A 253,821-nucleotide genomic window follows, 5' to 3' on the forward strand; every position below is an offset into this window, starting at 1 on the left:
AAATCGGTTCAGAATTAGATATAGCTGCCATATATATTTTTCACCGATCTGGTCATAATTGGCGTGTATATCAACCTATCTTCCTCAAATTCCGTACATCCGAATATTTTATGAATCTCGAAAAACTTGCAAAATATCAGCAAAATCGGTTCAGATTTCGATATAGCTCCCATATATAGCTTTCGCCCGATTTACACTCATTTGCCCACAGAGGCCAATTTTTAACTCCGATTTAGTTGAAATTTTGCATAGAGAGTAGAATTAGCGTTGTAACTATGCGTGCCAAATTTGCTTGAAATCGGTTCAGATTTGGATATATCTCCCATATAAAGCTTTCGCCCGATTTACACTCATATGACCACAGAGGCCAATTTTTAACTCCGATTTAGTTGAAATTTCGCACAGGGAGTAGAATTAGCATTGTAGCTATGCGTGCTAAATTTGGTTGAAATCGGTTCAGATTTAGATATAGCTCCCATATATATGTTTTTCTGATTTCGACAAAAATGGTCAAAATACCAACATTTTCCTTATAAAATCGCTACTGCTTAGTCGAAAAGTTGTAAAAATGACACTAATTTTCTTAAACTTCTAATACATATATATCGAGCGATAAATCATAAATAAACTTTTTCGAAGTTTCCTTAAAATTGCTTCAGATTTAAACGTTTCCCATATTTTTTTACTAACATTGTGTTCCATCCTAGTGCATTATCCGACTTAAATTTTGAGTCTATAGATTTTGTAGAAGTCTGTCAAATTCTGTCCAGATCGAGTGATATTTAAATGTATGTATTTGGGACAAATCTTTATATATATAGCCCCCAACACATTTGACGGATATGATATTGTATCGAAAATTTAGATCTACAAAGTGGTGCAGGGTATAATATAGTCGGCCCCGCCCGACTTTAGACTTTCCTTACTTGTTTTTTACTAAAATTGTGTTCCACCCTAGTGCATTAGCCAACTTAAATTTTGAGTCTATAGATTTTGTAGAAGTCTATCAAAATCTGTCCAGATCGAGTGATATTTAAATGTATGTATTTGGGACAAACCTTTATATATAGCCCCAACACATTTGACGGATGTGATATGGTATCGAAAATTTAGATCTACAAAGTGGTGCAGGGTATAATATAGTCGGCCCCGCCCGACTTTAGACTTTCCTTACTTGTTTTTTACTAAAATTGTGTTCCACCCTAGTGCATTAGCCAACTTAAATTTTGAGTCTATAGATTTTGTAAAAGTCTATCAAATTCTGTCCAAATCGAGTGATATTTAAATGTATGTATTTGGGACAAACCTTTATATATAGCACCCCAGACATTTGACGGATGTGATATGGTATCGAAAATTTAGATCTAGAAAGTGGTGCAGGGTATAATATAGTCGGCCCCGCCCGACTTTAGACTTTCCTTACTTGTTTTTTACTAAAATTGTGTTCCACCCTAGTGCATTAGCCAACTTAAATTTTGAGTCTATAGATTTTGTAAAAGTCTATCAAATTCTGTCCAAATCGAGTGATATTTAAATGTATGTATTTGGGACAAACCTTTATATATAGCACCCCAGACATTTGACGGATGTGATATGGTATCGAAAATTTAGATCTACAAAGTGGTGCAGGGTATAATATAGTCGGCCAAGCCCGATTTTAGACTTTCCTTACTTGTTTACTTATATTGTGTTTCATCCCAGGGAATTAGCCGATTTAAATTTTGAGTCTAGAGATTTTGTAAAAGTTTAAAAAATGTTGTCCTAATTTGAAGGAGTTAAGATGGTACCAAAAATTTTTAAATAAAAGTTTTTTTTTTTGTATACATAGTGGTGAAGGGTATAATATAGTCGGCACCACCCGACTTTAGACTTTACTTACTTGTTTCTAATTAAGAAAGAACGACTGTTCGGTCTGGCCCAATTCATCCTAAACCTTGAATTTGAATTAAATGGATCTCAAAATTGTCTAGAAAAGCGTCACAATTGAAAATTTCTATTGGGTCCAATTACTCCTAAGTTATATTAATGAAGGAAATTCGAACGATCAATCGGATGCGAAGGGTTTTCGTGTCCTCATTCTTTCTTACGACTCAGGAGAAGCTGATAAATATTTATGTTAGAAATATTAATTATTCAAGGTTTCATTCAAAATAGAAATGTGATAAAATTTCATAAATAATAATGGGGCAACATAATCAAGATTTTTTGTTTTTTCGGATTATCCCAAAAATAAATTGTTTTTTAAAAGTCTTCTTTGGTTTATTATTTTGTAAAAAAAAGTAAAACACGTTTATTTTATTCAAAAATAAAACATTAACCATTCTTTGTAATAAAGTGGACATTTTAATGCAAACTAAGGGTTAAATCATGATGCACTCTAAGTGTTATAGAAAAATTGAATTTACGCTGAAAAAAACCAAGCACAAAATTCCATGTACACCCCAAAAAACAAAAATCGCTTCTGTAACATATACCCCAAACACATTTTGCTTCAAGCATATATATTTTCAGGATTGGTGCAAACAAAATATTATTTGTATTGTTTAAACGTATTATGTTTCACCTTAGGACATATATTAGTAGTAAAAAATTTTAATGAAATTTTCTTTGTGTGGATATATTTTTAAGGCGCCAATTGGGTACTTCCTTTATTTTACTTGCAGCATACTCTCTAGGTCTCTCTTTCTAAACACATATACGTTTATAGGCTATTTCCAAATTAATATATGTTTGCATCTAAGCATATTATATTTACAAAAATTGTATGTCCCAAACATAATATGTTCTAACATATTAACATATATGTCCCAAACATGTTATTCTAGTTTATATGGTTGCACTTAAAAATATTGTGTTAAAAAATTTGAGCTCCAAATATATAATTTGTACACCAAACCTATAAAAAACAGTCTTTTTCGTCCGTGTAGTGAAGCCATTTCCGGTAGATAAGATTTCCTCAAAATTTCAAAAATTTCCTCTTATATAGAAATTTTGAAAAAAAAAATCCAATAATAACAAATTTTAAATTTTAAATTTTAATTTTATAAAATTTTGGATAATAACCAAATTTTGACAAAATTTCATATAATAAAGAACTTTTGATAAAATTTTCTATAATAATGAAATTTTGACAAAATTTCCTATAATAACAAAAATTTGACAAAATTTTATATAACAACGAAATGTTGACAAACATTTATTAAAAACAATATTTTAACAAAATATCCTTTAATAATGAAATTTTTGACGAAATTTCCTATTATAACAACATGTTGACGAAATTTTGACAAACTTTATTAATAACAATATTTTAATAAAATGTTCTTTAATAATGCAGTTTTTGATGCAATTTCATGTAATAATGATATCTTATAATAATGAAATTTTGATGAAACTTCCCATAATAACCACAAAAAAAAATTTTCTGCTTCAATCACGAAATTAATTGATCCAATTAATTTTTTAATTGAAATGTCTTCAATCAGAGAAATGATAGTATCAATTAAAAAATTAATTGATCCAATTAAAAAATTAATTGGTTAAATTTCAAGGGCCGATGTTGATTTTGAATAAAACACAAACTATTTAGGAAATTATTGTAATTTTATTTTATTATGATATATTGGTATTACTCAATTATGTGTGGAACAAAATATAGGCCAATTGGGCGCCGCGACCTCGGTGACACACCCTCATCCGATGGTCCAAATTTTCGATGACGCTGAGCCATAATGGAGGTTCTATGCCGTTAATGTGCCGAATTATCTCATCCTTTAGCTCTTGAATTGTTGCTGGCTTATCGACGTACACCTTTTCTTTCAAATAACCCCAAAGAAAAAAAGTCCAACGGTGTCAAATCACATGATCTTGGCGGCCAACTGACATAACACGGCCATTGAATTTGTTGCGCAAAAGAGCCATTGTTTCGTTAGCTGTGTGGCAAGTGGCACCGGAGCCACCGTGGTGCAATGGTTAGCATGCCCGCCTTGCATACACAAGGTCGTGGGTTCGATTCCTGCTTCGACCGAACACCAAAAAGTTTTTCAGCGGTGGATTATCCCACCTCAGTAATGCTGGTGACATTTCTGAGGGTTTCAAAGCTTCTCTAAGTGGTTTCACTGCAATGTGGAACGCCGTTCGGACTCGGCTATAAAAAGGAGGTCCCTTGTCATTGAGCTTAACATGGAATCGGGCAGCACTCAGTGATAAGAGAGAAGTTCACCAATGTGGTATCACAATGGACTGAATAGTCTAAGTGAGCCTGATACATCGGGCTGCCACCTAACCTATCCTATCCTAAGTGGCACCGTCCTGCTGAAACCACATATCGTCCATATCCATATCTTCCAATTCGGGCCATAAAAAGTTCGTTATCATCTCACGATAGCGAACACCATTCACAGTAACTGCCTGACCGGCCTCATTTTGGAAAAAATACGGCCCGATGATGCCGCCAGCCCATAAACCTCACCAAACAGTCACTCTTTGTGGGTGCATTGGTTTTTCGACAATCACTCTTGGATTATCATTCGCCCAAATGCGGCAATTCTGTTTATTGACGAATCCACTGAGGTGAAAATGTGCCTCATCACTGAAGATGATTTTCTTCGAAAATTGATCATCAACTGTTGCCATTTCATGGAACCATTCTGCCAACGACGTTTGGAATGGTCAAGAGGCTTTAGTTCTTGAGCCAATTGCACATTGTAAGCGTGTAAATGGAAGTCTTTATGCATAATGTTCATCAACGACGAGCCGGAGAGGTGCAATTGTTGGGCACGACGACGAGTTGAGGTGGACGGCTCGTTAGCCGCACTATCGCGAACAGCAGCAATATTTTCTGCAGTACGAGCTGTACGAGCATGCACTGGTGTTCTCACATCTTCTACAGACCCGGTTTGCTCGAATTTTTTATCTCTACATGGTTCAAATTGAGTAAGTCTGAAATAGAGAAATGTTAAATAAAATTCGGAAAAAAACTTAGCGTTTAGGTGTGGTTCACATTCAACATCGGCCCTTACAATTTAACCACCCTTTATTAATTTGTGTGATTGGTTTTAGTTTCAATTAAAAAATTTGTCGAATCAATTAAATTTTTAATTGAATATTTTTAAAACTCAGTTAAGATTTTAATTGGAAAAATTTTCGTGAATTTTTTTTCTGTGCAATTTTAGAACTCCTATAATAAAGATATTTGGACGAAAAATATTTTTTTTTCGAAAATTGATTTTAGTTTCAATTAAAAAATTTTTTGAATCAATTAAATTTTTAATTGAATTTTTTTAAAACTCAGTTAAAATTTTAATTGGAGAAATTTTCGTGAATTTTTTTTTCTGTGCAATTTAAAAACTCCTATAATAAAGACATTTTGACGAAAAATATTTTTTTTTTTGAAAATGTCTATACAAATGAAATTTTAACAAATTTCCTATAGCAAAGAAATTTTCAAAGAGTTACATCTGGATGCTCAAGAAGTCTAATCGGAGGATTGGTTTACATGGGATGAGCTATCTTCGACCTGCTGGTAGACAAAAAAGAGTCTGTGCAAAATATCAGCATGATAATTATTGAATCGTGTAGAATTGATTACAACAGACGTACGGATATAGTTAGATCGCCTTAGGATTTCACTCCGATCAGGAATATATATATATATATATATATATATATATATATATATATATATATATATATATATATATATATATATATATATATATATATATATATATATATATATATATATATATATATATATATATATATATATATATATATATATATATATATATATATATATATATATATATATATATATATATATAGTCGGAAATCGATATTTCGATGTCTTATAAACGAAATGTCTTAAAATACCTCCTCCCATGGTGATGTGTATGGAAATGGACTTGTCGCTACAACCTATTCGTATATGTATTGGTCGCTAAATATATGTACATACATACATAATATTACCAATGGTGGACAATTATATTTCATTTCTATAACTGGATTAAGATTCGATTTTCGATAATGTTTATATGTTTAATAATTATAATTAAAAGTTATAGCTGTGCATGATGTATTGCTTGTCAAAAACTATGGTATTTGTGTAGCAATAACAATTAGGATTTCTTTTGATATGGACACAATCATTGGCGTTTGTCTGTCTCTCTCTCTCTCTACCAATATTAGTGACGTCAATGATTGTGAATTCTTCCAATTACCGTTATTCGTTTCAATATTTTTGCTAGAAGTGTGTGTGTGATGGTCAAAAGGAAGCCGGGAATTGGCCCCCCTGATTATTGTATTGTTTCAGCAGAGCTGTGTTTGTTTCTAACGCAGGCGCTCTTCACCACCAAAACGTCATTATTTTCTGCTGATGAATTGTTTTGGGCTTTGCTGTTGTTTATTTTTAATAGCTCACATGCTTTGGGCCAATATCAATAACAACAACAACAAAAACATCATTTCCTCCCCAAAACGAAAAGCTCCTTACATGTGCGCGATAATAATGATGGCTAGGCAATGACGTAATTGAATTATGCACAGACACACTCCATTAGACGAACTAACGAAATGCACTTCGTCTATCATATGAATGAGAACGACATCGTGCATAGACATCCATCGTTATATGATGGCATAGAGAGTGAGAGTGTTTTATTTTAACTAACGTTTCGCTATATACTCTGAGAGCAAGTTAAAAAGCTTATACTCTCTGAGTCACTCTGTTTCTTTTTAACTGCATTTTGTTAGTATTGAGGTAGGTGGATGAGAGAGTAAAATAAAATCAATAAGGGGGCCCACCGCACCGCAGGCACATTGTAAAATGGTGGGAAAGGTAAGGTTTGCTTTGTATTGGTAACACCATAATAAACAGGCAACAGTGTTAGAACTTTGCCACCATCATCGTCATTGTTTTGGGGGTTGTTGTATGCCTCATCACTGCACATTCGGTTTGACAGAAACTACCATCATCTCTCATCATCATTATGATCATCAACCTCCTTCGCATGCATGGGCACATGGGCTCTGTGAAATTCGTCATTAATGTTTGTTGTTATTCTTGGCTTCGTCTTCTCGTGTAACGTTGTTGTTTTGGCAAAAGCAATGCGCCGCACCGAATGAAATGAAAATCAAACACAATGCGCCAGCTAGCCAGCAAACGGTAAAGTGAATATAGTCGCGTGTAACCGTAAATATAAGTTTAGTCGCGTCACAGACGCCGCGTTGTTAACACATACCGTTAGATGAGCACAAAACTTATATTCGCAAATGAACCAAGAACCATACAATAGAAGAACAAAACAAAACATTATTAAATAATAACAAATTTTTCTAAACGATCACAAGAATAAAAACAAGAGCAATTTTTGAGAAAAGTTTTGGCGAAATTAAATCACGGAAGTTTATTTGCTTTGATTTCAATTTTAAAAACGAATAAAAATTTGCATGAGGAGTTAGAGGGAACGTGCAATGGACTATAGAAAAACAACATGCATTGAAACTTGACATATGAGTGATTAAAATTCTTCAGTTGAAAAAAAAACAAATATATTGAATTTATTAAATGTGTTATTATTTAATTACATCTCAAAACATATCATTAAAAAGAAAGGCAATTGCTAAAGGTGCTACATCAAGAAAGCTTATAAATCGGGATTTATCTAATGTTACGATTAAAAATAGAATAAAACATAATATTAAATAAGTGCCGGACATATATATATATATTCAAAGTTGGACAATATGGAAATATATAACAGGAAACGGATATAGAACTGCTGTGCGACGGCTATCTGTATTTGGATTAAGTGTATTTGTTAATTAAGTAAGTTTCCCAACAAGTGGTATAGAATTGTGTAGAATTATTGCAAAGGAACTTCTTTAATTATTTATATGAAATACGTAATTCCAAAATAATGAAAATATACATTGTTTCCAATATTTAACAAATTATTAACTAAACGAGGTAAAGGTGTTGCATATAAAAACCTTAAAGCAACAATAAAAAAATATTTTTAAAAATATAAAAAACATAAAGAATAGGTAAACAAACCCAAAAGCTTAAGTGGACATTTTGCAAACACTTATTGTTAATTTAAAGAGACAAATTTCTTAACTGGTGGTTTTAAGCGAAAGCGCTCTGACACAAACCTAAAATCCTAAGTGGACATTTTGCATACCCTTTTTGTCAATTTAAAGAGACAAATTTCTTAACTGGTGATTTTAAGTGAAAGCGCACTGACACTTTGATAAACACCGTGACGTATATGTGATAATTATTTCTTCAGCTGGTTGGCGTATGAGTTATGCGAAAAATGTACCATCAGGCGTATGAGTGTTATGAATACATGTTGTTCATTCACGTATAAGTTATATTATTTAAAAAACTAACTCAGATTTGAAATCTTTTACCATGAAAGTTGAACAGTGGAATGTACATTATGAAAATATTAGTATTTATTAATGTGTAACAAAAAATAAGAGAGTAAAGATTTTTTTGTGATTGTTTGAGCGTTTGCAAAAATGAGGACACTTCATGAAAGTTTAAATCTAATACAGACATAAGTAAAACTAAATAGATATATGGATGTTGCATAAATCCGTAGCGAAACCTTAATACATTCAGAGGAAAAAATTTCACGAAAATTTTTCCAATTAAAATTTTAATTGAGTTTTAAACAATATTCAATTAAAAATTTAATTGATTCAAAAAATTTTTTACTTGCAAAAAAAAATCAATCACACAAATTAATAGTATCCATTAATTTTTCAATTGGATCAATTAATGTTTTAATTGGATCAATTAATTTTTTAATTGACCTTCAATTAATTTTTTAATTGAAACTATCATTTCTGTGATTGGTGACATTTCAATTAAAAATTAATTGGATCAATTAATTTCGTGATTGAATGAGAAACCATTTTTTTGTGTGTTGTTGTGGATCCTTTATTAACACAAGAAAATATTTTTTGTCTTCAATCACGTAATTAAATGATCCAATTAAGTTTTTATTGAAATGTCTTCAATCACAGAAATGATAGTATCAATTTAAAAATTAATTGATTCAATAAAAAAATAATTGATACAATTAATTTTTGTGATTAACTTTTGTTTCAATTAAAAAATTTGTTTAATCAATTAAATTTTTAATTACATATTTTTAAAGTCTTAATTGGTTTCAATTAAAAAATTTGTTGAATCAATTAAATTTTTAATTAAATATTTTTAAAGTCTTAATTGGAAAAATTTTCGTGAATTTTTTTTTCTGCGTTAAGGTGAGTACTAAGTTCGTGTTTTGCCGCTAAAGTGAAAACTACACTGAAAAAACAGTGAACCCACCAGGAAGAAAACTTTTGGTTAATTTTAGAAAATTTTTAATATTTTTAGAAATGTTTAACTAAACAGTATTACAAACGCTGGCATCACGCCGATATGACAAAAATAAGTAAATATTTTTCGACAAATCCAAGAAAATTTATTATACATAAATAATTTTTTTCACTTGATAAGAAAATTTTGTAGTTTGAAGGAAAAAATTGGAGTTCAAAATTGCAAAAATGGCTTTAGTGACATATGAAGTTTATGATGGATGTATTTTTAATAAAATTTACAAATTTAAAGAAATAATGAACTATTTTGTGAGAAATACGAATTTAGGAAATCTTTATGCTTAATTTTTGTATAATTTTCCCCCGATTTTTAGTTCATTTAACTAACATACGCAAAAAATTATTAAAGTAAATGAAACTTTCTCTAAACATAATAATTCTATGAACTAATATAAAGTTGAATTGGCTTTAGTGAAATAGAGAGTTCACTTTTTTTTGAGTGTAAATCAGTAAAAAAAGGCATACAATTATGCATATTTGTTACAAATTTTCAGTAAGAAAAGTAATCGTGAAAAAATTCGATTTTAGCGGCTAAACTCGAACTTAATACCCACCTTTATCGAGAACAGCAGAACATTTCTTTTAGCATATAATCCCAAATTGATGAAAATTTCCCCCTGATTGCTGAACTTCGTTTCATAAATTTTCTAGTGGGTTCAAATCAGACTACTGATTTCTTTCATGTTATGTGAATTCGTAAACACAAACAATGGGGAATACGACTGTCTTTTTTTCACATAACTGTAGAATAATTGAGGCAGACATTTTCTTTGGAATATAAAGTGAAGAAAGTTTCAACCAAATCGGATGAATTTTATATTTAAAACATAATATTTAAAATTACAAAAAGGGAGAGAGATTAATCCATGATTCGATTTAACGATTTCATATGTTTCGGTATAAAATTATATGTTTGGAACTCACATTTTTAGCACATTATTTGTAAGTGCACGCATATAATGTTCATAACAGGTTGGCTGATAAGTCCCCTGTCTAACAAAGAAAAACTCATTTTTTTTTGTCAAAATTCGACATAGTTCCCTTCAAGAGCGATACAACGATTATAACGACCTTCCAATTCTTTGATACCATTTTGGTAGTACTCCTTCGGTTTTGCCTCAAAATAGGCCTCAGTTTCGGCGATCACCTCTTCATTGCAACCAAATTTTTTTCCCTGCGAGCATCCTTTTGAGGTCTGAGCACAAGAAAAAGTCGCTGGGCCAGATCTGGAGAATACGGTGGGTGGGGAAGCAATTCGAAGCCCAATTCATGAATTTTTGCCATCGTTCTCAATGACTTGTGGCATGGTGCGTTGTCTTGGTGGAACAACACTTTTTTCTTCTTCATATGGGCCGTTTTGCCGCGATTTCGACCTTCAAACGCTCCAATAATGCCGTATAATAGCTGATGGTTTTTCCCTTCTCAAGATAATCGATAAAAATGATTCCATGCGCAGCGGACTTTTGAGTCTTTCCACGCTTCGGAGACGGTTCACCGGTAGCTGTCCACTCAGCCGACTTTCGAATGGACTCAGGAGTGTAGTGATGGAGCCATGTTTCATCCATTGTCACATAGCAATTGATTTTTAAGTTAAATTTTTATTCGATTCAATTAAAAATTTAATTAATATCGACTGCAAACAACAATTTTGTTTTTAATTGATACAATTAATTATTTAAAATCATTTTTCAATTAATGAAGATTCATTTTTAATTATATCAATAAAATCTTTTTTAGAAACGCAAAATTTTCAATTACAGTTTTAATTAAATAAATTTTTATTAATTAATATTTTTATAAAAAATAAAAAAGAATCAATAATAAATAATTTTCTTATCTTTCTTTATTAATTTTATTAAAAGCAGCAATTTTGTGATAAATTTTTTTAATTTTATTCAATGTTTTAATTGGAAATATTTTGGTGAAATATTTTTCTGTGTACCTAAAACCTATATTTGACCAAACAGAGTGGTCAGGAAGAAATTATATTAATATCAGTTTTGGAAAATAGTCCAATCAAAACAATTTAGCTCATTGTTTGCTGGTTTGACTGCGGCAAGGAATTATTTTCTTATTTCTGTCCAATATTTACCCAGTGTGACCGGTCCGTAAGTCTGAGTTTTTCATGAAACAATTTTTCAAATTTCTTCTTAAAAAATAGAATCATTATAATTGTAAATGAAGGACTTCACTATTCCTTCCGAATTCCTTCTATTGTTGTGCAGTTAGACTTTTTGACACAAATTCTTGAAACTAGTAGATGGCCAATATGTCATATAGCATCCCAGCAAAAAAAAGTGAAAGTTGCTCCACCAACATTTTTTAAGAGTATCCCTGGATCCCCCATCATTTTTTTCCACTTCCGATGAAGTTCTTTTGGACCAGACTTAGATAGTACGCAATTTTTGGTTTCTTGGTAAAGCCATAATTTTAGACTATTAAATGTCGCAAAAAAGAAAATCTATAAAGAAAAAAAAAAAACATTAAAATAAAATTACAAATTTCACTCACTGAAATAATTTAATTATAAAATTATTTGGATCAATTAATTCATCTGATTCAGTCACGAATCAGAAAACAATTTTTCTGTGTTCTCGGAACTGCTGTGGAAAAGCCTTTGAAGCCTTGCATACAAAGGGTCATGGGTTCAATCAAAAATACAAATAAAAACAAATACAAAAAAAAAAACAATTCAGAGGTGTATTATCCCCCCGTCAGTGACATTTTTCAGCGTTTCAAAGCTTCCGCAACCCTTGTCATTGAGCTTAACATAAAATCGGGCAGCACTCTGTGATAAGAGCAAAGTTTATCACTCTGGTATCACAATGGACGGAATAGTCTAAGTTAGCTTCAAATATCGGGGTGCCACTTTACCTATCCTAACCTTTTTCCCTTTTTAAGGCGGGGTTTAAGACTTTTTCCTACGGACAGAGTCCAAAGTGTTCTAACGCGATTCCGAAGAGATTCAAAAACACATATGTGATTTTTCTTTCTGAAAACTTCATATTTTTCCCATCAGCTAAGATTGATTTTCACACGATCGTGTACAGAGATTAAAGCCGCCGAGTCGCACCATCAACCAGTTTTTACCAGTCGACTCCGCTGTCGACTGGCAAAAACTCGTGTAGACTCATCTCGACTCAAATTTAGTCGCAAATTAATCAAAATTATTGATTTAAATCAGCAAAAATTATTAATAACTGTTGTATTTTTTTGCCAAAATTTTGAACTTTCCACCCACAATCGATCTGTATCAAATTGCTACAATAATTTTGCAAAAATTTAACTCAGAAAATTGTAATGAAATGTAAATTTGATTGTAAGATTGGTTGTACAATTAATCTCATTGCCATTCGGATAACATCAAATTGAAATTATAATGGATAATTGTGCGCCGCCGAACACACATCGGCTTAGCCGTCAAACTTCCGCCGCCGCTGACAAAAATCGGTGGGTTTCATTATCTGATCGTGTATATCAAAAGTTAAAATTAAGCGTAGGTTAGGTTAGGTTTGGTGGCAGCCCGATGTATCAGGCTCACTTAGACTTCAGTCCATTGTGATACCACATTGGTGAACTTCTCTCTTATCACTGAGTGCTGCCCGATTTCATATTAAGCTCAATGACAAGGGACCTGCTTTTTATAGCCGAGTCCGAATGGCGTTCCACATTACAGTGAAACCACTTAGAGAAGCTTTGAAACACTCAGAAATGTCACCAGCATTAGGTTAGGTTAGGTGGCAGCCCGATGTATCAGGCTCACTTAGACTATTCAGTCCATTGTGATACCTTATTACTGAGGTGGGATAATCCAACTCTGATAAAGTTTTTGGTTTTAGGTCGAAGCAGGAATCGAACCCACGACCTTGTGTATGCAAGGCGGGCATGCTAACCATTGCACCACGGTGGCTAATAAGCCTAATTTTATTTTGCGGACGACTTTCATGCTTTAGTTACATTTTACTGGGGCTATTTTCTTTCTTTTTCTTATTTGTTTTCTTATTATATTTCTTCAGAAAATTTTGTCAATATTTGATTTCTATAGAAAATTTTGTCAAATTTTATTTCTATCGAAAATGTTCTCAAAATTTTATTTCCATAGAAAATGTTGTTAAAATTTTATTTCTATAGAAAATTTTCTCCAAATTTTATTTCTATAGAAAATTTTGTTAAAATTTTATTTCTATAGAAAATTTTGTCAAAATTTTATTTCAGTAGAAAATTTTGTTACAATTGTATTTTATTAGAAAATTTTGCTTAATTTTTTTTGTCTATAGAAAACTTTGTCAATTTTTTTTCTATAGAAAATTTTGGGAAAATTTTATTTCCATAGAAAATTTTGCCAAATTTTATTTATATAGAAAATTTTCTGAAAATTTTATTTATATAGAAAATTTTCTGAAAATTTTATTTCCATAGAAAATTTTCTGAAAATTTTATTTCCATAGAAAATTTTGTCAAAATTTTATTTATATAGAAAATTTTCTGAAAATTTTATTTCCATAGAAAATTTATAAATAATAAGCCTAATTTTATTTTGCGAACGACTTTCATGCTTTAGTTACATTTTACTGGGGCTAATATTCGTTATGAAGCATCGTTCCCATATTTAAGATTCTCTTTCATTTGGATTGTGGGGCTTATTTTTTGGAGCATAGCGCCAATTGAATAAAATAATATCATTTCTGTGCATATTTCTGGTATATTTAAATCAGTTATGCGTCTGACATTTGCATCATTGTACTTATTTAAGTTATTTTATGTATCTATTAAATTTAATAAAACTAATATATCCTATTTATTTATATTCTCATTTCAGGACCTTAACAACAAATACTAAATGGAAATCTTCTGGTTTAAACATTGTTTAAGTTGAAAATAAAATAACTCAAAAACTACGTTACAAAACAAAAAGTTCAAAAACATTACAAGTACTAGCAGAAAAGCAAAAAACATTAAAAATCACATCTAATTCAAATAATAACACGAAGGCCAATTTTATATACATATATAGAAAACAAAGGACGTTATTTAAAGTGGCATGTAATCTTGAACGAATTTATACACGAAAGCCTTAAAGTATGCAATGAATTTAGTAAAATACGAGTATATGTGAAACCAGAACCAATCTTAAATCTTACAACAAACAACTCAAGGGAGCGTATGATAAATAAAAAAAAATAATTACAAGAACACTAGTGCGTATGATTAAGAAAAATAAAAGTGCTTTATTCTAACTATGATGATGTGTTAATTGCCGAAATATATCCAAAATCCTTTTATTTAAAGACTTCTTAAATTTACAAATTTACTTTAAACGATCCCAGTTATGTTATAATATGAAAAATACTACGCTGAATATTATATACATGGTACATGGTAGTGCACAAAATATGTATATGGGAAAAAGTCCTTGTGCCTCACTTAACAAAAACAAGAGTAGCAACAACAAAAGCAAAACGGAAATAATATGAACCTGAAAAACAAACCAAAAACAAAAACAAAATCATGTGTATATATACCATCAAGTGATTACGTCGTAATGCTGACGTCGTTTTACATTTTCTATAGATAGAGAAACAGCAAAAAACGGAATCTAGATGAATACGCAAAATATACAAGAGATTCAGTGAAAACAAAATAACCAAAAAAACGACAAAATTCACATATACACACGCACGTGCCATACAAAGTAATAAATGCTGTATAATAAAATGTAAAAAAAAGAGAGCAAAACTTTACAGAGAAAAATAACAACATTGAAAAGTGTATAGGAAATTTTCTACACCTACAAAATACAACTCAATATAAAGTACTTCTAGTGAATCCTCATTATTTAAGGCTGTTTTTAGTGAAAAATCGGCGTGCTGGAGCTGCAGAGTTTAAACGTGCGCCTGAGGGTTTTGCAACCTTCCACAGGTGTTTATAAAATATTCCTAAATGTTGTAAATATTTTTGTTTGTGTTTCGTGTGTATTTTATGTTTATCTCATTCAACATTCATCTCATTAACCTTGAAGAACAAAAAACATGTAAAGATTTTACAAAGTTATATTCAAAAAAATTTCCAGGATTTTACATTTTTAAGAATTCGCAGCAAACAAGTCATACAATTCAATTTTTTTGTTTTGGAAAAAAAATATAACATAGCCATAAAATGCGCAATCGTTTGGCTTCATTGATTGTGGTTAAACAAGAACCTCCATCGTCCAATACTTTAGTAACTCTGGAAAATTCTCTTAATACGCATTTACCTTATGGGACCAATGAAATCAATAATAACATCAATAATAATAATTTTAATCCTAATAATGCATCGGAGGAATTGAATGCCGCTGCCACGATATCCATAAAATCTGAAACAAATCTCTATGAAATCAATAACAATCATTTACATCATAGTGACAATTATAATTTTCCCCTCTCGGCGAATTCCAATCACAAACAATCACAATCCCCAATAACATCGGCGGCATCAAATCCTCCTAATCTCATATATCCTTGCCGCAATCTATTTCCCGATGGCTGTGATATATCACATCACGGCCATCATAATAATTGTTCGAATTATTATTATAATTTAAATGATACACCATCGCCTGTTACACCACCCTATGCCACATCACAGGGTGAGAAATTTGTTTTAAAATCAGAACCATTATCCTATGACCATTCGGTATTGGATGTGGTAGCTGCTGCAGCAGCAGCCTCAGCAACGTCCCCAGATAATTTGTGGTGTTTAAGCAATTTTACTTATCGCAAGCAGTTGGGCAACTTCAATGTGACCTCATCATCACCGGATCATAGTTTCCCTAATACGAATTGTATGTATACATTTTTGTTAATTTTTTTTTAATATTTTATTATTTTTTGTATGTTATGGTGGTGGTAGTTTTTATTATAAAAAACTGAATAAAAAAATATATAAATATTTATAGGTAGAATTTTCCGATAATTGCAGTTCCCCAATTTTTTGATCGTTTTAATAATGCCTCAAAAACATTTATAGAATTAAAATTTTTCAAGAAATAAAAAATCCATAAAAGTTTTTTTATTTCTATAGAATTTTTTTATCAACATTTTATTTCAATAGAAACTTTTGTCAACATTTTATTTCTTCAGAAAATTTTGCAATATTTTATTTCTATCGAAAATGTTCTCAAAATTTTATTTCCATAGAAAATTTTGTCAAAATTTTATTTCTATAGAAAATGTTCTCCAAATTTTATTTCTATAGAAAATATTGTTAAAATTTTGTTTCATTAGAAAATGTTTTAAAAATTTTATTTCTGTAGAAAATTTTGTCAAAATTTTTTCTATACAAAATTTTGTGAAAATTTTATTTCCATAGAAAATTTTGTCAAAATTTTATTTATATAGAAAATTTTCTGAAAATTTTATTTCTATAGAAAATTATGTCATATTTTTTTTATATCCAATTTTGTCAAAGTTTTATTTCAATAGAAACTTCTGGTCAACATTTTATTTCTATAGAAAATTTTGTGAAAATTTTATTTCCCTAGAAAATTTTAGCAAAATTTTATTTGTATAGAAAATTTTCTGAAAATTTTATTTCCAAAGAAAATTTTGACAAAATGTTATTTCTATAGAAATTTGCCAAAAAATGGAATGGTTTAGAAGTTGTTGACAATCCGAAATTTTGCGAATTCGTAAACCAGAGCATAGAGGATGGTCAAAGCTTTACTTCTTTGTCAAAATAGTATTTCTATCGAAAATTTTGTCAACATTTTAATTATGTAGAAAATTGTCTCAATATTTTATTTCCATAACAAATTTTCTAAAAATTTTATTTCTTTAGAAAATTTTATTTCTACTGAAAATTTTATCAAAATTTCATTTTTATAGAAATTTTTGTCAAAATTTCATTTTTATAGAAATTTTTGTCAAAATTTCATTTTTATAGAAATTTTTGTCAAAATTTTATTTCTATAGAAAATTATGTCATATTTTTTTATGGACAATTTTGTCAAAGTTTTATTTCAATAGTCAATGGTCAACATTTTATTTCTATAGAAAATATTGTGAAAATTTTATTTCCATAGAAAATTTTGGCAAAATTTTATTTCTATAGAAAATTTTCTGAAAATTTTATTTCCATAGAAATTTTTGGCAAAATGTTATTTCTATAGAAATTTTTCTGAAAATTTTATTTCTGTAGAAAATATTCCCCCATGTTCCGGTTTACGAATTCGCAAAACGCAAAATTTTTCACCACCTCTATTTTCCGAACCACAAAGATATATAATACGAATTTTTCACCCACCGTTCTTATGAGTAAGGAAATTAATTTAGAGAAATTTCTTCGCAAAAAATGAAATGGTTCAGAAGTTATTGACAATCCGAAATTTTGGGTTTTGCGAATTCGTAAACCAGAACATAGAGGGTGGTCAAAGTTTTACTTCTTTGTCAAAATTTTATTTCTATCGAAAATTTTTTCAACATTTTAATTATGTAGAAAATTGTCTCAATATTTTATTTCCATAGAAAATTTTCTAAAAATTTTATTTCTTTAGAAAATTTTGTCAAAATTTTATTTCTACTGAAAATTTTATCAAAATTTTATTTTTATAGAAATTTTTGTCAAAATTTCATTTTTGTAGAAATTTTTGTCAAAATTTCGTTTTTATAGAAAATGAAATTTCTATAGAAAATTTTGTCAAAATTTTATTTCTGTAGAACATTTTGTCAAAACTTAATTTTTACAGAAATTTTTGACCAAATTTTATTTCTGTAAAAAAATTTTGTCAAAATTTTATTTCCATAGAAAATTTTATTTCAATAGAGAATTTTATTGCAATAGAGAATTTTGTCAAAATTTAATTTCGTCTATTTTTTTCTATAAATTTTGTCAAAGTTTTATTTCAATTGAAATTTTTGGTCAATATTTTTTTCTATAGAAAATTTTATCTCCATAGAAAATTTTGTCAAAATTTAATTTTTTTAGAAAATTTTGTGAAAATTTTATTTCCGTAGAAAATTTTGTCAAAACTTTATTTTTATAGAAATTTTTGACCAAATTTTATTGCTGTAAAAAATTTTTGTCAAAATTTTATTTCCATAGAAAATTTTATTTCACTAGAGGATTTCGTCAAAATTTTATTTTCCTTAGAAAATTTTGTCAAAATTTTATTTCGTAAATTTTTTTCTATAGAAAATTTTGACATATTTTTTCAAAGTTTTATTTCAATTGAATTTTTTGGTCAATATTTTTTTCTATAGAAAATTTTATCTCCACAGAAAATTTTGTCAAAATTTTATTTCTATAGAAAATTTTGTGAAAATTTTATTTCCGTGGAAATTTTGTCAAAACTTTATTTTTATAGAAATTTTTGACCAAATTTTATTTCTGTAAAAAATTTTTCTCAAAATTTTATTTCCATAGAAAATTTTATTTCAATAGAGAATTTTATTTTAATAGAGAATTTTGTTAAAATTTTATTTTCCTTAGAAAATTTTGTCAAAATTTTATTTCGTCAATTTTTTTTTTTCTGTAGAAAATTTTGACAATTTTTTTTTTATGGAAAATTTTGTCAAAGTTTTATTTCAATTGAAATTTTTGGGCAATATATTTTTCTATAGAAAATTTTGTCAAAATTTTATTTCTATAGAAAATTTTGTGAAAATTTTATTTCCGTAGAAAATTTTTTATTTTCATAGAAAATTTTGTCAAAATTTTGTTTCTATAGAACATTTTCTGAAAATTTTATTTATATGGAAAATATTGTCAAAGTTTTATTTCTTTGTCAAGATTTTATTTCTGGAGAAAAGTTTTTAAAAATTTCATTTTTATTGAAAATGTTCTCAAAATTTTATTTCTAAGAAAATTATGTCAGAATTTTATTTCGATGGAAAATTTTGTCACAATTTTATTTACATAGAAAATTGTGACAAAATATTTTTTTTTCATGAAAAATTTCATCAAATTTCAATAGAAAATTTCGTCAAATTTCTATGGAGAATTTCGTCAATTGTTTTTCTATAGAAAATTTTGTCAAAAGAATTTTATTCAAAATTTTATTTCAATAGAAATTTTTAGTCAACAGTTTATTTTTTTTTAGAAAATTTTGTGCAAATTTTATTTCCATGTCAATGACAAAATTTTATTTCTATAGACAATTTTGTCAAAATTTTATTTCTATAGAAAATGTTTTAAGTATCTGTTAGTTGGAGAGGAATATTTTGAAAAATCTACCAAAACATCAAGAATCTACCAAACAGTAACAACCGTGTGCAACCGTGACCATGGTGCGTATTATTTTTTAAAAGAATTCTTAGTTCCTAGAATGCGTATAAGTAATATGAATCGATCAAATATATACTGGACGACTAGGGAGGGCAGACGAGTATAACAGAGTAGATGCAAACACTGACATAGAATGAGGGCGAAAACATGTGATTGTACCCCACAAAGGGAAGCTTGGCCTATAATAAAATTCATGGACGTCTCAAGGAGAAAAGTATGAGTATCGAGGTGGTATGTGTGTCACTTATAGTACAACAAATGCTTTGGAAGTGACCGTCACATCTCCCTTTTTTTGAAGATACACAATTTAATATAATCTAATCGGTTTGACAAATTAAAATGAAGCAGTGGCTCCAAGTGATCCATTGTAGAAAATGAGTGAACCATCAAGTGGGATGTATTCGTTCCATAAAAAGAATCATCCCAACTGTTGGCAAAAGGTTTTCGGTGATGAATTGAATGATATTCTCCTCATTCGCGAGAACCAAAAAATACTAGGATGTCAGTTATAGACAATACGGACAAACTATTAACATTTATATGATCGGAAAAAAACTAAAAAGGAAATTAAATTACTATTTAGCCAGGTCAGAGCCCATATATACTAGAGCAATTGAGGTATTAAAAAATTGAACATGTTCCAAATATATGGAAATTGACATATGGCTCATTTTTAGTGACTTCTTTTTGTCTTTGGGATTTTATAAAAAAGAGAAACGACATGGACCACGAAACATTTCTTTAATGGACTTAATAAAACTGCCATAAACAAACACAAATGTTATAAACAAAGTTAAAGAATAGACTCACAGAAAATAAATATCAACAAAATTTTTCCATTTAAAATTTTACTTGGATTTTTAAAAATATTAATACTTTAAATTATAAAGAAATTTAAATTTATTCTACTAGTTTAGGTAACAAACAAACAATCACAAAAATTATACTTTAAAATGATACTATCCGTGATATATTATGGTTGAAGAAATGCAAATTAAAAATTAATTGGATCAATTTATTTCGCGGTAGAAGAAAAAAATAGTATTCTGTGCTTTTTTGCTGGGCTACACAGACAAAAATATATAAATTTTAAAAAATATTCATTAAAAATTAATTGAACCAAAAAATTTTTTTAATTGAAAAAAAAAATTAGTTATACTACTTAATTTTATAAATGCTATTAATAAAACAAAAAATTAATAATCACAAAAAGTAGTGTTAACAATCAAAATTTAATAAAATAATAAAAATTTGGAATATTATATATAATTAATAAAATAAATTGGATTACGATTTGTACTAATTATACCGAATTAATTAGATTGCAATATCTTAGCAATTAACTTAAATAACCATGGCCATTGTTACGTATGATTGTTATGAATTCATGAACCCACCCCCAACAACCATACGCACCAGTGAACCCTAAACAAGATGACTCTTACGTATTTCTTGTATCCATGAGGAAATGCAATAGATTTTTACATATTTGTTAGTTGTATGTATTATTAAGAAAAAGAAGAAACATAAAACAACAAAGCTAGAACATATTGAAATTTTTTATACCTTAAGAAAATCGAACAACACCCATACTTACCGTCCCCACATAAACCCAAAACATATTAAGACAAAACAAAAAAACAAAAAAAAAAACCAAAACGACCCAAACTATTTCTATAAATATTGGCTCATATCATCGACGAGCAAAAATTCTCGTGATTTGCAATTACCATAAATATTGCAAAAACAACGATAACAACAAACAGTGCCATTGAATTCACGTGGTTATTATTTTTAAGCCCCCACCGACAACAAAAACACAAATCGTTGATGAATCGGTCTTCGCAATGGCAACGACGCTGCACAAAACTATTACGCCAATAAATAAAGACAAATAAGAACCTGTGTATAGTCTATGCAATTAGAAAATATTTGCAAAAGGTACAATAAAAGAAAATTTTATAAATTTACCTTATGATTATGTATTAACAAAAAAAAAAAAACAAGAAAGTAAAACAAAACATTTCCCTTATACCTTAAAAATGTATCTATCTTGGCAAAATAAGCCGACAAACTTGATGAAAGAAATGCATCATCATTGATTATCATGAGTAGAGATTTACCCATGGCGACATAATTATTGTTTAATTCAATAATTGGCAATAACATCTTGATGAATATATATCGAATATATTTTTATTCTATTTCTAAAGGCATTCATTGCCATCTTAGCATTGAGGAAGCAGGCAAAACGAAAACAACTCAAATTTATTATGACAAACAATTGCGATACACAGAAATTGACGCAGGTGTTTTTCCTCAAATACTATGTCATCATCTGATTTTCAATCGTAATAACCAAGAGTAAATACTATATTATCGATGGCTTAATAGACGAAAAGGACTAACTTGAGTTTTCGCTACTTTAAAGGAGATAGAAATAACTCACAAAAATTCCTCAAATATTAATACAAAATATATATCTAAATTATTATTATCACAAAACGGTAATAATTTTTTTCTCTTTAAAAAATGTTTTATTTTTTTTTCTTCTGATATATTTTTTTCTGATATTTTTCTTTCAGAAGATTTAAAAACTAATATTAAAAAAAAATACGTATTAGAAAGTTTTTCTATTAAGTCATCGCTATGCATTTGTATATGTGTTCACCTAATATTCAATACCATGCCAACTGATTTTGCCCACTTCCTTAGCAAGTAAAGATGTCATCATTTGATATGGGCTAAACACAAGCAGTCTCTACTATAACAATGACGTCTGTGCATGCTTTTCATTTCCATAGGTGGACAATTGAGGAAATGAAAAAATTATTTTCAGTATAAAGTGGATATTTTTGTTCACAACTGAATATCATTGAAAGCATTGAAAATCAATGCAACTTTATTCTTAAAGGACCGAACATACAATCCGATGATATTAGATTACATTTGGTTTTATTTTGTAAAAGTCTCAACATTTAATTTCTATAGAAAACTTTATCAAAATTTTATTTCTATAGAAAATTTTGCCAAATTTTATTTCTATAGAAAATTTTATCAAAACTGCATTTCTATAGAAAATTTTGTCAAAATTTTATTGCTATAGAAAATTTTGTCAAAATTTTATTTCTATAGAAAATTTTGTCACAATTTTATTACTATAGAAAATTTTGTCACAATTTTATGTCTGTAAAAATTTTTTTCAAAATTTTATTTCTATAGAAAATTTTGTCAAAATTTTATTTCTATAGAAAGTTTTGTCAAAATTTTATTGCTATAGAAACTTTTGTCAAAGTTTTTTTTCTATAGAAAATTTTGTCAAAATTCTATTGCAATAGAAATTTTGTCAAAATTTTATTTCTATAGAAAATTGTGACAAAATTTTAGTCCAAACGCAATTTCGTCAAAATTTTTTATTTCTTTAAAAAGTTTTTCAAAATTTTATTTCTGTACAAAATTTTGTCAAAATTTTATTTCTATACAAAATTTAATTTCTATAGAAAAATTTGTAAAAATTGTATTTCTATAGAAAATTTTGTCAAAATTTTATTTCTATAGAAAATTTTGTCAAAATTTTATTTCTATAAAAAATTTTGTCAAAATTTTATTTCAATAGAAAATTTTGTCAAAATTTTTTATTTCTTTAGAAAATTTTTCAAAATTTTATTTCTATACAAATTTTCATTTCCATAGAAAAAATATTTAAAAATTGTATTTATATAGAAAATTTTGTCAAAATTTTATTTCCATAGAAAATTGTGTCAAAATTTTATTTCTATAGAAAATTGTCTCAAAAATTTATTTCTATATAAAATTTCTCAAAATTTTCTTTCTATAGAAAAAATTGTCAAAATTGTATTTATATAGAAAATTTTGTCAAAAATTTTTTTATATAAAATATTTAGTAAACATTTTATTTCTATAATTTTTTTAAATTCTATTTCTATACAAATTTGTTTTCAAAAGTTTATTTCTATAGACAGTTTTATCAAAATTTTCTTTCTATAGAAAATTTTATGAAAACTGTATGTATATCGAAAATTTAATCACAATTTTATTTCTTTAGTAAATTTTATCAAAATTTTATTTCTCGAATTTATATTTTTTTCTCGAAATTTTATTTCTATTGAAAATTTTGTCACAATTCAATTTCTACAGAAAATTGTTTTAAAAACTTTATTTCTATAGCAAATTTTGTCAACATTTTATTTCTATAGAAAATTTTGTCAAAAGTTTATTTCTATAGAAAATTTTGTCACAATTTTATTTCTATCGAAAATTTTGTCAAAATTTTATTTCTATAGAAAATTTTGTCAAAATTTTATTTCTATAGAAAATTTTGTCAAAATTTTATTTCTATAGAAAATTATGTCGAACTTTTATTTCTATAGAAAATTATGTCAAAATTTTATTTCTATAAAAATTTGTTTCAAAATTTTATTTCTATAAAAATTTGTTTCCAAATTTATTTTGTCAATAAAATTGTGTCAAAATTTTATTTCTATAGAAAATTTTCTCAAAAATTTATTTCTATAGAAAATTTTCTCAAAAATTTATTTCTATAGGAAATTTTCTCAAAAATTTATTTCTATAGAAAATTTTTGTCAAAATTTCATTTCTATAGAAAATTTTGTCAAAATTTTATTTCTATACAATATTTCATTTCTATAGAAAACTTTGTAAAGATTGTATTTATATAGAAAATGTTGTCAAAATTTTATTTCTATATAAAATTTTGTGAAAATTTTATTTCTATAGATAATTTGGTCAAAATTTTATTTCTGTAGAAAATTTTGTCAAAATTTTATATCTATAGAAAATTTTGTTAAAATTTTATTTCTATGGAAAATTTTGACAAAATTTTATTTCTAGAGAAAATTGTGTAAAATTTTATTTCTATAAAAAATTTTCTCAAAAATTTATTTCTATAGAAAATTTTGTCAAAATGTAATTTCTATAGAAAATTTTGTCAACATTTTATTTCTATAGAAAATTTTGTCAATATTTGATTTCTATTGAAAATTTTTTCAAAATTTTATTTGTATAGAAAATTTTGCCAAAATTTTATTTCTATAGAAAATTTTGTAAAATTTTTATTTCTATAGAAAATTTTGGTAAAAATTTATTTCTATAGAAAATTTTATCAAAATTTTATTTCTATTGAAAATTTTGTCAAAATTTTATTTCTGTAGAAAATTTTATCAAAATTGTAATTCTATAAAAAATTTTGTCAAAATTTTTTTCTATATAAAATTTATGAACATTTTATTTCTATAGAATATTTTGTCAAAATTTTATTTCTATGGAAGATTTTGTCAAAATTTTATTTCTATAGAAAATGTTGCCAATATTTTATTTCAAACGAAAAATATTTGAAAATTTTATTTCTATAAATTTTTTTTCAACATTTTATTTCTATGTAGTATCCCTTTGCAAAATTTACCAAAGCATCAAAAATTCTACAAATCTACCAAACAACTGTGGTACCAATGCGTTTATGTTTCATCGACTGTCATGGAAGGAGAAACTCCATAGAATTGTAATTAAACTCTGTTGAACGGTGATCTGACTCAGCTTCACGGTTGCGCTTGTTGTCTGGAATGAGCCATTGCTTTCTCATCTAGAAAACTTCGTTACAGATTTACTCAACATGATCTCGCATTGGCGGCTTGAGATCATGGATTTTTGTCACTTTATCCTTCTTGGTAGCATTTCCCGTGGTAACTGGACGTTGATAATCAAAGCACATTGAAGTTTTTCGTAGCCATCTAGAGTGAGCAAAAAATCTTGTCTTTTTTTGTTATTTCTAGAAAACTTGAAAATATTACAAAACCGGTGTTTTTAAAGCAAAATAACCGGCATAACCGGTTCAACCTGTTTTACTGACAATCGTTAAACCACTAAGCACTTTAGTGCACTTTGAACTAAAACCCGAAAATCGGTTTTGAAGTGCTGAAAATGCTGGTTATAACAGTCCACCGACGAAGAGGTTTTCAACAAAACCGAATATCGGTGCAAAAAATGAAACCAGTTCACCGATGTTTATCCAGCGTTGTTGATCACTCTATAACCCTCGAAGGACAAAGGTCACAGAAGCTCACAAAATTAGTGAATGGCATTTGTGGACATCGGCCAGATCGACCGGATTTTTAATTTTTGTCACTTTGTACTGGGAATTATATTTTAAGGCTAAGTATTTATCCGATCAACCATGCTAAACTACACGGAAAAAAATATTGTTTATCTTAAAGGATCCAATCAATTTTTAATACAAATGTCTTCACATAAATGATACTTTCAATCACCAAAGTCAATTAAAAAATTAATTGATACAATTAATTGTTCTGATTGATTTTTGTTTTAATTTAAAAAATTTTTGAACCAAGTAAATTTTTAATTGAATATTTTTTAAAATTCAAATAAAATTTTAATTGGAATAAATGTGGTGAGATCTTTTTCTGCGTACTTTACGTCGTATTAATTATTATTATTTGTTAATGTTTGGGGAAAAAAATTCAAATTGCATTACCTAACGGACACACTGTTCATCAGCACATTTAAATAACGTAATTATCGCCGTATCAAAATTCGGCATATATATCAAACAAATAAAGAGAAAATTTAGTTATTTTTCTTTGCTTATGATGTCGATTGCATGAAGATACCATATATAAATTTGCATGTATTTGAGAAATAATTTTCTTCCTCATTATCAGTTTGCTTGCCACCATTAATTTCTCTATTATCTTCAATGGTTATTGCGACCAGACATTGGCCTCTAGTCTCGTTGATTGTCTTGTGGTTGAGGGGGGCCTAACACAAAAACACTACATGTCCTAAGTATCCAAACAGTCATCCTCCATCTGCTCATTGACTTATGGGCCACAATCGTTGTGGATGGATGATGCTAATGTTTATTTTAAGATATATTTGTGACGAAATCTTTTATAAAAATCCTGAATGTCGTCATTGTCATCCTCATCATTATCTCAATCAATTACATATTTAACTTTTGTCGTTTTTCTCTCTCTCTGTTTGATATGCTATGTACGTTAATCAATTTTACAATAGTGGCCATATGTTGCTCAAGAGGATGAAAATAGCATTATTATCGATACTATTATAATTGTGAAATGTTTATAGAGATGGGAAGGAATTTAATTTAATTTTATGTTTAAGCAGGAAAGCATTTTAAGGTCTAAGTTGTCCAAGTAAATATAATATATCAAAAATTTCAATTTTTCAAAAATGTTTTTATATAATTTCATGTTATGTAGATGTGAGCTCACTGAGTAGCTTTTAATATTCCGGGTAAAACTGTTTCTTTCTTCGTATTTTTTAAATTTATTTCTAAAAAATAGAAATATATTAATTTCAAAATTATACTAATTTCAATTACGGTCTTCATTAAATTTAAATAATATGAAAAGAGGAAAATATAATTTTTTTTAATAATTATATTTCTATAGACAATTTTGTCAAAATTTTATTTTAATAGAAAATTTCGTCAAAATTTTATTTCTATAGAAAATTTTTTCAAAATTCCTTTATCAGTTTCTAGTACCGTCAAGATTCATTCAGATTGTATTTGTTAAAAATTTTTCAAAATTTTATTTCTATAGAAATTTTTGTCAAAATTTTATATCTATAGACAAATTTGTCAATATTTTATATCTATAGACTAATTTGTCAAAATTTTATTTCTACAGAAAAATTTTTTTCTATATAAAATTTTTCCAAAATTCCTTTATCAGTTTCTAGTACCGTCAAGATTGTATTTGTTAAACATTTTGCAAATTTTATTTCTATAGAAGTTTTTGTCAAGATTTTATTTTTATAGAATTTTTTTTTTTTCAAAATTTTATTTCTATAGGCAAATTGGTCAATATTTTATATCTATAGACAAATTGTCAAAATTTTATTTCTATAGAAAATTTGGTCAACATTTTTTTCTATAGAAAATTTGGTCTATAGAAAATTTTGTCAAATTTTTATTGTAAAAAGTGTATTTTTATAGCAAATTTTGTCAATATTTTATTTCTATAGAAAATTTTTTCAAAATTCCATTATCAGTTTCTAGTACCGTTAAGATTCATTCAGATTTTATCTGTTAAAAATTTTGCAAAATTTTATTTCTATAGAAATTTTTGTCAAAATTTTATTTTTATAGAAATTTTTGCCAAAATTTTATTTCTATAGGCAAATTTGTCAATATTTTATATCTATAGACAAGTTTGTCAAAATTTTATTTCTATAGAAAATTTTGTCAAAATTTTATTTCTGTATTTATTTTCGGAATTACCACATTCCTCATCAGCATCCTCTACTTGCAGCAAAACTATCAACCAATTATCAGAATAACCTTAACCTCTGTTGGTTAAGATATACTTGTAGTTTAGTCAATGTATGGTTTTAAGCTGAAATAAAAAAAAAAAACAATATTTTATTTATATAGAAAATTTTGTCAAAATTTTATTTCTATAGAAAATTTTTTCAAAATTTTATTTTATAGAAAATTTTTTCAAAATTCTTTTATCAGTTTATAGTACCGTTAAGATTCATTCAGATTGTATTTGTTAAAAATTTTGCAAAATTTTATTTCTATAGAAATTTTTGTCAAAATTTTATTTCTATAGGCAAATTTTTCAATATTTTAAATCTATAGGCAAATTGTCAAAATTTTATTTCTATAGAAAATTTTTTTCTAAATTTTATTTCTATAGAAATTTTTTTCTAAATTTTATTTCTATAGAAAATTTTTTCAAAATTCAGATTGTATTTGTTAAAAATTTTGCAATGTTTTTTATTTCTATAGAAAATTTTGTCAAAATTTTATTTCTATAGAAAATTTTGTCAAAATTTTATTTCTATAGACAAATTTGTCAAAATTTTATTTTTACAGCAAATTTTTTGTAAATTTTTTTTTTCTATAGAAAATTTTGTCAAAATTTTATTTCTGTAGAAAATTTTGTCAAAATTTTAGTACTATAGAAAATTTTTATTGTAAAAGTTTATTTCTATAGAAAATTTTGTCAATATTTTATTTCTATAGAAAATTTTGTCAACATTTTATTTCTATAGAATTTTTGTTATTCAAAAATTCCTTTATCAGTTTCTAGTACCGTCAAGTTTCATTCCGATTGTATTCGTTAAACAGTTCAAAAATTTTTTTCTTTCAATTTCTTGCATCATATGAAATCACGTTATAATTTCTGTTACTCAATATAATAACATTTATTTTGTTTAATTAAATTTCTGTAAATATCACAATATACTGTATAATTGTACGTATGGGAATGACATAGGAATGAAAAAATAATCATATGGACATTTAAGTCTGTTGTAAAATGTTTGGTGTTTATGTTGTGATATAATATCGATATCTTGAAACTCTTTAGGAATTTTGTGGTTAAAATTTTATTTGTTTTTTTTTCTTCGACTACTCAGAGAAAAATGCACGATAATGATATAAGAGTGAGAAGATGACAAGAAGGCGCTATGAAAAACTCTTCATTTCCATGGCGCCAATGTTCATTATTTATCTGGTATCTATTGTGTACTGGATGTAAAGAGACAATATTGCTATATAAAGGCAATGCCTTTATACGAGGGTTGACTTGTATAGTTCGGAATTGGACAACCCTAGTGTTGAAATCTGTCAACTGATAGCTCTATCGGAAAGCTTCACATTTATGATTTTTTTTTTGTAGGACATTTGTGGAAGTGCTTTTAATCTTATGCCTACAGAACAACTTTCAAGTTATTTTTTCTGGGATTTAAAATGACAATTTATTAGGTGTACGTTTGATTGTTTGAATTACAAATTTGCAATAGTTCAAGAGCTATAGTCGAAAAACGGGGAAAAACCAGTGGAAAAAAGTGGTATTTTTTCGACATTTTTGGAGGTTTGAGCATGAAGATGAAACTTTTCTTAATATATTCAGCAGTTTTGTTGGCCAAGTTTAGAGCTACAACTTTGCTGAAGACTGCGAAAAAACACATCATTTTTCGAGCTATGGCCATGCGACAAATAGAAGCAAATTGCAAAAAAGGGTTAAAAATCGAATTTTGCGAAAAATTTATATATGCTCATAAAAAACCGAATGGTAATCAATCTAGCAAAATTCAGAAATTATTTATTCTCCTCTCATCGAGTACATTCGATAATTTTCTTGACCACGTCGTCAGTGCATGAAATCGACCCACATTAATGTTCATAGTGTATGCATTGTCAGAAATAAAATCACAAGGAAATTTATTAAAGAAAAAAATTATTGTGAATATAAAAATCGTATAGCTCTATGTGTCATAAATACTATGACGCCTTTATTTCGACACATGTAGATGGGAATACACTAAAATAATGTCCATTAATATTCTCATGAAATTCAAAGACGTAAGAAATTAAATGCAACTGCAATATAACGTCAAAGATGTTTGGTTACGTTTGAATCAAGAATGGTGTCTCATGTGATTTAGTCCTATTAAATCATTTAATCGATATGACTCATATGAATCCACATTCTTGCCGTTGACATAACATTAAGAAAAAACTTATAATATGTCTCATCTCAATCACAGAAAAAAATATTGTCGTGAGGCCAAAGATTACATGTCCTTAAAACACCAATGGAAATTTTGCTTAGCATAGAAGACGCATTTCTCTGATATAAAGTTGTTTTTTCTTGTCCAAAAGTCGATAAACTTTTCAATGAAGTCTTTATATTTATATTTTATTCAACTTAAGTTGTCGTTAACACGTTTTTAAAGGACTTTAATAGCACATAAAGAAAAAAGCTAATAATACTAATAAATAAAATTTTTTTCCTAAAATCAAGTACGCAAAATCTAAATTTAAAGGAGAAATGTGCCCTAAAAGTATATTTACTATAATTTTCCTCCAAAATTTAGGTTTCTCATTGTATTCTTAAAAAATCACAAAAGGAACTTTGCTAATATATTGAATCGTTTATGAGATAAAGTATTTAAGTAATTTAGAAAAATGTAAAAAATCTGAAATTTTCCATTTTGAAATTTGAAAAACAACTGCGGGAATTGTACTTTAATTTTTATGCACAGTTTTATATATTGGCATAACCTTTCAGTATATTAACTAAAGGTTAAAATCCCTAACGCACTATACCACTCTTCTCCTGGTCTGACCGAAATGGGGACAAAAAGCCTTGAGGATAGCAAAACAATCATATCCATAAATTGGGTTAATTGACCGCTAAGTATACTTTAATATCGGATGAAAAACATATGCCTTGAAAGTCTTTCTAAAGGAACAAATTTAAAAGCACTTCCAAGTATGTCCTCTCAAAGATTTAAAGAACATCTTTAATTTATTTTTTTTTTCGATAATTTTTTTCATATAATTAAATTTTTATAACTCGTTTTTTCATAGTTTTAATAGGTAATTTGAACTTTTTTTGTTAAATTTTAAATAGGTTAAAAGTAGAGTAAGAATTAATAACATGGTAAAAATTTGCGAAGCTTTACAAAGATTTTCAGTTATACGTTAGCGTTAGAATGCATTACAAATCATAACAATATAAATCATAAAATTTCATTTCTATCGAAAATTTTATCAACATTTTATTTCTATGGAAATTTTGTCAATATTCAATATTTTATAGAAAATTTTGTCAAAATTTTATTACTTAGACAATTTTGTCAACATCTTATTTCTTAGAAAATTTTGTCAAAATTTTATTTCTATAGAAAATTTTGTCAACATTTTATTTCTATAGAAAATTTTGTAAAAATTATATTTTTATAGAAAATTTTGTCAAAATTTTATTTCTATCGAAAATTTTGTCAAAATTTTATTTCCATAGAAATTTTTTTCAAAATATTTTTTCTGAAGAAAATTTTGTCACAATTTTATTTCTATAGAAAATTTTGTCACAATTTTATTTCTATAGAAAATTTTGTCAAAGTTTTATTTCTATAGAACATTTTTTCAAAATTTTATTTCTATAGACAATTTTTCAAAATTTTATTTCTATAGAAAATTCTGTCAAAATTTTATTTCTATAGAAAATTTTGTCAAATTTTATTTCTATAGAAAATTTTGTCAACATTTTATTTCTATAGAAAATTTTGTCAAATTTTATTTCTATAGGAAATTTTGTAAAAATTATATTTCTATAGAAAATTTAGTCAAAATTTTATTTCTATAGAAAATTTTATCAAAATGTTATAGCCATAGAAAATTTTATCAACATTTTATTTCTGTGGAAATTTTGTGAAAATTTTATTTCTATAGAAAATTTTATCAAAACTTTTTTTCAAAAGAAAATTTTCTCAAATTTTTATTTCTGTGGAAATTTTGTCAAAATTTTATATCCATAGAAAATTTTATCAACATTTTATTTCTGTGGAAATTTTGTGAAAATTTTATTTCTATAGAAAATTTTATCAACATATTATTTCTATAGAAAATTTTGTAAAAATTATATTTCTGTAGAAAATTTTGTCAAAATTTTATTTCTATAGAAAATTTTTTCAAAATATTATTTCTGAAGAAAATTTTGTCAAAATTTTATTTCTATAGAAAATTCTGTCAAAATTTTATTTCTATCGAAAATTTTGTCAAATTTTATTTCTATAGAAAATTTTGTCAAAATTTTATTTCCAAAGAAAATTTTGTCGAAATTTTATTTCTATAGAAAATTTTGTCAAAACTTTTTTTTTTCAAACGAAAATTTTCTCAAATTTTTATTTCTGTGGAAATTTTGTCAACATTTTAGTTCTGAAGAAAAATGTGTCAACATTTTATTTCTATAGAAAATTTTTTCAAAATTTTATTTCTATAGAAAATTTTCTCAAAATTTTATTTCTATAGAAAATTTTTTCAAAATATTTTTATTGAAGAAAATTTGTCAAAATTTTATTTCTATAGAAAATTTTGTCAACATTTTATTTCTATAGAAAATTTATTTCTGTAGAAAATTTTGTCAAAATTTTATTTCTATAGAAAATTTTGTCAAAGTTTTATTTCTATAGAAAATTCTGTCAAAATTTTATTTCTATAGAAAATTTTGTCAAATTTTATTTCTGTAGAAAATTGTGTCAAAATTTTATTTCCAAAGAAAATTTTTGTCAAAATTTTATTTCTATAGAAAATTTTGTCAAATTTCTATTTCTGTGGAAATTTTGTCAACATTTTTATTTCTGTGGAAATTTTGTCAACATTTTATTTCAACAGAAAATTGTCTCAAAAATTTTGTAAACATTTTATTTCTGTAGAAAATTTTGTCAAAAATATGGTTTTTTTCTTTAAGCATTGTTGTTGTTTTTTTGATTTCAGCTTAAAACCATGCATTGGCTAAACTGCAAGTGTAGCTTCACCAACAGAGGAAAAGAATATTTGTCAAATTTATTTGGGCAAAGCCCTATAGGCTGCAAGATGGTTGGATGGACGAACGTTTCGGAATTACCACATTCCCCATCAGCATCCTCTACTTGCAGCAAAACTATCAACCAATTATCAGAATAAATTCAGGCAGTTCATTAAATGGACCACACTTGAACCTTCCGAAAAAAGTTTTTGAATGATAGCCGGCTTATTCAGAAATAAATTCGTCAAATTTTTGTCAAAATTTTATTTCTATAGAAAATTTTGTCAACATTTTATTTCTATAGAAAATTTTGTCAAAATTTTATTTCAAAGTAAATTTTTCTTAAATTTTTAGTTCTGTGGAAATTTTGTCAACATTTTACTTCAATGGAAATTTTGTAAAAATTTTATTTCTATCGAAAATTTTGACAACATTTTATTTCTATAGAAAATTTTGTCAAAATTTTTTTTCTATAAAGAATTTTGTCAAAATTTTGTAAAAATTTTATTTCTGTAGAACATTTTGTCAAAATTTTATTTCTATAGAAAATTTTGTCAAAATTTTATTTCTATAGAAAATTTTATCAACATTTTATTTCTGTGGAAATTTTTGCAACATTTTACTTCTATGGAAATTTTGGCAACATTTTATTTTTGTAGAAAATTTTGTCTAAATTATATTTCTATAGAAAATGTTGTCAACATTTTACTTCAAAGGAAATTTTTCTCAAATATTTATTTCTGTGGAAATTTTGTCAACATTTTACTTGTATGGAAATTTTGTAAAAATTTTACTTCTGTCGAAAATTTTGTCAACATTTTATTTCTATAGAAAATTTTGTCAAAATTTTATTCCTATAGAAAAGTTTGTCAAAGTTTTATATCCATAGAAAATTTTATCAATATTTTATTTCTGTGCAAATTTTGTAAAAATTTTATTTCTATGGAAAATTTTTGTCAAAATTTTATTTCTATAGAAGATTTTGTCAAAATTTAATTTCTATAAAGAATTTTGTCAAAATTTTGTAAAAATTTTATTTCTGTAGAAAATTTTGTCAAAATTTTATTTCTATAGAAAATTTTGTCAAAATTTTATTTATATAGCAAATTTTATCAAAATTTAATTTCTATAGAAAATTTTTTAAAATTTAATTCTATAGAAACTTTTATCAACAGTTTACTTCGATAGAAATTTTGTCAACAATTTACTTCTATGGAAATTTTGTAAAATTTTATTTTATTTTGTCAGAATTTTATTTCTATTTATTAAGTACCTCTTAGTTGGTACTACCAATTCATCATGAATTCTACCAATCTACCAAACAGTAAAAAATTTACCATTTTTTGTTGGATTCTACCAACTTTAGCAACCGTGATGACAAGCCCATATTCATCGCTTCTACGTCAATTTTTTTCACCACTTCCGGATCCAAGAAGGACATTTTCAGTATGTTTTTGGCGACGCTTTTCTTGTTGGGAAGTTAAATTAGCGGATGGGTCTACTGCAAAAAGATACATTTCTTCCAAATTTCCATCCGATATATCTTACTCTATTTGCTACTCTTACAAATTTGTACAATTTTGTTAAACATTTCTGGTTTAATAATAACTTTTCTTTTTTCTTATATCTTGTTCTTTTTGCAATAACAGGATTTGTTAAAGAATATTGGAAAACTTGTCTCTCCATACACAATTTAGTACTTGCCATTACTGTATTGACTTTACAATTCCTTGCAAATTTTCTCTTACCTTTCCTCATATTTTATTGATACGACACTACATATTCGAAAAGAAAAGAAAACACAAAAGATTATTTATTTTAAACCAAAAAAATAATAATAATAATGTACACTTGTATTTATGTCGTCATTGTTGGTTGGATGATTGTGTGTTATTTTTATTATTGTTGTTATTTTTTATATGCCTCCATATTGTCTTCTTCTTTCTCTCATGATGCTATAGTTTGTGTTGTTTGGACATAAGGCACGCTTTTTCAATGTATCTCACAACCCTCCTCCCCCAGACCCTCTTTATGCACACACACTGAACACACGTGTATGCAACAAAACTTAGAGCATTGGAAGCAAAAAAAAAACGATTTTAATGACGTGTGTATTTGGAATCTCTGAATAGAGAAGAGTACATATGAAGAGTATACATCTATGGGTTTGTGTGAGAGAGTATGTGAGAGTGATTTGTTATTTTGTTAGGTTTACACTTGCAGCGTCGATTTGGGTTGGATGCACGCAAGCATGTATTTATACACACACATCGGCACACACATCTTAAGGCTTTAATAATGGATGTTGCTAACTTTGTAACAGATTGCCATGACAGGCAAACAGGCAAGTTGGATTTCTCTATTCGCACTTTAAAACGGGAAAATAGGCCCCCTCTTCAATCACCTAAACTGGCAAACAATTGATGCTGACCGACGACAACAACAACAACTACCTATTACACGACAACTTTTCTTCGGTAGTTAAGTTCGCGCCTTTATTTAAGATTTTCCAAATATTTATTGTTTGATTATGCTCAATGGCCAAAGATTTTTCTTGTTGCATTGTGGGGGCAACGAAGAGTGGTGGTAATACTGATGGGTGATGTCTTTATTGTCTTAAGTAGTTTTTACTCTGGTGTCTTGCAAAAATCTAATCAAGTTATTGTTGCTGGGCTTCTGAGGAGAGAGTAAAGAGGAAAGAGAAGGTTGGGATTTTGAAACATTGACTCATAGGCATATACTCTATGTCTTATTGAGTATTAACTGTTGATTTACAATGACCAGTTTGATGTATGAACAATGAGGCGAAGAAAGAAATATGGAAGATTATTTGTTTCGCAGTTATTAAAAAAATATTTGCTGATTTTTTATGCAAATCATCTAGGCAGACCGTGGTGCGTACGAACAACATTAGAAGTACAAACACACATACACAAACATACATACCTCATACAATTATGATAGTCCTATTCAAGCATAGACTATTTATTTTGTTGATGTCTCACTGATATGAATGTCTGCAGATTGTATTCATTCGTTTTATATTATTTGCTACCATCATCAGATGGTGATGGATATGGGTGGATAGTTAAAGTGATTTCATCATAGGCTACTGTGCAATTGTTTCATAATTTAATTTGCAATGGGTTAGTTTGATTAACGGGACCTATTTGGTTAAAGACTTTTTGTATGTTTTTTTTTAACAATCAAGTTAGGTTAGGTGGCAGCCCGATGTATCAGGCTCACTTAGACTATTCAGTCCATTGTGATACCACATTGGTGAACTTCTCTCTTATCACTGAGTGCTGCCCAATTCCATGTTAAGCTCAATGATAAGGGACCTCCTTTTTATAGCCGAGTCCGAACGGCGTCCCACATGGCAGTGAAACCACTTAGAGGAGCTTTGAAACCCTCAGAAATGTCACCAGCATTACTGAGGTGGGATAATCCACCGCTGAAAAACTTTTTGGTGTTCGGTCGAAGCAGGAATCGAACCCGCGACCTTGTGTATGCAAGGCGGACATGCTAACCATTGCACCACGGTGGCTCCCAATCAAGTTAGAAGGAGTTAAAGTTCGTCTGAATCGAATATATGATAAATTAAACGAAATTGAGCCAATGAAATAAGTTTGTTAACATAACGACGTTTTTCGTTATAACGAATTTTTGGGCTAATCAATGAAACGTTTCATACTATTAACAAACATTTTCATTTTCTTAATGAGAATGTTTCGATATTTCGTATATATATGGAACTCATAAATGATCAATATAAAAATTCTTTATTTTTTATTCCTTCAAAGCTACACTTTTGAAACTGATTTAAAAGTAAGAATGAATAAATTGACAGCGTTCCAAAAGTTTTCTTAATACTCGCACATTTATTTTCTTTTCTCTTCAAATATCATTTTTTTTTTTTGGAATTCAAACCACTGTCCCAACATCATATCATCATCATTGAGTGTCATTAATGCATTCAATGTAATCCACATTGGGGTAATTCTATTTAAAACCAAAAGATAATTGCATACAATAGACATAAAAAAGTGGCTACTGTCGATTACCCTAAAACAACTCCATTAAAATTCCAGTAGCTAAAACAACACAGAAATCTTTCAATAAAGAGGTCTCAAAAACAACAAAAAAACAGAAACACAAGATACTTAAACCTCGATTCGTTATCTCGATTGTTGGGGCATTAAAACTGAAATCTCAACAAAGTCATCGACAACGCCACCGACATCCACATCAACGTCAAACATAAATGTAAATTAATAAGAAGCTCAAAAAATAAAAATAAAACTAACAATCAAATTCAGTATCTCCAATAACCCAACAACAGACCATTCGACAACAAACCATCCCCATGTATGCTTAGGGACCATTGAGGTGAAACAATAAAAATTAATTTCAAATTAAATTCACACCATATTTAAGGCATTATGCCATGATCTGCACACACCACATACAAACACCTCCAAGAGAGTAACAAAAGCAAAAGAAGCCTTAAGATAGAAATTCAAATAGAAAAAATGTGAGTTTCTCTTCAGCGCCACACCATTGAAGGTATACACTAAGAGAAAAGATAGATTAATTTTTTTATAGATACATAAATCGAAAAAAGAACAACAATAACAAGAAAAATCGGCCAGGCCCTCATTAGTTCGATATGAATTATCAATGGTTCTTACGATATGAATTATCTTACGATATAAATTATCAATTACGCATGGTAATTGGATAGCCAATTCTCACCCGGATGAGATGAATTGTGTTCCTTCATTGGGAGGATCGGTTTATATGGGAACAATATATATATTAATATGGAACGCTATGGAAATTTTTAATTAAACATTTTGTCCAAATTTTATTTCTATAGCAAATCATGTCAAAATTGTATTTCCATAGAAAATTTTGTCACAATTTTATTTCTATAGAAAATTTTGTAAAAATTTTATTTCTATAGAAAATTTTATCAAAATTGTATTTTTAGAGAAAATTTTCACAAAATTTTTATTTCTATAGACAATGTTGTCAAAATTTTATTTCTATAGAAAATTTTGTCAAAATTTTATTCCCATAGAAAATTTTCTTAAAATTTTATTTCTATAGAAAATTTTGTCAAAATTGTATTTCTATTGAAAATTTTGTCAAAATTTTATTTCTATAGAAAATTTTGTCACAATTTTATTTCTATAGAAAATTTTATCAAAATTTTATTTCTATAGAAAATGTTATCAAAATTGTATTTTTATAGAAAATTTTTATAAAAATTTATTCCTATAGACAATTTTGTCAAAATTTTATTTCTATAGAAAATTATGTCAAAATTTTATTTCTATAGAAAATTTTTCAACATTTGATTTCTGTAGAAAATTTTGTTAAAATTTTATTTCTATAGAAAATTTTATTAAAGTTTTATTTCTATAGAAAATTTTGCCAAAATTTTATTCTATTGAAAATTTTGTCAAAATTGTATTCATATACAAAATTTTGTCAAAATCTTATTTCTATACAAAATTTTGTCAAAATTTTATCTCTATAGAAAATTTTGTCAAAATTTTATTTCTATAGAAAAATTTGTCAAAATTTTATTTCTATAGAAAAATTTGTCCAAATTTTGTTTCTATATAAAAAATTTTGTCAAAATTTTATTCCTATAGAAAATTTTCTCAAAATTTTACTTCTATAGAAAATTTTCTCAAAATTTTATTTCTATAAAAAAAATTGTCAAAATGTTGTTTCTATAGAAAATTTTGTCAAAACTTTATTTCTATAGAAAATTTTGTCAAAATTGTATTTTTGTTGTTTTTTTATTTCAGCTTAAAACCATACATTGACTAAACTACAAGTGTAGCTTAACCAACGGAGGAAAAGAATGTTTGTCAAATTTATTTGGACAAAGCCCTTATAGACTGCAAGATGGTTGGATGGACGCACGTTTCGGAATTACCACATTCCTCATCAGCATCCTCTACTTGCAGCAAAACTATCAACCAATTATCAGAATAAATTCAGGCAGTTCATTAAACCCAACAATGAACCACACTTGAACCTTCCGAAAAAAGTTTTTGTATGATAGCCGGCTTATGCCGAAATAAATTCGAAACAAACTGCCTGAATTTATTCTGATAATTGGCTGATTGTTTTGCTGCAAACAGAGGATGCTGATGAGGAATGTGGTAATTCCGAAACGTGCGTCCATCCAACCATCTTGCAGTCTATACACGCAAAAAAATAATTCTTTCCTCCCAAACGAAATTTTAGACAAACAAAGTTCGTTTCTCATTTGCTTTTCGCTGTAAGGAAGTGTATTTGGAAGAAAAGTATATACTTTTTGTGATAAACGTTTATTCTTTTCCAGGATGTAAAAACAATTTCATAAAGACTAACTCAAAAAATTTTTTTTCTGGCTAATTGCATTTTCCCTCACATCTTTCTCACTTCCACGAAGATTTTTAGTTCTTAGCACCTTTTTCTGTAATACAAACAATGTAGAAGAAATTATACGATTTTATAAATTTTTAAAATTTTTTTACCCTTTGCCTGGACGGAGAATCGAACCGCGGACCATGCACTTTGTAAGCCAACACACTAACCACTGAGCTATGTACCTGTTATGGTCATCAAGAGATAAATATCCATATAAGTTATATTTATATAGCATAGCTTGCGGCGCCCACGAACCGAATAAACAAAGTTTATTTAACAGAAACAAACATTTAGTTTGGCACCGTGGAGCAGTGGTTGCTACGTCTGACTCTCATGCCAAGGGTCGTGGGTTCGATCCCTGCTTCGACCAAAGTTTTTTTTTTTTTTTTTTTTACATACATTCTACATATGTTCGGAAGATTCCGAAAAAAATGTTCAACATTACATTGTACTATATTAAATTTTGAACTGTAAAATGTGTTTTATTAAAGACCAAAAGTCAGAAAAGAAGAGTGTTTGATATAAACGAAATGGACTCTGTTGTTGTTTCAAAAATAACTTTTTTTATTGAAAAAATAAAAACTTTGTAACAAACGAATTTTTTTGGTGATAAAAGTTTAAAATTTTCGAAGCAATTCAAAAAACTCTAACAAAAGAAAAACGTTTTCGGTACACGTTTTCCAAACGTTTTTTTTCTTTGCGTGTAGGGCTTTGCCCAAATAAATTTGACAAACATTCTTTCCCTCCGTTGGTTAAGCTACACTTGTAGTTTAGTCAATGCATGGTTTTAAGCTGAAATCAAAAAACAACAACAATGCTTAAAGAACAAAACCAACAATAACAAAACAAAAATTGTATTTCTAAAAAAAAAATTTACAAAATTTTATTTCTATAGCAAATGTTGTCAAAATGTTATTTCTATAGAAAATTTTGTCAACATTTTATTTCTATAGAAAATTTTCTCTATAAAAAAATTTGTCAAAATTTTGTTTCTATAGAAAATTTTGTCAAAATTTTATTTCTATAGAAATTCTTGTCAAATTTCATTTCTATATAAAACTGTGACCAAATTGTATTTCTATAGAAAATTTTGTCAAAATTTTATTCTTAAAGATTTTATTTTCCAAAATTGTATTTCTCTAGAAAATTTTGTCAAAATTTTATTTCCATAGAAAATTTTGTCAAAATTTTATTTCTATAGAAAATTTTGTCAAAATTTTATTTCTATAGAAAATCTTGTCAAATTTTTATTCCTATAGAAAAGTTTGTCAAAATTTTATTTCTATAGAAAACTTTGTCAAAATTGTATTTTTATCGAAAATTTTGTCAAAATTTTATTCCTATAGAAAATTTGTCAAAATTTTATTTCTATAGAAAATTTTGTCAAAATTTTATTTCTATAGAAAATTTTGTCAAAATTTTATTTCTATAGAAAATTTTGTCAAAATTTTATTTCTATAGAAAATGTCAAAATGTTATTTCTATAGAAAATTTTATTTCTGTAGCAAATGTTGTCAAAATTTTATTTGTATAGAAAATTTTGTCCAAATTTTATTTCTATAGAAAATTTTGTCAATTTTTTTTTGTCTACAGAAAATGTTGTCAAAATTTTTTTGTCTATAGAAAATTTTGTCAAAATTTTATTTGTTTAAAACATTTGTAGATTTTACAAGATAATGTAGTTTCATTTTTACACATGTACAGCCAGCTTTATAGTTTCATTTTGATGACAAGAGTAACAATGGGACGGACATATTCATACATAAAGACGGACAAAGAAAATATGCTTTAATGATCATTAGAAATGAACAATGTATTGATATTAGTAGCAAATTGATAAACAAAAGCTATTCCAATCATCAGACTCCTCTCCATAGGATAAATGATAGGCCAGTCAATCTATCCACTTACAACCAAAATGAGATTGGGATGTGTCAGACCAATTCATGCATATATTAAGATATGAGGAATCAATAGCCACAAAAATGTACTTAAAAAGAAAACTATTGTCTGTCACAATGACTCGTTCATATTTATTAACAATAGTTAAGATGGAAGGTACTGCCAACCTAGTGTGGCTACAAATGGCGTTCAGTTTATACACATCCATATTTATGCCGAGGGAGGAAGGCGATACATACATCGCCATGATCATCATTATGATAAATGATGTAAATTTATTAGTTTTATTTCATACAAATATTTAATTATACATTACTAATCATCGTCTAGCTTCTAGTGCAATGTACAGTGGGTAGAAAATGATGGTTTATAAATAGATTTAATTCACTTACGGCCATTTTCTTATAGCTCTATTAGGCTTTAATTTAACAGTTAACAGAAAATAAATTGCAAATGTCTTCTCTCCAGTTGACTTTCAATGAAAAAATTTCAGTAACTCAGTTTCTAACTGACATATGGAATATATAGGCTAAATATTAGATATATCACACAAAAAAAATTTTGGATTCAATCACGAAATTAATTGATCCCATTAATTTTTTAATTGAAATGTCTTCAATCACAGAAATGATAGTATCAATTAAAAATTAATTGACAGTCAATTCAAAACTTAATTAATCCAATTAAAAAATTAATTGATACTATTTATTTGTGTGATTGTTTTTTGTTTCAATTAAAAATTTTGTTGAATCAATTAAATTTTTAATTGAATATTTTTAAAATTAAGATTAAGATTTTAATTGGAAAATTTTTAGTGAAATTTTTTTCTGTGTATGGTAGCACAGACACTGGTTTAATGAAAATGAGTGTTAGTTAATTTAAAATAATATTTATTTACAATAATTTATTTTCATTTAATCGAACTTATGTGAAGAAAAATGTATATTTGTTATTTATGTAGGTATGGTAGAGCTATTGGGCCCCATGCACACAAAAAAAAAATATCACCAAAATTTTTTTAATAACATTTTTAATTGAATTCTAAAAAAAATCAATTAAAAATGTAACTGGCTCAAATTTATTTTATACCCTCCACCATAGGATTGGGGTATATTAACTTTGTCATTCCGTTTGTAACACATCGAAATATTGCTCTAAGATCCCACAAAGTATATATATTATGGGTCGCTTCCGAACGGAACAAGCTATCGACTTGAAACTTGGCACAAGTAGTTGTTATTGATGTAGGTCGGATGGTATTGCAAATGGGCCATATCCACTTTTACGTATAGCCCACATATAAACGGACCCCCAAATTTGGCTTGCGGGTACTCTAAGAGAAGCAAATTTCATCCGATTCGGCTGAAATTTGGTACATGGTGTCAGCATATGATCTCTAACAACCATGCAAAAATTGGTCCACATCGTCCATAATTATATATAGCCCCCATATAAACCGATCCCCCGATTTGGCTTGCGGAGCCTCTAAGAGAAGCAAATTTCATCCGATACGAAATTCGAAATTTGGTACGTGATGTTAGTATATGATATCCAACAACCATGCCAAAAGTGGTCCATATCAGTCCATAATCATATATATAATAATCATATATACATAATCAGTTGAAATTTGGTACATTGTGCTAGTATATGGCCGTTAATAACCATGCCTAACTAGGTCCATATCGGTCTATAGTTATATATATATATATATATATATATATATATATATATATATATATATATATATATATATATATATATATATATATATATATATATATATATATATATATATATATATATATCCCTCAGATAAATCGATACCCAATCACACAAAAATTGGTCCATATCAAGTTCATAGTTGTAGCCCCCACATAAGCGACCCCCATATTTCAATTCTGGCTCTCTACCAAGTATAGACTAAGTCACAATATAGAAAACGATGTTAAGAAGTTTTAAGATACTACAACCCAAGTAATTCGATTGTGGATGACAGTCTTTCGTAGAAGTTTCTACGCAATCCATGGTGGAGGGTACATAATATTCGGCCTGGCCGAACTTACGGCCGTATATACTTGTTTTTAATTGAAACAAACATCAACCACAAAAATTAATAGCATCAATTAAATGTTTAATTGGATCAATTAATTTTTACTAGATGTTGTTGATTGATACTATCATTTCTGTGAATAAAGAAATTTCCATTAAAAATTGGTTGGATCTATTAATTTAGTGATTAAAGACAAAAAAATATTTTTTTTTGTATAAACCGATCTCTAGATTTGACTACCGGAGAAAATTTCATGCGATCTGGTTGAAAATTTGTACTTGATGTCAGTATATGCCTTCTAATGGCATGAACAAAATTGGTTCATAGGGTCAATAACAAAATACAACACAAAATTCCAACCAAAAACTCTCTTATTCCAGCCTAAAGTACTCGATGGAAGTAAAGTAATTTCTGGATTTTGGTGACATTCGTTTTTTATGAGCCTCCTCAACTTATAGACAAATTCGATTTTGAGTACTTTTTTTGCAATTTTCTTCTATTTTTCGCATAGCTCTAGCTCGAAAACTGCATTGATTTTTGTTGCGGTCTTCAGCAAAGTTGTAGCTCCTGACTCGGCCAATCAAAATACTAGATATATTAAGTCGGAAAAAATCATCTTCATGCTCAAAACCCAATACTCAAAATATCGAAAAAATTAGCACTGTTTTAACCGATTTTTTCGACTACAGGTCTTGAACTATTGACAATTTGACCAAACAAGCATGTCAAGAAATGTAGCCTATAAAATTATGAACAACTTTCTGGTACATACCAACTTCATATGACCACTCCTTGATAATCATTTTATACACTTTTATTTTTTTTTTGTTTTATATACGAAACAACAAAATAAATGCGCATTTAAATACGCATTTAGTTACGCATTTATTTAGTTGTTTACTATATAAAGAAACCAAAAAAAAAAAGATATATAAAATTGCACTAGAAAGTTGTTCATAATTTTATAGGCTACATTTCTTCCCTTGATTGTTTGGTAAAATTTTGAATAGTTCAAACGAAAAAAAAAAAAACGATGAAAAAAATGTTCATTTTGCCGACATTTGAGGGATTTTGAGCATGCCAATTAAATTTTTCCTGCTTAATATATTCAGCATTTTTGATCGGCGAGTCAAGAGCTAAATCTTTGCTAAAGGCTGCAAAAAAATCTCATAACTCCGAGCTATGGCCATGCGAAAAATAGAAGAAAATTTCAAAAACGGGCTGATGCAAAATGAATGAGTAACAGGTTGGCTGATAAGTCCCCGGTCTGACACATAGATGGCGTCGCTAGTATTAAATGCATATTATTTTTATATAGTACCAACATTCAAATGATTCGTGTCAAAAGTTGACGTCTGTAAGTCAATTAGTTTGTGAGAGCGTCTTTTGTGAAGCAACTTTTGTTATTGTGAACAAAAATGGAAAAAAAGGAATTTCGTGTTTTGATAAAATACTGTTTTCTGAAGGGAAAAAATACGGTGGAAGCAAAAACTTGGCTTGATAATGAGTTTCCGGACTCTGCCCCAGGGAAATCAACAATAATTGATTGGATCAACAATAATTGACGGAGGACGGTGAACACAGTGGACGCCCGAAAGAGCTGGTTACCGACGAAAACATCAAAAAATCCACAAAATGACGTGTGGATGGTCATGGTCACAAAATGATGTGTTGGTCATATCATTCATCAATATTTGGATATGCGGAAGCTCTGTGCACAATGGGTGCCGCGAGCTCACATTTGACCAAAAACAACAACGTGTTGATGATTCTGAGCGGTGTTTGCAGCTGTTAACTCGTTATACACCTGAGTTTTTCCGTCGATATGTGACAATGGATGAAACATGGCTCCATCACTACACTCCTGAGTCCAATCGACAGTCGGCTGAGTGGACAGCAACCGGTGAACCGTCTCCGAAGCGTGGAAAGTCTCAAAAGTCCGCTGGCAAAGTAATGGCCTCTGTTTTTTGGGATGCGCATGGAATAATTTTTATCGATTATCTTGAGAAGGGAAAACCATCAACAGTGACTATTATATGGCGTCATTGGTGCGTTTGAATGTCGAAATCGCGCCAAAACGGCCCCATATGAAGAAGGGAAAAGTGTTGTTCCACCAAGACAACGCACCGTGCCACAAGTCATTAAGAACGATGGCAAAAATTCATGAATTGGGCTTCGAATTGCTTCCCCACCAAACGTATTCTCCAGATCTGGCCCCCAGCGACTTTTTCTTGTCCTCAGATCTCAAAAGGATGCTCCCAGTGAAAAAATTTGGCTGCAATGAAGAGGTGATCGCCGAAACTGAGGCCTATTTTGAGGCAAAACCGAAGGATTACTACCAAAATGGTATCAAAAAGTTGGAAGGTCGTTATAATCGTTGTATCGATCGCTCTTGAAGGGAACTACGTTGAATAATAAAAACGAATTTTGACAAAAAATGTGTTTTTCTTTGTTAGACAGGGGACTTATCAGCCAACCTATTATGATGACTTCGGCCCTAAGAAAAGCCCGTTTTAAATTCATCGCTTCTGAACCAATTTTACACCACTTCCGGATCCAAAAAGAAAATTTTTATTGCTTTTTGGCCACCGTTTTTTGCTGGGATGTTAAGAAGTTTTAAAATACCTATCAGCCATACATAGTTGTTCATCATAATCTCCATATTATGAATCCATCGGCGTTGTAACATTTTGAGCCCATCTGATATTTTTTCGAGCCCTGCAAAAAGACATTCCTGCTGCGACTATCATCGTCATACGACTGTTACTTGTACCAAGCGTGTGATTTTTTTATGATTGGAAACAGCAAATTTGTAACTCTTGACTAGACTAGAGGTACGTTATCATTGTGAAAGATCACTTCGCCAAGCAGTTACGTTTTCATTCAGTTCAGGATCAAATCGTCCCAATAATTCTGCATAGCACAGCCTCGTTATAGTTATCCTCTTCTCGATCTAAAATTTATTTTGTTCAATTTTATTTTTTAATTTTTTTTTCACAAAATGAACAACAGCGTGACTTATATGATAACAGTTTGGTGAGAATTAGTTTTATTATTTATTTTTGCATTAATGAGAAGAAAGAATTTCGTAAGTGGTAGTTAAAAATGTCAATAAACAATAGTTTTTTTTTTTGTTTTAACAACAGCATTTTTTACGTATTCAAAAATATTTTGTTGGCCACATTACATTAAAATATCAAACAAATGCTTCCCAAAACTCAAATGTGTCCTTGGGCCAAATGAAGTCCCACTGTAATAATTTAATGTTTCGCCTACCTACTCTGTAATTATCATTAGGGCGGAGATTTCAAGTTAAGAATTGATTTGTTGCCTCAACAGCACCACAAAAAAAACCAAAAACATTGTAAGCAAACGAGAATTTATGGTTAACGTACATATGAATATGTTCATGAAGTTTTACCAGAAAAAATGTTAGTATTAGTGGACTAAAACTAAAATCAAAAACTTCAAAAACAACATACATACTCCAACATAGCCAGGTGCATGTTCTTCAACATCATAATCAAAAAAAAAAAAAAAAAAAACAACGTCAGTCTCAACATCATCATATTTTTGTCATTAGCGCTAGTTAAGAATTCGTGATGAATAGTTTGCTAATTTTTGTCGATTTCCATATGGAAATCTGAAGTTTGCAAAATGAGATAATATTGAACGACTTTATAAATGATTATGATTATTATGCAAATTAATCTTAATCCATGACATTCTATAAGAATTTAAAAGGAGTACAAAAAATGTATACAATTTAATATAGACTGATTTAATTAATTTATTCAATTTATATGGATCCAATTAGAACATCTAAACATTATTATAAAACTAAAATTTAACTTTATTTTTTAATTTATTTTGTTATCTTTCATCTAATTTTGCTAAAATTTGGAATAATTTAATCGAATTTAAATTATTGTATTTAATTGCCACGAAATTAATGACTTAAATTTGAGAAAAATATTATACAATTATATCAAAAATATTGTAGTTTAATTAATTTTAATTTAATTTCACTTGTATTAAAAATTGTATCATATAATTTATTATTATTTTATTCAATTTATATGGAACCAATTAGAAAATCTAAAAATATAAAACTAAAATTTAACCTTAATACCATGGCATGGGTGGTATATTAACTTTGTCATTCCGTTTGTAACACATCGAAATATTGCTCTAAGACCCCAGGTTAGGTTAGGTTAGGTGGCAGCCCGATGTATCAGGCTCACTTAGACTATTCAGTCCATTGTGATACCACATTGGTGATCATCTCTCTGATCACTGAGTGCTGCCCGATTCCATGTTAAGCTCAATGACAAGGGATCTCCTTTTTATAGCCGAGTCCGAACGGCGTTCCACATTGCAGTGAAACCACTTAGAGAAGCTTTGAAACCCTCAGAAATGTCACCAGCATTACTGAGGTGGGATAATCTACCGCTGAAAAACTTTTTGGTATTTGGTCTAAGCAGAAATCGAACCCACGACCTTGTGTATGCAAGGCGGGCATGCTAACCATTGTAACACGGTGGCTCCCTAAAGTATATATAGGGAGCCACCATAAAGTATATATATTCTGGGTCGTGGTGAAATTCTGAGTCGATCTAAGCATGTTCGTCCGTCCGTCCGTCTGTTGAAATCACGCTAACTTCCGAACGAAACAAGCTATCGACTTGACACTTGGCATAAGTAGTTGCTATTGATGTAGATCAGATGGTATTGCAAATGGGCCATAGCGGACCACTTTTACGTATAGCCCCCATATAAACCAACCCCTAGATTTGGCTTGCGGAGCCTCTTGGAGGAGCAAAATTCATCCGCTCCGCTTGAAATTTGGTACGTGGTGTTAGTATATGTCTCTATCGTCCATATCGGTCCAAAATTATATATAGGCCCCAAAAAACCCATCTCCAGATTTGACCTCGGGAGCCTCTTGGAAGAGCAAATTTTTTGGAGGCTCAAATTTCATCCGATTCGGCTGAAATTTGGTACGTTTTGTTAGTATATGGTCGCTAACAACCATGCCAAAAGTGGTCCATATCGGTCTATAATTATATATAGCCCCCATATAAACCGATCCCCAGATTTGAGCTCCGGAGCCTCTTGGAAGAGCAAATTTCATTCAATCCGGTTGAAATTTGATAAGTGGTGTTAGTATATGGTCTCTAACAACCATGCAAAAATTGGTCCATATCGGTCCATAATTATATATAGCCGCCATGTAAACCGATCCCCAGATTTTAACTCCGGAACCTCTTGGACGAACAAAATTCATCCGATATGGTTAAAATTTGGTACATTGCGCTAGTATATGGCCGCTAACAGCCATTAAAAAATTGGTCCATATCGCCACAAATAATCTAATTTCTAATTTTATTAATATAGCAAATTTTGTCAAAACTTTATTTCTATAGAAAATTTTGTCAAAACTGTATTTCTAGAGAAAATTTTGTGAAAATTGTATTTCTATAGAAAATTTTGTCAAAACTGTATTTCTAGAGAAAATTTTGTGAAAATTGTATTTCTATAGAAAATTTTATCAAAATTTTATTTCTATAGAAAATTTTGTCAAAATTTTATTTCTATAGAAAATTTTGTCAAAATTTTATTTCTATAGAAAATTTTGTCAAAATTTTATTTCTATAGAAAATTTTGTCAAAATTTTATTTCTATAGAAAATTTTGTCAAAATTTTATTTCTATAGAAAATTTTGTGAAAATTGTATTTCTATAAAAAATTTTGTCATAATTTTATTTCTATAGAAAATTTTATCAAAATTTTATTTCTATAGAAAATTTTATCAAAATTTTATTTCTATAGAAAATTTTGTCAAAACTTTATTTCTATAGAAAATTTTGTCAAAATTGTATTTCTATAAAAATTTTTGTCATAATTTTATTTCTATAGAAAATTTTGTCAAAATTGTATTTCTAGAGAAAATTTTGTCAAAATTTTATTTCTATAGAAAATTTTGTCAAAATTGTATTTCCAGAGAAAATTTTGTCAAAATTTTATTTCTATAGAAAATTTTATCAAAATTTTATTTCTATAGAAAATTTTGTCAAAATTTTATTTCTATAGAAAATTCTGTCAAAATTTTATTTCTATAGAAAATTTTGTCGAAATTTTATTTCTATAGAAAATTTGTCAAATTGAATAATATATACCCCGTACGGACTAGCTTACAATTTAGAAGTCGGTGTTAAGAAGTTTTAAGATACCATGCCATCGGCAAGTGCTACCGCAACCCAAGTAATTCGATTGTGGATGACAGTCTTTAGTAGAAGTTTCTATACAAGCCATAGCGGAGGGTACGTAATATTCGGCCTGGCCGAACTTATGACCGTATTTATTTGTTTTATTTTAATTTTCTGTCTTTCAACTAATTTTGTTAACATTTTTAATAATTTAATGGAATTTAAATTATTGTATTTAATTACCACGAAATTTATCACTTAAATTTACAAAAATTTAATACAATTACGTCTAAAGTAATTAATTAATTTAATTTACATCTAAAATATTGTAGTTTAATTAATTTTAATTTAATCCCACTTGAATTAAAATTTTTATCATATAATTTATTATTATTTAAATATAACTGTTGTAATTAAAGATAATTTAATTAGCTTGTTTAACTTAATTTAATATAGTTTTATCTTTGATTATTTCAGTTAGAAATAGACAATATATCATTTTTTAAGATTTTTTATCATTAACAAGCAATAAAACCATCCTCTAAAAAGATATGAATCCAATGATATATATTTGTTTTTTTTTTTGCTAATAAACTAATAGTGATTAAATTGTTTTGTAGTTTTTTTTATAGGGCTTGTTTGTTGAGTCAAGCGATGACATAAATTGATATATAGTGAATCAATGTGACTTCAAACACTTCGAACGGTATATTGCTGAAGAAGATGCATTTTAACGAATTTGAATTTAAATTCAAATTCAAAACTATTTGACTGACGACCTCAGTGATGAGTAACTAAAATTCTCAGTTTTCGACAAGATTAAGTTTGTTTGCTTATTTGCCTGAGGAATTTCAACAAATTACATAAAACTCAGTTTGCACAGTGCCTGCCATTAAAGGTGGTTTAGAAACGCCCCATTTTAGGGGCAAAGCTGTTGAAATATTATTTGTGTATGCCGCCATCAAATCAGCATGATGATGTATGGCACTAATTAATTAAAAATGCTTTGTTTAGTTTTTTGGCAAATTTTTAAAGTTTTTTTATTAATTTTTTTTCTTAATCATATGAAGTCATTGACCTCATGTTTGGATAAATATTTTTTAATGTGGCATACATTTTTATGGAAAGTGTTTAACTGAGAATTTTTTTATAATAAAAAGTTAATTATTTATTGCGTAGTATTGCTTGGCGATATATTGTAGGCAGTCTACAAAAGTTGAATTGAGTTAGAATTTTCCCCTATTTCCAAATGTAAATCGAAGTTAATGAATTTCTATTTACTGAAAAGTGCTTAAATAAATTAAATTATTTTAAGTTCAAATTGTATTAAAATTATAAATTATTTTATTTTAATGAATATTCTATTTGAAAAAATATACACCCAAAGAAAAAATACTTGCCTCCGGAACGAAATTTTAGTCAAACGAAATTCACTTTTAATGTAAATAAGTCTTTGTAGGAGCAACTAAACCCGATTCAGTGACTACCCAGCAAAAAAAATGCTTCCAAAAAAGTAGTTTGGGTCCCTAATTTGTGATCCGGAAGTAGTGCAAACTTGCATCATCTCCAATGAATTTTACATGGGCTTGTCATAGGACGGCAGTACTCCATTTTTGGATCCTTTGCATTGCTTTAGAAGCTGTGCCTTGGTAGCTCATTTGGATGAAGTAATTTAAAAAACTAAAATACAATTTTTTTTCAATTTCACTTTTTATTTTCATCAGTAGTTTTTGTTACATTTTTATTTTCTTATTGTATAATTTTTATAAATTGAAAACTTCTTCGTTTCCACCGGAGGTGAACCTGGGTCTGTTGGCCCTCTAACAGAACGCCTTAGCACACTCAGCCACAAACGCCATTGATGACGATACATCAAAACGTTCAAATGTTTGTGACATGAACCTAATATGACATCACGGCATGACATTCCAACTACTTCCTGAGATGTTCCTTTTTATTATGAATGAAAAAATAAAGAACGCTGGTTCAAATCTCACCAGCTGAAATTTTTTATTCAACATTTCTCTAAAAAATAATTTTTTTATGTTATACATCGTTTTTATTTTTTTTCGGCTTATGTTTTGGTATAAATATATTTTTTCCATTAAAAATCAACAAAAAAATTAAAAATTATCGTAATTTGTAAAACCTTCTCAAAAGAATAGAGAAGTTAATATACCCCCCATAGGATGGGGGGTATATTAACTTTGTCATTCTGATTGTAACACATCGAAATATTGCTCTAAGACCCCATAAAGTATATATATTCTGTGTCGTGGTGAAATTCTGAGTCGATCTAAGCATGTCCGTCCGTCTATTGAAATCACGCTAACTTCCGAACGAAACAAGCTATCGACTTGAAACTTGGCACAAGTAGTTGTTATTGATGTAGGTCGGATGGTATTGCAAATGGACCATATCAGTCCACTTTTACGTATAGCCCACATATAAACGGACCCCCAGATTCGGATTGCGAATCCTCTAAGAGAAGCAAATTTCATCCGACCCGGCTGAAATTTGGTACATGGTGTTAGTATATGATATCTAACAACCATGCCAAAAATTGGTCCACATCGGCCCACAATTATATACAGCCCCTACATAAACCGATCCTCAGATTTGGCTTGCGGAGACTCTAAGAGAAGTAAATTTCATCCGATTCGGCTGAAATTTGGTATGTGGTGTTAGTATATGGTCTCTAATAACCATGCACAAATTGGTCCATATCGGTCTATAATTATATAGCCCCCATTTAAACCGATCCCCAAATTAGCCTTGCGATTGCTCTAAGAGAAGCAAATTTCATCCGATCCGGCTGAAATTTGGTACATGGTGTTAGTATATGGTCTCTAACAACCATGCAAAAATTGGTCAACATCGGCCCACAATTATATATAGCCCCCATATAAACCGATCCCCAGATTTGGCTTGCGGAGCCTCTAAGAGAAGCAAATTTCATCCGATCGGGGTGAAATTTGGTACATGGTGTTAGCATATGATCTCTAACAATCGTGCAAAAATTGGTCCACATCGGTCCATAATTATATATAGCCCCCATATAAACCGGTCCCCCGATTTGGCTTGCGTAGCCTCTAAGAGAAGCATATTTCATCCGATGCGGCTGAAATTTGGTACATGGTGTTAGTGTATGGTCTCTAATAACCATGCAAAAATTGATCCACATCGGTCCATAATTATATATAGCCCCCATATAAACCGATCCCAAGATTTGACCTCCTGAGTCTCTTGGAAGACCAAAATTCATCTGATTCAGTTGAAATTTGGTACGTGGCGTTAATATATGGCCTCGAACACCCATGCAAAAATTGGTCCACATCGGCCCACAATTATATATAGCCCCCATATAAACCGATCCCCAGATTTGGCTTGCGGAGCCTCTAAGAGAAGCAAATTTCATCCGATCGGCTGAAATTTAGTACATGGTGTTAGTATATGATATCTAACAACCATGCCAAAAATTGGTCCACATCGGCCCACAATTATATACAGCCCCTACATAAACCGATCCTCAGATTTGGCTTGCGGAGACTCTAAGAGAAGTAAATTTCATCCGATTCGGCTGAAATTTGGTATGTGGTGTTAGTATATGGTCTCTAATAACCATGCACAAATTGGTCCATATCGGTCTATAATTATATAGCCCCCATTTAAACCGATCCCCAAATTAGCCTTGCGATTGCTCTAAGAGAAGCAAATTTCATCCGATCCGGCTGAAATTTGGTACATGGTGTTAGTATATGGTCTCTAACAACCATGCAAAAATTGGTCAACATCGGCCCACAATTATATATAGCCCCCATATAAACCGATCCCCAGATTTGGCTTGCGGAGCCTCTAAGAGAAGCAAATTTCATCCGATCGGGGTGAAATTTGGTACATGGTGTTAGCATATGATCTCTAACAATCGTGCAAAAATTGGTCCACATCGGTCCATAATTATATATAGCCCCCATATAAACCGGTCCCCCGATTTGGCTTGCGTAGCCTCTAAGAGAAGCATATTTCATCCGATGCGGCTGAAATTTGGTACATGGTGTAAGTGTATGGTCTCTAATAACCATGCAAAAATTGATCCACATCGGTCCATAATTATATATAGCCCCCATATAAACCGATCCCAAGATTTGACCTCCTGAGTCTCTTGGAAGACCAAAATTCATCTGATTCAGTTGAAATTTGGTACGTGGCGTTAATATATGGCCTCGAACACCCATGCAAAAATTGGTCCACATCGGCCCACAATTATATATAGCCCCCATATAAACCGATCCCCAGATTTGGCTTGCGGAGCCTCTAAGAGAAGCAAATTTCATCCGATCGGTGTGAAATGTGGTACATGGTGTTAGCATACGATCTCTAACAATCGTGCGAAAATTGGTCCACATCGGCCCACAATTATATATAGCCCCCATATAAACCGATCCCCAGATTTGGCTTGCGGAGACTCTAAGAGAAGCAAATTTCATCCGATGCGGCTGAAATTTGGTACATGGTGTTAGTGTGTGGTCTCTAATAACCATGCAAAAATTGATCCACATCGGTCCATAATTATATATAGCCCCCATATAAACCGATCCCCAGATTTGACCTCCGGAGCCTCTTGGAAGACCAAAATTCATCTGATTCAGTTGAAATTTGGTACGTGGCGTTAATATATGGCCTCGAACACCCATGCAAAAATTGGTCAAATCGGTCCATAATTATATATAGCCCCCATATAAACCGATGCCCAGATTTGACCTCCGGAGCCCCTTGGAAGAACAAAATTTATCCGATTCGGTTGAAATTTGGTACATGATGTTAGTATAGGGTATCCAACAACGATGCAGGAATTGGTTCATATCAGTCCATAATTATATATAGCCCCATATGAACCCATCCGGAGCCCCTTGGAAGAACAAAATTTATCCGATTCGGTTGAAATTTGGTACGTGATGTTAGTATATGATATCCAACAAAAATGCAGGAATTGGTTCATATCAGTCCATATTTATATATAGCCCCATATAAACCCATCCCGAGATTTGGTTTTGGAGCCTTTTGGAGAAGCAAAATTCATCCGATCTGGTTGAAATTTGGTACGTGGTGTTAGTATATGATATTTAACAACCGTGCCAAAAGTGGTCCATATCAAGTTCATAATTGTAGCTCCCATATAAGCGACCCTCATATTTCAATTCTGGGGCTCTACGTACCGTGCAAAAGTCCATATCGATTCGTAATTATTTGTAGACTTACCTACTATACATACCTTTTTTGTCTAGTATATACCACGTATGGACTAACTCACGATTTAGAAAACGATGTTAAGAAGTTTTACACCGAAAAAAAGTGAACTGTTTTATAAGAAGAATGAACTACCTCGAACGAAAATTCAACTAAATTTTACTCCACATTTTGAGATTTCCACAAAGCGTTGTTAAAAGCAGGAAATTTTAATGCCCTGTTGTACTTTTTAACTGAAGTTCACGAAACTACATCATCTCATAGAAGAATTCTTACTATTTTTGGGAATCGTACGAAAATCTTCGTTTGCTTTAGTTCATATTGAACTTATGTGTACGGTCATTGAACTTTATACTCACGTTTAGATCATAAAATTTTTGAGACATACTTAAAAAAAGTAAGATTTCATTAAGCTGTTGAAAATTTCGATAAAAATAATAAAATTTAACTGCAAGCAAATAAATTTTTTCCAATAAAAATAAGTAAAATTTAGCGTTAGTTTAACTACGGAAATTTTTTTCTGTGTAAGATACCACAACCCAAGTAATTCGATTGTGAATGACAGTCTTTCGTAGAAGTTTCTACGCAATCCATGGTGGAGGGTACATAAGCTACGGCCTGGCTGAACTTACGGCCAGGCCGATATATAATATACGTATATACTTGTTTTTAGTCTATAATTGAAAATTACCAACAATCATGCCTATTTTTTTTAATCAACAAACAAACAATTTTATTAATGAAATCGAATATTGTAACTAGAAAACCAAACTCAAATAAACCCCACCATTAAAAAAGGCCTACAGGTGGAGTATTTAATGACAAAATCTCATTAATCAAGAACAAACACGCAACTCATAAGAACAGCGTTAACATAGAATTTCCACAAAATAAACCCCGTCCAAAATACACAAATGTTAAGGCACACAAACAAGGATTTTTAATCTGAACTTGAATTGGTTAAAAGGATGACGTCCTTGGCTTTGGATAAACAAAAAACACACTCACATATGTCATAACGTCATTAAAGCGATGTGGATGTAGTATGTGAAAAAAAAAAACAAATAAGTAGAAGAAAGAAAATGTTCTTGTGTGTGTGTGAGTGTTTGTGTATAATATTTGGTTATCGTTGATTTCTCTTTAATTTTTCATTCGTTTTTGGCAATCGATAAAAATCCGCCTATCTACTTATAATTGCTACATCCGACATCCGTTTCGTGAGCATATGTATGAGTAGGTGTGTGTGCTCATTGTGCTCTAAATATGCCGTCATCTTTTCACAAAATCACAAAAACATACATTCACACACACACACACACATAGATCCACATCCTTTTTACTATGCATCTTAAAGCCGTCATCATGAATGGTGATGCCTTAGTCGGGCACATGTTTTTTGGTTGTGCTGTAGTCTCGTTTTAGTTCGTTTACGGTCATTATTGACGACGACGACGTCGTCGTTTATTCTGTACACTGTGCTTAGGCTTGTTTTTTTTTGTTTACTTAAATAAAACTGTGACGTCAAACGCAAAAATGAAAGTATTTCTCTTCAAAGCATCTGATTTTGGCCCAGTGAAGCGCTACAACAATGTATTGGTGTAGGCGTGTATGCCGTGCCGTATTATTTACGTTGTGTTTGTGTGGACACTTAGAAACAAAATATCAACGAGATTTTGTAGACGAAAATAATTATAGGGAAGAATATATGTGGGTGTGCGTGTGGGGGGGGAGGGGTATGTGTAGGTTGAAGTAGTTTTACTATATGAACTGCACAAACACAGTATATATTTACATACTGCTACCCACACTAGTAAACATAATGTTTGTCCATTTAAATGGATATATTATATTATTTTTTTTTCTTTGGTATGCGTAGAAATGTCCTTGAGTAATGTTATGTTGTTGTTGTTGTTATTGTTGTTTCAATTCAATATCCTTTTCTACTCCCAGTATCTGTCTAAGTGAGAGTTGAGCGGATATTAAATTGCTTCAAAAGCAATAACTACTGTATAGATTTATAATCATACAATTATGCATGAGAAATTATCAATGTCAATTACAAACTAAAGAAGGAATTCGAGGAATTTCTATATTGTAATTCTAGAGGATTTTATAGTTTTCAGAGAAACTAAAAATAGTTTATATCCCAGCAAAACAGTTAGAAGTTGTTCCACAATCATTTCTTTTTAAGAGCATTCCAAGATCGCCCATCAATTTTTTTTTCACTTCCGGTGAAGTTTTTTTTTTTCACTTCCGGTGAAGTTATTTACGATCAGTCCTAGAAAATGCGCCATTGGGCCATTCAAAGTCAAACAAGTAAGGAAAGTCTAAAGACGGGCGGGGACGACTATATTATACCCTGCACCACTTTGTAGATCTAAATTTTCGATACCATATCACATCCGTCAAATGTGTTGGGGGCTATATATAAAGGTTTGTCCCAAATACATACATCTAAATATCACTCGATCAGGACAGAATTTGATAGACTTCTCAAAATCTATAGATTGAAAATTTAAGTCAGCTAATGCACCAGGGTGGAACACAATGATAGTAAAAAACAAGTAAGGAAAGTATAAAGTCGGGCGGGGCCGACTATATTATACCCTTCACCACTTTGTAAGTCCACATTTTCGATACCATATCAAATCCGTCCATATGTTGGATGCTATATGAATCCATACACATATATTCTGTATATCTGAGCATATCTGTACAGAGTTCTGGAATACTTATCGATTTTACATTTAAGTCGGTTAATGCGCTGAGGTGGAACACAATGTTAGTAAAAAAATATAGGAAACATTTAAATATGAACCAATTTTGAGGCAACTTCGCAAAAGTGTATTTATGATTTATCGGTCGATAGATGTGTAATAGAGTAATAGGCACATTTGAGTCATTTTGATAAGTTTTCGACTTAGCAGTGGCGATTTGATAAGGAAAATGTAGGTATTTCGGCCAGTTTTGCCTAAATAGGAAAAACATATATATGGAATCTATATCGAAATCTGAAACGATTGCAATCAAATTTCACATGCATAGTTACTATGTTGAATCTACTCCCTGTGCAAAATTTCACGTAAATCGGATAACAACTTTGACCTCTGTGGTCATATGACGGAAAATCGGGCGAAAGATATATATGGGAGCTATATCAAAATCTGAACCGATTTCAACCAAAATAAACACGCATATGCAGAACCTTAATTCTCTTGTCTGTGCAAAGTTTCAAGTTCAATTTTACTTCCTCTGCAAAATTTCACGTAAATCAGAGCAGCACTTTTGCCTCGGTGGGCATATTAGTCCAAATCGGGCGAATGATATATATGGGAGCTATATCTAAATCTGAACCGACTTCAACTAAATTTTGCACAATTAACAATACTCCTTGTGCAAAATTTCAAGCAACTCAGGGCAAAACTCTGGCTTTTGAGGCCATATAAATCCAAATCGGACGAAAGATATATATGGGAGCTATATCTAAATCGGAACCGATTTTAACCAAATTAAGCACACTTAACGATACTATTAAACATACTTGTTGTGCAAAATTTGAAGCAAATCTGGGCAAAACTCTGGCTTTTGGGGCCATAAAAGTCCAAATCGGTCGAAAGATATATAAGGGAGCTATACCTAAATCTGAACCGATTTCAACTATATGTGGCACAATTAGCGATACTATTAAACGTACTCCTTGTACAAAATTTTAATAAAATCAGGCCAAAACTCTGGCTTTTGATGCCATATAAGTCAAAATCGGACGAAATATATATAAGGGAGCTATATCTAAATCTGAACCGTTTTCAACTAAATTTGGCACAATTAACGATACTATTAAACGTACTCGTTGTGCAAAATTTGAAGCAAATCAGGGCAAAACTCTCGCTTTTGGGGCCATAAAAGTCCAAATCGGTCGAAAGATATATAGGGGAGCTATATCTAAATCTGAACCGTTTTCAACTAAATTTGGCACAATTAACGATACTATTAAACGTACTCGTTGTGCAAAATTTGAAGCAAATCAGGGCAAAACTCTCGCTTTTGGGGCCATATAAGTCGGAAATCGGACGAAAGATATATATGGGAGCTATATCTAAATCTGAACCGATTTAGCTGATATTTGGCAGTTTTTACGGGACTGACAAAACATTCAGATGTACAAAATTTGAAGAACTTCGGTTCATAAATACGTGAATTATGATCAAATCGGTGATAACTATATATGGCAGCTATATCTAAATCTAAACCGATTTTTTCCAAAATCAATAGCGATTGTCTTCTACCCGAAGAAAGACGTTATGTCAAATTTGAGGACGATCGGACTTAAACTGCGACCTGTACTTTGTGCACAAAATTACATATACAGACAGACAGACACACGCAGAGAAGGAATATAATCACCTCAAACATGTTTCAAGAGCAAACTGTTATTTTTGTATGTTGACCATGTGACATGTTTGTCACTAAAATGTTATTTTCTCGTCAAATATAACCTGCTTGCCGAAATCAGATACATGATTTCCGAGAAAATAACATGGTTGCGAAAAAATCGACTCAGAATTTAATTCTAAGCCGATCGGTATACTAAAAGATGGGTCTATGACAATTATTTCTTGGCGTTACATACAAATGCACAAACTTATTATACCCTTTACCACAGTAGTGGTGAAGGGTATAAAAACATTTTTGGGAATCTATATTCATCTACATTGACTTTATATACAAAATTACTTTATATGAAAGATTGTGTAATCTAAATTTTAGGACACGTAATTTTCACCATACTAAAGACAAATTTCTTTAAAATTCTGAATTTTTAAGTTAAAAAATAATCTTTGAATGAACTTCCAAATTTTCTTACCGGAAAAGTTAATAACCTACACAAACTCTCACATATATGTAATAATACCTATTTCATATTTTCTTTCTGACGAGCTTTCATAACCCTATCTGAGGGTATTGTCGAAATAAAACACATCCGGAAACAAATGCCAGGCATATGGTCATAAATTACATTTCGTTATACGAGAGATCACTCAGCTCTATGGGCCACACACTCACGTCTAAAGACAATTGAACTGGGCATTGCTGCCTTTAGGTTTCCTTGTGACAATTTTTATGTTGCATTGTTGTGGTCATTGTAATAGCAACTAAAATAATTGCCAGCAGGCAGGTTGACTGCAAGATAACCCAACTGTCTGTATGGTGTTAATGTTGTCAGCAAGAAAAAAACAAAAAACAAAAAACAAAAAACTTCTCATCAGAATCGATGTGTCGATGTTGTTATTCCATTTATTTATGCGTTAATTCAATTCAATGCAATTACTCGAATCGATTCAATTCGATTCCGCATAGCAGAAATTGTCATCTAATTCTATTTTGAAATTGTTCTTCCATTAGCGTGCGTCTATTAATTTTATTTTCAATTTGTAATGTGTGATTTAATTTATTTATAAACATTTCTTCTGATTGTTGATACCTGCCTATTTGTGTGGTGAGTTAGATGAAAACGCATCGTAAAATTAGAGGAGTTCAATAAATAATTCAATATTTCCTCTAATGTTTTTTTTTTTTCTTAATTTTTTATGAGTCACAAATAATAGCTGTTTTGTAGATATTTAGCGGAACATTGTATTGAGAAATTTATAAATTTTAGAACAAAATTTACCTTGATATAAATTATTTGTAAAACAGTTGCAACTAGGAAGGGATTGTTGTGTTGTGGCCACTGAAATGAAAATCAAATAAATTTCGTTAAATTTAATAGTACTTTATTTCCCCTTAGAAGCTTTAATCAATGCAATTTTTTATATGTAATCCACGAACACATATGAATTTAATTAGTTTTTGTTTCAATTAACTTTTTGTTGAATTTAATTTATTCTATTTTAAAAAATAGAATAGAAATAGAAATAAAAATAAAAAAATAAAGTTATTATTTTTAACAAAAACATTTTAACAAACTTTTCCCCATTCTAATGGAATTTTCTTTATTCCTAGTATGTTTCAAAAATTTTATGAACTAAACGGAGGTATAAAAAGCAATGATACTACACTCAAAAAAAGTTTACTTGGATCCAAAGATTTTGACCTTCCAATAAGGATTTTGGCATTGATTCCGAGCCAAATATGCGGCTTCTTTAAAATAAAGAAATTTTTTAGCGACCTATCTGGTTTTAAATCAAGGACCAATAAAACTAAAATTAGGATACAGATCTCATTTATCAAATTTTCATTCTCTTTTCGCGGTTTATTAATAAATGTACTCATGTACAAACAAATACCAGTTTAAAATCCAAATTATAACGGATACTTCAAAGAAAAAAATGTTTTTTAATTCCAAAAAAACTTTAAACCGAAGATGGTAAATCCTCAAAGTAAGTCTTAGCCTATATTTGAAGCGTATTTATCTTAAATCTAAAGATTCAATATTTCAGTCAATTTAAGGACGATTTCTTTAAATCAAAAATGTGTTTCTTTACTTTAAGGAAAATTAGCCTCAGTTCAAAGACATGAGACTTTAACGGAGGGACGCAAATTTACAAAATTTGTATCCTAAGTTTAATGAAAATAATTTTTGAAGCAAAGATTATAAACTTTCTTTTAATTAAAACTTCATTATTTTAAAGAAATTTGTCTTTAATAGTTTGTAAATTTCGCATCCTAAAATTTAGGTTGCGTAATCTTTAATATCACGTAAATATTTTTTTCAATGTATACATAAGTTCAAGGCAAATAAAAACAGAATAAAATTTTCGTACAACTCACAAAAATAGTAACTTTTTTAAGTTAAATTTTGGAAATGTAATAAAATGGAATAAAATTTGGATTATTTTACATGGGAAGTACACAGCAAAAAACTTTGAAAGGTCTTCCTGAGTCACTACTGTACACTAACATCCAAAAATGCGCTTTTATAAACTCAAAAAAAAAAAATTAACCCAAAATGGCACTAAACCCAATTTAATTCTATTTATAATTTTTTAACAATTTTTAATTCCAATTTTTTCTTCCAAAATATGAACTTTTTTTAAACAACAGAAAGAAAGAAATATTATTTTTAATAAATAAATTTGACAAAAATAATTACTTTATTTGTGTCATGTCGCAATTACTAAAATAGTTAATGTAAAAATTTTCAAATATAAATATACATTTTTTTTGGTGTATGGTTCACTTTTATCTGGGTGTATGGCTGTGGCTATAAAAATGCTCTGTATCCCTCCATTGTGTACACAACTTTACCATACAATTTCCCATAAGGTATCAACACTTAGATTTCTAGAAAAAATACAAACTCTAGAAATAGTTTTCTTTAAATTAAAAATACCCTCAAATTTGATCACTTCAACAAAAATAAACAATGAAGAGTTTTACGTCTGGCAAAACTATGTGCTTTTTTCATTTCCTTCAATTATGCTGCATCGATAGCATGAACTGACTATTGATCCAAGTTGGATTGCAAGAATGCGGAGATAAATTCAAGAAATTCTTTTATATCTCCAACAAAGTAATGAATTTAAGGAAATTATTTGAAACGCTATAGTGAGAAATAACAGTGGAATCTAAAAAAAGAAATCGAAGCAAAACTTTTCGCAAATAAATTAAAAACAAAATAATGATGGGACGAAAAACTTGGTGGGGATATACATTGAAAAATCTTTTGCATATGTAAGTAAAATCAATGCAGTTGACATAGCCAAGGGCTTACAAGACTTGCATTTATTTACTCTAAGTAACTAAACAAGTTAGCTATCATTGCCAATAAACGACAACAAGTCGTGCTACTAAAGAACCATAGGATATGGAGAAAAATATTGACTTCGCCTACATATTTAGAGAAGCATTTCACCATCCATATTAACATTCAATAGCATTTTTTTCGGATTCGTTGTGATGTCCCTGACTTCAAGGATATTTCACACAGTACACTACTATTATCTCGTCTATTACTGTCTCTTGAAAATATCACACGCTCATAGTGTGTGATGTGGGGGTGGGGGTAGGGATTATGTCTATCCTAAGAAGTGTGCAGGCAACATAAACAATGACAAGAAATCTATATCAGAAACCACAACCATACTTATTCCATGTGGATATATACAATGATTACTAACACAAATGCAAATTTTATACTACTCACTTTTAGTCTCTTTGTCTGGTGCTATGCACAAACGACCTTGACAACTAAATCCTATAAGAGAATGTTTTCTTGCGAGAGTGTGTAAATATTTGTTTTCACTACATAGATACATAAATGGAATTTCATATTTCTCATTTACACTCAAAATTATTCAATCCCGACCTACGATGTTTTTGTCCAGATGTGACGTCACTCAGAGGTATTATACAGAGCGCATGTGTTGCAAATGAGAACTAAAATAGTAATGATACTCTTTGTATATTGTATTTGTTTGGGTGTGTGTGTGTGTGAAAACAGGCAAAAATTATGAAATTAATAAATGACCCTAAAGGAAATTCTTCTTAAATACATTCACTATTATTTCCTGTTAAAGAATATTTAAAGTCAAATGTGTAATGGTTTGCTATAATCTTTAAAAATAGGCAAATTAAAACGGCTTAAAATTAAAATTAAAATTAAATTACAATTAAAATTAACATTAAACCCTATCTCAAAACAAAAATTAATAATAATAATTATTAAAATCATTATCATTAACCTTAAAATAAAATTTAATATATCTTGAAATTTGAAATAAAAATTTAAATTAAACATAAACTTAAAAGTAAAATTAAAATTAAGAAAAATTAAAATTAAATCAAGCAATCAATCAACGAAATGAAAAATAAAATTTATATTAATGTTATTACTATAATTATTTGAAATAAAAATTAAAGTTAAATTTAAAACAAGTAAGTAAAGTAGAAAGTCGGGCGGGGCCGACTATATCATACCCTAAACCACCATTACAGAATTAGTAATCATAAGCATTTGTGGGGTAACATATAGATCTGGGAAATAAACCGCAGTTGCATATTTAAGAAAATTAAGGGGTACATGTCTATGGGTGCTTTGTGTCAATCTGACTATAGCTCATAATCAATGTTGCCAGGGAAAATGTTCGGTTTACCCTACAAGGACAAAAAAAGTTCCCTACTTTCCCATACATTCCCAAACAATTTTCCCTACTATATTTTTCGTTAAATTTAAAAAAATTCTACAAAACAAAAATGGTTCTATGTACTTTATTATCTTAAAACATGAATATGCAACGTATATAACTTAGAATATAAATTTGTATTATCACCACGGTTGCCACAGTTAGTAGAATTCTACTCAAATTAGTATTCTTTTTTGTTAAATCTCTATAAAAATAAAATTTTGGAAAAAGTTTCTATAAACAAATTTTTGTGAGAAATTTTTCTATAGAAATAAAATTTTGACAATAAATTCTATAGAAAAAAAATTTTGAGAAAATTTTTTATAGAAATAATATTTTGAAAAAAAATTTCTATAGAAATACAATTTTGACAAAATGTTTTATAGAAATAAAATGTTGACAAAATTTTCTACAGGAATAAAGATTACCACACATTGTTAAAGATCAAGCCTTGCCGGCTTCTAATTTCCTCCTCTAGAGCCACCAACATGTAAAAATTATTATAAATTGTATTGAGTGAAAATGTCCTACATTGTGGCCCTACGTCCCTACAAGACGCTAAATATTAGAAAAACCCTACATATAGGGAATTTCCCCTACTTCTAGCAACAGTGGCTGTGCCTACGGAGTTAGTATGCCATTAATATTGAGCCCATTATTAAAAAAGAGAAAATCGTTAAATTAGTATGGGTAATAAACACAAATTTGTAAAAATCGAGCAATATTCTTATGTAAGAGCTACAAGTACGTATAAGTACGATCGGATAGTACATCAAAATTTGAAATTTGTGTAACATTGGTTAATAAATAAGAGTACTATGGCCAAATTTGGGAAAATCGAGCGATGCATATATATGGAATCTATATCTAAATCTGAACCAATTTGCATAATATTTTGCGGGTTTGATTAATACCACAAAAGGTTACCTTGTGCAAGATTTGAGTAAGATCAGTTACGAAATGAGGCCTGTATGGTCAAACATAAGGTTATAAGGGCGAATTTTTCAAAATCGGGCGATACATATATGGAAGCTATATCTAAATTTGAACCGATTTCGATGATTTTTTGCACATATAGTTAGTGCTATAGAAGACTACATTTAGCCAAATTTGGGTAAGATCGGTTGACAAATAAGGGTTTTATGGCTAAATTTAGAAAAATCGGGCGATACATATATATGAGAGCTATATCTAAATCTGAGCCGATTTGGATGAAATTTTGCAGACTTGAAGGGCGATGGAAAAGATTACCTTTTGCAAAATTTGGTGACGATTCGTTTGAAAAAACGCGCAACGTGACCCCATTTGTCGAAATCGGGCGATACATATATATGGGAGCTATATCTAAATTTGATCCGATTTATCCAAATTCAATAGCGTTCGATCTTGTGCCCAAAAAACTCCCTGTACCAAATTTCATCAAAATCGGTTAATAATTGCGACCGGAATCCTGTGAACAACAAATACATGGGTAGACGGACGGACGGACGGACACCAAGCGCTAGATCGACCCAGGAGGTGATTCTGAGTCGATCGGTATATATTTTATGGGGTCTAAAATCAATATTTCTGATAGGCACATTTTTTGGCCGATCAAACTTATTATACCCTGACCACTATGTGGTTTAGGGTATAAATACATAGTATAATAATAATTACCATTAGTATAATTATCTATTTAAAAAATTTAAAATTATTTTTTTAAAAAATTAAATATTAATTAAAATTAAAACCAATAATTAAAACAAGTATATACGGCCGTAAGTTTGGCCAGGCCGAATCTTATGTACCCTCCACCATGGATTGCGCAGAAACTTCTACTAAAGACTGTCATCCACAATCGAATTACTTGGGTTGCGGTAACACTTGCCGATTACAACGTATCTTAAAACTTCTTAACATCGTCTTCTAAATTGTAAGTTAGTCCATGCGGGTTAAATACGTTTATAATTCAGTTTGACAAAATTTTCTATAGAAATAAAATTTTGGTGGATTATTTTTGGCGATTTGGACCAATTTTGTGTTATTAGTCATCGGCTATATATAACTATAGACCGATTTGGACCAATTTGTCCATGGCTGTTAGCGGCCCTATACTAGCGCAAGAGGTTCCGGAGGTCAAATCTGGGTATCGGTTTAAATGGGGGCTATATATAATTATAGACCGATATGGACCATTTTTTGCATGGTTATTAGAGACCATATACTAACACCACATACCAAATTTCTTTCGGATCGGATGAAATTCTCCTCCAAGAGGCTCTGATCAATATCAAAAAACAAAAATAGAATTTATGTTTATGTTATTAGTATAATCACCCAGCAAAAAAGCGTCGCCAAAAAAGAAGTGAATTTTTTTTTTGTGGATCCGGAAGTGGTGCAAAACTGACGCAGAAGCGATGAATCCAAATTGGGCTTGTCATAGGACGGATGTCCACCACTTCAGCAGCCGTTGCACTGAATATGCATCACTTCTTAAGGTGTAATCCGAATGCAGTGTTTTTGATGTGAAATAAAAAATGTTGAGATATTTTGACAAATAAATAATTTTTAATTTTTTTTATGATTTTTAATGCATTCCATTGCTTGTCTGAAACGTTTGATCTCAAATATTTTCAAAAATTCGCAATTTTTCTAGACTGGATTTAGCATTTTTATCAACAAAAATTGAATACTTTGTTCCATTTTGTTAATTTTTAGTCTGTTTTTTACCGATCTGAAACAAAAAAAGTTAAAATTACCCATTAAAAATATGAAAAAGCGCGATATAAAAAATTAAATTTATTTTTTTATATTTTTTATATAAATTTAATTTTTTAAATAAAATAAAGAACATCTGTGGGAGGACATTTTTGGAAGTGCTTTTAAGGTTGTGCCTGTAGAAGAACTTCCAATTTTTTTTGGTGGGTTATTAGTATAATTACCTTTAAAATTTAAAAAAGAAAAAAAACCTAAAATGTATCTGGAAATTTAAAATAATAATTAAAAAATTTATATTAAAAGTAAAAAATACAATTTAAATTTAAATGACAATTATTAATATAATTATCTTTAAAATTACAATAAAATAAATCGTTTTTTTTTATAACTCCTCAACACAAAATTCCCAACCATGCTCTAATCATCTCACATACTTCCGTATTGCACAACGCCATTATTTCACAATCAATAATAAACCAAAAAGGGGGATGAGATGTGATCATCACCTACAACTTTATGCATTAACAGATCACAGCAAATTAATTTATGAACTTTTAATTGTAGCCAATGAAAGCACTTTAGCACGAATGATACCAACAAAGTGATTCTATGCAATGTCAATTAAAAATTATACATAACAATAAAGAATCAATTCTATGATGACCAGTTGCAAAAGTTGCAGAAGCTTTGCTACCAGCCTCGCTCCAATGTCTGAATCAGCCAAAGTCTTGTCAAGAATATCCAATATTCAATTGAATGACCATTTATGATTAGAATTTGTACAGGCAACGATCTTCTGATGTGATGGTCCGTCCAACTACTGGACATTAGACAAGTACGAATAAACTCGTAATAAAATAGGAATTGATTACTGCTTGGCAACATTGTCTCTGTAGAAACTGATTTGGTGTTACTATTGGCATAAAGCTGGTGCCGCTACCAAATACCTCAGCATTCAAACTCTTCTTCTGGGTAGCAATTTGCGATGTGGTGTAAATCGAGCTTCATACATAAGCTTTTAGTCAAAGAATGTTGACTGGAATTTATTAAATGCTTGTTTGTTGGATTGTTTTTTATTTTATTTTATTTTTAAAAATGTGTGACGTCTTCCTCTCTTTATGTCTTTCAATATGAGCAAGGATGTCCTAAAAGTGTGAGAATCCATTGGATTTTTTTTGAAAAAATGTTATTGTTTTTTTTTTCATTGTTATATAGTTTTTTTTTATCGTAATCTTTCAAGATGATAAAAATAGCAGACGATATGAAAATCTATGAGCACCTTTAAACTCTAAAATAGGATTGTTTGAATTTCTTAAAATGATCAATGATAAGGGAAATGGATCAACCAAAGGACCGGTACAGGACTAGTCCCTGCACTGAAAAAAAGCATGCTCAGTTCCAAAGATTTTGTCTTTACTTTAAAAAATTTGGTATTGATTCTGAGCCAAAGAAGCGGAGAATACAATGAAGGATACTTTTAAGACACAATTATCTTTTAAATTTGTGTTTTGTGTATTTGCTTCTAGGAAGCAAATTTTAATTTTTCGTTTTTTCAGCTTTTTTTCTTCATATGCTATCAACGTCCTTTAAAAACGAGTTAACGACATGTTGAAAAACATGTCCTATATTTGAACGATTTTTTGCTTTGTAGTCAAGATGCAAAAAGACAACAAATTTAAAGACAATTTCATTAATTTTAAAGAATTTTTCTAAATTATTAAAGTCAAGTTGAACTTAGCCCAAAAATTTGTTTCTTTCATCTTATGATACCCATTTGTAAGTCAAATCACTTAATTATAGGGACAATACGACTTCATTGAAAAGTTGATTGACTTTTGGACAAGGGAAAAATCTTTATATTAGAAAAATGCATCTTCTATGTTAAGCAAAATTTGCATTCGTTTTTAAAGACATGAAATCTTTGACCTCACGACAATATTTTTTTCAGTGTGGTGTGCATGGACCAGTCTTAGTTCTGGTCAAGACGTATGGAAGGGACCGGTCACTTTTACATGGGTTTGTCATTGACGGGGTAAATTTTAGGACTTTAGGACACGACTTGGACACGTCCTGGGGCATTTTAGTACTAGCTCTCCATAGACGGGTCCTCATGAACCAGTCTCGGACAAACTCTTAGAAAACTGTTTCAGTTTGGTTATAGGTTATTCCGGTAATTCCTCTTCACTAAATGTGTAGATCCAATAAGATTTTTATATCAAGCGAGTATGGAAATAATTAAATTATCACTATTTAAAAACTGCGACAAGCTGGATCACAGTCCTGTGATAGGTCCGTCAGTGGCAATTTGCCCCAATTTCCAGTAGGGGAACTCCTTTTTATAGCCACGCCCAAACGGGGTTTCTCATTGCGGTCAGACAACTTAGAAACGCTTTGAAAAACTCATAATTACCATCAGTATTATAAGAGGGACAATCTATTTTCTATAGAAATAAATTTTTGACAAAATTTTCTATAGAAATAAAATTTTGACAAAATTTCCTATAGAAATAACATTTTGACAAAATATTCTATAGAAATAAAATTTTGACAAAATTTTCTGTAGAAATAAAATTTTGACAAAATTTCCCATAGAAATAAAATTTTGGCAAAATTTTCTGTAGAAATAAAATATTGACAAAAATTTCTATAGAAATAAAACTTTGACAAAATTTTGTATAAAAATAAAATTTTGACAAAATTTCCTATAGAAATGAAATGTTCACAAAATTTCCTATAGAAATAAAATTTTGATAAAAGTTCCTATAGAAATAAAATTTTGACAAAATTTTGTATAGAAATAAAATTTTGACAAAAATTTCGTTAAATTCAAACAAAATTTTCTAAGAAATAAAAACTTGACAAAATTTTCCATAGAAATAAATTTTTGACAAAATTTTCTATAGAAATAAAATTTCGACAAAAATTTCTATAGAAATAAAATCTTGACAAAAATGTATGTAGAAATAAAATGTTGACAAATTTTTCTATAGAAATAAAATTTTGACAAAATTTCCTATAGAAATAAATTTTGACAAAATTTCCCATAGAAATAAAATTTTGGCACAATTTTCTATAGAAATAAAATTTTGACAAAAATTTCGTTAAGTTCAAACAAAATTTTCTAAGAAATAAAAACTTGACAAAACTTTCTAAAGAAATACAATTTTAACAAAATTTCCTACAGAAATAAAATTTTGGCAAAATTTCAAACAAAATTTTTTAAGAAATAAAATCTTGACAACATTTCTATAGAAATAAAATTTTGACAAAATTTCAAACAAAATTTTTTAAGAAATAAAATCTTGACAACATTTCTATAGAAATAAAATTTTGACAAAATTTCAAACAAAATTTTTTAAGAAATAAAATCTTGACAACATTTTCTAAAGAAATAAAATTTTAACAAAATGTCCTATAGAAATAAAATTTTGAACAAATTTCCTATAGAAATAAAATTTTGACAAAATCTCCTATAGAAATAAAATGTTGACAAAATTTCCTACAGAAATAAATTTTTGACAAAATTTTCTGTAGAAATAAAACATTGACAAAATTTTGTATAAAAATAAAATTTTTACAAAAATTTTTTAAGTTCAAACAAATTAAGAAATAAAATTTTGACAACATTTTCTAAAGAAATAAAATTTTAACAAAATTTCCTATAGAAATAAATTGTTGAAAAATTTTTCTATAGAAATAAATTTTTGACAAAATTTTCTATAGAAATAAATTTTTGACAAAATTTTCTATAGAAATTAAATTTCGACAAAATTTTCTATAGAAATAAAATCATGACAAAAATGTATGTAGAAGTAAAATGTTGACCAATTTTTCTATTTAGAAATAAAATTTTGACAATATTTCCTATAGAAATCAAATTTTGACAAAATTCCCCACAGAAATAAATTTTTGACAAAATTTTCTATAGAAATAAAATTTTGACCAAAAGTTCTATAGAAATAAATTTTTAACAAAATTTTCTATAGAAATAAAATTTTGACAAAAAGTTCGTTAAGTTCAAACAAAATTTTCTAAGAAATAAAAACTTGACAAAATTTTCTATAGAAATAAATTTTTGGCAAAATTTTCTATAGAAATAAAATTTTGACAAAATTTCCTACAAAAATTCCCAAAAAACTAAAATTTTGGTAAAATTTTCTATAGAAATAAAATTTTGACAAAAATTTGTATAAAAATAAAAATTTGACAAAAATTTCTTTAAGTTCAAACAAAATTGTCTAAGAAATAAAATCTTGACAACATTTTTTAAAGAAATAAAATTTTAACAAAATTTCCTATAGAAATGAACTGTTGAAAAATGTTTCTATAGAAATAAAATTTTGACAAAATTTCCTATAGAAATAAAATTTTGATAAAATTTCCTATAGAAATAAAATTTTGACAAAATTTCCAAAATAAATAAAATTTTTGGCAAAATTTCCCAAATAAATAAAATTTTTGGCAAAATTTTCTATAGAAATAAAACATTGACAAAAATTTCTGTAGAAATAAAATATTGTTGTTGTTTTTTATTGCAGCTTAAAACCATACATTGAGTAAACTACAAGTGTAGCTTAACCAACAGAGGAAAAGAATGTTTGCCAAATTTATTTGGGCAAAGCCCTATAGACTGCAAGATGGTTGGATGGACGCACGTTTCGGAATTACCACATTCCTCATCAGCATCCTCTACTCGCAGCAAAACTATCAACCTATTATCAGAATAAATTCAGGCAGTTTATTAAACCCAACAAAAACCACACTTGAACCCTCCGAAAAAAGGTTTTACATTGATAGCCGGCTTTTGCCGAAATAAATTCGAAACAAACATATCTCTTTTCCTCTGTTGGTTAAGCTACACTTGTAGTTTAGTCAATGTATGATTTTAAGCTGCAATAAAAAACAACAACAATGCTTAAAGAACAAAACCAACAATAACAAAACAAAACAAATGGAAATAAAATTTTGACAAAACTTTGTATAGAAATAAAATTTTGACAAATTTTCCTATAGAAATAAAATGTTCACAAAATTTCCTATAGAAATTAAATTTTGACAAAACTTTGTATAGAAATAAAATTTTGACAAAAATTTCTTTAAGTTTATTTCAGACAGAAGTTAATATCAAAATAAACTTTGATTTTGATATTAACTTCTTATATCCTGTGGTGTAGAGTATTAAAACTGACCCATGTGAACCATCTCTATTGGGTCTAAGAGACCATCAGATTCCACACATTCCACTTTAAGTTTACAAAACTTCCATTGAAAAAAAAAACACTTGTTCACCATCTATCCTCAAATTTTAAGCAGATAATTACAGACTTTTTTTATAAATTTGTTTTTTTTTGTAATTTTTTTTTTTGTACATAAAGTCTTCGAGGTTTTCCCCCTCAGAGATTAAATACTCTAGTCAGAAAACAACTTTGTCTTCTTCGACTGGTAATTTTAGTTTCGTTTTTTTTTTTGTGTTGGTCCAACTGCTACCCAAAAATTTTAAAGATTTTTTTATAAAATTAAATAAAGATTTATGAGAAACTTCTTTGACCAATTGAACGTGGCTATAGACATAAAAACAACCAAAGAGGAAAACTACCTACCTGTTGTTAAACACTTTTGCGTAATTATTTACACTTTCAAGGATGTTTGGGGCGGACTTGCCATAGTGATTGGCTGTAATTTCATTGATTTTCACAGAGATTTTGCCAAGAAACACAAAACTATCAAAACACAAAAAAAAACGCAAACAAACGTCAAACAACCTGTCAAAAAGCTGTCAAGAATTTATTTGATTTGGATTTTTTTCCCACTTTTTATAGTACTGGGGTAAAAACAATGATGATGGGATGTAGGCGGTTTTTGTGATTGCCACAATTAAAAAGTGTTGGAAATTGATTTTGTAATGTAATTAAATTTTGTCCACCTACCTTAGAGTTGTGAGTGTTATCTAAACAGAGGGGGTTCATTTTTAGGGGTCCAAATAGGTTGGTTAATAGTAATGTAGGTGGCCAGTATGACGGACGGACGGACGCTGTGCAGGCATCTACAATTCCTTCGGAATTGTCGAATTGCCCGTGTCAAGAATGGAGGTGTGTACCAGTATCTCACATACACACAAAAATTTTTTTTCTGATTCAATCACGAAATTAATAGATCCAATTAATTTTTTAATTGAAATGTCTTCAATCACAGAAATGAGAGTATCAATTAAAAAATTAATTGAAAGTCAATTAAAAATTAATTGATCTAATTAAAAAATTAACTTTAATTAATTTAATTTAATACTATTAATTTTTGTGATCGATTCTTGTTTCAATTAAAAAATTTGTTGATTCAATTAAATTTTTTGGTTGATAGCTTTGTTGCAAGTAGAGGATGCTGATGAGGAATGTGGTAATTCCGAAACGGCTGCCCATCCAACAATCTTGCAGTCTATAGGGCTTTGCCCAAATAAATTTGACAAACATTATTTTCCTCTGTTGGTTAAGCTACTCTTGTAGGTTAGTTAATGCATGGTTTAAAGCTGAAATCACAACAACAATAATTCTTGAAGAATAAATCAACAATAACAAACAAAACGAACAACATTTTCTATAGGAATAAAATTTTGACAAAATTTTCTGTAGAAATAAAATTTTGACAAAATTTTCTGTAGAAATATAATGTTGACAAAATTTTCTACAGAAATAAGATTTTGACAAAATTTTCTATACCCATAAAATTTTGTCAAAATTTTCTATACTCATAAAATTTTGTCAAAATTTTCTATAAAAATAAAATTTTGACAAAATTTTCTGTAGAAATAAAATTTTGACAAAATTTTCTATAGAAATACAATTTTGACAAAATTTCCAATAGAAATAAAATTTTGACAAAATTTTCTATACAAATAAAATTTTGACAAAATTTTCTATAGAAATAAAATTTTGACAAAATTTTCTATAAAAATAAAATTTTGACAAAATTTTCTATAGAAATACGATTTTGACAAAAATTTCCAAGAAATAAAATTTTGACACAAATTTCTATAGCAATTAAATTTTGATCAAATTTTCTATAAAAAAAAATTTTGACAAAATTTTCTATAGAAATAAAATTTTGACAAAATTTTCTATAGAAATAAAATTTTGACAAAATTTTCTATAGAAATTAAATTTTCTGTAGAAATAAAATTTTTACAAAATTTTCTACAGAAATAAAGTTATAACAAAATTTTCTATAGAAATAAAGTTATAACAAAATTTTCTATAGAAATAAAATTTTGACACAATTTTCTATAGAAAAACAATTTTGACACAATTTTCTGTAGAAATAAAATTTTGACAAAATTTTCTGTAGAAATATAATGTTGACAAAATTTTCTACAGAAATAAGATTTTGACAAAATTTTCTATAGACATAAAATTTTGTCAAAATTTTCTATAGCCATAAAATTTTGTCAAAATTTTCTATAAAAATAAAATTTTCTGTAGAAATATAATTTTGACAAAATTTTCTATAGAAATACAATTTTGACAAAATTTCCAATAGAAATAAAATTTTGACAAAATTTTCTATAGAAAAACAATTTTGACACAATTTTCTGTAGAAATAAAATTTTGACAAAATTTTCTGTAGAAATATAATGTTGACAAAATTTTCTACAGAAATAAGATTTTGACAAAATTTTCTATAGACATAAAATTTTGTCAAAATTTTCTATAGACATAAAATTTTGTCAAAATTTTCTATAAAAATAAAATTTTCTGTAGAAATATAATTTTGACAAAATTTTCTATAGAAATACAATTTTGACAAAATTTCCAATAGAAATAAAATTTTGACAACATTTTCTATAGAAATAAAATTTTGACAAAATTTTCTATAGAAATAAAATTTTGACAAAATTTTCTATAAAAATAAAATTTTGACAAAATTTTCAATAGAAATACGATTTTGACAAAAATTTCTATAGCAATTAAATTTTCATAAAATTTTCTATAAAATAAAATTTTGACAAAATTTTCTATAGAAATAAAATTTTGACCAAATTTTTTATGGAAATAATGTTTTGACAAACTTTTAGAAATGAAATTTTGACAAAATATTCTCTAAATAGGAACGATAATCATAATCAGATTTATGAAAAACAATGTGTCGTTATCTCACAATGTTAGGTTAGGTTATGTGGCAGCCCGATGTATCAGGCTCACTTAGACTATTCAGTCCATTGTGATACCACAGTAGTGAACTTCTCTCTTATCACTGAGTGCTGCCCGATTCCATGTTAAACTCAATGACAAGGGACCTCCTTTTTATAGCCGAGTTCGAACGGCGTTCCACATTCCAGTGAAACCACTTAGATAAGCTTTGAAAGAAAAAGAAATGTCACCAGCATTACTGAGGTGGGATAATCAACCGCTGAAAAACTTTTTGGTGTTCGGTCGTAGCAGGAATCGAACCCACGACCTTGTGTATGCAAGGCGGGCATGCTAACCAGTGCACCACGGTGGCTCCCAAATGTTAAAAATCTGTAAGCTTTCAAGTTCACAAGTCTTCTGATCGATACAAACTGTTCAAATTTCTCAGCAATAACGGAATTTTAATAACAAATTTATCTAAATTTACCTACAAATATTTCTTCAGTAGACGAACCACTGTACTTCATCAATTCGATTTTAAAACAACTCATCTTTAATTTCAATTGCAGGCTTGGTCATTTGCTTCTTCTTCATCATTTTGAAACTTTTTTTTTTTTTGATAGGTTTTCATCACTGGTTGTAGTCGCTATATGAGTCAGTCGATGGTTAACGCAATGTTGATTTTTCCTTAATTTTCTATATTCTGACAAAACAAACACATATCACTTTGAATTATGTGTTCATGTTTATGTTTTTCTTAAGGTAGTTTAATATCCAGTTTGTTTTGTTGTTTCTATCTAAGCGGCAGTTTCTTTACTATGGCGTAATGTTGTAAGGAAAGAAGAGGCAAAAACTTGAATATATCTCTGAACATTTAGAAACATGTGTCATTCTTCCTTTTTTCACTTTGCCTCTGGCTCCGAAGAGGTTAGAGGCGTAATGCCCCAAAATATCCATCAAGCACTGTGTTTGTATAGCATCTCGCATTCATCCGACTGATCGATTCATCTATGGAATTGATTGATTACTTTTTTTGCGTCAAATTAAAATTAATGCGAAGTTTGTTGGTTAATTCATTTTGAAAAATAATCATCAATACTTGATGAGATGCACTTTTTGTTTCTTGTTCTTTAAGGAAAAGAACTACAAGATTTTCTTATTTGTTGATGGCTTGGCTGGCTATAAGTATAGTTATTTGTACAGAAGCAATCAATGACCATAAGTTCATACAATGTACTAATAACTGTTGTAATGTAATATCTACCTTGGGGTGGACAGTTTGGCTGCCACTCGAGCCAAAAATAATTTACCAAAATTTGAAGACAATTTTACCAAAAAAATCTACAAAATTTAAAAAAAAATCTTATTTTGAAATTTTTAATCTTTTTTGTGGTTAGTATGAATAAAAAAAAAGGTTTTTTCTTCAAAAGAAATGTTTTATTTTAGCACTTTATTTCAATATTTACAATATTATCTATTATGCTATATCTCTAGAATTGTAAGTGTGTCGAATTTTAAATGTTTTAACGATTTTAGCATAAACCAACAAGGGATATTTACTACTTCTACAAAAAGATAGAACTTCCCAGCAAAAAAAAAGCGTCCCCAAAAAAGTTATGAAAATGTTCTTAGTGGATACGGAAGTGGTGCAAAATTGACGCAGAATCGATTAATTTAACCTATTTGAAGCAAACAAAGCAGGAATCGAACCCACGACCTTATGTATGCAAGGCGGGCATGCTAACCATTGCACCACTGTGGCTCCCAAAATTACCCATTAAAAGTATGAAAAAAACCAAGTTATAAAAATTTGAATTAAAAGAACTTCCTGGGTAGTTACAATAAAGAACATCATTGGGAGTGCATCTTCTGGAAGTGTTTTTAAAGTTGTGTCTTTGGAAGAACTTCCAAATTTTTTTACTGGGTTACCATGAATGACTTTGCTAGTATGACCGAAATTAAAAAATAATAAAATTTATAAAGATATTGAATTTATAGAAAATTTTGCCACAATTTTACTTCTATAGAAAATTTTGTCAAAATTTAGTTTCTATAGAAAATTTTCTCAAAATTTTATTTCTATAGAAAATTTTGTCAAAATTTTATTTGTATGCAAAATTTTGTTATAATTTTATTTCTGTAGAAAATTTTGTCAAAATTAAATTTCTATGGAAAATTATATTTCTATAGAAAATTTTGTCAAAATTTAGTTTCTATAGACAATTTTCTCAAAATTTTATATTTATTGAAAATTTTGTCAACATTTTATTTCTATAGAATATTTTGTCAAAATTTTATTTTTATTGAAAATTTTGTCAACATTTTATTTCTATAAAAAATTTTGTCAAAATTTTATTTTTCAAAATGTAGTTTTTATAGAAAATTTTGTCAAAAATGTATTTCTATAGAAAATTTTGTAAAAATTGTATTTCTATTTTATCAAAATTTTATTTCTATTTTGTCAAAATTTTACTTCTATTTTGTCAACATTTTACTTCTAGAAAAAATTTCGTAAAAATTATAATTCTATAGAAAATTTAGTTAAAATTTTATTTCTATAGAAATTTTGTCAAAAATTTTATTTCTATACAAAACTTTTTCAAAATTTTATTTCTACGAAAACAATTGTTAACATTTAGTTTTTATAGAAAATTTTGTCAAAATGTTATTTCTATAGAAAATTTTCAAAATTTGAAAATTTTGTCAAAATTCTATTTCTGTAGAAAATTTTGTCAAAATTTTATTTCTATAGAAATTTTTTTCAAAAATTTTTTTTCCGTAGAAAATTTTTTAAAAATTTTATTTCCATAGAATATTTTTAAAAAATTTTATTTCCATAGAAAATTTTATTCCTATAGAAAATTTGATCAAAACTAAATTTCTGTAGAAAATTTTGTCAAAATTGTATTTCTATAGAAAATTTTGTAAAATTTTATTTCTATCGAAAATTTTTCCAAAATTTTATTTCTATCGAAAATTTTGTCAACATTTTATTTCTATAGAAAATTTTCTCAAAATTTTATTTCTATAATAAATTTTCTCAAAAGTTTACATATGTAGAAAATTTTGTCAAAATTCTATTTCTTTAGAAAATTTTGTCAAAATTTTATCACCAAAATATTTCCAATTAAAAAGTTAATTGAAGTTAAAAATGTTTTCAATTAATAAATTAATTGATACTTTTAACTTTTTAATCAAGGTTGAAACATTAAGATAATTAAGTAAATGAATGAAATTTTATATCTATAGAATTTATTTATTATTATTTTATTTATTTATTTATTTATTTTATTTCTATAGCAAATTTTGTCAAAATTTAGTTTCTATAGACAATTTTCTCAAAATTTTATTTTTATTGAAAATTTTGTCAAAATTTCATATCTATAGAAGACTTTTGTCAAAATTTTATATCTAATGAAAATTTTGTCAAAATTGAATTTCTATAGAAAATTTTCTCAAAATTTTATTTTTTCAAAATGTAGTTTTTATAAAAAAAAATTTGTCTAAAATGTATTTCTATAGAAAATTTTGTAAAAATTTTATTTCTATTTTGTCAAAATGTTACTTCTATTTTATCAAAATTTTACTTCTAGAGAAAATTTTGTAAAAATTATATTTCTATAGAAAATTTTGTTAAAATTTTATTTCTATAGCAATTTTGTCAAAAATTTTATTTCTATACAAAACTTTTTCAAAATTTTACTTCTACAGAAACAATTGTTAGGTTTTAGTTTTTATAGAAAATTTTGTCAAAATGTTATTTCTATAGAAAATTGTCAAAATTTTATATCTATAGAAAATTTTTATTTTTATTAAAATTTTATTTCTATATCGTCAAAATTTCACTTTTATTTTGTCAAAATTTTATTTCTATAGAAATTTTTTTCAAAATTTTATTTCTATAGAAAATTTTGTCAAAATTTTATTTCTGTAGAAAATGTTGTCAAAATTTTATTTCTATAGAAATTTTTTCAAAATTTTTTTTCCGTAGAAATTTTTTTTAAAATTTTATTTCCATAGAAAATTTTTTCAAAATTTGATTCCCATAGAAAATTTTATTTCTATAGAAAATTTGATCAAAACTAAATTTCTGTAGAAAATTTTGTCAAAATTGTGTTTCTATAGAAAATTTTTTAAAATTTTATTACTATCGAAAATTTTGCTAAAATTTTATTTTTGTCGAAAATTTTGTCAGCATTTTATTTCTATAGAAAATTTTCTCAAAATTTTATTTCCTTTATAAATTTTCTCAAAATTTTACATCTGTAGAAAATTTTGTTAAAATTTTATCACTAAAATATTTCCAATTAAAAAGTTAATTGAAGTAGAAAATGTTTTCAATTGATAAATTAATTGATACAATTAACTTTTTAATCAAGGCAGAAATACTAAGATAATTAGGTAAATGATTGAAATTTTTTAAATTTTTAATTAAAAAATTAACTGATACAAAACTTTTTAATCAAATTCAGAAGGCTATGTCATTTAAAAAATATTTACCTTTTTTAATTAAAAAATTAATTGAGTTTTGCAATCAACATCAATTAAATCTTTAATTGAATCAATTAAAAAATTAATTGAAATTTGCTAATGAAATCAATAATTTTTTTAATCAAGAATTTTTTCTATGCCCAATTAAAACTGTGATTGAATTTCGTGATTGAATCGGAACAAAATTTTTTGTGTGTAGGGAAAATTTTGTTAAAATTTTATTTCTATAGCAAATTTTGGCCAAATTTTATTTCTATAGAAAATTTTTGCCAAATTTTATTTCTATAGAAAATTTTGTCAAAATTTTATTTCTATAGAAAATTTTGTCAAAATTTTATTTCTATAGAAAATTATGTCAAGATTTTATTGTTGTATTTTGCAAAATCTACCAGAACATCAAGAATTCTACCAAACGGTAAAACATCTACCATTTTTGGTAGAATTCTACCGACTGTGGCAACCGTGGTGGAGAGACCAAATGGTGATAGTTTAGAATGTGTTCTCGTTGGGTAAACTCAAAGAAAAATTATAATATTTCATTTACAAAGATTTCTTAAATCTAAGGTTAATATGTTTACATTTTGTATGAGGTAGTAGATTTTGTTATAATATATACATAGGTATTATTACAACATTAACAGGGCGAATCCTTAGATGGTTGCTTTACTGTTGTTTGTATTTTTTTGTTTTAGATTAAAAGAGTCAGGAGTTTACAAATGAAGTTTGACTGATAGTACTGCATCTGTAAATAATTTCTGTGCGTGCTATAAGAATCACCAAAGGGAGAGTATTACCTTGAATAAAATTAGAAGGGATTTGATTCAGTGGAAAAAGGCAGTAGGGGTAACTTTATTTTAATTAAATAGGTGAATTTTATATGGCACCACCCTAATATACCTACCAAGATCATAAAACAAAAATGATTAATGAATTTTCTGAAAACTATTAAGAATTATAAAATTATGGGAAAATAAAATTATAGGAAAATTAAATTGTGCATCAATTTCATAAGATAAAATTAATCGATTGATTATAAAAAAGTATATTCTATGTTTAATTAAACTTATTGTTATTAGTTTTAAATAAACAAAAAAAAAACAGCAATTCCACTAAGATTGCAAAAACTTGATTTGTATAGAATTTACATGTGGACTTCTTGAAACATTATTATATTATTGTTACTTTTGTAGAGTTTTTTTTTTTATTTTCTACAAAGCAATATCCATAAGTTTCAATCAATTCATGTTCGAGTCATTTAATTAACATCACCATGATAAAACTATATCGTCCATATTGTATATTGGAAAATCCCTCGTTTGAAACTCATATTGTGTGTGTGTATTACTTTTTGTAGTCATAATTAAAGTTTTTATAGTTTATTACTATTGTTAGAACATTTCAATAAAATGTTGATTGAATGAAAAAATAGAAAACACAAATAACGATAGACGCCACTTGCATATAGCAAAAACTTTATATATAACTTCAATTAAACATAAATATGCATTTATTCTTGGAGGTGCCATATAACTTCTATACGAAATGCCCTTGAGAATTCATTTTCATCGAATGAAAAGTGAACATTGATGAGCCAGTGCTGAGAAAGAGGATGATAGCAAAAGTGACTTAAATCCTTTATATAGAAAACTTTGGTGACTCTAGCAGTGTGGCGCTAGCAGTCAGGGGAAAATTCCCATCCACAATCAAAGATATTATACAGAGAGCCCTCCGAATGACTTGGGGTAAATCCTGCAAAGACAGAACTAGTCAAGTACTGCAAAGATCGCAAAACTCCCACGGTTAGGCCCATATCCTTAGGGGGTATTGAAATTCCCTTTGGTGGGTGTGCAAAATACCTTGGCGTTATTTTGGACAGGAAGTTGAACTTTAAGCTTAATATTGAAGAAAGGGCGAGAAAATCCACGGTAGCTTTGTACTCGTGCAAAAAGGCTTGCGCGAGATATCGCTGTGGTCGGAAAAAAGTTACGGTCACAATTCGGTCCTCAAAATAATTCCAGATGTGCCTAACGTAGTGGATTATACTTTGGCGAGGTCACTTTTCGACAAAAAGTTTGAGACTCTAATCCCCAACAGTGAGGCGTGGTGCACACAGACCCCGGGGAATAAAGAATATATAGATTTCTACACTGATGGCTCCAAATTGGATGGACAAGTGGAGTTCGGAGTATATTCTAATGATCTGGAACTTCGAATAGCGAAAAGATTACCTAATCACTGTTGTGTTTTTGAGGCTGAAATATTAGCAATAAGAGAGGTGGCTGAGAATTGGCTGAGAAGTAATGTTCCAAAAAATGTGGGCATTAATATATACTCAGACAGTCAACCTGCAATAAAATCCTTGGACTCTGTGTTCCTCAACTCGAAAACGGCCATCGACTGCCGCAAATCTCTCAATGAGATGGCTGAGCAGTACAATATTCACCTAATATGGGTGCCTGGCCATAGGAACATACCGGGGAACTGCGAAGCGGATGAGTTGGCAGGGCTAGGGACTACCTTACATATTCCAGGGGAACTAGAATTTGTTGGTATGCCCCTAGCTACTGCAAGCTCATGCTGCGTGAGAAGGCTGTTATGATGGCAAATGTTCGATGGGAGAATTGCAAGGGCTGTAACGACACCAAGCAAATATGGGCCCATTTAAACTTAAACCGAACACTAGATATGCTAGTGTTGTCGAGACGTCAGATATCACTTCTGATATCTGCTATAACGGGTCGCTTCATCAGGAAGCGATCTTGCAAAAACTATTGGCGCGAAGTATAATGACTATTGTATGAGTTGTCATGATGCGGAGGAAAAGAAATCAATTAAAGACCTCTTGTGTGAGTGTCCTGCATTTTGTATAAGGCGTAAGCAAATTATAGGGGCATATAGCTTTAGATTACTGGCGAACCTGGAAGACGTTAACTTAAACAGTCTGCTAATGTTTTTGGAACAATCTGGTTGGTTCAATCGAAGAAAATAATCGAGAACGTTCAGCGGTTAAAACTAGAAGTGCCCATATATAATAGGTACTTTTATTTAATGTGGTATCACTGCCACTAACCTAACCTTCTCAAAAATGTGAACCCTCCAGGGCATCTAATGGCGATTTCGATTGGGGAAAAAGGTGCAACATTCTCGAAATTGATTGCAACATATCAAGGACACAGCCATAAATTTTGGATCCTGTATACGTCACAATATTATAAATTAACAATAACTTTAGAATTACACTATCATTTGGACGAAATGTCAATTAGGGAAAAAGTAGTGTAACACCATGGCAACATATTTTTTGCGAATCGAAAACGCCCTAAGTCAATTTATTTGTTGTTCATAGAAATTATTATGTTTTAGAGAAAAATTCTCCAATATGAGAAAGTTTCCTTAACATTAATAATTTTCAGTGTTTGTTAGATAAATGTATTAAAAATGAAGACAAAAATTATTACTCAAATACAAACGTAAAGGTATAGATTTATTAAATTCGTATTTCGCACAAAATAATTCATAAATTTCTTGAAATTTATAAATTGAAACTACATTTAAACTACAAATTTGAAGAAATTATACTTAAATTAAATTGAATATGTGGCTTAAGAATAAGAAAGCGTCAAATAGGCTAAGGTGTTTTCTGAGGATTCCATAATGATCATCATGGACTCTAAATCAAATTTGGACTATAAATCAAAATTGGATGTTTTTGTTTTGGGTTTTAACTAAATGTGTGTTTGTGTCTTAAGTCTTTTGTTTTGCATACAAGTGATAAATGTACAAACGTCTGCAAGGGTCGTTTTTTCGTGTGGCACCCAATTTCCACACTTTTGGATATTTCCCATAGCTTTTAAACGGTAAGAAATAGTTTGTTGTGAAACTTTTAACATTGCTGCCATTTGATTTTGACTCACAATGCCATCTCAATCCACTTCGAAATAAACAAGTATATACAGTAGTAAGTTCGGCCGGACCGAATCTTAAATACCCACCACCATGAATCATTCTAGAAATAAAGTCGGGAGATCGGTCAATTTCGGCACAGCTATTTGTGGTCCCAACATACCTCAAAATACCAGTTTATAGACGCCCATGAAGCAAAATCGGGAGATCGGTCTATATGGGGGCTATACCAAAACATAAACCGATACGGAGCATTTTCGACACACCTCTTTAGGGTCCTAAAATACCTCTAGATTTTCAATTTAAGGCAAATCGGATACTAAATACAGTTTTTAGAAGCCCAAGAAATAAAATCAGGAGATCGGTCTATGTGGAGGCTATACCAAAACATAAACCGATACGAACTATTTTCGACGCACCTCTTTACGGTCCGAATATACCTCTAGATTTCCAATTTCAGGCAAATCGGATAGTAAATACTGTTTTTAAAAGCCCAAGAAGTAAAATCGGGAGATCGGTCTATATGGAGGCTATACCAAAACATGGACCATTGGACACCATTTTCGGCTCACCTTTGTTTGGTCCTCAAATACCTCTAGATTTCCAATTTTAGGAAAATTGGATAAAAACTACGGTTTTTATAAGCCCAAGACCCCAAACCGGGAAGTCGGTTTATATGGGGATTATATTAAACCTTGGACCGATATAGCCCATCTTCGAACTTAACCTACCTGCAAACAAAAAACGAATCTGTGCCAAATTTCAGGAAGATAGCGCCATTATTGAAGGTTGTAGCGTGATTACAACAGACAGACAGAGAAACGGACATGCTTATATCGTCTTAGAATTTCTCCCTGATCAAGAATATATATACTTTATATAGTCGGAAATCGATATTTCGATGTATAACAAACGGAATGACAAACTTAGAATGGTGATGGGTATAAAAATAGGAGCTCGTTCACAACACATGTTCTCTATCGAGACATTTGTATCTTGACGCTCACTTCATACCGGTATACCTAACGGAAAACTAAAGAACAAAAATCGTGCTGGACAATAAAGGGTGATACGGTCAAAATTTGGTCAATATAAACTTGACGTATTTCTTTCAATTTTGCATTTAAAAAACCTGAACACCCCTCATTTTGAAGGTGTGTGTGTGTGTAGAATGTTGCTCCTATTTTGATTTTGGAATTCACTCTTCAGTTGTCAAAATGCCGTCCAAGCAAGAAGAGCAGCGTATCAAAATTTTGCTCGCGCATCGCGAAAATCCGAGTTACTCGCACGCAAAGCTGGCAAAATCGCTAAAAGTTGCCAAATCAACCGTTACAAATGTAATTAAAGTGTTTGGGGAACGTTTGTCGACAGCCAGGAAGTCTGGATGGGGGGAAATCGAAAACCGGAAGCCGCTGAGACGACAAAGAGAGTTGCCGGTAGTTTCAAGCGAAATCCTAACCTCTCTCTCCGAGATGCCGCAAATAAGCTGGGTGTATCGTCTACAACCGTGCATCGAGCCAAAAAACGAGCCGGACTATCGACTTACAAGAAGGTAGTGACTCCAAATCGCGATGATAAACAAAATACGATGGCCAAAGCGCGATCCCGGAGGCTGTACACGACGATGCTGACGAAGTTTGACTGCGTGGTAATGGACGACGAAACCTACGTCAAAGCCGACTACAATCAGCTTCCGGTACAGGAGTTTTATACGGCAAAAGGAAGGGGAAAGGTAGCAGATATTTTCAAGCACATAAAACTGTCAAAGTTCGCAAAGAAATATCTGGTTTGGCAAGCCATCTGTACCTGTGGCTTGAAAAGCAGCATTTTCATAGCTTCCGGGACTGTCAACCAAGAAATTTACGTGAAAGAGTATTTGAATAAACGTCTGCTGCCTTTCCTGAAGAAACACCGTTGTTCCGTACTGTTTTGGCCGGATTTGGCATCTTGCCATTACGGTAAAAAGGCCATGGTGTGGTACGCCGCCAACAACGTGCAGGTGGTTCCCAAGGACAAGAACCCTCCCAACACGCCAGAGCTCCGCCCAATTGAGAAATACTTGGCTGTTGTCAAGCGGAACCTAAAGAAGACCAAAAAACTGCTAAGGACGAGCAGCAGTTCAAGGCAAACTGGCTTTCTGCGGCGAAGAAGGTGGACAAGGTGGCTGTACAAAATCTGATGGCAGGTGTCAAGCGTGAGGCCCGGCAATTCGGATTTGGAAAAGCGAAAGCCTAACTGAATATTTTTCCTGAATTTTATACTAATTGAACTTGAAAAAGAAATTTAATTTGATTTTTTACATAAACGATTTCACCGATTTACACGCGTTTTCTGTTGACCAAATTTTGACCGTATCACCCTTTATACCGTGTAAAGTAACAAATTAAAGCGAATGAAGCAATCGACACGAGCCTGTTTAGAGCGATTGACAAATTGTGTGAGATCCTACCTAATCTGTGTTCGCTCCCCGATCTTATACATCGGCCGTTGATTCAAAATAAATACCGTATATTATTGGGAAAATGTCCAACGCAAAGTATTGATGCCCAGAACAGACAAACATTTCGTCGTCAGATCATGGGCATTCCAACAGGACCATCGCGACAACCAAAAATGACTTAAAAAGATTCTCCTCGCTTCATTTCTACCCCACAATGGCTCCCAAAAAATCCATTGGACTTTTATTCCTGAGGCATTTTAGAGAGTAAGGTTGGCGCTAAACAAAAGTGTCGATAATCTCAAACGGCGCTTCGCCGAGAATATTCCATAATACCGCACAGGCACTTTTATACAGCATGTGATGGCGTTGTCGGCCGTCAATGCCATCAAGTACATAACTCGTGCCAAAATTAGCTAATTTGAACAAATCCAAAATTGATGCTATAATGTGATTTTGTTTTCGAAGTTTTTTGCTTTTGAACAATGAAATAAAAAAATATATATAACGCTTTACTTTATTGCATTATTTCACATCCACCCTGTAGATATACACAGAAAATATTATTTTTCCTTTCAATCACGATTTGAAATGATTCATTTAATTTTTAATTGAATTTTCAATCAATTTTTTGGTTGATTTTTATTTTGATTAAAAATCTATTTGCATATTTTTCAAATTCATAATCTTTTGATTGAAAACTTATTGGTGATCTTTTGTTGAGTCGTTTTTTTTTTTCAAAACACCCGACCTTCTATGTGCCAAACTTCATAAAAATCTGGATTCTAATGGTCTCTCAGACAAAATAGCATATTTACCTAGATTGCATATATGCCTGGATTTTTGTATTGGATCGAACCGTACCAACCTTTAAAATTTAATTCTTCTTTTTAAAAATTTTGAAAAAAGTGATTTAAGCTATTTTCCCAACCAAAAGGTTTATAAGAGACGATACAAACTCAAGTGTATACTTAACAGCTATTCATGCCTATAGCATATATTTTTCACGTATTTACCATTTGACCATTAATGTTACCTCTTCGATGGTACCAAATAGGCACAATCCAATAAAGAACCAATAAACATTACTGTGACCATTATCCAAGATTTGTTTGAATTAAACACATGATGCACAGACGTGAGAGAATAGTTGGATACGAATTTTGCCATGCACTACACAACCTATGATGTTTTGTAAATTTGTTTATTTAAATAAAAAGAAACGACAGACAAGTTTCAGAGCCATAGGATTGGGTATTGTCTGTATGCATCTCTAACTGACAGCTTATTCAAAATAATCTAAAATCTTTACTAGCTTAAGTCATTTTATTCCATAAGTTGTTACCATTTTAAATTTAATTTCATTAGAATTCTCTAATAGATGCCTTAGTTTATATTGGTGGAAAACAAATTTAAACAGTATCACAAGTCTCTCTTGAAGCGAAATTTTCACCAGGACCAAGTTCAATAGTAGGTTTCAAAACAGTCTGCCTAGACCAACTTCTTATTTCCATCTTATATTGTCTAATGGTGTTTGGTCACCAATACCGCATCTTAATGAAAAATTTTATGTCAACAAATATTTGGTCACTTTGCCTACCATCTCCAATTTTGGCCCATGCATTTTTGGCGTATCACAAGATTTTATAAAAACTTTAAATAAAAGCCTTAGTACTTCATTTAGAAACAAATTTCCATAAACATCGTACTACTTGCATACTGCGTCTCCAATCGTATATTATATTAGGCAATAATGTTCATATTTTATATGATTTTTTAAAAAATTGTTTGGGCCAAACAACGGCTGCACTTAGTGTTTGCTGATGTTTTTTTTATTGTAATGAATACTAGGTAACTTCACAAACAAACAAAAATAAACAGAATATGGTGTACTGCAACCACTATGGAATTTCGTAATAGCACCAAAGAAGAATATCAAGTGTTTATTCAGAAGTTTTCTCATGATAAAGGAGATATTCATAATGGTCATCATGGACTCTAAATCAAATTTCGTTTTGAGGTTTAACTAAACTTGTGTTTGTGTCTTAAGTCTTTTGTTTTGCATACAAGTGATAAATGTATAAACGTGTGCAAGGGCCTTTATTTTATTGTGATTGCAATAGTGTCAATAATACAAAACAAAAGATATAAAACAAACTTTTCTTGGAAGAAAACCAAAGAGGCACACAAGAGGGCGAGCAAAATCTAAAAAGGAAAAAAAATCGTGGTGGTTAGTACTCCAAGTGGCTGATATGTAATGCAACAAAGTAAAGTGAGTTATCTATACTAAATACTGTGGGAAAGTTCATTCGCCCGAACGGAAACTGGTATAGTCAGTCGTGTTGTGGATTTGGATCTGGAATTTTCTTTTCAATAAGGGGGACCTCTCCCTAGTCCGACTATTTGCAAATTGGACTAGAGTTCTAAGATTTGCTTGAAATTTTCAGAGAAGGTTGAAGGGGGCGTCTAGATAAAGACCCGTTATGGTCGCGGAGGGGACCTCTCCTTGCGCGACTTTTTTTTAAAGTACACTGAAAAAAAAACTTTCCGACGTACTGGAAATTTACAGAGAACCTGGGGGAGGTTGTGAAATTAATATGGGGTACGTGATTTTTTAATATTTGGTCAGGAAAGGGGGACTTCCCAGTGCCCGAATTTTTCCTTAAGTACATACGGTGAAAAAAATACGCTTCTACGATTTACTTACAGAGGACATTGGTTATTATCAGGTTTTAGCATCCCAGCAAAAAAAGCGTCGCCAAAAAAGTAATGAAAATGTTCTTTTTGGATCCGGAAGTGGTGCAAAATTGACGCAGAAGCGATGAATTTAACATGGGCTTGTCATAGGACGGAAGTCCTCCATTTCAACAGCCGTTGCACTGAATTTACATCACATCTTTAGGTGTGATCCGAATTCAATGTTTTGGATGTAAATTAAAAAATTCTGTAATATTTTGTCAAATAAATAATTTTTATTATTTTTTTAAATTTTTAGTGGATTCTAACGCTTGTCGGTGACGTTTGACCTCAAATATTTTCAAAAATTCACAATTTTTTCAGATTGGATTTAGCATTTTTTTCGACAAAATACAAATGATTTGTACTATTTTATGAATTCTTAATCTGTTTTTAACCTATTTGAAACAAAAAAAGTTAAAACCACCGATTAAAAGTATGAAATACCCAAGTTATAAAAAATTGAATTAAAAGAACTTCCTGTGTAGTTAAAATAAAGAACGTCATTGGGAGTATATCTTCTGGAAGTGCTTTTAAAGTTGTATCTTTGGAAGAACTTCCAAATTTTTTTGCTGGGATGTGATATCTGATTTCGTGTATTTGGACGGAAGGACCTCCCTATTGCCTTGTTTTTGGAAAAGTTGGTTTATGTTCTCTGATTTGCTTGATATTTTCGGGGAAGGTGGCATCTACTTATAAATATGCTACATCATTTTTCGATAATTGGTCGAGGGAGAACTCCTCTTTCTCCGACGTTTTTAATATATTGAATGAACTAAACTTCTGATATTTACTTAAAATTTTTTAAAGGGCGTAGGGGGAGGTTTTGAAATCAATATGGTGTTCACATTTTTGGATATTTGGAAGGAGAGGGAACCTTCTTCTTGCCCCGCATTTTGAAACTTGAAAACAGTTACCAGGTATTCTTGAAAATTTTAGAAAAATTTTAGGGTGATCAGACCAGATTAGATTTTGCTCTATTTTTAAAAACAAAAGGGACTTACCTTTCCCCGATCAGATATCGAAAAATAAAGGGTGGATTATTTTTCGATATCTGATCGGGGAAATGTACATCCCTTTTGTTTTTAAAAATAGAGCAAAATCTAATCCGGTCGGGCAAAGGGTATAGTGAAACATCTAAACTTCGTCGATTTACTTGGAATTTATAGAAAACTGTGGGTAGCCTGTGAAATGAATATAGGGTGTTTAGTTTTCCGGTATGTTGAGGAGAACGATTCCTACCAGTGGCACACCCGCAGGAAATGTGGAGAATGGTCTACGATTTCTATGCATGTCTGTATATAAACAAACAACAAATTGTCCGATATGTTTGACAGATGAGTTATTCAGTTTTTATGTCAGACTCTTTTGGCCCCATTCTTTAAAAGAAATCACATCGATGTTTTTAAAGGGATTATATTTTTATCTCATCGCTCCAAGGATATGGTTGATTACCCAGCAATAAAAATTGGAAGTTGTTCCACAAACATTTCTTTTAAAGCCCATCCCAGAATCCCCCATCGAGTTTTTTCAACTTCCGATGCAGTTCTTTTGGACAAGTCCACAAACATTTCTTCTAAAGCGCATAGTGGGATCCCCCAATGACTTTTTTCCACTTCCGATGCAGTCCTTTTAGACAAGTGCACAAACATTTCTTCTAAAGCGCATCTTGGGATCCCCCAATGATTTTTTTCTACTCCGATGCAATCCTTGTGGACAAGTATTACAAAGAACGCAATCAGGCTATTTTAAGTGCAAATTTTGGACAATTAAATTTTACAAAAAAATAGAAAACTAATAAAAAAAACTAAAAAATAGAAAATTAATAAAAAAAGTAAAAAATAATTTAAAAAAAAATAATAATAAATTTCATCCCGGCTGGGATTTGAACCTGTGCCGTTTGACTGTTTCGCTTCCATGGAAGTTCTTTTTTAATTTTTTTGTTGATTTTTAATGGAAAAATATATTTATACAAAAATATATGCCGACATAAAAAATAATTTTTTAGAAAAATATTTGATAAAAAAATTGCCGCTGGTGAGATTTGAACCTGCGTTTCTTATTTTTTCGTTCATACTAATAAAGAACATCTCAAGAAGCAATTAGAATGTTATTCCTTGGTGCGTATTACGATCATATCACAAACATTTGAATTGACCTTTCGACGCTTTATGTTCAATGGCGTTTTTGGCTGAGTGTGCTAAGGCGTTCTGTTATGGTGCCAACAAACCCAGGTTCAACCCCTGGTCGGAGCGAAAAAGTTTTTCAAATTGTAAAAATTAGATAATAGGAAAATAATTGTGTAATAAAACATATGGATGAAAAAAAAGTGAAATTGGTTGAAAAAAAAAATGTTTTTTTTTTCGATTTTTAAATTTCTTCATTCAAATTAACTTCCAGGGCACAATTTCTAATGCAAAGGATCCAAAAAGGGAGTACTTCCGTCCTATGACAAGTCCATGTAAAATTCATTGGAGATGATCCAAGTTTGCACTACTTCCGGTTCACAGATTGGGGATCCAAACTACTTTTTTGGAAGCTCTTTTATTGCTGGGTACTTTAACGCAAAATCTTCTTACAAATATGCTTCGCAAGGCGCAGCGACGCGGACCTGGTTAGACTAGTTAATTATAAATTAAAGCGCTATATTTTTTATTAAATTTTTTTTTTTTAATTTTTATTGTTCCGAAGCACAGCGATCGTAGTTTTGGAATTAATTGCACAGGAAAAAGTCTTTTGTAAAACTGATGCTAAAATGGACTAATATTTATTGCTACAAAATTTATTTTGTTTTAGTTTATTTTTAAACTTTTGTAAAAAATTTTCTCCAGCCCAACGATTTTTCTTTATTTCAAGTATATCTCAAAAATTTTATGAACTAAATGGCAGTAAAATTTCAATAACATACAAATTCAATTCTAACTAAAACAGAAGAAGTTTTTCGTACACTTCTCAAAAATAGTAAGAATGAACTACAGCCACGCTGTAGTTAAAATGGCAATAATCTGGCGCCTATGATTTGTCTTTATTTTTGGTTAATTTTTTCTTTTCGAGAAAGATGCATTTCTCGAATGGTAATTAAAAATCCAAAAATGTCGGAAAATTTTCGTTATTTTAATGGATCTCAAAATTTTGAATACAACTTAGTTCAATTTTCGCACGAGATAGTTCATTTTTCCCATAATGTAGTTTACTTTTTTTCAACGTGCCACTGGTTTAATATAAAATAAAAGAATTAAGTTCAATTTTTTTTCCTTTTGCTTAAAATAATATAATATAATATTATTTAATTCTAAAGAGAAAATATAGTGGTGGGCAATATAAAATACAGCAATACCATAAATCGCTTCTGCAGGGGAAATTTAATTTAACAAAATTTTTGTTTTAATGAAATAAACTTTAATTAAACTAAACTAAACTTTAATTAAACTAAACGTAATTTAATATGAATGTCATAAGCGGCCAGCAAAAAAATTTGGAAGTTCTTCCAAAGGCACAACTTTAAAAGCACTTCCAGAAGATATACTCCCAATGATGTTCTTTATTTTAATTCAATTTTTTATAACTTGGTTTTTTTCATACTTTTAATGGATATTTTTAACTTTTTTTGTTTCAAATAGGTTAAAAACAGAGTAAGAATTCATAAAATGGTACAAATCATTTAAACTTTGTCGACAAAAATGCTAAATCCAATTTGGAAAAATTGTGAATTTTTGAAAATATTTGAGATCAAACGTTTCCGACAAGTAAAAATTATAAAAATTTAAAAATTATTTATTTGACAAAATATCACAGAATTTTTTAATTTACACCCAAACCATTGAATTCGGATCACACCTAAAGAAGTGATGCAAATTCAGTGCAACGGCTGTTGAAATGGAGGACTTCCGTCCTATGACAATCCCATGTTAAATTCATCGCTTCTGCGCCAATTTTGCACCACTTCCGGATCCAAAAAGAACCTTTTCATTATTTTTTTTTTGGCAACGCTTTTTTTGCTGGGCGGATAATTCTTCTATTTTAATATAATTATTAATATAATTTATTTTGAATTTTATTTAACTTGATTTTATATCAAATAACTTAATTTCATTTTTTTCTTATTTATTATTATTTTTCCCTAAATCAAATATATTCCAATTAAATTTTAATTAGCAAAATATTCATCCAATGTCAATTTTTATATTCTCACTTCAATAAAATATTAAATTCCGGATTTCAAACACACATCCCATATAAGGCAAACAAAAAATATGCAACAATAATTAATAATAAATTAACAGTCGTCTGCAAAGTAAAAACGGCGACAGCAAAAATTTTAGTTATGTCAATATCTATTGACAATAAATCAATTGTTTGCCAATGCCATAAAGGAAGAAATGTGATCTTTGGGAAATATGTTGACATTTACAAATTGTCTGAGTCAACATAAATTAGCCTTTGGCGTGATAAGTGATGTGAGTTAACGCCATTTAATTAGGATATAGAAATGACTATCGAAACATATAAATGCTTAATCTAAAGTCATTAATCTACATGCGTCGTTAGAGCAAAGTTTAATGCAAAATTAAACCGGTTCAAAATATTTTATTTTACTAAATGCATGAATACAAAACATGCGTTTTGGTTTTAATTTAATTCATAATTTTCAAAAATAGTGGACCTTTTATTTATACACTTCTCAAAAAAAATATTTTTTTTTTATAGTAAAGAATATAAAACATAAAGACAACTAATTTTTAATGTGCGTTTTGAGTTTTTTTTTGTGAATTTTCAAAAAATTACGACATTTATTATCTATACACTTATATTATTGCTTCCATATTTTTGTATTCAATTGCATCCAAAATTTATTTTTTTTTTTGATTCCTTAGCCTTATAAGTTTTGAATAATTTTATAACCTGTTTTAGTGGAATGTTTCTGAATATTAATTTCTTCTTGTTTTTGGAATTCTTTGGGGTATTTTATTGTTATGTCATAGAAATCTGATAACATACCAATGGTATAAAATTAAAACAAAAACTAATCGTGTTAATTTACTCACATTTATAGAAACAACATAGATTTGTATCAATTTTTTTTTTATGCTACACATTAGGATCATTCATAACATGGGCGTAGCCAGGAATCCGAGCAGCGGTGGGTAAGGTTTATACTCCAAAAACAAGGCTACTTCAATTTTTTTAACATACTTTTTTTAATATATACTTCTGGGAATTAAAAATAAAAATTGAATTATTTGTACTATACTCACCCGCATATTGTCCGAAGTGAGTTATATTTCCAACCATTGGGCGGTCAGCTCTTTCGGACATCCATTCTTTGACGACAATATGAAAATTGAATAACGTGAAAGCTTAAGTTAAAACATGTTCTAAATAAAAATAAAAAATAAATAAACCTCCGAAACCAAATTTTTGAACAATGGGGTTGCTTTTATATTTCGGTACTAGAGAATAAAACCAAATATTAAAATCGCTTTATTGTTTTTTTTTTTTTTTTGTTTAAATCAACTGTTTAGACACTTTTGCCACTCTTTGTCATTAATTGAGATATCTCCAAAACATGCATTCTGAACGCATTATCCGCTTCTTCAGATATCGAATTTTTGACTGCTGTTTACTTATTTCTATAGAAAATTTTGTCAACATTTTATTTCTATAGAAAATTTTGTACAAAATTTGTTTCTATTGCAAATTTTGTCAAAATTTTATTTCTATAGCAAATTTTGTCAAAATTTTATTTCTATAGAAAATTTTGTCCAAATTTTTATTTCTATAGACAGTTTTATCAAAATTTTATTTCTATACAAAATTTTCTCAAAATTTTATTTCTATAGAAAATTTGGCCAAAATTTTATTTCTATAGAAACTTTTTGCAAAATTTTATTTCTATAGAAACTTTTGGCAAAATTTTTTTTCTATAGAAAATTTTGTCAAAATTTTTTTCTATAGAATATTTTGTCAAAATTTTATTTCTATAGAAAACTTTGTCAATATGTTATTTCTATAAAAAAATTTTGTCAATATGTTATTTCTATAGAAAATTTTGTCCAAATTTTATTTCTATAGAAAATATTGTCAAAATTTTATTTCTATAGAAAACTTTGTCAAAATGTTATTTCTATAGAAAATTTTGTCCAAATTTTTATTTCTTTAGAAAATTTTGTCAAAATTTTATTTCTTTAGAAAATATTGTCAAAATTTTATATCTGTAGAAAATGTTGTCAAAATTTTTATTTCTGTAGCAAATTTTCTCAAAATTTTATTTTTATAGAAAATTTTTTCAAAATTTTATTTCTATATATAAATTTGTCAAAATTTTATTTCTATAGAAAATTTTGTCAACGTTTTATTTCTATAGATTTTTTTTTTCAAAATTTTATTTCCATAGGAAAATTTGTCAAAATTCTATTTCTATAGAAAATTTGGCAAAATTTTATTTCTATAGGAAATTTTGTCAAAATTGTATTTCTGTAGAAAACTTTGTCAAAATTTTTTTCTATAGAAAATTTTCTCAAAATTTTATTTCTATAAAAATTTTTCTCAAAATTTTATTTCTATAAAAAATGTTCTCAAAATTTTTTTCTATACAAAATTTTGTCAAAATTTTATTTCTATAAAAAATTTTCTCAAAATTTTATTTCTATAAAAAATTTTCTCAAAATTTTATTTCTATGAAAAATGTTCTCAAAATTTTATTTCGATAGAAAAATTTTTTTTTTTCAAATTTATGTTTGTATAAAAAATTTTGTCAAAATTTTATTTCTATAGAAAATTTTGTCAAACTTTTATTTCTATAAAAAATGTTTTCAAAATTTTATTTCTATAGAAATTTTTTTTTTCAAATTTATGTTTGTATAAAAAATTTTGTCAAAATTTTATTTCTATAGAAAATTTTGTCCAAATTTTTATTTCTATTAAAAAATTTTCTAAAAATTTTATTTTTATAGAAAATTTTGTCAAAATTTTATTTGTATAGAAAATTTTGTCAAAATTTTATTTCTATAGAAAATTTTGTTAAAATTTTATTTCTATAGAAAATTTTGTCAACATTTTATTTCTATAGAAAATTTTGTCAAAATTTTATTTCTATAGAAAATTTTGTCAAAATTTTTATTTCTATCGCAAAATTTCTCAAAATTTTATTTCTATAGAAAATTTTTTCAAAATTTTATTTCTATAGAAAAATTTGTCAAAGTTTTATTTCTATAAAATTTTTTGTCAAAATTTTATTACTATAGAAAATTTTGTCAACGTTTTATTTCTATAGAAATTTTTTTTCAAAATTTTATTTCTATAGAAAATTTTTTCAAAATTTTATTTCTATAGAAAAATTTGTCAAAATTCTATTTCTATAGAATATTTTGTCAAAATTTTATTTCTATATAAAATTTTGTCAAAATTGTATTTCTGTAGAAAACTTTGTCAAGATTTTTTTTTCTATAAAAATTTTTCTCAAAATTTTATTTCTATAAAAAATGTTCCCAAAATTTTTTGTCAAAATTTTATTTCTCTAGAAAATTTTCTCAAAATTGCATTTCTATAGAAAATTTTGTCAAAATTTTATTTCTATAGGGAATTTTGTCAAAATTTAATTTCTATAGAAAACTTTGTCAAAATTTTATAGAAAGTTTTGTTAAAGTTTGATTTCTATAGAAAATTTTGTTAAATTTTTATTTCTATAGAAAATTTTGTGAAAATGTTATTTCTATAGAAAATTTTGTACATTTTTATTTCTTTCTTTCTTTGCCACATTTTTTTTCTGTGCAAAATTTTGTCATAATTTTATCTGTATAGAAAATTTTGTCAAAATTTTATCTGTATAGAAAATTTTGTCAAAATTTTATTTCTATAGAAAAATTTTTCAAAGTTTTATTTCTGTAGAGAATTGAAGCTTCTCTTAGTTGGATAGGATTGTTTCGCAAAATCTACCAAAACATCAAGAATTCTACCAATCTACAAGCAGTAAAAAATGTACAATTTTTGGTACGATTCTACCAACTGTAGCAACTGTGCTTAGATTTCGCTTCCAAGGAAAGAAACTGATTAGTGGGCTGTATTAAGTATTTTATTATAGCCATTAATACATATTTGTAAAATATTTATTGTAACATAAATTATCTTCCCTTGCTTTAGTTTAAAAAAAATTTGTGTTCTAAGTCTTTTGTTTGAAGCTCAAGCATATTACAATTTCAAAATATGTAATGTCATTTATATTTCTCATATACATATTCTGCCAAAATATGTCTTATGTTTCCTACTATGTAAGTGTTTGAAATATTCGAAAAGTTGGTTTACATGTTATTAGAATTTTATGCCATCAGGTCACTGCTACACATAATATCCCTCTCATAAATGGAAAGCCATTAAAACATATTTATTTTTAATATTCACATTAGTCTCATAAATCAATTATTGTGGGATGCATTTTATTTATTAAAATAGATATTTGCTGTAACATCATCTAGCTTCCCCAGCTTAAGTATTTACAAAGTTTGTGTTCTAAGTCTTTTGTTTGAAGTTCATGCATATTTCAAATTGAAAAGATTCAATTTCAATTATATTGCCCATATATCGTCTGATTCCTACTATGGAATTGTTTGAAGCCTTCGAAAACATGTTTTACATATTATTAGAATTTTATGGAATCAGTTCACTTATACACATAATAACGGCCTGCTAAATGGAAAGTTTTTGTTTTATAGAAATATTTAATTTTTAATTTTCTTAAGCCAAAAAGCATACCTATAAAAAATCTTACTTTGGATTTGAAGTAGCTTATCATAGATTCTAAAAGATTTTATTGTTGCAATATGACCTTGAATTAATTAGCCTCCTATTATAGTTGTTATTTTTATTTGTTTTATTCGTAAGGATATATAATGACGTTTGTTTCAAAAAATAATAAAAACTTTTTCTAAGACATAATAAAGACTTATATATACACTGAAAGAAGAGTTTTCTTTTCTAGCCAACGAACATTTAGATAAACACAGCATTCTTTTTCCCGTTTAAAAAAATCTTTAAAAGAAAATAAAAAATAAAATTAAAAAGAGAAAATCGCTGCAAGACTTATCATAAATTCGGGGTTATTTATTCTTCATTTTATAACAATGAAGAATTTTGTTTATTTAAAATTTCGTTCCGTTGAAAAGTAGTTTTTCTTTGTGTGTAGATCTAAGCTTTTTTATTATTCTAAACCTTTAATTCTGTGGGTGTGTGCTATGTCATAAAATCGCAATTATGCATACAAAATCATCGAATTTATAGGTTCTCCTTTTTTATGACCATACTATAAGGAAAACTAGAAAGTATTATGTTTGTTGGCTATAACGAAACAAAAAAATTTAAACTCGTTTATATTTGCTCTAAATATTTAGTTATATTGTTGTAGTGATGCATGTTAATTAATTAGTAGATTTCTTGTCTAGTCAAGTCTGACAGACAAAATATGCACCTCGCTATGTATCTTTCTAATATAAACGCCTAATGATCATGATGATGATGGATGTATTCCAGGCCATAAAATAAGCATAGAATACAAATATTATATACATTTTTTAATTATACACTATGGTATGGGTATATTAAGTTTTTTTTTTACGTCAAATGTGTCAAAAATTTTGTTTAACTTAACTTATGAATGAAGAAATATTTCGGCGCCACTACAAGAATTCCAAATCGATTGTTCGCCCGTCTCCCAAATGTATATGTCACCATTAAAGGAAAAGTAGGTTTATTTTAGAAAAATTTAACAAAACTAAGATAAAAACAACTAAGGAAAGTCTAAAGTCGGGCGGGGCCGACTATATTATACCCTGCACCACTTTGTAGATCTAAATTTCCTATACCATATCACATCCGTCAAATGTGTTGGGGCTATATATAAAGGTTTGTCCCACTCGATTGGGTCCTGTTTCGGCTCAAAGACGATCCCTATTGATTTTGGAAAAAATCGGTTCAGATTTAGATATAGCTGCCATATATATTTTTCACCGATCTGGTCATAATTGGCGTGTATATCAACCGATCTTCCTCAAATTCCGTACATCCGAATATTTTATGAGTCTTCAGGTTCAGATTTAGATATAGCTCCCATATATAGCTTTCGCCCGATTTACACTCATTTGCCCACAGAGGCCAATTTTTTGCTCCGATTTAGTTGAAATTTTGCACAGGGAGTAGAATTAACATTGTAGCTCTGCGTGTCACATTTGGTTGAAATCGGTTCAGATTTAGATATAGCTCCCATATATAGCTTTCGCCCGATTTCCACTCAAATGACCACAGAGGCCAATTTTTTGCTCCGATTTAGTTGAAATTTTGCACAGGGAGTATAATTAGTATTGTAGCCATGCGTGTCAAATTTGGTTGAAATCGGTTCAGATTTAGATATAGCTCCCATATATAGCTTTCGCCCGATTTACACCCACAGAGGCCGATTTTTAACTCCGATTTAGTTGAAATTTTGCACAGGGAGTAGAATTAGCATTGTAGCTATACGTGCCAAATTTGGTTGAAATTGGTTCAGATTTAGATATATCTCCCTTATAAAGCTTTCGCCCGATTTACACTCATATGACCACAGAGGCCAATCTTTTACTCCGATTTAATTGAAATTTTGCACAGGGAGTAGAATGAGCATTGTAGCTATGCGTGCCAAATTTGGTTGAAATCGGTTCAGATTTAGATATAGCTCCCATATATAGCTTTCGCCCGATTTACACTCATATAACCACAGAGGTTAATTTTTTGCTCCGATTTAGTTGAAATTTTGCACAGGGAGTAGAATTAGCATTGTTGCTATGCGTGCCAAATGTGGTTAAAATCGGTTCAGATTTAGATACAGCTCCCATATATATGTTTTTCTGATTTCGACAAAAATGGTCAAAATACCAACATTTTCCTTGTAAAATCGCCACTGCTTAGTCGACCAGTTGAAAAAATGACTCCAATTTTTTTAAACTTCTAATACATACATATCGAGCGATAAATCATAAATAAACTTTTGCGAAGTTTCCTTAAGATTGCTTCAGATTTAAATGTTTCCCATATTTTTTTTACTAACATTGTGTTCCACCCTAGTCCATTACCCGACATAAGTTTTGAGTCTATAGATTTTGTAAAAGTCTATCAAATTCTGTCTAAATCGAGTGATATTTAAATGTATGTATTTGGGACAAACATTTATATATAGCACCCAACACATTTGACAGATATCGAAAATTTAGATCTATAAAGTGGTGCAGGGTATAATATAGTCGGCCCCGCCCGACTTTAGACTTTCCTTACTTGTTTTTCTATAGAAAATTTTGTCAAAATTTTCGATAGGAATACAATAGAAAATAGAAAATGTTGTCAAATTTTTATTTCTATAGACAAATTTGTCAAAATTTTATTTCTATAGAAAATTTTTGTCAAAATTTTATTTTTATAGAAAATATTGTCAAAATTTTATTGCTATAGAATATTTTGTTAAAGAAAAGAATTCCAACAATTTATTTTCATAGAAATTTTTTCAAACTTTTATTTTTATAGATTTTTTTTGTCAAAATTTTATTTTTATAGAGAATCGAAGCATCTCTTAGTTGTATAGGAATGTTTCGCAAAATCTACCAACTCTTCAAGATTTCTAAAAATTTACCAAACCGTAAAAAATATACCATTTTTGGTAGAATTCTACCAAATGTAGAAAGCGTGCTTAGATTTCGCTTCCCAGAAAAGAAACTAAATTTTGGGTGGTACTTTATTCGTAAATAACATCGAAAGTGGCTCTGCGTATTTTCCATTCCATTCCCGTTGAAGTGCCGATGATCGATACATATGGGACGATCGAAACTCTTGTATTTTTTATTGCCAAACTTAATCACCATATGACCTCGGAATCTCAAGTCCAAAGTATTGAGATTCGGAGATTTTTGTAGCCATTGTGCGGCAGCCTTTTTAAAGCATTATTGGTTCAATTTAAAAATTAATTGATGTTGATTGCGAAACGCAATTCATTTTGTCATAAAACAAAACGTAACTATTTTCAATTACTTTCTTAACTTTTTGAAATAAATTTTTAGTTAAAACTTAAAAAATTTCCATCACGTTTTTATACCCTTCACCACTACTGTGGTACAGGGTATAATAAATTTGTGCATTTGTATGTAACGCCAAGAAGGAGTAATCATAGACCAACCTTTTAGTATACGGATCGGCTTAGAATTAAATTCTGAGTCGATTTAGCGATGTCCGTCTGTCCGTCTGTCTGTCTGTCCGTCTGTCTGTCTGTTGATGTATTTTTTTGTGCAAAGTACAGCTCGCAGTTTTAGTCCGATTATACTAAAATTTAGTATAGGGTCCTGTTTCGCCTCAAAGACAATCCCTATTGATTTTGGAAAAAATCGGTTCAGATTTAGATATAGCTGCCATATATATTTTTCACCGATCTGGTCATAATTGGCGTGTATATCAACCGATCTTCCTCAAATTCCGTACATCCGAATATTTTATGAGTCTCGAAAAACTTGCCAAATATCAGCAAAATCGGTTCAGATTTAGATATAGCTCCCATATATAGCTTTCGCCCGATTTACACTTATTTGCCCACAGAGGCCAAGTTTTTGCTCCGATTTAGTTGAAATTTTGCATAGGGAGTAGAATTAGCGTTGTAACTATGCGTGCCAAATTTGGTTGAAATCGGTTCAGATTTAGATATAGCTCCCATATATATGTTCTTCTGATTTCGCAAAAATGGTCAAAATACCAACATTTTCCTTGTAAAATCGCCACTGCTTAGTCGAAAAGTTATAAAAATGACTCTAATTTTCCTAAACTTCTAATACATATATATCGAGCGATAAATCATAAATAAACTTTTTCGAAGTTTCCTTAAAATTGCTTCAGATTTAAACGTTTCCCATATTTTTTACTAACATTGTGTTCCACCCTAGTGCATTAGCCGACTTAAATTTTGAGTCTATAGATTTTGTAGAAGTCTATCAAATTCTTCCAGATCGAGTGATATTTAAATGTATGTATTTGGGACAAACCTTTATATATAGCCCCCAACACATTTGACGGATGTGATATGGTATCGAAAATTTAGATCTACAAAGTGGTGCAGGGTATAATATAGTCGGCCCCGCCCGACTTTAGACTTTCCTTACTGGTTTTTAATTTATTAATTGTTCAAAGTTTTCAACTTCAATGAAGTTTTTAATTGAAAATATTTTTTTTTTCTGTGTAATAGAAAATTTCATCCGATCCGGTTGAAATTAAAAACGGTGAAATTAAAAACCTTCTAACAAGCATGCAAAATTTAGTCCATATTGGTTCATTATCCTTTCGGCTCTAGTTCTAGTTTAGTTAAAAATTCCTAAAATTTAGCTAGATTTTCTCTTCGTGTGGATTCAATTTCTTTTGAGTGCAGATATGACAATTGATGAGTCAGTTGTTATAATCACCATATTACCGTTATTTTCTTCTATTTTCAATTTTTTTCTTTTAATTTCATCTAATTCCTCTTCATCTCATACGAATTTTATTAATTTTTTTTCTCAATATTTTTAAATTCTAATGAATGAAATTGCACTTGATCCGCGGACAATTAATTAAAAATAAAATTCCCATGGGTCTTAAGTCATTTCCCGTTTGAAATTCTCTAAAGACATAGATTTAAAATCATTGTTGACATTGTGGTTACCGCTAAGTCCGGGTAAATTAATAACTCGCTTAACAGCAAAATAATGTTTAATTGTTTGTAAAAAAAAGAACAACAAACAAAAAACATGTTTGTATGTCATATAGCAATTCACTTTATTTGATTTACCCATTCAGAATTGAAGTAAACTAACGCTCATCGCTCATCTCTATTTGTTTTCATTCATATGCCATAGTAGTCCATGCTTAATGGATTCATATAACGTTTGTTTCTTAAGTCTTTTGTTTGACATAAACTATCAATTACACCAAATCAATCCATCTAAATAAACCACATGCTGGGATTTTTTTTTTATTTTGAAATCTTAATTAAATGCCACACTTAGTCATTGATATTCTTAAGGGTTTTCCCTTAAAGATTTTGCTTCGATTAAAGCTTATAACCAAACATTGAAAAATAAGCCATAGCACAAATGATCTCACTAGTGGGTGTAATGAAATTTCAACATCTCTTTCCATAAACACCCATACTTAATTAATGGAAATTAATAAGCGTGTAAAATTAGTAAACATTTTACACATTTTTATGATCATTTTAGTTTATTCATATCCATACACACTTATATCAGACATCAAATCCATTCATTTCACATATTTTAAGCAAGAATAGCAAAGCATGCAATACCAATCCAATCTCTCATAGAAAAACTTTTTGTAATTTGTCTCCCCACGATTTTGTTTTGCTCCCCTCTCATACTTTTATTTATATTTCCTTAGGCTAAGAATTAATGAAACATAATAACAATAAAATGCAATTAACAACATTACAATCATTAGAATTTTGTTTCATTAGCTGGACAATGAGAAGCACGGAATTTTAAGATGACCATTCTCACTTGTACTATCATGACAATGATGACACATCAGCTTTAGATTATATGGCTAGTTGAAATCGAAACCCTCTGTGGATTTGTTTTTTTAGAATTTTATTGAATTGTTGTTTTGCATTTCTGTTTTGTTTCCCCCAACCAGATGAGAGTAAAAGTGAAACAATAGTCACAGACAATGCTAATTTGAAACGGTAACTAACCACTTTTTCGATTTGCATTTTAATATGTTTAACATCGTGATTATATTGGTTGTTAAAAAAACACCATGCTACAAGTAAATTGGGATAGAACTAACTGCCAACAAGTATCAATTGATTGAAGCAAATTATACATAGATACCTAAAAAACGATTACTACACTGAAAAAAATATTGTCGTGAGGTCAAAGATTTCATGTCTTTAAAATACGAATATAAATTTAGCTTAGCATAGAATACGCATTTCTCTAATATAAAGTTTTTTTCGTTGTCCAAAAGTCGATAAACTTTTCACTGAAGTCGTATTGTCCTTATAATTAAGTGATTTCACTTAAAAATGGGTATCATAACATGAAAGAAAAAATGTTTGGGCTAAGGTCAATTTGACTTTAATAATTCATTCTTTAAATTTGTTGTCTTTTTGCATCTTGACTACAAAGCAAAAAATCGTTCAAATATAGGACATGTTTTTCAACACTTTATTTTAAAGACGTTTTTTACTTGAAACATAGTATAATTTCTACTGAAAGTCGAGTCTTAATTAGGAAAATAAAGTTGTCGTTAACTCGTTTTTAAAGGACTTTAATAGCATACGACGAAAAAAAGCTGATAAAGCGAAAAATTAAAATTTGCTTCCTGGAAACAAGTACACAAAACCCAAATTTAAAAGAGAGTTGTGTCTTAAAATTATCCTTACTTGTATTCTCCGCGTCTTTGGCTCGGAATCAATACCAAAATTTTTAAAGAAAAGACAAAATCTTTGGAACCGAGCATGCTTTTTTTCAGTGTACGATCCCAAGATTTGATCGTGATCGTGGTATTTGTTTTAATATAAATTCTAGTAAACCAAATTTGAATCTAGATTGTACATAATTGAAATTAAGATACACATCTCATATATAGTTGTTTGCCACTTTCTTTGTGGGAAATATTAAGAATGCTATTAACGAACAGATAAATGTCGGTTTAAAAATCTAAATTTAAGCCTGACTCTGAGCTTACACACAATATAAAATTTGCTTGGATCCAAAGATTTTTTACTTCCCTTAAATATTTCGAAATTGATTCCTGGATAGGGGAAATGCGGCTTCTTTAAAAAATAAGATTGTTTTTGGTGAGTTATCTAGCTTTAAATCTATGTTCTATAAAATTTAAATTAGGATACAGATCTCATATATTCCTTAATCGCTTCAAAAATATTTGGATGTTCATTCTAAGCCATTGCTTTAATCGATATACATTAAAAGTTCTTCTAGTGATATGATATAATTTTCACTACACAAGAAGATTTTTCGAGATAATATATAAAAATTCTATTTGTTACGCAAATTACGCAATAAATTTTAATATTCTGAAATATTAAAAATTAAAAAAAAAAAACAAATATATACGTAAAATCGGCCAGGCCGAATCCTATCCATCATTGTTTGCGAAGAAACTTCTACTAAAGACGGGCATCCACAATTGAATGACTTGGGTTGCGGCCGATGGAAAGGCATCTTACAACTTTTTAATATCATCTTCTAAATTGTAAGTTAGTCCATGCGGGATATATATTAGACAAAAGAAAGGTCGATTAAATACGTATATATTCAGGTTTTGACCGGTATATATAGGGAAGAAATAATTACGAACCGATATGAGCTTTTGTGCGATAATTATAGAGCCATAATTGAAATATGGGGGTCGCTTTATACACCCGAGAAGGAATATGATCACCTCAAACATGTTTTAAGAGCAAAATGTTATGGGTGGTGACCATGTAGCATGGGTATCGCAACCATGTTATTTTCTCAGAAATCATGTATCTGATTTCGGCAAGCAGGTTATATTTAACTAGAAAATAAAATTATAGTGACAAACATGTTACATGGTCACCATACAAAAATAACATTTTCCTCTTGAAACATGTTTGAGGTGATCATATTCCTTCTCTGGGTGTATGGGGACTATATACATTTATGAAAACGAGTCTACCAAAAATGACAGATTTTTTACTGTTTCGTAGATTGGTAGAATTCTTGATGTTTTGGAAGATTTTGCGAAATATTCCTCTCCATCTAAGAGGTGCTTCATAAATTTTCTACAGAAATAACATTCTGACAAAATGTTCTACAGAAATAAAATTTTGACAAAATTTTCTATAGAAATATAAAATTTTGACAACATTTTCTATGGCAATAAAATGTTGGTAGATTATTTTTGGCTCGAGTGGCAATCGTGATTTTTCTGTGATTGGAGATCGGTTTATCTTGGGAGCTATATAACTATAGATCGATACGGACCAATTTTGGCATGGTTGTTATCGGCCATATTCTAGCGCAACCGGATCGGATGAATTTTGCTCCTTCCGGAGGTCTAATCTGGGGTTCGGTTTATATGGGGCCTATATATAATTTGAACCGATATGGACTAATTTTTGCATGGTTGTTAGATACCATGTACTAACACCACGTACTACGTTTCAACCGGATCGGATGAATTTTGCTCCTCCAAGAGGCTCTGGGGGTCGGTTTATGTGGAGAATATATATATATTTATGGAGCGATATGGACCAACTTTGGCATGGTTGTTAGATACCTTATACTAACACCACGTACCAAATTTCAATCGGATCAGATGAATTTTGCTCCTCCAGGTGGCCAATAAATTTTGCTCCTCCAAGAGGCCGCAGGTCAAATCTGGGCGTCGGTTTATATAGGGGCTATATATAATTATGGACCGATATGGATCAATTTTTGCATCGTTGTTAGAGACCATATGCTAACACTATGTACCAAATTTCAGCCGCATACGATGAAATTTGCTTCTCTTAGAGGCTCCGCAAACCAAATCTGAGGATCGGTTTATATGGGGGCTATATATAATTATGGACCGATGTGGACCAATTTTTGCATGTTTGATAGAGACCATACACTAACACCATGTATTAAATTTTAGCCAGATCGGATGAAATATGCTTCTCTTAGAAGCTCCGCAAGCCAAATTTGGGGGTGCGTTTATATGGGGGCTATACGCAAAAGTGAACCGATATAACCTCTCCCAAGTCTTCTGCAAATTTCAAATAAATCGGAGAAGTTTAGTTGTTTTTTATTGTATTTTGAGAAAAAGTCGGGCAAAGAGGAGTTCCAACTCTCCGACCAAATATCGAAAGATAAAGTATCAAATCTTTGTCTAGACGTCACCCCAAATTGAATAGCAAAAAAAAAATAGGACTCTAATTTCCTCACATGCCCATCCTGTTTGTCCTCTGAAAGTTCATGTAAATCAGTCGTTTCCAAGCTCAGCCGAAAGATATAAACAATTATACAAAAATAGCTCGTTTAAGTAAATATATATAAACATGTAGATTTATACATTAGTAATTTTTTTTCAATAATTTTTAATCTAAGAATTAGTTGGTGTTCATGTACTATATTTATGATATTCTTGATTAAAAATTTTTCTATATATTAAAACTTCATTTACATACACACAAAAATATATCACCAAAAATTTTCCAATTAAAATTGAATTCTAAAAAATTGAATAATAATTTAATTGGCTCAACAAATGTTTTAATTGGAATAAAAAACAATCACAAAAATTATTAGTACCAATAAAATTTTTAATTGGATCAATTAATTGTTTAATTGAAGTTGGTGATTGATACGGTCATCTCTGTGATTGAAGAAGTTTCAATTAAAAATTAATTGGATTAATTAATATCGTGCTTGAAGACAAAAAATATTTTGTTCTGTGTATAAACTCAACCTAATCCAAATGCCATATGTTTTTCCATTCACTACTCAGATCTAGTTAGGTTGGGTATTACACATTGATCATTTTCTGTTATTATTATTGTATAATTTGTATTGTAATTCATTGATTAAATTTATAAAAATATATAAAATATTTTAACATTTTCCCTATTTATTCTCTTTTAGGTAAGTCGTTTGTTCACTGCATAAATTATAATATATTTCCGTAAGTATATTTAAATTTAATATATTTTCAAAATTCTATAAGATTTTTTTTACACTATTCTACAAAACGTTACTCCAAAATGCTGAGCATTGATACATATCTTTATCGCCTTAACAGTCGCAATAGGATCTTGTTGTCTTACCACGCCATATTTCCTCACCGTACACAAAATTTGTTTTGTCTTCAATCACGATATTAATTGATCGAATTAATTTTTAATTGAAATGTCTTTAATTGATAGTATCAATTAAAAAATTAATTGATCCAATTAAAAAATGAATTGATATTATTAATTTTAGTGATTGAATTTTGTTTCAATTCAAAAATTTGCTGAATATTCAATTAAAAATTTAATTGATTTAAAAAAAATTTAATTGAATCAAAAATCAATTAAAAAAATTAAATTAATTTTTTAATTGGATCAATTAATTTTTTAATTCAAATATTTTTTTTATTGTTATTATCATTTCTGTGTTTGAAGACATTTCAATTAAAAAATTAATTGAATCAATCAATTTCGTGATTGAATCAAAAAAAAAAACATTTTTGTTTTTTGTATTTATTTTTGCTTAAATTAAAATTAATTGAAATAAACAACCATATTATTCAAACAAAATAATTCGCATTTTTTAAAGATAATAAATTTTACTTTACCTTTGTGTATAGTTCTCTTCTTAAAATTTTGACCGAATTCTATGAAATCAGATTTGTTGTATTTAATACATCATAGCGCTATTTCTAAAAATATCTTTTTTTTCAGAAAATTTGTTGTACTACTGAATAATCTGCAGTCAAAAATGAAAATCAAATTTGGACCAAAAATTCAAAAAACTACAAATTGAAAGATAAATAATATTTACCAGAGATGAAAATAATGTTAGCAAAAAAAGCTTTACTAAAATCAAATTGTTTATTTGTAAATAAAAACTTAGTTTAGTTCGCTACGTATTTTTTAAAATACAGCCACTATTTTTTTTAAACACAATTTTTTTATTGGAAAATGTGGTACCCAGCAAAAAATAATTATAAAATTGGAAGCACCCAAATTATAGTGTTCATACTGTAGACAGTACAATTCTGCGCAAAGTTATAAGTGCAGAATTCAGCGCTATTTCTTCTAAAGGTGTAAGTAAGTTCTTCGTTTATAGCGGGCGACGTACTTAAATTTTTTTTATTGAACGCCCGACAAAAATTTGTTAAAATATGGCGCAATTTAGTTGCACTAGGGTAAGCGGGTGCTTCCTCCATCGCTTACCAAGTTGCACTTCTGTAAGCAAGAGCTTTTTGTGTTTTTTTTTTATCACGACTTCTTACGAACGAACGATTTTGTGCGAAGACATATTAGTAAAAATAAATCAGTTGATGTATTGTGTTTGAAGGATGAAAACGTGTTTTGCGGACGATTCAATTCATTTTGTGTTCTTTTGTTTTGTGTATTGTTACATTTAATTCAAGGTAACAATAACTCTTGCCGTCAGCAACGCGGACCGGGTTCAGGAAGGAAGACTGTTATGTGTGTTCATTTAATAATTTTTAAGGAAAGTACATTACCACTATCTGGTAGTACTTTAGCGCTATAATGGTTCCAATATTATTATGTGCATTCTTAAGCGCACTAAAGTTGCAATGATTTCCTCATGTAAATGTATTGCTTCTGAAAGCGCTGAATTTCATACAAAGAAGAAGCACATTTAAGTGGAACATTTCCTTATAAATTCATCAGTGAATTCCACGCATAGGTAAGCGCTAATTGACTTTGACTTCCCTTACAAAGTTGCTGAAAATTCAGCAAGTTTTTTACTGAGATGCAGATATTCTTTATTTACCATTTTGTATATTATATATTTTTTCGGAGGAATCGGTGACCTTGTGCATTTCAGAGTTAAATTATTTGTATGATGTTACAATTCATCATAAAATATTTTAGTTGAAATTTTCCAATTTATGGTGATTTTTTCCATTTGTGATGGCTTAAAAGGGGAATGTTTTTACAAACTTATTTTATTTTATATATTTATTTATTGATAATTAGTATAACCTTGACTTTAATATTACAATCTATATTTTATAAATGAATCAATGATCGAAGGAAAAAGCTCATAAAAACCTTACAAACAATATATTACCAAACTAATAGAAAAAAAGTATCCTATGAATTTTGATTATTCTCGTTTTTAGTTTTATAAAGATTTTCTTCAATTCTATCATGGAAACTATCTATCATGGAGACTATATTAGTTACGATCCGGATCCGTTCTTACTTGTTTGAAGTTTTGTGCATTAAACCAGATTTTAGTTAATATTTATATATGTATGAGCATTTGATTATTATGAATAGAAAATCATCTCATTTAAAATCTAATTTATTATCATCAAATAAAAGTAGCACTACAAAATGACCAAACCCATCCCAATATGATAGAAGACTTTAAATCAGACAAAATCCAAATAGGCAAAAAAAATATCGATATGAGAATAAATAATCGACAGCATTTGATAAATATCATCTATACAAAGTTATCAATCAACATTGCACAAATTATTCTAAACCACTATTAGAAGCCATCTATTTCATAAATCAGACATGTGATGATCTTCATCGATGTATCAATTCTAGAAATGGGTTTATATACATTATATCAACATTGTTGCTTCTATGATATCAGAATACATATTATATAGCCTGTAATAATTTCGTGTTATGTTGGTTTATTTTTTTTTACTACTTTGTCATCACAACAGGCTACCGATTAAAGGATAAATTGTTCGTAGTTATTTTTTTTTTAATTAATTGACATTAACTAAATTGATGGATGAGATAACGGTTTGGATAATCAGTTTTGGTTGGAGCGGCGATGTTGATCATTATAAAGACAATATCCCATAAAACAAATTAATTATTTCCTTGAACTACTTCGTGGGAAAGATGAAATGAATTTTATTCCAATTTGCAAAATTTCCTAAAATATTTTTAAGGCAATAAAATTATTTTATTACATTAATTTTATTTTAATTTTAAATTTATTTTAAAGTTCTATCTCGACATCAGGAAAACATTTTATAAGACATTGCCATTTTTTCCATCAATTTGCCACTTGAGAACAACCAATAATATCTTGAATAATTAAAAATCATTTACAATTTATCAGATTGTATTTATTAATACATAGCATTTGTTGTTTTTATATCAATATCCAATTTAATTGAAATATTTTCTACAATTCCATTTTTGTTTTTGTATAATACAAATCGAAATGCATGTTATCATCTTAGATAACTTTGATATGTATTACATGTCATTTTTAAAACATTTACATAGAACAATAAAGAAATATAATTTATTTCTATGCAAATATCAATAATGGATGCTATGAATCTTGTGGCATTCCCATCGGCATACATTGCCATAGGAATCTTGTCATAGGAATCTTGTCGAAATTTGCATATGATCATCAGGATTCAGATAAAGAATATAGAGAAAATACATGACAACCATTTTGAAATACTTGCTATAGTCTGTTTTATGTTTAATTAAAGTAGTAATTATAAATTAAAATTTTATTTAATGTTATAGCTTTTCAATATTAATATAAAGCAAAAATATAAAAGAACACAAATAAAAGTTTGTCTTACTATTAAGAGTGGCGCTTTTATGAATAGTTATTGAAATATTTTATTTTAAATAACATTTTGTATTAAAATTCAATAAATCAAAAAAATATTGAAGAATCTCTAAAGAAATTGTTGATCCCATTAAAACAAAATAAATTTTGTAATTTATTTAATTTAGATTAATTGTAGATTTTTAGTTTGATCAAATAATTTTAAAGAATTATTTTTTTTCTCTTTTATTTAATATTTAAAAAGCATAATTTATTTTTGTTTTAATTAAAATAAGATTTAAATATTACTTAATCCAATTAAAAAAATATAGTTTTTAAAACCAATCCCATCTTTAATTTCGATTAGTTTTAGATTTTGATGATTTTACTTCCGGAAAACAATTAATTTTTTTTATTTTATTCAATAATATTTTTAGTTGATATTTAAAAACTTTAGTATTTTGTTAGTTTACTTTTAGATTTTACTTTATCCAATTAAAGAAAAAATATGTGTTTATTTTATTTAATAATATTTTATTAAATAAATATTAGGCGAAGATCCTGACAACCAGTCATTATGTTATTTTTTATATTTTTCGTAAATTAATTTACACTAAATAAATAAATATATTTTATTAAATAATATTTTTCTTTGAGATAAAAAAAAAATATTTTGTTTATTTTTTAGTTTAGATTAGTTTTAAATTTTACTTTGTCAATTAAAAAAAAAATAAAATTATAAATTTTGTTTTTTTTTTTTAATCCAATATTAGAAAAAAAGTATTTTTTTATTTTATTTAAAAATAATATTTTATTTACAAATATTATTAAAAAATAAAATAAATCAAAATTAATTATTTTCCTTAATTGAATCCACAAATAATTTGTAAGTTTATTTTTTTATTAATTGATCAAGTAAAATTTAAAACTAATCTTAACTAAAACTATATAATATAAAAATATATTTAATAAAGTAATAAAAAATATAAAAAAATATTATTTAATAATTTAATATTTAAACACAATTTTTTCAGAATTATTTATAATTTTACTTAGTACACAAAATTAATTTAAATTGCTTAAAATTAAAACAAATATTTTTTATTTAATATTATTTTTTAGTATAGTATTTTTATTTAATATTTAAAACTATTAATATTTTTTAGATGCAATTAATATTAGTTTTAGATTTTACTTGATCTTATTAAAGAAAAACGTACTTATTTTTAATATATTATTTTTATTATTATAATATTTTAATAAATAATATTTTTCTTTAAGATTTTTAAGATTATTTTTTATTTGATATTTAAAAAAGCATAATTTATTTCAAAATTTTGCTTAATTCAATTGAAGAAATAATATAATTTTAATTTTTAAAACTAATCCAATATTTAATTTCTAATAGTTTTACTGAATTCAATAAAAAATAAAAAACTACTATTTAATAATTTAATATTTAAAAAAAAGTATTTTTTTAATGAATATTAGTTTTAAATTTGACTAAGTAATTTAAAGGAAAAAAAAATAAAATTCAAAATTTATTTTAAATTGCTTAAAATTAAAACAAATATTTTTTTATTTAATATTATTTTTTAGTATAGTATTTTTATTTAATATTTAAAACTATTAATATTTTTTAGATGCAATTAATATTAGTTTTAGATTATACTTGATCTAATTAAAGAAAAACATACTTATTTTTAATATATTATTTTTTTAATTAATAATAATATTTTAATATATCATATTTTTCTTTAAGATTTTTAAGATTATTTTTTATTTGATATTTAAAAAGCATAATTTATTTCAAAATTTTACTTAATTCAATTAAAGAAATAATATAATTTTAATTTTTAAAACTAATCCAATATTTAATTTCTAATAGTTTTACTGAATCCAATTAAAGAAAAAAAAAATATTTTTTTTTATTTTATAATAATATTTTACAAATATTACTAAATAAAATATTATAAAATAAAATAAGTTAATTTTTTTCTTTAGCTGGATCAATTATTAATTTTAGTTTTTTTTTAATTGATCAAGTAAAATTTAAAGTTAAAATTAAAACTAAAAAGTATAAAATTTTTTTATCTCAAAGAAAAATATATTTAATGAAATAATATATATTTAAATAGATTTAATAAAGTAATAAAAAATATAAAAATATTATTTAATAACTTAATATTTAAAAACAATTTTTTTAAGATTTATTTCTAATTTCACTTAGTCCACAAAATTATTTTTAAATTGCTTAAAATTAAAACAAATATTTATTTTTATTTAATATTATGTTTTAGTGTAGTATTTTTATTTAATATTTAAAACTTTTAATATTTTGTAGATGCAATTAATATTAGTTTTAAATTTTACTTGATCTAATTAAAGAAAATCCTATTTATTTTATTTTAATAAATAATATTTTTCTTTAAGACTATTTTTTATTTGATATTTCATCAATGTGGTATCACAATGGACTGAATAGTCTAAGTGAGCCTGATACATCGGACTGCCTCCTAACCTAACCTAACCTCTATTTGATATTTAATGAAGCATATTTTTTTTTAGTTTTAATTAAAATTTTACTTAATTCAATTAAAGAAATAATATAATTTTTATTCTTAAAACCAATCCCATATATGATTTCGATTAGTTTTATATTTTACGTGATTCACATAGAGATATATTTTTCTATTTTTTTTTCATTTCATTTATTTCATAACATTCCGTTTCTGCTTTTTTCTTTACATTTATACTTATTTCTAAAGAGTTTAAGAAAAATAATTTCCCTTTCTTTTTAATTATGCTAAGTGGTATTTCTATTTCATTTCATAATAATATTTTATTAAATAATATTTTTCTTTGAGATTAAAAAATATGCTTTTTGAATAAAGATTAGATTTAAATTTTACTTGATCAATTAAATAAAAATTAATTTTAATTTTTAAAACTAATCCAATATGTAATTTGTAATAGTTTTACAGGATCCAATTAAAGAAGAAAATATTTTTGTACTTTATTTTATAATAATATTTTACAAATAATACTAAATAAAATAATATAACATAAAATAAGTTAATTTGTTTCTTCAGCTGGGTCAAGTATTAATTTTTAATTGTTGTTTTTTTTATTCATCAAGTAAAATTTAAAACTAATCTTAATTTAAACTAAAATAATATTACTATTTTTTTTAATCTGAAAGAAAATTATTTTGAAATAATTATTTTTATTTTGTTTTAATGAATATTAGTTTTAAATTTTACTTCATCAATTAAAAAAATGAAAATATTTTTTTATTTTTAAAACTAATCCAATATTTAATTTGAAATAGTTTTACTGGATCCAATTAAGGAAAAAATATATATTTTTCTTATTTTACAATAATATTTTACAAATATTATTATAAAATAAAATAAGTTAATTTTTCCTTCAGCTGGATCAAGTATTAATTTTTAATTTAACGATTGTCATGATTGATCAAGTAAAATTTAAAACTAATCTTAATTAAAACTAACATAATATTAATTTGTGTAATCTGAAAGTTATTTTGAAAAAAAAAATATTTTTATTTTGTTTTGATTTCAGCTAAAAACCATGCATTGACTAAACTAAAAGTGTACCTTAACCAACAGAGGAAACATAGAAAATTATTATTTAATAAAATAATAATTTTTTTAATAATGTAAAACAAAATATTAAAATACTATTTAATAATTTAATATTTAAAAAAAGTAATTTTTTAATGAATATTAGTTTTAAATTTGACTAAGTAATTTAAAGAAAAAAAATAAAATTCAAAATTAATTTTAAATTTTTTAAATTTAAGTTTAAATTATTATCAAAAAATTAACTTTTAAAACTAATCTTCTGTAATATCTATTTTTTAAGTTCTCCAATATTTTTTATTACCTCACTGTAATATACCCACAGGAAACAAAAACCATTTGCCAATATTCATAGTTTTGATAAATGCTTCAGTTTATATCTGACAATCATGAATTGTCGATTCCCTTTTTTCTGATCTTTTGTAAATTTCGTGGTTTTACATTCGATATGTAGTTTATGTAGTTTCTATGCTTGTTTTCTTGATTTCTGCAAATTCGATTGTCTCTAGACAAAAGATGACCAATGCTATAAATGACAGGAGTACATAAGTTAAGTCATGTCGACATGAAGACAATGTTTTAGTTCAAATTTCAGACATTAAATGGCATAACAATGGCATACAGACTGCTGCTGTAAGCCACTTAGTATACCCTTCAGTTTTAGAGTTTTCTGTTTTTCAAACTATCCCACAATCTGTCAAAAATTAAAGTACTTCAAACTTTCCTTATATATATACACACAATACTTTAGTTTCTTTCTTTTTATTTTTGAATTGGTGGAGTCATGGTTTTTATTGGATTTTATACACTTTGGGTATGGTTTTCAGTTTATCCCTATTTGGATAACTGCAATATTGTTGTAGTTGTTATTTTGCATACCATTATAATGAAATTAAAATGACAGATATTTATGATAGGTCATGTTTTATGATAACTATTGAATAATATTCAAAGAAATCCATTAAATAGAAATATATCTACCATAATAATTTCTTTTGATTTGTTACAGAAAGTGACTTTATTTGTTAGGATCAACATTATCCATTTTGTTTTCGAAGCTATAAGGTTATGTAAGGTGATTTGATAAATTGCAAAACATGACAATTATATGATATTCTAAAGTTTGTGAAGCAAAGGAAATCAATTCCGTTGTTAACTCGTAGTAAATTTTGAAAAACCGAGAGTGTGAATTGGGTGAAATAAATTTGTACAAAAAATCTCCAAACCAAATGTTAGGCAAATTTAAAGGGAAGTTCATAAAGACATTATGGCAAATATATCAATTCTATAGAAACAAAATATAGACAAAATGTTCTATAGAAACAAAATATGGACAAAATTTTCTAAATAAATAAAATTTTGACAAAATTTTTTGTAGAAATAAATTTTTGACAAAATTTTCTATAGAAATAAAATTTTGTCAAAGTTTTCTATAGAAATAAAATGTTGACAAAATTTTCTATAGAAATAAAATTTTGACAAAATTTTCTATAGAAATAAAATTTTGACCAAATTTTCTATAGAATTAAAAATTTTGACAAAATTTTCTATAGAATTAAAATTTTTGACAAAATTTTCTATAGAAATAAAAATTTGTTGTTGTTTTTTGATTTCAGCTTAAAACCATGTATTGACTAAACTACAAATGTAGCTTAACCAACAGAGGAAAAGAATGTTCGTCAAATTTATTTGGGAAAAGCCCTATAGACTGCAAGATGGTTGGATGGACGCACGTTTCGGAATTATTTCGGAATTTAAAGGGAAGTTCATAACGACATTATGGCAAATGTATCAATTCTTGTCACTAAAATGTGGCTGGTAGGTACAGGTATTTTGACAAAATTTTCTATAGAAATAACATTTTGACAAAATTTTCTATAGAAATAGAATTTTGACAAAATTTTCTATAGAACTAAATTTTTGATTAAATTTTCTATAGAAATAAAATGTTGAAAAAATTTTCTATAGAAATAAAATAGGGACAAAATTTTCTATAGAAATAAAATATGGACAAAATTTTCTATAGAAATCAAATATGGACAAAATTTTCTATAGAAATAAAATTTAGACAAAGTTTTCTATAGAATTAAAAATTTTGACAAAATTTTCTATAGAATTAAAAATTTTGACAAAATCTTCTATAGAAATAAAATTTTGACAAAATTTTTTATAGAAATAAAATTTTGACAAAATTGTCTATAGAAATAAAATTTTGACAAAATTTTCTATAGAAATAAAATTTTGACAAAATTTTCTATAGAATTAAAAATTTTGACAAAATTTTCTATAGAAGTAAATATTGCCAAAAATGATGTTTAAATAAAATGTTGACAAAATTTTCTATAGAAATAAAATTTTGACAAAATTTTCTATAGAAACAAAATTTTGACAAAAATTTCTATAGAAATAAAATGTTGACAAAATTTTCTATAGAAACAAAATATGGACAAAATTTTCTATGGAAATAAAATTTTTTATTCAGAGAAAACTTCGTTTGTTTACAAAGTTGTTCCTCAGAAAAGTAAAATCAACTTTCTGTACATAAAAAAAATATTTCCAACAAAAAGTTGATAAAATTGAATTAAAAAATTAACTCAAACAATAAAATTTTTTAATCAAATTAAAAATGGAGTAAATTAAGAAAACGATTAAAAACTTGTACGTTTTTAATTAAATTATTAATTATCCCAATTAATATTTTAGTTTAATTAAACAAGTATATATGGCCGTAAGTTCGGCCAGGCCGAAGTTTATGTACCATCCACCATGGATTGCGTAGAAACTTCTTCTAAACACTGCCATCAACAATCGGATTACTTGAGTTGCGGTAACGCTTGTCGATGGCAATGAATCGTAAAACCTCCTAACACCGTCCTCTACATTGTAAGTAAGTCCATACGTGGTATATATTAAATCAAAAAAGACCGATTAAATACGTATATAATTCAGTTTAGCAAAATTTTCTATAGAAAAAAAAATTTGACAAAATTTTCTATAGAAATAAAATTTTAACAAAATTTTCTATCGAAACAAAATTTTCACAAAATTTTCTGTAGAAATAAAATTTTGACAACATTTTCTCCATAGAAATATAGTTTTGACAAAATTTTCTATAGAAATGAAATTTTAACAAAATTTTCTATAGAAATAAAATTTTAACAAAATTTTCTATAGAAATAAAATTTTGACAAAATTTTCTATAGTCACAAAATTTTGTTGTTGTTTTTTGATTTCAGCTTAAAACCATGCATTGACTAACCTACAAATGTAGCTTAACCAACAGAGGAAAAGAATGTTTGTCAAATTTATTTGGGCAAAGCCCTATAGACTGCAAGATGGTTGGATAGACGCACGTTTCGGAATTATTTCGGGATTTAAAGGGAAGTTCATAACGACATTATGGCAAATATATCAATTCTTGTCACTAAAATGTGGCTAGTGGTACAGGTATTTTCACAAACTGTTCTATAGAAATACAATTTTGACAAAAATTTTCTATAGAAATACATTTTTCTACCGAAATAAAATTTTGACCAAATTTTCTATAGAAATACAATTTTGACAAAATTATCTATAGAAATAAAATTTTGACAAAATTTTGCATAGAAATAAAATTTTAACAAAATTTTCTATAGAAATACAATTTTGATAAAATTTTCCATAGAAATAAAATTTTGACATAATTTTCTATAGAAATAAAATTGTGACAAAATTGTCTATAGAAATAAAATTTTGACAAAATTTTCTATAGAAAGAAAAGGTTGACAAAATTTTCTGTAGAAATAAAATTTTCGATAGAAATAAAAATTTTGCCAAATTTTTTTATAGAATTAAAAATTTGACAAAATTTTCTACAAAAATAAAATTATAAAAAAATGTGACAAAATTTTCTATAGAAATAAAATTTTTACAAATTTTTCTATAGAAATAACATTTTGACAAAATTTTCTTTAGAAATAAAATTTTAACGTAATTTTCTATAGAAATAAAATTTTGACAAAATTTTTTTATAGAAATAAAATATGGACAAAATTTTCTATAGAAATAAAATTTTAACAACATTTTCTATAGAATTACAAATGTTGACAAAATTTTCTAGGGAAATAAAATTTTGACAAAATTTTCTATAGAAATAAAATTTGTACAAAATTTTCTATAGAAATAAAATATGGACAAAATTTTCTATAGAAATAAAATATGGACAAAATTTTCTATAGAAATAAAATATGGACAAAATTTTCTATAGAAATCAAATATGGACACAATTTTCTATAGAAATAAAATGTTGACAAAATTTTCTATAGAATTAAAAATTTTGACAAAATTTTCTATAGAATTAAAAATTTTGACAAAATTTCCTATAGAATTAAAAATTTTGACTAAATTTTCTATAGAAATAAAATTTTGACAAAAATTTCTATAAAAATAAAATTGTGACAAAATTTTCTATAGAAATAAATATTGCCAAAAATGTTGTTTATGTTACTAATTAAAAACAAATTGAATAAGGAAATAAATTCAATTTTGGTTCTCATTTCTGCTCACGTTGCAAATTATAGCGCCTTGAAATAAGCCGTAGTCAAAATGACGAAGGATGACGTTTGTGTACAAAAAATAAAATAAATAATGACTTTCCATTGTAATATCTTCAATCACAAAAGTGATAGTATCAGTCACCAAAATAATTAAGTAAATAATAGCTCCGAAATTTCCCATTAAAACGATCAAAAAAGCGAGTTATAAAAAATCGAATTAAAAGAAATTCCTGTTTAGTTAAAATAGCGAAGTTCTTTGGGAGGACATTTTTGGAAGTGCTTTAAAAGTTGCGTCTTTATAATAACTTCAAAACTTGTTTGCTGGGAACCTATATCACTTTACTGACGAATTGTATTAAATTGCTTCATATTTAAAAGTTTGTTTCTTAAGTCTTTCGTTTTTTTTTCTACAGCATGTTAAAGCAACAAAAATCATATATAATATAAATATATAAATTATAAATATATTAGAGTTTTTGTCTCTTTTGTCTTCATATTCTGCATATTAATTACAATATATAAAATAAAACTAAATTGAAAAATCGGGACTAATAAATTAACACAAATATATCATGTTATAGAACATCACAATTAAATTTTCTATACAATCATCAAAAAATATTTTTAAAAAATAAAAAACAAAAAATAATAATACAGTTAAATAGCATACAATTAATTTCAAATAAATATATGGTTATGATTGTTAACCCAAAATATTTAAACCAAAATTATGATGGTATTCAATTTGTATATTTTTTTGGTCTCAATAGTAACTATAATATTAACTACTTCTATTTTAAAGATTGCACCAAAATGCTGGTCATTTTATAAATTTCGATTGCATTAAACATTTGCTAAACATCCTACGATGATGTGATCGTTCGTTCTGTTTTTGATTTTATTTGTCTCTCAAATCTCCACACAAAAAACGAATCCAATTTGAAACGCATTTCTTTGCCAAGTTAATCGTTAAGCATAACGTTGCAAGGTCACACGTCACACAAATCGTGATTATTTTCCAAGCAGCATCACAATAAAAAGACGAAGAGTCCAAGAGAAACACAAAAAAACGGCTGCAATTGCAAATGGTGAGCTTTGTTGGATACTTGAGGCCAGACCAAAAACCAATGGACAATCAAACAAACATGGTTATATGGACAGATGAATAAATTTCTGGTCGAATGTTTAGTTGAAAAGACCACCATCTAGTGACCTAATGTTTAATTTAGTCTACATTTGCACATCAATTTAAAGTGATGGTGATAATGGCCAATGTTGAACAGTGATTTAGAATGGTATTAGTAAATAATTAAAAAAAAAACTTGGAGGAAACTAGATCAAGGAGTGTCTTGAGCTAATTCACAGTAGATCGCACAAAAAAGGATGTCAGTGTAGTGTCATGGGTATCATAGTTTTAGGTCAGCTGTTTAACAGTTTGAAAAGTAGTGTAGTTGCAACAGCTGTTTAATTAAAAGTATTGCTTCAATAATTGAAAATTGAATTGATATCAAAAACTATACAAATTTGGATGAATATTTCTGGTATAAACAAAAGACTTAAGACGCAAACATCGGAATTTTACTCTAGACATTTTGAAAAGTAGTGTAGTTGCAACAGCTGTTTAATTAAAAATATTGCTTCAAAAATTGAAAATTGAATTGATATCAAAAACTATACAAATTTGGATGAATATTTCTAGGATAAACAAAAGACTTAAGACGCAAACATCGGAATTAATTAAAAGTATTGCTTCAAAAATTGAAAATTGAATTGATTCAAAAACTATACAATTTGGACGAATATTTCTGGGATAAACAAAAGACTTAAGATGCAAACATCGGAATTTTACTCTAGACATTTTGAAAAGTAGTGTATTGCAACAGCTGTTTAATTAAAAGTATTGCTTCAATAATTGAAAATTGAATTGATATCAAAAACTATACAAATTTGGATGAATATTTCTGGGATAAACAAAAGACTTAAGACGCAAACATCAGAATTTTATTTAATATTTTATTAGGACTTTAAAACTTAATTTTTTTATTAGCATACGAATGACAATTAAAATGTCCATGCAAAATGATTTTATATTAAATTCAAACCAAATACTGGTAACAAATTTTAGTTTATCTTCTGGAAGATTTCACTGTTTTGATTTCAAGACTTCAATATTTTAATGAAAAATATTTCTCTTGTATATCTCTTTAAAACACTATGCTCGATCGATCAGTTTTCCAACAAACAAAAAATGCAATATCCACACAAACTTCAAAGATCCTCAAATCACCAAAGACCAAATTCCAATGATTCTTATGCTCAAAAGCACTATGATGGCAGCACCTATTTTTCTCCCTCAAAAAAAAAACGAAAACGAAAAATTTATTCACACAATTCACTTTTCAATCATGGTATTGGAAGCTATAGCTGTTGTCTTTTTTTTTTTGCATTGAGATTGCCATTATTTAAGCTTAAGCGTCTCTCGATGATTTGATGTCACTTTGATGGATGGACAATTGGTGCAGTGATCACTACAAGTGATGAGATTGAAATGGAGATTGTTGGAAAATGGGCACAAAAACAAAAAGCCCAAAGAGAAAAAGAGAGAGAAAAACTATAGCAAACATTCGGTTAATTGTGAATATTCATGAAAATATCGATTGCATCTTTTGAAGCAAAAAACAAAAGTGAAGAGCAGCAGCTGCGTCATCCTAAACACAATACTAAGTGGCGTTGATGATGTGATTTTTGGCTTATTCAGCGTGAAAATCATAGATAAGAATGTCAAATTCACAAAACGATCACATTCGTTCGAGTCATTGTTAGATATTTTGCTTTCCACGAAGATGGTGATGGTGATCAAGTCACATTGATAGACAACAAATTTTTTCGATAACCCATGGGACTAAATTCATTTGGATATTTTTTGGTACAATAATTGCGAGTGATTTGGGATTATAAAAAAGGCTTTGCGATTTTTTTAATAGCCAAGAGAATAAAAAATTCCTTTTTGAAACCAGATCAAATATCTTTTTTTTTTTTTAAGAAACCTGGTTATGCTTATCGTTTTCTGAGTGTGAGTCTTTCAACTAGGAAAAGAAAAGTCGCAAATCGGCCGGATTGCTCCTCGACGTTTTGAAAAATAATTCGAAATGGGGAAGTATTCAAATGGGAATAATCGGTTTTTCATTTAAGGTGGGTATTAAATTCGAGTTTAGCCGCTAAAATGGTAATTTTTTTCACGATTACTTTTCTTTAATAATCCATTTTAAGGAATAGACATTTTGTGACAATTTGCTTTGAGCTATTCCCCATCAAGTTATAATAAAATTTGCAACAAATATGCATAATTTTATGCCTTTTTCTGATTTAGTTTTCACTTTAGCGGCTAAACTCAAACTTAATACCCACCTTTATTCGAAAATCGATTCCAAACAAACAAAAAGTAAACTGTTTTATAGCAAAAATGAATTACCTCGTTCGAAAATTGAATTAAATTAGACTCCACATATTGAGATTTCCAGGAAAACGTTATGCCCTGATGTATTTTGTTTACTACACTCACGAGATTACACCCCTCACATGGAAGAAAAAATTAACTAAAATAAAGAACAAAATCGTTGGCGCCAAATCATGACCATTTTCACCAAACAATATTTCATTATTAAAAATTTTGGGAATCCAATGAAAATTTGCATGCATTATTAGTTCATATTGAATTTATGTGTACGCTGATTGAACTTTCTACCAACGTTTAGTCCATAAAATGTTTAACAGAAGGAAAATTTCGAAAAAAATAATAAAATTTAGCTAAAAACAAACATTTTTTTGCAATAAAAATAAGTTGCATTTAGCGTTAGTTTAACTAAGGAATTTTTGTTTCAGTGTAACTAACTTTTAATAGTGACCAAAATAGACCATTCGGGTCCTTAGGTTTGATCTATATCGAATTATTATAATTCACAATTTATGGTCTCCATAAGAAAGTTTTATTTGCAGCTACGAATACAAAAATTCTCAACGGCATTGAAATCGGGGCTTTGTGGTAGCCTTTTGAACATTTCGGAACTATGCTCCGACAACCATTTCCTTACTATTTTGTAAATATTCTTGGGTTTGCCGTCTTTTTGAAAAACAACTTGATCCTCAAGGTAGGCGCAAACCTCCACAAACTCAGTCAAATTTGATTGCACAATGTCAAGGTAGTCTTCTTTTTTTCATGATTCCTTATCATTAACCGACGGCCAAGTGTGTCACCATTCTCAGACCATGAAGCTTCCCCCCTCTATGTTTTACAGTTTGTGTGATGTGGTGTTTTGAAGATTTTCGGAGGTCGTTACCAGTAATGTCTTTTGCATCGCCTTAATAACGGTTTATTTTTGTTTCATCTGATTTTCACTTCCATCTTATTTTCAGTCATCAAAGAGCCAATCTCTGTGGGCCTTACTAGACACTTTCTATTTAATAAAGATTGCAAAAAGTGAAAAATATACACTCGATTTTGCTCCCCACTGTATAAAATTTTCCGCTCAAAAATTATAAAAATTCCAAATTTTCGAAATTTTTTAAATAAGTGAAAAACTCAATAAGTAAACTTTTTCGAATTTAAAAAAGTAGATCATTCCACTTTTAGTAAAAGTCAAAAACTCAAAAAGTCAACTTTTCTAAATTCTAAAAAGTTGAAATGTCAAATAGTCGACTTTTTAATTCCGATTACAATCCCTAGTATAAAACTAAACAAAAGACTTAAGACACAAACATACGAATTTTATTTTGCATTATCTCAGAACCAACAAGTATATACGGCCGTAAGTTCGGCCAGGCCGATTCTTATGTACCCTCCACCATGGATTGCATAGAAACTGCATACTAATGACTGCCATCCACAATCGAATTACTTGGGTTGCGGTAACACTTGCCGATGGCAAGTTTTCTTAAAACTTCTTAACACCGTCTTCTCAATTGTAAGTTAGTCCATACGGGGTATATATTAAACAAAAATAAAAAAGGCCGAATAAATACGTATATAATTCAGTTTGACAAAATTTTCTATAGAAATAAAATTTTGACAAAATTTTCTATAGGAATAAAATTTTCACAAAATATTCTATAGGAATAAAATTTTGACAAAATTTTCTATAGGAAGGTTAGGTTAGGTTAGGTTATGTGGCAGCCCGATGTATCAGGCTCACTTAGACTATTCAGTCCATTGTGATACCACAGTGGTGAACTTCTCTCTTATCACTGAGTGCTGCCCGATTCCATATTAAGCTCAATGACAAGGGACCTCCTTTTTATAGCCGAGTCCGAACGGCGTTCCACATTCCAGTGAAACCACTTGGAGAAGCTTTGAAACCCTCAGAAATGTCACCAGCATTACTGAGGTGGGATAATCCACCGCTGAAAAACTTTTTGGTGTTCGGTCGTAGCAGGCATCGAACCCACGACCTTGTGTATGCAAGGCGGGCATGCTAACCATTGCACCACGGTGGCTCCCTTTATTCTATAAGAATAAAATGTTGACAAAATTTTCTATAGAAATAAAATTTTGACAAAATTTTCTGTAGAAATAAAATTTTTGGAGATCGGCTATATATATCCATAGACCTATATGGACCAATTTTGGCATGGTTTTTAGCGGCCATATATTAGCGCAATGTACGAAATTTCACCACGTACCAAATTTAAACCGGATCGGGTGAATTTTGCTCTTTCAAGGGGCTCCAGAGGTCAAATCTGGGGATCGCTTTATATGGGGGCTATATATAATTATGGACCGATGTGGACCAAACTCTTCGTAGTTGTTAGAGACCATATACTAACACCATATACCAAATTTCAGCCGGATCGGATGAATTTTGCTCATCCATGAGGATCCGGAGGTCAAATCTGGAGATCGGTTTAAATGGGGGCTACATATAATTATGGACCGATATGGACCAATTTTTGCATGGTTGTTAGAGACCATATACTAATACCAAGTACCAAATTTCAACCGGCACGGGTGAATTTTGCTCTTCCAACGGGCTCCGGAGGTCAAATCTGGAGATCGGTTTAAATGCGGGCTACATATAATTATGGACCGATATGGACCAATTTTTGCATGGTTGTTAGAGACCATATACTAACACCACATACCAAATTTCAACCGAATCAGATGAAATTTGCTTCTCTTAAAGGCTCCGCAATCCAAATCCGGGGATCGGTTTATATGGGGGTTATATATAATTATGACCCGATATGGACTAATTTTTTCATGATTGTTAGGGACAATATACTAACACCATGTACCAAATTTCAACCGGATCGGATGAATTTTGCTCTTCCAAGAGGCTCCGCAAGCCAAATCTGAGCGTCGGTTTATATGGAGGCTATACGTAAAAGTGGTCCGATATGGCCCATTTGCAATACCATCCGACCTACATTAATAACAACTACTTGTGCCAAGTTTCAAGTTGATAGCTTGTTTCGTTCGGAAGTTAGCGTGATATCAACAGACGGACGGACGGGCGGACGGACATGCTTAGATCGACTCAGAATTTCACCACGACCCAGAATATATATACTTTATGGGGTTTTAGAGCAATATTTCGATGTGTTACAAACGGAATGACAATGTTAATATACCCCCATCCTATGGTGGAGGGTATAAAAATATTCACTAGGTTAATGAACATACTATTAACAACGAAAACTTCTATGAAATTCTATATGTCGAAAAGTCGACTTTTTTATTCTGATGGCAATACGCAGTTTGAAACTAAACAAAAGACTTAAGACACAAACATACGAATTTTATTTTGCATTATCTCAGGAGCACTAGCTACAATATGATCTATATAGGGGTTTAGTCTATATAGCTCATAGTCTCCATAATCTCGATAATTTTTATAAATAGGCATCCATATTAATAAACTTCTAATATAGTAAGAAATATTGAGCAGTACACTGAAAAAAATATTGTCGTGAGGTCAAAGATTTCATGTCTTTAAAATACGAATACAAATTTTGCTTAGCATAGAAGACGCATTTCTCTAAAATAAAGTTATTCTCCTTGTCCAAAAGTCGATTAACTTTTCAATGAAGTCGTATTGTCTTTATAATTAAGTGATTTGACTTAAAAATGGGTATCTTAACATGAAAGAAAAAATTTATAGGCTAAGGTCAACTTGACTTTAATAATTCAGAAAAATTCTTTAAATTTAATGAAACTGTCTTTAAATTTGTTGTCTTTTTGCATCTTGACTACAAAGCAAAAAATCGTTCAAATATAGGACATGTTTTTCAAAACTTTATTTTAAAGAAGTTTTTTACTTCAAACATAGCATAATTTCTACTGGAAGTCGAGTCCTAATATGGAAAATAAAGTTGCCGTTAACTCGTTTTTAAAGGACTATGATAGCATATGAAGAAAAAAAGCTGAGAAAGCGAAAAATTAAAATTTGCTTCCTAGAAGCAAACCTAAATTTAAAAGAGAATTGTGTCTTAAAAGTATCCTTACTTGTATTCTCCGCTTCTTTGGCTCGGAATCAATACCAAATTTTTTAAAGTAAAGACAAAATCTTTGGAACCGAGTATGCTTTGTTTTAGTGTATGAAGAGGCATATTTACACAAGTACAACACAAATAATGCGGTTGTGATCTATTATCTTTATCTTAAATGGTCTTGTATGTAATCCATTATAGAGGGCACACATGATTCGTCCAGGTCAAATATTATTTCTGGTATCTTTTCTTCCTCTTTTGAGGAAATCACCTTCAGAGTCACCAAAAAAAAATTATTGTTTTCACAAAACTGTCTAGCTATGCAAATTATATTTTATTAGCTTACCCATATTTACCCCTAGAATAACTTAATTCATTCACTAAACTAAACCGCCTCTATAAAACATTCTTGATAGAAAAACAAAAACAAGCACAGACTATAATTTAAAATAAATCAACATTAACAATAGCATAAATAGAAGCACCAGCACTAAAAATATCTATCTTGAGAATGAACAGTTTAACCTGTAATCTGACACACCTTCTGCTAATAACAAACAAAAAAAAACTAAAATAAAATACACGAAACCATTTAAAACAATTTGTTCATTAATTTTATTTAAAACAAGCCGCAGACATAGTAAACTATCAAAATCAAATCGATTTTGTTTGAAGTTAGTTGGGTGAATAATATTTTTGTTTTACTAAAGGATGGTAAATCTATTTAAGTGCAAACTCGCTTATAAATGCAGTCAAAAAGAATGGCATGGGAGATGTTATATAACAAAATCACCAAAGGACAAAAAAAACTAAAAAGTCATTGACTCCAATATTATTTTTAAATTGGAATGACTTCGTTGAAAAAAATCAAATCTCACACAAATCATGTGATTTGTTATCATTGAACTTTTGTTGAAAAAAAGAGTCCTACCCATAGATTTTTATGATTTTTTTATAACGTTATTTGAGGGATCTAAGTGCCAACCCCACTTACCAACCCATCCATATAAAATGATTGCTGTAGAATCAATGAATGAATGACTGACAGACTAACTAGGGACTGAGTGACTGACTGACTGGTGGTGGTGGTGGTGGTGGACAGACATATGATAAACGGATAAAACTGCCAGACGGACAAAAACCTAGATGGACAGACTGAATTGCATGATGCGAATACTTAGTCTTGAAGATATCGTCAATCTATGGCAAAATGTATTTAACTAAATGATTTATGTTTTATAGCCAATAATCGATATTATTTGTGATGGTTTGCCTTTTTATGATGCAGTTAAAAGCAAGGTTTGCTGTTATAGAATGATTTCGTTGTTTTTTTTTTTATTTTAAATGATCATAAATTGGGGATGAACAAAAGATATTGAGAAGTTTGAACATCAAAAACTGGGATTGGTGTACTAATATTTTGCTATTTCTAGTTCAATAGTTCTTACCGGTTATACCTGTCATATTTGCTAATTAGAATTTTTTGAAATCAAATATTAATTTTTTAATTTAATTGGAGAAAGTCAATTTTTATTGATGTTTTAGCCACATTAAATCTAGCGGTTCTTGAAAATCTCTACACTGAAAAAAATGTTTACGTGATATTAAAGATTACGCAACCTAAATTTTAGGATGTCTCGAAAACGGAAAGAAAAATTATGGTCCGATTATTGATTAATAGTCAAAGTTTCAAGTGAAACAATCAAATTCAAATATAAACGAGGAAATCTATTTAAAAAATTAGTTTTAATGTTATGCTGTTTTGGTTGGGTATAGTTGCGTGAATTGTGTGAAATATTATGTGGAGGTACTTACACTGAAAAAAAAGCATGACCGGTTCCAAAGATTTTGTCTTTACTTTAAAAATGTTCGTATTGATTCCGAGCCCAAGAAGCGGAGAATACAAGTAAGGACACAATTCTCTTTTAAATTTAGGTTTTGTGTACTTGCTTCTAGGAAGCAAATTTTAATTTTTCGCTTTTTTTCATATGCTACCCAAGTCCTTTAAAAACGAGTTAACGACAACTTTATTTTCCAAATTCAGACTCGACTTTCAGTAGAAATTATGCTATGTTTCAAGTAAAAACGTCTTTAAAATAAAGTTTTGAAAAACATGTCCTATATTTGAACGATTTTTTGCTTTGTAGTCAAGATGCAAAAAGACAACAAATTTAAAGACAATTTCATTAAATTTAAAGAATTTTTCTGAATTATTAAAGTCAAGTTGACCTTAGCCAAAACATTTTTTCTTTCATGTTCTGATACCCATTTTTAAGTGAAATCACTTACTTATAAGGACAATACGACTTCATTGAAAAGTTTATCGGCTTTTGGACAAGTTAAAAATCTTTATATTAGAGAAATGTGTATTTTATGCTAAGCAAAATTTACATTTGTGAAATCTTTGACCTTACGAATATTTGTTTCAGTGTATGTTTCAGTGTATGGTGAATTTTGACAAAACAAAAAAAATAAATTTAAGCAAAACTAAAAGTTTGACAAAATACCAGAAAAGAAACATTTTAAATTTAATTTTTTTTTAAATAACATAAATTACTTATTTAAAGTTAATAACAAAAGTAAAATAAAATTGAAAACACAATCGAAAAAAATAAAAGTTTTTATTACATGTCCACTAAGTGCCACCTATATGGCCAGAAAAACATTTTAATTTTACATTTATTACAAGATGTTAATTTTGAAAATAGTGATGGTGTAGGAATTTGTGGTTCCTTTTGAACTAAACCTAAAAGAAATAATTTTACCAAATTAAAATTTTAACAAATTTTGCCAACTAAAATTAATCATTAATTTTTCCCCTCATTATATTTTCTGTTTACAAAAATATAACAAAAAAATTGTGCGTTGTTTGTTTAGCAGTATTTTTTCCTTCTTTTACACTGAAAAAACAGTGAACCCACCAGGAAGAAAATTTTGATTAATTTTAGAAAATTTTGAATAGTTTTAGAAATTTTTAACTAAACAGTATTACAAGCGCTGGCATCACGCCGATATCACAAAAATAGGTAAATATTTTTCGACAAATTCAAGAAAATTTATTAGACATATATAATTTTTTTCACTTTTTAAAGAAAATTTTGCAGTTTGAAGGAAAAAATTGGAGTTCTAAATTGCAAGAATGTCTTTAGTGACATTCCAAGTTCATGATGGACGCAGTTGTAGTAAAATTTACAAATTTAAAGAAATAATGAACTATTTTGTGAGAAGTACGAATTTAGTAAAACTTTTTACTTCATTTGTATATATTTTTTCCCGTCTTTTAGTTCATTTAACTAACGTACACAAAAAATTATTAGAGTAAATGAAACTTTCTCCAAATATAATAATTTCATGAACTAAAATATAGTTAAATTGGCTTTAGTGAAATAGTGAGTTCACTTTTTTTTGAGTGTACTTTTGAGCTATATTTAAGTTTTGTTTTTGCCTTCGGTTTATATACGTAATTATCGTTCTATTTAAAGAATTGTTTTAGTTTTTATACCCTGCGCCACACAGTGGACAGGGTATTATAAGTAGTACATATGTTTCCAACCCCCAGAAGGAGACTAGATAGACATATGGCGTCTTTGGCAATATTGCTCAGGGCAGGCCCCTGAGTCGATCTAGCCATGTCGGTCTGTCTGTGAACACATTTTTGTAATGAAAGTCTAGCAAAAGTCGCAATTTTGGTCCAATAGACTTAAAATTTGGCACAAGTACGTATTTTGGGTCAGAATAGAACCCTATTGAAGAAACCGGTTCAGTTTTAGATATAGCTCCCATGTATATCTTTCGCCCGATATCTACTAATATGGTTCCAGAAGCCAGAATTTCAGTCGGATTTATTTGATTGATAGTGTCGTAAAGTGTGTCGAATTTGGTTGAAATCGGTTCAGATATATATCTTTCGCCCGATATGGACTTATATGGCCCCAGAAGCCAGAATTTTGCCCTAATTAGCTTTAAATTTTGCACACGGAGTACAATTAATATTGTCGCTATGCATGCCAACTCTTGCAAAGCTGTATAAAAATTGCTTCGGATTTAAATATTTCACATATTTTTTTACTAACATTGTGTTCCACCCCAGGGGAATCGATGATTGAAATTTTATGCCTACAGTTTTTAGAAGTCTTACAAATTTTTTCTAGATCGAGACAAATTTATATGCATGTATAGAGGATCAAAAACCTTTATATATAGCACCCAACACATTTCACCGATTTGATTTGGTATCGAAAATGTGGATCTACAAAGTGGTGTAGGATATAATATACTCGACCCCGCCCGACTTTAGACTTTCCTTACTTTTTTAGTATATACGGCAGTAAGTTCGGCCAGGCCGAATCTTAAGTTCCCTCCACCATGGATTGCATAGAAACTTGTACTAAAGACTGTCATCCACAATCGAATTACTTGGGTTGCGGTAACACTTGCAGATGGCAAGGTATCTTAAAACTTCTTAACACCGTCTTCTCAATTGTAAGTTAGTCCATATGGGGTATGAGGGTTTCAAAGCTTATCTAAGTGGTTTCACTGCAATGTGGAACGCCGTTCGGACTCGGCTATAAAAATGAGGTCCCTTGTCATTGAGCTTAACATGGAATCGGGCAGCACTCAGTGATAAGAGAGAAGTTCACCAATGTGGTATCACAATGGACTGAATAGTCTAACCTAACCTATGGGGTATATATTAAACAAACAAAAACTCCGATTAAATACGTATATAATTCAGTTTGAAAAAAATTTCTATAGAAATAAAATTTTTACAAAATTTTCTATAGAAATAAAATGTTGACAAAATTTTCTATAGCAATAAAATTTTGACAAATTTTGCTATAGAAATAAAATTTTGACAAAATTTTCTATAGAAATAAAATTTTGACAAAATTTTCTATGGAAATAAAATTTTGACAAAATTTTCTATAGAAATAAAATTTTGACAAAATTTTCTATAGAAATAAAATTTTGACAAAATTTTCTATAGAAATAAAATTTTGACAAAATTTTCTATAGCAATAAAATTTTGATAAATTTTTCTATAGAAATAAAATTTTGACAAAATTTTCTATAGCAATAAAAATTTCACAAAATTTTCTAGAGAAATAAAATCTTGACAAAATTTTCTATATAAATAAAATCTTGACAAAATGTTGTATAGTAATTAAATTTTGACAAAATTTCCTACAGAAATAAAATTTTGACAAAATTTTCTATAAAAATAAAATCTTGACAAAATTTTGTATAGTAATAAAATTTAGACAAAATTTTCTATAGTAATAAAATTTAGACAAAATTTTCTATAGTAATAAAATTTTGACAAAATGTCTATAGAACATAAAATTTTGGTAGATTATTTTTGGGGATCGGCTATATATAACTATAGACCTATATGGAATAATTTTGACATGGTTGTTAGCGGCAATATAATAGCGCAATGTACCAAATTTCACCACTTACCAAATTTCAACCGGATCGGATGAATTTTGCTCCTCCAGGAGCTCCGGAGATCAAATCCGGGGATCTGGTTAAATGGGGTTATATATAATTAAGACCGGTATGGACCAATTTTTGCATGATTGTTAGAGACCATATACTAACACCACGTACCAAATTTCAATCGGATCGGTTGAATTTTGCTCTTCCAAGGGACTCCAGAGTTCAAATCTGGGGATCAGTTTATATGGGGGCTACATATAATTATGGACCGATATGGACCAATTCCTGCGTGGTTGTTAGAGACCATATACTAACACCACGTACGAAATTTCAACCGAATCAGAGCAAAGCTCATCCACGAGGCTCCGGAGGTCAAATCTGGGGGCTATATATAATTATGGACCGATGTGGACCAATTTTTGGTGGATGAAATTTGCTTCTCTTAGAGGCTCCGCAAATCTGGGGATCGGTTTATATGGGGGCTATATATAATTATGGACCGATTTGGACCACTTTTTGCATGGTAATTAAAGACCATATAATAACACCATGTACCAAATTTCAAGCGGATCGGATGAATTTTGCCCCTTCAAGAGGCTCCGTAAGCCACATCTGAGCGTCGGTTTATATGGGGGCTATACGTAAAAGTTTACCGATATGCAATACCATCCGACCTACATCAATAACAACTACTTGTGCCAAGTTTCAAGTCGATAGCTTGTTTCGTTCGGAATTTAGCGTGATTTCAACAAACGGACGGACATGCTTATATCGACTGAGAATTTCACCACGACCCAGAATATATATATACTTTATGGGGTCTTAGAGCAATATTTCGATGTATTATAAACGGAATGGCAAAGTTAATACACCCCCATCCTATGGTGGAGGGTAGCAAAATGTAAATTTGTATAATTTTTCATTTTTTGGCCATTTTGGAGGAATTGTAACAAAAATTATATTTGTGAATTTCCGTGTTGTTACGAATTGATTTTATAGTTGTTGTTAATTTTCAAAAAAAAAAATCTAATTTGAATAAATGTAATTTTTTCCACTTTTCACACATTCTATTTTGGCCATTTGGGTGACATTATGAAGACTTGAAACAATACAGTATATGTCTCACTTGCAATCTTTAATAGAAGATAACACTTGCTGTTAAATTGCAGATAATGAGAAAATTCTGACAATTTAAAAAAAAATGCTATTTCATCATGATGGCCCCAAATACCAATTGCCAAATTTATTTTTTTTTTTTTGCCCAAAAATTAACACCTAATATAAAATAAAATTGTAAACACAACTTACATTCAGAGATATAAGGTTTGTTAGAAGTCCACCCAGTTCCACCGAGATGGTTGAGAAATAAAATTTGACAACTTTATATTTAAAAACAATGCAAAATAACGTAAATTTTTCAAAATTTAGCATAATTTTATTTTTTATTGAAATGTAATAACAAATAAAAAATCGAAGATAGAAGATAGAACTGATATTAAAAACTTGAAATTAAAAACAAAATACAAAAAACAATAATGTCTATTTTTCAAACAAATTCAGAGCAAAATTTAATTTATTCTCAATTTAAAATTGTTTCCACTTATTTTTGTTATGAGAACCATTTAAAATCTTGTTAATCTATAGACTAAACAATTTTGACTGTTCAACTGTGATAAAAAAACACTTTCCTCACATCAAGGTAACCTGCACGATTTTGTTTTAAGAAATTGCAGTTTTATAGCCAATACCAAACCGTGTGCCACAATGTGTAACACCACTTGGGGATGTTGTAAATTATTCAGGCAAATCACTAGTATTATTGACAATGTGATTTAAGTCTATTTTTGGTAACGTCTCCACAAAAACTCATCATAGTTCCTAAAATACTATTCATCTCTAGCCTGTATTTATCTTGAATCCCATGCCCTACTCAAGAAAATAAAACAATACTCAATCACACACTATGGCCCAGTAAATGCAATAATCTAATAATCATTCCCATTTTTTTGTAACTTGCAAACGCTTTACTGCCGAGCCCATATATTTGTCAGTAAAGCGAATAAAATTTGATTTAGTAACGCGAAATCAAAACCCAGGAACTCTCAATGGCCCAAAACCAATGAACGCTCCAAAATTTCAAATGCGACATAAAATTTCAGCAAACGCCAACCTCAAAAAAAACAACAACAAACGAACTCTCCCTCCCTGCAAAAGGTTCACATACTTAACATCAGCCAATGTGACGACAGCGGGGACCAAAGGTATTTTCCAAAACCAAAGCAAAAAAACAAGGAGAAGAAAAAAATTTTATCCAAGTAATAGACACTCATGAAGTTATCTAATTTAGTTCCACCATCATCGGTATCGAAGTATATGGCTGATGTTACAGGCCGAACACGCCATCGAAGCCTAGGATGCTGTGCTAATGTGTTTCTGTCTTTCTGGGCATAATAATGCTAGACTACGGTAGGTGCGGGGCCAGGGTGGGTAAACAACAACTATGCCTGGGTTTTGGATTGTTAGCTCTTTGATTGCATCCATAATGAAGCGCACGAAAACATGAAAGCGTCGAATAAATGGAACCTCGAATCGGGCCAGCCAACAACACCACTAAAACAGTCATTCGAACATTCTTGTAAAACATTTGAAAGCATTCTTTTCGCGAGTTCATGCGAACATTTCGAACGATATCATAATTATGTATTGGTAATTTGAAACTACAATACGAGGGTGAGCGATAAAAGTGTTAAAAGATTGTAAAGGAAATTAAGATAAGATTTAGATTTCTTCCGTCTAAATGCGAAATTGACCCTCTACCATACGACGGAGATTAGAATAAGTTTTCCATTCCATTTAAAGCACATCGAAATATAGATTTTTGGCCATGTAATGTAGATATATTATTCATCAAGACAAAATTGTAAAACGGTATAGCGATGTCCAGTTATCGGTTGTAATAATGACAAATCGCCTTTTTGTCAAAAAAAAAAATTAATGTAGATTTTACGTCATCTTCACAATAGACTAATCGACTTTTGATTCTTTTTGAAAATAAAGTCAAATTAATTAATCTACTTTTGATATTAACCCAAAATTCGAATTTTAACAACAAAAAAATCAAAGAGACGACATTGAAATGAAAGGGAGTCATGATGTACAAATATTTGAAAGTCGTCACGAGCCCATTAAAAATGTACTTCAATTTTCAATAGAAATACAATTTTGACAAAATTTTCTATAGAAATAAAATTTTGACAAAATCTTCTACAGAAAGAAAATAAATGCATTTTAACAGAAAATGTTGACCTAATTTTCTGCAGAAATACAATTTTTACAAAATTTTCTATAGAAATAACATTTTGACAAAATTTTCGATAGAAAAAAAATTAGACAAAATTTTCTATGGAAATACAATTTTTAAAAAATTTCTATAGAAATAAAATTTTGTCACAGTTTTCTATAGAAATAAAATTTTGACAAAATTTTCTTTAGAAATACAATTTTGTCAAAATTTTCTATAGAAATAAAATTTTGACAAAATTTTCTGAATAAATAAAATTTTGTCAAAGTTTTCTATAGAAATAAAATTTTGACAAAATTTTCTACAGAAATTTTCTATAGAAATAAAATTTTGACAAAATTTTCTATAGAAATAAAATTTTGACAAAATTTTCTGAAGAAATAAAATTTTGTCAAAGTTTTCTATAGAAATAAAATTGTCAAAGTTTTCTATAAAAATAAAATTTTGTCAAAAATTTCTATAGAAATACAATTTCGACAAAATTTTCTATAAAAATAAACTTTTGTCAAAGTTTTCTAAAAAAAATAAAATTTTGACAAAATTTTCTACAGAAAGAAAATAAATGCATTTTGAAAGAAAATTTTTACAAAATTTTGTGTAGAAATAAAATTTTGAAAAAAATTTCTATAGAAATAAGATTTTGTCAAAGTGTATAAATCTATGGATTTATACTTATTACTTTGTTATGAATATGAATGAACATGAATTTGAATTATACGCTAACCGTTACAGTTTAGAAGTAATTTTATAGTTTGAAAGAAATGAATTTTATAGTTTGAATGTTATTCTTTGAAGAACGAATGTCATGTAAAAGGAAAGTTTTTGTACTAAAAGATAGATATTTTTTTTCCTGGAAAGTTTTAATTTAAAATTGGTCACTTTTTAAAACCCCGTCAAGGAAGCAACATCGTCATTGGTGAGAAACATAACCATCAATAAAGTCAACAGTGAACTAATTCTGCTTGGTGTTCTTATTGTGTCTTTACCTCTTCTCTGGGTTACTATACTTGTGTGGGTTAATCTCATTCCCTGAGAGATCTCATCCCACAAGTAACTTGGGTTTTTGTCTTTACAGCCTCGTTTTCTCTTGTGGGATTATATTATCTCTGTACCTATAAATACAGTCCACAACAACAACAACATCGACCAGTCAGTTATAGTGGTCCACTCGCTCCAACCCGTCATCACGATCCACTGTGTGTTGGAGTCATTCCCCCACCAGCTAGTTAGACTCTAGTGTTCACAAAGTTTTCTATAGAAATAAAATTTTGTCAAAATTGTCCATAGAAATAAAACGTTGTCAAACTTACTATAGAAATAAAATTGGGGCAAAATTTTCTATAGAAACAAAATTGTGACAATATTTTCTATAGAAATAAAATCTTGACAAAATTTTCTACAGAAAGAAACAAAATGCATTTTGAAAGAAATTTTTTAAAAAGTTTTCAGTAGAAATAAAATTTTGACTAAATTTTCTATAGAAATAAAATTTTGACAAAATGTTTAATAGAAATAGAATTTTGACAAAATTTTCTATAGAAATAAAATTTTGACAAAATTTTCTATAAAAATAAAATTTGCAAAATTTTCTATAGAAATAAAATTTGCAAAATTTTCTATAGAAATAAAATTTTCACAAAATTTTCTATAGAAATAAAATTTGACAACATTTTCTGTAGAGATAAAATTTTGACACAATTTTCTATAGAAATAAAATTTTGACAAAATTTTCTACAGAAAGAAAAGAATGCATTTTGAAAGAAAATTTTTACAAAATTTTCAGTAGAAATACAATTTTGACAAAATTTTCTATAGAAATAAAATTTTGCAAAAATTGTCTACAGAATTAAAATTTTGACAAAACTTTCTATAGAAATAAAATTTGCTAAATTTTCTATACAAATAAAATTTTGACAAAATTTTCCATAGAAATAAAATTTTGACAAAATTTTCTATAGAAATAAATTTTGCAGAATTTTCTATAGAAGTATAATTTTGACAAAATTTTCTATAGAAATAAAATTTGACAACATTTTCTGTAGAAATAAAATTTTGACAAAATTTTCTATAGAAATACAATTTTGGCAAAATTTTCTATAGAAATACAATTTTGACAAAATTTTCTATAGAAATAAAATGTTGACAAAATTTTCGATGGAAATAAAATTTTAACAAAATTTCTACAGAAAGAAAATAAATGCATTTTGACAGAAAATTTTGACAAAATTTTCGATAAAAAAAATTAGACAAAATTTTCTATGGAAATACAAATTTTAAAAAATTTCTATAGAAAAAAAATTTTGTCAAAATTTTCTATAGAAATACAATTTTGGCAAAATTTTCTATAGAAATAAAATGTTGACAAAATTTTCTGTAGAAATAAAATTTTATCAAAGTTTTCTATAGAAATAAAATTTTGACAAAATTTACTATAGAAATGAAATTTTGACAAAATTTACTATAGAAATAAAATTTTGACAAAATTTACTGTAGAAATAAAATTTTATCAAAATTTTCTATAGAAATAAAATTTTGTCAAAATTTTCTATAGAAATAAAACTTTGTCACAATTTTCTATAGAAATAAAATTTTGACAAAATTTCCTATTGAAATAAAATGTTGACCAAATGTACTATAGAAATGAAATTTTGACAAAAATTTACTATAGAAATAAAATTTTGACAAAATTTTCTATAGAAATAAAATGTTCACAAAATTTTCTATAGAAATATAATTTTCGTTTTGTTTTGTTATTGTTGTTTTTTTTTTTTTTTTTGCTTTAATCATTGTTGTCGGCTATCATTTAAAACCTTTTTTCGGAAGGTTCAAGTGTGTTTTTTTTTGGGTTTAGTGAACTGCCTGAATTTATTCTGATAATTGGATGATAGTTTTGCTGCAAGTAGAGGATGCTGATGAGGAATGTGGTACCATCCAACCATCTTGCAGTTTATAGGGCTTTGTCCAAATAAATTTGACAAACATTATTTTCCTCCGTTGGTTAAGCTACACTTGTAGTTTGGTCAATGCATGGTTTTAGGCTGAAATCAAAAACGACAACAGAAATATTATTTTGACAAAATTTTCCGCAGAAAGAAAATAAATGTATTTTGAAAGAAAATGTTGACAAAATTTTCTGTAGAAATAAAACTTTGACAAAATGTTCTATAGAAATAAAATATTGACAAAATGTTCTATAGAAATAAAATTTTGTCAAAATTTTCTATAAAATAACATTTTGACAAAATTTTCTATAGAAATAAAATTTTGACAAAATTTTCTATAGAAAGAAATTTTGACAAAATATTCTATAGAAAAAAATTTGGACAAAATTTTCTATAGATATAAAATTTTGACAAAATTTTCTATAGAAATAAAATTTTAACAAAATGTTCTATAGAAATAAAATTTTGAAATAATTTTTTAGAAATGATATATCTTTAAAAATTTTAAATTTATTGTGGTTTACGAATAATACAATGACTCGGTACCTTATAGCTTGCATTATGGGACAATCCTTTCTTTCGGCCAGTACAGAACTTTCTGTGAAAACCTCTGTTAATATAACAAAACTTGTGCTAGAATGGTCCCTATCTCTAAAAAACTCAAGAAAACCAATGATCCCCCAAAGTCCGGACCATACCATATATTCTTGCATTGATTTCTTCCTAACAAATAAAATACCCTCCACCATGTTGGAGGAATTTACTCACACCTTTTCCTAAGACCAAAATGTTTACCAGCCAATGTGAGATCATTGGAAATCCAATTACGAATGTCACATCATTGTGCATTCTTTTAAGTTCACCTAAGTTTGGTTTAGTTGTTCAATACAGTTGTTATCGTGCTGAGTAGTACTACATAGTCTATGGTGTTAGCTATGGATTTGTACCTGAAATTGTTGTTGTCTTCTTATTTCGAGGTTTTTTGTCGGTGTTCCATAAATTTGTTGACAATGCATGCAAAAATAAATATTCACCAAAATTCAATTTACACCCTAAAAATTAAACAACAATTTTATGAAATCTGTTGGCAAAACTAATGGCTAAATATTTTATATTGAAACACATGTAATGAGGCATTACACTCGAAAAAAAAACGATATTGATATTCTATTATGTCCTCTGGAACAAACTCTATAGATTATTTGAATAATACAGTACACTAAAAAATTATCTCTTCATAAATCTAATCTTAATAGAATTTGAATAAAATATAAAATTATATAATAGATTCCAATAAATAATAGATTCCAAAAAATTTTATAGTGAAAATAAAAATAAAACATATAAATTATTTCATTTATGGGGTCCTTTCTATTTAGTTAATAAATTTTGTCTGGAACAAAATCTATAGATTATTATATTATACAGTACACTAAAAAATTATCTCTTCATAATTCTAATCTTAATAGAATTTGAATAAATTAATAAAAATTAAACATATAAAATATTTCACTTATGGGATCCTTTCTATTTAATTAATTAATTTTAATTAATTTAATTTTAAAAGTCCACAAATATTTTTTTTATTACAATCAAAATTTTCTCTCCTATTTTAGTTTTTACAAATTTTTCTCAGTTTATTTACACTCCCATGGGGGCACCAAAAACATAATGAAGAAGACAATGTGGCGTTGAGGATTCAACAAACTGCAGAAGAATAAGACTCTACAATCAACCAAATGTTAAACAATGGGAGTTAATAGTTCGATAAGACACTTTTAGTTTCAGCGATTCAGCGATACAGACAGGGGACATACAGAATTTGACAGTCATCCCATGAATAAGGCTCCAACATCGGCTATGTTAATACAACAAAAAGGCAAAATTGGGACAATATAACAACATTGCTCTACTCAAAACTCATGGCAAACCAACCAAACCTTAAGAGAACCTCAGAGCCGCAAAAAAAATCGAAAAACAACATTGATTGCCTTATGGGTGCGTTCTGTGAACTCCACGATTAAAAAAGGGGAGAAACAACAGCTACAAAAACGCTTGCAGTCTGCAATTGATGATAGTAATATCGAGAGCCTCGTTTGGTACTTACCCTAAGCGTGATCAATGATGCTGATCATAGGCATTCTCACAAGTCAAGTAACCTAGCTAGCAATCTTAGTTAAGTTAGCATGTGATTACAAGCCTCTTAAAGATTCATATTAGGGTAACACACAATACGCGCATTGTTTTAAACCAAAAAAAAACACATCTTCTCACTTTTCTCTTCTGTGAAGAAAATCAATGCATTAGCTAATGGTAAACCAATGGCCCATGCTAAAGCCAAATGATTTTTTTTCTCGTTTAGTTCACACATATTTCCACTATAGATTCACTGGGTAACTTTGTCAATTTCAGTTGTTTATGATGATGTTGATGGAAATCTTGTTCATGATCAGTAGAAGATACTTATCGTTGGTAATGATATTTTTCGTCTTTTGTTTTTTTCTTTTTGAGATAATAAAGTGATTTTCAGCTTATAAACTAAATGGTAAATGTATTAATTGTAGATTTTCCATTTTGAGAAAATTAGCCGAATTTATATTACTGAAAGGGGCTGGGAAATTTTAGCTTTGAAATCTTAAAAAAAAGCTTGCAGTTCATTACTTACTAAGAGCATTAAATGATCGTAACGAACATGTAGCTTTAGGAAAATTTATAGTGGTCACTTAACGCGGCAAACCTGTCGACAAAAATATATATGATCGCGTTAGATCATTACATGGACCAGAACTTATATTTTCGCAATGGCCATTAACCCTTTCACTACCGATGTTCACTTAGAAGGACATTCGAAAAAGACCCCAAAATCTATTTTCCCACTTAGTTTCGATTTATTTCTCGATGTTATTTTAAAGTAGAGGCTTTAATATAAATAAGCTATAAATATTTTCGATATTGGTGAGGTCTAAAATACACTTTTATAAACTTCTTTAGCAATAAAAGAAAAATACGAAAATTTGAGACAATTTTTCTAATGTATGTTTCTAGTAAATTGACATTCATACAAAAACTATAGCTGATACTTTTTCAGGTTCTTTTTTGTATTTTTCTCAACTTTGAAGGATATTATATTCCAAATAGCGCTTATTTTCGTAAGGCCATTTAGTCACAATTCAAGAATCAAATTTTCAGAACAAGCTCATATAGCTCTTGAAGTAATTGAGGAAGGTTTTTAACATGGCAATTTTTGTTCTACATGCTGTAAGTACAAGTAAAAACAGAAGAAAAATTAAAGTTTTTACCATTAGGTTTATTTCGGTTTATTTTTTAATTGGATCAATTAATTTTTTAATTGACCTTAAATTAATTTTTTTATTGATACTATCATTTCTGTGATTGAAGACATTTCAATTAAAAAATGAATTGGATCAATTAATTTCGTGTTTGAATCAGAAAAAAAAATTGTTTTTTGTGTAGGCTATACGGCGGGTGGGATTGGACTTCCCATTTGAGTGTTTCCATATAAGTTTTTGTGGGTTTTGCAACGTGTTCACACAAAAAAAAAATTCTTATTCAATCACGAAATTAATTGATCCAATTAATTTTTTAATTGAAATGTCTTCAATCACAGAAATGATAGTATCAATTAAAAAATTAATTGAAAGTCAATTAAAAAATTAATTGATCCAATTAAAAAATTAATTGATACTATTAATTGTTGTGATTGATTTTTGTTTCAATTAAAAAATTTGTTGATTCAATTAAATTTTTAATTGAATACTTTTTTAAACTCAATTAAAATTTTAATTGGAAAATTTTTCGTGAAATTTTTTTCTGTGTTCCGGAACGTTATCGTGCCGCAAAATCCCATCGTCGTACCTTTCCAAATATTGTGGTCGTTTGTAACGCAGGGTGCAGCTGTTGGCAAGCTTCCCACAAATGATGTTTTATGGAAACATGTAGAGGTATGTGCGTGAATGGGACAAAAAAAAATAAGTCGCGCGTGAGCGTGCGTGAGAAATAATATCGGTTCGTGAATGTGCGTGAATAAAATTACTGCAAATTCAAGCTCACGACAAAAATCAAGATTTAATTCATACTCGTATGTTAACTGAAATTAATTCAGCACTCGAACTATACTCTATTTTTGAATTTTATTACCTTTGCTGATTTCCGTTTGGAAAATGTCGTGAGTCTCGTGAATCACGTGAATTGTCGTGAGCGTGAGTCTTTAAAAGTAGTTCGTGCATAAGCGTGCGTGAGTACTGGATTTCATTTCGTGAATGTGCGTGAGTGGAATTGGCTACCACATGTAACGTGAGTGAATAATCATTTTGCTTCGTGAATGTGCGTGAGTGTGAGTGAAATTTCAGTCACGCGCACACCTCTAGATACATGTAATACACAATTCACTTAAACAATTAAATTTTGCGTATTTGATACAGGGAAAAAATAATTCAAAGCTATCACACGATGTACACACGATGGCCCATTCCCGGCAAAGCGATGTATTGAGATGATCGACTTTGGTATGTTTTAGTAGCAACTTTACTGTCCAAAGTGCTCCATGTGTTAAAGTCCAAAGTATCGCGATCCCGAGATTTTGGTGGGCGTTGTGCCGCAGAAATGATGCGACGAACCTCCTATTTAGAAAATTATTGGTTTACGCTTGCTCAATGCTATGGTGCTTAGTCCCATCGAATTTCCAGGATCTCCGACCGAAATGCTTGCCTGCCTAGGGCTTCAAAAATTGTGTTTAGGACATTTTACTGATAATATGTGGCATTTAGATATTTTGAACCCACAAACGCTGAATATGAGCGGGAAGCAATCATCAGCCCACACCACTCACATCGGCTGCACTTGACTTCTGGTGGCCAATCGAAGGTGTAAATGTTCAATTGACTTCTTTTGTTTACAAACTGCTCAATTTGGAATGGCTTCTCAGGGGAGAAAATCAAATTACCCAGCAAAAAATTTTGGAAGTTGTTAAAAGAAAGATGTTCTTTAATTTAACTACACAGTTCTTTTAATTAATTTTTTATAACACTTTTTTCATATTTTTAATGGCTAATTTGAACTTTTTTGTTTAAAATAGGTTAAAAACAGAGTAAAGAATTGATAAATTATTTAAAATTTAAAAAATAAAAATTTTATAAATTTTGTCGAATAAAATACTAAATCAATTTTAGAAAAATTACGATTCTTTGAAAAATAAAAAATGTGGTCAAACGTTTCAGACAAGCGTTACAATACATTAAAAATAATAAAAATTATTTATTTAGCAAATATCACAAATTATTTTAGTTCAGATCCAAACACTGAATTCGTATCACACCTTAAGAAGTGATGCAAATTCAGTTTAACGGCTGTTACAATGGTGGACATCCGTCCAAGCCCATACTAAATGTATCGCTTCTGCGACAATTTTCACCATTTCCCGATCCAAAAAGAACATTTTCACTACTTTTTGGCGACACTCCAGCCAAATATAATCTACAAAATTTTTTAGAAAATCTTATAAAAAAGACCAAACAAAAAAATATTTTGTCAAATTTTTATTTCTGTAGAAAATGTTGTCAACTGTATTTCTATAGAAAATTAAGTCAAATTTTTATTTTTATAGAAAAATTTGGTCAAAATTTTGTTTCTATTGAAAGTTTTGTCAAAATATTATTTCTATGGCAAATGTTGTCTAAATTTTATTTCCATAGAAAATTTTGTCAAAATTATACTTTTATAGAAAATTATGTCAAAATTTTATTTCAATAGCAAATGTTGTCAAAATTTTATTTTTATAGAATATTTTATCAACATTTTATTTCTATAGAAAATTGTGTCAAAATTTTATTTCCATAGAAAATTGTGTCAAAATTTTATTTCTATAGAAAATTGTGTCAAAATTTTATTTCCATAGGAAATTTATTTCTATAGAAAGTTTTGTTGTTTTTTTTTTATTTCAGCTTAAAACCATGCATTGTCTAAACTACAAGTGTAGCTTAGCCAACAGAAGAACATAATGTTTGTCAAATTTTTTTATAATGGCCTCCCGATATTTCCAGCTCTCTTAGACTAGCCAGTCAATTGTGATACCACAATGGTGAACTTCTCTCTTATCACTGAGTGCTGCCCGATTCTATGTTTATCTCAATGACAAGGGCTCTCCTTTGTATAGCCTAGTCCGAACGTTTCACATTGCTGTGAAAATACTTAAAGAAGCCTTTGAAACATTCAGAAATGTCAACCAACATTACTGAGAGGGGATAATACAATACTGAAAATCTTTGTGGTCGAAACGGGGATTAATCCCATGACCCTTTGTCTGCAAACCGGGCATGCTAACCCTTGCAAAACGGTGGATCCCTAGTCGCACTGTACGCTTAGATGTAGAGATTAGAGATTATTAGTTTTGAACCAAATATTTGTCTACTCCCTCAGTAATGATAACCTTATTTAATAGTACGCAGCTTTTTAAAGTAATGTCGCACAATGTTCGGGATGACTCGACACAAAAATAAAATACAATGATGATGTATAATTCCTATGTAGTTGTAGTTCACAACTAAGCCTAATAAGTTTGTATTAACTAAACACTACATCGCTTCCATAGTCCACCGATTAATACTTGCTACTACAAACTTCCTCTTTCAAGAATATTAAATTTCATTATACCAACTAAACCAATAAATTTTAACACCAAAATATCTCGTGCTTCAAAATTATGATTTATACACATTTTCCTCATTTCCACATTCTTCATTTATTGTTACAACATTTGATTTTTTTCTCTTCATTTGTTGCTTGGTATCTTAATCTATCTGTGCAGTTGTTTTTTTTTTTCTTCAAAAATACCGATAAACATGGTTTGGGCTAGTAACACCACCAACACTAGGCATTACGATGCCGGCAACAAGAACAAGTGCGAAAGATTACGATGTGTGTGACATACAACAAAAACATTATCTAGCGTAATTCATCTTATGCCGCATATGCATGTTCATAAATTAACAAAAAAAAAAAAAACAAACTGGATATATTAATATGAACTCAACACACTTGCTAATGCGAACATTAATTTCGCGTATAGGTATTGTAAATAGATGAGGTGTATACGAAATAAATGATACGCTATTAAGTGCTTCTGTATGTATGACAGGGCAGTGGAAAACTAAAGACTTAAGACATAAACTTAAAACTACTCAATCAATCTCCCAGAGAAGGGATCAATATGGTGTTTGCAATGTTTACATTTTGTTGAGATGCACACTAATAAAAATAAAACAAAAGATTCAAGACACAAACTTGAAAATCACTCACAAAATGAAAGAAACACGACAGAACAGAGGAAACCAAAAGTCTTAAGACATAAACTTATCAATCTCTCAGGGAACGGATCATTTTCTCAGGGAAGGGATCAATATGGTATTTACCAATGTTTATATCTTTTTGAGATACACACTAATAACAATAAAACAAAAGATTCAAAACACAAACTTGAAAATCACTCATAAATGAAAGGAAAACGACAGAACAGAGGAAATCAAAAGACTTAAGACATAAACTTCTCAATCTCTTAGGAAACGGATCATTTTCTCAGGAAAGGGATCAATATGGTATTTACCAATGCTTATATCTTTTTGAGATACACACTAATAAAAATAAAACAAAAGATTCAAAACACAAACTTGAAAATCACTCATAAATGAAAGGAAAACGACAGAACAGAGGAAATCAAAAGACTTAAGACATAAACTTCTATATCTCTTAGGGAAGTGATCATTCTCTCAGGGAAGGGATCAATATGGTGTTTACCAATGTTTACCAATGTTTACATCTTGTTGAGATGCACACTAATAACAATAAAACAAAAGATTCAAGACACAAACTTGAAAATCACAAATAAATGAAATTTAATGACATACAGACTTCGGAAATACAAAAAATGATTAAAGTGCTCATTATTTTCATTACATTTATTGCAATTTTACCCACTACTAATTAGATTAGTAAAATAAAACCTTAACTACCAACAATATCCGACATATTGTAGGGTATTAAACCCCGTTATAATAAATATTCTTATAGCGCTTATTATAATACTATTAATTTTGTTTATGAGTGATTATGCAAACAAACCAAAAACAAAAAACTAAATATGCAAAAAATCTTTCCAAACCACATTTCGAATTAAGATTAAGTGTGTGCATGTATGTATTTGATGCCGGTTCCGAATTTAATTTAATTAGATTAGTTGGGAAAAAGAAGTTCGATAAAAAAAGGCAACGAAAGTGAATTTTTATTAGAATGTGTGTTGGGAACTTTGTTTGTGGTCTTCTTGAAGGTAAGAAAATAAAGCAAACAAATGGCTTTCAAACATCTAGGACTATACATATTAATAGTGGTTTTATGTAGTTTACTACCCATGTTATGTATGTTACTTTATTCTAATTTAATCATTATTTAGTTAGCAAGTGTCAAAAAAGTATTTCGTGTTTTCATAATGAACTGGTTTATCGCTAAGCAGCTTCTTCGTATGCGTATGCATATAAGCACACTGGGACCAACGATGAAAAGCTAAAAGAAAATTTATTAAATAACTTAAATCGGTTATTAATATTTTAAGGTATGTACAAAAGATGACCAAAGTAAAAAAAAATTGATTGGTATATGCACACAAAGAAAGAAATGGAAGAAATTTAAGCAAATGAAAATAATAAGAAATAAATCAAATCAGAAATCAACAATATTCAAATAATTATTCCTATATTTTGTTAAAAGACAGATTGTCAAATGAAATTATTTCTAATTTATTTTTCAAATTTAACTTTTAATTTAATTTTAAATCGAAATGTAATTTTAATCTAAATTCTAAATTTAATTTTAATTCCTTTCTAAAATTAATACAAAAATTAATAATTTTAATCTTTATTTAATTTTTGTTTTTAGTTTTAATTTTAACTTAAGTTATTTTCTTAGTTTCACATTTATAATTTTAATTTTTATGTCAATTCAATTAAATTAAATTTTAGGTTATATAATTTGAAGCAAATTTTAATTTAGTTCTACGTTGTTTGTTTATTTTAACTTTAATTCTAAAGTTTTAATTTCATTCTAAAATTTTAATTAAATTTTAGTTTCATATTTATAATTTTATATTTTATTTCAATTCATTTAAATTAAATTTTATATTAATTTAAACCTATTTTAATTTAGTTCTTCTGTTTGTTTTAACTTTAATTCTAAAATTTGAATTTCATTCTAAAATTGAAATTAAATTTTAATTTCAATCTTTACTTAACCCTGGATTTCCAGTTTTAATTCTAATTTAAAATATTTTTTCAATTTCATATTTATAATTTTATTTTTTATATCAATTCAATTAAATTAAATTTTAGGTTAATTTGAAGCAAATTTTAATTTAGTTCTACGTTGTTTGTTTATTTTAAATTTAATTCTAAAATTTTAATTTCATTCTAAAATTGAAATTAAATGTTATTTTCAATCTTTACTTAACCCTTGATTTTTAATTTTAATTTAAATTATTTTCTTAGTTTCATACTTAAAATTTTAATTTATTATTTTATTATTACATATTATATTATATTATATTATATTATTTTATTTTATTTAAATTTTATTTTAGTTTAAGATAATTTTAATTTAGTTCTACGTTGTTTTGTTATTTTAAATTTAATTTAATTCTAAATATCAGTTTAATTTAAGTTTTAAGTTTAATTATATTTTCAAACGTAATTTTAATTTTTGTTCTAATTCCAAGTTTAATTATAATTTCCAAAAAAATTTTAGCAAAGTTTTAAAATTTTTAATTTGTTAATCAAACTAGAAAGACTACGTCAATTAGGACAATCATTGAATATTTTTAATATTTTATTTAAAAATTAATGTATACAATTAACTTTTTAATCAAACTATGGAAGACTGCTCAGTTAAAAAATGATTGAATTATTTTAATTTTTAATAAAAAATTAATTGATACAATCATTTTTTGACCAACCTAAGAACACAAAGTTAGTTATGAAAATGAGTGAATAATTTTTAATTTTTATTTAAATTTAATTTTAGTTTAAGACAATTTTAATTTAGTTCTACGTTGTTTTGTTATTTTAAATTTAATTTAATTCTAAATATCCGTTTAGTTTAAGTTTTAAGTTTAATTATATTTTCAAACGTAATTTTAATTTTTTTTCCAATTCCAAGTTTAATTATAATTTCAAAAAAAATTTTAGCAAAGTTTTAAAATTTTTAATTTGTTAATCAAACTAGAAAGACTACGTCAATTAGGATAATCATTGAATATTTTTAACATTTTAATTAAAAAATTAACTAGGAAGACTACTCAATTAAAAAATGATTGAATTATTTCAATTCTTAATAAAAAATTAATTGATACAATCATTTTTTGACCAACCTAAGAACACAAAGTTAGTTATGAAAATGATAGAACATTTTTGAGGTTGTTATCAAATAATTAATTGTTCCAATAACAATTTTAATTAAAAATGTAATCAATGTCGATTGCAAGACTTAATTTATTGTTTAACTGATTTAATTAAAAAGTTAATTGGAATTTGGATTGAAGTCCAACTAAATATTTAATTGAATCAATTAAAAAGCCGAATGATTTTTCCAATCAACATCAATCAAATTTTTAATTGAATCAATTAAAAAAATAATTGAAATTTTCTAATGAAATTAATTAATTTTTTAATCAAATATTTTTGATGTCCAATTAAAACTATGATTGGTACTATTATTTTCTTTGTTTTGTAGTCAACGTATGGCTGAAGTCAAAACAATATAATTTAATTCTAATTCTAAATGTAACTTCAATTGCTATGGTAAGTTATGCGCAACATATATAAAACAAAATACTAAAAACCACAAAATAATCAATAAAATTTTTATTTTAATTTAAATCTTACCTAATTTATTTAGATTTACAAATGAATTAGATTTACCCCCATTTTCATGAAGCTCCGTTAGTGCTACGTTAGCTAACGAGCTTTTAAACCGTGATATATACAAATCTGTCATCTTGCGTATATATTCCATATGCCAGTTAGAAACTTAACTGCTGAAAATTGTTCAGTTAAAGTTAACAGGAGAAAAAATATTTCAATTTTTTTCTGTTATTTGGCAGTTAAAGACTAACGGAGCTATATGAAAATAGCCGTTAATATAAAAATTGTAATTTTAGTTCAATTAATTGTATTTTTAAATTTTATTAATCAATTCAATTTAATTTAATATATCTTATTTTCTTTTTTGTTTCACTGTTATGAGTTATGAGCCTAGGGTGCGGTTTTTTGTTTTTGTGACTGATGCACATGTGTGAAGTTTTTCTCAGCGAATTCATCTATACCATGATGGGCTATATTTGAGACCGGCTGATTTGAATTTCGCAAATAAATAATTCTTTTAGTTGTTTTTATATCTAAGATTAATATTCCATAAAACACCTGCAGAAACTGCAGACAAAAATAAAACGAGAGAGAAATAACGAAGATCGATAACGTTATGTGATTGCATACGCATACAACTATCTTGAATACTTAAAACTTGGCCAAAACTGGCCACTATGGCCTTCACCAAACTTATAGCAAATCTTAGAAGTTCTCTTATGAAGATGCTTCTAAATAAACTGAAAAAAAAAAACAATAACCAAGATGTTTCACATGCCAAGAATCAAATACAAATTCTTATTGATGACGCAAATGGTGGTGGTGATCATCATATGAGTTTGAATTTCGCAATACGCAACCGCAAATACTCGAAATCGCATTCGTTTTATAAATTGTATAAAATCACTATTTTAAATACGGCTCTACTCTTTTTACCTCTCCTCGAGTCGTAAGACTTGCATTTGACATCTTTTCCAGTGAGTAAAACTTGAGATGATTTCAAATCTGGCTTTTTTGTTTTAGACCATATTTGTTTAGCCATCTTCAGTTATTGTCGGGGTTTTCTACGTTTCTGCTGGTCGTCTAAATGCTCGCTCGCCGTTGATTCGCAATTTTTTTTTTTTGATTTTACTCAATTCTTTTTGTTATTAGTTTATGGAATTTCAATTACAAATCAACAAAACTAAAAAAAAAAACCTAAAATCTAAACACATCTCTCGATCTCCCTCTCTCTCTCCCCCGGTAATGCAAAATTTTAACAGAATCTTCTTCTACAACAGAAAAATCATCTATATTGCCATTGGCATCATCATTATCGTCTTCATTTCCATTTCGATCTTGTCCAATTTGTCAGCGGAATATTTGCGGTAAGATAAGATTTTTGCGGCTAACGGAAAATAAATGCACCTATGGACTTACATGGCTACTATGTAAGTCACTGATTTTGTTTTTCTCTCTTTACCTTCGAGTTTCCGAGTATTGAATCACATTATTGGCTGATGCTGGTAGTGTGGTAGTGGTGTCATTTGCATTTTTGAATATTTAATTTCAAATTTAACGGTTTACGCTTCATTATTTATTGAACACTCAATATTGTATTAATTTTACGTGTACACATGCTCCAACCATGATTAACCATGAAGCCTTGTTCATGAATTCATTTCAAGTGTCAGGGAAACAAGTTGATATGATGATGAGTTATAGAGCTGATAATGGAAGTCTAATACATATTCCCATAATGTCATCTATCCAATTTGTGTTGCATTTATGTTCTATGTGAGTTTCTTATGTATTTTAAGTAAGTAGCTAATTGCAAAAATGTACATTAAGAAATGTTATAAATAATCACTTAATTCCAGGAAGTTTAAAATATTGTAAAAAATATTTGCATTGCAATGAAATTTGATATCATTAAAACCAAAATCCATCTTAGAAAAGAACAAAACATTAAGTTAAATTAAAACAAGTGAATTAAGTAGAAGTTTTATCTACGTTTGAACTGATATACCTGATATTTTCCAAGCCGAAATCGTGTTAAATTTGCTAAATTTGAAAAAGATACATGAGAGTATTGTGAAAAATTTCTTGATAATTAGGTGACAATTATATATGGGAGCTATATCTAAATCTGATGCGATATGAACCATACCATAAAGGGGTGTTCTTATATAAATTCTGAGTTACATCGGTTAATAGGTGAGAGAAATATGTCTGATATTTTTGGCAAAATTACGGTAAATCGGCCGATACATACACGTCCATAGAAAAAATCGTGAACGGCGTGCACATTTCAAAACAATCCGTGCATAAAAGTGAATCAACACACATATGGTGCTAAACGAAGAACAGGCTGTCAATGTGACAACAATAAAACGACACCATGCATTATCGAAACAATCAGACATACCCGATTTAACTTTTAATGCTAAATAAGATTAATGAGGACCCAGGTCACAGTTGCCACAATTGGAAGATGTCCACCAAAAATGGTAGACTTTTTACTGTTTGGTAGAATTTTTGATGTTTTGGTAGATTATGCAAAGTATTCATCTCCAATTAAGAGGTTTCACATATTCAACATAAAAAGAAAATTTTTTATAGAAATAAAATTTTGACAAAATTTTCTATAGAAATAAAATTTTTACACAATTTTCTATAGAAATAAAATTTTTTGACACAATTTTCTGTAGAAATAAAATTTTGACTAAATTTTACTATAAATACTATTTTGACACAAATGTTAATAGAAATATAATTTTGAAAAAATTTTCTATAGACATAAAAATTTGAAAAATATTTCTACATAAATAAAATTTTGACAAAATTGTCTATACAAAAACAAATTTGAAAGAATTTTCTATTTAAATGAAAATTTTAAAAATTTTTGACAAAATTTTATAGAAATAAAATTTTGACAAAATTTCTATAGAAATAAAATTTTGACAACATTTTCGTTAAAAATAAAATTTGGACTAAATTTTCTACAGAAATAAAATTTTGACAAAATTTTCTATAGAAATAAAATTTTGACAAAATTTCCTATACAAATAAAATTTTGACTAAATTTTCTATAGAAATAAAATTTTGACAAAATTTCCTATAGCAATACAATTTTCAAAAAATTTTCCATAGAAATAAAATAATAACTAAATTTTCTATAGAAATAAAATATGGACTAAATTTTCTATAGAAATAAAATTTTGACAAAGTTTTCTATAGAAATAAAATTTTGACACAATTTTCTATAAAAATAAAATTTTGACAAAATTTCCTATAGAAAAAAAATGTTGACTAAATTTTCTATAGAAATAAAATTTTGTCACAATTTTCTATAGAAATAAAATTTTCGTTTTGTTTTGTTATTGTTGGTTTGTACTCTAATCATATTTGTTGTTTTGATCTCAGCTTAAAAACCATTGCGTTGACTAAACTACAAATTTATTTGAGCAAAGCCCAAATAAAATTTCTATAGAAATAAAATTTTGACAAAATTTTCTATAGAAATAATATTTTGAAAAATTTTTTCTATACAAATAAAAATTGGAAAAATATTTCTATATAAATAAAATTTTGACAAAATGTTCTATATCAAAACAAATTTGAAAGAATTTTCTATTTAAATAAAATTTTGAAAATTTTTTGACAAAATTTCTATAGAAATAAATTTTTGACAAAATTTCTATAGAAATAAAATTTTGACAAAATTTTCTATAGAAATAAAATTTTGACAAAATTTTCTATAGAAATACAATTTTGACAAAAATTTTCTATATAAATACAATTTTCTACCGAAATAAAATTTTGACAAAATTTTCTATAGAATAGAATTTTGACAAAATTTTCTATAGAACTAAATTTTTGACTAAATTTTCTATAGAAATAAAATTTTGACAAAATTTTCTATAGAAATAAAATTTTGACAAAATTTTCTATAGAAATAAAATTTCGACAGAATTTTCTATAGAAATAAAATTTTGACAAAATTTTCTATAGAAATAAAATTTTGGCAACATTTTCTATAGAAATAAAATTTTGACAAAATTTTCTATAGAAATAAAATTTTGACAAAATTTTCTATAGAAATAAAATTTTTACAAAGTTTTCAATAGAAATAAAATTTCGACAGAATTTTCTATAGAAATAAAATTTTGACAAAATTTTCTATAGAAATAAAATTTTGGCAACATTTTCTATAGAAATAAAATTTTGACAAAATTTTCTACAGAATAGAATTTTGACAAAATTTTCTATAGAACTAAATTTTTGACTAAATTTTCTATAGAAATAAAATTTTGACAAAATTTTCTATAGAAATAAAATTTTGACAAAATTTTCTATAGAAATAAAATTTCGACAGAATTTTCTATAGAAATAAAATTTTGACAAAATTTTCTATAGAAATAAAATTTTGGCAACATTTTCTATAGAAATAAAATTTTGACAAAATTTTCTATAGAAATAAAATTTTGACAAAATTTTCTATAGAAATAAAATTTTTACAAAGTTTTCAATAGAAATAAAATTTTGACAAAATTTTCTATAGAAATAAGATTTTGACAAGGTTTTCTATAGAAATAAAATTTTGACAACATTTTCTATAGAAATTAAATTTTTTGACACAATTTTCTGTAGAAATAAAATTTTGACACAATTTTCTATAGAAATGAAATTTTGGCAAAATTTTCTATAGAAATTAAATTTTGACTAAATTTTAAAACAAATACAATTTTGACACAAAATTTAATAGCAATACAATAAAAATAATTCTATCTAAATAAAATTTTGACAAAATTGTCTATACAAAAACAAATTTGAAAGAATTTTCTATTTAAATAAAATTTTGAAATTTTTTGACAAAATTTCTATAGAAATAAAATTTTGACAAAATTTCTACAGAAATAAAATTTTGACAAAATTTTCTACAGAAATAAAATTTTGACAAAATTTTCTATAGAAATAAAATTTTGACAAAATTTTCTATAGAAATAAAATTTTGACAAAATTTTCTATAGAAATAAACTTTTGACAAATTTTTCGATAGAAATAAAATTTTGACTAAATTTTCTATAGAAATAAAATTTTGACAAGGTTTTCTATAGAAATAAAATTTTGACAAAATTTTCTATACAAATAAAATTTTGACAAAATTTCCTATAGAAATAAATGTCAAAATTTTCTATAGAAATAAATGTCAAAATTTTCTATAGAAATAAAATTTTCGTTTTAGTTTGTTATTGTTGGATTGTACTCCAATCATGTTTGTTGTTTTGATCTCAGATTAAAAACCATTGCGTTGACTAAACTACAAGAGTCGCTTAACCAACAGAGGAAAAGAATGTTTGTCAAATTTATTTGAGCAAAGCCCAAATAAAATTTCTATAGAAATAAAATTTCGACAAAATTTTCTATAGAAATAATATTTTGAAAATTTTTTCTATACAAATAAAAATTTGAAAAATACTTCTATATAAATAAAATTTTGACAAAATTTTCTATATCAAAACAAATTTGAAAGAATTTTCCATTTAAATAAAATTTTGAAAAATTTTTGACAAAATTTCTATAGAAATAAAATTTTGACAAAATTTTCTATAGAAATAAAATTTGTAAAAATTTTCTATAGAAATAAACTTTTGACAAAATTTTCTATAGAAATAAAATATTGACAAAATTTTCTATAGAAATAAAATTCTGACAAAATTTTCTGTAGAAATAAAATTTTGGCAAAATTTTCTGTACAAATAAAATTTTGACAAAATTATATATAGAAATAAAATTTTGACCAAATTTCCTATAGAAATAAAATTTTGACAAAATTTCTATAGAAATAAATGTCGAAATTTTCTATAGAAATAAATGTCAAAATTTTCTATAGAAATAAAATTTTCGATTTGTTTTGTTATTGTTAGTTTGTACTCCAATCATATTTGTTGTTTTGATCTCAGCTTAAAAACCATTGCGTTGACTAAACTACAAGCGTCGCTTAACCAACAGAGGAAAATAATGTTTGTCAAATTTATTTGAGCAAAGCCCAAATAAAATTTCTATAGAAATAAAATTTTGACAAAATTTTCTATAGAAATCTAATTTTGACAAATTTTTCTATACAAATAAAAATTTGCAAAATATTTCTATATAAATAAAAATTTGACAAAATTTTCTATATCAAAACAACTTTGAAAGAATTTTCTATTTAAATAAAATTTTTAAAAAATTTTGACAAAATTTCTCTAGAAATAAAATTTTGACAAAATTTTCTATAGAAATAAAACTTTGATAAAATTTTCTATAGAAATAAAATTTTAACAAAATTTTCTATAGAAATAAAATGTTGACAAAATTTTCTATAGAAATAAAATTTTGACAAAATTTTCTATAGAAATAAAATATTGACACAATTTTCTGTAGAAATAAAAATTTGACAAAATTTTCTATAGAAATAAAATTTTGACAAAATTTTCTGTAGAAATAAAATTTTGACAAAATTTTTTGTAGAAATAAAATTTTGACAAAATTTTCTGTAGAAATAAAATTTTGACAAAATTATCTATAGAAATAAAATTTTGAAAAAATTTTGACAACATTTTCTATAGAAATAAAAGTTTTTTTGTATTTATTGAGTTCCTGCTCAACAAGACTCAAGGTCCTATAAAGGTAGACTAAATTTTCTATAGAAATAAAATGTTGACAAAATTTTCGATGAAAATAAAATTTTGGAAAATAAGATTTTTTTGTTTGGTTGACTAAATTTTCTATAGAAATAAAATGTTGACAAAATTTTCTATGGAAATAAAATATTGACAAAATAAAATGTAGATAAATAAGATTTTTTTTTCCAAATTTTGTTACATTATTTATGACTCGAGTGGCAACCGTGACCCACGTTCGAATCCCGTACAATTATTTTATTACTGTTTCTATTTTATATAAAATTCCATTCAGTTTATTTTTTTAGATCCTAAAAATTTCGAAAAATAACTTTTACAATTTTTTTTATTTTTGTTTTTAATCCTGTAACTATTACACTTAAGTTACATTACAAATTCTAACTATTTATACATCTGCATTTTTGCCGCTAATGTGACTCGAATTTGGATCCATTCGCGTTAACAGCCACCTTAGCCAATTGCAACATTGACGGTGTAGCTATAACAACAACTAACGATTATTTCAAGGCTTTTCATGACTAAAGAAAAATGAACGCCCTCGTGAACGTCGGTGGACGAAACCGTTAACTTCCCAGTAAAATGGCGTCGTCAGAAAAGTAGTGAAAATGTTCTTTTTGGATCCGGAAGTGGTGCAAAATTGGCGCAGAAGCGATGAATTTAACATGGGCTTGTCATAGGACGGATGGCCACCATTTTAACAGCCCTTGCGCTGAATTTGCATCACTTCTTAAGGTGCAATGCGAATTCAGTATTTTGGATGTGAATTAAGAAATTTTGTGATATTTTGACAAATAAATAATTTTTAAAAATTTTTATGAGTTATAATGCATTTTTACGCTTGCGTGGAACGTTTGACATCAAATATTTTCAAAAATTCGCAAATTTTCTAGAATGGATTTGGCATTTCTTTCGGCAAAATTTAAAGAATTTTTATCATTTTATTAATTCTTAATCTATTTTTAGCCTATTTGAAACACAAAATTTAAAATTTTCCATTAAAAATATGAAAAAAATCGAGTAATAAAAAATTGACTCAAATGAACTTGCTGTGCGGCTAAAATAAAGAACTTCTTTTGGAGGACATTTTTGAAAGTGCTTTTAAAGTTGTGCCTTTAGAAGAACTTCCAAATTTTTTTGCTGGATTATTATTTTCATACCATCCGTTCACAATGTTCGTACGTATTTTTTTCTATTAGTGTATATTGGAGCTATAACTAAATATAAACCGATTTGTATAATATTTTGCAGGTATAATTTATACTCATAAAGATTACATTGTGGCAAATTTGAGTAGTATCATTAACAGAATTTATTAAAAATAAGACATAGTCTTCATTATAAAATAATGGATTTCTTCCTCAATTTCTGTGCTACGGCATTTGAAATGGAGGACGGATCCACAAAAATACCATTTTCATTACTTTTTTGGCGACGCTTTTTTTGATGGGTTGTATTAGTCAACTTTTGAACGTTTTCAACTTTATAGTTGGAAATATTTTAATTATTTGCAAATATTAAAAAAATATATTTGCAAATGTTATTAATTGTATCTACATGTAATTGATTATTTAAAAAAACAAAATAATGCAAACAAATATAACAAGGAAGTATACGTATATCTTCCTATAAAGATGAAAAATATCCACAAATCCCAAAAAGCCTTACAATACCAAAAAAAAAAAAAACAAACATTATTCATCCTTAAAAGATATTTTAGACACATATACACTTCTTTTTTCGCTTTGAAAAAGAAAAGAAGAGGATGCCGATGAAATCGTGACCAAATACCGTGTTGATCTGATAAAGGCATCACAATGAATTTCATATTAAAATACCAAACACTAATTGTTAGAAACACCAAATTTTTGTAAGAAACCCAGCGGACGGGTCTAAAGTTGGTTACCATTCAAGAGTAATCGATCGACCCCTTCGAATGAACAATCTCCCCTTTAAATGGACATCTTTAAGGAGAGGTGCTTAGACTAGCCTCAACGGGATACAAAGAAAAATGAAGATTATATCCATGACAATAAATGATAGACACTAAACTCAGCAATTAAGTAAGAGGCAAAAAAAAATAAATACCTATTTCCTTATTTGGTTAAATAAAATAATGACTGCCTTAGTAGCAGTCACAGAGCTGAGAGATAATAATCTAAATATAGGATATTCCATGAAATAAAAATTGAAAAACAAAATTAAATAATATGAAAAATATTTTCAATTGAAGTTGGGAAACGAGAATGTTCTATATGAGTGGTAGAATAAGCGATTCTAGATTCTATTCTAACCGATTTCAGGGCAATTTAAGGTAATCTAATTTGCCAATAAGCTGTCTAAGGAACCCATATTAGGTTAATAATAATCATGCAAATTTGATGAGACATTTGCTTTTACCTAAGACTGTTTTTGAGTTGAGGTACACAGAGTCCAAGAATTATATGGAATTTTATCCAATTTTCCTATACCTACCTACTTGGTGTTAGGCCGAAATTGGTTATGGAACTCTCCATATATATCTATTCTATAAAATCACTTTAAAGTAATTGTATGCATTTTCTATGTTATACGCAAGAATTTATGGCTAGCTTTAATTGTGAATGTCTACTGAAGCACACATTTTACAAGTACGAGTATAGTAATAGCAAAACTAAAGTGAGATGAAATATCCAAGATAGAAATTGCGTGTTTAATGAAAATACAACTAAATTTTTAAATGTTTGTTCAATTTTGCAAACAAAAAAAAACAGATGCACACTACTATTTAATTGCAGACAAAAAAACACAAAATTAAAAATTCACGATATCTAAAAACGTAACTCGTAAAGCACCACGGTTAAAACAATATTTTTGGGTAGATATACTTTAATCAAAGTGTCCACAAAGTATGTTACTAAGTCATACCGAAGAAGATACCTTGTTAAGCACTTGTTAAAAGAAGGACACGAAACGAATTTGACAGAGATTCTTGTTAGCAGTTTCACTTGCGTTTTTTTGTTTCTTCATAGTTTCTCAAAATAAAACTGAACATCTAAAACATCTGCCAAAAACTTGACTTGAAAAAAACGGTAACTATGTTCCATTAGTGATGGTATGAAAATAGCACCAGATTACAAGCATTTGGTGTGTAAAAGTGATTCCAATTATTTAATACATTATGGCCTTTAGACTAAAGTGAAGGAAATAAATGAAAATATCAAAGGGTTAGACTAAGAAAGCAGATATGGCTCATGGTTGCATTGTATATGACATAGAAACTGAAGATGAAGAGGGGAATAAAATGTGAATTGTACCCTCACACAAAAAAAATTCTGATTAATTGATCCAATTGATTTTGTGACTGAATCAGAAATCTTTTTGTATCAATCACAGTTTTAATTGTGCATAACAAACATACTTAATTAAAATGATTAATTAATTTCAATTTTTTAATTTATTCAATTAAAAATTTAATTGATGTTGATTACAAAACTCAATTAATTTTTTAGTTAAAAACTTAACAATTTTCAATTACTTTCTTAACTGACATAGTGGCTTTAGTTTGATTTAAAAATAATTTTTTAATAAAAATATAAAAAAAAAATTCCATCACCTTTGCTAACTGGCTTAGTCTTCCGAGTTTGATACAAAAAAATTAATTGTACCAATTAATTTTTTAATTAAAAATTTTCTATCACTGACTTCATTAGCTCAATGTTTCTTTCTCGATTAAAAAGTTTATTGTAACCATTAATTTATTAATTAAAAACAAGTATATACGGCCGTAAGTTCGGCCAGGCCGAATCTTATGTACCCTCCACCATGGATTGCGTAGGAACTTCTACTAAAGGCTGTCATCCACAATCGAATTACTTGGGTTGCGATAACACTTGCCGATGGCAAGGTATCGTAAAACTTTTTAACACTGTCTTCTATATTGTAAGTTAGCCCATACGGGGTATATATTAAACAAAACAAAAAAGGCCGATTAAATAATATAGTATAGAAATAAAATTTTGACAAAATTTTCTATAGAAATAAAAACTTGACAAAATTTTCTATAGAAATAAAATGTTGACAAAATTTTCTATGGAAGTAAAATGTTGACAAAATTTTGTATAGAAATAAAATGTTGACAAAATTTTCTACAGAAATAAATTTTTTACAAAATTTTCTATAGAAATGAAATTTTGACACAACTTTCTATAGTAATAAAATTTGACAAAATTTTCTATGGAAATAAAGTTTTGGTAGATTATTTTTGGCGATATGGACCAATTTTTGTGGAATAAGTCATCGGCTATATATAACTAAAGACCGATATTGACCAATTTTTACATGGCTGTTAGAGGCCATATATTGACAAAATGTACCAAATTTCAACCGCATCGGATGACTTTTGCTATATATAATTATGGACCGATATGGACCAATTTTTGCATGGTTGTTAGATACCATATACTAACACCATGTACCAAATTTAAACTGGATCGGATGAATTTCGCTCCTCCAAGAGGCTCCTGAGGTCAAATCTGGGGATCGGTTTATATGGGAGCTATATATAATTATGAACCGATATGGACCAATTTTTGCATGGTTGTTAGAGACCGTATACTAACATCAGGTACCAAATTTCAACAGGATCGGATGAATTTTGCCCCTCCAAGAGGCTCCGGAGGTCAAATCTGGGGATCGGTTTATATGGGGGCTATATATAATTATGGACCGATATGGACCAATTTTTGCATGGTTGTTAGAGACCGTATACTAACATCAGGTACCACATTTCAACCGGATCGGATGAATTTTCCCCCTCCAAGAGGCTCCGGAGGTCAAATCTGGGGATCGGTTTATATGGGGGCTATATATAATTATGGACCGACATGGACCAATTTTTGCATGGGTGTTAGAGACCGTATACTAAGACCACGTACTAAATTTCAACCGGATCGGATGAATTTTGCTCCTCCAAGAGGCTCCGGAGGTCAAATCTGGGGATCGGTTTATATGGGAGCTATATATAATTATGGACCGATATGGACCAATTTTTGCATGGTTGTTAGAGGCCGTATACTAACATCAGGTACCAAATTTCAACCGGATCGGATGAATTTTGCTGCTCCGGGAGGCTCCCCAAGCCAAATTTGGGGATCGGTTTATATGGGGGCTATACGTAAACGTGGTCCGATATGGCCGATTTTCAATACCATCCGACCTACATCAATAACTACTACTTGTGCCAAGTTTCAAGTCGATAGCTTGTTTCGTTCGGAAGTTAGCGTGATTTCCACAGACGGACGGACAGCCGGACAGACGGACAGACGGACAGACGGACGGACGGACGGACATGTTTAGATCGACTCAGAATTTCACCACGACCCAGAATATATATACTTTATGGGGTCTTAGAGCAATATTTCGATGTGTTACAAACGGAATGACAAAGTTAATATACCCCCATCCTATGGTGGAGGGTATAAAAATCAACTTCAATCAATATTTTAATTGGAAATATTTTGGTGATATTTTTTCTATGCAGTTAGTTGAAAAAATGTTCTACAGAAATAAAATTTTGACTAAAATTTCTATAGAAATAGCATTTTGACTAAATGTTCTATAGAAATAAAATGTTGACAAAATTTTCTATAAAAATAAAATTTTGACAAAATTTCCATCACCTTTGCTAACTGAATTAGTCTTCCTAGTTTGATAAAAAAAAGTTAATTGTACCAATTAATTTTTTAATTAAAAATTTTCTATCACTGAATTCATTAGCTTAATGTATCTTTCTTGATTAAAAAGTTTATTGTAACCATTAATTTATTTATTTAAAAAAATCAAATTCAATGAATATTTTAATTGGAAATATTTTGGTGATATTTTTTCTATGCAGTTAGCCCAAGGTAACAAATGAATTTACAATCTGGCTAATGCTTTCAATTTATTTGTATTAAATCTTAAGTGATTTTGAATCATTCAGATAATGGAAATTATCTATTTGAATCCGGAAGTGGTGCAAAATTGGATCAGAGGTAATGGCTTTTAAATGGGCTTATCATACACACAAACAAATTCTGATTCAAACACAAAACTTATTGATCAATTTTATTAATTTTATAATTGAAATCTCTTAAATCCCCAAAAAGAGAGCAATAATCAAAGTTTTAATTGAGCATCGAAAAAATACTTGATTAAAAACTTAATTGATTTCATTAGCAAAATTCAATTAATGTTTTAATTGATTCAATTAAATTTTTTGATCGATGTTGATTGCAAAATTCAATTAATTATACACCCCACCATAGGATAAGGGGTATATTAACTTTGTCATTCCGTTTGTAACACATCGAAGTATTGCTTCAAGACCCCATAAAGTATATATATTCTGGGTCGTGGTGAAATTCTGAGTCGATCTTATCATGTCCGTCCGTCCATCTGTTGAAATCACCTTAACTTCCGAACGAAACAAACTATCGACTTGAAACTTGGAATAAGTAGTTGTTATTGACGCAGGTCGGATGGCCATATCGAACCACTTTTACGTTAAGCCCCCATAAAAACCGACCCCTAGATTTGGCTAGCGGATCCTCTTGGGGTAGCAAAATTCATCCGATTCGGTTGAAATTTGGTACGTGGTGTTAGTACCTAACAACCGTGCAAAAATTGGTCCACATCGGTCCATAATTGGCTTGCGGATCCTCTTTGTAAGCGCAAATTTCATCCGATCCGGTTGAAATTTGGTACGTGGTGTTAGTATATGATCTCTAACAACCATGTAAAAATTGGTCCACATCGGTCCATAATTATATATAGCCTCATATAAACCGATCCCCAGATTTGACCTCCGGAGCCTCTTGGGGGAGCAAAATTCAAAATTTTATTTCTATAGAAAATTTTATCAAAATTTTATTTCTATAGAAAATTTTATCAAAATTTTATTTCTACAGAAAATTTTGTCAAAATTTTATTTCTATAGAAAATTTTATCAAAATTTTTTTTCTACAGAAAATTTTGTCAAAATTTTATTTCTATACAAAATTTTGTCGAAATTGTATTTCTTAGAAAATTTTGTCGAAATTTTATTTCTTGGAAAATGTACGGAGCCTCTTGCAGGAGCAAAATTCATCCAATCCGGTTGACATTTGGTACGTGATGTACGTATATGGTCTCTAACAGCCATGCAAAAATTGGTCCATATCGGTCCATAATTATATATAGCCCCCATATAAATCGATCCCCAGATTTGACCTCCGGAACCTGTTGGGGTAGCAAAATTCATCCGATTCGGTTGATATTTGGTACATTGCGCTAGTATCAGCCAAAAATTGGTCCATATCTGTCTATAGTTATATATAGCCAATTGGTCCATATCGCCAAAAATAATCTACCAAAATGTTATTTCTATAGAAAATGTTGTCAAAATTTTATTGTTATAGAAAATTTTGTCAAAATTTTATTTCTACAGAAAATTTTGTCAAAATTTTATTTCTACAGAAAATTTTGTCAAAATTTTATTTCTACAGAAAATTTTGTCAAAATTTAATTTCTTTAGAAAATTTTGTCACAATTTTATTGTTATAGAAAATTTTGTCAAAATTTTATTTCTACAGAAAATTTTGTAAAAAAAAATTTTTCTATATAAAATTTTCTATATTCTATAGAAAATTTTGCCAAATTGTATTTATATAGAAAATTTTGTCAAAATTTTAATTCCATAGACAAGCTGAATTATATACGTATTTTATCGGCCTTTTTTTTGTTTAATAGATACCCCGTATGGACTAACTTACAATTTAGAAGACGGTGTTAAGAAGTTTTAAGATACCTTCCCATCGGTATGTGTTACCGCAACCAAGGCAATTCGATTGTGGACGACAGTCTGCAGTAGAAGTTTCTACGCAATCCATGGTGGAGGGTACATAAGATTCGGCCTGGTCAAACTTACGGTCGTATATACTTGTTTTTTCATTAAATACGATCTCCAGATTTGACCTCCGGAACCTCTTAGGGTAGCAAAATTCATCTGATACGGTTGAAATTTGGTACATTGCGCTAGTATAAGCCGCTAACAGCCATGCAAAAATTGGTCCAATCTGTCTATAGGTATACATAGCCAATCGCCAATCAATCAAAAATTGGTCCATATCGCCAAAAATAATCTTCCAAAATTTTATTTCCATAGAAAATTTTGTCAAAATTTTATTTCTAGAGAAAATGTTGTCAAAATTTTATTTCTAGAGAAAATGTTGTCAAAATTTTATTTCTATAGAAAATTTTGTCAACATTTTATTGTTATAGAAAATTTTGTAAAAATTTTATTTCTATAGAAAATTTTGTCAAAATTTTTTTGCTATAGAAAATTTTGTCAAAATTTTATTTCTATAGAAAATTTTGTCAAAATTTTATTGTTATAGAAAATTTTGTCAACATTTTATTTCTGTAGAAAATTTTGTCAAAATGGTATTTCTGTAGAAAATTTGGTCAATATTTTTTTCTATAGAAAATTTTGTCAAAATTTTATTTCTATAGACAATTTTGTCAAAATTGTATTCTATAGAAAATTTTGTCAAAATTTTATTTCTTAGAAGATGTTGTCAAAATTTTACTTCTATAGAAAATTTGTCAAAATTTTATTTCCATAGAAAATATTTTCAAACTGAATTATATATTTTATCGGCTTAATATATACCCCGTATGGACTAACTTACAATTTAGGAGACGGTGTTAAGAAGTTTTAAGATACCTTGCCACCGGCAAGTGTTACCGCAACCCAGGTAATTCGATTGTGGATGACAGTCTTTAGTAGAAGTTTCTACGCAAGATTCGGCCTGGTCGAACTTACGGCCGTATATACTTGTTTTTTCATTAAAAACGAAACTATTTTTAATCACTATACTATAATTCAATCACTTTCTGTAACTTTTTGTAATCCTTTCTAGTTTGATTCAAAAACTGATAGTTTTTTATACAAAATTTAATTAAAATAAAAAAATGTATATCCATTACTTTTTAATTGTCTTACTCTTCCGAGTTTGATTAAAACGTTAATTTAATCAATTAATTTTTAAATTGACAATTTTAAAATTTCAATCATTGACTTAATTGACTTAATGTTTCTACTTTGATTAAAAGAGTAATAGTATCGATTATTTTTTTTCTTCAAATGTAATGTTATTTCAGTAATTCGTATTTTATTTAAGAAAAATAAGGAAAAAATGTAAATTAATAAAATTTTTCTTATTTTTTTTTATAATATTTTATCTTTAAACACATTTAGAATAATAATAGAAATGATTTTTATATATTACCGCAAACGAACTTCTTGTGAAGTAATTAAGTTAATTTCTAGAACACTATGTTTGGAGGTACATTATACGAAATTTAAATATGGTCTACCAGACTAATATAGTTCTGGAAGTATTTGTACACAACTTTAATCTAATTTTCCTTTCTCATCAGAGCTTGAAGCCCACTAGTTTAACCCTACTTAAACTATTTAGTCCATTGGGGTACCAGAGTTAGCAAGCTTCTTTAATAATTCATTTTAAACATAATATATATTTAAATCTACAGCTTTGGGTCGTTTTCCACAAAGTTATAATAAAATTTTCAACAAAAAAGATATAATATTTTTCCATATATCCATATATCATTTTAGCGGCAAAATTCGAACATAGTACCCACCTATGGGCCAAACAAAAAAACGCATACGAAAAGTGTTCACAGGTCATCTCCTCATCATACAAGCCGCTAATTTGCAATTTAAATCAACATAGGAGACAAAAACAAACAAATAGAAAAAATCTCAAATAAATGTATGTCTCTTTGCACGATAGTCACCCGCAATATTGCCTCCACTTTATAATTCCTACTCGTGTGATTTGCAATAAATTTTATTAAAAATTCATGAAAATGTTTGGTACCAAAAACTATCTATCTGAATGTATTTCGTTGTTGTTTTCTTATGCATTTTTCTTAATGTTGTTTTAAGCGGCTTTTACACGTGTGTGTACAAACATCTACTAACATGGATATTTGTAAACTAACTCGAAAAAGATACATGGCTACATGCAGTAGCCATGGGCAATAATACAGCATCCAGAAGAAATATAAGCGCGGAGATATACACATATTGCATTCGAATAAGAGCATGAGTATTGCCAAGAAAAGTAATTTATTATTACTTAAGTTAATTTATGTTATTTAAAATTAACAAAATTTTCTATAGAAATAAAGTTTTGACAAATTTTTCTATAGAAATAAAGTTTTGAAAAAAATTCCTATAGAATTAATATTTTGACAAAATATTCTACAGAAATAAAATTTTGACTAAATTTTCTATAGAAATAACATTTTGACTAAATGTTCTATAGAAATAAAATGTTGACAAAATTTTCTATAGTAATAAAATTTTGACAACATTTTCTATAGAAATACAATTTTGACAACATTTTCTATAGAAATAAAATTTTGACAAAATTTTCTATGAAAATAAAATTTTGAAAAATTTTTCTATATAACTAAAATTTAAAAACAAATATTTTGACAAAATTTTCTATAGAAGTACAGTTTTGACAAAATTTTCGGTAACAATACAATTTTGACACAATTTTATTTCCATAAAATTTTGACAAAATTTTCTATAGAAATAAAATTTTGACAAAATTTTCTATAAAAATAAAATTTCGACGAAATTTTCGATAAAAATTAAATTTTGACAAAATATTCTATAGAAGTAAAATTTTGACAAAATTTTCTATAGAAGTAAAATTTTGACAAAATTTTCTATAGAAATAATTTTTTGACAAAATCTTCTATAAAAATAAAATTTTGACAAAATTTTCTATAAAAATTAAATTTTGACAAAATTGTCTATAGAAGTAAAATTTGGCAAAATTTTCTATAGAAATATAATTTTAACAAAATTTTCTATAGAAATTAAATTTTGACAAAATGTTCTATAGAAATAAAATTTCGACAAAATTTTCAATATAAATAATATTTTGACAAAAGTTTCTATAAAAATACAATTTTGACAAAATTTTTTATAGAAATACAATTTTGGCAAACTTTTCTATAGAACTAAATTGTAAAAAAAAATATTTTGACAAAATTTTCTGTAACAATACAATTTTGACACAATTTTATTTCTATAAAATTTTGACAAAATTTTCTATAAAAATAAAATGTTGACAAAATTTTCTACAGAAATAAAATTTTGACAAAATTTTCTATAAAAATAAAATTTCGACGAAATTTTCTATAAAAATTAAATTTTGACAAAATTTTCTTTAGAAGTACAATTTTGACAAAATTTTCTATAGAAATAAAATTTTGACAAAATTTTCTATAGAAATAAAATTTTGGCAAAATTTTCTATAGAAATAAAATTTTAACAAATTGTTCTATAGAAATTAAATTTTGACAAAACGTTCTATAGAGATAAAACTTCGACAAAATTTTCTATAGAAATAAAATTTTGAACAAATTTTTAATAGAACTAAAATTTTTAAAAATAATATTTTGACAAAAATAATATTTTCTATAGAAATACAATTTTGACAAAATTTTCTATAGAAATACAATTTTGACAAAAATTTCTATAGAAATAAAATTTTGACAAAATTGTCTAAGAAGTAAAATTTTAAAAAATTTTCTATAGAAATAAAATTTTAACAAAATTTTCTATAGAAATTAAATTTTGGCAAAATGTTCTATAGAAATAAAATTTCGATAAAATTTTCTATAGAAATAATATTTTGACAAAAGTTTCTATAGAAATACAATTTTGACAATTTTCTATAGAAAAACAATTTTGGCAAAATTTTCTATAGAACTAAAATTAAAAAAAAATATTTTGACAAAATTTTCAATAGAAATACAGTTTTGACAAAATTTTCTGTAACAATACAATTTTGACACAATTTTATTTCTATAAAATTTTGACAAAATTTTCTATAGAAATAAAATTTTGACAAAATTTTCTATAGAATAAAAATTTTGACAAAATTTTCTATAAAAAATAAAATTTTGACGAAATTTTCTATAAAAATTTAATTTTGACAAAGTGTTCTATAGAAATAAAATTTCGACAAAATTTTCTATAGAAATAATATTTTGACAAAAGTTTCTATAGCAATACAATTTTCACAAAAATTTCTATAGAAATACAATTTAGACAAAATTTTCTATAGAAATAAAATTTTGAAAAAATTTCCAATAGAAATAGAATTTTGTAAAAAAATACAATTTTGACGAAATTTTCGATAGAAATACAGTTTTGACAAAATTTTCTATATAAACAGTTTTGACAACAGTGTCTGTAACAATACAATTTTGACACAATTTTATTTCTATAAAATTTTGACGAAATTTTCTATAGAACTAAAATTTTGACAAAATGTTCTATAGAAATAAAATTTTGACGAAATTTTCTATAGAAATAAAATTTTGACAATATTTTCCATAGAAATAAAATTTTGACAAAATTTTCTATAGAAATAAATTGTTGACGAAATTTTCGATAGAAATAACATTTTTACAAAATTTTCTATAGAAATAAAATTTCGACAAAATTTTCTATGAAAGTCAATTGCCTTTTCCATAAAATCAATATCTTTAAAATATAATCTTTTAAAATAATATTATAAAACTTTTCTTTCGAAAAAAAAAATATTTTGACAAAATTTTCTGTAAAAATAAAATGTTGACAAAATTTTCTACAGAAATAAAATTTTGACAAAATTTTCTATAAAAATTAAATTTTGACAAAATTTTCTTTAGAAGTACAATTTTGACAAAATTTTCTATAGAAATAAAATTTTGACAAAATTTTCTATAGAAATAAAATTTTGGCAAAATTTTCTATAGAAATAAAATTTTAACAAATTGTTCTATAGAAATTAAATTTTGACAAAACGTTCTATAGAGATAAAACTTTGACAAAATTTTCTATAGAAATAAAATTTTGAACAAATTTTTAATAGAACTAAAATTTTTAAAAATAATATTTTGACAAAAATAATATTTTCTATAGAAATACAATTTTGACAAAATTTTCTATAGAAATACAATTTTGACAAAAATTTCTATAGAAATAAAATTTTGACAAAATCTTCTATAAAAATAAAATTTTGACAAAATTGTCTAAGAAGTAAAATTTTAAAAAATTTTCTATAGAAATAAAATTTTAACAAAATTTTCTATAGAAATTAAATTTTGGCAAAATGTTCTATAGAAATAAAATTTCGATAAAATTTTCTATAGAAATAATATTTTGACAAAAGTTTCTATAGAAATACAATTTTGACAATTTTCTATAGAAAAACAATTTTGGCAAAATTTTCTATAGAACTAAAATTAAAAAAAAATATTTTGACAAAATTTTCAATAGAAATACAGTTTTGACAAAATTTTCTGTAACAATACAATTTTGACACAATTTTATTTCTATAAAATTTAGAAATAAAATTTTGACAAAATTTTCTATAGAATAAAAATTTTGACAAAATTTTCTATAAAAAATAAAATTTTGACGAAATTTTCTATAAAAATTTAATTTTGACAAAGTGTTCTATAGAAATAAAATTTCGACAAAATTTTCTATAGAAATAATATTTTGACAAAAGTTTCTATAGCAATACAATTTTCACAAAAATTTCTATAGAAATACAATTTAGACAAAATTTTCTATAGAAATAAAATTTTGAAAAAATTTCCAACAATACAATTTTGACACAATTTTATTTCTATAAAATTTTGACGAAATTTTCTATAGAACTAAAATTTTGACAAAATGTTCTATAGAAATAAAATTTTGACGAAATTTTCTATAGAAATAAAATTTTGACAATATTTTCCATAGAAATAAAATTTTGACAAAATTTTCTATAGAAATAAATTTTTGACGAAATTTTCGATAGAAATAACATTTTTACAAAATTTTCTATAGAAATAAAATTTCGACAAAATTTTCTATGAAAGTCAATTGCCTTTTCCATAAAATCAATATCTTTAAAAAATAATCTTTTAAAATAATATTATAAAACTTTTCTTTCGAAGAAGATATCTTTGATCAACAACTTTAAAATAAGATTTTTTAAAATTGGTAGATTTTTGGTACAATTTTCTTCAAATTTGGATCGAGTGGCAACCGCCATTTCAGACCATTATTCCTGTCCTATCCTATTGACCAGCCACTGTACCACATGTTGACAAATGCGTAAGCGACCAATGAAGCAAATAACTGGACATGCCTATCTTATAGTCATGACTACGATCACCATTAGCCGCAACTAATTTGTCGCATTTAGTTTGGCGATGCTGTGCATTGGTGTTTTAGTCATGCTTTTTGCAGCGTAACAAGTTGCATACCTTCTACACACGAGCACCCCCGCAATGGACAACAATCAAACAAACAAAAAACAGCAAACATGAATATTTGAATTTGTCCAATAAAAATACCGCCGTTGATGGTGCCTACTATTTCTCCACACACTACACACTTTTTAAGTGTCGTGTGTGTGTTTAAAATAAAATTTTATTTAATAAACAAAAAAACAAAACCTTAATTATTGTTGATATTGATGTTTACTTCAAGATTTGCTATTTTTTTATTATCGCACATATTGTAAATTTAATTAACCTCTTTTGTTTAACTTTAAATGATCATCTAAACTATTGCGTTTTATGGTGGTTATATTTCTATAAATATGCAGATATTTCCCATTGCAAATGGTTATTTTTATAGTTTTAAGAGAATCATGATATGTTTTTTTTGCAGAATGTGAAGTTTGTCTTTGAGAATATAGCAATGAACATTTATTGTTCTATTGCCAAATATTATTAATGATTTGTAAATGAAATTACCAAATAAAAATCTAACATAAATTAATCGAAACAGGTATAGTCAGATTGCCTAAAAAGCTATGTGTGGAAATCTTCATATAACCTTTTATAGGAAAAAATCAAAAAATTCAAATTAAGTGAGTATAAGTCAATATCTGATGATTGGTTTCTTATTTAAATGCATAGAAAATGTATTTACATAAACAGAAAAATATCACCAAAATATTTCCAATTAAAAAATTGATTGAAATTGAAAACATAAATGAAACAGTGAAATTTTTAATCACATAAAAACAATAAATTTTTTTTTAATCTAAAAAAATTTGTAAAATTCTAAAAAAAATCCAAAATTTAATTATAATCATAAAACCACAAAAAAAAATGCTAAATAAAATTACAAGAAAATTATTTCATAGAAAATTTTAATCAATAGGAAAACGTAAATGATACCGTGAAATCTTTAATCACATTGAAATAATAAAATGTATTAAAATCTAAAAAATCTTGTAAAATTCTAAAAAAATCACCATTTTATTTATAATCACAAAAACACAAAAAATAAATTGCTAAATAAAATTACAAGAAAATTATTTCATCGAAAGGCGAAATATTTATAGAGTGAAAATTTTTAATTACACTACAAAGCTATTTTCTAATTTTTATTCAAATATTATAAAATTAAATAAAAATATTATAAATTAAACATATAATTAAATATTTTGGTCGGAATAATTTAGTTTTTATATAGACAAACTATTCAATGGTCCATTAATTATTTTCAAATCTAAAAAAATCTAAAACATCCAAATATAATTATAATCAGAAAAAAACATAAGAAAGTTTTAAATGTAATGACAAGAAAATTATTTCATCGAAAGGTGAAATAATTATAAATGAATAAAAAAATATTTCTAATTAATTCTCTGATTGATACTAATATTTTTTCTGTGTAGATACTATATAATCGCAATTTTTAAGCGATTATAAATAAAATTTAATCTAATTGACCACACATTAAATCAAAGTTTTCTATTGTAATTAAATTTAATTTAATTTTATTATAAGTTAATTAGTATAGCATAATTTTATTTAATTCTGTTTAAAAAATTAATAAGTTTTTTTTAAATTAATTTAATATTTATAAATATTTTATTATTTTAAATGAAAATTTAATAAATTCAGATATTCGGTTAAATAAAACTAATTCCATAAAGAATTTTGAGGCTACACCATCCCAATTATAACTTTGCTGATGTTTCCTTGTTCTTTTTCTTTGTTTTAGCTCAATTGCTCAACAAAAAATTCAAAATGTGAACACAGCTCCAAAATATTGTAAAGATTTTATCTTAGCCAGTCTGTTTGATTATCTCACAATAATATCTTTTACTAACCAAACAACATTTAGGATATTTTATTCATATTAGTGATTCCGACGCCAACACAAATACCCTATGACACATTTAACAAAAAAAAAACAAAAACATACCCCTTCGATTTAATGGGAAATCTTGTAATTAACAGTGAAAGTCTTTATATGAGTTTACCCTCTCTAGACCACTTTGACAAAAACTAAACGAAGATAGTTTGACCCAAATAAAATTTAACTACTGGAAATGAAATTAAACAAAATCAAAAAAAAAGAAGAAAACAAAAGACTTAAGACACAAACACTTATTTATCATACCGACACCAAAATTCGAAACAAAATCACCAATGTTACAGCAAAACCCATCACCTCCCCCCACCACTTCTCTCATAATGATGATGATGATGACAATAAAAATGGTTACGATGAGAATGATCATGATAGTTTGCTTTGATGATACATCATTAGCTACAAAGTGCAAATACAAGCTTATGGCGGAGGAGGATTTTACTTCTCCTTCTTCCCAAGAAGGTTTTACTACCAAAAAACCATATACTTACAAGTACTTTGCGATTACTTAAGTACATGTTTTATACTTGGCTTACCGTGTTAGCCTCAAACTAATGATAAATGAAGAGAGTAAAGCACATACAAAATGGACGGATGAACGGACGGACGAGCTAATGGACGGAATGCAAGAAAACTATCCAAGCAAAAACAAAAATTAAGGAGGAGGAAGTCTATTAACCAACCAAGGAATGAAAACAATAACAACAACCATCAAATTCAGGCAAGATCGTGGGTTTACTTAAGCGATAGCATCAAATCGAAATTAACTCAACCTGCCAACAACAATAATAGCAAAAGGGACACCAAAGAAAAACTTGGGGAATACACTCCATTGCCCTGAATCATTAAGAGCTTAGCCATGAGATTTTCGTTTCACAGTGGTTATTTTAATATAAAATTGAATATCATTTAATAAAAAAATTAATTCAATTTAATTTTAATTTATTTACAGTTAATGTAAGATTTTCTATTTTTGAAAGTTCGCATATTCTCATTTTTTTAAATCAATGTACACAAAGATTTACAAAAATGAGAATTTTCAAATGTTTGCCCTAGAAATTCATTCAAATTTCAAAAATTTTGTTTTCGGCAGAAAAAAGTAAATTATTTTATGGGAAAATGAACTATATCGTCCAAGCATTTAATTAAATTATATTCCATTTTTTTTTTTGAGATTTCAATAATGTATTTATACCCTAAACCACATAGTGGTCAGGGTGTAATAAATTTGATCGGCCAAAAAATGTGCCTACTAGATATATTGATTTTTTACCCCATAAAATATATACCGATCGGCTCAGAATCACCTCCTGAGCCGATCTAGCGCTTGGTGTTCGTCCATCCGTCTGTCTATGTATTTGTTGTTCGCAGGATTCCGGTCGCAATTATTAACCGATTTTGATGAAATTTGATACAATGTGTTTTTTGGTTACAAGGTTATTGAATTTGGAAGAAATCGGATCAAATTCAGATATAGCTCCCATATATATGTATCGCTCGATTTTCACAAATCTGGCCATAAAACCATTATTTATTACCCGATCTTACTCAAATTTAGCATTTTAATTTAATTCAGTTGGGGTGGTTTAGGGTATGATATAGTCGGCCCGGCCCGACTTTGAAATCACGCAAACTTCCGAACGAAACAAGCTATCGACTTAAAACTTGGCACAAGTAGTTGTTATTGATGTAGGTCGGATGGTATTGCAAATGGGCCATATCGGTCCACTTTTACGTATAGCCCCCATATAAACGGACCCCCAAATTTGGCTTGCGATTGCTCTAAGAGAAGCAAATTTCATCCGATCCGGCTGAAATTTGGTACATGGTGTTAGTATATGGTCTCTAACAACCATGCACAAATTGGTCAATATCGGTCCATAATTACATATAGCCTCCATATAAACCGATCCCCCGATTTGGCTTGCGGAGCCTCTAAGATAAGCAAATTTCATCCGATCCGCCTGAAATTTGGTACATGGTGTTAGTATATGGTCTCTAACAACCATGCAAAAATTTGTCCACATCGGTCCATAATTATATATAGCCCCCATATAAACCGATCCCCCGATTTGGCTTGCGGAGCCTCTAAGATAAGCAAATTTCATCCGATCCGCCTGAAATTTGGTACATGGTGTTGGTAAATGTTCTCTAATGACCATGCAAAAATTGGTCCACATCGGCCCATAATTATATATAGCCCCCATATAAGCCGATCCCCAGATTTGACCTCCGGAGCCTATTAGAGGAGCAAAATTCATCCGATCCTGTTGAAATTTGGTACATGATGTTAGTATATGGTCTATAATAACCATGCAAGAATTGGTCCATATCGGTCCATAATTATATTAAGCCTCCATATAAATCTATCCCCAGATTTGTTCTCCGGAGCCTCTTGGAGGAGCAAAATTCATCCGTTCCGATTGAAATTTGGAACATGGTGTTAGAATTTGGTCTCTAACAAACCCGCAAGAATTGGTCCATATCGGTCCATAATTATATATAGCCCCCACATAAACCATTCCCCAGATTTTATCTTCGGAGCCTCTTGGAGGAGCAAAATTCATCCTATCCGGTTGAAATTTGCAACGTGGTGTTAGTATAAGGCCGCTAATAACCATGCCAAAATTGGTCCATATCGGTCTATAGTTATATATAGCCGATCCCCAATCACACAAAGATTGGTCCATATCGGTTCATAATCATGGTTGCCACTCGAGCTAAAAATAATCTACCAAAATTTTATTTTTATAGAAAATTTTGTCAAAATTTTATTTCTATAGAAAATGTTTTCCAAATTTTATTTCTATAGAAAATTTTGTCAAAATTTTACTTCTATAGAAAATGTTGTCAAAATTTTATTTCTATATACGTATTTAATCGGCCTTTTTTAGTTTAATATATACCACGTATGGACTATGTGCTATATATTACGGTGTTAGGAAGTTTTAAAATACCCTGCCATCGGCTTCAGTAGAAGTTTCTACGCAATCCATGGTGGAGGGTACATAAGCTTCGGCCGGGCCGAACTTACGGCCGTATAGACTTGTTTTAAAATAAATTTAGTGACATTTTTGGATTGGACTACCATATACGAAACAATTTCGTATATTCAATAAAAGCAAAAATAAACCAAAAGTAAAGAAAAAAATTATTGGCGCGAAATCATTGCCATATTAATCACTTAGTAGTTTATTCTTTCTATTTTTGAGAATTGTAAATACGTTTTGACCAGAACTGGGACTGGTCCATACACACCAGGGACTAGTCCTGTACCGTTTCTGTGGTTGATCCATTTCCCATAGGGAACTAATTCAGTCCATTGTCGTAACGCAGGTGGTGGACATTTCAATAACTGCTGCCCGGTTCTATGTTGAACTCAATGAGAAGGGGGCCTCATTTTTAGAGCCGATTCGGAGCAGCAAGACTACGAAATGCATTATGCACTGAAAAAAAAGCATGCCCGATTTTGTCTTTACAAAAGAAGCAAAGAATAAAAATAAGGATAAATCTAAAAAAAATTCTCTTTTAAATTTGAGTTTTGTGTACTTGGTTCTAAGAAACAAGTTTTAATTTAGTCTTTTTTCACTTTTTTTCTTCATGTGCTATTAAAGTAATTTATAAAAATGTTACCGACCACTTAAATGTTCAAATTAAGACTCGATTTCAAGTACAAATTATGCTAGGTTTCAAGTAAAATAAGACATTAAAATAAAGAGTTGAAAACATGTCGCTTTTTTGATTTTTGTGAAGTCACAAAAAGTAAACAAATTTAATTTTTCTTTAATTTTGAAGAATTTTTCTGAATTACAAAAGTTGACCAAGTTGACCTCAGTCAAATAGATTTTTATTTTATATCAAGATACCCCTTTTCAAGTTGAATCACTTAACTATATGGACAAAAGGACTTCAATGTTTATCGACTTTTGGACAAGGAAAAAAACTTTATATTAGAGAAATGCATCTCCTACGCTAAGTAAAATTCCCATTCGCATTTTAAGGACATGAAATCTTTGGCCTCACAACAATATTTGTTAAAGTGTTGAGAGATGATAAATCACGACTGAAAAACTTGTTGGAGCTGGGCCGAAACTATCATTGAACCCATGAATCGTTGGTGGCTAAGAGCCAAAAATAGGAGAATATTACAATTCTTATAAATTTGTCTAAAGAGAACAAAATACTTTTAATAGTAACATTCCAAAGTAAAGGTGAAAGAATTACACCATAGGGGCACTCCCTTTGTTCACAGACTCTAACAATGACAAGCCTTCATTGAAAAGCTTATCGACTTTGGGTCAAGAAAAAAAACATTCTATTAGAGAACTGTGATAAGGATAAGAAAACTTTGTGTCCAACACAATATTTTTTCAGTGTATTCAACAACAGATAGTGAGCTTTCAATAAGGTCGTCCTGTCCTTCGAAGAAGATAGATAGACTCTGGCCTCTCCAGAGTTTTAAAATGGAATGAGGATGGGCTTATTCGACGAAAATCACTTGCACCCCAAATAAAGGGGAATTTCAAGCTTTTGTGGATATAACAAAAAACTTTTATCTCCATTCAACAGAACTAAATATATCTTTTTACAGTCCTGTAACTTCCCCATGCCAGTCCTAGGAGTATGGAACCCCAGAACAGATACCAGAAAGAACTAAATTTCACACAAATGAATAAAAGATGGACGAAAGGAGAGGACTATGCATATACGTGATGGACCCATAGGTTAGATTATGTTGTAGAGGTTGACGACAATTGTTGGATCGAATTGATGCCTTACTCTAATAGAAAAAAATTACGTTCCAAAATCGTGAACGGCCATGAAAAATCTTACTATACTCGTTAGACGTCCTTATGGCAATTGCGTTGCAATGTGCTAAGGCGACTATTGACGCATATGGAGCAGACAATCCAGGTTCTCGGTAGGGGATTTTTTTTATAAATTGATGGTTACCAATACATTTTCAGATCATCAACCCTGGTGTTGTTTCGACAACGCATGGTGTCATTTTATCGTTGTCAGATTGACACCATTTGTTCTCCATTTGACACCACATGTGTATTGATTCACCTTCATGAATGGATCGTTTTGAAAAATGCACGCTGTTCGTGATTTATTCTATGGGTGTAGGCTACTATAGGTCCATTGTGATTCCTCAAGGTAATTTACTCACCTTCTTCTCTATGAGGTGGTTTCCTTTAAAGTCGCTCAAGAACATCCATTTATTCGACCTTCTTAAAATTTCTCAGAAAATCCAACCAGAGGCCATAATGAATGCGAGTATGTTGTTTAAACTACACACCTGCAAATCGGCGAGGACCTGAATGAAAAAAATGCACAGTACGAGTATCTTGTTTCTTCTAAAAGATAATGCCAGACACTGGTATAGAAAGTAGTATAAGTCTTCCGTAACTTCAGAGTCTAGACACAGATATGTCTAGAATGTCATCATGTAAGCCCTACATTTACCATATTTTCCCGAAGGGTGTCGTTAAAGGCCTCAAATCCTGTCTGTTAATCGCCATCAGAATTTTGTAATTTCTACGGTTCTTTTCGTCCTACATAAACTTGGTTTGCTCGCAATCTTCCGAAGAGACTCAACGTCCTCGCACTAGTTCATGATAATTGACATGAATACTGTAAAGATTTTGAAACAGCTGAGGAAAAACGTCCGCCAGGTCGTTTTTCGTTATTATAGCCTCATCAACAACAACTCACCGTGGTGCAATGGTTAGCATGCCCGCCTTGCACAAACAAAGTCATGGGTTCGATTCCTGCTTCAACCGAACACCAAAAAGTTTTTCAGCGGTGGATTATCCCACCTCAGTAATGCTGGTTACATTTCTGAGGTTTTCAAAATTTCTCTAAGTGGTTTCACTGCAATATGGAACGCCGTTCGGACTCGGCTATAAAAAGGAGGTCCCTTGTCATTGAGCTTAACATGGAATCGGGTAGCATTCAGTGATAAGAGAGAAGTTCACCACTGTGGTATCACAATGGACTGAATAGTCTAAGTGAGCCTGATATATCGGACTGCCACATAACCTAACCTAACCATCATCTCTTCTTTATAATGTTGCTTTAAACAACCTTCTGGTTTCCCTAGAAAAAGAAAGGATAAAATTGGTGGCATACGCAGATGATGTGGTTCTGGCAGTCAGGGGAAAATTCCTATCCACAATCACAGATATTATAGCCTCTCCAGAGTCTTTAAAAGGAATGATGATGACCTTATTGGACGAAAATTCCTTGAACCGCAAATAATTGGAATTTTCTGGATACAAAAAAAAAAAAAAACTTTTGTCTCCCTTCAATTGAACTAAACATTCCTTCTTACTTCCCTATATCTTAAGCATACTTCAGCACCACTGTTTATCAATTGGTGAATCCACCTTTTGTCTGGGAGAAATGAAGCAAAGTTAATTGGAAATTCCCTTTATGTAGTCAATAATATTCTCACCGAAAGTGAAGCTCAAAGGCCATTGGGTATTTATGTAGGACGAAGACTACAAGTACCGGGAAACAAGCCCACAATACAACGACCGCCGACAACCCAAAAAAAAAAACACACAATAAGAGCAATAAAAAACCGAAACAAACCACACAAAGACTGACAGACGGACAAATAGACATAACACGATTTAACAGCAGCAACTGTTGAAAATGACACTAGGACTATAGAAAATACCCCGTACAAGCAATGAGAATTGGACAACGTGCAAGACGGTGTGAAAGTAAGACAGCAAAGCAAAGGAAGACACTACAAAAACAAAAACTAAAAATCCAGACATCGACAAACGGACGGAACGGATACTCATCTGTTTGGTAGTGAAACATGTTTATTGTAATAAGATTGCGTTTTTTTTCGTTTTGCAATCATAGTAACCCATTTGCTATTTTGTGGGATTTTCTAGTGCAATATTCTCTTGTGTTTCTGCAAAAGATCTGTAATCGAAAAATAAAAGCAAAACTATTTCAACTAAATCGTAATGTACATCAATGACGAAATGATTATATCCATGTCATGATCGGCTAGTCTAGAGTGAGTGAGAAGGTTTTTAGCCTTTTCAGCCTTTACTAGTGAAGTCTGACATACCCTCGTATGGTATACTCGTACCTTGTACCATCTTTGAGATGTTACAATATTGTAATGTCACTGCTCCTGTCCTCAAATAGGGAATAATAAATATTTTATTCAAAATATATTGACTTTTGGTTGGGTCCATCCATTCATCCATCCATACATTCAGTGCAATTCATCTTAGTGTTCTCTTAGTCTTCTTATTGTAGTAGGCTTTTCGAGATTTTTTTTTTTAATTTTAAAGGCTTCGTCACATGAGGCCCTATCAAAAAGTATGGAAATTCTTGTTTTTCTTTACATTCAGTACTTTTGGCTCTTTCATCTATGTTATGATGTACACAAAGTATGCAATAAATGCTCCTATTGTGTGTGTATTTTTGTCTATCATTAATTTTTCTAAGGTACCAGAAAAATTTGAAGTTTATAAAGATACTTGCCAGGATAATCTCAGTCTCACAGGATATTAAATAGACAAATTAATTCCTTCAACGTTATAAATCAATAAACTTTCCAAGACATTTGTTACAATTAATTTTGCAGCCAACAAAATAAAGGAGTTCTTTTGGGAAGATATATGAAAATCCCTTATTTTACGCAGTTTTTGCATAGATTTAAACTTTCTGAATTTTTCTGAAGACAACTGTTCCGGATTTCTTCCTCCTCATCAGTTCTCTTTCTTATTCCAATTTTGACTATTGACAAAGGCAATCTACATTTATCAGAAGATCAAGCCTAAAAATTTGAAGAATTAGCAAGAAATAGAACGGAAAAGCGTGGAAATCTGAAACAACTGTCTTATCACTAGTTTGAACTGCGCCTAAGGACCCCAAAATCTAAAAATGACACAGTGGATATATAGAAAGTAATTAGAGCAATCCTAGGAAACACGCCAATCATCTGGTGGACATCGATGGGAAGGAAGTACAATATTAGAATCTTGCATCGCATTGAAGGAATTGGGAGCACGGATGCCACAGTTGGCTAAATCCTAAAATGATCGATTTTCTTCTGTTTGTTAGGTTGGTAGAATTCTTGATGTTTTAGTAGATTTTGCAAAATATTCACAAATTTCCTATGGTAATAAAATTTTGACAAAATTGTCTATTTTTTACAAAATTTTCTATAGAAATAAAATTTTGAAACATTTTTCTATAGAAATAAAATGTTGACAAAATTTTCCATAAAAACAAAATGTTGACAGAACTTTCTATGGAAATAACATTTTGCAAAAATTTTTTATTGAAATAAAACTTTGCAAAAATTTTCTATAGAAATAAAATGTTGATAAAATTTTCTGTAAAAATAAAATTTTGATAAAATTTTCTATAGCAATAAAATTGCGATAAAAATTTCTGTAAAAAAAAATTGACAAAATTTTCTATAGAAATAAAATTTTGATAAAATTTTTTATAGAAATAAAATTTGACTAAATTTTCTAAAGCAATAAAATTTTGAATAAATTTTCTATAGCAATAAAATTTTCGAATAAATTTTCTATAGCAATTAAATTTTAACAAAATTTTCCATAGAAATAAAATTTGGACAATTTTTTTTTTTGAAATAAAATTTTGCAAACATTTTTTATAGAAATAACATTTTGACAAAATTTTCTATAGAAATAATATTTTAATAAAATATTCTATAGAAACAAAATGTTGACAAAATTTTCTATAGAAATAAATTTTTGAAAAAATTTTCTATAGAAAAAAAATTGGCAAAATTATCTATAGAAATAAAATTTGGACAAAATTTTCTATAGAAATAAAATTTTTACAAAAATGTTTATAGAAATAAAATTTTGATCAAATAAAGTTGAGAGCACATAATAAAATTTTCTCTGAAAATAAAATTTTGACAAAATTTTCTACAGAAACAAAAGTTAGACAAAATATTCTATAGGAAAAAAATTGACAAAATTTTCTATAAAAATAAATTTTTAACAAAATTTTCTATAGAAATAAATTTTTGACAACATTTTTTTATATACATAAATGTTTGACAAAATTTTCTATAGAAAAAAAATTTACAAAATTTTCTGTAGAAACATTTTTTATAGAAATAAAATTTGACTAAATTTTCTGTAGCAATAAAATTTTGAATATATTTTCTATAGCAATTAAATTTTGACAAAATTTTCCATGAAAATAAAATTTTGACAATTTTTTTTTTTTTTAAATAAAATTTTCCAAAAATTTTTTATAGAAATAAAATTTTGACAAAATTTTCTATGGAAATAACATTTTGCAAAAATTTTTTTACAGAAGTAAAATTTTGCAAGAATTTTCTATAAAAATAACATTTTGAAAAAAATTTTCTATAGAAAAAAAAATTGACAAAATTTTCTATAGAAATAAATTTTTGACAAAAATTTTCTATAGAAAAAAAATTTACAACATTTTCTATAGAAATAAAATTTGACAAAATTTTCTATAAAAATAAAATTTTGATCAACTAAAGTTGAGTGCACATATTTCCATTGGAGAAGTATACGTGAACATTTCTAAGCCAACGTTTTTAATCAAGACTCAACATAGTCTCCTACATAGTCTAACTCAACTGATATCCATTCCCAAAAGGGCTTAATAATACAAAAACCTCCCGGAATTTCCCCCTACCTATTGTCCACTGGGTCACTAGTGGAACGACAAGTTCCTATAGAAAAAAAGTCCAAGATTGCTCAACTCATGTCGAATGGACGTAATACATGGTGGATGAATATGTAAGCCAGCCGGCTTGCCTCCCTGTCTATCTGCCGAACTAGCTGACAGACTGATAATTTCTATAGAAATAAAATTTTGACAAAATTTTCTATAAAAATAACATTTTGCAAAAAATTTTATAGAAATAAAATTTTGGAAAAATTTTCTTTACAAATAATATGTTGATAAAATTTTCTATAGAAATTAAATTTTGATAAAATTTTCTATAGAAATAAAATATTGACAACATTTTCTATACAAATAAATTTTTGACAAAAAATTTCAATAGAAAAAAAATTACAAAATTTTCTACAGAAATAAAATTTGGACAAAATTCTCTATATAAATTAAATTTTTTTATAGAAATAAAATTTGACTACATTTTCTAAAGCAATAAAATTTTGAATAAATTTTCAATAGCAATTAAATTTTGACAAAATTTTCCATAGAAATAAAATTTTGCAAAAATTTTTTATAGAAATAAAATTTTGACAAAATTTTCTATGGAAATAACATTTTGCAAAAATTGTTTACTGAAATAAAATTTTGCAAAAACTTCCTATAGAAATAAAATTTTGCAAAAGTTTTCTATAGAAATAAAATGTTGACAAAATTTTCTATAGAAATAAAATTTTGGTAAAATTTTCTATAGAAATAAATTTTGATACAATTTTCTATTGAAATAAAAATTTGACAAAATTTTCTATAGAAATAAATTTTTGACAAAAATTTTCTAAAAAAAAAAATTACAACATTTTCTATAGAAATAAAATTTGACAAAATTTTCTATAAAAATAAAATTTTGATCAACTAAAGTTGAGTGCACATATTTCCATTGGAGAAGTATACGTGAACATTTCTAAGCCAACGTTTTTAATCAAGACTCAACATAGTCTCCTACATAGTCTAACTCAACTGATATCCATTCCCAAAAGGGCTTAATAATACAAAAACCTCCCGGAATTTCCCCCTACCTATTGTCCACTGGGTCACTAGTGGAACGACAAGTTCCTATAGAAAAAAGTCCAAGATTGCTCAACTCATGTCGAGTGGACGTAATACATGGTGGAAGAATATGTAAGCCAGCCAGACTGCTTGCCTCCCTATCTATCTGTCCAACTAGCTGACAGACTAATGGGATGGACTCCTGCGCATGTTATTCTTGTCAAAGTCTTTTCTCGATTTTTTTAAACACTTATTTTAAATCAGTCATTGTTTAAATCATCACACAATTTAGAGGAGACCACGATTCAGACACAAAGTTTCGTTTTTTTTTGGTGGAAAACTTTGATGACAGTACTTTGACGTCAATGATGATAGTAATAATGGTATTGGTGAGGGTATTTTTGGTGTTGGTACTGGACATGGTGGTTTGTTGTAATGCTGGTGGTGGATGGTACATCACCACCTACTACATTGTTGTAATCAAGTCATGAGTTTTGGGGATTTCTTCTTATGTTTGTTCATTGTGTCGCCTTGTCTAACAAGGAAGAAATTCATAGGTGAGGCAATAGGTTCATTTAAATGGCGTCATAGCGCTAGCCAATTTTCAAATGGTCAAATGTTCGATCATGACAATTACTTAACCCTCTGTTAAAAAGGTGTCGTGAGCTTATTTAAATATTTTTGGTGTACAAACGTTAATTGACATTTTATAGGAGGTAAAAGAAGAAGGGAAAACGATTTATTTTTGATTTTGTAGGAATCCCTAGCTTCCTTAAACTGAATCGTTAAAAATCTTAAATGTTATCAAAGTGAATGAATAAGCCAACCAAAGACAGGAATTACGCTATTCAGGTATGTCCACAATTCAAAATCGAAAAGTAAAAATCAACATTTTCTGAAATTGTGACGCAAAAATTTAATTTTTGTAGCATTATGTTTTTTTTGCATTTCACTCTTCAAAAGCGAGAATTTTCAGAAATAACATCAAATTTTAGGATCTGTTGAGATTTGTTTGAATTGGCTACCTCTAACACGAAAGTAGCTCTGCGGCATTTTGGCCCATTGCCAGCGAAGCGCCGTCTTAAAATGATCGGTACAATTGTAGTGCCAATCCAACGGATTGAGATCACGATTGCCACAATTGGTACAAATCTACCACAATCGGAAAATTTTGTACTGTTTGTTAGATTGGTAGAATTCTTGATATTTTGCAAAATTTTGAAAAAAAAATCTATGGAAATAACATTTTATCAAAATTTTCTTTGGAAATAAAATTTTAACAAAATTTTCTATTTTCTATTTTCTATAAATGTTGACAAAATTTTCTATGGAAACAAAATTTTGACAAAATTTTCTATGGAAACAAAATTCTGACAAAATTTTCTATGGAAACAAAATATGGCAAAATTTTCTATGGAAATAAAATTTTGTTGTGTTATTGTTGGTTTTTACTTCAATCATATTTGTTGTTTTGATCTCAGCTTAAAAACCATCACGTTTCGGAATTACCACATTCCTCATCAGCTTCCTCTACTTGCAGCAAAACTATTAACTAATTATCAGAACAAATTCTGGTAGTTCACCAAACCCAAAGTGAACCACAAAATTTGCTATAGAAATAAAATTTTGACAAAATTTGCTATAGAAATAAAATGTTGACAAAATTATCTATAGGAATAAAATTTTGACAAAATTTTCTATAGAAATAAAATGTTGACAAAATTTTCTATAGGAATAAAATTTTGTCAAAACTTTTTTTGGAAATAAAATTTTGTTGAAATTTTCTTTGTAAACAAAACTTTGACAAAACTTTCTATGGACATAAAATTTTGACAAAATGTTTTCTATAGAAATAAAATATTAACACAATTTTCTATAGGACTAATTTTAACAAAAAATGTCATTTTTTGTCTCTAGAAAAAAACTTTGGCTAAATTTTCTATAGAAATAAAATTTTGACAAAATTTTCTATAGGAATGAAAATTTGAAAAAAAATCTATAGAAATAAAATTTTGACAAAATGTTCTATATAAATAAAATTTTAACAAAATTTCCTATAAAAATAAAATTTTGACAAAATTTTCTATAGAAATAAAAATTTATATAGAAAAAAATTTATAAAAATAAAATTTTGAATACATTTTTTATAGAAATAAAATTTTAAGCGAATTACCTAGAAATGAAATTTTGATAAAACTTTCTATAGAAAATAATTTGATTAAAAAATTAATTAAATCAATTAAATTTCTTCATTGACAATTTTTGCAAAAAATATTGATAAAAGTTTTTATGTATCGACTTATATACGGACACATAAGTAAATTGCTTAGTTTACTGAAACTAAGCAATTTACTTAGAAGGCGCGTGTTCTATTTCAAAACTAAAGACTTAAGACACAAACATAACAACTATTCCCATATTCTTAAATTTTCATTAAGACTTTTGTTTAAAACTATAGACATTTTTTCAGTGTATCAAATTATATATGGTATGGACATCAGCTAAACTAACGTCAGTATTTTCCTTATACAAATTTTGATCTCTTCAAAATCAAAAGACTTAAGAGACAAACATTTGTTCACATACTTGGTCAAATTCTCGAGAGACATTTTTTTCTGTGTGTCGAATGATATTTTCGTCTGTGATTATGGATTATGTATGAAATTATGTAAATTATGTAGGCTTTGGCTAAACCAAACATCCAATTTTTTTTATATTACCTGTGTGTTTTCTACAAAAACGAAAGACTTAAGACACAAACATGGAAAAATATGCCCATTATTTATTAAAATCTCTAGGGATAAAACTATTTTGCTCATTAAACAAAACCAGATAATGCTTTACATTATCCAAATATTTTTTTTCAAAATCCTATTTTTAAAAAAAGCTAATTTAAATAAATCCAATAATATTCAATATATCACAATATTTCCACATATAATCCAAAAGTCCTCTTTAAAAGAAACCCATAGTCATACATCTTCAAATTGCCATATAAAATATCTCATTAGAAATACGAAACCAACAACAGTATCCCCGGGGTGGTGATTGTGGTAGTAGTACTATTGCCAATATTTTTCATGGATAATATATGTTAATATCAAATCAATGTTCGCTCATCCAAATTTAATGAAATGTATGTCAGAAGAGGCTCTTCTCGATCAAATTGGACATGCACAAAAAAACTAACTCACCCTAAGCAAAAAAAAACAACAACAAAAACTCACATGAGAGCAAAGAGGCCAGTGTCCAAATTTTGAAAACCGTCGACTTTTTGGCAAAATACATGGCATCATAGTAACAGCAATGGCAACATTTAGACAAGTTATTACCATGCCTTAGCATGGAAGTCTCTTGTGGAGAAAATCCAAAAACCATGGCACCCCCCTATACAAAAGAGATATACGAGTGCTATGAAGTCATACGCTTCCATGGATGCCATCCATGGAAAATGTTGGATATTTATTCCCAAACATTGATTTTAGGTCAGGCTGAGCTATTTGATGAAATTGAAGCTTATAAAAGTACCACCTCTTCACTATTCATATAAGCGGAAAAAATAGTCTTAGCCGCCATTGTAAACATCCTGCCCCTTCCCGCCACATCGTATCCTTCTCCCTGTTCTTTTGCAGGTTAAGGCATAATAACCTAAGATCGAACTATACTAACAAACCCAATGCTAATATTATGGGCCCAGTGCCAAAAGGGGCGATACTACTGATGTATAGTGGTATTGGTATTATTGGAGAATAACTTTTTAGTGATCACCATAGAGTGAAGTAAAGTTGTAGTTTTGGCTACGACAGGCTCTCTAGGCTATTAACAATGTATGTTGCAAGTTTTAAGGAAAATAATATGTATTAACAATACAATATTATATAAAAAACAGCAACAACAATAACAATAAAAATAAGTAAAAATAGTCAAAAAATTAGCAAAAGTTATGTAATCACTTTGTTCGAGCTTCTCTTCCATCCATTCCGGTTGCCCTCTATAAGTCCGCCACCCCACATCCCAAGAGACTAGAGTAATATCGCCAAGTGTTAGTGTTAGTGATTTTGTGGTGTATTACCGGTACCGTTACTAGTCAGTCGTAGCCATTTTTATACCCTCCTGCTTAGATGAAAACCAAAAGTTGAGATCATTTTCCTTTTTTTTTTGTTTTTCGATTTTGATTATTATGCCAACGACCAATACAAAAGTCCATCCATCCATGCAGAGTTCGCGGAAAATCGCTTGTGTATCATCTTCTTTTTGGAGACATGACTTTGTTGGCTACACATGAAATTAATCCTCTGTGGGACATTTGTATCCATAGCATGGTGTGTTTGATGTCAGTATGCCATTGTAATAAAGAGTTTTTGTTTTGGTTTTCACAACATTGGAAAATAAAAAAAAAATGTGTAAACTCTTTTGCAAGCTGATTATCAATCGACGTCTTTATGACCATAACTATCTCAATAATCATGTCATTACTCTCAGTATTTATGGATATAGTGATAATGTATTAATTGTTTAAAAACAAAAATGTCAAAACCATGACCATCTTCAAGAGAAGAAAAGTCTTATTAAACCAAATTTTCCAAATTTAAAAACAAGCATCAATGGATTTTAATTTTCTCTCAGAAAGGCTGGTGAAATTTCTAAGAGATTCAAATCCTTTTTATTAGGAGCACGATCAACAGGAGGTCCGTTATCAATCGGCTTAAATTATAATACGATCTCACAACCGTCGTGGCACTTTTGCTACTCTGATTTAGACATCTCCAAAACATGCGTTCTGAAAGCAACAACCGCTTCTTTAGGTGTCGAAAATCGTTGTCTTTTCTCATTCTATTTTTTATGTACAGGAATAAAAAGAAGTCATTTGGTTCCAAGTCAGGACTATATGGCGGATAGCCAATCAAATCGATGTTTTGAGTGCTCAAAAATGCAATTGCTTGAGCCGATGAGTATAATAAAGGAGGTCCTTGTCATTGAGCTTAACATTGAATTGAGCAGCACTCAGTGATAAGAAGAGAAATTTACCACTGTGGTATCACAATGGACTGTGATACCACAGTGGAAGACACTGGCAAACAAACGGTAGGAGCATTGACTGTTCTACATTGTTCTAGTGGTACGGGCTGCCACCTAACCTAACTATCTTTATAGCCTCATCAAGTCTTAAATACCCTTTTCCTTTGAAATTTCCTTAGAAATTTCAGTAGGGTTTGAGGACAGATCAAGCAGAGCAGTTTAACCAGTACATTTCCCCAAGATAAATCTAAAGATTTTACCTATGAAGATTATATCAGATTCTAGATTTATAAGAAGCATTTTTGTTTGAATTTTAGAGGAATCATTAACATTTCTTGTAAGTGCGCAAGAAAATTATAAAATAACGTCTTGATTTGAAATCTTAAATCTGTAGATTTTCACACGAGAAGTAAAATCTGGAAATTTTACATTGAGTTTCAAGCAATTTTATGATCAGTGCGCCTTCTATACCCTCCAGAAGTGAAATCGGTCTATACGGAGGCCTTACCAAATGGACCGATAAAAACTTAATCCGATACACGTTTTTGTGAGCCTAAAATACCAGAATATTTACAATTTCAGGCAAATCGGATAAAAACTACGGTTTCTACAAACCCAAGGGAGATCTTATGGGGGCTATGCTAAAATATGGACTGGTACTCACCGTTTTCGGTACACCTCTTCATGGCCGCAAATACCTCTAGATTTCCAATTTCAGGCAAATTGGATAAAAACTTCGGATTCTAGAAACCCAAGAAGTAAAATCGGGAGGTCGGTCTATGTGGGGGCTATACCAAAACATGAACCGATACTCACCATTTTCGGCACACCTCTTTATGGTCCGAAAATACCTCTAGATTTCCAATTTCAGGCAAATTGGATAAAACCTACGATTGATATAAGCCCACGACCCCAAATCGGGAGGTCGATTTATATAGGGACCATACTAAAACATGGACCGATATTCACCATTTTTGGCACACCTCTTTATGTTGCGAAAATACCTCTAGATTTCCACTTTCAGGCAAATTGGATAAATCCTACGGTTTCTATAAGCTCAAAAAGTAAAATCGGGAGATCCATCTATATGAGGGTTATACCAAAACATGGACCGATACTCCCCATTTTTTGCATAAAATACCTCTAGATTTCAAATTTCAGGCAAATTGGATAAAAACTACTATTTCTATAAGCCCAAGACCCCAAAACGGGAGGTCGTTTTATATGGGGACTATATCAAAACCTGGATCGATATAGCCCATCTTCGAACTTCACCTGCCTGCAGACAAAAGACGAGTTTTTGAAAAATTTCAGCACGATTGGAGACTGTAGCGTGATTACAACAGACAGTCAGACAGACAGACAGACAGACGGACATGGTTATATCGTCTTAGAATTTCTCCCTGATCAAGAATATATATATACTTTATATAGTCGGAAATCGATATTTCTTTGTGTTACAAACGGAATGACTAACTTATTATACCCCCGTCACCATTCTATGGTGGTGGGTATGAAAAATAATATTATGTCAGAGTTTTTGTTCAAACTTTTGTGGTGAGTATGAAAAAACATTTTTCTCCAAAATGTGAATGGCCGTTTTTAAAGATTCTGCATTTATATACAATTTCGTCAAAATTTTATTTCTATAGAAAATTTCGTTAAAATTTTATTTCTATAGAAGATTGTTATCAAAATTTTGTTTCTATATAAATTTTTTTACAAAATTTTATTTCTATAAAAAATTTTTAACAAAATGTTGTTTCTATAGATAATTTTTATCAAAATTTTATTTCTATAGATAATTTTTATCAATATTTTATTTTTATAGAAAATGTTTGTCCAAATTTTATTTCTAGCGAAAATTTTGTCAAAATTTTATTTCTATAGAAAATTTTGTCAAAAGTTTGTTTCTATAGAAAATTTTGTCAAAATTTTATTTTTATAAATAATTTTCTCAATTTTATTACTAAAGAAAATATTCTCAAAACTTTATTTCTATAGAAAATATTCTTAATATTTTATTTCTATAGAAAATATTCTTAACATTTTATTTCTATAGAAAAATTTGTCACAATTTCATTTCTATAGAAAATTGTGTCAACATTTTACTTCTATAGAAAATTTTGTCAAAATTTTATTTCAATAGAAAATTTTGTCAAAATTCTACTTCTATAAATAATTTAGTCAAAATGTTATTTCTATAAAAAAATTATGTCTATAGAAAATATTCTCAAAATTTTATTTCTATCGAAAATTTTGTCAAAATTTTATTTCTATAGATAATTTTTATCAAAATTTTATTTGTATAGAAAATTTTTGCAAAATTTTATTTTTATAGAAAATGTTTGTGCAAATTTTATTTCTAGCGAAAATTTGTCAAAATTTTATTTCTATAGAAAATTTTGTCAAAAGTTTGTTTCTATAGAAAATTTTGTCAAAATTTTATTTTTATAAATAATTTTCTCAATTTTATTACTAAAGAAAATATTCTCAAAACTTTATTTCTATAGAAAATATTCTTAACATTTTATTTCTATAGAAAATTTTGTCAAAATTTTATTACTATAGAAAAATTTGTCACAATTTCATTTCTATACAAAATTTTCTCAAAATTTTACTTCTATAGAAAATTTTGTCAAAATTTTATTTCTATAGAAAATTTTGTCAAAATTTTATTTCTATAGAAAATTTTGTCAAAATTCTATTTCTATAAATAATTGAGTCAAAATTTTATTTCTATAAAAAAATTATGTCTATAGAAAATATTCTCAAAATTTTATTTCTATAGAAAATTGAAGTAAATCTTAGCTGGAGAGGAATGTTTTCCAAAGTCTACCAAAACACAAATTTTTTTGTGGACTAGGGCCCACAAAATTTTCGTGGATCCTCTAATTCGATATGCTAATCCTTAGGTATTTTTCCAAATCCATCTCTAAATTTCATTAGTCTATTTCCACATCGAAGACCATCAAGTGGCAATGTTATGTCCAATCGTTGCTTAAATATTTCTAAAAAATCTATCATCTACATAGACTTCTTTCAGGCAAATGAATGTTACAGTGAATGATGCTGTATTATCAGTCATCAAAACAAATCACAAATAATAAAATAACAATAAAAACAAACTTTGTTTGGCAAAAAAGGAAAACAATTGAAACAAAAACAGACAACCTCAAGGAATATAACGCAACAACAAACATTAATATTGATAATGCAACAAATATGAAGAGAATGTTGAAGAACATCGTCAATTTGTAGATTTGGCAGCCAAACAAACTACAATGGACAACCTGCTAGAGCTTGCGATCAAATTCATTGCTATCTATGGTGACTTTTGTATTCGCTTCCTCCTTCTAAAATAGTGGGTATGGTATGCTGGACTATCGAAAGGCTATTGTAATGCACAATGGGGGGAACATGGAAAACAAATGGGAATTTTAAATTTTGACTCTTATGGTAAGGAATCACATTCTTAAAGCTGCTAAATATTCGGTATAGAGATATAAAGGGATATAAAACATATTGAAAAACGCCAATTAAAAAACGAGTTGAACCAATTAAATTTTAATTGGTGCAATTAGTTTATGTCACTCATTTTTCTACGATTAAAAAATAGTTAAATCAATGTTTTTTTTATTATTTAAACATTTTTGTTTTATTTATTTTATAGCTCTTGTGCAATATTCGAACAATAAAATTAATTATATCTCTTAATTTTTTAGTTAAATATTATTTTAAAATTTTCATTGGCAAACTATTGGGTATAGATTTTTTTCGTACCTACCTTTGTTAATTAAGTTTACTAAATAATTTACAAACTAATTCTCTAACTACCCCTACTGTGCATCAGTATTGGTGGTGGCCAAGTATGTGCTCCCACCATTGATTTTCAATGGACTGCCTACAATTCACTCCAATTGATAAACATCGATGCCAATCCTTTTTTGGTTACCGTTTTCATATTTTTTTCTTTCTTCATATTCACGCTCCTTATGTTAGCGATGAAGTGCCGATGGAAACCATCATAAAATATTTTTATTCGTCCATACAGCAGCTGGATGTTAGATGGGTATTGTTTGCTCCTTCATCATCATCAGCATCTTTTATATCATGATGTATAATTTTTTGGGTTTGTTTTCCAGATGGGATTCTTCTTCATCCATATGGAATGGTTGCTGAAGTCATTCATAATTTGTTTACATTTATGCGAATAAATTGTATTTGGTATACAAATAAGATCAGGTGGTATGCAAAAAACCTTAACTGTTGTTAGAATAAAAAGATAAACTTAGCTAACAATTAAAGGGTATTGTAATTTATTCACAAAACTAATTGGTAGATTTTGCTGAAAAAATTTTGGACATAATTTTTAATAGAAATAAAATTTTGACAAAATTTTCTATAGAAATAAAATTTTGACAAAATTTTCTATTGAAATAAAATTTTCACAAATTTTCTATAGAAATAAAATTTTGACAAAATTTTCTATAGCAATAAAATGTTGACAAAATTTTCTATAGAAATAAAATTTTGACAAAATTTTCTATTGAAATAAAATTTTGACAAAATTTTCTATAGAAATAAAATTTTGACACAATTTTTTGTAGAAAAAAAATTTAGACAAAAGTTTCTATAGAAATAAAATTTTGACAACATTTTTTAATAGAAATAAAATTTTGACAAAATTTTTCTATAGAAATAAATTTTTGACAAAATTTTCTATGGAAATAAAATTTTGACCAAATCTTCAATAAGAATAAAATTTTGACAAAATTTTCTATAGCAATAAAATTTTGACAAAATTTTCTATAGCAATAAAATTTTGACAAAATTTTCTATAGAAATAAAATTTTGACAAAATTTTTTAATAGAAATAAAATTTTGACAAAATTTTTCTATAGAAATAAAATTTTGACAAAATTTTCTATAGCAATAAAATGTTGACAAAATTTTCTATAGAAATACAATTTTGACAAAATTTTCTAAAGAAATCAAATTTTGACAAATTTTTCTATAGAAATAAAATTTTGACACAATTTTTTGTAGAAAAAAAATTTAGACAAAAGTTTCTATAGAAATAACATTTTGACAAAATTTTTAATAGAAATAAAATTTTGACAAAATTTTTCTATAGAAATAAAATTTTGACAAAATTTTCTATAGCAATATAATGTTGACAAAATTTTCTATAGAAATAAAATTTTGACAAAATTTTCTAAAAAAATCAAATTTTGACAAATTTTTCTATAGAAATAAAATTTTGACACATTTTTCTATAGAAATAAAATTTTGACAAAATTTTCTAAAGAAATAAAATTTTGACAAAATTGTCTATAGAAGTAAAATTTTGACAAATTTTTTATAGAAATAAAATTTTGACAAAATCTTCAATAAGAATAAAATTTTGACAAAAATTTCTATAGAAATAAAATTTTGACAAAAATTTCAATAGAAATAAAATTTTGATGAAAGCTACAGTAGAAATAAAATTTTGACAAAATTTTCTATAGAAATAAAATTTTGTCAAAATTTTCTATGGAAATAAAATTTTGACACAATTTTTTGTAGAAATAAAATTTAGACAAAATTTTCCATAGAAATAAAATTTTGACAAAATTTACTATGGAAATAAAATTTTGACATAATTTTTAATAGAAATAAAATTTTGACAAAATTTTCTACAGAAATAAAATTTTGACAAAATTATCTATAGCAACAAAATGTTGACAATATGTTCTATAGAAATAAAATTTTGACAAAATTTTCTATAGAAATAAAATTTTAACAAAATTTTCTATAGAAATAAAATTTTGACAAAATTTTCTTAAGAAATCAAATTTTGACAAATTTTTCTATAGAAATAAAATTTTAAAAAATTTTTCTATGGAAATAAAATTTTGACACAATTTTTTGTATCTTATTGTCTCTTATTGTCTTATTGTTTCTTATTCTCCTTATCCGCTGATAAGGTCTTGCTGCGAATAAGACTTTTATTAATACTTCAATCATTAGAATTATCAAATTGGAAGTCGTATGTTTATCGTGGCTATTCCCGCAATATCCCTGTATAGTCATACATATTCCAAAATATTTGAACTGATTATGATAATGTATATAAAGGTTTTATCCTAATTTTCCCTTTAAAAATATATAGATAAATATAGATTGAAACATATTGTTAATATCTCTGATGAATAATCTTATTTGTAGCAATATCTAAAAGATAAAATCTCATCCAAACATTGTAATTATAATGAGAAATGAAGACTAATAAAGACGAATTCAAAAATTGAATTGAAAATTGACAAAATTTTCTATAGAAATAAAATTTTGAAAAAATTTTCTAAAAAAATCAAATTTTGACAAATTTTTCTATAGAAATAAAATTTTGACACAATTTTTTGTAGAAAAAAAAATTAGACAAAAGTTTCTATAGAAATAAAATTTTGACAAAATTTTTTTATGGAAATAAAATTTTGACACAATTTTTTGTAGAAATAAAATTTAGACAAAATTTTCTATAGAAATAAAATTTTGACAAAATTTTTTATAGAAATAAAATTTTGACAAAATTGTCTATAGAAGTAAAATTTTGACAAATTTTTTATAGAAATAAAATTTTGACAAAATCTTCAATAAGAATAAAATTTTGACACAAATTTCTATAGAAATAAAATTTTGACAAAATTTTCTATAGAAATAAAATTTTGTCAAAATTTTCTATGGAAATAAAATTTTGACACAATTTTTTGTAGAAATAAAATTTTGACAAAATTTACTATGGAAATAAAATTTTGAAAAAATTTTCTATAGAAATAAAATGTTGACATAATTTTTAATAGAAATAAAATTTTGACAAAATTTTTTACAGAAATAAAATTTTGACAAAATTTTCTATAGAAATAAAATTTTAATTGTTGTTAAAATAAAAAGTTACTCTTAGCTAACAAATAAAGGGTATTGTAATATATTTACAAAACTAAATGGTAGATTTTGCAGAAATACAATTTTGACAAAATTTTCTATAGCAATAAAATTTTGACAAAATTTTCTATAGAAATAAAATGTTGACAAAATTTTCTATGGAAATAAAATTTTGACAAAATTTTCTATACCAATAAAATGTTGACAAAATTTTCTATAGAAATAAAATTTTGACAAATTTTTCTATAGAAATAAAATTTTAACAAAATTTTCTATAGAAATAAAATTTTGACAAAATTTTCTAAAGAAATCAAATTTTGACAATTTTTTCTATAGAAATAAACTTTTGACACAATTTTTTGTAGAAAAAAAATTTAGACAAAAGTTTCTATAGAAATAAAATTTTGACAAATTTTTTTAACAGAAATAAAATTTTGACAAAATTTTTCTATAGAAATAAAATTTTGACACAATTTTTTTGTAGAAATAAAATTTAGACAAAATTTTCTATAGAAATAAAATTTTGACAAAATTTTCTATAGAAATAAAATTTTGCCAACAGTTTCTATAGAAATAAAATTTTGACATAATTTTCTATGGAAATAAAATTTTGACAAATTTTTCTATAGAAATAAAATTTTGACACAATTTTTTGTAGGAATAAAATTTAGACAAAATTTTCTATAGAAATAAAAGTTTTGACAAAATTTTTTTATAGAAATAAAATTATGACAAAATCTTCAATAAGAATAAAATTTTGACAAAAATATCTATAGAAATAAAATTTTGACAAAATTTTTTATAGAAATAAAATTTTGACAGAATCTTCAATAAGAATAAAAGTTTGACATAATTTTCTATAGAAATAAAATTTTGGACAAAATTTTTTATAGAAATAAAATTTTGACAAAATTGTCTATAGAAGTAAAATTTTGACAAAATTTTTTATAGAAATAAAATTTTGACAAAATCTTCAATAAGAATAAAATTTTGACAAAATTTTCTATAGAAATAAAATTTTAACAAAATTTTCTATAGAAATAAAATTTTGACAAAATTTTCTATAGAAATAGAATTTTGACATAATTTTCTATGGAAATAAAATTTTGACAAAATTGTTTATAGAAGTAAAACTTTGACAAAATTTTTTTTAGAAATATAATATTTATAAAATCTTCAATACCAATAAAATTTTGACAATAATTTGTATAGAAATAAAATTTTGTGTTTTGGTTGTTTTTTCGATGTTTATTTTCAAATAAAATTGTTCGTTTTTTTCTCAAGCTCGAAAAAACAGAAAAACTTTTAAATAAAATTTTGAAAAAAATTTCTATAAAAAAAAAATGACAAAGTTTTCTATAGAAATAAAATTTTCTTCGAAAACTTTAGTGTAAAATAAAATTTTGCGCAAAGGCAAATCCTATTTAATTTCGAAAAAATCGGGTGAAACTAGATAATGTACTGAAAGTCATACATAAATCGATATTTTCGAAATATAACACTAGGCAATTTTCTAGGAGTACTGTAGGCAGCAAGATATTAGAATTAAATATAGCTCACTTATATACGACTCTCATCAAATTTAAGATGGTCATAATATATTCCAACAATTTTAACAACAATATAGGAGTTATCATATTTTGCACAGCAGCTGATCTTTAATTTAATTAGCATAACTAAATAAATGCATTAAGAATCTCCATGTTTAGCGGGCTTGTATGACAGGCTCTAACATTTGCTATTGAATTGTGAGACCATTCATGCTTTGCCTTTAGCTTTCTTGACAGTTTATGGGCTGTTTTTAGTTTTATTTTTTTTTTCTCTTAAAGTCTGGATGCTTACCAGTCAGTAAAACGGATTCCTTTCTAATTGTCCAGAGGCAGTTTTGTTTGTTTTCCGATTGATGTTTTCTAAATTGCCTAAGACCTAGAGAATGTATAGGCGACTGGGGCTAAATGTGTGTGGTTTTACAGGTGATCCCTAATGATTTCTATTTGTGGAACATTTAACCAAAGGCAATGTAGTTAGGGGGGATCTAAGTTATTTTATTACTTGAGTTTATGAAATAATTTCATATAAATGGGTTTTAGAAATCACAAAAAGTATTGACTTATGGTGGCAACAGTTTGAAATTATTACATTAAAATGTTCTTCATACAAAAATGTTGAAATATTTTTTATGGCTTCTAGTGCTAATGACTGATGGATGGAGTTATTAGCGGTTTTGCAAAATCCTATAATATCCAAGAAAAAAGAGAGCTTCCGAAAAATTAGTTTGCATCCCCAACTTGTGAAGTACTGTAAATTTGGATCTTCTTCAATGAATTTAACATGGACATGTGATGGGATGGAAGTACATCCTTTACATTATTTTATTGGGTGGTTAAAATTTCAAAAGCCGATGTTGATTTTGAATAAAACACAAACTATTTAGGAAATTACAAACTATTTAGGAAATTATTGCAAGTGGCACCGTCCTGCTGAAACCACATGTCGTCCACATCCATATCTTCCAATTCGGCCCATAAAAAGTTCGTTATCATCTCACGATAGCGAACACCATTCACAGTAATTGCCTGACCGGCCTCATTTTGAAAAAAATACGGCCCGATGATGCCGCCAGCCCATAAACCGCACCAAACAGTCACTCTTTGTGGGTGCATTGGTTTTTCGACAATCACTCTTGGATTCTCATTCGCCCAAATGCGGCAATTCTGTTCATTGACAAATCCACTGAGGTGAAAATGTGCCTCATCACTGAAGATGATGTTCTTCGAAAATTGATCATCCACTGTTGACATTTCTTGGAACCATTCGGCCCATTCACGACGTCCATGGTTCAAATTGAGTACGTCTGAAATAGAGAAATGTCAAATAAAATTCTGAAAAAACCTTGGCGTTTAGGTGTGGTTCACATTCAACATCGGCCCTTACAATTTAACCACCCTTTAGAAGTTGGGCCTTGGGAGTTTATTTGAATGGAAAAATTAAACTGTCCCATGGACAGTGTCCAAAGTGGGCTAACGCGATTCCCAAAACATTCGTACTCAATATAGCATATTTAATTTTTACTTGCATATTTTTCCATCAGTTAGGAATTATTTTCACACGGTCCTTTAATTCAAAAGTGGAAATGAATGTTAATTTTATTTATCCGAATTTACTCTGATAACTGGTTGATAGTTTCGCTACAAGTAAAGTGGGCTGATGAGGAATGTGGTAACTCCAAAATGGACATCCATCCAACCATCTTTCAGTCTAAAGGGCTTTGTCCAAAATAATTTTGACAAAAACACTTTTTCTCTGTTGATTATGTTAAGTCAACGCATGATTTTAAGCTGTGGCCCCCATATTCCAAATCTATCTGCAAAATCAAATTAAATGCGTGAATCTTGAAATACGCCCGCTAACTTCAAAGTATATATTTGAAGTCGTCTCACTTGTTTCTTTATTTATTGACTTTATTATGTAGTGATTCATTCTTATGTGTATCAAAATCAAAAGACTCAAGACACAAACTTTGTTTTTACTAACAGAAATATTTTGTGTGAAACTCTAATGACCACATTTAAAAAAAAAAATAACATTTTATAGATAGAACTTATATTATAAACGTAGGTTTAAAGTTTATCTTTATAATTTTTTTAAATATGCATTCATTTGCATTCACAAGTCCCGCATAGGAATGTGTCAGGAAATATTGATTTATTTAAGCACAAACGGAATAGCCTAACTTACTGAATTTTTTTGTAAAAGAAAAATTGCAACTAATTTGTTAACCCTATATGCCTTTTCTACATTAATATATTAATTAATTTATTAATATACAATTTTTTAACAATTATACACAGCACATGTATGGACACTTTTAATTAGAAACTAAAGAACATTAGTATAAAAAATCTTCTATACAAGAGCGACCTTAACTAGAAATAGCAATGATATAATCGATTGCATTAAATTATCATATTTTTGAAAAATTAGGAAATTATAGAATTACTTTATTGTTAATTGCATAAAAATTCCATTTGAATAAATGTAATGATGTAAGAATCCATATGGTGATTTCAGATATTTTTTACAAGTTTAATGGAAGTAAAAAGTGAGAAAATGGTATGTCTTAATATGAATATGAAATTAATAGGCAATTATACGCCTATTTATTATATGCAAAATTTAATTTCGGTATCCAAAAAAGAAAAATAATGTCTTATGCATATGTTGATTTCTTATTTTTGGTATGGGAATATTTTAACTGAAAAAAATGCTTTTTTTTCTTCAAATTTTCTATGCCAAAATCACAATCCATCTATCCGTGTAGCCCTAGCTTTATAGTGAATTATTAGAAATTACATTTTTCATATTATTTGTTAAATAAACCAGTGGTGTATTTTGCAAAAACGAATATTTAATGTCTGATGGGATTTTGGTTTTTCACCAATTTTTTCCATTTCGGCAAAAGTTAAAACAACACCATGGGCATGCTGAGGATGAAGATGAGGATGATGACGATGGCGATGGCAACACATGTTATGTTCACTAAACTTTGAACTCTGCAACTCAGCATGGGAATTGGATCTGTGATTTGTGGCAATGCCATTGCATGCCTTGTAATACAATGCGGCAAAGCAGCTAAAAAGCCAACCATATAAATATACCAAAACTATATGAACATCTGTAGTCATGAGTTTTCGTTTTTTTTTTTTGACAATTTATTGGTAACTTTTTTGATTTTTGTAAGAAAATATAAGAAAACAAAAAAGAAACAATAATTTTTGATTTATTTTTAACGAAACACATATGTGACTCCATTAACTCTAAAAAGGCAGAATATATTGAACACCCACTATTAACCATTAACAACAATAATTGCTGTCATGTGGTGTTAAGTTGTAGTGTTGATATCTGTTTATGGCATGTAAGCCACCAACATATTGAAGAAAATCCATACACCTTAACAAATCCTAGATTGTTTATTTGTTTAACTATACAAAGTTTCTTTAGTTTTTTTTTATTAATATTCGATTGCGTTTGGCACGCAAACATTTTCCAAAAATTCACTTATATTGAAAAACGTAACGTTGAAGACTTAATTAGAAAGACCCACCATAAGGAGGCCCATACAACAAAAAAATAAACGAAATTTTGTGGCATCATCAGCATGTATGTGGACCCATCGCAAATTCCAATCGCAATCGGGCCTTACAACATTTTTTTACCACACACACACACATATACATATATTACTGTAAACATGATTCCCATCCATGGTGTTATTAAGATGTTTAAAATATCTCATCATTGTATGAATATACGAACCAATCATGGCATGTTTAAAATATATGATGATGGACAAATAGTTCGCAAAGCTTTGATCTCTTCTTTTAAATGACCTACTCTTGTCATAAATTTATCAATATTTTATTAGTATTTTTTTTAAGATCACTCGATATTTGTGTATAAATATATATTTTAATATTTTTATATATATTTTAGAAAAAACTCCATTAAAAATAGCATTCAACTTTGCATTTCAAGTACGTCATATACCATATAAATAACCATATGACTTGTTAATAGTCTGTAAGCGAAAAATATTTTATTTATACCACGTCGAAGTATGGATTGTAGAATACACTAAGTATAAGTACCTTTGATCGGGGTAAAAATGTAAAATGATCTATCGATGTCCGTCCGTCTGACTGTTGCAATAACTGTGTAGTCTCCAATAACGGAGATATAAAGGGTGATACGGTCAAAATTTGGTTTATTTAAAAAATCTAATTAAATTTCTTTTTCAAGTTCAATTAGTATAAAATTCAGGGAAAATATTCAGTTAGGCTTTCGCTTTTCCAAATCCGAATTGCCGGGTCTCACGCTTGACACCTGCCATAAGATTTTGTACAGCCACCTTGTCCACCTTCTTCGCCGCAGAAAGCCAGTTTGCCTTGAACTGCTGCTCGTCCTTAGCAGTTTTTTTTTTGGTCTTCTTTAGGTTCCGCTTGACAATAGCCCAGTATTTCTCAATTGGGCGGAGCTCTGGCGTGTTGGGAGGGTTCTTGTCCTTGGGAACCACCTGCACGTTGTTGGCGGCGTACCACTCCATGGCCTTTTTACCGTAATGGCAAGATGCCAAATCCGGCCAAAACAGTACGGAACAACCGTGTTTCTTCAGAAAAGGCAGCTGACGTTTATTCAAACACTCTTTCACGTAAATTTCTTGGTTGAAGCTATGAAAATGCTGCTTTTCAAGCAACAGGTACAGATGGCTTGCCAAACCAGATATTTCTTTGCGAACTTTGACAGTTTTATGTGCTTGAAAATATCTGCTACCTTTCCCCTTCCTTTTGCCGTATAAAACTCCTGTCCCAGAAGCTGCTTGTAGTCGGCTTTAACATAGGTTTCGTCGTCCATTACCACGCAGTCAAACTTCGTCAGCATCGTCGTGTACAGCCTCCGGGATTGCGCTTTGGCCGTCGTATTTTGTTTATCATCGCGATTTGGAGTCACTACCTTCTTGTAAGTCGATAGTCCGGCTCGTTTTTTGGCTCGATGCACGGTTGTAGACGATACACCCAGCTTATTTGCGGCATCTCGGAGAGAGAGGTTAGGGTTTCGCTTGAAACTACCGACAACTCTCTTTGTCGTCTCAGAGGCTTCCGGTTTTCGATTTCCCCCCAATCCAGACTTCCTGGCTGTCGACAAACGTTCGCCAAACACTTTAATTACATTTGTAACGGTTGATTTGGCAACTTTTAGCGATTTTGCCAGCTTTGCATGCGAGTAGCTCGGATTTTCGCGAAGCGCGAGCAAAATTTTGATACGCTGCTCTTCTTGCTTGGACGGCATTTTGACAACTGAAGAGTGAATTCCAAAATCAAAATAAGAGCAACATTCTACACACACCTTCAAAATGAGGGGTGTTCAGGTTTTTAGATGCAAAATTGAAAGAAATACGTCAAGTTTATATTGACCAAATTTTGACCGTATCACCCTTTAGCGCTGAAACTTGGCACAAATTATTTTGGTTTTGCCTAGAGTTAGGTCAAAACGAGCTACATATTCAAGTTTTGATGTACAGTGTTGATGACACGACAGTGATATCAGTTAACTACAACATTCTTAATATTTCATATTGATTAAAATGTACAAAATGCTACTTCTAGTCTAAATTTCAGAATCCATTCACTTTTTCCAATATGACCACAGCTTGGCTTTGAATCGATCGCAGGAAAAACTGTTGCAACCAGCACAAATGTAATCCCTCGCTATTCAGGCTCACTCCTTTCCTAATGACTGAAATTATTCAAATAGTAAAGCCCATCGAATTGACATCTGTCGAATAGAACAGTCTAATGTGTCAAGAGTATAATGCTATTTTTGGACGATGAAATATCGCACAGAGAGTAAAATTACTATTCTAACTGTGTACGTCAATTTCGATTGAAATCGGTTCAGATTTAGAAGTAGCTCGCATATATAGTTTTCGCCCCATTTACACTCATATGACCCCAGAAGCCAAAGTTTTAGTCCGAGTTATCTGAAATTTTTCACAGAGAGTAGAATTAAAATTATAAATACACGCAAAGAAAAAAACCGTTTGTAAAACGTGTACCGACAACGTTTTTCTTTTGTTAGAGTTTTTTGAATTGCTTCGAAAAATTTACACTTTTATCACCAAAAAAAATTCATTTGTTACAAAATTTTTATTTTTTTTTCAATAAAAAAAGTTATTTTTGGACCAACAACACAATCCATTTCGTTTATATCAAACACTGTTCTTTTCTGACTTTAGGTATTTAATAAGACACATTTTACAGTTCATAGTAAAAATTTAACACAGAACTCGTAGTATGTAATGTTGAACACCTTTTCGGAATCTTCCGAACATATCTGGAATATATGAAAAAGATTAAAAAAAATAACTTTTTGGTGTTCGGTCGAAGCAGGGATTGAACCAGGATCCTTGGTATGCAAGGCGCACGTACCAACCACTGCTCCACGGTGCCCAACTAAATGTACGTTTCTGTTAAATAAACATTGTTTAATCGGCTCGTGGGCGCCCCAAACTATGCTATATAAATATAAGTTATAACGATAATTTTCTATTGATGACAATAACAGCTACGTAGCCCAGTGGATAGTGTGTTGGATTACAAACTGTATGGTCCCCGGTTCGAATCTCCGTCCAGGCGAAAGGTAAAATTTATAAAATTTAATAATATCTTCTACATTATTTGTGTTACAGAAAAAGGTGATAAGAACTAAAAAACTTCGTGGGAGTGAGAAAGATGTGAGTGAAAATGCAATTAGCCAGAAAAGATTGTTTTTTTGAGTTAGTCTTTATGAAACTGTTTTTACTTCCTGGAAAAGAATAAACGTTTATCACAAAAAGTATATACTTTTCTTCCAAATAAACTTTCTTACTAAAATTTCGTTTAGGAGGAAAGAAATATTCTTTTGCGTGTAGAAGTTGTAATTCTCATCAGATTTTGCCTCAAAATATGGCCATACAAACTATGCTGAATTTCATTTATATCGAATCATATTTAATACCCCCATATCGACCGATTTTACTACATGGTCATCTGGAAGTCGCAGTTTAAACCTGATTTTCTAGAAATTTTAAATATGAATATTATTTAGATTGGACCATTTTTTAAGAATCTGATGCACTCTAATGATATACATCCAGCATTTAGACCAGAACCAATTCTTAATCGATTCACTTGAATTTCGAATCGAATATTTTTTAGATCTGTAAGTTGATATTTTGAAAACTGTATATATTTCATGGTTTTTACGCTCACGACCATGTTTTAAGTCCAAATCGAATTTTGAAAAAAAAAAATTGTAGAAAATTCCGATATTATTACTACATACAAATATCGACTGGTTTTTACGACGCTTTTTGTTGGGATTTATTTATTATTTCTGATAACAACTACATTTGCCTATCCGAACACAAAGTATTGTCGAATTTAATATTGCTTTATACGAAGACAATCCGATTTTATTTGTTGCTTACATGGAGTGCAATTAGTATATATCTATTTAAGCATACATAACTAATGACCACAATAAGCAATTCATTCATTATATGCTGCGAAGGTGTTGGTGGTATGTTTACTAGGGTGGATCGGGGGAAAAATATACATAAAAAATGTGCTAGTTCAAGGGAAAAGCAAAGATCTTTTAGCGCGGAAAACAAATACATGAAATGATGGACGGAAGGACGAACAGTCGATTCCGTACGACTGAAAACCCCACCTTGGTGAAATGTTTTGCTTTGCTCAATACAACGACTCACATATTGCATACCAGCCTTTTATAACCTTCATAATATTTTCAGAGGTGTACTGTCTCCTCTCGATTTGGTTGAATTCTGTAAAAAATGGTCGATATTTTACTGTTTAGTAGATTATCGAAATTTAATGTTCTCCCTTAAAAAAACTAAAAAATATCGACATATTTACAATTAAACCCAAAAAATTAGTCGATATTAGTAGTGATAGTTTGTTGCTTCTATATGATTTAAATTTTTAGATTATTGAAAAAAAAATATTCTAATACAAAATTTTAAAATTACTTTGGGAAAAAATAAACTTCAAAAAAATTTTATCTTGGTAGATTTTTGGTAGAATTTTCTTAAAATTTTTATAGATTAATTTTGGCTCGAGTGTTATTATTTGTGCATGTCACAAATAATCAATATTACTCCGCCATAATCACCTTTCCCTATAACCTACCCTAATATACATGCTTAGTAAGGACCATTAGCCTTATTCCTTTGCCGATATTTTTTACCAAAAAAAAGTTTCATAAACATTATATATGTTTGTCTTTGGTCCGCCATACAATAACATGGAATACATGGACTCAACTCCATGTTGTCATTATCACTGACAGACCACGTCATTCATCAGTGGACAAGTGTTTGGTAAACGTCTGCAATTACATTGCGTTTATTACCAGAGTCATCATCAGCAGCAATGACATACTGGGTGTTGGGTGTTGGATGTACGAACAACAACAACTGAATTTACAGCAGTCTCAGCAATATGATCACTTCAATGAATTGAATTGGACATCTATTGAAGCAATGACCACCGACCAATTATGAATTAACCCACCGGCCGGCTTAATACCCCTTTGGTTAGTTGCAACTTTAGTAGGAAAACATCATTGAAAATGTAGGTGAACAACTTGTAAACTAAATAGTGGATGGAACACCACCCAAAATGTAATTAGAAGCTATGATGAAGTTGAAGGAAGTTTTAAGAAGGCATTATAGAAGGCCTTACAGAAGGTCTTTTTTAATTTAGATATTCAGAAATGATTTAACACAATTTTAACACAAATCATACATATAATGAAACAAGTATATACAGCACTAAGTTCGGCCGGGCCGAATTTTAAATACCCACCACCATAAACCAAATATTAGGGTTTCCTTTGAAATTTCAGGAGGGCTTGAGGACGTAAGGACACTTCCCGAAGACAAATTTAAAGTTTTCACCTATGAGGACTATATCAGATCCTGGATTTATAAGAACCATTTTGTTTGAGTTTTAGAGGAATCATTAACATCTCTTGTAAGTGTGAAAGAAAATTATAAAATAACGTCTTGATTTGAAATCTTAAATCTGTAGAAGTAAAATCTGGAAATTTTACATTGAGTTTCAAGCAATTTTCATGATCAGTGCGCCTTTTACACCCCCAAGAAGTGAAGTCGGTCTATATGGAGGCATTACCAAATGGACCGATAAAAACTTAATCCGATACACGTTTTTGTGAGCCTAAAATACCAGAATATTTACAATTTCAGGCAAATCAGATAAAAACTATGGTTTCTAGAAACCCAAGGAGTTAAATCGGGAGATCGTTCTTATGGGGGCTATACCAAACTATGGACCGATACTCACCGTCTTCGGCACACCTCTTTATGACACGACGAAAATACATCTAGATTTCCAATTTCAGGCAAATAGGATAAAAACTTCGGATTCTAGAAGGCCAAGAAGTAAAATCGGGAAATCGGTCTATATGGGGGCTATACCAAAATATGGACCGATACTCACAATTTTCGGCACACCTCTTTATGGTTCTAAAATACCTCTAGATTTCCAATTTCAGACAAATTGGATAAAAACTACGGTTTCTATAAGCCCAAGACCCCAAATCGGGAGGTCGTTTTATATGGGGACCATACCAAATCATGGACCGATACTCACAATTTTTGGCACACGTATTTGTGGTCCTACAATACCTCTAGATTTCCAATTTCAGGTAAATTGAATAAAAACTGCGGTTTCTATAAGCCCAAGAAGTAAAATCGGGAGATCGGTCTATATGGGGGCTATACCAAAATATGGACCGATATTCACAATTTTTGGCACACGTATTTGTGGTCCTATAATACCTCTAGATTTCAAATTTCAGGTAAATTGAATAAAAACTGCGGTTTCTATAAGCCCAAGAAGTAAAATCAGGAGATCGGTCTATATGGGGGCTATACCAAAACATGGACCGATACTCACCATTTTTGGCACACCTCTTTATGGTCATAAAATACCTCTAGATTTCAAATTTTAGGCAAATTGGATAAAAACTTCGATTTCTATAAGCCCAAGACCCCAAATCGGGAGGTCGGTTTATATGGGGACTATATCAAAACCTGGACCGATATAGCCCATCTTCGAACTTGAACTGCCTGCAGACAAAAGACGAGTTTGTGCAAAATTTCAGTACGATTGCTTCATTATTGAAGACTGTAGCGTGATTACAACAGACAGACAGACAGACGGACATCGTTTCTCCCTCATCAAGAATATATATATACTTTATATAGTCGGAAATCGATATTTCGATGTGTTACAAACGGAATGGCAAACTTATTATACCCCCGTCACCATTCTATGGTGGTGGGTATAAAAATATTACTAATTAAAAAGTTGTTTGAAATTTTATTAATATAAAATTAAATGATACAATTCACTTTTTAATTAAATTAAAAAATAAAGTCAATTAATATTTTGATTAAATAAAAAAAATATTTCCAATAAACAATATAATTGAAATGTTGTTTAGGTTTGCTGTTTGAAAATTACTGATTCAATCATGAAATTAACTGATCCAATTACTTTTTGATTTTAATAGCGAAAATGACAGAATTAATCATAGAACTAATTGAAAAAAAAGATACTTTTCATAAAAAAATCGATTAAATCTTCTTCTACATTTCCAATAATTTTTGTAATTGGTGTTATTAAAAAATTGATTTTGGTCGCAACTGTCAATTAATTTTTTATTTGTGGCAATCATAATTTATTTTATTTTATTTGTATTTATTTATTTATAATTACACATTGACGCAATATTCAATTTTTTAGCTCCAAACAAAAACTTACTTATCACATCCGAAAGTACTCGATAAGTGGAGAAAATTAATTTCTAGATTTCGCTAGATTGGTTGCCATTCGTTTTCTATAAGCCTCTATTTAAACAAAAAAAACAATTTTATCTTTTTAATTTGATTAAAAAATTGTAAATTTGTATCACTTAATCTTAATCAACTTCCCAACAAAAAAAGAGCATCTAAAGAAGTAGTTTGGATCGCCAATTTGTGATCCGGAAGTAACGCCAAATTGGATCATCTCCAATAAATTTTACATGTGGTTGTCATTGGACGGAAGTACTCCATTTTTGGATCATTTACCATGCTTTAGAATTTGTGCCTTGGAAGTTCATTTGGATGAAGAAATTAAAAAAAAAAACAAAAATATTTTATTCCAATTTCACATTTTATTTTTGCTAGTAAAGGGTGGTTAAAATGTCAAGGGCCGATGTTGATTTTGAATAAAACACAAACTATTTAGGAAATTATTGTAATTTTATTTTATTATGATATATTGGTATTACTCAATTATGTATGGAACAAAATATCGGCCAAATGGGCGCTGCGACCTCAGTGGCACACCTTCATCCGATGGTCCAAATTTTCGATGACGCTGAGGCATAATGGAGGTTTTATGCCATTAATGTGCCGAATTATCTCATCCTTTAGCTCTTGAATTGTTGCTGGCTTATCGACGTACACTTTTTCTTTCAAATAACCCCAATGAAAAAAGTCCAACGGTGTCAAATCACATGATCTTGGCGGCCAATTGACATCGCCATTACGTGAGATAACACTGCCATTGAATTTGTTGCGCAAAAGAGCCATTGTTTCGTTAGCTGTGTGGCAAGTGGCACCGTCCTGCTGAAACCACATATCGTCCACATCCATATCTTCCAATTCGGGTCATAAAAAGTTCGTTATCATCTCACGAGAGCGAACACCATTCACAGTAACTGCCTGACCGGCCTCATTTCGGAAACAATGCGGCCCGATGATGCCGCCAGCCCATAAACCGCACCAAACAGTCACTCTTTGTGGGTGCATTGGTTTTTCGACAATCACTCTTGGATTCTCATTCGCCCAAATGCGGCAATTCTGTTTATTGACGAATCCACTGAGGTGAAAATGTGCCTCATCACTGAAGATGATTTTCTTCGAAAATTGATCATCCATTGTTGCCATTTCTTGGAACCATTTAACACGTTGTTGGATTGTGTATCTCTCCATGGTTCAAATTGAGTAAGTCTGAAATAGAGAAATGTCAAATAAAATTCGGAAAAAAGTTGGCTTTTAGGTGTGCTTCACATTCAACATCGGCCCTTACAATTTAACCACCCTTTATATTTTTTACACTTTTATTTTCCTATTATCTAATTTTTACAAATTGAAAAACTTCTTCGCTTCCATCGGGGGTTCAACCTGGGTTTGTTGGCACCAGAACACAACGCCTTAGCACACTCAGCCAAGAACGCCATTGAACACGATGCATCAAAACGTCTTTTCAAATGTTTGTGATATGACTACTTCCTGAAATGTTCTTTATTATTATGAATGAAAAAATAAAGAACGCTGGTTCAAATCTAACCAGCGGCAATTTTTTATTAAATATTTTTCGAATTTTTTTTTATATAAATCGGTTTTATTTTTTTGTTTTCTGCATATATTTTTGTATAAATATATTTTTTCCATTAAAAATCAACAAAAAAATAAAAATTATCGTAATTTACAAAACCTTCTCAGAAGTGGAAAAAATTGATGGGGGATTACGGGATGCGCAACAAAAAAAATGTTTGTGGAACAACTTTCAATTTTGTTTGTAAATTTTTAATTGGAAATATGTTTGGTTATATTTTTATTACTTCATTAAATTTTGACTCAAATCTTAAGATAAACCCAACTATAATTAAAGTTGAAAAATTCATAAGAGAATGATTTTATGTAAAGAAAAAAATTGACTGCCTCAATTAACAATTCAATTGAGTTTTTTCCAAGATCAATTAAATTTGTAATTGAAACAGTCAAAAAATTAATTAAAAGTGCCGAAAAAATCAAATAATTTTTTAATCAAGTATATTTTTCTCATTAATACTGTGGTTGATGCTATCGTTTTCGTCACTCAAGAAATTTCAATAAAAAATTAATTGAATCAATTAATTTCGTGAGTGCATCAGAAAAAAATATGCATAGCGACCTTTATATTTTCCTGAACTTCTAAATAATCAATTCTGGGGCCATATAAGTCCATATCGGGCGAAAGATATATATGGGAGCTATATCTAAATCTGAACCGATTTCAATCAAATTTTGCACACTTGACTATACGACTAAGTGTTATGTTTGTACAAAATTTCAAGCAAATCGGTATAAAACTCTGGCTGCTGGGTCCATATTAGTGCATATCGGGCGAAAGATATATATGGGAGCTATATCTAAATCTGAACCGATTTCTTCCAAAATCAATAGAGTTCTATTCTGACCCAAATTAGGAACATGTGCCAAATTTGAAGGCGATTGGACTTAAATTGCGACCTAACAGGTTGGCTGATAAGTCCCCAGTCTGACACATAGATGGCGTCGCTAGTATTAAATGCATATTATTTTTATATAGTACCAACCTTCAAATGATCCGTGTCAATATTTGACGTCTGTAAGTCAATTAGTTTGTGAGATAAAGCGTCTTTTGTGAAGGAACTTTTGTTATTGTGAAAAAATGGAAAAAAAGGAATTTCGTGTTTTGATAAAATACTGTTTTCTGAAGGGAAAAAATACGGTGAAAGCAAAAACTTGGCTTGATAATGAGTTTCCGGACTCTGTCCCAGGGAAATCAACAATAATTGATTGGTATGCAAAATTCAAGCGTGGTGAAATGAGCACGGAGCGTCCTCCGAACGCAGTGGACGCCCGAAAGAAGTGGTTACCGACGAAAACATCAAAAAAAAATCCACAAAATGATTTTGAATGACCGTAAAATGAAGTTGATCGAGATAGCAGAGGCCTTAAAGATATCAAAGGAACGTGTTGGTCATACCATTCATCAATATTTGGATATGCGGAAGCTCTGTGCGCGAGCTCACATTTGACCAAAAACAACAACGTGTTGATGATTCTGAGCGGTGTTTGCAGCTGTTAACTCGTAATACACCCGAGTTTTTCCGTCGATATGTGACAATGGATGAAACATGGTTCCATCACTATACTCTTGAGTCCAATCGACAGTCAGCTGAGTGGACAGCGACCGGTGAACCGTCTCCGAAGCGTGGAAAGACTCAAAAGTCCGCTAGCAAAGTAATGGCCTCTGTTTTTTGGGATACGCATGGAATAATTTTTATCGATTATCTTGAGAAGGGAAAACCATCAAAAGTGACTATTATATGGCGTTATTGGAGCGTTTGAAGGTCGAAATCGCGGCAAAACGGCCCCATATGAAGAAAAAAAAAGTATTGTTCCACCAAGACAACGCATCTTGCCACAAGTCATTGAGAAGGATGGCAAAAATTCATGAATTGGGCTTCGAATTGCTTCCCCACCCACCGTATTCTCCAGATCTGGCCCCCAGCGACTTTTTCTTGTTCTCAGACCTCAAAAGGATGCTCGCAGGGGAAAAATTTGGCTGCAATGAAGAGGTGATCGCCGAAACTGAGGCCTATTTTGAGGCAAAACCGAAGGAGTACTACCAAAATGGTATCAACAAATTGTAAGGTCGTTATAATCGTTGTATCGCTCTTGAAGGGAACTATGTTGAATAATAAAAACGAATTTTGAGAAAAAATGCGTTTTTCTTTGTTAGACCGGGGACTTATCAGCCAACCTGTTAGACTTTGATCACAAAAATGTGTTCACAGACAGACGGTCGGACGGACGGACAGACGGACATGGTTATATCGACTCAGGGACCCACCCTGAGCATTTCTGCCAAAGACACCATGTGTCTATCTCGTCTCCTTCTGGGTGTTACAAACATATGCACTAACTTATGATACCCTGTTCCACAGTGTGGCGCAGGGTATAAAAATAATTTCCCGCCGTCTTTAAATCGAGTTCCCAATGTAGATAAACAATGTCTAAATTTTTCTCCTGAAGATCACAAAGTTATGTGATATTCACTTTAAATCTACACCGAAAAAAATTTAACTAATGTGAAGGATTATGCAACCTAAATTTTAGGACATGCAATTTACACACGATTAAGGACAAATTTCTTTAAAGAATTTTAAAATAAAATAAAATAAAAAAAAGTAAAATAAAATAAAATAAAATAAAATAAAATAAAATAAAATAAAATAAAATAAAATAAAATAAAATAAAATAAAATAAAATAAAATAAAAAAAAAAAAATAAAATAAAAGAAATTGAAATAAAATAAAATAAAATAAAATAAAATAAAATAAAATAAAATAAAATAAAGAATTTTAAAATAAAATAAAGTTCATAAGCTTTACATTAAAATTTGTTCTATTCTATTTAGGACACGAATCTATTAAATTTGCATCCCTAAATGAATTTTCCACAAAGTAAAGAAAAACATTTTTGATTTAAAGAAATTATCCTTTAATTAACTGACTTAAAGGGAAAAACTTTAAAATAAATTTTATTATAAGTCTACGTTTAGAGAGCCTAAATTGGAAGCTACCTAAAACTGTCGTAATTTTTATGAATACCATTTTTGGCTCATAATCCTAAAGGTAATCAAAATCTTGTTTGCTCGTACATTAATATCAGCCCTTTAGCTTTTCTATTTAAAGGCCCTAAAATTACAAGACATTGTCAACTACATCATGGGACATTCGTAAAATGTACATACACCAATACTCTGTTAGACTGTCTACTACATATCTCACTCTCTTAAGCCTGTTGATAATGAAGGTTTGCTATAACGCCCAAACGGAAATGTTCAGTTTGCCAATTTTTCAACGAAAACTGCAAACTGCTCACAGAAGTAGCAGACTACAAATCCCATGGAAGAGAAAAAAGAAGATGAAAAAAAACAAACTAAAAATAAAAACTTAAGTATGATTCCCGTCATCGTATTGAGCAATGGTATGGCGTGGAGGGTATTTAAGAAAAATACAAATAAACATATTTAGACACACTTCAATGAGTTTCTGTCTGCGGTTGCGTAGTGCATTTTAGGCTTAAATTGCGCATGCGTGCCCGCTGCGTTTTTTCCAAATCGAAGAATGGTTCGAAGTGTTTTTATGCGTGTTTATGTGTATGTGTGCCTATATTGCAATGATTTTTGCATTTAATCGCCGTCAAATAAAATAAGAAAATTAATCAAATTTGATTTGTCCAAAAAAATTTAGCAATCGTACAATTATGGGATTATAATCAATCATTTGTCTAAATATTCCGGCCCATGGTCCACAAGTGGTATCTAATGGGAAATATAGGCGGAAGAGTGATGGATAGGATATGTGTGTGTGTGAGCCTGCAAGGTGGAGATATCTCTCAAAAATTTTAAACTCCATAAAATGGATTAGTTATTCGAGAATTTGGAGCTTAAATAAATTGCAAAATTAAACCATTGAATACAAAGTGTGAAATGAAAATTAATAACCAAAAATTCATAGATTAGGCATTAAGGCTTTAAGATTTGTTAATGGATTTTAGTAAATACTCTTAGTTAGAAATGAATAGGCTCGAAGCAATCAGGTAGAGCAATTTATGTACGAAATGGCATATATGAAGGCTATATATACCCAGCAAAAAAATTTGGATGTTCTTCTTAAGGCACAACTTTAAAAGTATTTCCAAAAATGTCCTCCCAAAGATGTTCTTTATTTTAACTGCACAGGAAGTTCATCTGAGTCAATTTTTTATAATTCGCTGTTTTCATATTTTTAATGAGAAATTTAAAATTGTATTGTTTCAAATGGGTTAAAAACAGATTAAAAATTAATAAAATAGTGCAAATTAGTGCAAAATGGTAAATCCTTTCTAGAAAATTCAGAATTTTTGAAAATATTTGATGTCAAACGTTCCAGACAAGCGTTATAATGCATTACTAATAATAAAAATATTTAAAAATTATTTATTCGTCAAAATATCACAAAATTTCTTTATTCACATCCAAATCACTGGATTCGCATCACACCTTAACATAAGAAGTGATGCAAATTCAGTGCAACGGGTGTTAAAATGGTGGACATCCGTCCTATGACAAGCACATCCCAGCAAAAAAATTTGGAAGTTCTTCCAAAGGCACAACTTTAAAAGAACTTCCAAAAGATGCACTCCCAATGATGTTCTTTATTTTAACTACCAGGAAGTTCTTTTAATTCAATTTTTTATAACTTGGTTGTTTCATACTTTTAATGGATAATTTTAACTTTTTTTGTTTCAAATAGTTTAAAAACGGAGTAAGAATTCATAAAATGGTACAAATCATTTAAATTTTGTCGACAAAAATGCTAAATCCAATCTGAAAAAATTGTGAATTTTTGAAAATGTTTGAGATCAAACATTTCCAACAAACCTTAGAATCCATTAAAAATTATAAAACATTATAAAAAATATTTATTTGACAAAATATCACAAAATTTTTTAATTTACATCCAAAACATTGAATTCGGATCACACCTAAAAAAGTGATGCAAATTCAGTGCAACGGCTGTTGAAATGGAGGACTTCCGTCCTATGACAAGCCCATGTTATATTCATCGCTTCTGCGTCAATTTTGCACCACTTCCGGATCCAAAAAGAACATTTTCATTACTTTTTTGGCGACGCTTTTTTGCTGGGTAGTTATTGAATCTATGATGCATCTAAAATTTCAAGTGTAGTGTTCCAAGGAAACTGTGTGAAAATTTGGAATTTCCAAACTCTCGAACATTATTGGCATCCTGGATATAAAAATCGAAAAATTCGAAAGTCTCAACGTCATAAGTCTATAATGTCAAAAACCAAATGTCTACTTTTTCAAATTTTTAAAAAGTCAAAAAACTGAAAAATCTACTTTGAAGTAAACGCAAAAAACACAAGCCAGGTTTTTCAAATTTTGCAAAATCGACTTTAGAAATTTGAACAAAAATCGAAAAATTGAAATATCGAATGTTGAATGATCGCAAAAATCGAAAACCAACTTTTTCAATCGACTTTTCAAAATTTAGAAAATTTTCTACAGAAATAAAATGTTGACAAAATTTTCTAAAAAAATAAAATTAAAAAAAAAAATTTTCTATAGAAATAAAATGTTGACAAAATTTTCTATAGAAATAAAATTTTTACAAAATTTTCTATAGAAATAAAATTTTGACAAAATTTTCTATAGAAATAAAATTTTGACAAAATTTTCTATAGAAATAAAATTTTGACAAAATTTTCTACAGAAATAAAATTTTGACAAAATTTTCTATAGACATAAAATTTTGACAAAATTTCTATAGAAATAAAATTTTGAAAAAATTTTCTATAGAAATAAAATTTTGACAAAATTTTCTATGCGTAATAAAAATTTGACAACATTTTCTATAGAAATAAAATTTGACAAAATTTTATATAGAATGAAAATTTGACAAAATTTTCTACAGAAAAAATATTTTGACAAAATTTTCTACAGAAAACAAGTTTTGACAAAATTTTATATAGAATGAAAATTTTGACAAAATTTTATTTTGTCAAATTATAGAAATAAAATTTGACAACAGTTTATATAGAATGAAAATTTTGACAAAATTTTCTACAGAAAACAAGTTTTGACAAAATTTTATATAGAATGAAAATTTTGACAACAATTTCTACAGAATGAAAATTTTGACAAAATTTTCTATAGAAATGAAATTAAAAAAAAAATCTATAGAAATAAAATTTTTGAGACTGCAAGACGGTTGGATGGACAACTGTTTCAGAATTACCAAATTCCTCATCAGAAACCTCTACTTGCAGCAAAACTATCAACCAATTATCAGAATAAATTCGGGTAATTCACTAAACCCAAAGTAAACTACACTTGAACAAACCAACAAGCCTACTTTTCCTCTGTTGGTTAAGCTACACTTGTAGACTAGTCCATGCATGGTTTTAAGCTAAATTCAAAAACAACAGTAATAACATTTTGACAAAATTTTCTATAGAAATAAAATTTTGATAAAATTTTCTATAGAAATAAAATTTTGACAAAAATTTCTGTAGAAGTCAAATTTTGACAACATTTTCTACAAAAATAAAATGTTGACAAAGTTTTCTATAGAAATAAAATTTTGACAAAATTTTCTATAGAAATAAAATTTTGATAAAATTTTCTATAGAAATAAAATTTTGATAAAATTTTCTATAGAAATAAAATATTGACAAAATTTTCTATAGAAATAAAATTTTGACAAAATTTTCTATAGAAATAAAATTTGGACAAATTTTTCTATAGAAATTAAATTTAAAAAAAAAAAATTCTATAGAAATAAAATTTTTGAGACTGGATGGGCAACTATTTCGGAATTACCAAATTCCTCATCAGCAACCTCTACTTGCAGCAAGAGTATCAACCAATTATCAGAATAAATTCGGGTATTTCACTAAAGTAAACTATACTTGAAGGATAATTTTCCTCTGTTGGTTAAGCTACACTTGTAATGTAGTCCATACATGGTTTTAAGCTGAAATCAAAAACAACAGTAATAAAATTTTGACAAAATTTTCTATAGAAATAAAATTTTGATAATATTTTCTATAGAAATAAAATTTTGACAAAATTTTCTGTAGAAATAAAATTTTGACCCAATTTTCTATAAAAATAAAATTTTAACAAAATTTTCTATAGAAATAAAATTTTGACAAAATTTTCTATAAAAATAAAATTTTGATTTAATTTTCTATAGAAATAAAATTTTTATAAAATTTTCTAAGAAATAAAATGTTGACAAAATTTTATATAGAAATAAAATTTTGATAAAATTTTCTATAGAAATAAAATGTTGACAAAATTTTATATAGAAATAAAATTTTGACAAAATTTTCTATAGAAATAAAATTTTGACAAAATGTTCTATAGAAATTACTAAATTCCTCATCAGCAACCTATACTTGCACCAAACTATCAACCATTTATCAGAATAAATTCGAGTACTTCACTAAACCCAAAGTAAACTACACTTGAACCACCCAACAAGGATACTTTTCCTCTGTTGGTTAAGCTACACTTGTAGTAGCCCATGTATGGTTTTAAGCTGAAATCAAAAACAGCAGTAACAAAATTGTGCCAAAATATTCTATAGAAATAAAATGTTGACAAAATTTTCTATAGATATAACATTTGAACAAATTTTTCTATAGAAATAAAATTTTAAAAAATTTTTCTAAGAAATAAAATTTTGACAAAAATTTCTATAGAATGAAAATTTTGGCAAAATTTTCTATAGAAACAAAATTTTGACAAAACTTTCTATAGTAACACTTTTTTGGACAAAAATTTGGTTACTAATAACTTTGATTTTCGATTGCATACATAGTCTAGATTGAAAAATTCCCTGTCCTGTTCCTATGCCTGTAGGTTATCCGTTGGGTCAAATGAAGTAGTTTGGATCAAAAGAAAAATTTATGAAATTTTGCTTATTCTCTTTTGTAAAATAAATTCATTCAACTGTTTTTTCTACGTAGATATTTTAACCTTTCCTATGAAAACAAATAGCAATCCCTTAAAACTATGAAAAGAACTCATTTGTTTCTTTAACTTCACTTGGAGTTTGGCTTCAAATAAAGGGTGATTTGTTAAGAGCTTGATAACTTTTTAAAAAAAAAAACGCATAAAATTTGCAAAATCTCATCGGTTCTTTATTTGAAACGTTAGATTGGTCCATGACATTTACTTTTTGAAGATAATTTCATTTAAATGTTGACCGCGGATGCGTCTTAGGTGGTCCATTCGGAAAGTCCAATTTTGGGCAACTTTTTCGAGCATTTCGGCCGGAATAGCCCGAATTTCTTCGGAAATGTTGTCTTCCAAAGCTGGAATAGTTGCTGGCTTATTTCTGTAGACTTTAGACTTGACGTAGCCCCACAAAAAATAGTCTAAAGGCGTCAAATCGCATGATCTTGGTGGCCAACTTACCGGTCCATTTCTTGAGATGAATTGTTCTCCGAAGTTTTCCCTCAAAATGGCCATAGAATCGCGAGCTGTGTGGCATGTAGCGCCATCTTGTTGAAACCACATGTCAACCAAGTTCAGTTCTTCCATTTTTGGCAACAAAAAGTTTGTTAGCATCGAACGATAGCGATCGCCATTCACCGTAACGTTGCGTCCAACAGCATCTTTGAAAAAATACGGTCCAATGATTCCACCAGCGTACAAACCACACCAAACAGTGCATTTTTCGGGATGCATGGGCAGTTCTTGAACGGCTTCTGGTTGCTCTTCACTCCAAATGCGGCAATTTTGCTTATTTACGTAGCCATTCAACCAGAAATGAGCCTAATCGCTGAACAAAATTTGTCGATAAAAAAGCGGATTTTCTGCCAACTTTTCTAGGGCCCATTCACTGAAAATTCGACGTTGTGGCAGATCGTAAGTCTATTCATGATGAAATGTCAAAGCATACTGAGCATCTTTCTCTTTGACACCATGTCTGAAATCCCACGTGATCTGTCAAATACTAATGCATGAAAATCCTAACCTCAAAAGAATCACCCTTTATAAAAAAAATTGCAATCTCCGCCTTTGTTCCATCTACCAAATCGAATCACTTCGCTGATTGGAGGATTTGAAATTATATCTACCCTATCTAACATACTGAGCATAACATTTTATTTTTTAATTTTAGTTTCCATACAACTCAAGAAGTGTGGTATTCCCTAAAACAAAAGTCACTTTCAAATTTAAAATTCATAACTCCTCCTCCAGGGGACAGACACACTAGCAGATATACTTGGAAGAAATTCAAACATGTTTTCATTCGTTCAGTAGGGGGTGGCTGGTTGCCGTTAAAATTCAAATTCCTTTTAAGCAAATGCAGTGGGATATTCCTCAATTGAATTAAATCTAAATGTCATTATTAGTCTCTAAGGTATCGTTGTTCTTGTTCGTTTTGTTTTTCTTTTTTTTTTCATTTGAAACTCATTAAATTTTCGTTTTCCTGATTCACTTGGTGTGGAGGTTTTTTTTTCGTTTACGCCACACTAACCACCATAACTAATCACATAAATTAATAACATTTAAGATTTGTTGTTGTTGCTGGCAAATGTCAAAATTGTTGGATAAATATATGCTAAATCCTCTTACACTTGGAGAAAAATGTTTTTCTTATTTGAATTTAATTCATTTTTTTTATATAAATTACTTTAAATTAAAGTTATTTTTTATTTTAATTTAATAATTATTTATTATTTTAATTTAAGTATTAATAATAATTTTGCTTAGTTATAATTTTATTTCATTTTAAATTTTTTATTTTTATTTTAATTATAAAATTAGTTTTAAGTTTACAATTATTTTAATTTTAATTTTAATTTTATTTTAAATTTAATTTGAATCTAAGTTTTAGTTTTAATTTTAAGTTAAACTTAAATTTCATTTATTTTGATATGATAGATTACTTTAATTTTACTTAAAACTTTTTATTTTAATTTTTGAAATTATTTAAATTTTAATTATAATTTTACTTCTTTTTTTAGTTTTAATTTAATTTTAATTTAAAATTTAATTTTATTTTTAATATTACTTCATTTTGATATAAATTACTTTAATTTTAATTTGATTTTAATTTAAATTTCAATTATAATTTTGTTTAATGATAATTTTAATTTTATTTATAGAGTTTATAAGGCTTGTTGTAATACAACAAAATAATATCTTCGTTTTTTTATAAGTTTAAAATTAATTTTAGCATAATTTTTATTTAATTTTAATTTAAACTTTAATTTTATTTTGTAATGTTAATTTACTTTATTTTTTTATACATTACTTTAATTTGAATTAAAAGTTTTTATTTTCATTTTCATTTTATTTTTATTTATTATTGTAATTAATTTTGTTTAAAAGGAAATAATCCTTCTCATTTCAATTTTACTTTTAATTATAAAATTAATTATAATTTTAATATATAAAATTAATATTAAAATTAATTTTAAAATTAAAATTTAGTTTTAACTTTAATTTTATTTGTAATAATTATTTATTTTTAATATTACTTTAATTTGATATAAATTACTTTAATTTAAATTTAAAGTTTTTTTATTTTTAATTTATTATTTCAATTTTGATTTTTAATTCAATTTTAAATATAATTTTGTTTAATTATAATTTTATTTTCTTTTTACTTTTTAATTTTAATTTGATTTAAAGTTTAATTTTATTTGTATTATTAATTTATTTTCAATATTACATTATGTTGATATAAATTACATTAATTTAAAGTTTTTATATCATTATTATTTATTATTTTCATTTTGATTTTAATTTAATTTAATATAATTTTTTAATTTAATTTTTAATATAATTTTGTTTAATTTTATTTCCTTTTAGTTTTAATTTTAAAATTAATTTTATTTTGTATTTTATTTGTAAAATTATTTATTTTGATACTAATTGCTTTAATTTAAATTTAAATTTAAAGTTTTTATTTTTATTTTTTATTGTTGGTTTGTACTTCAATCATATTTGTTGTTTTGATCTCAGCTTTAAAACCATTGCGTTGACTAAACTACAAGAGTAGCTTAACCAACAGAGGAAAAAATTGTTTGTCGAATTTATTTGGACAAAGCCCTATACACTGCAAGATGGTTGGATGGACGCACGTTTCGGAATTACCACATTCCTCATCAGCATCCTCTACTTGCAGCAAAACTATCAACCAATTATCAGAATAAATTCGGGTTGTTCACTAAACCCAAAGTGAACCACACTGTAACCTTCCGAAAAAAGGTTTATGATAGTTGGCCTTTGGCTAAATAAATCTTTGTACAAACATCTCTCTTTTTTCCTTTGCCACTGTCAAATCATCCTTTGCCACTGTCAAATCATCATCATCATTTTTATTTTTATTTTAATTTTACTTCAATTTATTATTATTTTAGGTTTGATTTGAATTAAATTTTAATTATAATTTTATTTTTAATTTCAATTTTAGTTTTAATTTTAAAAATAATTTAATATTAATTTTTATTTTATCGTTCCATTTAATTTTTAATATTAAAATTAATTTTAATTTTTATTTTAAATTTAATATTAATATTAATCTTAACTTTAATTTAAACTTTAATTTTATTTTTAATATTAACTTTAATTAACAAAAATTAGTTTAATTTAATTACATTGACTTTCAATTAAATTTAAATTTATGAATTTAGTCAAAAAGCTTTTGTCTACACTTGCTCTCTACCACCATTCCCTTTCTACGACAGTTTTTCTTCTTGTGTATCTTTAAGATTCCCTGGAAAGCTATCCAACCAACGTTTCTTTTATAACTTCATTGGACTCATGGTTGTTTTGCTTGTTCTTTTGTGATCTTTTACAGGTGCAGCATTTAACACCAGCGCCAATTTACAAGAAGAACGTGCAGCACCCGCAACAACACCAGCACCACAACCGCCATCAACACCCACTGGCGTGACCGGAGCATCAGCAGCAGTAACATCATCAACACCGACAGAAGCAACACCAACAACCCTACTAGGAAATAATTGTTGTAATAGTAGTAGTAGTAGTATTAGTAGTAATAGCATAAGTGATAGTATAACAACTAGTAAGACGACGACAACAACAACAACACCACCGAAGATCTCAGCAACAACAAATGCAATAACAACTACAACAACAATCGCAAACACGGCTGTAACAAACAATCTCATCACCACCAACAACAACAACAACAACCATTCAACATCCATTTCAAATTCGCCAACTATTCTACCTTCCAGAAATAGTGACAGCAACAACATAAGCAAAAGTCCCAGCAATAATTGTAACCGCCACCATTCGAATACCAATAAAACTCTTCAAATTAAAACTGAAAAACAAACGGAACAAGACCCAATAACAACAACAGCAACATTATTATCAACGCCATCATCTTTGGCAGCCACAACAGCAGCAGCTGCTGCAGTTCGAATATCAGCTACGGTTGCTAGACCAACCACAACCTCAAGCAATAACGATCATCAGAAGACACGGCAAACCAACGTTAGCACAAGCATGTTACTATTGCAACCAAATGTAAGTACTCGATTTCGATTAATTTCCCAAAAACTTTTTGGGAAATTATTAAAAATTTATTTTAGGATTAAATAGGACAGTTCACTGGAATGACAATAATTTTCAAATTTTTGAAACAAAATCTATTTAGCTTTGGCTAAGATAAAGAAATCCTCATCTTATCATCCTTGACTTTTGTTCGAATTATGGTGGACTTTTATTATATGCCTGTGTGTCTTTATTTCGGTTTTATCTCAATGATAATCGACTTCCTTCATACGAGTATATAAAATATCACCAATTATTAGTTATAATTGTTTAAATAATTTTTTAATTAAAACAAATTATAACCCAGCTTAAGTGGTATCCAACACAAAAAAATATCACCAAAAATTTTTCCAATTAAATGTTTAATTGAATTTTAAAACATAATCAATTAAAAATTTAATTGGTTCAAAAATTTTTTTAGTTGAAAGAAAAAATTAATCACAAAAACTAATTAGATCAATTAATTTTTTAATTGGAACAATAAATTTTTTGATTGACTTTGGTGATTGATACTATCATTTCTGTGATTGAAATTAATTGGATCAATTAATTTCGTGATTGAAGAAAAAAAAAATATTTTTTTCTGTGAACTTTAATTGTACCTAATAAGGTTAGACAAAGAAATAATGAAAAATTAAAAATTTATGAATTTAAATATTTTATTCAAACAATTATTTTCCGTAATTTATTATTTTTTTAACGGAATATTTTTTCAAATTAAATTTATATTGAAAAATATTTATTTCTTTGTATGAAATAAAAAATAAAATGTCATATTATGAATGAAATCTTCGGAAATCGACATTTCAAACAATCAATTAAAAAAAAACATAAAAAACCATAAATCCTTAATTATGGCCACAATAAGTTTTTCATAAAAAATTGCATCTTTGAAAGATTTCGTCGGAATTTTTTTTAGTTTTTGGGGGTCATTTTGGCATTTTAGCCACAATAAGTTTTTCATATAAAAGTTTGGATTTTTTGAGGATTTTAGCCGAAATTTTGATTTTTTGCTTTTTTAAGGCCCTTTGTCTCTAGGGCGCATATGTAAGATGTTATGGCCAAAATAAGTTTTTAATATAAATATTTCACGAATTAAGGTTCTTTTGACTCTAGGATGCATATTTAATAATAAAATAAAAAAATTAGCTTTTCATATAAAAATTTAGACTTTTTGGGGTGTTTCGTTCACATTTTGAATTTTTGTGGGTGGTCATGAAATAAGGTCCTTTTGGCAGTAGGTCTCAAATTTAAGGAGTTATGGCCAAAATAAGTTTTTCATATAAATATTTGGATTTTGTGAGGATTTTCGTTGAAATTTCGATTGTTTTCGTTGTCAGGAAATAATGGTTGTCACAAAATAACGTCCTTTTGGCTCTAGGATGCATATTTAAGGGGTTATGGCCAAAATAAGATTTTCATATAAAAAGTTAGATTTTTTGAGAATTTTCATGGACATTTTGATTTTTAATGCCCTTTTGGCTCTAGGACGCATATATAAGGAATTGTGGTGAAAGTAAGTTCTCCATAAATTTTTTTTTGAGGATTTTTGTCGAAATTTTGATTTTTTGAGGGTGGTCACGAATTAAGGTCATTTGGCTCTAGGAAGCATATTTAAGGAGTTATGGAAAAAATAAGTTTTCATATAAAAATGTGGATTTTTATGGATTTTCATGTGAATTTGGATTTTTGGGGGTGGGCTCTTGGACTCTAGGACGCATATTTATTAATAAAATAAAAAAAAAGTTTTTCATATAACATAAACATTTTAATTTTTTGAGGATTTTCGTCAAAATTTTGATTTTTAAGGCCCTTTTGGCTCTAGGGCGCAAATTTAAGAAGTTATGGCCAAAATAAGTTTTCATATAAAAATGTGGATTTTTATGGATTTTCATGTGAATTTGGATTTTTGGGGATGGGCTCTTAGAGTCATAAGACGCATATTTATTAATAAAATAAAAAATAAGTTTTTCATATAAACATTTTAATTTTTTGAGGATTTTCGTCAAAATTTTGATTTTTAAGGCCTTTTTAGCTCTAGGGCTAAAATTTAAGAAGTTATGGCCAAAATAAGTTTTTCATATAAATATATGGATTTTTTGAGGATTTTCTTTGAAATATTAATTTTTTTGGAGGTGGTCACGAAATAATGTCCTTTTGGCTCTAGGACGCACATGTAAGGAGTTATGGCCAAAATAAGTTTTTCATATAAAAAATTGGATTTTTTGAGGATTTTCACCGAAATTTTAATTTTTTGGGCATGGTCATGAATTAAGGTTTTTTGGTTCTAGGACACATATTTAAGGCGTTATGGCCAAAATAAGGTTTTCATAAAAAAATTGATTTTTTGGGAAATTTTCATCGAAGCTTTTATTTTTTTGGGCGTAGTTATGAAATAAGATCCTTTTGGTTCTTGGTGGCATATTTAAGTAGTTATGGCCAAAATAAGTTTTTCATACAAAAATTTGATTTGTTTCTAAAGATTTTCATCGAAATTTGAATTTTTGGGTGTGGTCACGAATTATGGCCAAAATCAGTTTTTCATATAAAAATTTGTCCAAACGGCGTCCAACATTGCAGTCAAACCACATAGAGAAGCTTTGAAACACTCTCAAATGTCACCAGCATTACTGAGAGGGGATAAATAATCCATGGCTGAAACACTTTTTGGTGTTTGGTCAAAACTCGGTTTGAACCCACGATCCTGTACATTGGAAACGTTCATGTGCATTATATAGGTCATTTTCTAAAAGCTACCTTAAAACAGTCAGAGGAAAATGTGAGGTCTCTTTCCCCGTTCAAATATGAAAAAAGGGATATTCAGTTTTTGTCACATGACCACCATCTACGTTTCCTGTAAAATACTTTCTCTATCTGAATAGCAATATGTGAAGTACCTAAATTTTGTCGGGAGACCATAGGCCATTTTGCGAATATAACTTATATTGTATTTTGAAATAGTCAGGTAAGCAAAGATCCTCCTCTCCAACCAGGAGTCGAACAATCAGTCATTCGATTTATACGGCATTGCCCGCACACTATCCGTATTAGTGTGCCTGCAGCCTTCAACAATGAAGTTACCGTGCTATGAATTCATGCGCACTCACGACGTGAAAAGTCGTAGTTCTGCATGTACATGAACAAGTGATCTCACGACTTACGACAATTCCCTTGACTCCGATCATTCTCATAGTCAGGTAAGCAAAGATCCTCCTCTCCAACCAGGAGTCGAACAATCAGTCATTCGATTTATACGGCATGGCCCGCACGCTATCCGTGTCAGTGTGCCTGCAGCCCTCAACAATGAAGTTATCGTGCTATGAATTCATGCGCACTCACGACGTGAAAAGTCGTAGTTCTGCATGCACATGAACAAGTGATCTCACGACTTACGACAATTCCCTTGACTCCGATAATTCTCGTACTGACATGCTCGCGAGTCACAACAAATTTCAAGTTACTATTCATGACTCACGTGAATCATATCTGTAATTCCCATAAATCTGATATCACAATTCGACTTTTTGAAAATTTCGATAAGTATCTACCATTTAACATATAGGAAAGGAAAGACTTCCACTTAATGCTAAAAAAAGGGATTCGATTGGTTAATAATATGGGTCTTGGGCTAATATTATACAATAATACAAATCAAACTTATTGTACCCTGACCATATACGATATAAAAATGATCCCCTCGCCTCTGAAATATTTCATATTGATATATTGCATTTTTTTGAAATTTCCTTTAACTCCTCCCAATAATAAGGCAGGCAAGAAGAATAACTACAATAATAATAGATCACTAATTACATTTGCATTGGTTAACGATGACACCTCGATGGGCGGTATGATAATGACAATAAAAGACAATTAACCGCAACCAATCATGAAATTATCACCTAACCACAACATACAACTGCCAACAATATGGTTAATGAATATATGTAGGTAAACAATAAATAAGAAAAACAACGTCAAATGGGGGTTGTATTTTGTAGTATTCGCAAACAAAAGACATCGAACTCTGGCCAACAAACACATATTTTAGTGAGATGGTTTTGTAGTCTCCCTAATAGGCGTATAAAAAATTCATAATATTGAAGAGGAACTATTAGGGCTTTTCGCAAAATGAATTGGCAAACAAGACACAAACAGACGGACAGAAAAAAATAAATGGACAGACAGATAATAACTGCCAATCATATTTAGTTACCCGTTCACTAAAGTGCGCATGACTAATGTGGAATAACTCCTCCTGGAGAAACGTAGATTTTTTTTTCGCGAATACCTTTTTAAAAAAATCACAACTTTTAATTTTAGTCTTTTTTCAACTGCCTTTCATTACAGAAGACTTTCGGTTCTCTTTCTCCGTTTGATAATTTTTCCTCGCAATCCAGTAATCAGCAGCAACATCATACCACCCAGGCAGCAGCAGCAACAACACAACATCAGCAACAACAACAGCAGCAGCAACAACATCATAACAATCATCAACATCATCATCACCACCATCATCACCACCATCACAGCCATCACCATCACACGACACAACACACTTCGGCAACATTGGCCAACAGCTCAACATCCCACTTATTGTCGGTGGCCACAGAGGATCATTTGATTGGTAATCTTACGGATACCACAACCTCAGAACATTCGGAATTAATTGATCATACATTCAATCAACTATCCGATTTATTCTTTCCTACCGACTCCAATCAATCTCTACTCTCACCCACACTTGATAGTAATCCCGGTAGGGAGGCCGATTCCTCAACACCGCACAATCATAGCCATCATTTGCAAGATCTCCATTCGTCGTGTGAAACCTTGGTGGGTAGTAGTGAGGATATCACCTCATCCATAGAGAATCTAACGAAATTAACGTGCCTGCGTGAGAAACGTTTATCCTCCATACCGGAACATCATCACAGTGTGAGTACACCCAATTCGGAAAGGGATCATTCATCGTTGTGTTTCGATCGTTCAACACCACAAGAACTTGGCCTCTTGAGTTTACGATCAAGCAGTGATCCTGCGATTGCATTGCATGCCCTACAGGAGAGACAAAATTTAAAGCAACACCAGCAAACGCATAGCGGGGGTGATCCCCTATTATCGCCCCTGGAAGGGCCATTATCATTGCCTAGTTTTGAAGAAACCTATTCGCTCAAATACGGTACAACACCAAGTGGCAGTAGTGATAACGCCGCTTCATCTGAATTACAAATTAAAATGGATGAGGATTGTTATCCTTTGTCATCATCATCGGCTGATGGCATAGGTGGACCAGCTTTAAATCAGACTCACCATCATCATCATCACCAGCAGCAACAGCAACATCACCATCAACAGCCGCAGCCGCAGCAGCAACAGCATCATCAGCAATCCAGCCATCATCAACAACAGTTAGCCAGCCACAATAGTTTAATGGGACCCTCCCAACACAATACATCGCAAACGCACTTAAATGCTGCCTCACAGCAACAACATCACTCACACCAGCCCAATTCCAATAATTTCAACTATCATGGCCATTTCAATGCTACCACAACTCCAGCCTCTTCAAGTTCTTCAGCCTCATCGTATGAGTATAATAATGGATCAAGTTCGGGCAATGAAAACTCACAGAATTACAATGCTGCCTCATCGGGAGAAAGTTTCTATCATCAGTATCAAGCAGCACAACCCAATGTAAGTAGAAAATTTTTAGATTTTTATTAACCATACTCACAAGATCAAGGCACTAGAATTAGGTTGCGAAAGTACCCTATGGCAACTATTTCCCATCTATAAAATCTATGCTCCATTATTATAATTGTTCTCCTTTGTCTCCTTTCAACAATTTCTTTCAAATTTGCCATTCTGGAGGTTTAATTTTCAAACAACTTTGCAAGCATTTGAGGGCTGTTTCAGCAATGACACGTTGAATATTGGTTTCCAAGCGTCAGTAGTTGCTGGTTTATTCACGTAAACCAATGACTTCAAGTGGTGTCAAACCACACGAACGTGGAGGCCAATTCAGTGGTCCATTTCTCGAAATAATGTTGTCGCTGAAATGTTCATTCAATAAGTCAATTGTTTCGCCCGCAGTATGACAAGTGACACCATCCTGATGAAACCACATTTCGTTTACATCATTATCTTGAAGCTTTGGCAACAAAAATGGATTGATTATGATTCTGTATCGACTTCCCAAAGACTGCACCAAACAGAACTTTTATCGGGAACGGCGTATAGATTATCTTCGCTCCAAATACGGTAATTTTGCTTGTTGACATATCCATTCAACCAAAAATGCGCCTCATCACTGAAGGCAATTTTGCGGTAATAATACGGATCTTCATCTAAATGATTAATCGACTACGAATTTCCACGATTTGGAAGCGTAGTTCTGGAGTTAATCTCACTATGATGATTTGCCAAACAATACTGAGTAGAGACGTCACTTTAAACTGTCAAAACAGATGTCAGACAACAGAGTGATTCATATTAAAATAATCATAAAAAACACCCGTTAAATAAAATATCTAAGAGCCTCTTTGTTTCTGAATGTGTCTCCGACAACCCAGCTCTCTATCCAAAATCACTCAGAAAAAATTTACATCCTCAACAATCAGTTTACAATTCCACATCCTTTTGGTTCAAGTTATAAAAATTGGATTAACCAAACCACTAATTGGGACTTGAGTTTTTTTTTACTTCCTTTATAGATATCCTTCATTTCAAACTCTTTTTCTAGGTACTCAAGTGCATATTGCTGGATATAGTGAAGCCCTATGGCTGAAAAGTTTCTTCTAGAGATGTAATTAATTTTCACTTCATAAGGATTTCACTTTCTTTGAGGTGATATATAAAAATCCTTTGTTTTATACTGCTATTGTAATACATTTAAAAATACTAATTTTTACCGCTTATAAAACACAGTATGAGCAAAATTATGAACATTTCAAAATATATTTGAAAAGTGTACCGATTAATTGACATGGAATTTGTCATAAAATATATGTTATTGTTCGTCTTTACATAGAAGTAAAAAGCAAAAAAGTAGGGAAAAAGTTTATTTTTTTTTTGGAATTCGAAATACTAAAATATCATCACATCTAAAAACTTAATACGAAGTCAATATTACAATCCAATGCTAAATACATTCCTCCGATTTTGCACTGGATCCAAAAGGGACATTTTCATTAATTTTTCGGCTACGCCTTTGTTTATTTGCTACGCTTTTGCCTCTTGCATAGTGAGAGGCGATAGGCTTACACGGTTTTTGGTGCCCAAAATACGCGACGGAATCACGGTTGCCAAATTTGGTAGAATTCTACAAAAAATGGTAGATTTTTTACTGTTTGGTAGAATGGTAGAACTCTTGATGTCTCGGTAGATTTTCCATAATATTCACCTCCAACTAAGAGGTACTTCACAAATTTTCTATAGAAATAAAATTTTTACAGAAATAAAATTTTGACAACATTTTCTATAAAAAAAATGTACAAAATGTTCTATAGAAATAAAATTTTCTATAAAAAAATAAAATTTTTACAAAATCTTCCATCGAACTAAAATGTTGACAAAATTTTCTATAGAAATAAAATTTTAAGAAAATTTTCTATAGAAAAAAAATTTGAGAAAATTTGCTATACAAATATAAATTTAACAAACTTTTCTATAGAAATAAAATTTTGACGAAATTTTCTGTACCAACGAAAATTTTGACAAAATTTTGTATACAAAATGAAATGTTGACAAAATTTTCTATACAAATAAAATGTTGACAAAATTTTCTTTTACATAAAAATAGAAAAAAAAAATAAAATTTTAAAAAAATTTTCTATAGAAATAAAATTTTGGCAATAAAAATTTTGGTATAATTTTCTAGAGAATAAATTTTTGACAACATTTTATATGGAAATAAAATTTTGTTAAAATTTTATATAGAAATACAGTATTGACAAAATTTTGACAAAAATCTCTATAGAAATAAAATTTTGAGAAAATTTTCTATGCTATAAAAATTTTGACAAAACTTTCTATAGATATAAACTTTTGACAAAACTTTCTATAGAAATAAAATTTTGACAAATATTTCTATAGAAATAAATTTTTGACAAAATATATAGAATATAAATTTTGACAGAATTAAAATTTTTATAATTCCTTGGCGGACGATGGGATAGTGTTGCCATCACTGAACAAATTTGTTAACTCACTATAGAATAAATTTTGGACAACATTTTATATGGAAATAAAGTTTTGACAAAATTTTATATAGAAATAAAATTTTGACAAAATTTTGACAAAAATCTCTATAGATATAAAATTTTGAGAAATTTTTCTATGCAATAAAAATTTTGACAAAACTTTATATAGATATAAACTTTTGACAAAACTTTCTATAGAAAATTTTGACAAATATTTCTATAGAAATAAATTTTTGACAAAATATTCTATAGAAATAAATTTTGACAAAATTTTCTATAGAAATAAAATTTTGACAACATTTTCTATAGAAATAAAATTTTGACAACATTTCCTATAGAAATAAAATGTTGACAAAATTTTCTATAGAAATGAAATTTTGACAAAATTTTCTATACAAATATAAATTTGACAAACATTTCTATAGAAATAAAATTTTGACGAAATTTTCTATAGCAACGACAATTTTGACAAAATTTTGTGTACAAAATAAAATGTTACAAAATTTTCTATAGAAATAAAATGTTGACAAAATTTTCTATAATAAAAATTACAATCTTGTCTACACAAATTTTGGCTAACTTTTCTATTACAATTTTGATAAAATTTTCTCTAAAAATACAATTTTGACAAAATTTCTATATCTATCTATAGAAAAAAAAAGTTTATCGATCGACTCAGAATCACCTCCTGAGTCGATCTAGACCTTGGTGTCCGTCTGTTTATGTATTTATTAACCGATTCCGATGAAATTTGGTACGAGGTGTTTTGTTTTTTTTTTTTTTTTTGCACAAGGGCGAACGCTATTGAGTTTGAAAAAAAATCGGATCAAATTCAGATATATGTGACTCCCATATATTTGGTTCGATCGGTATACCCAATTTGGGTCAGTAGTTATTCCTAATCTAAGACTCATGGAGTTTTAGATTTTGCTAAGGTCTCCGGATTTAATTTGGTTAACTACCTCAGTATAACAGTCTGTATAATTGATTTGAAACTTCTCATGACTTGAATGTGAATAAATGTATGCCTTAAACTCTAATCCCAGATAAAAATATACTGACTTCATTTTCCCCGCTCTAGAAGATAATCCACACAAATTCCATGGAGATTCCCTATTTTTTCTCATTTTAAATTTTGTGATTATCTACAAAAAAACTTTCCCTAGATTTAGAATGGAATACTTCCATCTCAGCCTCTAGCCAAAACAAGTATAGAAGTTCTGGTCGATCTTCGTTATACTCAATTTGGTTCAGTTGCAATTCCTAAGCTTAGACTCTTGGAATTTTAAGCTTTTGCAAAGGTCTTCGGATTTGATTTGATCAACTATCTCAGTATCGCATTCTGTATACTTGAAACTGCTCATGACTTCCTTGTGAATAAATGCATACCTTCAACTCTAATACCAAATAAAAATGTATTGTCTTCATTTTCCTCGCTTTAGAACATAATCCAAGCAAATTCTATGGAGATTTCATATTTTTTCAACAAATAACCCACAATTTCTAATATTGCTATTTCTTTCGAAAACTTTACTAACCATAACTCCTATTTATTCTCTCTTCTTTATCTTTTTTCCCACTCTTCCTTTATCCACAACAACAACAACAAATATACTCTTACAGAACTATCATTCAACGACAGCTGAACGTTATAGCCTGCCAACATTTCCCACAATGTCTGAATTGGAAGCTGCTACTGCTGCCGCCTCAGCTGTTGCAATGGCTCCTTTAAGGCGTGCCTCTTTGCCCGTTAATCGTTCGGAATCACCACTCATTAGCCATAGTCCGAAACTTCCTAAATTGGTTATAGGTTCCAGTAATACGTCGTTGCATATCAAGCATCAACATCCTTCTGCTCATTCAACACAACTCTCCAGCGCTCCAAGTTCTGCTTCGAATTCACCCAGTGTTCGACAACAGACCTCTACACCTGTACTTCATCACCATCAACACCATCCTCATCAGATGAGCCATACGGCGGATATGCTCAATGGTCGTGTTATACCCACACCACCATCACAATTGTGTGCTGTGTGTGGCGATACTGCAGCTTGTCAACACTATGGGGTGCGTACCTGTGAGGGTTGCAAGGGTTTCTTTAAACGTACCGTCCAAAAGGGTTCCAAATATGTGTGCTTGGCCGATAAAAATTGTCCCGTGGATAAGAGACGTCGAAATCGTTGTCAATTTTGTCGCTTCCAAAAATGTCTGGCCGTTGGCATGGTTAAGGAAGTTGTACGCACCGATTCGCTAAAGGGTCGCCGTGGGCGTTTACCTTCCAAACCCAAATCGCCACAAGAATCTCCTCCTTCACCGCCCGTTTCATTAATTACAGCCCTTGTACGTTCGCATGTGGATACCACACCGGACCCCTCTTGCCTGGATTATTCCCAATATCGGGAACCCAATCAACTCGATTCCCCAGTAACAATGAGCGAAGCTGAAAAGGTGCAACAGTTCTATAATCTTCTTACCACCTCCGTAGATGTTATTAAACAATTTGCTGAGAAAATTCCCGGCTATTCAGATCTAACGCAGGAAGATCAAGAGCTCTTATTGCAATCTTCTTCTCTGGAATTGTTTGTTCTGCGTTTGTCCTATCGTGCTCGGGTGGATGATACGAAAATGACATTTTGTAATGGCACTGTATTGCATCGCAGTCAATGTCAACGTTCCTTTGGTGATTGGCTGAATGGTATTTTGGAATTTAGCAAAAGCCTGCATAATTTAGAAATCGACATATCCGCATTTGCATGTCTGTGTGCGCTAACCTTGGTGACAGGTAAGTTGGAATAGCTATAAGGATAATTGAGTGACTACATCATTATATGTTTTGGGAGTTATATTTTTGAGGTACGAGTATCGGATACATTATTACACTGACTGTGATATTCTAAGTGACAAAATATTATATATAAATAAAATGTTGACCAAATATTCTTTAGAAATACAATTTTTACAAAATTTTCTATAGAAACAAACATTTTGACAAAATTTCTGTATAATCAAAAATTTTGACAAAATTATATATACAAATAAAACTATGGCAAAATGTTCTATAGAAATAAAATTTTGACAAAATTATCTATAGAAATAAAATTTTGATGAAAGTTTTCTATAGAAATAAAATTTTGAAAAAAAATTTTCTATGAAATTAAAATTTTGACAAAATTTTCTATAGAAATAAAATTTAGACAAATTTTTCTACAGAAAAAAAAATTGACAAAATTTTCTATATAAATAAAATTTTGACAGAGTTTTGAATAGAAATAAATTTTGACAAAATTTTCTATAGAAATAAAAAGTTGACAAAATTTTCTGTAGAAATAAAATTTTGACAAAATTTTCTATAGAAATAAAATTTCGAAAAAATTTTCTACAGAAATAAAATTTTGACAAAATTTTCTATAGAAATCAAATTTTGACAAAATTTTCTATAGAAATAAAATTTAGGCAAAATTTTCTACAGAATAAAATTTTGACAAAATTTTCTACACTAATAGAAAAATTGCGTTCGACAATCGTGAACGGAATGTGACAAAATGAAACGGAAACGTTCACAAAAAATCAAAACGAAATGTTCACGATTTTGTCCACGGGCGTTCACGATTTCATGAACGGCATTCGTTTTTCTTTTTCCATGAAAATTCTTAAAATCGTTAGACGTTGTTATGGCAACTCCGCCGGTGGTGCAATGAGCTAAAGCGACTGTTAACGCGTATGGTGCACACAACACATGTTGGAGTCACGGTAGCGGAAATCTTTTTTTTTTTAATTTTGTTTATAAATTCGTAACCATTACGTTTTCAGATCATGAACATTCGTTGTTGTTTTGACAACGGATGGTGTCATTTTAACGTTGTCAGATTGACCCCGTCTGTTCTCAGTTTGACAACACATGTGTGTTGATTCACTTTCATGAACGAAACGTTTGGAAATGACAACGCCGTTCATGATTTTTTCCATGGGCGTATATAAATAAAATTTTGACAGAGTTTTGTATAGAAATAAATTTTGACAAAACTGTCTAAAAAAAATAAAATTTTGACAAAATTTTCTATAGAAATAAAATGTTGACAAAATTTTTTATAGAAATAAAATGTTGATAAAATTTTCTACAGAAATAAAATTTTGACAAATTTCTCTAAAGAAATAAAATGTTGACAAAATTGTCTATAGAAATAAAATGTTGACAAAATTTTGTATAGAAATAAATTTTGACAAAACTGTCTAAAAAAATAAAATTATGACAACATTTTCTATAGAAATAAAATTTTGACAAAAATTTATTATAGAAATAAAATTTTGATAAAATTCTCTACAGAAACAAAATTTTGACAAATTTCTCTATAGAAATAAAATGTTGACGAAATTGTCTATAGAAATAAAATTTTGACATTTTCTATACAAATAAAATTTTAATAAAATGTTCAATATAAAAAAAATTATGATAAACATTTTCTATAGAAATAAAATTTTGATAAATATTTTCTATAGATATAAAATTTTGACAAAATATTCTTTAGAAATAAAATTTTTACAAAATTTTCTATGGAAATAAAATTTTGCCAAAATTTTCTATAGAAACAAACATTTTGACAACATTTCTGTATAAACAAAAATTTTGACAAAATTTCTGTATAAACAAAAATTTTATAAAATTTTCTATAGAAATAAAATGTTGACAAAATTTTCTATAGAAATAAAATTTTGACAAAATTTTCTATAGAAATAACATTTTGATAAAAATTTTCTATACAAATAAAATGTTGATGAACGTTTTCTACAAATAAAATTTTGATAATAATTTTCTATAGAAATAAAATTTTGACAAAATTTTCTATGGAAATAAATTTTGACAAAATTTTCTATAGAAATAAACATTGACAAAATTTTCTATAGAAATAAAATTTTGACAAAATTTTCTATATAAATAAAAATTTGACAGAGTTTTGTATAGAAATAAATTTTGACAAAACTGTCTATAGAAATAAAATTTTGACAAAATTTTCTATAGAAATAAAATTTTGGCAAAATTTTCCATAGAAATAAAATTTTGACAAAATTTTCTATAGAAATAAAATTTTGATAAAATTTTCTACAGAAATAAAATTTTGACAAATTTCTCTATAGAAAAAAAATGTTGAAATTTTCTATACAAATAAAATTTTGATAAAATGCTCTATATAAATAAAATTTTGATAAAAGTTTTCTACCGAAATAAAATTTTGATAAATATTTTCTATAGATATAAACTTATGACAAAATTTTCTATTGATTAAAATTTTGACGAAATTTTCTATAGAAATAAAATTTTGATAAATATTTTCTATAGATATAAAATTTTGACAAAATTTTCTATAAAATTTTGGCAAAATTTTCTATAGAAATAAAACTTTTAAAAAATTTTCTATATAAATAAAATTTTGATAGAGTTTTGTATAGAAATAAATTTAGACAAAACTGTCTATAGATATAAAATTTTGAAAAAAAATTCTATGGAAATAAATTTTGACAAAATTTTCTATAGAAATAAAATTTTGATAAAATTTTCTATATATATAAAATTTTGCTAAAAAATTTCTATAGAAATAAAATTTTGAAAAAAAATTCTATGGAAATAAATTTTGACAAAATTTTCTATAGAATTAAAATTTTGATAAAATTGTCTATAGAATTAAAATTTTGACAACATTTTGTATAGAAATAAAATTTTGACAAAATTTTCTATAGAAATAAAACATTTAAAAAATTTTCTATATAAATACAATGTTGACAAAATTTTCTATAGAATTAAAATTTTGATAAAATTTTCTATAGGATTAAAATTTTCTATAGAAGTAAAATGTTGACAAAATTTTCTATAGAAATAAAATTTTAACAAAATTGTCTAAAGAACAAAAATGTTCACAAGTTTTTCTATGGAAATAAAATTTTGACAAAATTTTCTATAGAAATAAAATTTAGACAAAATTTTCTATAGAAATAAAATTTTGAACATTTTCTTGAAATTCAATATTTTTAAAAGTTCTAATTTTCGTGTAGGTCCTACTATCAAAGTAAGTTGTGAGTAAGTTCCCCCTTTTTGTGGAAGTAGTAACTGAAATAAACTTCTAATATAAAATAATAAAAAAATCGGGGTTGTTAAAGAAAATAGTTTCAAAGAAAGAAAAATTTTGTTGTTATAAAATTTCGTTTTTGAGAAAAGTATTTTTTATATAGGTAGATTGGAATTATATACTCCCTTAATTCATTTTTATTGTTTATTTATCTATTTTTATACGATTCTAAACTCAGTCTTTCGCCCTCTTTATACTTGTCTCCCCTTTTAGAACGCCATGGACTTCGGGAACCTAAAAAAGTGGAACAATTACAAATGAAAATCATTGGTAGCCTACGCGATCATGTCACCTACAATGCTGAAGCCCAAAAGAAACCGCACTATTTTAGTCGTCTGCTTGGTAAACTACCCGAATTAAGATCACTAAGTGTACAAGGTCTACAAAGGATATTCTATTTGAAATTAGAAGATTTAGTACCAGCACCGGCTCTAATAGAAAATATGTTTGTGGCAAGTTTACCATTCTAAACGAAAACAAAAATAATAAAGAAACAACAAACACGTACAACTATCTACCAATCTAGAAATCAAGCAACAACCAAAAGTTAAGAAAAACAAAAAAACCGCAACTTCCGCTGTCTAAATTAAATTAAGACATACATTGATGAAAAAAAAGCACAGCCCTACGAGGTTTATATAAGAAAATATTGTAAATTATTATTTTCCCATAATTTCTGTTTTATTTTATTTTTTATAAAATAGAAAAAAAACTAATATGTATAAAGATAACAAAAAATGAAAATTTAAATTAATTACTACAACTACTATTGTTAATAATTATTATTTATGTATATCATAAAATATAGATATAACTTCCTTAGTATAAGCCTAAACAAAAATTAAGAAATAATATAAGAATTGTTTATTTTTTGCAAATAATTTTTGTTTTGTTTTTATTTGAGTAAAAAAATTTTAATTTGTTTCTTCCTTTCACTTTTTTCTATTGGTAAATTCAATTATCCTTAATATTTGTGAAATTTCTTTTGTGGTCTTCTTTTTTTGACTTTGGACAATTTTCTAACTATCATTTCTCTTTTTTTCCTCTTTGATTTAAAGACATAATCGCATGACCTATTATTGACAATTATCCACAGTTTAAGTTATCAAAGTCATAAACTCATTTTAAAAAGAATCAACCACCCTCCGACCCACCATTATTTTCACATGGTCACAAAATATAAAAAATGAAAACCTATTTTTGAACGATTAAGTGAAATTCTACACAGAAAAAAATATTCGTTAATTTAAATCACGAAATTAATTATTCAAGCCAATTAAAAATATATATATTATTTTTGGTTTTATTAAAATATTAATCAATTAAAATTTTAATTGAAAATGTTGTTCACACAACATATGTCACCAACATTATTCCAATTAAAAATTTAATTAAATTCTAAAAAAATTTCAATTGAAAATTTAATTGGTTCAACCAATTTTTTAATTGAAACAAAAATCAAAATTAATAGTATCAATTAATAGTATTATTGGATCAATTAATTTGTTAATTAACGATGATTTAAATTAAAAATTAATTGGATCACTTAATTTTTCTACGATTTCTAAATCTGATAGATCACCGAAACAACTAAGTTCATAAAGGTTGATCCTTCCGAAAGGTAAGTAATACAAAATAGTTTTGGATTTTTGAAAAAAGTCTTCTTTGAAATATTAAGGGTAGAAGTAAACTCTTAATAAAGGTGTAGTAAACACGAATCGACTTCTATATGAAATTGGCATAGAAAGAAAGGTCCGATTTCGGACAAATATGTGCTGTTTTGTTTTCTAACTTTTTCCCCTTTTAACGATAATTCTTTTATGGCTCTCCCATAGAAGCCCTCTTTTTCCAATGTCAAAAAATTGTAGCTATCGATTCACAAGCTTCTCTTGAATCGAATTTTTTTGTAACAAAATTATTTATCATAAACAGAATCACTCGGTGTCATATCCATACTACACTGACGAAAATATTGTCGTGAGCTCACAGATTTCATGTCCTTAAAATACAAAATCGATTTCTTCATAGAAGACACATTTATCTGATATTTTGTCGACGATATTTTGTATCTTGACTGTAAACTTAAAATTAGGAGATTTAGTTTCAAAGACAAAGATATTAAAGACGTGTTTTACTTGATAATTTGTACGGGTTGGCATCTTGATCTTCGTATGACGCTAAACACATTTTAGCAATTTTGAAATGATAAAACAATAAAAAATAAAAATAAAAAAAATATTTATTTGCATGATATCGTCGTTTTTAATACAATTTAGTTAAAATTTTTTTTAATTTACCTAAATTTAACTTACTAGTGTAGTTGCATAAAAACCTCATAACTAAATGCTCGAAGTTTCTTGTGAGTCATTATCGATGCGTGTGCCCGATGTTGTATTGATGGAACAAAATTGCTTTTCTATTGGCTAAAATTGAGTTGTTTTTGGGTGATTTCTTCCTTCCAATTGTTGACAGTACAGTTTCAAGTTCGGAGTTTTATTTATTAGACTTTTTCAAAAATTTGGAAAAGTCGATTTTTGTAAAAGTGAATTTTTCTACTTTTTCTTAAATTGAAAAATCGATTCTTAATTGAAAGTCCACTTTTGTGATTACTGATAATTCGACGTCACAGACTTTCGACTTTTTAATGAATTTTCAACTCAAACACCTCTAAATCACATTTCTCTTTCAAACTCAAATTCAACTTTGTGATACTCTCGTTAAAATTCGATTAATCGTTTTTGGTCACTTTACAAATTCGATTAATCGATTTTAGTTCGATTTAAAACAAAAATCGAAAGTCGATTTTTTTGAAGATTAAAAACGGACGCCAATTCCAATAAACACTTAAACACTGCATCAGAATAAATTAAAACCTTGTTAACGACACCTTAAATTTCCAAAGTAGGACCACGGCTGCCACAATCTACGAAACTAAAAAATAAAACGTATTTTGAAGTTTTCAAAATTATCATAGAAAATTTTGTCAAAATTTTATTTCCATAGAAAATTTTGTCAAAATTGTATTTCTATAAAAAATTTTGTCAAAATTTTATTTCTATAAAAAATTTTGTCAAAATTTTATTTCTATAAAAAATTTTGTCAAAATTTTATTTCTATAGAAAATTTTGTCAAAATTTTATTTCTATAAGAAATTTTGTCAAAATTTTATTTCTATAGACAATTTTGTGAAGATTTTATTTCTATAGAAAATTTTGTCAATTTTGTTTTTTCTATAGAAAACTTTCTCGAAATTTTATTTCTATATAAAATTTTTTGTCAAAATTTTATTTCTATAGAAAAATTTGTCAAATTTCTTTTCTATAGAAAATTTTGTTAAAATTTTATTTTTATAGAAAATTTTGTCAAAATTTTATTTCCATAGAAAATTTTGTCAACATTTTATTTCTATAGAACATTTTGTCAAAATTTTATTTCTATAGCAAATATTGTCAAAATTTTATTTCTAGAGAAAATTTTATCAAAATTTTATTTCTAAAAAAAATTTTGTCAAAATTTTTTTTCTATAAAAAAAATTGTCAAAATTTTATTTCTAGAGAAAACTTTGTCAAAATTTTATTTCCATAAAAAATTTTGTCAAAATTGTATTTCTATAAAAAATTTTGTCAAAATTTTATTTCTATAGAAAATTTTGTCAAAATTTTATTTCTATAAAAAATTTTGTCAAAATTTTATTTCTATAGAAAATTTTGTCAAAATTTTATTTCTATAAAAAATTTTGTCAAAATTTTATTTCTATAAAAAATTTTGTCAAAATTTTATTTCTATAAAAAATCTTGTCAAAATTTTATTTCTATAGAAAATTTTGTCAAAATTTTATTTCTATAAAAAATTTTGTCAAAATTTTATTTCTATAGAAAATTTTGTTAAAATTTTATTTCTATAGAAAATTTTGTCAAAATTTTATTTCTATAGACAATTTTGTGAAGATTTTATTTCTATAGAAAATTTTGTCAATTTTTTTCTATAGAAAACTTTCTCGAAATTTTATTTCTATAGAAAATTTTGTCAAAATTTTATTTCTATAGAAAATTTTGTCAAATTTTTTTTCTATAGAAAATTTTGTTAAAATTTTATTTTTATAGAAAATTTTGTCAAAATTTTATTTCCATAGAAAATTTTTTCAACATTTCATTTCTATAGAAAATTTTGTCAAAATTTTATTTCTATAGAAAATATTGTCAAAATTTTATTTCTAGAGAAAATTTTGTCAAAATTTTATTTCTATAGAAAATTTTGTCAAAATTTTATTTCTATAGACAATTTTGTGAAGATTTTATTTCTATAGAAAATTTTGTCAATTTTTTTTTTCTATAGAAAACTTTCTCGAAATTTTATTTCTATAGAAAATTTTGTCAAAATTTTATTTCTATAGAAAATTTTGTCAATTTTTTTTTCTATAGAAAATTTTGTTAAAATTTTATTTTTATAGAAAATTTTGTCAAAATTTTATTTCCATAGAAAATTTTTTCAACATTTTATTTCTATAGAAAATTTTGTCAAAATTTTATTTCTATAGAAAATATTGTCAAAATTTTATTTCTAGAGAAAATTTTATCAAAATTTTATTTCTAAAGAAAATTTTGTCAAAATTTTATTTCTATAAAAAAAATTGTCAAAATTTTATTTCTAGAGAAAACTTTGTCAAAATTTTATTTCTAGAGAAAATTTTGTCAAAAATTTATTTCTAGAGAAAATTTTGTCAACATTTTATTTCTAAAGAAAATTTTGTCAAAATTTTATTTCTAGAGAAAATTTTGTCAAAATTTTATTTCTAGAGAAAATTTTGTCAAAATTTTATTTCTAGAGAAAATTTTGTCAAAATTTTATTTTTATAGAAAATTTTGCCAAAATTTTATTTCTATAGAAAGTGTTGCCAAAATTTTATTTCTATTATACTCCATATAAAAAACGTTAGCGAGGAATAAATGCGAAATCTTTGTTTTTAGCAGTTTTAAACACATATTTATACAAACCTAGATTTTTCGCACGAAAAAATAGGCAGGCATATTATTTCGCATAAATAAGTTAAAATCTCTGCGTTTGAGACCCCATTTACGGAGATAGAAACGAACTTAGTTCGCAGAAACGAACTTAGTACTAAGCATAAAACAGAAGATGTTTTTCGTAGACTACTCAAAAATAGTAAGAATGAAGTACAGCGTGATTAAAATGGGAATGATCTGATGCCTACAATTTTTTCTTTCTATTTTTAGTTCATTTTTGTTTTTAAAACTCCAAAAATGCCAGAAAATTCTCGTTAATTTAATGAATCTCAAAATTTTGAATAAAATTTAGTTCAATTGAGATAGTTAATCTTTCCCATAACTTAGTTTACTTTTTTTCTGTGTAAAGTGTTGAAAAACATTTGCTATTTCTAATCGCCTGTTTGCCGTGTATTTAGTCATGATACAAAAAGTCAATAAATATAAAGACGATTTCGATTTTCAAGATTTTTTCAAAATTATTGAAGTTGCGCCATGGGTGCCACCGTGGTGCAAGGGTTAGCATGCCCGCCTTGCGGCAGCATTCTGTGATAAGAGAGAAGTTCACCACTGTGGTTGGTATCACAATGGACTGAATAGTAGAATAGTGAGCCTGAAGTATCGGGCATACATTGCACCGTGGTGCAATGTTTAGTATGCTCGCCTTGCATACAAATGGTCATGGGTTTAATCCATGCCTCGACCGAACACCAAAAAAAGTTTTTCAGTGGTGGATTATCCCCTCCCAGTAATACTGGTGATAGTAGACAAGGAATAAAGGTTTGTATCAGAAAATATGTGTCTTCTATTGTAAGTAAAAATCACATTCGTGTTTTAAGGCCAAGAAATCTTTGGCCTCACAACAATATTTTTTCCATGTCCATTATGAAATGTTTAATGTGAAAACGCCTTTAAAAGTGAGTCCTGAAAGACAGCACTTATTTTCGAATATAATTCTCCTTTATGGCCAAGATACAATAAATCAATCACTTAAGGACAATTTGAATAATAATGAAAATTTTGTTCTGATGTTTTAATACAAATTGACCTCTGTTTAATAGAACTTTCCCGATTTAAAGTCAAATCTCCTAACTCTAAAGACAGATCGCCTACATTGAGAGGTTTATCGACTTTGGATCAAAACTCATTTCCTTTAAATTTTTCATTACAAAATAAAAAAATCTATAGTGTATTGATACAAAATTTGGAGAGATAATAGAAGGGAAATAAAAATGTTCACAAAATTTTTTATAGAAATAAAATATTGACAACATTTTCTATAGAAATAAATTTTGACAAAATTTTCTATAGAAATAAAATGTTGATAAAAATGTTCTATTGAAATACAATTTTGTCAAAATTTTCTACAAAAATAAAATATTGACAAAACTTTTTATAGAAATAAAGTTTTGAAACAAATTTCTATAGAAATAAAATTTTGACAAAATTTTCTATAGAAATAACATTTTGAGAAAATTTCCTAAAAAAAAAATTGACAAATTTTTTTATACAAATAAAATTCAGACAAAACTAAACTATAAAAATAAAATTTCGACAAAATTCCCTCTAGAAATTCTATAGAAATAAAATGTTGATAAAAATTTTCTATAGAAATAACATTTTGCCAAATTTTTCTATAGAAACAAATTTTTGACAAAATTTTATACAATTTTGAGCATATTTTCTATAGAAATAAAGTTTTGAGAAAATTTTCTATAGAATTTTGACAAAATTTTCTATTGAAATAAAATTTTGGCAAAAATTTCTATAGAAATAAAATTATGACAAAATATTCTATAGAAAGAAAATTTTGAAAAAGATAGAAATAAAATAGAAATAAAACTTTGACAAAAAATCCGTTACAAAAAAAAATTTACAAAAGTTCCTCTAGAAATAATATGTTAACCAAATGTTCTATAGAATAAAATTTTGACAAAATTTTCTATAAAAATTAAATTATAACAAAATTTCAACATTTTCTATAGAAATAAATTCAAATAAATTCAACATTTTCTACAGAAATAAAATTTTGACAACATTTTCTATAGAAATAAAATTTTGACAAAATTTTCTATAGAAATAAAATTTTGACAAAATTGTATATAGAAATAAAATGTTGCCAAAATTTTCTATAAAAATAAAATTTTGACAAAATTTTCGATAGAAATGAAATTTTGACAAAATTTTTTATAGAAATAAAAATGTTGACAAAATTTTTTATAGAAATAAAATGTTGACAAAATTTTCTATAGGAATAAAATGATGACAAAATTTTCTATAGGAATAAAATGATGACAAAATTTTCTACAGAAATAAAAATGTTGACAAAATTTTCTAAAGGAAAAAAAATTCTATAGAAATAAAATATTCACAAAACTTTCTTGGAAATAAAATTTTGACAAAATTTTCTATAGAAATAAATTTTTGACAAAATTTTCTATAGAAATAAACCTCTGACAAATTTTCTATAGAAATAAAATTTTGACAAAATCGTTTATAGAAATAAAATTTTGACAAAATTTTCTATAGAAATAAACTGTTGATAAAATTGTCTATAGAAATAAAATTTTGACAAAAAATTTTCTATAGAAATACAATTTTGACAAAATTTTCCATAGAAATAAAATTTTGACAAAATTTTCTGTAGAAATAAAATGTTGACAAAATTTTCTATAGAAATAAAAATGTTCACAAAATTTTTTATAGAAATGAAATATTGACAACATTTTCTATAGCAATAAATTTTTGACAGAATTTTCTATAGAAATAAAATGTTGATAAAAATTTTCTATTGAAATACCATTTTGTCAAAATTTTCTATAAAAATAAAATTTTGACAAAACTTTGTATAGAAATAAACTTTTGAAACAAATTTCTATAGAAATAAAATTTGGCAAAATTTTCTATAGAAATAACATTTTGAGAAAATTTCCTAAAGAAAAAAAATGAACAAATTTTTTTATACAAATAAAATTCAGACAAAATTTTTTATAAAAATAAAATTTCGACAAAATTTCCTCTAGAAATTCTATAGAAATAAAATGTTGATAAAAATTTTCTATAGAAATAACATTTTGCCAAATTTTTCTATAGAAACAAACTTTTGACGAAATTTTATACAATTTTAGGCATATTTTCTATAGAAATAAAGTTTTGAGAAAATTTTCTATAGAATTTTGACAAAATTTTCTATAGAAATAAAATTATGGCAAAATATTCTATAGAAATACAATTTTGGCAAAAATCTCTATAGAAATAAAATTATGACAAAATATTCTATAGAAAGAAAATTTTGAAAAAAAAAATCTATAGGAATAAAATGTTGACAAAAAATCCTTTAGAAATAAAATTTTGATAAAAAATTTTTATAGAAATAAAATTTTGATAAAAACGTTTTATAGAAAAAAATTTTTGATAAAAATTTTCTATAGAAAATTTTTGTTTTTGTTAGTTTTTTTTTTTTTTTTTTTGTAAAACGTTCCCTAAATTTTGGTAGATTATCGAGTGGCAACCGTACTACGATCTTAAGACGCTAAAACAAACACAAACTTCCTTCCACTAAGTTTTTGATCCCAAAAATAGAACATTAATCTTCATTAGTTTAACATTTTACTTTATGAAAAATAATTAATTTTTTTCTCGGTATATTAACAATATATGATCCTTTTCCCTCATTCATTATTAGCTATATAACAAAAAAAAATTAAATGTTGTTATCTAAATGTATATTACAAAGCATTCATCATCTCTTTCTATCTGTCATAAAAATATCTATATAAGAGCACCCAATATTAAGTTCAAATATTTGATGATCTGTCAAAAATTTATATGAAATTTTCTATATGTATAATTCATCCATCATCAATGCTAATAAGAACACCCTTTAATTGTGATACTATTGTCATATTTATATCTCACATTACATTATAAACTACCCAAGGTGTTATATATGTAATCCTCTATTCTATTTATATAATGTTGAATGATTAATCATGACAAAACATTTTTTTTATATATCTATATAAATCATATTAGTTAGTTAAAATTTCATAAAGATATATATGAATATAAAACTATTATTAATAAATACCTATTATCATTAAAATACATGTATACATACTATTCTATAATTAATCCCTTAAAAGAGAAATATTTATGATGCCTTTACATTATCTGAAATTTTACTTACTTAATATTTTATAGCAAAAAAATATTGGGATATTTTTTATATGAAACTCTTATAAGTATAAATGTGCTATAACTTTTTTATTTATTTTTCTTTTTAGTTATTCTTATAAATCCTTAATACCTATATAACTAATATTAATTATACACATCTTTTCAATTGCAATAATTAATATCTACATATATAAACATCTGTGAATAAACCCAAAATTCTAATAAGTGCTAAAACTTCTCGAAGAATACATATCGTTAATGTTGAAAACAATCTATTTTGTAATTGTTTATGTTTCTGTTTCATCAAAATGTCTATTAAAATTTATTATTTCTAAATATTTAATAATACATGGAATATAAATTATCCATTAATCACAATGTGAAGGATTTTTGGACTTGATAACAAATTTTCCAATTTTCAATTCCGTATACAGTGCTGTTCAAAACATTTGCAACCACATCGTCTGTTGAAAAGAAACCGGAACTGTAATGAACATAAAAATAAACATATTAAAACCAAGGCTTCAATGCAATGTTGCTGCTTATTACGTCCGTTTTAAAGATATTAGAAAATAAGGGAACTAAAGACAAATGTTTTTAATAATTTATAAAATTAGTAAAAATAACAGTTTTGCTCTGTTGAAAATATAACATAATTAAGTATCTGATTCAGGTCCATAGGGAGATCATCGGGATTAAAAAAAAAATATTTTCACTTTTTCGGTTTACAATTTCGTAAAGGTTCTCTATGAGATTTAGGTCAAGCGACTGGGTAGGCCACTCAAATATGCCCAATTTTTCATCGGAAATCCATTGCTTTCCCATCATGCTTAGGGCGATATCATACGATTCTTTAACACTTTATGGCAAATAAAAATTAATATAACTATACATATTTTTTTCATACACCGATAGTCTGTATAAAAAATGTTGATGGTTTGGGTCTTAAGTCTTTTGATAGTCTGTATTATTAAAAAATGTTTGTGGTTTGGGTCTTAAGTCTTTCTATTCGTACTATGTGTAGCACAAAATGACACTAATCGATTAAGGGTATAAATGTATGAACGTTTTCACTATTTTTCTAATGACTTTTACTTTTCTTAAAGATTTTTACGAAATTCAAAGAACTTTTAGAAACCCAGCCAAAAAAATTTGGAAGTTCTTCCAAAGGAACAAATTTAAAAGCACTTCCAGAAGATATACTCCCAATGATGTTCTTTATTTTAACTACACAGGAAGTTTTTTTCATTCAATTTTTTATAACATGCTTTTTTCATATTTTTAATGGGTAATTTTAAATTTTATACCCTCCACCATAGTATGGGGTGTAAATTAACTTTGTCATTCCATTTGTAACACATCGAAATATTGCTCTAAGACCCCATAAAGTATATATATTATTCTGGGTCGTGGTGAAATTCTGAGTCGATCTGAGCATGTCCGTCCGTCTGTTGAAATCACTCTAACTTCCGAACGAAACATGCTATCGACTTGAAACTTGGCACAAGTAGTTGTTATTGATGTAGATCGGATGGTATTGCAAATAGGCCATATCGGTCCACTTTTACGTATAGCCCCCATATAAACGGACCCCCAAATTTGGCTTGCGATTGCTCTAAGTGAAGCAAATTTCATCCGATCCGGCTGAAGTTCGGTACGTGGTGTTAGTATATGGTCTCTAACAACCTTGCAAAAATTGGTCCACATCGGTCCATAATTACATATAGCCCCCATATAAACCGATCCCCTTATTTGGCTTGCGGAGCCTCTAAGAGAAGCAAATTTCATCCGATCCGGTTGAAATTTGGTATATGGTGTAAGTATATGGTCTCTAAACGGACCCCCAAATTTGGCTTGCGATTGCTCTAAGTGAAGCAAATTTCATCCGATCCGGCTGAAATTCGGTACGTGGTGTTAGTATATGGTCTCTAACAACCTTGAAAAAATTGGTCCACATCGGTTCATAATTATATATAGCCCCCATATAAACCGATCACCAGATTTGACCTCCGGAGCCCCTTGGAAGACCAAAATTCATCTGATTCAGTTGAAATTTTGTACGTGGTGTTAATATATGGCCTCAAACACCCATGCAAAAATTGGTCGAAATCGGTCAAGAATTATATATAAGCCCCACATAAACCGATCCCCAGATTTGACCTCCGGAGCCCCTTGGAAGAGCAAAATTCATCCGATTCGGTTGAAATTTGGTACGTGATGTTAGTATATGGTACCCACCAACCTTGCAGGAATTGATTCATATCAGTCTATAATTATATATAGCCCCCATATAAACCGGTCCCCAGATTTGACCTCCGGTGTCTTTTGGAGAAGCAAAATTCATCCGATCTGGTTGAAATTTGGTACGTGGTGGTAGTATATGACATTTAACAACCATGCCAAAAGTGGTCCATATCAGTCCATAATCATATATAGCCCCCATATAAACCGATCCCGAGATTTGGTTTTGGAGCCTCTTGGAGGAGCAATTTTCATCCGAGTCATTTGAAATTTGGAACATTGTGCTAGTATATGGCCGTTAACAACCATGCCTAACTAGGTCCATATCGGTCTATAGTTATATATAGCCCTCAGTTAAATCGATCCCCAATTACACAAAAATTGGTCCATATCAAGTTCATAATTCTATATAGCCCCCATATAAGCGACACCCATATTTCAATTCTGGCTCTCTACGTACTGTGCAAAAGTCCATGTCGATTCGTAATTATGTGTAGACTTACCTATACATAACTTTTTTGTCTAATATATACCACGTGGACCATGGACTAACTCACAATTTAGAAAACGATGTTAAGAAGTTTTAAGATACCACAACCCAAGTAATTCGATTGTGGATGACAGTCTTTCGTAGAAGTTTCTACGCAATCTATGGTGGAGGGTACATAAGATTCGGCCTGGCCGAACTTACGGCCGTATATACTTGTTTAAATTAAAATTTATTTAAGAAAGAAGAAAGGTGCAAATGATACAGTTCGTGAGCCGGAATTTTTAATTGGAATATATGGAGGTTACATTAGAGTCTCTACCAATAAATACCATATTTTATGGTTTTGATCTATATGGATCATTTTAAAAGTCTATGTGATTGGAGAATAACAACTTTGGTCTATTCAAATTTTGATGTCATGTATTATCAAATATATAGAATAGTAAAATAAGAACAAAACTCATCCTAAAAAAATCTATAATAAGCAATCTTTATATGTTAACATGTAAATATTTACTAACCAAAAATGAATTTCTCACAAAAACAAAATTAAATGAAAAAAAAAAAAATAAAAAATAATCCAAATGTTTATAACTTTACTGATACTCGTTTCTTTCGACATTTTTGTTTTTTTTTTTTCTAAATTTACATATATTTATAAAACTACATGTGTACCTTAATAACAGTAAAACTGGAACTGAAATGAAACCTGAGAGAACCTGATTTTCGTAAAGAAATTTTCATACGAATATGATGATTAGAAATAAGAAAATTTAAATGTAATAGAAAAGAAATGTAATTTGAAAAAAGAATGGAAGTATAATTGATAGGAACAAAAAACAACAAGAGGTGAAGATAAACTAAATTCATATTTTTGTAAAGATTTTTTTATGTGCTCATATTAAATGCCTTTTTAAAAATCCTAGCAAAACCCCAAACATTCTTCCCAACTCACCATCTATGCTCAGAAGATGATAAGCAAACCCCATATAGATATCGAAAATATAAAAATTTTTGAAAAGAACATATTTTTATAGTTTTCCTAGCAATATTACATAACCATAAAATATTCTTGATACACATTGAACCGTTGAATGAAACCAAAAATCTAGATAGAAAAAAAAAAAATAATATTGATATACACTTGAAGATAACATTAAATATGAATAAATAAGAAGTATTAGAGATATACAAATGAAATTATATATGTACCTACAATGCTATCAAGAAAAAAATATATAAACAATTTCATACAATTTTGTTACCTATTACAATTTTACACAATATGATGTATTAAGAAAAAAAGCCACAAAATTCCGTACAAAATTTAAATACAAAAAACAACAAAACATCTCATTAGAAAATATTAAAATTATCAGCAACTATTAAAGCCTAAGCATTAATAATTCATACCAAAGCAAAAAATATGTCTAATGAAATTATACATATATAGTAATAGAATTCATAATTATTGTTATTTGTTATTATCAAGAATAACCATAACAAATTAATATTCAGTAACAAATATATGTATTCACATAATTTATATGATTACCTCTCGCCCCTCCTACTAATGCAGTTTAATATTTGAATCATAGAAAGAACAACAACAAAAATCCTAACTATTTAAATATTAATATCACATCTTTATCATGTGTCTGAATGATTCACTTTTATAATTAACGTTCGTTTTTTTTTAATTTATGTTAAAATTTTAATTTAATTATTCATACAATCATTTAATCTATAATTGATAAATTATGATTCTTAACACTTTATGGCAAATAAAAATTAATATAATTATATATAGTTTTTTTCATATTAAATAATTAAAAATATACACCGTCTGTATAATTAACAAGTATATACAGCACTAAGTTCGGCCGGGCCGAATCTTAAATACCCACCACCATGAACCAAATGCTAGGGTTTCCTTTGAAATTTCAGGAGGGCTTGAGGACTTGAGGACACTTCCCGAAGATAAATTTAAAGATTTCACCTATGAGGACTATATCAGATTCTGGATTTATAAGAACCATTTTTTTTTTTGAGTTTTAGAGCAATCATTAACATCTCTTGTAAGTGTGCAAGAAAATTATACAATAACGTCTTGATTTGAAATCTTAAATCTGTAGAAGTAAAATCTGGAAATTTTACATTGAGTTTCAAGCAATTTTCATGATCAGTGCGCCTTCTACACCCTCAAGAAGTGAAGTCGGTCTATATGGAGGCATTATCAAATGAGCCGATAAAAACTTAATCCGATACACATTCTTGTGACCCTAAACTACCAGAATATTTACAATTTCAGGCAAATCAGATAAAAACTACGGTTTCTAGAAACCCAAGGAGTTACACCGGGAGATCGTTCTTATGGGTGCTATACTAAAATATGGACCGATACTCACCGTTTTCGGCACACCTCTTTATGACCCGAAAATACCTCTAGATTTCCAATTTCAGGTAAATTGAATAAAAGCCAAATCGGGAAATCGGTCTATATGGGAGCTATACCAAAATATGGACCGATACTCACCATTTTCGGCACACCTCTTTATGATCCTAAAATACCTCTAGATTTCCAATTTCAGACAAATTGGATAAAAACTACGGTTTCTATGAGCCCAAGACCCCAAATCGGGAGATCGTTTTATATGGGGACCATACCAAAACATAGACCGATACTCACAATTTTTGGCACACGTATTTGTGGTCCTACAATACCTCTAGATTTCCAATTTCAGTAAATTGGGTAAAAACTGCGGTTTCAATAAGCCCAAGAAGTAAAATCGGGAGATCGGTCTATATGGGGGCTCTACCAAAATATGGACCGATACTCACAATTTTTGGCACACGTATATGTGGTCCTACAATACCTCTAGATTTCCAATTTCAGGTAAATTGAATAAAAACTGCGGTTTATATAAGCCCAAGAAGTAAAATCGGGAGATCGGTCTATATGGGGGCTATACCAAAAAATGGACCAATACTCACCATTTTTGGCACACCTCTTTATGGTCATAAAATACCTCGAGATTTCAAATTTCAGGCAAATTGGATAAAAACTACGATTTCTATAATCCCAAGACCCCACATCGGAAGGTCGGTTTATATGGGGACTATATCAAAACCTGGACCGATATAGCCCATTTTCGAACTTGACCTGCCTGCAGACAAAAGACGAGTTTGTGCAAAATTTCAGCACGATTGCTTCATTATTGAAGACTGTAGTGTGATTACAACAGACAGACAGACAGACGGACAGACGGACATCGTTATATCGTCTTAGAATTTCTCCCTGATCAAGAATATATATACTTTATATAGTCGGAAATCGATATTTCGATGTGTTACAAACGGAATGACAAACTTATTATACCCCCGTCACCATTCTATGGTGGTGGGTATAAAAATATGGATGGTTTGGGTCTTAAATCTTTTGATTGTCTGTATTACAAAAAAGGTTTGGGTCTTAAGTCTTTCGTTTGTATTTGTACTATGAGTAGCACAAAATGACACTAATCGATTAAGGGTATAAATGTATGAACGTTTGCACTATTTTTCTTAAAACTTTTACTTTTCTTAAACATTTTTACGAAATTCAAAGAACTTTTAGAAAATTAAATGTAACAAGCATCAAGATTGGATATAAATGTTAACCTATTTTTTACGTCTTTTTGTCTTAACTCCATTGATTAAAAATGTCAATTATTTCAAGGATTTTTTTCTTTAATATAAGATCTTTTCTTTAACGAAAACTGTTTCATAAACATAAACAAATTTAATGAATATAAAAAAAATCATAAACAACTACTTTAAATTTAATGAAAATTCTTAATTTTTCTTTAATTAAACTGCCTTTATTATACCCACCACCATAGAATGGTGACGGGGGTATAATAAGTTTGTCATTCCATTTGTAACGCATCGAAATATCGATTTCCGACTATATAAAGTATATATATTCTTGATCAGGGAGAAATTCTAAGACGATATAACGATGTCCGTCTGTCCGTCTGTCTGTCTGTCTGTCTGTCTGTTGTAATCACGCTACAGTCTTCAATAATGAAGCAATCGTGCTGAAATTTTGCACAAACTCGTCTTTTGTCTGCAGGCAGGTCAAGTTCGAAGATGGGCTATATCGGTCCAGGTTTTGATATAGTCCCCATATAAACCGACCTCCCGATTTGGGGTCTTGGGCTTATAGAAATCGTAGTTTTTATCCAATTTGCCTGAAATTTGAAATCTAGAGGTATTTTATGCCCGTAAAGAGGTGTGCCAAAAATGGTGAGTATCGGTCCATGTTTTGGTATAGCCCCCATATAGATCGATCTCCCGATTTTACTTCTTGGGCTTATAGAAACCACAGTTTTTATTCAATTTACCTGAAATTGGAAATCTAGAGGTATTGTAGGACCACAAATACGTGTGCCAAAAATTGTGAGTATCGGTCCATGTTTTGGTATGGTCCCCATATAAAACGACCTCCCGATTTGGGGTCTTGGGTTTATAGAAACCGTAGTTTTTATCCAATTTGTCTGAAATTGGAAATCTAGAGGTATTTTAGGACCATAAAGAGGTGTGCCGAAAATGGCGAGTATCGGTCCATATTTTGGTATATCCCCATTATAGACCGATTTCCCGATTTTACTTCTTGGGCTTCTAGAAACCGTAGTTTTTATATGATTTGCCTGAAATTGTAAATATTCTGGTATTTTAGGCTCACAAAAACGTGCATCGGATTAAGTTTTTATCGGTTCATTTGGTAATGACTCCATATAGACCGACTTCACTTCTTGAGGGTGTAGAAGGCGCACTGATCATGAAAATTGCTTAAAACTCAATGTAAAATTTCCAGATTTTACTTCTACAGATTTAAGATTCCAAATCAAGACGTTATTTTATAATTTTCTTGCACACTTATAAGAGATGTTAATGATTCCTCTAAAACTCAAACAAAAATGGTTCTTATAAATCCAGAATCTGATATAGTCCTCATAGTTGAAATCTTTGAATTTATCTTCGGGAAGTGTCCTCAAGTCCTCAAGCCCTCCTGAAATTTCAAAGGAAACCCTAATATTTGGTTCATGGTGGTGGGTATTTAAGATTCGGCCCGGCCGAACTTAGTGCTGTATATACTTGTTTATTTTAAACTTGTCTTCAATAGATTTTGTATTTGGAAAAGTACGTTACATAGTTCACTGAAAAAAATATTGTCGTGAGGTCAAAGATTTCATGTCTTTACAATAAGAATGCAAATGTTGCTTAGCATAGAAGATGCATTTCCGAATATAAAGATTTTTTTCCTTGTCCAAAAGTCGATAAACTTTTCAATGAAGTCGTATTGTCCTTATAATTAAGTAATTGCACTTAAGAATGGGTATCATAACATGAAAGAAGGGAGCCACCGTGGTGCAATGGTTAGCATGCCCGCCTTGCATACAAAAGGTCGTAGGTTCGATTCCTGCTTCGACCGAACACCAAAAAGTTTTTCAGCGGTGGATTATCCCACCTCAGTAATGCTGGTGACATTTCTGAGGGTTTCAAAGCTTCTCTAAGTGGTTTCACTTCAATGTAGACGCCGTTCGGACTCGGCTATAAAAAGGAGGTCATTGAGATTAACATGGAATCGGGCAGCACTCAGTGACAAGAGAGAAGTTCACCAATGTGGTATCACAATGGACTGAATAGTCTAAGTGAGCCTGATACATCGGGCTGCCACCTAACCTAACCTAACATGAAAGAAAAAATGTTTGGGATAAGATCAACTTGACTTTAGTAATTCAGAAAAATACTTTAAATTTATTGTCTTGACTACAACGCAAACAATCGTTCAAATATAGGACATGTTTTTCAACACTTTATTTTAAATACTTTTTTTACTTGAAACATAGCATAATTTCTACTAGAAGTCGAGTCTTAATTTGAAAATAAAGTTGTCGTTAACTCGTTTTTAAACGACTTTGATAGCATATGACGAAAAAAAGCTAAAAAAGCTAAAAATTAAAATTTTCTTCCTAGAAGCAAGTACACAAAACCCAAACTTAAAAGAGAATTGTGTCTTAAAAGTGTCTTTACTCCCCGCTTCTTTGGCTCGGAATCAATACCAAAATTTTTAAAGTAAAGACAAAATCTTTGGAACCGGGCATGCTTTTTTTCAGTGTTGGTAGTAATCTTTCTTCCCTATAACTGAGTGAATGATCCATTCTAAGCTAAATTCATTTTGATTCCTCTTTTGGTTAATCATAGGTTTCCATTTTTTAAACTTACACGGAGTGTTAAATTAACTAACATGTGCGAAGTTTATAGAAACGATTTATTGACAAAATTTAACTCTATTTTAGCATTAAGATTTTCTACATTTGTATTTCTCACAAAATAGTTCAGAATTTCTTAAAATTTGTACATTTTACCACAAATGCACCCATTTTGAAACTAAAGTTTCTTGAATTTGTCGAAAATTATTTAGTTATATTTATAATATCGACAATAGAGTTTAGTAAAAATGTTATAAAGTTAACCAAATTTTTC

At 28.5% G+C, this 253,821-nt stretch overlaps 1 protein-coding gene across 1 annotated transcript; it reads left to right on the forward strand.

The window, feature by feature from the left end:
- Positions 1-15,339: 15,339 nt before the first annotated feature.
- LOC142226609 (putative nuclear hormone receptor HR38) lies at positions 15,340-235,994 on the forward strand. Its single transcript, XM_075296702.1, has 5 exons — positions 15,340-16,219; positions 220,330-221,027; positions 225,405-226,751; positions 230,882-232,040; positions 235,591-235,994. The coding sequence occupies exons 1-5, from the start codon at positions 15,553-15,555 to the stop codon at positions 235,845-235,847; spliced, it is 4,128 nt and encodes a 1,375-aa protein (XP_075152817.1). The 5' UTR covers positions 15,340-15,552; the 3' UTR covers positions 235,848-235,994.
- Positions 235,995-253,821: the final 17,827 nt, after the last annotated feature.

The sequence above is a fragment of the Haematobia irritans genome, chromosome 2, assembly GCF_050003625.1.
Source record: "Haematobia irritans isolate KBUSLIRL chromosome 2, ASM5000362v1, whole genome shotgun sequence".
NCBI lineage: Eukaryota > Metazoa > Arthropoda > Insecta > Diptera > Muscidae > Haematobia > Haematobia irritans.

What these genes read in the sequence shown, in the direction of transcription:
- LOC142226609 (XM_075296702.1), top strand. Translation starts at nt 15,553, where the DNA reads ATGCGCAATCGTTTGGCTTCATTGATTGTGGTTAAACAAGAACCTCCA. An exon ending in TAGTTTCCCTAATACGAATT is followed by an intron (nt 16,220 to 220,329) that starts GTATGTATACAT and finishes GATCTTTTACAG; the next exon opens with GTGCAGCATTTAACACCAGC. An exon ending in TGTTACTATTGCAACCAAAT is followed by an intron (nt 221,028 to 225,404) that starts GTAAGTACTCGA and finishes CTTTCATTACAG; the next exon opens with AAGACTTTCGGTTCTCTTTC.